Source organism: Mobula hypostoma, chromosome 22 (assembly GCF_963921235.1).
Source record: "Mobula hypostoma chromosome 22, sMobHyp1.1, whole genome shotgun sequence".
NCBI lineage: Eukaryota > Metazoa > Chordata > Chondrichthyes > Myliobatiformes > Myliobatidae > Mobula > Mobula hypostoma.
The window spans coordinates 41155315-41381686 of NC_086118.1; the positions used below are offsets into that span (position 1 = coordinate 41155315).

Below are 226372 nucleotides of genomic sequence, written 5' to 3' on the forward strand. Positions count from 1 at the left end.
CGTGTTTGCCGTGGCTGACCATCTGACAGTATGTGCAGGCTGTAAGATACCGGGGAGAGGCAGCAATGGTGTGTGTGAAGGATCAGTGTGAGGTCATCCAGTCAATCAGTCCCCCTCAGTCCATTTAGTCCACGCCATCCATCAGACACCATCTATTTCAATCCATTTTCCTAGCATTCAGCCGATAGCTTTCAACAGCTTGGAATTTCAGTTGCTGACCTAAATACATCTCAAATATTGTGAGGGTATCTGGGCCTACCACCCCACAGACAGAGAGTTCCAGAGTGCAGCCATCTTCAGAGCAAAAACGTTCTTCCTCATGTCCCCTTTAAGCCGCCTACCACTTTAGAACCACAGAACCATAGAAACTACAGCACAGAAACAGCCCTTTTGGCCCTTCTTGGCTGTGCCGAACCATTTTTTGCCTAGTCCCACTGACTGCACACAGACCATATCCCTCCATACACCTCCCATCCATGTATCTGTCCAATTTATTTTTAAATGTTAAAAAAGAACCCGCATTTACCACCTCGCCTGGCAGCTCATTCCATACTCCCACCACTCTCTGTGTGAAGGAGCCTCCCTTAATGTTCCCTTTAAACTTTTCCCCCCTCACCCTTAACCCATGTCCTCTGGTTTTTTTCTCCCCTTGCCTCAGTGGAAAAAGCCTGCTTGCATTCACTCTATCTATACTCATCATAATTTTATATACCTCTATCAAATCTCCCCTCATTCTTCTACGCTCCAGGGAATAAAGTCCTAACCTATTCAACCTTTCTCTGTAACTGAGTTTCTCAAGTCCCAGCAACATCCTTGTAAACCTTCTCTCACTCTTTCAACCTTATTTATATCCTTCCTGTAATTTGGTGACCAAAACTGAACACAATACTCCAGATTCGGCCTCACCAATGCCTTATACAACCTCATCATAACATTCCAGCTCTTATACTCAATACTTTGATTAATAAAGGCCAATGTACCAAAAGCTCTTTTTACGACCTTATCTACCTGTGACGCCACTTTTAGGGAATTTTGTATTGTATTCCCAGATCCCTCTGTTCCACTGCACTCCTCAGTGCCTTCCCATTAACCCTGTATGTTCTACCTTGGTTTGTCCATCCAACATGCAATACCTCACACTTGTCTGTATTAAATTCCATCTGCCATTTTTCAGCCCATTTTTCCAGCTGGTCCAAGTCCCTCTGCAGGCTCTGAAAACCTTCCTCACTGTCTACTACACCTCCAATCTTTGTATCATCAGCAAATTTGCTGATCCAATTTACCACATTATCATCCAGATCATTAATATAGATGACAAATAACAATGGACCAAGCACTGATCCCTGTGGCACACCACTAGTCACAGGCCTCCACTCGGAGAAGCAATTCTCTACTACTACTCTCTGGCTTCTTCCATCGAGCCAATGTCTAATCCAATTTACCACCTCTCCATGTATACCTAGCGACTGAATTTTCCTAACTAACCTGCCATGCGGGACCTTGTCAAAGGCCTTACTGAAGTCCATATAGACAATATCCACTGCCTTCCCTTCATCCACTTTCCTGGTAACCTCCTCGAAAAACTCCAATAGATTGGTCAAACATGACCTACCATGCACAAAGCCATGTTGACTCTCCCTAATAAGTCCCTGTCTATCCAAATGCTTGTAGATTCTGTCTCTTAGTACTCCCTCCAATAACTTACCTACTACCGACGTTAAACTTCCCGGCCTATAGTTTCCCAGATTACTTTTCGATCCTTTTTTAAACAACTGAACAACATGAGCCACTCTCCAATCCTCCGGCACCTCACCTGTAGACAGCGACATTTTAAATATTTCTGCCAGGGCCCCTGAAATTTCAACACTAGTCTCCTTCAAGGTCCGAGGGAACACCTTGTCGGGTCCCGGGGATTTATCCACTTTAACTTTCCTCAAGTCAGCAAGGACCTTCTCCTTTTCGATCTGTACAGTTTCCATGATCTCACTACTTGTTTCCTTTAATTCCATCGACTTCATGCCAGTTTCCTTAGTAAATACAGACGCAAAAAACCTATTTAAGATCTCCCCCATTTCCTTTGGTTCCGCACATAGCCAACCACTCTGATCTTCAAGAGGACCAATTTTATCCCTTACAATCCTTTTGCTCTTAATATACCTGTAAAAGCTCTTTGGATTATCCTTCACTTTGACTTCCAAGGCAACCTCATGTCTTCTTTTAGACCTCCTGATTTCTTTCTTAAGTATTTTCTTGCACTTCTTATACTCCTCAAGCACCTTATTTACTCCCTGCTTCCTATACATGTCATACACTTTGCTCTCTGTTTATTGACACCACTGCTAAGCAAGGAAGTTTCTTCCTATCTACTCAAAATATTGCATGTCTCAGTGAGGTTCTCTTAAAAGAACAATACACAAAATGCCGGGGGAACTCAGTGGGTCAGACGGGGAATCCAGGACATCCTTTTTCAGAATCTGTCATGAAGCTATCGACTCCCAATGCTACCTCAATTACACACCCCTCCACCCTGTCACTTGCAAGGATGCCACTCCCTTCTCTTAGTTCCTCCTCCTTCGCCACATCAGTTCTCGTGATGAGGCCTTTCACCCCAGGCCATCCGAGAAGTCCTCCTCCTTCAGAACTACCTGATCCGCTGAGCCCCTTCAGCACCTAGTGTGTTGCTCCAGGTTCTGGCATCTGCAGTCTCTTGTCTCCACAGAGAGAACAAACCCATCATATCTCTTCCTACAGTAGAAAGGCTCAAACACAGGCACCTCTGATGCACGCTGTCCAGTGTGGTCACATCTTTCCGCTAATATGGCAAAAGCATGGTAGATGGTAATCCACCTGTGGCCTAACCAGTATTTTAGAAAATTGTACCATAAGCTCCCAAATAATACCTTACTTTATTATCGCCAAACAATTGATACTAGAGCGTACAATCATCACAGCGATATTTGATTCTGTGTTCACGCTCCCAAGAGTACAAATTGATAGTAAATATTAAAAATTTATATTATAAATCATAAATAGAAAATAGAAAAGGGAAAGTAAGGTGGTGCAAAAAAAAACCGAGAGTCAGGTCCGGATATTTGGAGGGTACGACCCAGATCCAGGTCAGGATCCATTCAGCAGCCTTATAACAGTTGGAAAGAAGCTGTTCCCAAATCTGGCTGTATGAGTCTTCAAGCTCCTGAGCCTTCTCCCGGAGGGAAGAGGGACGAAAAGTGTGTTGGCGGGATGGGTCGTGTCCCTGATTATCCTGGCAGCACTGCTCCGACAGCGTGCGGTGTACGGAAGATTGGTTTGTGTGTATCTCTCATGCCTTTTTAACCACCTTATCCATCTATGCTGCTTCCTTCGTCATGTGCACCTGTTTGTCAGTACTTCCTGGGGTCCTATCATTCATCATGTGTATCTGCCCCTTATTTGCCCTCCCAAAACACCTGACCTCACAATTTTCAAGATTAAGTTCCATCTGTCATTCCTCTACCCATCTTAGATCATTAGGGAACATCAGAGCTAATAGAGAGGTGGAAAGAAAAATCATGCTATTGATGGTCCACATATGCTTCAGTTATGTCTTTGTTGTGATATAGTATAAGAAACACCATGTCATTGTAAGTGTTGCGTTAGCGTCCCATTGTGCAGAAGGCCTTCTCCTTTCAATCAGCGTTCCTCCTTTCAATCTCTTCCCAATGTGTTGGAAAACCTTTGGATTGCCTTCTTCCAGTCTGAGTGATTCCTCGGTATTGCCATGCCAGGTTTACCTGTACAACGACCCTCTACACCTTTTCTTGCTGCAGGGCAGTTCCCTTTAGGACGGTGTAGACTCCTGCATTCGCTGGAGTTTGGAAGAAATGAGGGGGCATCTCCTTGAAACCTATCGAATATTGAAAGGCCCAGTCAGAGTGGATGTTGAGAAGTTTCCTATAGCGGGGTGTCTAGGACCAGAGGGCATAGCTGCAGAATAGGATGTCACTTCAGAACAGAGATATGGAGGATATTTTGTTTAGCCAAGGGGTGGTGAATCTGTGGAATTCATTTCCACAAGTGGCTGTGGAGGCCACGTTTAAAGTGAATTTTGATAGGTTCTTGATTAGTAAGGGTGTCAAAGATTATGGGGAGAAGGCAGCAAGAATGGGATTCAGGGATAATAAATCAGCTATGATGGAATAGCAGCACAGTCTCAAAGGGCTGAATGGCATGATTCTGCTCCTCTGTTTTCCAGTACTATATTATAGTCTCGAATGCCAGAGTGGCCAACGTCAAATGTTAGCTGTTTCTGTCTCCATGGATGCTGTCTGACCTGCAAAGAATTTCCAAAATCAGCTGTTTTTATTTCAAAATTGCAGCATCACACACACACACACAGTGTTTCAGGACCAGATAGCTTGTTGAGCAACATTTATGTTTGAGTTCCCCATTTTAAAAATTCAAACCTTACCTAACCAGGGGTAATAATTTAAAGTGAGGACAAATTTCCCACTGGTTTAGATGATTTCAATGGAGTAGACTATGAAAATTTAATGAATCACTGACTCCAAATTTAGGATATCCCTTTTTAATCTACGTAAACATGACAATCCCAATGTTGCTATCAGTTGCATGTAAAAAAAAAAGACAGGGAAAAAACTGGTTTATTGGTTACTTATACGACAAAATCCTCAGTCTACTCAGGGCTGCGGGCAGTATTAATTACATGCTATAACGATGTGATTGAAAGATGATCACCACCCAATCTTGAGGAAATCTGCAGATGCTGGAATTTCAAGCAACACACATAAAAGTTGCTGGTGAACGCAGCAGGCCAGGCAGCATCTCTAGGAAGAGGTAGAGTCGACGCTTCGGGCCGAGACCCTTCGTCAGGACTAATTGAAAGAAGAGAAAGTAAGAGATTTGAAAGTGGGAGGGGGAGAGGAAGATCCGAAATGATAGGAGAAGACAGGAGGGGGAGGGATGGAGCCAAGAGCTGGTCAGTTGATTGGCAAAAGGAATATGAGAGGATAGTGGGACAGGAGGCCTAGGGAGAAAGAAAAGGGAGATGGGGGGGAAAAACCATCCCCTTCTCACAATTCCTCTGTCTCCACCGCATCTGCTCTCAGGATGAGGCTTTTCATTCCAGGACGAGGGAATTTTAAAGAAAGGGGCTTCCCTTCTTCCACCATCAACTCTGCTCTCAAACGCATCTCCTCCATTGCATGCACATCTGCTCTCACTCCATCCTCCCACCACCCCACTAGGAATAGGGTTCCCCTTGTCCTCACCTACCACCCCACCAGCCTCCGGGTCCAACGTATAATTCTCCATAACTTCCGCCACCTCCAATGGGATCCCACCACTAAGCAACATCTTTCCCTCCTCTCCCTCTCTGCTTCAGCAGGTATCGCTCCCTATGCGAATCCCTTATCCATTCGTCCCCCCCATCCCTCCCCACCGATCTCCCTCCTGGCACTTATCCTTGTAAGCGGAACAAGTGCTACACATGCCCTTACACTTCCTCCCTCACCACCATTCAGGGCCCCAGACAGTCCTTCCAGGTGAGGCAACACTTCACCTGTGAGTCGGCTGGGGTGATATACTGCGTCCGGTGCTCCCAATGTGGCCTTCGATATATTGGCGAGACCCGACGCAGACCGGGAAATCGTTTTGCTGAACACCTACGCTCTGTCTGCCAGAGAAAGCAGGATCTCCCAGTGGCCACACATTTTAATTCCACATTCCATTCCCATTCTGATATGTCTATCCACAGCCTCCTCTACTGTAAAGATGAAGCCACACTCAGGTTGGAGGAACAACACCTTATATTGCATCTGGGCAGCCTCCAACCTGAAGGCACGAACATTGACTTCTCAAACTTCCACTAATTCTTTCTCTCTCTCCTTTTTCTCCCTCCATCCCTCTGACTATACCCCTTGCCCATCCTCTAGGCTTTTTCCCCCCCTCCCCCTTTTCTTTCTCCCTGGGCCTCCTGTCCCATGATCCTCTCATATCCCCTTTGCCAATCACTTGTCCAGCTCTTGGCTCCATCCCTCCCCATCCTGTCTTCTCCTATCATTTTGGATCTCCCCCTCCCCCTCCCACTTTCAAATCTCTTACTATCTCTTCCTTCAGTTAGTCCTGACGAAGGGTCTCGGCCCGAAACGTCGACTGTACCTCTTCCTAGCAACTTTTTTGTGTGTCACCACTGTGGTAAACCATGTATATATGTTGTAACTCGGTTACCTGTCTGGACACACCCCTCTGCTGACTGCCCCTGTGGCTCCTCCCACAGTGTCCTGTATAAAGGTGTTCGTCTTGCCCCTCCCCCTCAGTCCGGGGGCAGACACTCACTGTGGAGGTCGTATTGTACAGCGAATAAAAGCCTTTCAGTATTTTACCAAACCTCAGTCTTTTGGAGTAATTGAAGGTGCTTCAACCACCCAATCTCAAGCCGTTAAAATGTAAGCGTCTCTCAATGGACAGAGTTGAAAGAATGAGGCCTATTGATTTAATAAATATTAAACGTTCTTCTTCTAAAATTGATCAAAAATCGTGCTTACCAACTTTCAGAAATTCCCAAGCAAGTAGTAGTGAGTTCGAACACACAGGGTGCCCGAACAATGATGCATGATGAACTGTAAAGTGTCCATTCAGTGACATTAACTTCCTTTCTATTGACCTAAATCTCTTCAATTGTCGACTTTTTTATTACAAGCCTGGTTCACCGCACAGTCGTTTACTAGCGGCTGAAGTTATGTTTCCTCACGCTGGGGAAACCGAAACTCACCAGAGCGCTTAGAAACCGCTTCTATATCACCAGATTAAGATAAATTGATGGCGACGAAATTAAATAGTAATAGGTTTAAAAAACTTCCATAAATATTCTGAAGTATTAGTTTACTGCATATCGTCCGGAAAAAAGAGCTGTCATTTAAATGTTCCCGTTGTTTTATCAGCGGCTCGGACTTGGGAGATGTTCGCTCAGAATGACAACACCTTTCCAAGTTATGATTGGCGCGTGTGCTACCAGGGCTATTTTGATTGGCTGATGCTGACATGAGTCAAGCAAAGCAAGCCAATCGGGTATCAGAGAGACGGAAAGTGCTTCGGGGCGGAAGCTTGTTTACAGAAGGCTGCATAATCCAGATAATAACTGTATTCTGGTAGGTAAGTGTTTACCATATTTAATCACAAAGTAATAATTCCAACGGTGTGATTTAAATAAAATATTTACCGAAACACGCCGGTACGTGGTACTCTCGACTTGGAGTCGGAAATAAGAGGGTTCGGCTCACTCCAGACTGCTGCTTCGGACCAGTACCTGAGCAGATGCGGTCGTGTTGGCAGTGCGACCTTTAAATAGAGGCTAACTCAAACTGCATCTAAATGCAAAGATTAAAGGACTTTCATCATGATCATTTATGTGTTGTGTCGTATGACGTGGGCGATCATGGTCTTCATGACCATCATTGAAGTTGGCAAGTATTTGTCCAGAAGATTGCCATTGCCTCCTTCCGGGCAGTGTCTTTATCAAACGGACGGCCCCTCGATTTGTCAATACTCTGAAGAGATTGTCTGCCTAGCGTCAGTGGTCGCCTAACACCATACGACCATCCAGTACCTGTTCCCCGATCGTTGGGGGGCGGGGGGGGGGTGCGCACAGCAGCTGATACACATTACCCAAGGGTGACCCGCTGCTAGCGCCTTGCTCCTCCTTTCGTAGAGATGTATTTCACCCCGACCACCCAGAAGAATATTAGGGAAGGATTGAAAAAAAAAACTTGTGCAGGAGTAGTTCATAAAGGAAAGTATTGACTTTGATTAGGTTTCATCATTGCAATGCTTGAAGTGGCATAAGTGAATAAGTACTCATTCCTAATTGCTCATGTGGAGTTGCTCTGTAATCTGCCAGCGAAGTATTCCTGCAAAATGTTAAGATAATTTTTTTTCTAAGTGATTTTCGCAACTCAGCTGCTAATACTTTGTTTCATGTGGGTCGGGGGAAGGACAGAGGGGGAAAAAGTAAAATGGTCGCTAGGTTTTTGTTCTGATTCAGGACGCAACTCTCAGTGGAACGGATATATTCATGGAATATTGTTGCTTGTCTTTCCGGGTGCTAACAGCGCAGTATAAAGTGCAAACTGCAGTGAACAGAGAGAAAATGTCGAGCGCAGTGCTTGGATTCAGATCTCAAGAGTGTCTTCATAAGACATGAACAAGTTTTGAGGCACATTTTATACTTGGTTACTGGACCAGTCTTGTATTCAAAGTTCAATTTTAAGTGTGTGCATTGGGGTTAACGTTAATATAGAAAGCCAACATCGAATTCATTGACTAAGGGAAGCAACTATTCTAGTTTCAGTTTCATTTTCTCATTTCTGATGATTTGAATGATGGAACAACAACGAATCAGAATCAGGTTTATTATCACCGGCATGTATGATGAAATTTGTTAACTTAGCAGCAGTTCAGTGCAATACATAATATAGAAGGAAAAGAAATAAAATAATAATAATAAATTAATTAATTAACGTATATATTGGATAGATTAAAAATCATGCAAAAATAGAAATAATATATATTAAAAAAGTGAGATAGTGTTCACAGGTTCAATATCCGTTTAGGAATCAGATGGCAAAGGGGAAGAAGCTGTTCCTGAATCGCTAAGGGTGTGCCTTTTGGCTTCTGTACCTCCTACCTGATGGTAACAGTGAGAAAGGGGTATGCCCTGGGTGCTTTCTGAGGCACTGCTCCTTGAAGATATCCTGAGTACTTTGTAGGCTAGTACCCAAGATGGAGCCAACTAAATTACAACCCTCTGCAGCTTTCAGTCCTGTGCGGTAGCCCCCCACCCCCTTACCAGACAATGATGCAGCCTGTCAGAATGCTCTTCATGGTACATCTATAGAGGTTTTGGAGTGTATTTGTTAACATGCTAAATCTCTTCAAACTCCTAAGGAACTATAGTTACTGTCTTGCCTTCTTTATAATTGCATCGATATATTGGGACCAGGTTAGGTCCTCAGAGATCCTAACAGCTGGGAGCTTGAGCTACTCACTCTCTCCATCTCTGATCCATCTATGAGGATTGGTATGTGTTCCTTCATCTCACCCTTCCTGAAGTCCACAATCAGCTCTTTCGTCTTACTGATGTTGAGTGCAAGGTTGTTGCTGCGACACCACTCCACTAGTTGGTGTATCTTGCTCCTGTACACCCTCTCACCTCCATCTGTGAATCTACCAACAATGGTTGTATCATCAGCAAATTTGTAGATGGTATTTCAGCTATGCCTAGCCACACAGTCATGGATATAGAGAGAGTAGAACAGTGGGCTAAGCAGGATCCAATTGCAGAAGGGGGTACAGAGGCCCTGGTTCTGTAACTTCTCAATCAAGTTTGTTGGAATGATGGTGTTAACTGAGCTATAGTTGATGAAGTGCATCCTGACATAGGTGTTTGTATTGTCCAGGTGGTCTAAGGCTGTGGGAAGAGCCATTGAGATTGCATCTGCCATTGACCTATCGTGGTGACAGGTAATTTGCAATGGGTCCAAGTCCTTGTTGAGGCAGGAGTCTAAGGATATTGGACTAGATCCTGCAGACAGCTTTAGGTTGTCTGCACCCTCCATTGCTTTCTTAGCATGTCCACACTTAACTTGACTATACCCATGAAGATCCTCATCAATGTAGTCGTACATTGCAGTAGAGCTTTCCAGCTGAGGGAGAAAGTCAGAAACAGGAGGTGCAGAACAAACCGTTCCAACCTGTATTCCAACAATATTGCTGAAAATGCCTCAGCTTAACCAGCTGTCAAAGCCTACAAAATATTTGAATCTTTCTCAATATTTCTGATGTTTAGAATGAGTTACGCTTTATTTGGCATCAATAAGAATGAGTTGCATACTATTTAAAATCGATTGCATTTCAAAGCATTTTATAAAATTGGTGAAAACACATGAAACAACTAGTATGAGTAAAATTAATAAAGATACACTCTTCCCCTTGAGACGTTTCCCTCCAGTAAACGCAATAGTTCAACTGATATAGTTCTAAACTAAAAACAGAAAATGCTAGAAGTACTCAGATCTTTGGTGGGAAGAGAAACAGTGTTAACATTTGGTTGAAGATCCTTCCTCAGACCTGGGAAGGAGCTAAAAGTAGTTTGTTGAGATACAGATAAGGTGGAGAAAGAGATATCTTAGATATGGTGGACCCAAGGTGACCATGGGGATAAGCTGTAAACATGATTATATTGTCAATGGGAGAAAGAAGAACATAGACAAAAGAGTGTAGGTGTTACAAAATACAGAGTTGGAAGATATACCCAGGAAGTCAGGCTGGGTTGTCCTCCATTTCAGAGATGAGAAAAGGAAAACAAACCCCAACAATTTGATGACTGATACAGACTGCGAAATCAAATTATCTGAAGTTGTAGAAATCAGCTTTGAGTGTAGAAGGTTGCAACATGCCCAGTTTGAAACTGATGCACTGTTCCATAATCCTGCATTGGGTCTCATTGTAACAGTACAGGTGGCTACATACTAATATGTCAGTGTGGGAGTGTGATGAAACATTAAAGTGACAGGCACCTGGAAGCTCGAGATCACCCTGTGGTCTGAATGCAGGGGCTCATTAAAATGTTCACCCAATCTGTTTGGTTCTCCAAAGTAGAGAAGATGACGGCGTGAACACTAAACATGGTACAATGATCACTGAACTTAGTACACTGGATTGGAAGAAGTGCAAATGAATTGCTGCTACATCTTGAAAGGGTCGCTGGATGATGGGAAGGTGAAAGGACAAGAGTTGTATCATCTGCAATTGCAGGGGGAAATGCCTTAAGATTGGTTGGTGTCATTGTGAGTGGAAAAATAGGCAAAAGAACAGTGAAGGGGATTGGTCCCTGTGAAATACTGGAAGGGAAAAATTGGTGTTAGAATCTTACTGAAGGTGCCACAATCACTCCCAACTTCCATTACTCCTATTTCACTGTGTACGAGTAAGCAAGGACCTGTAGATTGGCTTCCTTGGACTACGTATCCTACTTCCTTTGACTGAGGTTGGAGTGGACTTCATTCTGGAGTGTAGGCAATAAAGGTTGAACAATTTCCCATTTGTTCCATAGATCGGCTGCACTGCCTGTCTACAGCCTCTCCACTGCTATCATATGCTTATGCTGCAGGCCTTTTGTTAGGTGGCCTTATTAAAATTCCCTGCACTATTTTCCCAATTATCTCTGTCTGTTGTGCCTCCCCACTGGGGATGAAAGATTCACATATGCTAGTTGTGAATTATCTCTGAACCTGCCACTGCCCCCCCCACCCTCACAGGGCCTCTCTATTTTTTTCATGTTGCTCTGTATTCAATCCCAGTTATGTGCCAAAGTTTTGTTCGCCTTCTTTAACTTTACTGTCTCAAAGTCCATTACGCTGTATTCCCCTCCTCTTCCTACCCCTGACTTTATAAAACTCAGTGGGATGCTTTAATGTGAAGTGTCATACAAATTGATAATGTACACTCAAGTGGCCACTTCATGAGGTACACCTATATGCCTGCTCATTAATGAAAACATCTAATCGGCTAATCATGTGACAACAACTCAGTGCATAAAAGCATGCAGGCATGGTCAAGAGGTTCAGTTGTTGGAATATGGAAGAAATTTGATCTATGTTACTTTGGCCATGGAATGATGATTGGTGCCGGACAGGGTGGATTAAGTATCTCTAAAACTGCTGATCTCCTGGGATTTTCATGCACAACAGTCTCTAGTGTTTACAGAGAATGGTGTGAAAAGCAAAAAAAGAACCAGTGAGTGGCAGTTTTGTGGGCAAAATGAGAAAGGTCAAAGGAGAATGTTCATACTGATTCAAGCTGACAGGAGAGCAACAATAACTCAAATAACTGCGTGTTTCAGCAGTGGTGTGCAGAAGAGCATCTCTGAATGCTCAAACATGTTAAACCTTGAAGTGGATGAGATGCAGCAGCTGAAGGCCACACTCGGCTGAAAGATGTACCTGGTAAAGTGGTCACTGAGTGTATGCCAATGAAAATAAATCAGATTCTGACAAAAACATCAAGCGATACAATTTCAACCCCACTAAGTTGGTTGGGAGAATGAAATTCAGTTCCTGGAATAGGTTTGGGACAATGAAGTAGTGCAAGATTGCTAGTAGAACCTAATATGCTTTAGGAAAGGGAATCTGCCATACTTCCAGGTCTGTATTATGTATGATTTCTGATTCACAGGAATGGCTTTCCATTTAGAAAAACAAAGCTGAAATAAAAATACCATTAACATACAACATGTCGGACCTTGAAGTGGATGGGTTACAGCAGTAGATGACCACACTGGGTTCCAATCCTGTACCTAATAAAGTGTCCACTGAGTTTATGTGTATCATACTGTTTCATTCACATACTAATAACTTTTTAATTCAATGATAATTATGCAGATATTATATCAATAAAAAAGAACTTTGTAAAACCTTTTTAGATGTTGCATTAAGATGGAAGATAACATTACTGAAATGTCCCAAGAAGGCCAGAAAGCATCTTCACTGGACTCATCATCGTCACTTGCTGATCACTTTCCTTGTTCAGCATCAAACGTTTTGGAGCTCGCTTCAATTGCAGAGGAAATCGGAGACTCTGATGGTGTTGTCGCACCTGAAACTGTAAGTGAACAAATGATTATCTCGGTGTCTACTGCTGGTAGGATATTAGCTCCTAGAGAAACAGATTCTGTGGTTTTTGCTGAGGGTTTTACAGAGAAAACACTTGCCTTCCAGAAGCCACTAATATCCAGTCTAATTACTGTCACAGGTACATTCTTGAAACAAAATGCATGGGATAGAGTAAAGGGAAATGGTTGTTGGATGTGACACATTTATGAATGTTGGAAAAATTGTGATGATTTAAATTAACTAGCTGTACCACGCAGTTTGTCACATTCATAAATAATGACGAATGGTCTTGGCCCGAAACGTCAACTGCTTATTCCCCTCCGTAGGTGCTGCCTGACCTGCAGAGTCCCTCCAGCGTTTTAGCATTTTTTTGCGTGTTGCTCTGGATTTCCAGCATCTGCAGAATTATCTGGGTTTATGATTAGTTTTATTTGTCACATATATGCCAGAACATACAGTGAAATGTGTCGTTTGCGTCAACAGCCAACATACAATACTGTATCTCCATGAACCAGTGTGGCACTGTATTCCTTCGATAGCAAGTGTATCCTTGATTAGGTAAGGTATTTAAGCTAGCTAGAATGTGATAGGTGAAGCCGGCTTTCTGCCTCACCTGGTTTCACCTATCACCTGCCAGCTTGTATCTCTTCACAGCTCCCCACCTTCTTAATGCTGCTGTCCTCCCCCTTCCTGATTGGAGAGTTCCTCCAGAATTTTGCGTATGTTAAATAGGATGATGTGCTTTGTGAATTTACCATGGACCCTTTGCTAGCTCCCTAAGGTGCCTTGTTTTAATCTTCCACCTTTAAAGTACAGTTTCCAACAGCGTAGCTCTCCTTGGTGAATTGACACTCCTGAAACTTGCAAACTACCATCTGTTATGGAACAAAAGGAGGAAGATGGGTCTGTCAAAAGATGGAAACTGGACAGCATATATGTTTGGGATTGGATTATTAGACTTACTTCCCACTTTGTGTATATTCCACAGTGCAGCACAGCTAAATAGGTAAAAATGCATCATATACTTTTTGGGAAAACTCATTACTGAACAGCTCAGATGTTTTCATCTTAAGAAGGCTAATAGATTAATTCAGACTTTTTAAAAATCTTCATTATTCAAAAATCTAAGTGAATTTATTATCAAAGTACATATGTATCACTTATGAGATTCATTTTCTTTCAGGCATACTCAATAAATCCCTAATTGAATAATAACCATACTAGGATCAATGAAAAGACCTCACCAACGTGGGCGTTCAAACAGTACAATACAAGGAAACAAACAGTACAATACAAAAATAAATAATAAATAATAATAATAATTAATTAATAATTAAATAACAAATATTGAGAACATCAGATGAAGAGTCCTTGAAAGTCAGACCATAGGTTTTGGCAGTATATCAATGATTGGACAAGTGAAGTTGAGTGAATTTATTCCCTTTGGTTCAAGAGCCTGATGGTTGAAGGGTAATAGCTGTTCCTGAACCTGGTGATGTGAGTCCTGAGGGTCCTGTACCTTCCTCCTGATATCAGCATGTTTGGGTAGCAGAGGACCTTGATGATGGATGCTGCTTACTTGCAACAATGCTTTGTGTAGACGTACTCAATGGTGGGGAGGGCTTCAAGAACAGTTTTCCATTCAGGAGCATTGGTGTTTCCATACCAAGCTGTGCTGCAGCCACTTAATATACTCTTCACCACACGTCTATAGAAGTTTGTCGAAGTATTAGATGTCATGCTGAATCTTTGCAAGCTCCCAAGGAGGTAGAGGCATGGTTCTGCTCTCTTTGTAATTGCACTTAGTGCTTCAGATTTCCGGTGAGATGGTGGCATGTTTGCACTCAGCGGCTTTTATCTTTGATAAATGTTTTTTACAATCCACTTCTACTCCAAGAGCTTCGGGTACTACAGGGCTACCCATCAGTGAGCTGCTTGTTGATTGGAGTAGCTGGACTGGTCTCGGCAGCGGAGCGGGCTGAGGTGTCAAAGGGGCTGGCCAGGATGTTGGGGGAGGAGCCCATCAGGATGTCAGTGGAGCTGGTCGGGATGTCGGAGGAGCCGATCTGGAGGCAGAATGTTTTGCTGCCTGCTACTCAAAGACATCTTGGAGTCAGTGCATGAAGGCAGCATGCAGATCACTGTGGATGATTGCCTCGGACGTTTCACTTGTGATTGCAAGACTGTTGGACACTATTAATGTAAGTTGCCGTTGACCTGTTTCCTTTGTTTGGTGGTAACACAGGCACTATGGGACCTGTGGAGCCTCAGTTGTAGGGAGACTAGGCCTCAAGCCGCGGGTTTGCCTGCTGCTGCAGACCAGGTGAGGAGATGCCTGAGGCATTGCAGCATGGCGTCTGCGCTCAGCGAGGGACTGGCCTCTCCTGTCAGTGCTGCCCTCCCGTGTTCAATCAGTGGACTGACAGGCTGGATTGCGTGTGTCTGTGCTTTGCTAGGAGACTGTACCATCAATTGCAGGAAATGGCGCTCAAGGTCTTGGTTTATATATTTTTTTTGCATAAGTGTGTTTTCTTTGTTCACTATTTTGAATGTGCTATGTATGTTTGGCACCTTTTTCCCCAGAGGAAAACTGTTTCGTTTAGCTGTATCTATGTATAGTTGAATGATAATTAAACTTGATTTGATTTGATTTGCTTCATCCAGAGCTGGTCCTTTGAAATGATAACATGATAACACTGAGGAATATAAAGTTGCTGACCCACTGCACCTCTGATCTTCTGATGAGGACTGGCTCATGGACCTCTTGTTTCCTCCCCTTGAAGTCAATAAGCAGCTTTTTGGTCTTGCTGACATTGAGTAAGAGGTTGTTGATATGGCACCACTCAGCCAGACTTTCAATCTCCCTCCTATATGCTGATTCATCACCACCTTTGATTTGGCCAATGACAGTGCTGTCGTCAGCAAACTTGAATATGGTATTGGAGTTGTTCTTAGCCTCACAGTCATAAGTTTAAAATGACTAGAGCAAGGGGCTGATCACACAGCCTTGTGGTGTACCTGTGCTGATGAAGAGTGTGGACGAGATTATTAAAGGAGACAAATGGTTTCATTAAATATGGCATCTATATTAGAAAAAGCAGATGTTTCATATTCAACCTTCAAAAACAGAATCTGTTACAGAACTGAGGCTTCGGGGCTGATAACATTTCTTTTGTGATTTAGAAACGTACGAAGCAGGATGGAAACGCTGAGACCTCTATTGCGTTGGAGAAATCATCTTGTTTACCTGAGAAAACAATCGCTGTGGGTTCCACACAAGATGAGGCCGTGAAGTGCCAAAAGGAGACCAACATCTGTCAAAGAACCACAGAAGGTAGGTAATAAAATTATTTTAAGGGATTATAAGATGAGGAGCAACGTACAATGAATGAGCTTGGCTTTGTGTAATATCCAGATGAATTCTAATGTTGGAGCAGAGTTAACCCAAAATTTGCTTTATTAAAAATATAGGAAATTTTTGGAGGTACGTTATTCCAAATTTATGTAAGTAGTTTGGATTGGTCACGAGGAACATGGAGCCATTGTGATCCAGTGTATTCCCTAGAACACCCAGTGAAAGATGGAGAGTGTAATTGATAAATTGGACCTTTACCAAGGGCAGCAAGGACAAGTACATAAAGTTAAGGTCCTATGGAATGGAGCAATCATGATGATGTGAATAGGGATTCCACATTTTGGCTTTCTGTTAACAGATGCGATGAATGTTTTGGCTCACCCAGGTACAACTGACGGATCCATTGCTGGTCCTCCAAGCCAGTGCGGGGAGAAGGATATTGCCGGATCACTTTACAAAACAGAAGCTGCACTTGCCGATAAGAAGGACTCGTCTTCCCAAATGGAGACAGCCAACTTCATGGAAGGCAGCCAATCAGAGAGGGTATGTTCCGAACAACACTAAGTATGATTATCCAAGAATCAAAGACTGAAAAGGGCTGCATAGATGAACACATTGATCTAAGTATTCTCACATAGTTATTATAGTAAAAGTGTTATTTTGTACTGTTAATTTTGCCAAAAGATAATCGTAGGTGTTAGGTATTTATGTTGGTTTCCTACAGAATTTATTGTCCAAAATTTCTGCAAACAAAATAATCAATGTTTCCTTTTTCAATTTTAACTGGAGTCTTGGAGAAAAAGACTAAATGAAGGGAGTTGGAGAGAGGTTCAGTATTGTTGTGGAATAGACAGAACAGGTGGGATGAGTTGGGGAAAGTGAAACCCACAGGTGGACAAGAGTGATTTCATTTTGAAGAAAGCAGACAGATGAAGGGGGAGATTTGAAGTCATTGTGGACTGAGAACTTCCCACGGACCTGGACCAAACAAGGAGTACTGCTGAGAAGTGAAGGCTGAGGGCATTATGATTCTAAGAGTAATTACAGGTTGATCACTGAAAGGTGTTTTCCTGAGGCATATTTTCAGAATACAGTATATAGGTCTAGGGTGTGATTTAGAGATGTTAGTGTCGACATTTAATGTCACGTACCCCGTGACGGGAATAAAGAACCAGCAGAAATAGAAAACACTTTGGAGTCCAGTATTGCTATTAACTAGTAATATTTATTAGTACCTACGCAATACAGTAATATAAATGTAGATAAATCAAACAGGTTAGCAATGATTATATATAAGTAAGTAAATCAGTAAGTGTGGAAATATATGAAAGTCAAGCTTTTTTAAGTCTAGGGGTAAAAAGATACAGTCTTACAATGATGAGTAAAGTTCAGTTCAGTTCAATTCGTGGTATTGAGTTGAGTAGTGATAGAGAGGGAGAGATTTGAGTCTTCAGTTAAGCTGATGCCGTTGATCTTCTCGTTGTCCTCCGAAATCCTTTAAAAGTCACCGACTGTGACCACATTAGAAGGGGACCGGTTTTCTGTGGTGAAGCTATCACCCAGGCAAGGGTGGACACATGGACAACTCCCTACCAGTCAACCCCTTTCCTTTTCACTGCAAGAGCCACTGATCGATCCTCCAAAAACCCACTTTGTCTGCGGGCACTACAAAGCTCATTCAGTGTCCAAAACATGTGTCTGAGGTCCATCATCTGACCTTCTATTTTATCTTCCCGTGCTGAGCACCAACTGTCACTCAAATAACTCCTCCTTCCTCTCTCTCTGTAAGAAATGCAAGCAGGGGAATGTCCTTGAGAAGTATCAACACGCTGTCGGAAAATCATAACATCGAGTGTCCATCAAATAATGTCCTCAGTCCCCATAGCAACTTACGAGCTGCTCGGGGCTGTCTCCAACTCAGCAGAAATCCAAAAGTTAGCCAGTTCTTTCTCGTGCCTTAAAGTGACAGTCCAACAGTTAGTCTTTGTCTCTCTCTCTCTGTCCTTCAAAACAACATGTCGGTGTTAAATAACTCTCTCTCTCTTTTCAAAAGCACAGTCCATAGGGGTAATCGAGCACAGCTCATAGGGACAATTCAGGACCCGTCACGTTTAGGATGATGTGTGAGAAACTCCCCTGCACCAAGCCCAGTATCCTTTTATGTTTTTCAGTCTGGTCAAGTTGCTCTGTGGCATCAGGTCTTAAAACAGTGACTCAAAGCCCTTCTCAGTTTAAGCTGTGGCTCCAAACTCAAAGCTGTCAAATCACAAATATAAGGAGATCAGGACAGGAATAAGGCTTATTGGAAGTTACTTAGATTGAATATTCTCATCCCCTGAGGAATCTACAGAGGATTCTGATGGAAAATTTCTAGGGCTGGAGTACCGAGACCATGCTCAAAAATCAGGAAGAGGTATAACATTCTGAAGTGCTGCAGGTCTCAACTTGCACTGTCAGGCATCGTTTCTGTCAACTGTTGAGTATTCCATAAAGAGTGGGTAGCATTTTGAAGTCAGGGAGCAAAGCAGCACTGAAATATGCCTATCTGTCCAATTTGTCCATGCCAACCAAAATGCCTGTCTTTCATTTACAAGAGCTGCGTGAGAGCTGGTGGGCCAGAGTCTTTCGTTGTGTAGCACTGGGTGCAGTACACATGGGCACGTTGTGTGAAATTATGATAGTAGTGGCAAGCATAGCTCTGTCCCTTGTTACGCTGGTGTACAGAACTGTCAGGAACAGATGGCAGTGAGTGACATTCTTACGGTTCGTATCCTCCCCACAAAACTAAATCCAGTGCAGGATGACAAGGCTTCAGGGCTAATGAGCTATTTCTGTCTGATGTAGAAACGGAGGAGGAAATCTGGAAAGAAGGGAGGAAATGATGAACCTTCTGTTGTGTTAGCGAAATCACCTTGTTTGCCTGAGAAAACATCCTCTGCGGATTCAACCAAAGACGAGGCTGTAAATCACCAAAAGGGGGTCAATAATCCTGGACAAACCTCGGAAGGTAGATACCTGAAATTATTTTTTAGAAATGCAAGATACTGGGAAATTTGCAGTGAAGGGAGTTGGCTATGCTTAAAATCCAAATTGGGTCTGATGAGTAAACAACATTAAAAGTATTGGAAATTTAGGTGAATACACTGCTTCAAATGACCTGAATTAGTCATTTAAAGGAACAAGTGTTCTGGTGGGTATCTAGCATATTCTCTAGCATGTTCAATGCAACAATATTTCCCGATGTTTCTTTTCTATTGTCCAGGAACACCAAATACAAGCACATGGACTTCAGGTCCAATGAGCTGAGGTTCCTCAACTTGATTTTCTGTTTTCAGGTGTGATGAATGTTCAGGCTCATGCAGTGGAGCAGAACATGCCTGACATGCAGAAAACATGCAGAGTACCGGGTGCTGAACCCACAAGCCAAGGTGGGGAGAAGAGTGTTGGTGGATTGGATGACCAAACAAAAGCTGCATTTGCTGATAAGGAGTACTCATCTTCTAAAAAGGAGATGGCCAACAACACTAACATTGTGGAAAGCAAGCAATCAAAAAGGGTACGTATGGAATAACAGAATGAGACATCCCGGAATCAAAGACTGGAAAAATGGCAGTGGACAATAACCTTGATCTAAATATTTTCACATCGTTCTCATAGCAAAAGTGTTATTTTAAGCTGTTAAAGTACCCAAAAGGTTAGCAGAGGGAAATAAAATAATATTACTTAATAAATTATGTTAGTTCTGAGTGTCTAGAAGCGGATCAATCAATGTTCCACCTTTCAAGTCTGTCTGGGACTGTGGTGAAGGAGATAGTGGCTGAATGAGGTGAGTTTGGCGAGAGATGTTATGCTGGTTTGGAGTAGGTTGAACAGTTCGTAAGAGTAGGGGGAATTGAAATGCACAGGTGGAATAGAGTGCTTCTCTTTTGAAGTAAGAAGGTAGATATCAACAGGGTTAGTTGGAATGAGTCAAGGAGGACAACGGGGAATGCGGTCATTATGGGCTCAGCTCAGACCAGAGAAATATCCAGGAAAGAACACTTCAGGTGTGATGTGAAGATCAGAGACTAATATTCTGATGAAAATTGACAAATTGACTACTGAGAGGATTTTTCTGAAGAATAATGAGAGAAGATATAGTTACCTTTTAAGATTGAAATGAGGAGGAATTTCTTTTCATAAACATTACAACTTTTTGCAGGTTTCTACCTCAGTCAATTGTGGACGCAGTGTCACTGCATGCCTGGAAGTGAAGATTGAAAACATTTTAAACCAAAAGGGAGCTGGGGTATAGGGACGGAGCAGGAAGTGTCTTGGCATTTGGTCAGCCTTAATCTTACTGATTGGTGGAGTGGATGAAGTGGCTGATTGTCTGACCCCTCCTCTTACTCTGTTCCTTATATTCTGTTTCGTTTTACTCTGAATGAATAATGCAAGGTTGGTTCCAGTAATGGGCCAATGGTGATGGAAACCGAGGAACAAGAGGGATAAAGTTTTCTGAGCCAAGGTTTGAATGCTTCGATACAGGGGTGGAATTCTGGAGAAAACAGATATTTTGCATTTGTAATGCTGTAAAATTAAATTATTTTTGAGCTCAAATTATGAGAATACGTAAACATTTTGTGATGCAGTTAAAGATGTTAGTTTTGAATCTTGTGTGAAACTCCCCTGCACTAAGCCCGTGCCTGTATGTGATCTGTCAGTCTGGTCAAGGTGATCTGAGATATCGGGTGGTGAAGTGATACCTTGAAGTCTATATCAACTTCATCTGTGGTTTCAAGCTGAAGTTGTCAAGGAGGTCAGGACAGGCATAGGTTTGTTAAAAACTGCCCCAACTAAGAAGTCTGACCACCTTGTGGAATCTGCAGAGGATTCTTGCTGAAGGTCTCGAAGACCAGAGCGTTGATATCATGCTCAAAACATCAGAAGGAAGTATATCAATCCAAAATATGTGTCAACCCACCCAGTCCAACATCACATCTTGTAATTCTGTAGATTCCACATAGAATGGGTAGAGAGCTGGTTAACGCTGGTCTATCGTTGTGTAATACTGGAGTGTCGTACTCTCAGTCCATGTCTGACATTAGAATCTGCTGGTAAGTATAGTTCCGTCCCTAAAAACACTGGGGTATTGGAATGGTTTGTCATTGTGTGACACTTTGGTACAGTGCAGTTTCATATTGTGTAACAGAACGGTGAGACTTGTGCTGACGGGCTGTTTTATTTTGTGATGCAGAATCGCAAGAGGAAGAATAGGAAGAATAGAAAGAAAAATGGAAACGATGAACCTTCTGAGGTGTGGCCAAAATCACCCCGTTCACCTGAGAAAACATCGTCCGTAGATTCCTCCAAAGCTGAGGCTGCAAATAACCAAAACGAAGTCAGTAATTCTGAGCAAACCACAGAAGGTAGACACCTGAAATTATTTTTAAGGAATTCAAGTTATTGGGAAGTTTACAGTGAAGGGAGTTGGTCATGCTTAACATCCAAATTGGGTCTGATGAACAAGCAATGTTAAAAGTATTGGAAATATAGGTGAATACGCTGCTTCAAATGGCCTGAGTTAGTCATTTAGAAGAACAAGTTTTGTGGCGGATGTCTAGTATATTCTCTAGCATGTTCAGTGCAACAATATTTCCTGATGTTTCTATTCTGTTGTCCAAGAACACCAAATACAAGCACATGGACGTTAGGTCCAATGTTAACGTGCAGTGGATAAATATTGATGGACTGAGCAGAGATTCCTCAACTTGATTTTCTGTTTTCAGGTGTTTTGAATGTTCAAGCTCATCCAGTGGAGCAGAACATACCTGACATGCAGAAAACATGCAGAGTACCTGGTGCTGAACCCACAAGCCAAGGTGGGGAGAAGAGTGTTGGTGGACTGGATAACCAAACAAAAGCTGCACTTGCTGATAAGGAGTACTCGTCTTCCCAAACAGAGACGGCCAACAGCAGTAACATCGTGAAAGACAAGCGATCAAAGAGGGTATGTATGGAATAACAGTTAGAATGAGATATTCCGGAATCAAAGACTGGAAAAAAATGGTAGTGGATAATAACGTTGATCTAAATATATTCACATTGTTGTCATGGCAAAAGTGTTATTTTAAGCTGTTAAAGTACTCAAAAGGTTAGCATAGGGAAATAAAGTAATATTTATTAAGAAATTATGTTAGTTCTGCATAATTTGAAGCCTAGAACTTCTACAAGCAGTTTAAACAACAATCCACTTTTTAAATGTGTCTTTGACCACAGTGATGGAGATAGAGGTTGAATGAGGGGTGTTTGACAAATGGTGTAATGCTGTCTTGGAGTAAATAAAACAGTAAATAAAAGTGGCTGGGGAATGAGATTCATGAATGGAAGAACGTGCTTCTCTTTTGAAGTAAGAAGGTAGATATCAACAGGGTTAGTTGCGGAATGAGCCAAGGAGGGCAATGGGTAATGCGGTCATTATGGGCTCAGCTCAGACTCCGAGAAATGTCCAGGAAAGAACACTTCAAATGTGAAGATCAAAAACTAATATTCTGATGAGAATTGACAAGTTGACTTTTCTGAAAAAAAAGAGTCAAGGAGGACAACATGGTTGGTTGGGAGAATGAGACAAGGAGGACAATGGGGAAATGGGGTCGTTATGTGCTCCAAATGTCCCACAGACCTGGAGAAATGTCCAGGAAAGAACACTTCAGTAGCCCACGCACATACCTTAGAGGGAACATCGGTTAGGATCTGCTGGTGAGTGCAGCTCTGTCCCATATAACACCGGTCTATTGGAATGGTCTGTCATTGCATGGCACTCTGGTACAGTGCTGTTTCATATTTTGTAACAGAGCAGTGAGATGTAAGTGCTGATGGGTTTTTTTTTATTCTGTGATGCAGAAACACAACAGGAAGAAGGGAAAGAAAAATGGAAATGATAAACCTTCCGAGGTGTTGCCAAAATTGCCTCGTTTGCCGGAGAAAACATCCTCTGTGGATTCTGCCAAAAATGAGGCTGTAATTAACCAAAATGAAGCCGATAATCCTCGACAAACCACTGAAGGTAGAGGACACTGAGATTATTTTTAAGAAATGCAAGATATTGGGCAATTTGCTGTGTTAGAGAGGAGATTAACACAATAGAAAGGAAGGACATTAGCCGGGAGGATGTGGAATCAATAAGGGTAGAGCTGCATAACACTAAGGGCAGAAAACGCTGGTGGGAGTTGTGTACTGACCACCTAACAGTAGTAGTGAGGTTGGGGATGGTATTAAACAGGAAATTAGAAATGTGTGCAATAAAGGAACAGCAGTTATAATGGGTGACTTCAATCTACATGTAGATTGGGTGAATCAAATTGGTAAGGGTGCTGAGGAAGAGGATTTCTTGGAATGTATGCGGGATGGTTTTTTGAACCAACATGTCGAGGAACCAACTAGAGAGCAGGCTATTCTAGACTGCGTATTGAGCAATGAGGAAGGATTAATTAGCAATCTTGTCGTGAGAGGCCCCTTGGGTAAGAGTGACCATAATATGGTGGAATTCTTCATTAAGATGGAGAGTGACATAGTTAATTCAGAAACAAAGGTTCTGAACTTAAAGAGGGGTAACTTTGAAGGTATGAGACATGAATTAGCTAAGATAGACTGGCAAATGACACTTAAAGGGTTGACGGTGGATATGCAATGGCAAGCATTTAAAGATCGCATGGATGAACTACAACAATTGTTCATCCCAGTTTGGCAAAAGAATAAATCAAGGAAGGTAGTGCACCCATGGCTGACAAGGGAAATTAGGGATAGTATCAATTCCAAAGAAGAAGCATACAAATTAGCCAGAAAAAGTGGCTCACCTGAGAACTGGGAGAAATTCAGAGTTCAGCAGAGGAAGACAAAGGGCTTAATTAGGAAGGAGAAAAAAGATTATGAGAGAAAACTGGCAGGGAACATAAAAACTGACTGTAAAAGCTTTTATAGATATCTGAAAAGAAAAAGATTGGTTAAGACAAATGTAGGTCCCCTACAGACAGAAACAGGTGAATTGATTATGGGGAGCAAGGACATGGCAGCCCAATTGAATAATTACTTTGGTTCTGTCTTCACTAAGGAGGACATAAATAATCTTCCGGAAATAGTAGGGGTCAGAGGGTCCAGTGAGATGGAGGAACTGAGGGAAATACATGTTAGTAGGGAAGCGGTGTTAGGTAAATTGAAGGGATTAAAGGCGGATAAATCCCCAGGGCCAGATGGTCTGCATCCCAGAGTGCTTAAGGAAGTAGCCCAAGAAATAGTGGATGCATTAGTGATAATTTTTCTAAACTCTTTGGATTCTGGACTAGTTCCTGAGGATTGGAGGGTGGCTAATGTAACCCCACTTGTTGAAAAAGGAAGGAGAGAGAAACCAGGGAATTATAGACCGGTTAGCCTAACATCGGTGGTGGGGAAACTGCTAGAGTCAGTTATCAAAGATGTGATAACAGCACATTTGGAAAGCGGTGAAATCATTGGACAAAGTCAGCATGGATTTGTGAAAGGAAAATCATGTCTAACAAATCTCATAGAATTTTTTGAGGATGTAACTAGTAGAATGGATAGGGGAGAACCAGTGGATGTGGTATATTTGGATTTTCAAAAGGCTTTTGACAAGGTCCCACACAGGAGATTAGTATGCAAACTTAAAGCACACGGTATTGGGGGTAAGGTATTGATGTGGATAGAGAATTGGTTGGCAGACAGGAAGCAAGGAGTGGGAATAAATGGGACCTTTTCAGAATGGCAGGCAGTGACTAGTAGGGTACCGCAAGGCTCAGTGCTGGGACCCCAGTTGTTTACAATATATATTAATGACTTGGATGAGGGAATTAAATGCAGCATCTCCAAGTTTGCGGATGACACGAAGCTGGACGGCAGTGTTAGCTGTGAGGAGGATGCTAAGAGGATGCAGGGTGACTTGGACAGGTTGGGTGAGTGGGCAAATTCATGGCAGATGCAATTTAATGTGGATAAATGTGAAGTTATCCACTTTGGTGGCAAAAACAGGAAAACGGATTATTATCTGAATGGTGGCCGATTAGGAAAAGGGGAGGTGCAACGAGACCTGGGTGTCATTATACACCAGTCATTGAAAGTGGGCATGCAGGTACAGCAGGCGGTGAAAAAGGCGAATGGTATGCTGGCACTTACAGCAAGAGGATTCGAGTACAGGAGCAGGGAGGTACTACTGCAGTTGTACAAGGCCTTGGTGAGACCACACCTGGAGTATTGTGTGCAGTTTTGGTCCCCTAATCTGAGGAAAGACATCCTTGCCATAGAGGGAGTACAAAGAAGGTTCACCAGATTGATTCCTGGGATGGCAGGACTTTCATATGATGAAAGACTGGATGAACTAGACTTATACTCGTTGGAATTTAGAAGATTGAGGGGGGATCTGATTAAAACGTATAAAATCCTAAAGGGATTGGACAGGCTAGATGCAGGAAGATTGTTCCCGATGTTGGGGAAGTCCAGAACGAGGGGTCACAGTTTGAAGATAAAGGGGAAGCCTTTTAGGACCGAGATGAGGAAAAACTTCTTCACACAGAGAGTGGTGAATCTGTGGAATTCTCTGCCACAGGAAACAGTTGAGGCCAGTTCATTGGCTATATTTAAGAGGGAGTTGGATATGGCCCTTGTGGCTAAAGGGATCAGGGGGTATGGAGGGAAGGCTGGTCCAGGGTTCTGAGTTGGATGATCAGCCATGATCATACTGAATGGCGGTGCAGGCTCGAAGGGCCGAATGCACCTATTTTCTATGTTTCTATGAAGGGTCATTGGCTATGCTTAATATCCAGATTAGGTCTGATGATAAAACAGTGTTGTTTGTAAATGAACAATGCCAAAAATACTGGAAATAGAGGTGAACACACTGCTTCACATTTATATAAATGGCTTGCATTAGCCATTTGAAGGAACAAGTGCTGTGGTGGGCATTCAGTATATTCTCTAATGTGTTCAATGTAATAATAATTTTATCTTGTTGTCCAAGTGCAGCAAGTACAAACATGTAGACTTGAGGTTCTGTGTTAACTCGCAATGGAGTAATCTTGATGGAGCGAATACAGATTCCTCAACTTGATTTCCTCTTTTCCGTTGTGTTGAATGTTCAAACTCATCCAGTGGAGCAGAACATCCCTGACACCCAGAAAATATGCAAAGTATCCAGTGCTGAACCCACAAGCCAGGGTGGGGAGAAGGTTGTTGATGGATTGGAGGGCAAAGCACAACCTGCTCTTGCTGATGACGGCAAGTGTTCATCTTCCCAAAAGGAGACAGCCGCCAGCACTGATTCTGTCACAGGAAAAAGGAAAAGGGTATGTATGGAAGATCCAGTGCTAAGATAAGTTATTCAGGATCAACAATCTGATATGAGAGCATAGTTGCACTGCATTTTCTTTATCACAAAAGTGTTATTTTTAAATTGTTAATACTGCCACTGAGATAATCATAAACAAATGATTTAGATGGAGAATCATAGACACAGGAGATGTTGTAAACACAAAATGCTGGAGGAGCACAGCAAGTCAGGCAGTATCTATGGAGGGAATAAATATTAAATGATTCATGCTGAGACCCTGCATCAGAATTGAATTTCTCAATTTACTGTGCATTGAGAAATTATATCAGAGTCCTACAGGATGATTTGAAATCTAGCAGCACAGCCAACTTCTAACTTTTCAAACGCTTATATGTCTGGAGGATATGATTGCAAAATGTTCCTGACAGTACTTTGAAGGAAGATTGAAATTGAATGGAATTGATCGGCTCCATCTGACAACAGCATAACTTCCCTTTGGCCAAACATTTTCATTCTGATTCCCATGCCAGTCCATGGTCTCCTCCTGTGCCAAGATGAGGCTACCTTCAGGGTGAAGGGGGCAACACCTTGTATTCTGTCTGGGTAGCCTCCAACCTGATGGCATGAATAGCGACTTCTCCTTCTGGCCAAAAAGAAAATCTCCCTCCCCCTTCCCGATTCTATTCCCCACTTTGGCCTTTTACCTCATTTCACTGGCTATCATCTCCCCCTGGTGCCACTCCTCCTTCCCTTTCTCCTGTGGCCCACTCTGCTCTCCTATATTCCTTCCTCTTCAGCTCTTTACCTTTCCCACCCACCAATGGAAACCAAATTTCACATACAGTACATTAGACCTCACTGCTAGATTTAGAAAAATGGTGCCATTTGTACCCTTGTCAACTACACCTGAAGCATGTTGATCCGCGGGCCAAAAGGGGAAATGCTCTATGTTAGTTCATGACTGGAGATGGCACCCTCTTCCGTCAAAACTGTGTCACTGGATTCAGATTGAATTTGCATGGCAACACACACAAAATGCTGGAGGAACTCAGCAGGCTAGGCAGCATCTATGGAAAAGAGTAAACAGTCGACATTTCAGGCTGAGATCCTTCAGCAGGACTAATTGCAGCTTTAATGTGAAACAAAAGGTCTTAACAAAACAAAACCTCAAACATATTTTAATTATACATTTGCTGGTGTCTTTTTGCCCCAGGTCCTACATTGAAAATGATTTGTAGTTTTCTATAGTTTTCTGTAAAAGTTTTTCAGTTTGTTTATATTCTCATATTTTCTACTTTGGTACTTCTAAATTGGAATAGTGCCATCTAATATTTCTTATCTTTTAAAAAGTAAAATCCACTTATAGCATACATTATCAAACAGTTCATTCCCTGAGTTAGATTGTTCATTTATCCACATTGGGTTATTTGGCAGAATCAACGCGGACAGAGAAAGGAGAAAGATAACTCGGTTCATCAGTCTAAAGGTACTACCAAGAAGATGGAATTGCAGGCTGAGGATTCAATAGAGCCCCATGCCTCCATTCAACCTGACCATTCTGCTGCAGGTAATGCTCAGATATCTTAAAACCTGATTTACACGTTGCTTTTAAGTGAAAAGGGAAGTTTTCTTTGAACAGGATTTATGGTGAGAGGTCAGGACAAAATGAGTTTTTGATGTGACAGGTTAGAAGTTGAACTTTGGTTCAACTTTATGCCAAATTGACAATACAGCAGAATTGAGGTATTGTATTTTGCACCTACTGCTGGAGCAGAAACAGTTTGATGTGCAGCCACGACAACATGTTACTTTTAGCTTTAAATACAGTAAAGAGTAGGCCATTTGGCCCTTTGAGCCATGCTGCCCCAGCAAACCCCAACAAATCCAATTAACCCTAACCTAATCTCAGGACCATTTACTATGACCAATGAACCTATCTGGTATATCTTTGGATTGCGGGAGGAAACTGGAGGAGCGGGAGGAAACCCACGCATTCAATGGGGAGGACGACAGAGACTCCTTAAAGAATGGCACCGGGATCAAACACCCAACTGGGGAATGCTCCGATCTACATACATTAGCCTTGTGCTAAATGCTATGCTACCCAGATGTGCAGCTGCTGTGTTAGTCTGCACGAGGATACGTTACCGTGGTGCAAAGAAGTTTTTTGGTCATAGGATGAATTGTGAATGAACAGATGGCATTTTTGTGACGCCCAAGCTGACGGTGCCACAGTGGCATACAATGCTTTACAATGCCAGTGATCGCTAATCTGGGTTCAATTCTTGCTGTTGTCTGCAAGGAATTTGTGCTGTACGTTCTCCCCATGACCGCGCAGGTTTCCTCCGGGTGCTCCAGTGTCCTTCTACATTTCAAGAATAAAGACACGTGTTGTGGGTATGATATGTTGGTGCCAGAAGCACGGTGACACTTGTGGGCCTGCCCCAGCACATTCTGGGACTATGTTGGCCATTGATGCAAACAATGCATTTCACTGAATGTTTGTATGCTCATTTGACAAGTAAAGCTAATCCTTAGGGTGCAGTGGTGGTAAACTTACAGGATGAGTATGCAGAGAAATGGGCTGTTTACCGAGAGAGAGATTCAAATTCTGCCATGCCAGCTGGCAAACTTAAATTCAAGTAAGGAAGCGGATCCAAATTTTTTTAAAAAGTTGAGCAACATTAGCCATGAAATGACCATGATGATGTAACAGCAGCAGACATCTATTTCACAAGCATCTGTCAGGAAAGGAGATTTGCTGTTCTTACCAGAACTGGCATCGTAACTGCCTCCTGAAACAGCAGAGCAATACTGGAGGCAATTATAGGTGGCGGGATCTGTCTGTGACGTCTATACCTTGTGTATAAGTAAATATTAGTTCAGAAATCAGCCATGGCCCTGGCAAAAAGTACTTGCATTTAGAAAGCAGCATTGTTGAAACTTGCACTACCTCAGGAACACAGAAACCTGGCACAGGGTATCTTTGCAGCAATCAATGCATTGTGCTAATGCCTAATTAAGGATCACGATAAAAATCGTTCATTTAGAGCTTTGCTGCTTTCAGGGATTGTTGCTCCCCTTTTAACACCTGGCCTATGTGTTTCACAGGTTTAGGTTGCTGAAACACTTTAAAAAATATATCACTTTACAGTGATTTGCACCTGCCTTAGAGCTGAAGGGGAACATGGAGGAATGAGAGTGGAATACAGAGTAACATTGCCCAGTGCAAAGTTCTTCTTCAGCTTCCCCACTCTAACTGTGACTGTGCTGTATGGTGCCTTCATCATCATGTTGGGCTACCACCACCAAAGCCTGAAGTCAAGTCAACTTTATTGTCATTTACAGGGGCATGCAAAAGTTTGGGCACCCCTGGTCAAAATTTCTGTTACTGTGAATAGCTAAAACATACCTTTGCTCATTGCGGCCAAAAAGTTCTATTCAAAAGGTTCAAAGGAACATCTGAACAAGCCTGATGCATTTTGGAAACAAGTCGTGGACTGATGAAGTTACAATAGAACATTTTGACTGCAATGAGCAAAGGTATGTTTGGAGAAAAAAGGGTGCAGAATTTCATGAAAAGAACCCCTCTCCAACTGTTAAGCACGTGGGTGGATTGATTATGCTTTGGGCTTGTGTTGCAGCCAGTGGCACAGGGAATATTTCACTGGTAGAGGGAAGAATGAATTCAATTAAGTACCAGCAAATTCTGGAAGCAGACATCAGATCGTCTGCAAAAAAGCCGAAGATGAAAAGAGGATGGCTTCTACAACAGGATAATGATCCTAAACACACCTCAAAATCCACAATGGGCTACCTCAAGAGGCGCAAGCTGAAGGTTTTGCCATGGCCATCACAGTCCCCTGACTTAAACATCATCGAGAATCTATGGATAGACCTCAAAAGAGCAGTGCATGCAAGACGCCCCAAGAATCTCACAGAACTAGAAGCCTTTTGCAAGGAAGAATGGGCAAATATCCCCCAAGCAAGATTTGAAAGGCTCTTAGCTGGCTACAAAAAGCGTTTACAAGCGGTGATACTTGCCAAAGGGGGTGTTTCTAAGTACTGACCATGCAGGGTGCCCAAACTTCTGCTTTGGGCCCTTTTCCTTCTTTGTTATTTTGAAACGGTAAAAGATGGAAATAAAAAAGTTTTCTTACTTAAAATAGTAAAGAAATGTGTCATCTTTAACTTTATGCCTTTTGGAAATCAGGTCATCTTTTAGTCACTTTGCTATTCACAGTAACAGAAATTTTGACCAGGGGTTCCCAAACTTTTGCATGTAACTACTTACATGTATTTAATATACATAGAAACAAGACAACATTTCGTTGAACCGGGGTGTAAAGCACATAACAGACAATAACTTATGAAGGTAAGGATAAAATCTACAGATGAATCACATATAAGTAACAAACCAAAGTGCATTAATATTAAATATTGTGAGGTACGGACCAGATTAACCAGTGACACTTCGAATACGAGGTGGCTGGGAGTTCAAAAGCCTATTGGAATCCTGTTTCTCATCCTGATCATTCCTGTTTTCATGCATCAGAGTCTTCAGCCTGGTGGTAGAAAGTCAAAAGAGGATGCTGGATGGATGGGTGGGAACCTTAATAATACTAAGGACTCTGCATATGCAGCCACTCCTGATAATTATCCATGATGGATGGTAAGGAGTCCGTTATGATCCTTCCGGTCCAATGCTTCATTGTTCCCATACCAGATGGAGCCAGAACTTGTAAGGACACTCTTAACGGTGCTTCTGTAAAACACATTTAAGATGTGGGGTGGGAGCCTTGCTAGCCTCAGTCTTCTTAGGAAGTGGAGGCGCTGCTGTGTCCTCTTGTTCAGGTGATATTAAGGGATGAGGTGAGGTCATCCATGATGTGAACTCCCAGGAACTTGGTGCACTTAACTTTCTCTATAGAGAAGCCACGTATTCGCAGAGAGGGATGGTTTGTCTGTACCATCCTGAAATCTACAATGATTTCCTTTATCTTCTCCACATTCAGGCTTAGGTTGTTCATCTCACATCAATCCAGCAGCGGCTGCACTTCCCCTCTATACTCCATCTCATTATCGCTCTTGATAAGGTCAACCGTCACTGTGTCATTCACAAGATGCTGGAAAAGTTCTCCAGTCCTGGCCAGTTCAGATGTAATTTGCAATGTTTTTCTCCCCCTCTCCACAGTTGCTGCCTGATCTGCTGGGGTTGCTCTGCACTTTCCTTCCCTTTAGATCTCCAGCAATTGTGTTCTGTATCTTATAAATTATGCCTTATCCCCCCCCGCATCACCCCTGCACCATTTCTACCCAATGTACACCTCCTCCAAACAGATTGTAGGCATTAAAAAGCCTTCAGCATCTTCTCTTCGTTGAACCCAGATTTGTGTCATCAATTCTCTCTTGGTCTCCTCTCTTTGTTTTTTCCATGGTGTCCCCTTCTCAACAAGTTTAAACATGCTTTTTTTATGAGTTCACAAAGGTTATTTAGCTGAAACATTAGCTTCGTTTTGTATCCACATTTGCTGCCACTTTTCACCCAGTATTCTTGTATTTTCTTTTCTGTCCAGTTTTACCAGAATTTGTAGTGCTCTTATTCATCTTTTGTGAGTTTTTTTTATGAGGCAAGCATCTTTACATCCATTTTCTATTGTAATTAAAATAAGCCCCTTGTTAAAGTTGTATAACACATCGTTGAGACCATATTTGGATTATTGAGTTCAATTCTGGTCATCTGCCTGCAAGAAAGATATTAATAAGTTCGAAAGAGTTCCGAGAAGATTTTAAAGGATGTTGCCAGGAGGTCCTGACTTACAGAGAAAGATTGGCCCTATGCCCTGGAGCACAGGAGAATGAGGGGAGATTTGATAGGGGTTTACAAAATTGAGGGGTACACTGTAGATAGGGTAAGTGTAAGCAGGCCTTTTCCACTGAGGTTGGATGAGATTTGAGCTAGAGGTTGAAGGTGAACGATGAAATATTGAAGGGAAATCTGAGGGGGAGCTTCTTCACTCGGAGGGTGGTGTAAATGTGAATCAAGCTGCCAGTGGAAGTGTTGGGTTTGGGTTTGAGTTCAGCAATTAAGCCAAGTTTGGATATGTACATAGATGGGAGGGCTATAGCCTAAATGCGGGTTGATGGGCTTAGGCAGAAACACAGTTTCCAGATGGGCCTGCAGTGCTCTATGACTAATAAATTGGTGTTATCATGTTCCAAAATTATGACAGAAGAATGAAACCTATGTCAGGTTGAATGGCAATATAAAGTACTCAGTCTAAATTCTCAGTGTGATGAACTTGAACAGGGGATGAACACAAATTAAAACAGGACAAAATTCTTTCAAAGTTCAACTGTTACAGGAAAACAAGATGTGGGTTTTAGATCTGTGGTTCATGCAGCATAGAAATGGACCCCTTTGTCCATCTTATCTTAAAGGTGCCAGTCTACACTAATTCCATTTGACTGCACTTGGCCCATTTCCCCTAAACTTGTCCTAGTCATGTATCAGACCAAATTGTATCTGCCACTACCATTTCCTCTAGCAGCTTGTTCCCTATCCCCACCACTCTCTATGTTTGCGGGTAGAGTAAAACTTGCTCATGTTCCCTTCAAATCGTTTGGCACTAGTGTTTTATCTATAGGAGTCTTTAGTTTTAAATTAGTCTTCAAGTATTCTGTCCTATGCTTACAGTATGGCCAGCCGGTGGTGTAGTGGCATCCTCACCAGACTTTGAGGCGAGGAGTCCTGGGTTTGAATCCGGCCGGCTCAGCTCCCTGCACGCTTTCTATCTGTGCTGGGTTGAGCGTCGAGCTAGCAACTTGGCCTCATAAAGAAAAAACAGGCAAACGTAAAAGAAACGGCAAGGTTGCTGCCCGATGCGCCGCGAGGCGCAGGAAGGAATTACAACAATGCTTATAGTTTGATGTTTGCATGTTGCAGATAATAGCAAAACAGAAGAAGTTGCTGCTGAACCAGGCCACACCACAGAGGAAACACAGGCAGCACCCGGTCACAAGCAAAATGGAGCTGAGCTGCAAGATAACTCCAAGGAAGCGACTTCTTCTGCAGATAGTTGCACAGAAGGTGGCAAAGGCACCAAAAGTACATCAGAGGTGCGCCGAATTATCACACGTTTTTTAAAATCTTCCAAATCTCAAACTCTTCTTCCTCCTCATTCCAGTTCCCATCAGCTCTCGGCTCCAAGCCTACCTCGCCTGTAATGTATTACAAGAAATAATGTGCTTCTAGACAGTATCAAGTGTGACAGTGGGCTCAGTCAGTGGCCTTAGGCAGCACCACAATAATTTCACAACCTTGAATTAACATGCACGTACGTTTTAATGCCCAAATTACAACCTTATCATTTGGTATCATATTTGACTGAACGGCATCTTGAATGCAAGCCCGTAGTATAGAAAACAGTTTCCATACATCACACACACATTCACGCCCTATACACTTACTTGCTATAACCAGTATGCCAATAACACATACACATACAGAGGAAAGCAGTTAAGTTTATTAAAGTTAATACACAAATGTTTATTTGTGTTATGCTTGTTGTTTGTCAAGCGTGCCATTGGTCTGCTTGTCTGTTAATATTTTTTGTAGTTTGGCAGCTCCAGGAATGTCTCGGTAAAACTGCTTCAGGGCTGATATTACTTGTGCCAGATATTACTCGGGCAATGAACTTTGGTCCCAAGATCACTGCTCAGCAACACCTTGCACTTAACAATGTACTGTCTCCTTGCATTTTCCCGACCAAGGTACTATGTTAAACTCCATCTGCCATTTCCCTGCCCATATCTTCAACTGGTCTATGTCATGTTATCCTTGACAGTCTTCTATACTATCCACAACTCCACCAATCTTGGTATCATCCACAAATTTACTAACCCACCCATCTACATTTTTATCCAGGTCATTTGTATACATTCCCAACAGCAGAGGTCTCGGACTGATCCCTGCAGAACTCCACTAATTACAGACATCCAGCTCAAATAAGATCGCTTCAACCAGAGAGCTCTAGAAAATCAGGAAAATGTATCAGTAACTTCCTCACCTTTTGTTAACACATTTTTGTGAGTTATCCATCTTCAGTTTCACTCATTGCCTTCTTTAACTGCCATATTAAATCAACCAGATTAACAAATCTGGGTTCCTTTGCAGCATCAGTGTTTTTTTCTCTCTCCATCTCTCATTGTGAAATATGCTCAAACTTTCTAAAGTAGTCAGATTTATCACCTGACTGAAATTTACTATTGGAAAATTATTCAAAGCTGTCCCTTGATAAAACAAATGTATTCGACTTATCTCAAGATGAAATTTGTTATGATGAATTATGTAAAATAAGCCTAAAGTGAAATAACAAATTTTTTCCTCATGTATTGTACTGCATCTTTCCCTTTCCAGAAATGGGACTGTCTAGCAGGAATAGATGATAAATGTGTGTTGTATCCATAATTTTCCCAGATAAACTGTACTGTGTCAATTAATTCAATTTGAAATCAGAGGTTCTTAAAGAAAATGTATTTCATCTCTTAATATATTAAACTATTATAGCTACATAGCTGTGAAGTACAAATAATGTAATATTTCCATTCATTAGTTTATGTATTTCTGAATGAAAAAGTGAAACAGAAATGATTTGGGGAATTATTTTCATAGGGTGAAAGAAAATCAAATGAGAAAAATGCGAACGTTCCAGAATCAAGTTCAACAAGCCAAGACATGCCACAGTCGAACAAACGGGAGTGAGTCTGGTGTTTTCCTGAAGTGTCTTTTGTAAGCTAGAATAAATAGCATTACCATTCTGTTAATCTTCAGTGAGGGATGCTGTACTGCAGGATATAAAATGCATTTATCTGGAAAGAATGTCAGGTTGTGACTGTAGCAAAACCAGAAGTGCTTATTTTGTGTTTAAGGATCAGAACAGATAATTAATTTGTTGTCTCCCACTGGTCTCTCCTGCCCAAGAATATTAAGTGAATGGAACTCAAACATTTTCAGAAACTTCCTTTATTCCTCCATGTGTATTTGAATAATGGTCATTCATTTGGTCCAGCCCATGTACTTTATACTTTATAGTCGCCAAACAATTGATACTAGAACGTACAATCATCATAGTGATATTTGATTCTGCGCTTCCCACTCCCTGGATTACAAATTGATAGTAAATATTAAAAATTTAAATTATAAATCATAAATAGAAAATAGAAAAATGGAAAGTAAGGTAGTGCAAAAAAACCGAGAGGCAGGTCCGGATATTTGGAGGGTATGGCCCAGATCTGGGTCAGGATCTGTTCAGCAGTCTTATCACAGTTGGAAAGAAGCTGTTCCCAAATCTGGTCGTTTGAGTCTTCAAGCTCCTGGAGGGAAGAGGGACAAAAAGTGTGTTGGCTGGGTGGGTCATGTCCTTGATTATCTTGGCAGCACTGCTCCGACAGCGTGCGGTGTAAAGTGAGTCCAAGGACAGGAGATTGGTTTGTGTGATGTGCTTCGTCGTGTTCACGATCTTCTGCAGCTTCTTCTAGTCTTGGACAGGACAACTTCCATACCAGGTTGTGCTGCACCCTAGAAGAATGTGATCCCTTTCCTGAGCTCTCCCACCCTACTCTGCTCACTAGCTCCTGTTCTCCTGTTCATTCTGACTTGTTTTACCCTTGCCTCTCAATGTCAATCACAATATCTCATCTTCTCTCATCCCACTTCTTGGTTCTCTCTTGACCTATATCCCTCCTTGCACATGCGGTCATGATTCCGGCACTATTGCCCGCTGTTGCGTCAAGTTTGTTCATGTTGACCAATCTCATCTCTTGCCATTCATCTCAGACACTTGCTCAATTGCTCTTCACCTTTCTACTGGTCAGAGTCATACCGCATGGAAACGGGCCGTTTGGCCTGACTCGTCCACGCCGACAGTGAGCTGATCCCACCTGTCTGCATTTGATTTAAACCTTTCTTATCCATGTGCTTACCTTGTTGGCTTTTAAATGTTGCTGAACTGCCCACGTGAACCACTATTTCTGGCAGCTCATTCCAAGTATGCATCACCCTGTTCATGAAGAAGCTGCCTGTGACAGCCCTTTGAAATTTCTCACCTCTGATCTTGAACCCACGCCCTCTTGTATTTAGCACCCTCTCCATGGAGAAAGGATGACATGCTTTCACCCTGTCCATGCCCCTCGTGATCTTAAATACCCCTCCGAGGTCACCACCTCTGTCATTCCAGGGAACAAAGTCCTAGACTACACAACCTCTCTTGTAACTCTGGACCCAAAGTCCAGCAGCGTCTGGATAAACCTCTTCTGCAATTTTTGACTTGCAGTGGGCCCACTGCTCGCCACTGCTTTCCTTGCAAATAATACTCAAATTCTTCTTGAATAGAGTTGGAAATTTGAAGTAAGTTAGGCAACTACTCACTTCAAATTTGAGGAGTAACGCAATATGGATTAGCTCTGTAGAGAATTGAGTTTGTTTTGGAGCTTGTGCTTTTATCAAAAACGATGTTTCAGATGGGACATTTATCTGAAGTTCTGTCTGTGTAAAAGTGAGGAATCCCATCGTCGTATTCAGGAAGAGCATGGAAGTTATACCTTGGGACCAGGCAATACTTTCTTCCAACCAAAATTATAAAATTGGATTACATGGTCATACTGGATTGCCACTTGTGGGAGCTCAGTGTTTCATGATTAACTGCCATATTTCCTACATTTGGAACCATGGCTACGCTTCTAAATACATTTATTTCCTTTTGAAGCACTCTGAGATGCTCAAAACGGTATATGAAAGGAGTCAAAGAAATACGAATACTTTTATTCCCTTTTTCACAACTTAACATTTTATTTTACTCAACTTTTCTAACTTTGGAAATGAAGTAAGGAGACAAAACAAGTACTTCTTTGGTCTTTGTTTTGCACAAATAACAGAAAGAGGAGCTGCTGTCAATCAAACGTTTTGTTTTGGCGATCATTGACTTGAATGCAAAAACAAAGGATTCAAGAGGTGCTCTTATAAATAATTGGAACATTATTCCTGAAATTAGGAATTCGCTAAACAATATGTAATATTGAGTAAGTTAATTTAAAGATTAGTTTTTAAAATTTCACAGAATTCCTTTTCTGGTTGAGTTTGGTTTCAGTTAAGAGTGACAAACCTAAACGGGAGAGCTTCTTGCTCATTTATAACTGCCCTGTAATCTTCATATGGTGGTCAGCAGTTCATCAGAATTTTTGATAATGACGTTGTACCAATGCGTTTTTACATCATGCCAGGTTCAAGATTGTTTAATATCATTTCCAGCACGTTATGTGTAAAGGAGAGCACAATAGTTATTACTCTGGATTCAATGTGGCACAGAAAAGCACAATAAGATAAAGAGAAGAATAATAAAAAACAGAATAAATAAAACTTCATAAGATAGCTTATATACATTGAGTGTTTGTATGTCCATAAAGTTCGGCATGGACTAGAAGGGCCGAGATGGCCTGTTTCCGTGCTGTAATTGTTATATGGTTGTATGGTTATAAAGTGAGGCTAAGCAAAAGAGTGTGCATAAGGTAACTCTGACAGCAAATGATAAAGAGGGGGTTGTAGTGGGCTAGGTTAGTAGGTGGGGTTGTTGATCAGCCTTACTGCTTGGGGAAATTAACTGTTTTTGAGTCTGGTGGTCCTGACGTGGATGTTATGTAGCCTCCTCCCTAATGAGAGTGGGATAAACAGTCCATGCGCAGGATGGGTGGGATCCTCCATGATAGTGTTGGACTTTTAGCAGCACCTTTCTATAGATGTATGTCCTTAAAGGCTAGTAGGCTGGTGCCGGTGGTGCATTGGGCGGTTGTGACTACCTGTTGTAGAGCCTTCCTGTCTGCCACAGTGCAGTTTCTGTACCATACAGTGATGCACCATGTTAAGATGCTCTCTACTGCTCATCAGTAGAAGGATGGGTGTATTCATGTGCATAGTCCAGCCCTCTTCAGCCTCCTTAGAAATGAGAGCTGTCAGTGATCTTTCTTGATAATGTAATCAAATTATTAAAAGGGTGGTACTGTGGTTTTCTCCAAGATGACCACAACCTTGTTGTGGCTTGGAGGCTCAATGACCCGGAGAGGTATGTTGGCTGAAGTCAGAGCTTTATGCTTTAGCTCTTCGTAGGGTCACCCATGCCAAACAGGTCAAATGTTAGAGGCCAGACTATGAGTAGTCCATTGGTCCTCCAGGTTTGGAGGTTCAGCTCGGGGATAACAGCCCTGACTGGTAAAACAAAATTGTTACAGAAACAGCAATAAAGGATCCTTCTACACCTGAGTGCGACGGTATTCCTGAGTCTCCACCTGGGACTTGCATGGCTGACAATAGTAAGAATTTAGAGGAAGATGAGGAATCTTCCCTCGTTCCCACACAATGAGGGAAGTGTGAACACCGCCAGAGATGGAGGACCTTCATTGGTGCCCTAAACGCCAGTAGCATAATGGGCCATAAGTGCTTAGCATAATGCTATTACAGAATCAGCAACCCGGGTTCTGTAAGGAGTTTGTATGTTCCCCAGTGAATATGTGGCTTTCTTCCAGGTGCTCTGGTTTCCTCCTGCATTCCAAAGACGAATAAGCTGATAGGTTAATTGGTCACATGGGTGTTGGGCAGCACAGGCACATTGGGTTGGATGGGCCGGTTGCAGTGCTGTATCTCAAAGTAAAAATACAAGTAAATCTTGGTGAGGAAAGAGTTCTCAAATGTTTAAGATAAGAGTATAAAACAAACTGCTGACTTTATCTTAAGTTGTTAATGGACTGGTTTTGTTTTTTCTTTGTAGCCAATCAACAGCTCGGCCTACTCCAGTTGCACCATATACATTCACTATTTATAGCTATATTATAATTCCAAACAAAGTTCATTTTAACCCAGGAAATGACAAAGTTCTTATAGTGTTCAAAGATGGATTTGGAAGACTTGAAGTTTTATCTAGCCGGTAAGTTGAAACGTCAATGCCCCGAACACTACAGTCGGGTTTGTACTAGTTTCCAGGTACTTGGCATGACTTTATGTTTGATGAACTGGATTATCTGAGAAATAGAAAGGCATCCCTTGTTACCTTTAATATTTTTGTTTACTAATTTGGTTATGGCCGAAGGGCCTGTTTTGGTTCCGTAGTGTTCCTTGACTTGATTCACTGCCAGCAATGACAAATCATATTTATTAGTAAGTAAATTGTAGTAGACTTTGATCAAGAGGTAAGCACCTAGAAAAATTTTCAATGCTTAAATATTTATTGAAGAAGCATCATACATTAGACATGGAGAGTAGGGTAGGGATATGGACCAACGATTATGGGCATGGGGTTTGCATTTTAGTTGTGGGGTGGGGAAGACGGGAGAGGGTAGGAAGAGAAAATCTTTGGTAGGAATGTGATCAAGGAGGGCAGGGCTTACCAGGAGGGTTGTTACTTCAAGACCCCAAACCCACTACCGTCCTTGGGTGAAGCTTAGTAGTGATGATTTCAGCATGATGGGTTATTCTATAGTAAGGTAATTTCCTTTACTTCCAAGTTATGTTGCTAACCTTCTCAGTGATCACCTGCATCTTATTTCCCAGCAATGCATGCTGCCCCCTGACTGTGGTCTATTCCCTTCCCCTTCTGTTCTAATACCGTCCATGACCCATTAAGGCTCTTCTTTGTGGTCCGTTGAATCTTCTATTTGCTTTAGTCCCAATGTCTATCTTCTCACTGGTCCATCCACATGATGATCTTCTAACTGACTTTCGTTCTCCTCCCTTCCTGCTCTCAGACTCCTCAGCACATCCTCTGATGTCCTTCCTGTTCCCACTGTGTCCTCTTCCTGGTTGCTCGCTCTGTTCCTCTGCTGGTATTTTCTTGAGAGTTCTTATTTTCCTACAGCTTATTCTCTTTTCCCCATTGCATCCCTACCCCAGCTTTGGCCCCACCTTCCTGAAGTTCTCTCCTTAGTAATTGCCTCCCCACGATCTTCTTCCTACCTTTCTGATCTTCTCCCTTGTGACTTCCATATCCTAGTGGAAGTCACAAGGGAGCTTACCTCTCACCAATCTTCCCCTGATCCCACCTGCACCAATTCTTTGCCACCCTTATTCATTGAGACTCACAACTGCCTGTTTGCCCATCCCTACCTGCACCACTTCCACATTATCATCAGAGAAAGAATCTTGAGGATAAACATGCAAGACCCATTGCTGCAGACATTATCCAAAATATTTTATCATTGTACACCTTCCCCACCTTTCACCTCAGATGGAACATCTGATATTGCAAGTTCCCAGTATTCGTCATTTTGTTTTCAATTCATTTAATTTCCTCTTTATCTTTTAGGAACCTAAACAAAAATGGGTATTTTCTGCAGTGCTATTTATTTGTGGAACCTTATTGGAAGACAATACCTTTTGAATATTGGTATGTTATAACTAAAGGGAATAGAAACTTTGAAGAAATTGCTATGCGGATTTTAAGGATACCACCTGATCTATGTGAAGATGGTAAGAAACAACAAAATTTGTGATTCTATTACAGAGGGTTGAAATGTAATGTGAAAAGAAATGTGTGTGTTATCATTAGCAGGCAACTAGTCTTTCAGGAAGGTTCAGCTCACTAATAGAAATGGCAGGATTTTAGTATTTTCTCTGAAGATGGGGCATCATGGATTGTGGTGGCTTTGAGCTGCTGCATGAGCTCTTGGGATAATATAATTGAAATTCATGCATAGAGTGAAAGTTTCCAGTGCTCCTACAGCAGACATCCCACCCTGCAAAAACTCATTTCAGGGAGGTAGCACCACCATTTCAGGGAGGTAGCATTCCCCCCACCCCCGCCACCCCCATCGACCTCCAAGAGTGTATGTAATACTTTGTTTAGTGATTTTTGTCTAATCTGTAAACCAAGTTGGGTATATGCAGAAAATGAGACATTAAAATATGTGCTTATATTATATTATATTATCATGTTTATTCTATTACAACTTTAAGCAAGTCTACAGGGAGTTTGGCCTCATCAAGTAGGACATCAATAGCGTAGCTCCGTAACAGCCAGCTAGTTTAAATAACGTTAGCTATGCTAATAAACGAATGATACCTGTTAAACTCACCTCAACATGTCTTTTACATTTTAACCCACCATGGGCAATAGAAAAGTCACTGCTGCAAACAGTACAGTGAGCAACACTGTCATTATTTTTGAGGTCGACTGTAAAGCCCGCCCACAGAGAAAACTGATAGGTCTACTTAGCAGGGGTCGCAATCGTTTTTGCACCGCAGACCAGCTTAATATTGACAATATTCTTGTGGACCAGCCGACCGGGGGCGGGGGTGTTAATCACAACCGGAATATAGGTGATAAGTCAATCACATCATAACATTTTAAGTAACGTTTGGATATTAAACACACAGCGCATATTTTCCCCGTATGAACATATAAAATCATTGCAACGCACCAATATCGCTGAATCAGTGGAAGCCCTGGGCTTGTTTTCCTGCAACAAGACGGTCCCATCGAGGGGTGATGGGAGACAGCAATACTCGAAGGAGGTTCCTTATGTCCAGTCTATTCCGCAACTTAGTTTTCGTTGCATTCATTGCAGAAAACTCCGCTTCACAGTGATATGATGTTGCAAATGGAAGCAACGTTTTCAGTGCTCTTGTGGCTATCTCAGGATATTCAGCCTTGACTTTGATCCAGAATGCCAGCAGAGATGTTATGTCAAACATACTTTTCAGCCCACCGTCATTTGCAAGCTCGAGGAGTTGATCTTTTTCCCGCGCTGACATGGATGATTCGCCGGAGACATTCACAAATGGGTCATGGACCCATTCCTTTGCATGTCTTAGGTCACTGATGACCTTGCGTGCGTTAAAGTTCAACAGGGCGTGACAGGGAATGATGAAAGGTGCAGCTGACTCATATCGTTTCATATCGCCAAATCGTATTGTTTCCTCACGGCCCGGTGGTTGGGGACCACTCTTAGCACGAAGAGAGACCAATCAGGATGCTTGCTCTCCCTCTCAAAAAATCTATTTCTGGGTTATTGTATATAATTTCCGGGCATCAGGGAGCCACTATCGATATGCGGGAGACTCCCGGATCTTCCAGGATCTGTCCTACAGACCAGTTGCCACACTCTGTGACCTTTGTCACAGGAAGCAATTCAAAACGTTCCAAAAACCCCCTGGGAAAAATGCAATGTCCCCAGTAATTTCTGGAAATCCCCTCAAAGTGCGTAGAAGCATTCAGGATGGCACTGAGAAACTCAAACCCTGCATTGAGACCACACTTGAAGCCCAGTGAAATCAAAGGAGGCAAATTTCCACATTTCAAGCTACTGTAACAACAAATTCTCGAGCAACTCGCACAAAGTGCTGGAGGAGTAGGCATGTACAGTTCCCGATTATTTCATATCATGTGTGAATTAGCAGAAGACTGACTTCTGCAAAAGTGATGAATGCTTTCTTCATACTTGTGTCACCACTTTCAGGGAGCATACCCCCATGATTTCTCTGTTCTATAACACTCTCGCAGACCTGCCATTTACTGCGCAAGTCCTACGCTGAATTAGCTTGCCAAAATACTACATTTCACACGTGTTTGAACTAGCTTCTGTCTGTCATTTCTTGGCCCACTCTCCTAGTTAATCAATATCTTTTTGTAACCGCGTCTATCCTTCTTCACTATCTACTACACCACCAGTTTTGGTGCCATCTACATACTTATTAACCATGTCAACTACATTCTCATCCAAACTTTTAACATATTTAATATATTGACAAACCACAGTGGACCTGTAGCACAGCACAGGTCATAGCCACCAATCTGAAAACAACTGTCCACTACCACCCCTCTGATTCCTACCACCACACCAATTTCGTAATCAATTGGCTAACTCACTCTTGATCCCATGTGATCGAACATGTTGGACCAGCAGGACTTTATCAAAGGCCATCTACCTCCCTGATCTCTCTTGATTCTTGTCACCTCTTCAAAAAAACTCGTGATGCACTATTTCCCATGCACAAAGCCTTCACGACTATTCCTAATCAATCCTTGCATGTCATCTTCCTCTGGTGCCCCATTCTCACACGGTCTCCTCTCCTCTATCTCCCCTGTCCCACTGCTGCAGAATCCCCACCAGTAACCTCCCTCCCCCCTACTGGTGTTCAGCTCACCAACCTTAGTTTCCTGGCTTGTCCTTGTAGCCCTTCCTAAATAACGGCACTTATGAATTCATGTGCTGAGCTGTGTCATGTGAGAACGCAGTGCTCGTAAGCACACCTCCTGTTAGCTAATTTTGTTCTCCAGTATTTCTCACAACCTTATGTAGTATAGAACTTTGAGCTGATTGTTCTGCAAGATCTTTAATCGGGGAATATAACTGGACTGTTGCTCATGGGAAACTGTCAAGGGCAATTGATAACTAATCTTTCCATTCTGCAAGAGTTTCAACATTGTGTATTCTCTAACTTGAAGTCAGTAACATCTGGCTTTTATTTTGGCATTTACAGAGACACAGTGACACAGATACTTATGGATGATGTGCATAAATGATGGGCTAGTTTAATTTGGTACTGTGGGTCGAAGGGCCTGTTTGTCTACCATCCTTGAGGATCGAGGATTGTTTTGTGAAAATTAAAATACATGGACATCTTTTACAGATCTGTAATAGATAAAATGATTGATGTCATATAGCAGAAGCATGCTTTGAAGTTTTGCATTCTCAATCATTTTGTTTCTCAAGGTTATTCATTTACTTCTTTCTTTATTTTAAGAATGGCACCAGTACGATGGCATCCTGAACCTTGAACAGACATCGATCTTTCAAACATTTAGACAGGCCTTATCATTAGGACAATCTCCTGAAGAAAGAATTTTGTCGTCAATAAAGAATGGACAGCGAATAATGTTGCAAGAAATTTTTGAGCTTCTGAGCTCCCTGGATAGGGAAAAGCTCGAAAAATTTAAGTTACAAATCCACCATTTTAAATTGTGCTGCAGAGATCTTACATTTCTACCAGGTCTCTGGATACGTTTTAATGAATTACAGGTAAATGTTTATACCATGCACCAACAATGATCTAATAAACACAAGAGATTCTGATGATGCTGGAAATCCAAAGTAACATGCACAAAATGCTGGAGGAACTCAGCAGGTCAGGCAGCATCCATGGAAAGGAATAAAGAGACAACATTTCGGGCCAAGACCCTTTATCTGGATTGGAAAGGGTGGAAGAAGAAGCCAGAATGAGAAGGTGGGATAGCAGAAGGAGTACAAGCTAGAAGGAGAAAGGTGAAGCCAGGTGAGGAGGAAGGTAGGTAGGTGAAGCCAGGTGAGGAGGAAGGTAGGTGGGTGGGGAAGGGGGATGAAGTGAGAAGTGGGAGGTGATAGGTGGGAAAAGTGAAGAGCTGAAGAAGAAGGAATCTGCAAGGAGAGGAGAGTGGCCCATGGGAGAAAGGGAAGGAGGGAGGGCATCAGAGGGGTGCGACAGACAGATGGGAAGAGAAGGGGTTTGTCAAGCATCTTCACTGTGCAACAAGCAGCATTTCCCGGTGGCCAACCATTTTTAATTCCAATCCCCGTACCCATTCTGACATGTCGGTCCATGGTCTCCTCTACACCCATGATGAGACCATTCTCAAGTTGGAGGATCCACACCTTGTATTCCATCTTGAGTTTCCTGGATAGGGAAACGTGCGAGCAGATTAAGTTAGAAATGTGTCAATTTTTAATTGTGCTGCAGAAGACTTGAATTTGTTGTGGTTAAAATCTCCAACCTGAAGGCATGAATCTGAATTTCTCCAACTTCCAATAATTTCTCTCCCCCTCCCCCTTCGCTCATCCATTCCCTATTCTGGTTCTCTTCTTCGCCTCACCTGCCCATCACCCCCCTCTGGTGCCCCTTTCTCCCATGGTCCACTGTCCTCTATCTCACTGCTACAGTTGGAGGTTCCCACCTGTTTTGAAAGGGCATCAATGACACAGGTGCCCAAGAAAAGCTGGGTGAGCAGCTTCAGTGACTGTCGTCTCCTGTAGTCACAATCAGTCAGTCTTATCTTAACTCTAAAATGCAGCACACACAAAACGCTGGAGGAACTCAACAAGCCAGATAGCATCTAGGGAAACAGTACAGTCGAAGTTACAGGCCGGCACGTCGACTGTACTCTTTTCCTAGATGCAGCCTGGCCTCCCGAGTTCCTCCAGTATTTTGTGTGTGTTGCTCAGATTTCCAGCATCTGCAGATTTTCCCTTGTTTGTCTCTGAAATTTAACTTCTGTTGTTTAGATCAATAGTGTTTTTAGGAATTTGAAGTCAGTATCAGTTGGTAGGAATATCTGTCACTTGCCATAATTGTAAATAGCACATCCCATCATTTTGTTGATGGATTTGCTGATAACTTGGTAGGCCAGGACAGCAAATTCCTGGGGAAACTCTCCATGTTTTTGGGTGGTGTTACAGCTCAGCGCCTTCAATTGGATCAGAGAGTCAGCTAATTCCAGGACTCAGGTATCTGATACTTTCCCTGCGATATTATTGGAACCCTGGCATCTGTCCCGCAGACTTAATCATGTGAAGTGAACTTAATTGGCAGAAGACTTGGCTGCTCTGATGGCGGACTGCCCTGGAGGGAGCCTGCAAGGACAGCTGTTAGTTAAGGGTGATTATGAATGTTATCTCCTTATCCTATGCACACATGCAGGGGCCCTAGATTTCGATTGAGAATGATTGTGTGATATTATTTCCTGCCAGTTATTTAATTGCCCAACAACGTTTCTGTGTTCAGACTTAGCAGGCTGGTAAAACTCCAACAACTCCCTTGACGATGAAGTGCTTGGCCACCTCATCTTATTTTGGTGCCTCTCCTCCAGTCCCTTGTGGATAAGGCTGCATTCACCTCGATTCATACCTGTCTTTCCAGTCTTGGTTAGAGATAGAAACATAGAAGTATAGAAAACCTACAGCACAATACAGGCCCTTCAGCCCACAAAGTTGTGCCTGAGAAATTACCTAGGGTTACCCATAGCCCTCTAAGCTCCATATACCTGTCCAAAAGTCTCTTAAAAGACCCTATCGTATCCGCCTCCACGCACTCACCACTCTCTGCATAAAAAAACTTACCCGTGACATCTCCTCTGTACCTACTTCCAAGCACCCTAAGCTGTGCCCTCTCGTGCTAGCCATTTCAGCCCTGGGAAAAAGCCTCTGACTATCCACACAATCAATGCCTCTCATCACCTTATACACCTCTATCAGGTCACCTCTCATCCTCTGTCGTCCCAAGGAAAAAAGGCCGAGTTCCCTCAACCTATTCTCATAAAGCATTCTCCCAATCCAGGCAACATCCTTGTAAATCTCCTCTGTACCTTTTCTATGGTTTCCACATCCTCCCTACAGTGAGTTGGTCAGAACTAAGCACAGTGCTCCAAGTGTGGTGTGACTAGGGTCCTATATAGCTGCAACATTACCTCTCGGCTCCTAGACTCAATCCCACGACTGATGAAGGCCAATGCACCGTATGCTTTCTTAACCACAGAGCCAACCTGCGCAGCAGCTTTGAGTGTCCTATGGACTTGAACCCCAAGATCCCTCTGATCCTCCACATGTCTCTTCCCTTTCCCTAGATGCCCAACTGATGGAGACTGGGCTCCCCTCCTGTTACTCGTCTCCGATCTTCCCTTAATTACATCATCCAATCACACAAACTTTGCCTCCAGTTTTTGCTTCTTTATTTTTCTCTCTTAACTCCTCCATTTCTTTTGTTTTGCCAGGTCCTGTATGAGGTGAACATGAACTGAATCTTCATTTGCTCTTCAGACTTTTAGCAATCAAACTCGAATCCCCCCCCCCACCGTTTTGAGTCTGAACCTGACTATCTGCATGAGACAACGCCGTCTTTCCTCCACCCCATCTTCACAAACCTCCCAGCAGGGCTAGTACCCCTGCCAGCTTCCTCAGGTTGCTTCTGGCATGCCGCTGAGGCTGCCTCATTATCGGGGAGAGAGAACTTATACTCAACTGGCCACTTTCACAGATTTACTTCCTTATTTAATGCAAAACTTTGATGTCTTAACCAAGAACTAGTTTAGAAATAACGGAAGAGCTAGAATTAATGAGCCTTCCACGTAGGATTTCTTGACGGACGCTCTTGTTGTCTTTTTTTTTTGTTTTGATATTGTGATCTAGAGCCGAGTAAAGCTGAAAATAAAGTCGGAGACTGGCAGCACACACAAAATGCTGGAGAAACTCAGCAGGCCAGGCAGCATTCATGGAAAAAAAAAGCACAGTCGACGTTTCAAATCTACTCCTCAGCTTCTTTATCCTCCAGTCCTGCTGAAGGGATTCAGCCCGAAACATCGACTGTGCTTTTTTCCATAGATGCTGCCTGGCCTTCTGAGCACCTCCAGCATTTTGTGTGTGTTGCCCGGTTTTAGCATCTGCAGATTTCCCCTTCTTTCTGATCAGAGTCTGGCAGACTACTTTGAGGCCAAGTTCCTCGAAATGGATTCCATTGTGTTATTTACAAGCAACACCTTGTTTGGTGTGAGTTCATTCTGAATGTGTAATATTTGTTTATTTTAATATCAGCAATTGTTTCTTTCTCTTTCAATCTGCAGGTCAATGAATTGTTAGATGAGGCATTAAAGAAACTTCTGCACCCTTACACACAGAAAGATCCTAAAAAGAGAAAACAGTTGAATGGAATAGTGAAAAACCCATTTGTGGCTGGATTGTTGTCCTTTGTCATATGCAATCATTGCTCTATAACTTGCAGTGCAAATGACTTAATTACTATCTGCCAAATGTTACAGCTGCCTCAGAAAATTACTGATCCAGTTGACCAAGACATGAAGGAAACTGCAGCCATTTTCCCTCACCTTCAACAGTAGGTTCAGTACTTGTTCTAATTGTGTAGATTGCCTTGCATTTTTAATTTTTCCTCTCTTTTATTTTACCTGCCCATTTTCTATGGTTGTGTAGGGCCTTCCTCATCAGGATTTGAATCGGAATCAGGGTTAATATCGCTGTGAAATTTGTTGTTTTGTGGCAGCAGTGCAGTGCATCACATTTTTTAAAAATTATACAATATTAAAAATCTAAATTAAATAAGTAGTGTCAAAAGAGAGCAAAAATAGTGAGGTAATCTTGTGATTGGAGTGATTTGAGCCTTGTGTGTAAATCGGCTTCTTTCATCTATTAAGCTACAGAAGTGGCTACGTTCCAGAAAGCGGATAAGAAATGGAAGCAGGAGTGAGATGCTTGTTCTCTCCTGCCTGCTCTGTTGTTCAGTGAGATCATGTCTGATCTACTTCAGTGTCATTCCCCCCCACTTCCAGTAACTCCCTTCAGGCCTAGCATCCTAGCGATCTCCACAGGTGCTTTGTATAGATTTGAAAATACTCGCTACCATTTTCTTTATGAATCTATGAAATCATAAAACACAGATGCTGGAGATCTGAAATTAGAAGGGAAGCTGCTGGAAATACATAGCAGGTAAGGCAGAGTTATATGGAGAGACAAACAGCGTTAACATTTCGGATCACGGTAGGGTAGTGGTTAACACAGCACTTTACAGTACCATTGACCCGGATTCAATTCCCATTGCTGCCTGGATGGAGTTTGTATGTTCTCCACGTGACTGCGTGGGTTTGTTCCCACAGTCCAAAGACCTACCAACAACGCAGCCATTGTAAATTGTACGTGATTAGGCTAGGGTTGAATTGGGGGTCACTGGGCAGCGCGGCTCGGAAGGCTGGAAAGGCCTACTCCGCGCATATCTCTGTAAAATAAAGTCACTGGCCCTTCATCAGGGTCTTACATTGGAGATGCTTGTTAAGTTCTCATCTTCATACCAAAATGTATTCGCAAAAGTGGCAGATTTTGTAGCTAAAACACTGGGATAGAAATTGAAATTAAAAATTTTCAGATTATTCCTTGGTTAGTTTTGAAACAGTCTGAGTACCGGTCTACTTGTGATTCTTTCCAGTATGTGTGTGGGACTGATGAATATGTGTATCCAGCGCGATGTTGTGGAGTTTGTGCTGGCTCTACCTTTCCTTCACTGGTGTGTGGAGCAGAATTCAGTGAACAGTGAAGCAAGATCCAGCAGAGCAGAGCCGCTATATGGTGTTTCCTACAAAAGTTTTCGACTCCAGATTAAAAAGGTCCCTGACAAAAGAAGGTAAAATTGGTCAATTTTTAATGTTTGGGGTTAAATGTTGGTACTAAACTTTGAAAATCTCTTGTATGGTAGGATTGGGAAGCTGAGGCTTTGCTAGCCAACCAACCCCTACAGAGATATTGTTGGTGGGGGGCAAAATTCCTACCAGGGTTTCCACTGCCGTTGAGAAATAATGGCTCAGGAACTGGAAATTACACGTTATTTATGACAATGTCTGCAGCCTTATCCTGTACTCACGATGTCATATCAGCACTTCATGTCAGCTTGTACATCTACAGAATTTTTTTTATTATCCGTTAGTTATTTTATGTGCTGAGTGTGATATATGTACTGTGTTTTGCACTTTGGTCCTTGCTGTGCACACAACAGACGATCTAATCTGGATCCACACCACTTCCTCAATAGTCAAGAAGGCACAGCAACATTTTCGGATTTGGAGGAGATTGAAGCACGTAAGACTCCCTGTGCCCATTCTAAGCACCATTGAGAGCGTCCTGTCCGGCTGCATCATTGAGTGATACAGAGGCTGCCAAGCATCGGACCACAAGACCCCTGCAGAGGAGACTTAGAACTGCCTAGAGGACCACTGGGATCTTCCTCCCCCCTGTTTCTGACATTTACCGGGAGCAATGCAGACAAAGGGCTCAAAGCATTGTTGAGGAACCCACTACCCATCCGACCATCCCTTTGACCCATTACCATCAGGAAGGAGGTGTGGAGTCATCAGGGCTAGGACTGCCAGACTGGGTAACGGATTCTTTCCTCAGGCTGTGAGTCTAATGAATACCCTGCCACCACTGGGGTCCCATCACCAAGTCAACGTGCTGTTTACAGTTTACCTGTGCATTTTGAACTGTATTAATGTATGATTAAATATTGGTTTATGTGCTGTGTGTGTTACACTTTTTGTGGGTCTAGTGGAATGTTGTTTCGCTTGGTTGTGTATATGACAGTCAGATGAGAATGAACTTGAAGTGAGGAGCCTGTGCTCATCATTGACAAAGTAATGATTTCACACCAGCCTTTTAGCAAAGTAATGACTTGTGTGTGTGATCTTGTTTTTACTTAATTTAGAAAACTGCTGGAACTCATGTTTCAAAACAAGTATCTGGGAGAGACATACTCAAGGCTGATCCAGAGTTGGGTTTTACTAATTGCAAATGGAGATATTCCAGATTATGCAAAAGAAATGAAATTGACTCTGAACTGTGTAGCAGAAGAACTATTGAACAGATTAAAAGAATGTGAACTGGGAAATGCAGATCAAGATGACATTCAGGTTTGTTTTGAGTGTTTTGTATCATTGATCTAATTATTTTATTAGGGAAGAGGCATCCGTTAGTCTTGCGAGACCATGGATCTGCGCCTGGAAAGTCTTCACTCTCCAGGGCGCAGGCCTGGGCAAGGTTGTATGGAAGACTTTTATTAACTATAAGCTCATTCACAAGATACACAGAATCAGAATCAGAATCAGGTTTATATTATCACCGGCATGTGTCGTGAATTTGTTAACTTAGCAGCAGCAGTTCAATGCAATACATAATATAGAAGTAAAAAAAAAACCAAGTATAAATAAATAAATAACCCAATTATTGTATATGTATGTTAAATAGATTAAAAATCATGCAAAAACAGAAATAATATAAAAAAGTGAGGTAGTGTTCACGGGTTCAATGTCCATTTGGAATCAGATGGCAGAGGGAAAGAAGATGTTCCTGAATCGCTGAGTGGGTGCCTTCAGGCTTCTGTACCTCTTACCTGATGGTAGCAATGAGAAGAAGGCATGCCCTTGGGTGCTGGAGGTCCTTAATAATGGACGCTGCCTTTCTGAGACACTGCTCTTTGCAGAGTACCTGGGTACTTTGTAGGCTAGTACCCAAGATGGAGCCGACTAAATTTGCGACCCTTTGGAGCTTCTTTCAGTCCTGTGCAGCAGAATCGACTTACTAATTTTCTTTGTAAAGGCAAATCAGCGACTCCTTTCCTACACTATTCTCCTGCATCCATTAAATTTATCTTTTCCTCATAGTTTTGTAATAATTCATTGTAGTCATTAAGAATTTGAATCGCTGCTACCTTGAAACATTTTGTAGCAGTACTATCAGTGAACAAGTTCTTCCTGAGTAGTTTTTGCTGGATATCAAAGCGGACTCCCCAAGTGCAGAAAGAAGTAATTGAATGGATTGTTGAAATTGATTCTAATTAATCAATTAAAATGATTTTTTTAAATGCTTGAATCTGTTAAAACTTTTTAAAGCAAATGAAGAATAATGCTAATAAACCAGACGTTTATATTTTACTTTGAAATTGATGATATGAAGGACTATTTTTTTCAGGCATTTGGGAAAAGCATCAGCTATATCAAGGAAATGACAATCCAGGAAACACAAAGGTACACCTTTTATATTAGTTTTCTTTTGAAAGTGGACAGAGTTACAGTCTTAACAGCAGAGTCGGTAAAGGGGAATACCAAAATCTGATGTTTTGGTTATTCAGGTGAAGGTAGTTGTGGCTCATCTAAGCCTTGGTGTCCAACAGGCAATCCAACAGAATGGAGGATGCTGTAGTTAAGAGAAGAACCTGGATATCTGTGGACCCATGATATAGTCTGCCCCATGCCTGTGAGGAGAGCGAGTAGATACTGACTTGCCTTATTGTGTGGAAGAACTTAAAACATGTTTAGCTTTAAATTAGGTCTTCAAGTCAAGTCAAATAATGAGTGTAAATAGTTATGCATCTGAAGTGACTGTTTACCCTCAGATAGCCAATGAAGCATGATTATTTGTAGGCAATAACTGAAAATAATAATAACTTATATTAATTTGGATGATTTAACTAAGGTTGGAATTAAATCTAATGATGTGTTTTTGTAGAAGCGTCTCTAATTTGAAGGAAAATGACTTGAACTGGAGTAATAAGATGCATTCCATAATCTGCCGTCTGACGAAGGACATAGCTTTGTATGAAGTTCCAGCTGTTTCATTTCAACTTGTATTAAAAGTTGCTGAGAAAACAAAAATGCTGTTAGCAGAAGTAAGTCTTAAATTAATTCTGATGTGAAATGTAGCTGAGGTATACTTTGTTGCTGGCTGCGTAGTTAAAATTCAATTGATGTAGACTCCTGTGAAGGCTAGTCAGAAAATTACTTCTAGTCATATTTCTGAAAAGGCAGATTAGATCTCAGCTTAGTTCTCATTGGGATCTCAGTACATCCAGTAACTTAGCAGTACTACAGTACTGCACTGAAGTCCCCTTCAACTTGTGTGCTCTAGACTTGGATTGGGACTTAGATTATGAGGATACTCAGTCCTCGTTTATTGTCATTTAGTAATGCATTGCATTAAGAAATGATACAATGTTCCTCCAGTATGATACCACAGAAACACAAGACAGACCAAGACTAAAACTGACAAAAAACACATATTTATAACATATAGTTACAACAGTGCAAAGCAATACCGTAATTTGATAAAGAGCAGACCATGGGCACGGTTAAAAAAGGTCTCAAAGTCCCGATAACCCCATCATCTCACGCAGATGGTAGAAGGAAGAAAAACTCTCCCTACCATGAACCTCCAGCGCCGCAAACTTGCCGATGCAGCACCCTGGAAGCACCTGACCACAGCCGACTCTGAGTCCGTCCGAAAACTTTGAGCCTCCGACCAGCCCTCCAACACCGAGCACTGAGCACCATCCCTGCCGAGCGCTTTGACCCCGGCCCCGGCCGCCAAGCAACAGGCAAAGCCGAGGATTTGGGGCCTTCCCCTCCGGAGATTCTCGATCGCACAGTAGCAGCGGCAGCGAAACAGGCATTTCAGAAGTTTCACCAGATGTTCCTCCGTGCTTCTCACGTCCATCTCCATCAAATCAGGATTGTGCACGGCATCCTACTTGACAAGTAACAGATATTCATTACCAGAGTGGCTGCTGCGAGCCGCCATCTTCTCTTCAACTTAACCCTTTATGTAATTTTTGAGACAAAAATGACAAGCTGGTATTTGAATGAGCTGATCATAGAAGAAGAGCATAGAATGTGGAAGAACATTACACCACAGTATAGGCCATTTGGCCCACGATGCTGTGCTGACTTTTAAATCTGCTTTAAGATCAATCTAACACATCCCTCCTACATAGCCCTTCATTTTTCGTTTGACCACGTGCCTACCTAAAAGTCTTTTTCATGTCCCAAATGTATCTGCCTCTACCACCATCCCTGGCAACACATTCTAGGCACTCAGCACTCAAGATAGTGTTTGGGTTACCATTGAAAATAAGGGGTTGTGACGTTCAGCTTAGGAACGTCATGTCGTCCAATCCAGATGGTGGAATTGGGGAGAAGGTTCCAGAGAACTCTGGGTGGAGAGGTTTTTGTGACAGACACTGGGGTGGGTCGAGGTCTTTTCAGCAGGAGAGGGAGAGAGAAGAAGCTCGAGAGAACCGGCCATAGGATTTGATCTAACAGGAATGCGCAATTCAATGGAGTCCAAGAAGGGAAATTCTCCTGGTGAGCAGTGAATAGGAGTTGGTGCAATGAGTACATTGGACACATCAGCTTTTGGAAAATTTCAGCTCCAACCTTGTGTACATTTAACTGTGGGCCCTTTTCTCCCCCTTTCTTCTTTTAATAATGGTGTTGTTAAGTTTACATTCATAAACATACTTTCTTTATAATTGTATGCAGTGTACGATCTGTCACTTCTTACCGATGGCAAATTGCATGGGGCAATAGTCGCACAGTATTCACACATCCTGGTTCAGGTGGGCGAGACATTCCAACTTCCTGGTTTCGGTTGTGACCCACGTCATACCGACCCTAGGCGTAATGAGCTGCACCTCTAACGACGCCTTGTAAAAATGAGTTTCATGTGCAAAAGGGCAAGCTAAATTTTCTGAGTTTTTTCTTCTTTTCTTTTGTGGATTTGGCCATTTTCGGCTGGCTTGGATCACATCAGTGGATACCTCATGATTCTTTGTTCAGACCACTTTACCTCTATTTACTGGACATACCAATTATCATAGGCCATCAGGCCTCATTCTATAACTTTAGCTGTTGCAGCCTAGATCAACTTTTGACTCCAAAGCAGGGGTTTGCAACCCGTGTCTGGGGGTCCCTCAGTTAATGATAGGGGTCCATGGCATAAAACGGATTGATAACATCTGCCCTAAGTGTGTCATCAATGGAGAAGAGAAATTCCATCTCTTAATCGGAGAAAGCAAGATAATTGCAAATAAAAACTATAGCCGAGTTACTAACTGTTCTGGGGATGGTCTCCCACTTTTTTTGCTAAAGTTGTAGCAAGGAAAAAGTGAATCATCTACATAATTTTGGGGCTGCATTTTGAATTTAATAAAGGCAGGTCATAGCAAGAACACATGTGTTATGTGGCCAGGAGTTTGATTTCAATTTAAATGGACATGAAGACAGAGTCTATTCAGTTGGCCGGTCATTTAATCCCTTTGTTAAAAGTCTTTTCTACTGAAGTCAATGGAATGTCTTCAGTGCTAGTTATAGTGGATGACCAGTTTAATGTTATCCAGTCTTAAACATTAAAACTGTCACCATTAACCTTGGTTATTATTTACTATACCAATTGCTCCTAAGTGGTTCTGCTACCCGATAATTGTACAATCGTGCCGTTTTAAATCTTATGTATTTTGCATTCTTGGTGTCTACCAGGGCTTGTGCTGAACAAATTCTTCCTTTCCAGGAATCACAGAATGAGTCACCTCCTGAAGAAAGCAAAGTGCATATTGACTTAAAGTCAATAATTGAGAACGCTCAAACTTGCCTCCGTTCTTGGCGAACAGAAGCTGTGAATAAAATGCTGCTTTCCACAACAAAAAACATGGACAAGAAAGAAATGGAGGTAGATTTGTCTCTTTCCATTATAATGAAGCAAGATGCTGATCAAACCACCCTGCCTCGACCGGGATTTAGCATAATCCATTCAAAACCAAATCCTAAAACAAATTCTATAATCTTATGTATTCTATAGTCTTATCCTATCTTCAAATATAGAAATTTATCTAATGCTAAGATGCAATGCTTTCAGTCTCAAAAACATATTCTTCTTCAATAATATGGCCTATACACCTCCTTCCTTGCCCCCATTCAGGGTCCCAGGCAGTCCCTCCAGGTGAGACAACACTTCACCTGTGAATCTACTGTGGTCGTCCATTGTGTCCAGTGCTCCCAATGCATTGTCCTCCACGTGGACAAATGTTAAGTATCCATCAATGAGTAGATGGGGGAAAAAAATTCATCTCACCTGGAAATCAGGAGATGAGGATCTCGCCATGGGATATTCTGTTGCAGGCATGGTACTTAAGTAGTCACTGCACGTGCATTTAACATAAGAACAGAGGAAAGTAAAAGCTTGGCTCATTGGGTTCTCTAAGGGTCTCTCCTCTCAGACTGTAACCTTTTCTCTTCAAATCCTAACCAGCCTATTATAGTTTAATTGGCACGTGTTGACTCCTAACCAGCCCTTCGATGAAGGAAATGGGGACAAGTACCTCAGAGCAGGTTAGGCCTCTTAGCCTCCAACCTAATGACATGAACATCGATTCCTCTAACTCCAGTTACTTTTCACCCCCACTTCCCATTCTCACTTCGTTTCATTCCCCATTCTGACTCCACTTTTACTCTTTCTCTTCTCCTCACCTGCCCATCAGCTGAAATCTGTTGTCTCTCTGAATCCCTGAACCTGGTGACCATCTGCGAGGAAGCTAAAGATTATGAAGATAAGCGTGGAATTCTTTCCCAAAGAAAACGTGCTTAAAAAATATTGCTTCAATGTTTAGAAACAATTCATAAATATACCATTTGCCTTACAGATGTGGAAATGCCATTTCACTATGGAATATGGAGATGAAGACTGGGCAAAGACGTGGATGGAAATGACACGAATAGACCTGATGAAAAGGATACAGGAGGTAGTAAATTTTATTACAATTCCAACTACTCCAGGTATTTGGGGCTGAATCTTCTTGTAAATTTACATATTTTAAAAACTGCTGATATAACCTACTGACCTAGAAGTTAGTGGTTTTGATAAAAGTTCACCAATCTGAAACATTAAAGCTATTTCTCTACTATTCTGATGTCACCTAACATTTTCTGGTTTAATTTTACAAATATTAATTATATTTATATTAATATTAATTATACTTAAATAGGCTTTATACTATTGAATCAGAATCAGGTTTAATATCACTGGCATACTTTGTGAAATTTGTTAACTTTGCGCCAGCCGTACGATGCAATACCACACATGATAATACAGAGAGCAAAAGAAAACTGAATTACAGTAAATATGTAAAGTAGTGAATTTAAATAAGAAGTACAAAACAAAAGAAATAAAATAGAGAAAAAATAGTGAGGTAGTGAAATCAGATGGCAGAGGGGAAGAAGCTGTTCCTGAATCATTGAGTGTGCGCCTTCATGCTTCTGTACCTCCTTCGTGATGGTAACAATGAGAAGAGGGCGTGTCCTGGGTGGTCGGGGTCCTTCATGATGGATGCCACCTTTCTGAGGCACCGCTCTTTGAAGATGACCTGAATACTACAGAGGCTAGTCCTCATGATGGAAATAATCCACTATAACCCTGATGTTAAAATCAATTAATTAAAGGGCATTAAATACAAAATGTAGCTTAATGTTCCATATTACAATCTTTTTGCCTATTTTGCTATATTTGTATGGAACTGAACCACTCTTTGTGCATAGACCATGCATTGTTTTAAGTTGTTAATTAAACCAATCTATAGTCATGCAGTCTCGTCTTGGAGTGCAGAGTAACAACATGGTAGGTAAAATATATGCATGTAGTTACATAAGCACATTATATCATGAACTTTCTTAAAGATGTAAGCGCATATGTAATAAAGTCCTCTCCTGTGTAACCTAGTCACATCTCAAACAAACAATACAGCTGAAGAATTATGGGACCAATAGTTTGTAAATGTGTATATTTTATTTTCAAAATTCTGCTTCATTAATAGGAGAGCCCTTTTGACCAGGTATGGATTTACTGGAATTCGAAAGAAACTTTGACCACTTTGAACGCCATTATTTTGAACTGTTTTGAAACATGTGCGCTTAATGCGGTGGATGCAGTTTGCCAGGTAAGAGAAAAAGGCAGAACTAATTGTATTGCTCAGTTATTAAAATTATTTTCTCATCACTTTTTAACCATGGGTCTGCAAATTTCATATCTAGTGCTGTCATCAGCAAACAATCTCAGTAGCCAACATGCCTGCCAGGCATTGCTCAGTTGTTACCACTCCTGCCTTTAAGTTCAAACATTGTGGTTCAGGCAATGCTGCAGAAACTGGAGTACAAGTGTCTAGATTTATACCGTCAAAGTTCAAATTAAATTTATTATCAGTGTATGTACATATCACCATATACAATGCTGAGATTCATTTTCTTGCGAGCAAACGCAATAAATCGGTAATAGAATAATAACCATAATAGAATCAATGAAAGACTGCACCAGCTTGGGTGTTTAGACCATACGACAAGGAGCAGAAGTCGGCCATTCAGCCCATCGAGTCTGCTCTGCCATTTTATCATGAGCTGATCCATTCTCCCATTTAGTCCCACTTCCCCACCTTCTCACCATAACCTTTGATGCCCTGGCTACTCAGATACCTATCAATCTCTGCCTTAAATACACCCAATGACTTGGCCATGGTGCAAAAGACAATAAACTGTGCAAATACAAAAAGGTAGAAACAATATTAATAATAATAAGCAGTAAATATTGAGAACATGAAGAATGTGAAGAGTCCCTGAAACTTAGTCCATAGGTTGAGGGAACATTTCAAAGATGGGCCAAGTGAAGTCATTCCCTTTGATGGTTTGAGGGGTAATAGGTGTTCCTGAACTTAGTGGTGTGAGCCTGAGGCTTCTGTTCCTTTTTCCTGATGGCGGCAGTGAGAAGAGAGCGTGACCTGGGTGGTGGGGGTCCCTGATAATAGACGCTGCTTTCCTACAACAGCTCTTCATGTAGATGTGCTCAGCGCTGGGGGGGGGTCGTGCTTTATCTGTGATGGACTCGGCTGTATCCGCTACTTTTTGTAGAATTCTCCACTTCAGAGCATTGTTGTTTCAATACCAAGCTGTGATTCAGCCAGTCAATATACTCGCCACTACACATCTATGGAAGTTTGTCCAAGTTTTAGATGTCATGCTGAATGTTCGCAAACTCCCAAGGAAGTAGAGGCGCTGCCATCCTTTCGTTGTAAATACACTACATGCTGGGTGCAGGATAGGTCCTTCCTAGTGATAACACTGAGGAATTTAAAGTTGCTGACCCCCTCCGTCTCTGATCTTTTGATGAACACTAGCTCAGGTACCTCTCGTTTCCTCGTGAAATCAATAATCAGCTCCTTGCGTATGGTATCAATCAGCCAGATTTTCAATCTCCCTCCTATATGCTGATTCGTCATCACCTTTGATTCGGCCTATGACAAGTGTTGTCATCAGCAAACTTGATTATGGCATTGGAGCTGTGCTTAGACACACGGTGCAGTGCTAAAGAACTGCTACAGTGCTGCATTTCAGATAAAGGAATTAACCAAAGAACCATTTCACTTGATATAAATATTTCTATGCAACTATTTGGTGGAAGAACATGGGAGTTATCCTCTTCCTCCTGGTTAGTATTTATCTCTCAATAAACGTTGCTAAAACAGATTGGTCATTTTCAATTTGGGGTTTCTGGGAGATGGTTGTACTCTAATTTGGTGCCATTGCTCCTCACATGACAACACTGACTGTATTTAGAGAGTAACAACCCTAAAATACTTCTGCATGTCCCAAAGAGGCATCAAGCATTATGTAAGTCCATCTCCCTTATATCACATGGATAGAGAAGATAGAGTCAGGAATCTGAAACGGCGATGACTCTATGTGTGTGCAAGAGGTTACACACACAAAATGCTGGCGGAGCTCAGCAGGCCAGGCAGCAACTAAGGAAAAGAGTAAACAGTTTAGGACTCACCCTGATGAAAGGTCTCGGCCCGAAACATCGACTGGTTACTCTTTCCCAATGATGCTGCCTGGCCTGCTGTGTTCCTCCAGCATTTTATGTGCATTGCTTGGACCTTCAGCATCTGCAGATTTTCTCCTGCATGCAATAGGTTGGTCTGTTTGTTATTACCAATACCATATATATATTTTAGTGTGATCTTCCATTGGAACTGCTGTTATCAGATAGAAAGTGTCCCTTTTATCAAGTTGACCCGCTGATAATACCTCACAATGTAAGTTGCTTGTTAGAAAAGAAATCCTAATAACCATTGTAGCTGTATATCTACTGTAACTGAACTATTATATTATGGTATTATTAAGCACATTATGCTGTTATAATTTGTATAACCTCGAGATGCTTATAGGCAAGTCAAAGGGTTAATTTCAAAGGCTCAGAGGTTCATGTTATTGTCAAAGTATGCACGTGCAACACAACTCTGATATTTGTCTTCTCCAGATAGCCATAAAATACAGAAAAACCACAGGAATTGTTGAAAGAAAAGAGATCAACTGCCCCCCAAACCCCCAGCACAAAAAATAAAAAATATATAACTTGCAAACCCTAAAATTCCCCACCATCTCCCCGCGTCAAATCACTCACCCCTTCCCCACATAAAGAAAAGCAGCCATAGCAACCAACCCCTACCCACAGGAAAAAATAACGGCGATGATAACAATCCCTGACCCCTTCACTCACAGAAAAGCTGTCATGGAGTCTATAATGCAGAGATGATCATGGCTTTTTAGGGTGTTAATTCTCTGAAGATCTGTGCACTCAGTGACAAGCTATCGTTCGTGGAGCCAAAGCTACACCCTAAATCATTACTGTTACAATAATGTCATCACATCATCTTGACTGTCATGCACACTCCACCACATCGGAAAGTGTAGCATGTAGAATTTGCCTTCAAATACAAAGATTGCGCGGTTTTAGGTGAAATAGTGAAGGTGCAGCTAGATGAACTTATGCACTTAAATTTATTGGAAGGAGTCATTATTTTATGCATGTAATCTGAAAATAAGGACTGTTAAATTTGGTTGGAGTTTATGCATGTGAAATAATAGTGTTTACCAAAAGTTCACAAAATGGATGCTATTTTCTGAAAAATCTTAGGACAAAAAGGAATTTCAACTGCTCACAACGTTAAAGGCGTGGGAATACCAAAAATCTCCTGAGATTTTATCAAAAATCATTAAAGAGTCATGGAAGAGAAACCTAGACCACAAAACTGATGATATTAGCACTGTGCTAAATCCTGACGGTGCCATACACTATTGTCTTCTGCAAGGTAATTAATCAGTATAAATTTATTTCAGGTGGAACTGGTATGAAAACAAGGTTATATATGATAAGGTTTCATTATTTAGCTTACCGCACGTTACCTTCCGTTGATCTAAGAAAAGAAAAAATAGACGGTGAAATGAACCATAGAGTCCTCAAGACTGCTGCACTAACTATTCACTATCCATCTCTACTGAGTACCTTTTGAATCAGATAAATGCATGGCTGAGGGCATTCTACCTTATCCATAAGACATAGGAGCAGAATTAGGCCATTTGACCCATTGAGTCTGCTTTGCCATTCAATCTTGGCTGATCTTTTCTCCCCCCCAGCCCCACTTCCCAGCCTTTTCCCCTTAACCTTTGATGCAGTGTCCAATCAAGAACCTATCAACCTCCGCCTTAAAAATGCACCCAACGACCTGGCCACTACAGCTGCCTGTGGTAACAAATGCCACCAATTCACCATCCTCTGGCTAAAGAAATTTCTCCACATCTCTGTTTTAAATGGACACCCCTCTATCCTGAGGCTGTGCTCTCCTTTTCTAGACTCTCTCGCCATTGGAAACATCCTTTCCACATCTACTCTGTCTAGGCCATTCAACATTCAAAAGGTTTCAATGAGATCCCGTCAGCCTTCTAATTCCAATGAGTACAGACCCAGAGCTATCAAACGTTCCTCATATGATAACCCTTTCATTCCCAGAATCATCCTCATGAACCTCCTCTGAACCCTCTCCAATGCCAGCACATCTTTTTCTAAGATAAGGGGCCCAAATCTGTTCACAGTACCTGAGGTGAGGCTTCACCGGTGCCTTATAAAGCCTCATCATCACATCCCTGCTCTTGTATTCTAGACCTCTTGAAATGAATGCTAACGTTGCATTTCCCTTCCTCATCACTGACTCAACTTGCAAGTTAACCTTTAGGGCCTTTTGGCACAAGGACTGCCAAGTCCCTTTTTATCTCAGATATTTGGATTTTCTCCCCGCTTAGAAAATAGCCTGCACATTTATTTCTTCTACCAAAGTGCATGACCGTGTATTTTCCAATATCGTATTCCATGCGCCACTCTTTTGCCCATTTTCCTCATCTGTCTCAGCCTTATGCAGCATTCGTTTCCTCAACACTACCTGCCCCTCCACCAATCTTCGTATCATCTGCAAACTTGCCAACAAAGTAATCTATTCCATCATCCAAATCATTAACTTACAGCGTAAAAAGAAGCAGTCCCAACACTGACCCCTTCAGAGTACCACCAGTCACTGGCAGCCAACCAGAAAAAGATCCTTTTATTCCCACTGGCTGCCTCCTACCAATCAGCCAGTGCTCTCCCCGTGCTAGTAACTTTCCTGCAATACCGTGGGCTCTTAACTTTGTAAGCAGACTCATGTGTGGCACCTTGTCAAAGGCCTTCTGAAAATGGGATGACCTTGTCTGGTGTCTCAGCCAATATGTGTGTGTCAGCAGCCGTGCCAACCCCCACACCTGGCACTCCTTCCCTGCCACCTGTCCCCCCACCCCTCCTTGGGCACTCCACCCTCACTATTCCCAACAGGTGCTCCCACCAGATTTACGAGCTTGCTCTCTGCTCCATGTTGACAAATACAGTACTGTGTGAAGGTCTGAGGCACCTTAGCTATAGATATGTGCCTAAGACCTTGGCACAGTACTGCATCTGATGGGTGATAGAGTCATACAGCATGAAAACATGCTCTTCAGCCCAGCTCATGCATGCTGACCTAGACATCCATCTCAGCTAGTCCCATTTGTCGGCGCTCGACCCACATCCCTCTTAACCTTTCCTACCTACACATCTGACCATGTACCTGTTCAAACAAAGTATTGTTACAAAACTTGGCTTCAACCACTCGTTCTGATAACTCCCTAAACAAATGTATGGCAATAGACGCCATCTACGAACCCCTAAAAGCTGAGGAAATGCGCGGGGATAGAATTCAGAAAGGTCAACTGAAGGGGTAGCCAATCAGCACTGAGGCAAGCGAACGGGGTGGGGGAGGGGGAGGGGGATGTGCTAAGTAAACGCAAGCACTCCCAGAGAGAAACACCAACAACTGCCCACTGAGGACGTCACCTCGACTGGTAGTAAAACGTCTGAAGCTACTTGCAAAGCTCAGCGAACACCGCAACATCAAATCGTTCCCTCTACATGCCAGGCCCTGTGTGGAAAAAGTTGCCCCTCGGGCTTCTATCAGATTCTTCCCCTCTCATCTTTAACCTATGACCACATTCTTGATTCCCCAACCCAGGGTGAAAGAATGTGCGTTCACCTTCTCAAAGCCCTTGTGATTTTATAGACCTCTATGAGGTCATCCTTCGGTCTCCTACGCTTCAAGGAATAAAATCCTAATGTCCCCTTCTTCAAGCTATAACACAAGCCTTTGAGTTCTAGCAACATGCTCAGATCTTCTTCTCCCAGTTACTACAAAGTGTACATTTTGTATATTGGTTATTCCATGTTGAAGTATGTTGCCAAATCCAGCAGGCAGTGAGAATGAATCTCAGAATGTGGAAACACATGTGACCAAATGCCCAGGGTTAGGGTGGGAGATTGGAGGATTGGGGATTAGGTTAGTGAGTGGACAGAGTTCTACCATTTGTAGATCATTGATCTAGAAACACAAGTTCAAATGCCATCATGACAGCTTTGAATTTAAAAAGAATCTTGTCTTTCTGAGTAATGGTAACCAAGTAACTACCTGATAAGAATGAGAACCCGCACAAAATGCTGGAGGATCTCAGCACCTATGGAAGGAAATGAATAGTCAACGTTTCGGGCTGAAACCTTTCCTCGGGATGTGTTGCCTGTTCATTTCCTTCCATAGATTCTGCCTGACCTGCTGAGTTCCTCCAGCATTGTTTGTGGGTATGTGTGTGTTCCTCAAGATTTCCAGCATCTGTAGAATCTCTTGTGTCAAGAATAAGAACCCATCTTGTTCAATTGCTTCCTGTGTCTGATTCCAATAGAGGTGGATGGTGCACAGGAATCCATATTGCATGAAACCCTATGTTGAGGGATAGATTAATTATAATGCCTGCATTAATACAGTTTAAATCTGATAAATGTGGTGATCCCCAGGTGACTGCAGTAAACTCAATGTCTCAGAAGAAGTAAAGAGTTTCTTAAAAGATGCTGAGGAGAGATTTCGTACTTTGGCTGAATGTATGTATAATGGCTCTGTGAAGTTTGCTGATCTGCAGAAGCTTTTACATAAACGAAAAGAATTCATTAATCTATTTGAAGCACGTGAGTAAGAAAGATTTTTTTTCTTCTTCTTTCTTAATCTTATTTTTTCCTGTTTCCTCATCATTATGACGTGTCCTTTGGGCTTGAAAGTGACTGGTTTATGCCACTGTTTTGTGGGTCCTGAGCTGACTAATGAGCCCTGTGTCTGATCCACTAGCTGTGCCACAGGAGTGTCAGGCAGGGCTTGACAGCATGGATAGATGGCACGATTGGCCTTGGCGTTCACAAAGCTACGGCCAGAAAGAGTTGAAGTGATTGCTAGCTTCACCGCCCGTCTTGAGCAAAAGATTCTGTCAGTTGTTAAGAAGGCTTCATTTTTACAAGCAGGCATTGTGGGTATCCTTGAATTGCTTGATGCTCTGTGCTTCTGAAATTTGCTTGCTGTGATGAAGCTCGGGATAGAGTGGTTGCATTGTGGGTCTAGTGTCAGATGTGAAGATGATCTGGCCCATTGAAACTGGCTGAGCACGCTGAGAGAACATTGCTGATTTGAGATTCTCACTGTTGGTTGGCCTTGTCTTCCATACGCACATGAGGCCAGGTATCCCATGAACAGGGTGCTTGGTTTCAGACCTTATACTTCAGTCGTTCATTTCTGAAGGTGCATTGGAGGTAGTGTCTGCCCTCATTGAGAGGTGGTTCATGAGATAAGGAAAGAATCCACTCAGCTGGTCTCCTTATTGACCTGGATTGCAGGTCAGTGGTCTTCATTGTCATTACTGCATTTAGACTCAAAACCCAACTCCCTCCTCAAAAAAAAATTGCTGTCAATCCGGTGGCTCCCAACCACTGTCTCGTTTGCCATAAAGTTTGCCGTAATTGTTGCTTCTGAAGGGACTCCCACTTTCTTTGTCAGAAAACGTTATGAGTAGTGAGGTGAGAGTAGTAGGAGGTTAAGAGTCACAGAATACTACAGCACAGGAACAGGCCCTTTGGCCCATCTAGTCCATGCTAAACTATTATACTGCCTAGTCCCATCTACCTGCATCCAGATCATACCCCTCCTATGCATGTATTGATCCAACTTCCTCCTAAATGTTGAAATCAAGTGCATATCCACCAGCTCTGCTGGCAATTCGTTCCACACTCTCACCACTCACTGAATGAAGTTTTTTCTCATGCTCCTCTTAAACATTTTACCTGGTACCCTTAACCCATGACCTCCAGTTCTAGTTTCACTCAACCTCAGTGGAAGAAGCCTGCTTGCTTTTATCCTATCTATACTCATCATAGTTTTGTAAGCCTCCATCAAATCTCCCCAAACTTAATACCATGTTAAGGTGCACATCTGAGAAATTAGTCCTTACTACAAACAGTTGGTACGCTGTATGGCTTTCAAAACTGTGTATTTGCCTGGCTGTAATACAGAGAAGGTGATGGAAAGATCATATGCAGAAAATGTGGCAGACTAACTTTCTTCATCCAGGCTCTGCAGCGTATTGACCTGTCACTTAGTTGTTGATAGGTATCACTGATTGGAGTCCCTTTTACAGTAATCTCAGCTGAAGACTGCTAGAAATGCCTTGGGGTGCTATTGGAGCGGAAAAGACTCATGTTTATATAGCTGACTCAGGTAGACGTGACCTGAGTACTAATATTGTTAACGGTCCACATACAATAGAGTGGAGTTACTAAATGTTAACTCGTATTCTGCTCAGCAGTTGCTGGATAGCAGGAGCTGAGGTTCTTCTCATTGTGTGTCTTGAAAACTAAGATGTGGCTTCAACGTGTTTGTTCAAAGTTGCCACATAAAGGTGGGAAGTCAGAATCTTAATTCAGTGAATGGTGGCCTATGCTCTGTTCTAAGTTTGCTTCATCCCAAAATTTATTATAGTCTTCAGAACCTGTGTGTGTGTGTGCGTGTGTGTGTGTGTGTGTGTGTGCTTGTCGATGCAACAGTGTGGTTACTCAATATACGCTGTGGCCACTTTATTAGGTACACCTGTGCAGCTGCTGTACAATGCAAGTATTTAATCAGCCATTCATGTGGCAGCAAACATCTTCAAGAAGTTCGGTTGTTGTTCAGACCAAACATCAGAATGGGGAGGAGATGTGATCTAAGTGACTTTGACCGTGGAAAGATTGTTGCTGCCAGGTGGGAGGGGGGTGGGTTTGAGTATCTCAGAAAATGCTGATCTCCTTCGGTTTTCATACACAACAATCACTAGACTCTGGAAAAACATCACTGAGTGGCAGTTCTGTGGGCAGAAATGCCTTGTTAATGAGAGAGGTCAGAGGAGAATAGCCAGACCTGTTCAAGCTGACAGGAAGGCGACAGTACCTCATATAACAGTGGTGTGCAGAAGAACATCTCTGAAAGCGTGACATGAACGTACACTCAATGGCCACTTTTTTAGGTGCAGGAGGTGCCTAATAAAGTGGCCATTAAGTGTACATTTTCTTGCCCTGTTCCAATGGCTTTTGTGGAAGTAGTCTGAATTGTACAGTAAAGAAAAACTGATGACATGTGCTTGATTTACAGAACAGAAAAATCCGGTGCATCGGGGTAAGAATTTCTTTCAGGTTCCTGTTGAACCTCTGTTGTCAGCTAGAGAAGAAGAACTTAAAGCCTTTCAGAATGAGAAAAAGGCCATTGGAACTCTGATAAATATGATTAACAAAATTTGTGGAATCATTACTGGTAAGTACTTATTAAACTTCCCTTTCTGAAGATGCTGCATGTATTATATATGTATCAAATTTGCCAAAGGAGAGATAGACGGGGCGGTAGTCTTCTCGATGATAAGTCGGTTCTGTAGGATATGTCCACATTGGCTTCATAATATCTAGGAAGTATGCACCTATCCCTCCAAAAAAAATGGCTTCAACTTTTTGCACATGCCTGGAAGATCAGGACTTAAACTGCAGAGTTTTTTTTAACCTAATAGTGTCAGAACCATTGGGCACAATTGGAGAATTGAAGGAGGAAAGATGAAAGGGGGAGCGACGTGGTAATGTAGCATAACGCTATTGCAGCGCCATTGACCCGAGTTCAATTAGTGCTTCTGTCTGTCAGAAGTTTGTATGTATCTTCTCCCAATGAATGCGTATGTTTTCTCTGGGTGCTTTGGTTTCCTTCCACAGTCCAGTGACATATGGGTTAGTCGGTTAGTTCATCACATGGGTGTAATTGGGCTGGAGGGGTTTATCAATGTGCTGTATCTTTAAAAATAAATAAATAAAATTCCTTTTGAAATTTCTCAGGTATTGCAAACTCTGATAGAAATAGATACTGTTGTGAAGTAATAAAGGAAATACCAATGTACAGGCTAGATCTAATAATTTACCTCAAGAAATGATCAATATGAATGTCAAATATTTCCATTGTAATATAACCTTTCAGTTATTCCTTCCTAATCTTACAATACTCCTCATTTTCTCCACATGAGTCTTTTCATAGTTTGATTCGTTGTCATGTGCTCTTACAGTTGAAAGATTTTGATTCACTCTTTGGATTTGTTTCTCACGTTGCAACGACTAACAAAGGTAGCAATAGTTAAAGTTCGGCACTGCACAGTCCATTGCTCACCACAGGAATTACTTCTCCAGTTGTGGCTTATGTTCTGAATAGACCAATAATTATGAGTCAATAAGTTGAACATGAAACTGTTAAATGAATTTTGTTTGGAAGGGGTTAGATTAATTGGGCATTAGATTAATAATTTAAATATTTCAGCACAGCGTTGTGGCTGAAGGGCGTGTTCCTGTGCTGTCCTGTTCCCTGTTCTTTGTCCTATTACCAATATTGTCATATCATTTCAATGACTGCAGGGTACAGTAACTGATCCAACAACAGGATTGACATTTTCCTTCAAGTCGCAGTTCGATAGGCAAGAATTTGTTCAGAAACATTTTCTGCCTCAGCCCAGATTTGAACAAATCAAGTTATTCATGATTTTGTAATGATTTCAGAAGGAATCCTGTTGGGTATTGACCAACATTAACCCTACAGAAAAGTTGTAAGTTGAAATAACCAAAATAAATGAAATCAGCTTTTCTGTTGAAATGTCTTAAGTTAATGTGCCACCTTTTGTTATGGCTGTATGTAAATGCAGGGACTCAATCCAACATGGTGACCATTCCTTTACTTCCACAGATGCTGCTTTTTGCTTCATTTTTTAAAACTTCATTTGTACTCTCTTGTGTTTGTCTTTATGATATATCCATTTGATTGTAACTTCACAGTTCTCATGCCTGAATTGAAACTTAAACTAACTTGCATCTTAGTGGTATTGATTTTAATAGATCTAAATATTTTTAATGTGCTTTAAGACGTTGCATACTTGATATGGAGAAATATCTTTGCTTGATTGCCTTTTTTAGTCACTGACCTACCATCGCTGGAAGAAAGTCATGAGACCAATGTCCACTGCTGGCCACTGAATGAACTGGTCAGCATCAATAGTTGGACAAATGCACAATCCAAGGATCGGTCTCCTCCTGACGTTAGATACTTCAACCTGAGCAGAGGCATCAAAGCAATGGCATTTCAAATGCAGGAGACAGCAGACAGCATCGTTCTTTTAAACTGTTGGAATGAAGCTGCAAGGACATCCAACTATGATGAAGAAACCTTGGAAGACCTCTGCTGCAGTGTCTGGGACCTTTGCTGGACTAAGTACGAAGACCTGTGTGAGAACATTGAAGATGGTACCGTAACATTCCAAAACGTGGACTGGATGTTTTATGATTTGAGAGATCATCCTGAAGAGATAGTAAAAGAATTAACCATAATGTTCAAAGCAGTGAAAGGAAAAGACTTGCCTGAGGAGAGGCTTCGTCAGATCAAACAGTATTACAACCTTCATTTAGCTGCTGATTCTGCCCGTGTGATTCAGGAGTTGGTGAAGGAGTTAGAGCTGTCAGGTGACTTTAGAAAAATTCAGAATTTGGCAAAATTAGTAAGTATATAGGTTTCATGATTCTGTGAATTAGTACATGGAATGATAATATTGACTTTAGTTTTGGATGTGTGATGTTTCATTGTACAATAGTGGTCACCAAGTCATGCAGAAGGGAAATAGGCCTTTTGGCCCAACTTGTTCACGCCAACTGTGTTGCCCAGCGTATGGTCCATTTACCTACATTTGGCCCATGGCCCACCAGACCTTTCCTATTCATGGGTTTATCTGATGACTTTCAGCTGTTGCTAATGTGCTTGCCTCAAACATAATTTCTGATGGCTGATTCTAAATACCCACCATCCTTTCTTTTGCTTGAAGAAGTTGTCTCTGATGGCCCCTTTAAGTCTATTTCCTCTGATTTCAAACATGGCCTCTTTCGGCGCCCTCTCCCTGAGAAAAAGATTGTGCTTTCACCCTGTCAATTTTCACAACTTATGCCAGTGATATTAAACCTGATTCTGTCTATGCCTTCTAGGTACTATGTATTTCTGTCAGGTTAGCCTCAATCTCCTACGTTCCAGAGAATAAAATCCTAGTCTACTCAATTTCTCCTTGTAACTCAGGCCTCCAAGTCTAGGCAACATCTTGGTGATTTTTTTTCTGCATCCTTTCCAGTTTAATAACATATTTCCTTTAACAAGGTGACCAAATCTCTACACAATACTCCAAACGTGGCCTCATTTACATCTTGGATAACTGCATTATAACTTCCCAACTCCTATACTTAGTGCCCTGACTGGTGAAAGCCAACATGGCAAATTCCTTCTTCTTCATCCTATTTGACTGTAACACTGCTTTCAGTGAACTATGCACTTGCACTCCTCGGTCCTTTTGTTCATGATAGTCTGCAGGGCCTTGCCATTCACTGGACAAGTCTGATCTCCCAGAATGCAATACCTCATATTTACCTCTCTTGAAAGCCATTTGCTAATCTTCAGGCCCAATACCTAGATGATCAAGATCCCCCTGTGATTTTTATAACCTTCCACACCATTTATTTTAGTATCACTTGCAAACTTATTAACTACGCCTTATACATTCTCATTCAAATCATTTATATAAATAATGAACAACAATGGTCCCAGTTCTGACACCTACAGCACACTACTAGACATGGGGTTTCAGTCTGAGAAATGCCTCTCTGCTTCCTACCATTGAGCCAATTGTGAGTCAGATCTGCTATCAACCCTCCAGAGTAACCTGCCATCACCTTCCAGAGTAACCTGCCATGAGGTGTTCTGTCAAAGGCCTTGCTAAAGTCTATATAAACTACATCCACTACCCTTTCTCACCTGCCCTTCTAGCTACGCCTCATCTACCTCCTTGGTCAATCAGAATCAGGTTTGATATCGCCAGCGTATGTCATGAAATCTGTTGTCTTTGTGGCAGTAGTACAACGTAATACATAATAATAGAGAAAGACCATGAATTATGTTGTATTATAATGCTTACTGTATTTCATGTTCATTTTTCTATCATTATGTATTGCATTGTACTGCTGCTGCAAAAATAGAAGTAAAAAAGTAGTGAGGTAGTGTTCATGGGTTCATTGAAAAATTGTGCATTATAAAAATATAGTAATGGTTAATCAAATTATCATGGTCAGCATTTATGAGCTGGGTAAAAGTCATTTATGATGACAGACGCTTGTAGCAATAGCAATAAAATTTAGACTATAGTCTCAGTGAAAACTCTAGAATATTTTCAGAAACACTTCAATGTCAAGTTAGGAAGACTTGGATGAGGGAATAATGGTAGGATAAATGTGTAGTAAGAGTAAATAAACCAAGCCGTCAAATGATAGTGATGAAGCAGAAGTAAATACATGGTTACATTCTTCAGTTTTAATCATTTACTTACAAGATCGAATCATTACTAAGCACATCAAGGGTATTAATTTGTTAATGTCAGTTTGCCCTGAAACTTTTTATCCATTTACTTGTATCAAGAATTGTTTCTTTTTTGTTCAGAATGAAACATCCTTCAAGAAGAAACCATTAAGTTATGTTGACAGTGACCTAATTAAGACTAAAGAATGTCTAGTGAAAATTAATGCAAAATGCACAGAGTGCTTAGATGAATTTATTCTCAGGCAGCCTTTTATAAAGTGGGTAAAAGAAGCTTTGACAGGTAAGCAAAGATATCACTTTGATTTTTGGATTTCTTTAAAATTTTTGCTTCGTTTGGATGAAAATGTTTTGCCGTTTCTAATTTATTATTGTTTCCCATCTCCCTGTCTGCCCATCTCCCCATCTCCCCATCTCCCCAGATTTAAGGGAAGTTAAAGTGTTTGTGGACTTAGCGTCCATATCAGCTGGGGAAAATGACATGGAGGTTGATCGTGTTGCCTGCTTCCACGATGCCATCATGGGCTATTCACCTTTCATTTATGGATTGCAACAGAAAACAAGCTTTTCTGAGTTAATGACTTCAGTGGACAAAATCCAGAAAGCTCTAAAAAGTGATCCACGGCTTCCAGAGAAACTGGTAATAGCCTTAAAGTGTTTTAATTCTGGCCCTTTTGAAGTCAGAAAGTTTAATGTTTCAACTCTTGTTTTGCCCAAATCTAACAAAAAGATAATCAAAATGCCACAAATGCTTACGTAAGCCTAAAATAAAATTAGAAATTGCTGAACAGTTCAGGCAACAGCTGCAGATGAGAGAGCAAGCTTGATATTTCAGACCGGGTGTGAATGACGTTATGAGCTGCAATTTTTTTTTGTGCCCCTACAGAGAGATTCAGCTCGTTATTTGGAATGGCTGAAGACCCTGAAGGAATGTCATGGATCAGTTGAAACATCTTCCCTATCTCTTGCAGCTGCCATCAACAACAAAGGAGTTTACGCAGTGGGCAATATTGCCCCACAGCACAAGGGAAAGGTACTTGCGCTGTTACAGTCAACTAGTTAAACCAATAATGCTGATGAGATACTCTCAGCCTCCTCATCCTGAAAGATTAGGTGATCCTGGGTTGGCCCAGGTTGTTGTCATGATTTGCATTAGTTTGTCCTTGGTGAGATTGGGCTAAGTAATGCTTGATGAGGTTGTCCCAGATTAGGTTGGGTTATGTGGTTCTGTAATGAGAGCAAGAGTGGTTCTGGAAGAGGTTGTGCTTTGTGATCCTGGCGACAATGGGTTTGGTGAACTAGGACAATACTAGGAATAGAACTTCCATTTATTATACTGAGGACCCTCAGATTAATGACACTATAGGTCAAATGTGAGGTAAATGCTTCCTTTACTTTGCCTCAATCTGTGCTTTAAGTCTAATCTTGACCAACTTGATACCACCTCTCCCCACAACTGCCCAACCTTTGGATCTGTGTGAATATCCTTGTTGTCTTTTGGAGATGAATATCATGTGCTTAAATTTGTAAAACCTCACAACTCTTCAAGTAGAACTAGGAGGTTATTTACTGCTAATTTACTTACAGTGGACTGTATGCAGCTCTTAGCATTGAAATTGAAGGCATCATGTTTAATTTTTTTTATTGCCTTGTTCAGCTTTCACTTGGAGATGTGCTACGCCTTCATCTTTATGACGAGAGCACAAAAGAGCGGAAGATATATGCACTGGAAGAACTTGTAGAGTTGCAAAACAAATTAATGCTGATGTCAGGGAAAAGGCCACGTGGCAAAGAGGAAGTGGCCAGGTTCATGGAGGTAAAAAAAACTATTGGTTAAAATAATTAACACGAGAAAGTCTGCAGATGCTGGAAATCCAGAGCAACACACACAAAATGCTGGAGGAACTCAGCAAGCCAGGCAGCATCTATGGAAAGCAGTTGACGTTTTAGGCCAAGACCCTTTTTCAGGATGATACCTTGGGTAAAATACCTTGTAAATTGCTGCGCTTCAATCTTTACTTCAAATCTTGAGATACTTAATTGAGACAAATACTGTTTTGTTTAACAATTCAAATTATGCATATTATACCACATGAAGAAATCGAATCAAATCAAGTTTAATGGTCGTTCAAACCATACATGGATACAGCCGAATGAGACTTCGTTACTGTGGTGCTAAAATATACCGCGCTTTCAAAATAATGAGAAAGGTGAAAAAAGAACATAGCCACGTAAGAAAACACATTTTTAGTCCGAGTTCCTGAGTGACAAGCCCCGCAAATTGACGGTTCCTTGCAAACCAGCATGTAATTCCACCGATCCTACACTGGAGGGCAGCACAGTTGAGAGAAGCTGACCCCCAACCAAGCCCAGACACCACATGCGACAATGCAAGCCTGAGGATTGAGGCCTAGTCCCCACCACAACCAAGACGATGCTGCTGCCTCGCTGCCTGTCTCATCACCACACAAGGGAAGCAGGCCTGGGGCAATCAATATCCAACAGGTCCTTGCGACTGCAAAAAAAAAGGTCCAAGACGGTCAGGATTTCACTGCATCCCGCCTTTGTGTCAATTTGAAGGCACCAGTTCCAGTGCCTCTGAGTGGCAGGCAGCACCATGGTCTGCACCCAGGCTAGCTTTTCCAAACTCAGTCCAGTTTCTCCTTAAGCCCAATGCCCTGACACGAAACCCCAGGCCCAACGGCCCAACACGAACCCACAGGCCCGATGGCCCGACACAAACCCCTAGGCCTGACGGCCCGACTCGAATCCTCAGGCCCAACGGCCTGACTCGCTTTCTCTGAACTGCTGACTGGCTCTTACAGTACCCCAGCCAGCTACTCTGAACAATGAGCAGCTAACTGATGCGGTGAACGTGCTGTACAACTAGCTACTGGAGTCAAGGATAGCCTTACGATGTATAAAAACACACTTAGTAAGTGCACCTTTGGTTGGCCCCAAGAGGCCACTGCGTGCATACATGCCGCCATCTTACTGGAGCTCGATGCAATGTATTTCCACCATTTTAAGTTGCCCCTATTCTTTTCTTGGGAGCTGTTGATATATTGAAGGCAGAAAAAGCAGACTTAGTTATCCTAATAAGGGATTGAGTTCTGGTGAAGTATCTCAGACCGAAATGTCGATTCTGTATTCCTTTCTATTGACAATACCTAACCTGCTGACTTCCTCAAGCATTTGTGTGTGTTACCCCAATTAAGGGAATTAATTTGATTTTTCTGTTTACTTGTGTTGACTGCCTGTAGATTTTCATAAATACCAAGATGCAGGACCTAGAAAACCAGCTCCACAAAGTGTATCAGTGATCAATAGGTTTCAATACATACATTTATTGTCAGAGAAATGTATACAATATACATCCTGAAATTCTTTTTCTTCACAGCTCCCCCCTCCCACGCACAAGCAGCAGTAAGGCAATGACACCCCCCACCCCCACCAGTAAAAAAGCATCAGCACCCTCTACTGAGCACTCAAACATGCAGCAAAGCATCAATAAATACAAAGACTTGCAGTACCCCAGAGACTACCTGTTCACCCAGTAATTTGACATACTACAGGCTATCTCTGTCCCTAATAAGGGGAAAAGAGGTATCCCCGTTTCACAGCGAAAGGGGAGACATAACAAGCAACTCGCTGATTTACGATGTTAAAGGTCGGTTGCGTCACTTTTTCCGAGCTTTGCACCCAGACAGTAGGCCCCAGGAAGGCTCAGCTCTTTGGACGCACAACCCCCCGCAGCTAACCCGCTGCTCCCGATGTTCCATGTTCTCCCGCGACGCTTCAGTCAGGCGTACCGACCTAGAATCAACCCGTTTCCAGAGCCACGAAAATCCGGCACCCTGAAGGCTCACTAGTCTTCCAGGCCGTGTCTTTGGGATATCAAAAAGCTGTCGGTTGTGAGGCCCTTGGAGCAGGTCTGATTCCCGCAAACAGCCAAAGTCAGAGTGTAACTCCAGGTCAGGGTCTTCAGAAGAACCTTCAAAAGGGAAAAAAAGAGATATCAAAGATAGAAATAGAGCAAAGGAGCTACCGTTGGTGCCATCGTAACTTCGCTCCACCTCTCCTGAGGTTTTCAATGTAAAAATTGAAAAACTTTCAATTGAAAACAGGCAAGCTTTCAATGTAAAAATTCAGCTATTTTACACTCACTGGCATGATAACTGAATAGTTTTACCTTCACTATTATTCAGAATAGTAAGCTGAAAGAAGTAGTTTAAAAAGAGAGCAAAAAATACTGAGGTAGTGTTCATGGCTATTGATATTGACATTTCAGAAATCTGATGGCTGAGGGGAAGAAGCTGTTCCTAAATCTCAGAGTGTGTGTCTTCAGGCTCTTGTACCTCCTCCCTGATGGTAGTAATGAGAAGAGGGAATGTCCTGTGTGTTGGGGGTCCTGAGTGATGTTTGCCCCCCTTATGAGGCATCCATTATTAGGATATAATTATTGTAAGATATCAGGTTTGGCTGGTGGATCCAAGACCAAATTAATGACTTGTAATAGTTTACAAGCATTTGATATTTCTAAGGACATATAACAAGAGAATGAAATGGAGAATCCTTTCATTCATGTCTGGTTGGGAGATGGGAGAGTGTCATTCTCTGTAACTACATTGGTAATGCTTCAGAGGGTGGTATGCAGCATCACACTTCGGGCTACCTAAGGGCTGGGGTCTCAATCCTGATCTGAGGGACTGTCAGTGAGTTGTTTTCATATTATCCCTTGACAGTTCCTCAGATCAGGATTGAACCCCTGTTACTTAGGTAGCCCTAAGTCCCCCAAGCTCCAGCTTCCCTTCTGCATCCCGCAGATATGCTGGTAGGTTAACTCACGACTGGAAACTCTCCCTTTAGTGTTGATAAATAGGAAGAATCGAAGAAGAAGAAGAGAGAGGATAACTTTCAGGGCCACATAAAAATAGAGTCAATAGAACTGATGGAATTGTTCTCGTGGAAGTTGGCATACTCGCATTGGACCAGATGACCTCTTTATGTCATAAGTAGTAAGCAGTCCTCAACACACACAAAATGCTGGAGGAACTCAGCAGGCCAAGCAGCATCTATGGAAAAGAGTAGTCGACACTTTGGGCCGAGACCCTTCAGCAGTCCTCAATTCGGGCAGAGTGGGTCTTATGACATGACTATACCATCACCATATGCCCTAGTGGAACTCTTCACTTTAACGTGACTTCATATCATGTTGCTAGTGTGTCTTTCCTATTTTGCATCTGAAAATATCTGCAGTATTTAATTAGCCTATTACAAGTGTAATTTTACATGGTATTACAATCAATAACTTAAACATTGTTTGCTGTAATATTTAGCTAAGACTTTACTTTTTTAATTTTGATAGAATTTTAACAACGTACAAAGGCTTGGAAAAGCATTTATTGAATTGTACTCATCTGGAAACATGCTCTACAGAAAATGGACAGCAGAAGTGTACTGTAGTAAAGAGATCAATGTCTGTTTGACAATGAATTTCAATGCCAAAGATGTTGAATGCCTGAGAATAAGAGGAGATGTCTCTGAACAGCTCCAAGTATTGTGCAGAGAACTGGAGGCATGTCTTCAGGATTGGTGTGAGTATATGGAGAAGAAGCGTGCAACATTTTACCACCTGAATTACTATACAGCGGAACAGATAGTGTATCTGTGCTCGGAACTGGGGCGCTTTGCCGCTGGGGAGCCGTTATCTGAGCAGGTGATTGCTATGTTGTCCTTCATTAAACCTCACTGCACTGCCAGGGAGATCAGAAGCATGGTGCCTCAAGCAGATCTATCGAGTGAGAATTCCAAAGATGAGGAGGAAATTGACACCCGGCAGGAAGTTGATGAGTGTGAGGAGGTTGTTGTGAGCTTCGAAGACACCACTCTGGCTAATGCAAGCCCACAAGAGCAGAGTCCACCAGGAGCTTGTATTCAGGCATTCATTCAGAGAGATCGTGAGGGTCATGAGAACAGTTTTTATTGGCATGAGGAGCCTGCTGAATTCCAACACCCAGAGACTGGCCATTTGGATGATATTGAAGCTACTGAGCTGGTATCTGAGGAAGGGCATGATGCTGGTATATCGAAGACGACTTACCAGCCAGAGGATGCAAGCCTGCCTACAGCAATTGCTGTCCTTTGGAACAAGTTTATGGAAAACATGACTGCTTTCTTAATTGACCATTTAGATATAGTTAGTTTTGGAGAACTGCTTAGCCGACTCTCCACTCTGAATGTGAAGGCTGTACGAAGGCACCCTCCCCCTTCTATGCATCAGGGAAGGCCTAATCTGATAGTCTGCCCTCAGCCCGAGGTCCTTACAGCTGCGTTGTGCATCTACATGCCAAATGAAGAGCAGCCACTGCCAACCTATGACGAAGTACTTCTGTGCTCTGAGGAAACAACCTGCGAGGAAGTGGAACTGTTTCTGCGGAGGGCTTTGAGCAGGGGATCTCGGGAACGGAAAATCTACACCTTAATACATGCCGATTGTCTGAATTATGAAACAAGTGTCAGGTTTGGAGAGCTCTTTGAGGAATTGATGCATCACTGTAATCCCGAATATCAGCTTGCGGTAATCATCGATGCTAAACGCCAGCACTGTTACATCCCGTCCTATCTCCGCCAATACAAAGTTCCTACAGGGCTGAATATTAAAACAGAAGCCATTCAAAAATACTTGCTAAACCATTTCACTGTCTGTCCATGGGAGACCTCTGCAGCTCATGTATTCCATGATCATCTTTCTGTCAGAGTTATTTCGTCAAAAAGGCCTGGAGTGGGTAAGTCATTTACATTATGATTGGGAATTTGGGGGAGCCTGTAACATTTGTTGGGAGAATATAGGAACCAGAGAAGAGGGGAGGTTATAGACTAAAATCTGGGCAGTGGACATTGAAGATGTAACCATTAACAACAAAGGTGGAAGTGTATTTTCTGTTACATTCCACTCTGCTTATTTAATATAACATTCATCTTCTCTTAAACCAGATGCATGGCTTATCTTGACATAGGATGAAAAGTTTGAAGTAAAATGGGGCCAGCTGATGGTGTGGGGGCATCAGCACTGGACATCAGGGCAGATGGTCCTGAGTTGAAACCCAGCCGGGTCCCAACCTGGGCAGCAGCAGAAGAAAGGCCTGGCAATCTTTCCTGCAGTTGTTTACAGGAAAATGAAGAAAAACAATGTAGTTAATGATAAACTATATAGAATCAAAGACTGATAAACAAGCAATGTGCAACAGAAGACAAATTGAGCAAATAAAAATAATAATACTGGGAACATAATGGGCAATCTGCTGTCAAACAGATTTAAAGCTCTACCAAAACTAAATGTAAGCTTTAATAATTTTGATATTTCCTTCCCAAATAGGAAAATCTCTTTATGTTGACCGACTGCATGAAAAGCTGTCGCTGGATGATGCTCTGAAGAGAATCCGGTTAATTGAGCCTGTGATTAATGAGAACCAGATCGTTCAGAAGCTACAGGATTCAACGCGCGCATGTGATCTTCGGCAGCCATTAATATTCCACATTGATGTATCACCAGTAAGGAATCATCGAGTTTCATAGCCCTGTGTTACTGGGAGATTGGAAAGGTGCAAAGCAGTATGAAGACACAACTGTCCACCTGCCACACCCACAAAAAATGAACATAGAGGTTTGGAGTCACTTAAATATGTGGAATCCCACATGGTTCCCAAGGAGATTCTGCTCAGAAAATCACCTTAAAATCAGAATTTGGCAGGAAAGAAGCAGGTTCAGAGAGTGCAACTGTTTTAAGATTTTATTTTACTATTCATTCAGTGGGTGTTGGTTTTGCAAGCTGGGCCAGTATTTAATTGCCCATGTGTAGTTGCCCTTGAGACGGTGATGGTGGTCTCCCTTCCTGAACCTCTAGACTCCGTGAGGTGTGGGTTTACCCACAATGCTATTTGGGAGAAAGTTTCAGGATTTTAAGAACATTCTTTGAGGTTGTTAAGAAAGTGAATAGTCTGTTGGTCTTCATTAGTCGGGGTATTGAGTTCGAGAGCCTTGAGATAATGTCGCCGCTGTATAGAACTCTGGTTAGACCACACTTGGAATATTATGTTTAGTTCTGGTTTCCTCATTATAGGAAGGATGTGAAAGCTTTGGAGAGGATGTAGAGGAGTTTTACCAGGATGCTGCCTGGATTAGGGAGCATGTCTTATGAGGATAGGTTGAATGAGCTAGGGTTTTTCTCTCTGGAGCTAAGGAGGATGAGCAGTGACTTGACAGAGGTGTTCAAGATGATAAGAGTGGATAGCCAGAGACTTTTACCCATGGCAAAAGTGATTAATTTTAAGGGTGTTATTTTAAGGTGATTGGAGGAAAGTATAGGACTGGATGTCAGGCGTGATTTTGTTTTACACAGTGTGGTAGGTGCATGGGATATCCTGCTAGGGGTGGTGGTAGATGTAGGGGTTTTCAAGAAAACTTTAGATAGGCACATGAATAATAGAAAACTGGAGGGCTATGTAGGAGAGAAGGGTTAGATTGATGTTAGAGTAGGTGAAAAGGTCAGATCATTGTGGATCGAAGGGCCTATACTGTGCTATCGTGCTCTAGGTTCTGTTTTGACCCAATGGTGGTGGAGGATGGCGATGTATTTCTACATCAAGGTGGTGTTTGGCTAAAGGGCAAATCCAGATGGTGGTGTTCACCATACGTTTGCTACCTTGTCTTTCTGATTGGGAGATGTCATGAGTTTTGGGAAGTGCTGTCTGGGAGTCTTGGGGAGCTGCTGCAGTGCACCTTGCAGATGGTACAAGCTGCCATTAGAGTGTGCTGGCGGTGGACTGGGGGAATGGTTTTGGATGGGGTGCCTGCCCATCAGGTGGGCTGCTCCATCCAGTTCGGCGTTGAGCTGCTAAAGCGCTGTTGAAGCTGCATTCATCCAAGCAAGTGGAGAGTACTTCATCACACTCCTGACTTGAGCCTTATCCAGTAGATGGTGGATAGGGGAGTTAGGAGGTGAGTTGTGTGCCACTGGATTCCTAGCCTCTGAAATACTCCTGTAGCCATCTTATGTATATTACTACTCCATTTTGATTTCTGGTCAGTGGTAATTCTCCAGATGTTGATAATGGGGGATTCAGTGATGGAATGGCAGGGGGTGATAGATAGGTTTTCAATTACTAGATTCATCATTGGATGTTCCTCAGTTTGGTCTCTGCCAAGTCTCAGCAGTTAAAATCAGTGCCACCTTTCTGAAGGAAATCAGAGCCATTTTCAACAGCTAGTTTTCTTCCCTAAAAATGTAATGCAATTTCCAGAAGTTTTTCTTCCTCATTGTTACCCTCTATTTTCGAACTTCTTATTCGTATATAGACTTCTTTTCCTATTCAATCCGTATAGTTGAAAAATTTGCAAGAAACCTTCCTTAGCAGGTTATTATCAATGTATCGGTCTAATTCTGATACCGATCCTCCATCATTTAGTAATTTCTGAAATGGTTAGCTTTGTTTCAATCACACCATTTATACTTTCCCTTCTCTTCCCCTCATCCCTTCTACAATCCCTGCCCATTACTTCCAGCTTTCTGTTGCTTGTTGTCAAATTTTTGTTTGTTTGAGGATGCCTGTGCTAAGAACCTTGGAATATTTGAGATAGTCCATAAATGTTGACTGCCAGACAACCAGAATGACTCCCCACCTCCTTTTTTTTTACCAAACTGGTTTCCTTTATTTAGATTATTGCAGAGCCAAATATCCAAAGCCTAAATTTGGAGATCTACAATCATCTACCAATTTCTACTGCATTTACCTCAGTGAGAAAGCATCTAGATTATTGTGTTCAGATTTGGTCTCCTTATAGAGGATAAGCTTGTAATCGAGGGAGTGCAGCGAAGATCAACCAGACTTCTTGCTAGTATGGTCATTTTGCCATGTGAGAAATAGAGAAGACAAGACTTAAGTTCTTTTGGAGGAGAGGAGATTGAACCAAAATATTTTTAGAAGGCTCCAGGGGTTGGGTGTTTGAGGAAGGTTTCCATTTGCTGAGGAGTCTAGAACCAGGAGTCACAGCCTGAGAATAAGGGTCAGGCCCTCTGGAACTGAGATGAAGAGAAATCATTTCCCTCAGATGGTGGTAAATCTCCGCAATTCTCTGTTCTAGGGAGGCTATAGAAGCTCAGTCCTGGAATTGACTCAAAATAGATTGATGGACTTCTGGACAATAAAGGAATAGAGGTCATGCAGAAAAGTGACACTGATCAGCCATTGATGAATATTGGAGCAGGTTCAAATGGCAAATGACCTCCTGTTGCTCCTATTTTTTATTTAATATGTTCTTTGAGTGATTTTCCCCTCTATTAAAGTGGAGGGAAAAAGTTCCATGTACTTGATGTCTACCTGTTCCCATTTAAACCTTAGGACAGAATCAGTCCTGTCTTTGAAATAAACGTCAATCGTATCTGAAGTACGGGTTATTGGAGAGTTTTTGTTAATCTTTCTGAGTCTTCTGTTTTTGCAAGGTAAGGAAAGGACTGGAAGAATTCCTTTTCAAGATTCTGGTGTTGGGTCTGCTGAAGAACAGTCAGGGAAGGATATGGAAGCGCAGCACCAGTCATCTGTACATTGTGGAACATCTGAATGCCAATGGATTCCATAATAAAACGCAAACTCAACAGGTTGTTCATGTTATGTTACTTTCAAAGCAATGTTTTGTGATTATCTGTTAGATCTTGCGTGTGATAAAGTTTCTGAAGTAAAGGATATTTGATGAAGTTCAGGGAAGATATTTGAATGCTCAGATAGTATACTTTCCATGCAGGTTGTACAGTCAGGTTGCAGTCTTGAGTCTACGTCAGTGATAAGCTGCCTCTCAACGGGGTCCACACAGCACCAACACGGTACAACCCTCTCCACTCTGAGTAATGTGATAATTTATTGCTTCAAGAGTGCTAATGGTGGCGGTTGGATTTTGTGTCAAGTTCCAGCCCTGCAGCAATCATACTTGTCATTAGCATAAAGACAAACTGCAGTATTTGTTAAAAGAAATGGACAGTCGATGTCTCTGTTGGAGATGAAAGTCTCGACCTGAGAGCTCAACAAGTGGTCATTTGCCTTTATGCAGGGCTGGATTCTCTTGTCCATTCGTCCCTCCCCGCTAATCTCCCTCCTGGCACTTAACCCCGCAAGCAGCCAAAGTGCTACACCTGTCCATTCACCTCCCCCCTCACCTCCCTTCAAAGCCCCGAGCCGTCCTTCCAGGTGAGGCAACACTTCACCTGCCAATCTGCTAGGGTCGTCTATTGTGTGTGGCGCTCCCGATGTGGCTGCCTCTACATTAATGAGACTCATGATAAATTGGAGGACCACTTCGTCGAGCACCTCCGCACCCCCCACCACATGCGAGACTTCCCAGTGGCCAAACATTTTAATTACAATTCCTATTCCCATTCCAACATGTCAGCCCATGGCCTTCTCCTGTGCCCCGGAGTTCCCCCTCGGGGTGGAGGCGCACACCTTATATTCCATCAGGCTAGCCTCCAACATGATGGCATGAATATTGATTTCTCCTTCTGGTAGAAAAAAAAAATTCCCTTCCCACCCCCCCCCACCTCGTCTTCTGTTCCCCATAATGGTTCCTTACGTCTTCTCACCTGCCTGTCACCTCTACTGGGTCCTCTCCTCCTTCCCCTTCTCCTATGGTCTACTGTCCTCACCTATCACATTCCTTCCTCTCTAGCCCTTCCCTTTCCACGTCTTCACCTGTCACCTTCCATCCCTTCCCCCCCACCTTTTTATTCTGTCATCCTCCCCGTTCCTTTCCAGTCCTTTAGAACAGTCTCAGCCTGAAACCTCAACTGTTTATTCATTTCCATATATGCTGCTGGACCTGCTGAGTTCCTTCAACATTTTGTGTGTTTTACTTTGCCATCTATCCATTTCCTTCCGCAAATGCTGCCTGAACTGCCTAAGTTCCTCCAGCATCTTGATTCTCGCTCCAGATTCTATCATCTGCCTTCTCATGCGTCTCTCGTACCTGTCAAGTTAGGGCTGGAGAATGAAGAGCATGAGGTAAACCTGTGACCTTGGCATGTGGATAGAAAGGCTTTGACAGTTTTCAGGCCAAAAGAACACATACAAAATGCTGGAGGAGCTCAGCAGGTCAGGCAGCATCTATGGAAAGGAATAAACACCATTTCTGATTGAGACTCTTCGTCAAGACTGGATAGGAAGAGGGAAGAAGCCGGAATAAAGAAGTACAAGCTTGTTGCTGATAGGTGAAGGTAGGTGGAAGATGGAGGGGGGAATAAAGTGAGAGGTGAAAGGTAAATTGCTGGAGAAGGAATCTGATAGGAGATTGAGTGTGTACCATGGGAGAAAAGGAAGGAGGAGGGGCACGAGGAAGGTGGTAGGCAGATGAGCAAAAGAGAAGAGGTAAGAGGGGAACCAGAATGGGGAATGGAAAAATTGGGAAGAGAGCCGAAGGCATGACTTAACTGACCATCAGAGCGTTCTGTAGCTGGGGTTTGTCAATTTGATTTGGGAAAACTCTGCACTCTGCTAACTCTTGCCAAGCAGATGGAAGCAGGCTTCCCAGTAGAAAACTGATCACAGGGTCCCACACAAGATAAGACTGGGCATCAGGAGCAACTAACCTGTAAGCTTGGGCAGTTTGCTGGTCTAGAGGAGATCCTTGTTGCCCTCCGTCTTTCTGAAGCTCTTAGGAAGATACCTTGTCAGTACAATGGGACCCATCCCTCCATTCTTCTGCTGCTTGATCTATTGATTTTGCTGCACAGATGAATGCTAATGCTTTTCTCTTAGTGACGTATAGTATCAGCAACCTTGATTGGTAGAAACTCACACCTTACTATGTTTCTTTTTCTTTCCATTATTGTTTTTCTGAAGGTAAACATGGGACTTCTAAGCGTACTCCCAACCATTCACTGCAGATCACCAAATGAAGTACGTCAGCTTGAACTGAAAAAGCGCAGAGGGGAATTACTAAATATTTTGGACCCACTAATGGATGAACAGGAGTTTACCAGTGAAGCTATTCAGAGACCCTTTCAATATCTCCACCGGTTCAGTACGAATAGAAACATTGATGGCTTCACCTATAGAATAGGGAGAATCGAAGGACAGCCGGCTGAATGTCTAACCTTATTTCTCCAATACTGCGGGATACGAGATCCCTCTTGGGCAGAGTTGAGAAACTTCTCTTGGTTTCTGAATATTCAGTTAAAAAACTGTGAACAGTCCATGTTTTGTAATCCTACCTTTGTTGGAGACACTCTGGTAGGATTTAAGAAATTCATTATTGAGTTCATGATTCTTATGGCACGGGATTTTGCAACACCTTCTTTGAACATTTCAGATGAGAGCCTTGCATTTTCAACCTCTCAAACTGAAGAAGATCTACTACCATATATAATCCGGAGAAGATGGGAAAGCCACCCTCATCCGTACATATTTTTCAATGCCGACCACTTCTCCATGACTTTCCTTGGCTTTCACCTGAAAAAAAACGATCGTTCTGGCTATGATGCTGTGGATCATCGCACTGGTCAGGTTCTGAGAGGAAACGTTATGTCTTCACAGCTTGAAGAAGGGCTCAAATTGCAGAGGATTAAATTTAACGTAGATTTTGACAGTCTTCCCAGAAACGAGAAAATCCGCAAACTCTGCCTGGTACTTGGTGTCTCAGAGCCAAGAGATCCAGATGAGACCTATGAACTAACAGAAGACAACATGATGAAGATGCTTGCCATCCACATGCGTTTTAGGTGTGAAATCCCTGTCATTATCATGGGGGAGACGGGCTGTGGGAAAACGAGACTGATTAAGTTTCTTTGTGACCTACAGAAAGGCCGTTGCAAAACTGATAACATGAAGCTAGTCAAGGTACACGGAGGCACAACGGCAGAGACAATCTACGTGAAAATTGCAGAAGCAGAGGAACTTGCCATTTGGAATAAGCAGGAATATAATTTGGAGACGGTGTTGTTCTTCGATGAAGCCAATACCACAGAGGCTATTCATGCCATCAAAGAAGTCCTCTGCGATAAAACCATTCAGGGCAAACCAATGGAGCACAATTCAGGTCTAAAAATAATTGCAGCCTGCAATCCCTACAGAAAGCATACTGCTGACATGATCAAGCGCCTGGAAATGGCTGGGTTGGGATATCGAGTCAAAGCAGAGGAGACAGAAGACAGACTGGGAAAAGTACCTTTGAGACAGCTGGTATACAGAGTTCAGCCTCTACCACCAAGCATGATCCCATTGGTTTGGGACTTTGGCCAGCTGAGCGAAAAAACTGAGTTGGCTTACATAAAGCAGATAGTGGAAAGATATATACCAATCCATAAACTTCCATTTCTTCATAAGGAAGGCATAATAAAGGTCCTTGCCCACTCACAACGTTACATGCGACTAAAGAAAGACGAATGCAGCTTTGTCAGTTTGCGTGACGTGGAGCGATGCATGAAGGTTTTGGTGTGGTTTTATGAGCACCGAGTATTGCTATTTTCCTATCCAAATCCAAATACCAACATCTTACAGGCCCTGATAATGGCAGTGAGTGTCTGTTACTATCCCTCCTTAGTGGACAAGAAAGCATATTTAAAGGTCCTAGAAAATAATTTCCCTGAACCTTATAATACATCAGAGGCAATAGAAACTGTAATTGTCAATTGTCAAAACTCTTTTCTGCAAGACATAAAAACAAGAGAAAGAATTGCTAAAAATGAGGCCTTAAAAGAGAACGTTTTCTTAATGGTTATTTGCATTGAACTGAGAATCCCACTTTTCCTTGTTGGGAAACCTGGTAGTTCAAAGTCCCTGGCAAAGACTGTTGTACTGGATGCAATGCAAGGTCAGTCTGCTCACTGTGACCTGTTTAAAAAGCTGAAGCAAGTCCACATGGTGTCATTTCAGTGCAGCCCTCACTCAACCCCTGAGGGCATCATCAACACTTTCAAACAATGTGCACGCTTTCAGCAGGGCCGAAACCTGAATGAATATGCTTCTGTAGTGGTCCTAGATGAAATTGGCTTGGCCGAAGACTCTCCACAGATGCCATTAAAGACTCTTCACCCACTGTTGGAAGATGGTTGTGTCGACGACGACAATCCACTCCCTCACAAAAAAGTAGGCTTCATTGGAATCTCCAACTGGGCCTTGGATCCTGCCAAGATGAACCGTGGAATTTTTGTGTCCCGATTGGATCCATGTAAGGAAGAGCTGATTGAAACAGCCAAGGGAATATGTTCAACTGACCATGTTTTGCTACAGAAAGTGAAACATCTCTTCCCTAGATTTGCCAAAGCGTATTTAGAAATATGTCAGTGTCAACGTGGGCAGTATTTTGGACTTCGTGACTATTATAGCCTGATAAAAATGGTGTTCATCGCAGCTCAGAAAACAAAGCGTGAACCAACAGAGGAACAACTGGTCAATGCTATTTTACGAAATTTCAGTGGTAAAGACAAGTTCAATCCACTCAAGTATTTTCTCCCTGATTTAGACCATAATCCTCAGATAAACACACTGAAAATGGTGAAACAAAACATCACAGCGGATTCCATTGACGGAGAGTGTCGTTACCTGTTGCTCCTTACAAAGAACTACATTGCCCTTCAGATTGTACTGCAGCATGTTTTTCAAGACTTGAATGACAAGCCTGAGATTATATTTGGGTCCAGCTTCCCAAAAGATCAAGAATATACCCAGATTTGTCAAAATGTTAATCGTGTGAAGATCTGCATGGAGATGGGAAGAACTATAATACTGCTAAATTTGAAGAATTTGTATGAAAGCCTCTATGATGCTTTAAACCAATACTATGTGAACCTCGGAGAATACCAGTATGTTGACCTGGGTTTAGGAACACATCGCGTCAAGTGCAGAGTGCATAGAAAGTTCCGACTAATTGTAATCGAAGACAAAGATGTTGTCTACAAGCAGTTCCCTATTCCTTTGATCAATAGACTTGAAAAACACAGCCTAGACATGAGTACTGTACTTAACCTTCAGCAAAAGAGTATTGCCAAACAGCTGGAAGCGTGGATTGAGGAGTTTGTGTCAATAAAACAGAATTGTGTCGGAACATGTGGCAAATTAAATCTTTCAGAGGTGATCATTGGGTTCCATGCTGATGCGTGTGCAAGTGTCCTGCTGCAAGTTCTCAACACTGCACACCTGTCAAATGAAGGTACTTATGAGGATCAGCAAATCATATTAAAATCAGCAAAATGTCTCCTTCTCAACTGTGTGACCCCAGATGCCGTGGTTCGTCTGAAACATTCAAAGCTTGGGGATCATGAAGTCAAAGAGCAGTGGAAAGAATATTTTGTTGAGCAACACCATAGATCTTTAAGTGATTACATTCACCAACATCTTACTGACAAGAAGGCACAACGGCATGGTTTTGTTGAGGTAATAATGCCAAAGTCTATATATTTTTAAATATTTTGGTATTGTCTTGAGTTTGTGAGTTTACTTGCCATAACAAAGTGAAATACAATTATGAGGCCTTAAATAACTTCTGGTGATAATTTTGTAAAGATTCCATTTTGTTTGTACTTCCAAGCAAAAATGTGACTGTGTCCGAAAGATGGGCTGATCACATCAAATAAGAATACAAGGGCATAATATTATAGGAGCGCTCAGCTCCTCAATCCTGCTCTGGAATTCATTTATTATCACAGCTGACCTGCTTCAGGCCTCAGTTCCTCTCCTGGGCCGGTCTGCCCTGACCTCGGTTCCTGTTCTTGTAAAAATTTCACCTACTTCGCTTTAAAAGCCTACGATAGTCTAGCCCTTTGAACCTTGCACTTGTACAGCCTTATTGGGTTTTTATCAAGCTCATAATCTTAATAAACTTTAAAAATCTCAGCAAGAAATATAAGATGTTGGTGCTCGGAAAATTGAAGCCTTGGGGGCTTGATTTCCACTCTGTTAGTAATAACTATCTCTAACTTCCCATCACCATTAAAAAATGCTTTTAACCAGTGAAGCCATTTACACAAAGTTGTTAATGCCTTCATTGAAACCTGAGCAGAGAAGGAAGAAAAAATCTTATTTATACAATATCTTATTTCTCTATGCGGAACGTAAACTGCTGTACGTTTCTAGTGAATGTTATTTTACACTATAAGTTGTGTAATGCCAGGTAGGATGTAGAGAACCTTGAAGTCTCACACTACCACAGACATCCCACCTCTCCCGGTAGTTCCGGGAGTCTCCTGCATATTAATAGTGGCTCCCTGATGCCCGCAAGTTATATACAATATCACGGAAGTCAATTTTTTTGAGAGCAAGCGAGAGAAAGCAAGAGAGAGCGCGAGAGTGACCACAAGAGAGCGCACGTGAGATAGAGAGCGAGAGCAAGCGAGCGAGAGAGAAAGCAAGCGAAAGCGCTTGAGCGACCACGAGAGAGAGAGCGAGCACGAGCAAGAGCGCGCCATGGAAGAGTGTTCCAAAAAAAATATAAAACGTACGTCACCCCAGACTACACTAAAGTGTATCCCTGACTAATAGGGGTCAAAAATAATAACAGTGTTGCTTGCTGCACTGTTTGCAACAGTGACTTTTCTATTGCCCATGGTGGGTTAAGACTGTAAAAGACATGTTGAGGTGAGTTTAACAGGTGTCATTCGTTTATTAGCATAGCTAACGTTATTTAAACTAGCTGGCTAGCTGCTAAGGAGCTACTCTATTGCAGACATCCCACCTCTCCCGGAAGTTCCAGGAGTCTCCTGCAAATTGATGGTGCTACCTCCCTGAAAGGAGTTTTTGCAGGGTGGGATGTCTGCTACCAGGTTCCGACAACCATCAGGTTTCCCCACCTTCTTATTCTAGTTTCCTTTCCTGTGCTGAAGATGGGTCTCAACCTGACATAAAGACTGTTTACTGCCCTGCTGTCACCACCCTACAACCGCCCCACCCCCATAGGTGCTGTCTGACCCGCTGAAATCCTCCGACATTTTGTGTATGTTGCTCAAGATTTCCAGCGTCTGCAGAACCTCTTGTGTTAGGTTCTTGAACTGTCCTGCATAGCCTATCTTGGACAAATATTCAATTATGCCTTTGCATAGTTCTAAGTTCTAGCTTTTGCACAGTCTTTTTTTCCATTGTATGGCCGTAATTTTGTATTAAGTTATAGAAAATGTTTATTAAAATGTGTTGTCTGTACCTAAGTGATTGTGAGTACACAGCAAGAAATTTCTTTTCATTGCCCTGTAACCTCACCGTTTTTGTGCACGTGACGATATACTTGACTCCACGTTGTGTGTCTGTCCTACACCTTATAAGGTGTCCTACATTGTGTTACCGTGGACACCTTATAAGAACCTATAGGTCTAAAGTGGGAACAAATTCTCCTTGAATCTGAGGGACTGCCAGGACAAAATTGTGAGCATTGTCCCAGAGGGTTCCTTCATCTAATGGTATGAAGCGTTCTATGAGCCTAGCCCTGTATAACGGCCTTGTGTCTGTCAGTGCCATTTTCCTCTTTCATCCGGATGTCCAGCCCTCTGGCTCAAGTTCAGGAATTATGCTGGCATAACCACAAGCGATTCAGCAGGTGCTGGAAATCCTGAGTAACCCACAAAAGTGCTGGAAGGGCTAAGTGGGTCAGGCAGCATCTATGGAGAGGAATAACCAGTTGGCGTTTTGGGCCAAGACTGTCTGCGCTGGAAAGGAAGGCGGTAGAAGCTAGAGGAAGAAGGTGTTGGGGGGGAGGAAGGTGTACAAGCTTTCAGGTAAAGCCAGGTGAAGGGGAAGGTAAAGGGGTGAGGGAGGGAGATGAATTGAGAACCTGGGTGTTTTGTAGGTGAGAAAAGGTAAAGGGTTGAAGACGAAGGAATCTGATAGGAGAGGGGAGTGGACTCTGGGCAAAAGAGAAGGCGGGGCACCAGATAGAGGTGATAGGCAGGTGAGGAGAAGAGAAGAGAGCCAGAGTGGAGAAAGAGGAAAAGGAGTGGGGTGGAATTACTGGAAGTTGTAGAAATCGGTGTCCGTACTGCCAGGTGGGAGGCTACCCAGACAAGATGTGAGGTGTTGCTCCTCCAACCTGTCATGTTTTGTTAATCAGTTCGTTTCCTGGCGCCATTTTACTTTCTTAGTGGTTTTGACCAAATTCAGTTCTCAGATGAATCAGTCACAATGATGAAGCAACTCAATCTAAGAGCCTGGTTATCGTCAGGGTGAGATTTCACTAGCTGCTTCTCAGCAAATGTTTTCACTGATATTCTGCTGTTTCAGGTAACAACATTTTCAAGGCTGCTGACCAGATCAGACATTAACCTACTGGACAAAGAGCTTGGCGACATTGTGGGCAAATTTGTTCTTCTGTTCCTGCACCAGTTCGACACAGAATATTCCTTCTGCAAAAAAATAAGGTCCATTCTCCTAAATTGTTCCATATCATTGATTATAACAGTAGTAAAGATGTAATCAGAAACTGGTTTCATCAGTATGGTATTTGTTAGATAAGTGGGCTATGACCAAAGGGAAAATGGCTTGATTCACACAGCACTTTAGTGCTGGAATGTTTACTGGGTGCATCAAAAATCAAACTTACAGAAATAAGCAAAAATAGAAAAAGGAAAACTCCCAATATTTACAAAAATATAACTATGGGAAAGCACAATAATAGCTCCATACTTTGCTCAGTGTGAACTCCTGGAGGCCCCAAAATCTAACTATCAACCTATCTACCCCCCCCCGCTTCCCCCACCCTCCTCCCTCCCCCTCTTCCCCTTCCCTCTCTTCCCCTCTCTTCCCCTCTCTTCCCCTTTCTTCCCCCTCTTCCCCCCCTCTTCCCCCCTTCCCCCTCTCCCCTCCCTCCCCCTCTTTCCCTCCTCTCTCCTTTCCACCCTCTCTTCCAACCCCACCCTTCCACCCCCCCACTCTTCCCCTCCCCTCTCTCCACCCCCCTTTCTTCCCCCCTCCTCCTCTCCCACCTCTCAAGAGCTCCATTTTTTAGGCACCAGGACACACCATCTTTAATCACCCGCAGAGCTAACTAAGACGACACATGAATTAGAATATGATGCACCTCACCATATAATTACAATCATATTACAAAATAAACAGAAGTATTTGCCTTAAATAGAGTATACAAACAACAAGTACACACTTACACATCCCCATTACTGAAGAAATGGAGTATTCCTCTGTGTATGGCGGGAGAGGCACCAGAGTGCATCGGCTCGGTTTAGGATCAGTTATCAGAATACACCTGGGGGGGCGTGGGGTGGAAGATATTAGAGTGCGTATGTTCAGTGCAATGAAAGCAGAATGACAAGGAAATGTTTGTGTGTGTGTGGGGGGCAAGGAGTGTCTCCACTGAGCGCTCTCCATCACATCACTCAGCAAGACGGGTGAACATTAAACCTGTGTATATTTCAGAATATGAAAAACATCTTTATTTTTATCTGTTTAGTTAGAATCTATAATCTGTACTTTCGTTTCAGCTTTTTTTTAAAGCAGGTGATTTGTTTGTTAATATTTGCAGAGAGGCACTTCAAGGATTGAACACACAAGCTTGTGTGGTGCTGATACAGATGGACACTGAAGAGTCCTCTCAGAGTGCTGAGCTGATAGCTTCTGCAAAGTAGGTTCACTGTTTTCCGCATGGAGTAGGGTGTACCAGGGTATTTACAGTGATCACAGGGACTGCGGGTTTAAGTTGAATCCTTTGAAAGCCAACAGAGCTGGTATCAATGATTCCATGTTTAAATTCGGAGAATGTATACAATATACAACCTGGAATCCTTACCCTACGCAGACATCCACAAATTAGAGAGAGAAGAAAAAAAACACAGAATGAATGACAGAAAAATGTTAGAACCCCCAAAGCTCCCCTCCCCCTCCCGCGCACAAGCAGCAGTAAAGCATCAACCCTACCCCCACTTGTTCCAGCAAAAAGCATCACCCACACCACCCACACCACCCACCATGCAAGCAGAAGCAAGCCTCCAAAGACCATGATCTAGAGTCTGTCAAAAACTACTGTCCATCCCAGCACTTCAACATCGTAACATGCCCTCTCTCTCTCACTATTTCTCCCGCCACAGCATGAAGGGGAGCCAGCAGCTCGCTGTTCTGACATAACTGTCTGCAATGTGGCTTATTTGAGTTTCCCCTGACTTGAGAATCAACAGGCTCTCGCTCATTACCGAGAGACAGGGAGATCGCTGGAGTGCAGAGGTCTCCAACAGCCACGAGCACTGTCTCGATGTTTCAATCTCCCGCGATGCTTCAGTCGACAACACCGATCAGGAGCATTTAATGTGAGACCGTTCTCAATAAGTCTCATCAGGAATTCAGGAGAAACCTCTTTCCCAAGGCTGTGATTGGGATGTGGAATTCACCTTCTCAGGTGTAAGGGAACGAAAAGCGGGTTGCGAGGATTCAGATCAATAAGGGATAAGGACCATTTCAAGGTTGCTACAGGGTATTTTATTTAGAGTATGATAAGTATAGAAAATCTATATAAAGATATACAAAACACAAAGTCAAAAACAAAGTGTAAAATAATTGATAAGAGAACAAATCCCACTTCCTTTTACTATCAAAACAAGTCTAAAGTAGTGTACAAAATAATTGATACAGTGGTAAATCTGACATCCTTCTGTTTGTTGAGGACTCCCGATTTATGATTACTGGTCTGAAGTGTCTAAGAGATACTTGGCACCAATCGAGATTCTAGTCTGAGGACAAAAGTTCAGTAAGCTTGGTCACTGTTCACCCTTATATAATCAAGAAAGCCAACACCTCTCTTTCTATTCTACGCATACCACTCAGCAACTGTTCTGAAATTAATAATTTCTTAATGATAGTTGTTTACGGAGGATTTTGCACTGAACTAGTCTTGTATGTTTCCAAAAATCCTATCAGTCAAGACTTTGGCAACTGAAATGGTTTCAAAGTCAGAATCAGGTTTAATATCACTGGCATATGAAATGAAGTTCGTTGTTCTGCAGCAGCTGTACAGTGCAGTATGTAATAATAAAGAATTATAAATTGCAGTAAGAAGTATATATAAAAATTAAAATAAGTAAGTAGTGTAAAAGGAGAAGAAAATGTAGTGAGGTAGTGTTCCTTGAACACTCATCCCTGAAAAAGAAAACAAGTTATCACTTTCTTTTTTTCTCCAGTCCCGCTGAAGGGTCTCAGCCCGAAATGTTATAATTTGATGCCATTTTATTTTTCACTTTGAATTGTCTGTTGATTTAAATCAAGCAAGCTAACTGACCCAATAGATTGGAACCTTAGGTATAAAAAAAAATGCAGAACTCACCTCCTAAGAGCATGCCATAATCTTTGATCATTTTTTCCAATGAGTAAAATTTAATAAGCAGAAAATCACTGGCTCATTTTGACATCTGATTTTGTTGGCATGAACTGGGATTAGATGCTATTTAAATAGCAACCAAAAATTCAAATAGCAGCTGTCGTAAATTAAATGCACTAAGTGAAGCAACAGTATACTTCTCAGTTGGTTTCTGCTGCCTATGCAATTTTGTTTCTGAAGTTCAGAGTTATGATCTTGCATTCTTCTTTCCAGGTACTGCACAATGAATGAGATGAATTTGATGAATATCACATTGTCCACCTGCTATGTTTACTTTATCATAAAGCTCTCGAGGCTTGCTGATAGATCAAGTTACGTTGGATTTCAAGGAGGTACGTTGAACTCAACATGCCTGTGGACAAAATTGACATATGGTGTAATAAAAGCAGGAAATGCTTGAAATACTCATCAGCTTAGGCAGCAACTATTGAAAGAGTAACCGAGATAATAGTTCAAATATTGAAATATTTTCAACTTTTCTTTTAGATTTCTAGCACCTTAATATTATGTTAAATTGTCATTTACTGATGAGTGATGTGAACTGGAAAAGCTCTAATGTGGTATTTTCTGCATTGAACCTAGAATCATGCAACACAGAAGGATGGTTTTAGTTCATCCTTTGTGTGTGTGAGCACACAAGCCCTTGAAAACAGTGATCTGTCCCCTCCTCATTCTTCAGTGTCTGGCAACTTCTTTCCTTTCAAGTAATTAACCAATTTATTTTTGTAAATTATTATTGAATCTACTTTTGACACTCTTCCAGACATTGTCATTTTCTCATGATAAGAGTGATACTAAATACTTGCACAATAGTCAAGAAAGAACGTATTTGGGTCAAAGCATTATGAGTGGAGGAACAGACAGATATAATTGTAAGTTGTGTAGTGGAACAAATGAAAAGCAACCACAAGGAGAGGGTAATGTTGCAGTAAACCTTCTTCTCTTTTACAAAACCAGAAACAGCTAGAAATGCACATGAGGAAAGTGAGCATCTGCAAAGAGAAAATGTTTGCTTCTGTTCCAGTGCATGTAGTACTAACTCTATGCTGATTGCTGTGCAGGTCAGTGGCTGTCTGTCCACATAGATGATGTGACTGAATCGGAAGAGATGGGTTCAGATATCTCAGCTTTCTACGACGTTACTGTCAGTGAACTGTTTGCCAAGTCTTTGGGTAAACAAGGTAATTTATCTGTCCTGACATGTTACTTCACTGTGAATAAAGTGACCGCACTACTTCAGGGCTTGATAAAGTACTGTGGAGTGCGATGCAAAGAGCTGCCATTTTGAATCTTACTACTGAAAGAAAAGCTTTATTCGTCACTTAAGCATTGAAATATCAAAACACACGGTGAAATGCATTGTTTGCGTCAAATCATATCAGCAGGAATTGTGCTGGGGGCAGCCAACAAGTGTCACCACACTTCTAGCACCAATGTAGCATGCCCAGCACTGACCGTACGTCTTTGGGATTGTTGGACGAAATCAGAATACCTGGAGGAAACCCATGTGGTCATGGGAAGAGCTCCCTACAAGCTCGAATCGAAACCCAAACAGAGATCGCCTGTGCTGTAAAGTGGTAATAAAGCTGTAATGTAACCTCTACGTTACCATGCCGTCCCTACGCTACGGGGCTGCTTCCGATCTTCCGTAATGCACCAAGAGCTACGGATGATAGTTGAATTATGGGTCTTTAGGAATTGATGGTGTTATGAATAGTTTTCCTAGGTTACAACAGGATTTAGACAGAGTGTAGAGCTGGGCTGGGAAGTGACTGACTGAGTTCAATCCGGAAAGGTGTGGTGAGCAACTTTAGAAGGTCGAGCTTGAAGGCAGAATCCTTGGCTAATAGCAAGATTCTTAGTAATGTGGACAAACAGAGGGATCTTGGGTCACATCCTCAAAGTTACCACGCAAATTGATAGGTTATTAAGATGATGTGTCATATGTTGGCCATTATTAGTTTCAGGGTGGGGCATGAGATGACTTAAAACACTAATTTAGAGAATTTAGAAAATCTCAGGCCTCCAAACATTCATTGTTTTTGCCTTGCATGAAATTAACTCATCAGTTTGAAACATCATAAATACGGAATCTATTGCAATTAAGTTGCAGTTGTTTACTCCAACATGTTCTAGTAGAATGGACAGTAATGTAATATTGGCCTCTGATGGAAGGAACCAGTGGGAGAAATAAATCGGGTTAATCCACCTGCAACCCACACCCACATTATGCTGGAGTTTTGTATCTTTTAGATGTTAAAACTGTTACAGGAACCTTCTCTTCAACTAGCAGGTAATAATTGATCACACCATGTTTTGTACCAGTCAGAGATTATTGCTGTGGAATGTTGTACGTTTGACTTTTCCATCCTCCTGTACGCTGACAAACAATTGTTTTCATTTTAGAAAATGACACTGTTCCAGAAGATGCAGAAGATGAACAAGAAGTCAAAATGCATATGGTATAAACGTTTTTTTTAAAACCTTGTATGTTTAATCCATAAATGATTATTTTCTTCTTCTCTGATTTCAGTCAGTTATTCAGTGCATTTATTTGATGGAAGTATTTAGGATTATTGAGTGCCAATTCATATTCATATCAAGATCAGATAGGTGAAAATGATGAAATAAGCTACTGACGTTTTTTTTCTGAAATTACTCCATTTCTGAAGATTCAGAAAGATCCTCTGAGTCTGTTCTTAGAAGAGCTGAATGAAGTTTCCTAACAGACAATACTTATTAAAACGGCTTAATATCAATCTCTCTCTCTGTCTCTCTCTCTTTCTATATGTATATATCTATATATATATACATATATCTATTCCTCTATATATCTCTATCTCTCTCTTTTCAATCTCTCTCTCTCTCTCTTTCTCTCTCTCTATCTCACTCTATATCTCTCTATCTGTATCAAATTAACTGCCTTGGGAAAGCATCTCTAAAAATGGTATATAGTTTTTGTTTTAATAGCCCTATAGCAATATATAGAATATTCTATACAGTATATTATTGTAGGGTTATTGAAACAAAAACTATATGCCACCTTTAAAGATTCTTCCCCCAGGCAGTTAATCTGATCAACCATTCTGCTCCATCTCTATCTATTACCCCTGTCACTGCACTGCTCTGTAAGCACTTTAAACCGTGTTTTATAATGCTGTTTACATTGTAAATACATGCTGGTATTTATGCACATTTTGTTCCTTATCCACCCTCTAACTTTATTTTTACATAATTCTTTATGATTGTTGGTTTTTGTAGCATGTTGCACCAACACACCACAGCTAATTCCTAATATATGTAAATGCAAATGGCAAATGAAGTTGATCCTTGATCCTGCTTGATTACCTGATGGTAATCATCTAACATTTTGTGAGATCCTGCATTGTTGAAATTGGCTGATGTTTTCCACGTTGCAAATATGACTACTCTTCAAAAGAAAAATACTGCCACTTCCTTCAGATAACATTACATTGCGATGCAAAATGTGTTATCCTGAATTGATGAGAGATATCACAGAGAGGAGTATTCTTTTTTTGAGATTTAATTTTTTAATTGCAAGCAGGGAAGATCAAACATCCTCAATACAACATTGCTGCTGCAAAGCTGTATTCAGAGTGCAGTAAGCACCTTACGTGATGGTAAAAAGGAATGCAGTCGAAACACAGAGCGCGTCCAGATCCTTCTGGATCTCCTGAGAGAAGAAAGTGAATGTGTGGGTAAGCATCACTGCCTGGCAGCTGTTACAAATTGCTCTAATGGATTAATATAAGTGGGTTCTGCCTGCAATTTTAGTCACCTATAGTGTTAATGGAGCAGAGCGATCCTTTGATTCAAGTTTCTGTAGTTTAGTTGCGTGGTATTAACCTCATATTAAGATTGTAGCCTTAGTTTGAAGTGTTGTGTGACAGATGTTGCATAATATCTTTAGAAGGCAAGAATCGTAAGTCAAATTCTTGGTTTAAGGTGGTGACCATGTCTGGAGATCAGTGAGACTGTAAGACAGAGGAGCAGAAATAGACCATTCAGCCCATTGAGTCTATTCTATCATGGCTGATTTTATTTTTATTTAGAGATACAGTGCAGAACAAGCCCTCACAGGCTACTGAGCCACACCGTCCCCCACCTACTTAACCCTAGCCTAATCACAGGAAAATTGACAATAACCAATTAACTTGCTAACTATTTTGTCTTTAGACTGTGGGAGGAACCCTGAGGAAACCCATGCAGTCCTGGGACAATGTAGAAACTCCTTACAGGTGGCACCAGAAACAAACTCCGAAAATGTCCTCCTCAACCCCCATCCTCCTGCCTTCTCACCATAACCTTTAACACACATATTAATCAAGAACCCATCATCCGCCGCTTAAAATATACCCAATGGCTTGGCCTCTACAGCCGTCGGTGGTGATGAATTTCACAGATTCACCAAACTCTGGCTAAAGAAATTCCTCCTCATCTCTGTTCTTGCATGAAAACGCATACTTGTATTCTGAGGCTGTGCCCTCTGGTCCAAGACTCCCCCACAGTAGGAAACATCCTCTCCACATCCACTCTATTTGGGCCTTTCAATGAGTAAGTGAGAAAGGCTTTATTAATAAAATTAGAAGTTTGGTGGTTATATTTAATTGGCCTATTGCTGTGTAAAATATTACAGTGGGAATCTCTTGGAATCTGGGAGATTTTGTTTTAAACACAGCATAGACCAGTGAAAACAGTATGTTGTATTCCCAGTCTGATGCCTGAATGAAGCTGGAAAACCATTGTAACGCAATGCTAAATCCTGAGAGTTCCGACAGAATTTATTAAACTGAAATCTTTTGCCAACACACCATTTATACCCCATAGATGTACTGATCTGAGTGTTTACTGCTCCTTTTGACTCAGAGTCAGGGTGTTACATCAATGCATTACATAACTGAAGAGTCGTTGATTGATATAAAGTTCAAAGTAAATTTATTATCAAACAACCAATATGCAAAGGAAGACGAGCTGTGCAAATGCAAATAACAATAAATAAATAATATCGAGAACATGAATTACTGAGTCTGTGAGGAGAGTCCCTGCTAGTTGACGGAGAGTCCATGGTGGTGGATTCAGTTCAGTGTTGAGGTGAGTGAAGTTATCCACACTTGCCCAGGGGCCTGATGGTTAAAGGGTAGCAGTAGTGTTACATGACATTGATGCACTGTAGTAATAGTTGTCACTGTTTTTGCAGTGGGCTTTTTAAGAACGGCCACAGAACGACTCATGTTGCAGCTGCAAGAACGGGAAGAGATGTCACCGTATCCAAAGGAATGGATGTGTCATGAGGCCTTGAAGATCAGGGCTTTGCAGGAAGGGGGTACCTTCAGGTAACGGAAATTTGCTGGATTGATTTGCGCAGGGGTCTATTACTTGGATTTATTAGGTGTATTGTGCGCTGACATCCTCCTCAACAGATCAATGATCTGTATGTGCATTCAGTGAGATTTATGTTGACCCCTTATACTTTGTGTCACTTTATGTCATCTCTTCTGTTTGCTGTAGGGTGAGGAGCTGGAGTTGTTTTGAAAGTGTGGAGGGAATGAAACGGTTAATGTATGATGGCTCTGGGCCTTACTCATGGGAGTTTTGAGGAATGGTGGAAGGGGGGACAGATTGTTATGTTCTTTAACTCCAAAGCATTAAACTAATTCAAAGGAAAACAAGAGAAATGCAAGTCTTAAATTTGTTCTTTACCTTAAGCGAGGCGTGTACATAACACGTGGTAACGTCATGACGTATATCAGGGGACCCCAACCTTTTTTGCACCGCGGACCGGTTTAATATTGTCAATATTCTTGCGGACCAGCCGACCAGGGTGGGGGGAGGGGGTTGTTCCAGTAGGGTTATACTCACCTTAAGATATCTTTTACAGTTAGAGTTGCCAACCTTCTCACTCCCAAATAAGGGACAAAAGTAGCAGTCAAATCTCGGGACGCTTTACCTCAGGAAAGGCTACCATGACCATGAAGCCTTGCGTGGACACCTGTGTGCGCATGCGTGATGTGCGCATGTGTGTACGTGCTGATTTTTTCCCCACAAATCGGTTTTGCCTTCATCTTCCTGACTACACTGTACATACATTATTTCTACTTTACATAGGCTGTGTATTTATCATATCATTCCTGCTTTTACTATATGTTAGTGTTATTTATTTTTGGTTTTATGTGGTATGATTTGTTAGGTTATTTTTTGGGTCTGGGAACGCTCAAAAAATTTTCCCATGTAAATTAATGGTAATTGCTTCTTCGCGTCACACCATTTCGGCACAAAAGGTTTCATAGGAACGCTCTATCTTAGCGGGGGAAATATGGGACAAGGGCGGTCCCGTATGGGTCAAACCAATTTAGCCCAATATACGGGATGTCCCAGCAAATACGGGTCAGTTGGCAACCCTATGTTCAAGTTCAACAGTGCGTGACAGGGAATGAGGAAAGGTGCAGCTGACTCATATCGTTTCCTCACAGCCCGGTAGCACATGCTTTGCGGCCCGGTGGTTGGGGACCGCTGACATATATAATTCATGTATTTTTACATACAACCTGCAGTGAACTATTTAAATGAACAAGAATGCTTAACCAAACAATATATTTACAATATTACTGAAATATTAAATACACAACAGGGATCTCATTGAAACCTATTGAATGGAAGTGGAGAGGTTGTTTTCTCTAGTGGGAGAGTCTGGGACCCGAAGGCTCAGCCTCAGACCAGAAGGACGTCCCCTTATAAAAATTGTGAGGAGGAATTTCTTCAGCCAGAGGGTGGTGAATCTGTAGAATTCATTGCTACTGAAGGCTGTGAAGGCCAAGTCAATGGGTATATTTAAAGTGGAAGTCTATAGGTTCTTGATTAGTAAGGGCATGAAAGGTTACGGAGAGAAAACAGGGGAGAGAGGTTGAGAGGGATAATAAATCAGCCGTGGTGGAATTTTGAAGTACTCTCGATGGGCTTACTGTTTTATGTTTTAATGTATGGCAGCTGCATGTATCCCATCCAACTTCAGAGATTTCCTCATCATCCTGCACGGCAAGCCTCTGCAAAGAAGGAGGGTTTGCCTTCAAGTTACAGTGCATCCTTTACTTTCAAAATACTTGAAATAGCAGTTGGTGTGATTGATGAAGTTTCTTTCTCCTGTAGGCACTTCTGAAACTCAGTATTACAGCTCTACGTGATACAAATGACCCGTCTTGCAGAAATAAAGCTTTTGCAATTTCTTCCATATATTTTAGAGCATTTTTCATGCTAGCATTAGCAATAATAATTTTCATGGTATTCATTGCTGACTGAATGCATTATCTATTGGTTTAATAATGGGTGGTGTTAGGGTGATTTTTTTTCAATGCAAAGAAAGAATTATAGCAAATGTGCATTCTGCAAAGTAATATGATATTGGTTATCGTAGAAAATAGACATGGACTGAGAAATTGCTTGTGGACTGTTCCTAGGCACAGAACCCTTATGTAACTGAGGGGCTGATTGTAATAAGTTTTCCATGGTGAACTGGTATTATTTTGGGATACTTTATTTTTATTTTAGCATTGACTTTTTGTAACCATGAGCTTACAGATTCTACACGAGAAGCACCTAATCTCTGGAGTTAGCTTGTGTGGTAATGCAGCATGTTCTATCAGAAGTCCTGATGGAAGAAAGACTGATGTAGGGAGAAATGCGACTTTCCAGACCCAAAAGATTGGGAAGGTTATTACTCCTTGCCCAGGGCTGTGTGGCTCTATCTGAGAAGCTCGCTGTCATACCGTTGGGTACCCAGCCCAGTTGGGCTGCTCAGGTTTTGGTAAAAGAAGGCCAGACCTTCCACAAAGTGAGAGCCATCCATCACCATGAATTAACACACTGTAAAATCTGGAACTGGTTGATTAGAAATACAGTTTTCATGTTAAATTTCATGTTTCATGTTTATTGTCTTTGTGCTACTAATGTAGACACACAATATGGAAGTGCATTCAGAACATGGTTTCTCCAAATCTGGCGCAGTTGGTCTCCATCCTGGACAGGGACTATAACCTGAATCTTTTGGTGGATCCTAATGTAGACAAAGAGATTAAATGTCTCTGGATGAAAATCTTCAACGATGTGCAGATACTAAGAGTTTCTCACCAGCCAGGAAGTTTCGGGTAAGTTTGCCTTTGTTGGGACATGAGCAATTTTTGATATCACGGGGAAATTTTCCAGTGTGACTAAAATGATGATTAATAAAACTTTATGAATGTTTTTGCATGAAACTGTAAAATATTGCCTTAGGATTTTTTTCATTTTTCTTTATTAATTTAAATTATACATTATTGTATATAACAAGCATGAATATAATCTGAAAATGTATATTTATAATCAATATCCATACTGTTTATACATTTAGCAATTTATCAGCTAAAATCTTTGTAGCTTGATTTGTTCTTTGCTGATTGTAATATATTGCTTCAGTTTTGAGTGTGTGCCTTGTATGCTATCATTCTAACTCATTTGCACCACCTTCTGGTATGGGTGGCAGATCAAAATAGTCTGCCGAAAGTTGGCTCAGTCAGCTCCATCATGGGCACCAGCCTCCTCAGTATCCAGGACATCTTCAAGGAGCAATCCCTCAAAAAGGTGGCATCCATCAGTAAGGACCAACATCACCCAGGACATCCCCTCTTCTCATTGCTACCATCAGGGGGGAAGTACAGGAGCCTGAAGACATACACGTAATGATTCAAGAATAGCTTCTTCTCCTCTGCCATCAGATTTCTGAATGGACAATGAAACCATGTATGACCACTACCCCACTATTTTTTTCTCTTTTTGCACTACTTACTTAAATTAACTTTTTAAATATGTATATGTGTGTGTCTGTATATCTGCATGTGTATGTATATGTGTGTGTGTATATAAATATGTATAAATATTTAATTTACAGTTTTTGTTATGTATTGTGTTGGGCACGTGGCCAAGTGGTTAAGGCGTTCGTCTAGTGATCTGAAGGTCACTAGTTCGAGCCTCAGCTGTGGCAGCTTGTTTGTGCCCTTGAGCAAGGCACTTAACCACACATTGCTCTAGTGTCTGTGCTAGGAGTGGCGCCCCACACAGACTTCCAGTCTGCGCCTTGTAAGGCATAAAAATGCCCGACGCAGGCCTCTGGTGGTCTGAGTTGACGTTCCCCTGTTATGTATTGCATTGTACCGCTGCCATCTAACAACAAATTTCACAACATGTTCCAGTGATATTAAACCTGATTTTGGTTTTGATTGTTATTTTTCCTTATTTGGAGATACAGTACAGTAACAGGCCCTTCTGCCCCAAGGTGCCTTTGCTGAACAATTACACCCATGTGACTAATTAACCAGTATGCCTTTGAAATATGGGAGGAAACCAGAGCACCCGGAGGAAACCCATGCAGTCCCAGGGAGAACAGCAGTGGAATTGAACCCAAGTTGTTGGCGCTGTGAAGCAGTACACCCTACCATGCAGCCCTAATATCTTGAGGCGGAATAGCTGAGTTTGAAAGTCAACATCAGGGGGGAAAAAACATCACTGGCTAAACTCTTTGAGCTATGAGAGCTCAACAGTGCATGAAGTAATAATGAAGGAAACAGCAGGAGAATGCCTTCCATCTTCTCCCATCATTCCTTCCATTATTACAATGTAGTGACACGTATTTGAATCTTTGTTTCTGTCAGATCAAATGCAAGCGAGATAACAGTTGATCACAAAGTGAGCAAAGGAAGACTGGATGTTCCCTGTGCCACTCCTTTCAGTTGGCTGATCAAGGAGTATATTGACCAGCTCTGGACTGAATTCCATTACTTGGAAGGTATGATGTTGTATTTCTCTGTAATAATCTGAAGACTCTGCAGACTAATTTCCACTCTTAAGCTTGATATTAAACCACAGTGTCTTTTAGAAATGCTAAGATATCAAAACTAATTTTTTTTAATTGAAATATTTGACTAATTGAAAGAAATTATCTCTGTGACGGCTTGCTGAGAGTTGAGGGAATGTAAATATGGCTAATGTTGCTTCATAAAGCTTTATGTGTTCCTTAGGGATTATTTGCATATCAATTTAATCTTTTTCTATACATTACATTGATAGAAATCTTGTTGCATTTGGTTTTCATAATTTGGTGGGGTATTTAACTACAAAGTACATATAGACATACACGGAGCAATTTGTTCCCAACAGCCTGGACTGCCATTAAATACAATCGCAGCTAATCTGAATAATTTACAAAATCTGCATTACCATCAACCTACATTAACCTTTTACTCCCTTCACACACTAATTTTGCCTTAAAGCAAAGACCCTGCTTCCACTATACTTTGAGGAAGGGAGTTCCAAAGAACTGGATTCTCCCACAAGAGGGAGCATTCTTGCCACATGACACCTCAGGACTACACATACTTCAGTGACGTGGGTTTCATACTTCTGAGCTCTGCTGAACGCTGCCAGATACCAGTCTAACCTGTCCAAATTTACTTCACAAGACAACTTACCCCTTCACTCCCGCACCGAGTTTACTCAGTTGATTCTACATTGGTTCAACCAAATAATTACTGTGCAATTTACAAGATGTTTTGATTGATTACTGAAATTGTCCCATATGGGTCTTTTAAGAGACTCTTAGGTACATGGAGCTTAGAAAAATAAAGGGCTATGCAGTAGGGAAATTCAAGGCAGTTTCCAGAGTAGGTTACATGGTTGGCACTACATTGCAGGCTGAAGGGCCTGTAATGTGCTGTAGATTTCTGTTCTATGTTCTTTGTTCAACCCTTGCTTGTCTCTTCATCAGCACTAGATTCCTAACTAGCATTATTTTCAGCTCTCCATCAACTGAGCTCCTCTAGAACTCTTCAAGACTATGTCCCAAAACATACTGTCTCTCCTCATTCACCTACACTGACAGCCAATACGTAAGTTTTTGACTTTAGTTTTACAATGCCTTGAAAAATTTATTCGGTAAGTTTGTAAATTGGTTTATTATTGTCACATGTACTGAGATACTGTGAAAGACTTATCTTGCATAATGTCCGTACAGAGCAATTCAGTACAATGGTACTTTGAGGTAGTACAATAACAGTATGTAGAATAAAGTCTTCCAATACAGACAAAATGCAGGTAGACAGTCATTCACAAGGTCACATGAGGTAGGTTGTGAGATCAAGAGATTTCATCATCTCCATTGCTGTAATCCCCTTTAGTCCCATAGTCCTTGAATATCTGCTTCCTTTCTTGCATTACCACTGTTGAAAATGCTCAGTCACTGATGGTTGTACTTTAAGCTGTATGGGTTCCAAGCTCTAACATTCCCATCCTTAATCAGCATATTCTCTCCTTTGTGTTTTTAAGCTGCTCAGCTTTGACAGAGTGTTTGGTCACTGTCCTAATAGTTCCTCTGTTGCTCATTGACAGATTTTATACAAAGATAGTACCATATATGGGATGTTTGTATTATTATGCCAGTATATTTAAACCTGCATTCATGATTAAAGGCTTGGCTTGACTGATTATCTGATGATCCAAATAAAATATGATGAAATATTCGTTTTATTCAGGTGCAGCCAACCAAGACAAGACAAAAATGCTGAAATTTGTTGAGAGTTTTAACAACAGCAAGCTTGGGGAGTATTTGGCAATTCAAAGTGAGGAAGGAAAACATGACCTTAGTCAGCGGTATCTGACTGATTTTATTCTGATGACTATTGATCTCTGCTCACCTGCTGAAGTTGAGGTAAATCTAAGGTGTTTGAAAAATAATTCTACAACTTTTTCTATTAATATTTTACTGATGAATAAGTTAACTGAGCAGGTAACTTTTACATTGGATTTCCAGTAGACCCACTTCATTATGCCCCTAATATCCCTTGCAACTGAAATATAAAAAGTGCTTGAAAATTCTTAACTAATCATACCCCAAAATGAACCTATCAAAATTTTTTGTTTTTTTTCTCTTTTCTCTGATAAAACAGACTGCTGGCATTGAGCAATAACTATTGGAACTTACATCACCATTCACATTGCTTCAAGAATGCCACAAATGTATAGGTAGACTGAAGAGCAGATATGTATGCTTGAAAGAGCTCTTGATCAGTAGTGTGACTATGGTGATCCAGAGAAGCAAACGTATCAGCAATAAAAGCAACAGTGGGCCTTAAAGTTCCTCGAGCTTGCAACACCATTCAATGCTATTATCAGTTATCATATTTTGGATTCAACTTCACTTTCCTGTCCCATTCCCCATAAAATTTGATAATAATCTGGCTCTGTCACCCTCTGAGGTAAAGAATTCCAAAAGTTCATGACCTCAGAGAAAAGGTCCTCCACATTTTTGTCTTAAGTAGGCAACCCTATATTCTGAAACTATGACCTTTGCTCTAGATTTCTCACGAGGGGAAAATAAACAGAAACTGGTACATAGCAAGAAATATTAATATGTTTATGTACTTTATCGGAAACTTTTGTTCGGTCTTCCCCATTCCCTTGAAACATAAACACAAGAAATTCCATAGATGCTGAAAATCCAGAGTAACACACACAAAATGCTAGAGGAAGTTAGCAGGTCAGGCAGCATCTGTGCAGAGGAGCAAAGAGTCAATGCTTTCTGCTGATAAAGTGTCTCGGCCCGAAACTTCACCCATTTTCTGACTGCCACGAGTTCTGATGAAAAGTCATTGTCTGAAACTGCCTGACCTGTTGAGTCCTGGCAGCATTTTTTTGTGCTTATTTTTTAAATATTCATATTCTTCTTTCTTGATGTTACCACACAGCTCAATCCCATTGTTTAGAAATTTGATGCAAGTCTCCATGGAAGCTTTATCACAAATAAGATTACTTGATTTTGCTCAACCACTTTTAAAAAAAATCAAAAAAAATTGCTCCAATCGGAACTGAAGAGAAAACGAGAAAAGGTTTTTTCAGACCTTACATAGAATAAAATAACTTCTGGGTTCCTCCAAGTTCTAATACTGGCTGATAGTGAACGGAAAATATTGCAGTTGAACTGTATGTCCAAAAGGTATCAGATTAAGGTAGATAGCTCACAGTCAGTGAAGAAGTGATTCATGCTGCAACAATTCCAGTCATTTCAGAGGTTGGAATGAGGGATTGTACTATCTGTAACATAGTATGGTTTCAGAAGTTAATGAGCCTGAAGACAGAGAGTTTCAAAATATGTCCTACAAATTGAAAACAGTGAATGGAATTGCTGAATGATAGATTTCGCTGACGTTGATGTGTCTTCGGAATGAAGCAGTGCAAACGTTGGAAGTGAGGGAGATGTAAGAATCACGAAGATTGCCAGCCTCATTCTATGCAAGCTTAGGTGTAACCAGAAATAGAAAAGGAAGCAAAATGCTGAGGGACTTCAGTGGGTCAGACAGCACATGTGGAGCGCAATGGACAGTTGATGTTTCATATGAAGACCTTTCACCTGGACTGCAAAATAAAGGGGGAGAAGAATGAGCTTGTTTTAATCAAGGAGGCAGAATATGACCTTTCACACTGTGATCAGAATAAATAACCTGCTGAAGTTACTTTAGGTGGCAACTGTGGAGAGACAAACAGCTCAATGATTTATCATCATAACTAGATAAAGTCAGGAAATGGACATGTTCTAAATTACAGAGAAGGGAAAGGAACAAAGAAAATGTGTATGACAGGGAACCACAGAGAAAATAGATGAATACAGAATGGTGATGTTTGATGAATGAATGAAATTGGATGAAAGCAGAGTGAATGGATAAAAGTGAATGAATGCAGAATGGTGAAGTTTGAGAGATAGTGAGAGAGGTTTGTTAATGGCGATTAATTTGTCTAAAGAGTGTGTGAATAGAGTGAGAGATAAGTGAGCACTGAGGAGAAATAAATCATTGCTTCAACGATGTGACCCAGAACACAAGTGATTACTTATTAGAAAGCCTAGAAGAACTGAGTTAATGTTAAAGGCCAATGACCTCCCATCAGAACTGACAAAAGTTACTGTGTTTTTGATACAGCGTTATTAACTATGCTGAAACAGCAGTCAGTACTGACGTTGTACTAATGTAATCTAGTGTGTTCCCAAAGCAAGATTGATCATATGTACCATTAAAACAACCGGGCCTCTTGTGAGCTGTGTTCACACGCACATCATGTGTAGGAAATTCCAAACATTGCCCTTCAGAAGGTCTGAATTTTCAATGACTTTAATTCTAGTTTTGTCATAATGTGGTAGGCTTTCATTACCCCTGTGGTAGAGTTTTGACTACTCAAAAATGCATGGAAATTCAGAGACTAACTTTAGTGCTTTACATTATTTCAGAGTTCTGCACCTTAAGTGAATATTGATTTGTTTTATTTTAAATTAAAGATCTTCAAGATGACATTTAAATCCTGCCTCAATGAACTTCACAATGATTGTGGACAGAACCTTCTAGAACATTCACCTGTCTGGATACATATTGCCTATAATGTTTTCAAGAATAGACTACAAAATTTATCCAAAACCTTTGCACTCTGCCCAGAAGTCTTGAAATATTTTTGTCAAAGCAGACCTGGAACATTAGATTCTAACCCACTGGAAATGGTGAGTCTTGTAAAAAGTATTGTGAAATGAGAATTGCATGAGAAAGTTGGGCCGAAAATCCTGTTTCTTGGCTGTATTATTCTATGACTCTAAATCAGGTGTTCCCAGCCCTTTTTTATGACCTGGATCAATACCTGTAAGAAAGAGGTCCTCAGACACCAGGATGGGAACCTGTGCTGTAAATAACTAAATCTTCAGGAAAAAAATGGCAATTAACATAAGGTTCTTAAAAGTGTGATTTGAGAGCAGTATTAAATGTATTTATTCCATTTTTTTTGTGAATGAGATTGATCTTAAGAGTAGGTTAAAAGGACCTGAACTGTGCTTTAATGTTCTATGTTCTCAGAATAATATTTTTTAAACTTATAGGCTATATGGTATTTATATCCCTTTTGAAAGTATGTATTTCTGTAATTTGATTTAATACTATGTGTAATGTGCACACTTTAGATTTACTCCTTATGCTACCTGGCTCTGTAGAGCGATGCAGTAGTATGGTGGTAAGTGTGGTAAATAGTATGAAATGCTTGGCCTTTTGATCTGAAGATGTGAATTTGTTTCATACCACTTGGGGAATTTAAACTGAGGTAATTTAATAAATCTGGCATAAAAATTAGGGCTGAAAATGGTTGGGTTAGATTAGATTAATGTGGTGGCCACATTAAATAAGCTTTCAGAGAAGGAAACATGTTTTCCTTATCTGGAAATTATCTGTGACATCACACTTCATAGAGTGCTTTTGTTAAGGGCGAGAGGGAGGAGGTTTAAAGGGGGATCTGAGGCGTAAGTAGTTTGCATTAAGTGGTGAGCTGCCGGAGGACATGGTGCAGGCAGGAACAGTAACAAAGAGGCATCTGGATAGAGACTTAAATGAGCAAAGCATAGGAGAGTATGGAAATCATGCACGCAAATGGGATCAGTATAGCTGGAAGTGATGGTTAGTATTGACATGATGGGTTGCACACCACCACGTCAAAGGACTATTTCTATGTTGGACAAATATTTTGATTATTTTTTATCTCCAAATACCAAAAGACATCGGAGCAGAATTAGGCCATTCAGCCCATTGAGTCTGCTCCATGCTTCCTTTGTGGCTGATTTATTAACCCTCTGAAGCCCATTCCCTACCTTCTCTCTGTAACCTTTGACACAATTACTAATTAAGGACCTATCAACCTCTGCCTTAAAGTTGTGAATGCTGGCAGCTTTCTTGTATGTCAGGATGATAATCTGGAAACAATGGCAGTTTCCTCAGAATGATCAACCATAGGAGAAATGTGAGTTGTTCTTCAGCCATAAGGAAATGAGGATGTCAGAAGTTTCTAGTCCAACATTAGGTGAACGCTCAGGGCAAGGCTAGAAAAGTGAGACAAATCACTCCTCTTCCCCCCCACCCCCCCAATTCGTAAAAAGAACTTGGGCCCTGAGATTTGAGATCAGGTGATGGCCCGGGTGAGCATGTCTTTTAAGGTCATGGAATTACACAGCATGAAAACAGACTCTTTGGCTCACCTCATCCATGCGCATAAATATGCCTGCCTGAGCTGGTCCCAATTTTTTGCATTTGGCCTTTATCCCTCTGAACCCTTCCTATCCATGTACCTGTCTTACTGTCTTTGAAACTTTGTAATTGTACTTGTCTCTACTATTTTCTTTGGCAGACCGTTCCATAACCCATCACACTCTGTGTGGAAAACTGGTTTTGATATTCACCAGGCACATTGTAGTTCCAATTGAACTAGGGTCACGTTCAAAAGCAATATCAGTGTGCACCTGTCTTACAAAGCCTGAAAAGTCATCAAAGACGCTTTCTATTCCAGCATTTCGCAGGCTCGTCACAGCGGCCGTCGTCTGAGTGGACGTGGTCAAGAGTGGTGATCTTGAGGCTTTAACTCTTCGAGGCTTTAGCGAAGGGAGGCTTCACTCAGAGAAAGCAAAAAGAAAGAAAAGCTTAAGTTTTTTCCTTCTCTTCTTTATATCTGCTCAACTGGGCAGTGCAGTGCTCCTCTTGTAGTATGTGGGGAGCCAGGGAGTTCTCCGGTATCCCTGACCACTACAACTGTGAGGTGCATCCAGCTCCAGCTTCTAACAAACCACGTTAAGGAGTTGGAGCTGGAACCGCATGAACTCTGGATCATGCGGGAGGCTGAAGGGGTAATAAATAGGATATATAGAGATGTAGTTACACCCAAGGTGCAAGACACAGGAAACTGGGTGACAGGAAGGGGAAAGGGGTTAAGGAGCCAGTGCAGAGTACCCCTGTGATCATCCCCCTCAAAAACAAATGTATCACTTTGGATACTGTCGGGGGCAATGACCTAGCAGAGGAAAGTCACAGTGGTTGGGTCTCTAGCACTGAGACTGCCTCTGTGACTCAGAAAGGAAGGAGAAAGAAGAGGCACACTGTGGTGATAGGGGATTTGTTAGTTAAGGGAACAGACAGGAGGTTCTGTGAGCGAGAACGAGATTCCCTGATGGTATGTTGCCTCCTGGGTGCCAGGGTCCGGGATATATCAGGCCTCAGCGTTCTTAAGTGGGAGAGTGAATAGCCAGAAGTCGTGGTCCACGTACCAATGACATGGGTAAGATAAGTGACGAGTTAGGTGCTAAGTTCAAAGGCAGGACCTCCAGGGATGTGATCTCAGGATTGCTACCCATGCCACATGCTAGTGAGTCTAGAACTAGGAAGATTATACATTCTAATATGTGGCTAAGGAGTTGGTGTAGGAGGGAGTGCATAAGATTTTAGGATCATTGGGCTCTCTTCCAGGAAAGGTGGGACCTGTACAGAAGGGAATGGTTTGCACCTGAACCGGAGGGGGCTACTAATATCCTAGTGGTATGGTTTGTTAATGCTGCACAGTGGGATTTAAACTAGAGTTACAGGGGGGTAAAAATCAGAGTGCCAAAACAGTTAGTGGAGAGATTGTGGAGGTAGATGTTGGTAAGAACTCAGGCAACGTTAAGAATCAAGAGGTTGAGCACAGTGCGACAAAATCGAAAAGGATGAATACAGGGCTGAAAATGTTGTATCTGAATGTGCACAGTGTGCGGAATAAGGTAGACAAACTTAAGGCACAGTTGCAGATTGGCAGGTATGATGTTGTAGGGATCACAGAATCATAGCTGAAAGATTATAGCTGGGGGATTAATGTCCAAGGATACATATTGAATCGAAAGGATAAGCAGGAAGACAGTGGGGGCAACGTAGTACTGTTACTAATATATGAAATCAAATAATTAGAGGTGACATAGGGTCGGAAGGAATTGAATCATTGTAGATAGAGCTAAGGAACAGCAAGGGTAAAAAGACCCCCAAACAGTAGGAAGGATGTGGTCTACAAATTACAACAGGAGGTAGAAAATGCATGCCAAAAGAGCAATGTTACAATAGTCATGGGAAAAATTCAATATGCAGGTAGATTGGGAAAATCAGGTTGGTGCTGGATTGCAGGAGGGTGAGTTTCTAGAGTACCTACGAGATGGCGTTTTAAAGCAGCTTGTAGTTGAGCCCACTAGAGATCAGCTATTCTGGATTGGGTGTTGTGCAATGAACCAGAATTGATTGGAGAGCTTAAGGTAAAAGAACCCGGGGGGGCGGGGAGTGATCACGATATAGTCAAATTCATTCTGAAATTTGAGAAGGAGAAGCTAAAGTCAGGTCTAGTGGAGTAAAGGAAATTACAGAGGCATGAGGGAGGAGTTGGCCAGAATTGATTGGTAAAGAACACTGGCAGGGATGATGGCAGAGCAGCAATGGTTCAGTTTCTGGCAGCAATTCAGGAAGAAGTACTCTAAAGGAAAGATGACACAACCATGGTTAACAAGAGAAGTCAAAGCCAACATGAAAGCCAAAGAGTGGCGTGTAATTGAGCAAAGATTAGTGAAGTTGGAGGATTGGGAAGTTTTAAAAAACCAACTGAAGACAAATAAAAAAGTAAATAAGGTAAAGCTGGAACATAAAAGTAAGCTAGTTAATAATATTAAAGTGGATACCAAATGTTTCTTCAGATATATGAAGTGTAAAAGAGAAGCAAGTGTGGATATCAGGCAGGAAAACAGTGCTGGAGAGGTAGTGTTGGGGGACAACGAAATAGCGGATGAACTGAATAAGTATTTTGCATCAGTCTTCACTGTGGAAGACACTGGCAACATGGTGGAAGTTCCATGTGTCGGGGGCATGGAGTTTGTGAAGTTACTAAAACTAGAGAGAAGGTTCTTGGGAAACTGATAGTAGATAAGTCACTTGGAATAGATGGGTGTACACCCCTGAGTTCTGAAAGAGGTGGCATTCGTAATGATCTTTCAAGAATCGCTAGATTCTAGGATGGTTCCAGAAGACTGGAAAATTACAAATGTTATTCCACTCTTCAAGAGGGGAGAGAGGCAGAAAAAAAGAAACTATAGGCCAGTCAGTCTGACCTCAGTGCTTGGGAAGATGTTGGAGTTGATTATTAAGGATGAGGTCTCAGGGTACTTGGGAGCGATTGTTAAAATAGACCATAATCAGCATGGTTTTCTCAAGGGAAAATCTTGCCTGACAAATCTGTTGGAATTCTTTGAAGAAATAACAAGCAGGATAGACAAAGGAGAATTGCTTGATGTTGTGTACTTGGATTTTCAGTAGGTCTTTGACAAAGTGCCACACGAGGTTGCTTTACAAGCTATGAGCCCATGGTATTACAGGAAAGACACTAGCATGGATAAAGCAGTGGCTGATTGGCAGGAGGCAAAGAGTGGGAATAAAGGGAGCTTTCTCTGGTTGGCTTCTGGTGACTGTTGGTGTTCCACTGGGGTCTGTGTTGGCACTGATTATTTTTTCATTATATGTCAATGATTTGGATCATGGAATTGATGGCTTTGTTGCAAAGTTTGTAGATGATATGAAGCTAGGTGGAGGGTAGTTTTGAGGAAGTAGTGAGGCTGCAGAAGGACTTAGACTAGGAGAATGGGCAAAGAAATGATGGATGAAATACGGTGTTGGGAAATCTATGGCCGTGCACTTGGTAGAAGAAATGAGTTGACGACTTTCTGAATGGAGAGAAAACACAAAAAACTGAGATACAAGGGGATTTGGGAGTCCTTTTGCAGGATTCCCTAAAGGGTCATTAGTAGGTTAAGTCTACAGTGAGGAAGGCAAATGCAATATTAGCATTCGTTTCAAGAGGGTGAGAATATAAAGGCAAGGATGTAATGTTGAGTCTTTGGAAAGCACTGGTGGGGCCTCACTTGGAGTATTGTGAGCCGTTTTGGGCCACTTATCTTAGAAGGGATGTTCTGAAACTGGAGAGAGTTCAAAGGAAGTTCATGAAAATGATTTCAGGATTGAATGCCTTGTTAGATGAAGAGCATTTGATGGCTCAGGGCCTGTATTCACTAGAATTCAGAAAAATGAAGGTGACCTCATTGAAGCCAATCAAATGGTGAAAGCCCTCAATAGAGTGGATATGGAGAGGATGTTTCCTAGGTGGGAGAGTCTTAAGGCCAGAGGACACAGCCTCAGGATAGAGGGGCTTCCTTTTAGAATGGAATTTAGCCAGAGTGGTGAATCTGTGGAATTCAGGGAGCTGTGGAGGCCAAGTCTTTTTATGTAAGTTAAAGGCAGAGGCTGATAGATTCTTGATTGATAAGGGCATGAAGGGATATGGGGAAAAAGCAGGAGATTGGGGCTGTGAGGAAAGTAGGATCAGCCATGATAAAATGGCAAACCCAACTCAATGGGCCAAATGGCCTAATTCTGCTCCTATATCTTAAGATCTTTTAATCTTATTTATCAAAGTTAATGTTCAAAGTCAGAATCAAGGTTATTATCATGATTTAGTTTAATTTAACTCTTTAATAATCATATTGTGATGCTCAGGTGGGGGGCATGTATGACAAGTCCTCCCCTTTGTTTCTAATGATCAACGCTTTTTATTGTTCTTGTGTTAAAATGCTTTTGTAGGATTATGATGGGAAGTTCAAGTTCATTTATTGTTACATGTTAGCATGGATTTATTCCCCTGTGTATTTGTGGGTCACCCTGACTGTAACCGGGGTGTGTGATGGTCACCTCCCCTGCCTGTATTAGACTGAGCTGTTCACTCTCCAGGTCATGGTACCTGGTCTGTTTTGTGTTTATCACAATAAAACGGGTGCATTCAACGAGCTTCCAGGCCTGTCATTGTGGATCAGATACTCACCACAATATATATACTTGAAGTATTACAACTTCTTTTCTTTAATCAAAGGAACGATCTTCTCAGAAAGTGTGTTTTTGCCTTTATTTTTTTTCAGACGTTTGACCTGCTCGCTGCATTGGTCTGTGCTGAAATGGCCCAAGCTTTAGATATCAAGACAATCGAAGACTGCATGAAACTAATAGAAGTAATGGACAGTGTACAGCCAGCAGTTGAACTGGTTTTTGACAAGAACTACCTCAAACCATGCAGATCAACTTGGAAGCAAATAGTTGCTCAGATAAGGTAAGACACACATTTCCAAAAGCAAAATGTTTTATGTGCTCAAAATGTGAAATGTAAAATGCTGGAAACCTTAAGCAGGTCTACTTTTCCAGATATTGCCTGAATTTTTCAGCTAACGTTCATACATTTTGCTGGATGTTTCTGTTCGGCTGCAAACAGATATGCCCTCTTCCAGGTCTGTGGATGTATTTTCTTCATTCACTGATATAAATGGAGAAATCAGTGCAAATGTAAAGTGTATTCTAGATTTTATAGTCACATCAATGTTTTCACTCCCTTTAGTGACTGTGAATTTGGACAAAACTAGTCTGGCTGGTCTCCGTAACTATCAGTTAATTCTTCTCATGGTGCAGTAGAAACTTAAACCATCATTAGTAGCTTGGGCAATGGAATTCAATCATGCTACCTACCCCATGAGGTCGATGAGGTTGTTTTGGGGCACGGACAGACCATGAGCAACAAGTATAATTTGTCCAGTCAGAATCAGGTTTAATATTGCTGACATATGTTATGAAATTCGTTGTTTTGCAGCAGCAATATGTAAAAAGTGCTGTAAATTACTGTCAGAAATATATCTAAAATTTAAATTACATAAGTAGTGCAAAAAGAGAGCAAAAATAGTGAAGTGGTGTGCATGGGTTCGTTTTCCATTCAGAAATCTGATGGTGGAGGGGAAGAAGCTAATCCTAAAACGTTATGTGTCTTCAGGCTTCTGTAGCTCTCCTCTGGTGGTAGGGACGAGAAGAAAGCATGTCCCGGGTGGTGTGGCTCCTCCATGGTGGTTGCTTTTCGAGGAATCACCTTTTTGAAGATGTCTTTGATTCTGGGGAGGGCAGTGCTCACGATGGAGCTGGCTGAGTTTATAACCTTCTGCAGCTTTTTCCAGTCCTGTGCAGTGGCCCCTCCACACCGGACGGTGATGCAACCAGATGGAATGCTGTCCATGGTACATCTGTAGAAAGTTGCTGGACTCTCTGGTGAAATACCAGGTCTTCCCAAAGTCCCTATGAAGTATAGCCTCTGATGTGCCTTCTACATAACTGCATCAAGATTGTGGGGCCAGGATAGATCTTCAGAGATGTTGACACCCAGGAACTTGAAACCATTTACCTTTTCAACTGCAATTTGACATCTTTAACCAGAATACTGTCTACAGTTTTCTTATATTTTTGTTACAGTAATTTCCATTGTTTGCTTAACAGTTAATAATTCTATATATACCCACTTGTGTAGAAACGTAATGCTGTTACAGTGCCAATGACCTGGGTTCAATTCCACCGCTGCCTGTAGGGAGTTTGTATATTCTCCCCATGACCGCATGGGTTTCTCTGGGTGCTGCAGTTTCCTCCCACATTCCAAAGGCAGACGGGCTAATTGTTAATTGGTCACGTGGATGTAATTGGGCAGCACAAACTCACTGGACTTTCAGGGTCTGTTACCATGCGGAATCTCTAAATAAGTAAATATATGGATTTACTGACATGAATATTATCATTCGCATGATTATACGTCACACGATAACAAGTAAGCAACAGTACAGCCTTGTGGAGAGGAAAGAGGGCAGAGCAATATTCCTGAAGAAGGGTCTCAGCCCGGAACGTCAACTGCTTAAGCTTTTCCATAGATGTTGCCTGACCTGCCGAGTTCCTCCAGCATTTTGTGTGTGTTGCAGTAGTTTTGCCTTAGTCTGGTCAGGACACACAGGATGGGTTGCAGTTTGGTTATTCTTGCAGGAAAGCACAGCAGTGGTGTCTGTCAAGTGATATACAGCACACTGAGGGAAATGAACTGATTTCATAATTTATCCAACATTATCCTTGTACTAAAACAACAGTGGATACTTTAGTTCTGCGAAAAAACTTGATGTACCTTTTGTGAATAATTTCTATTCTAGAATCATTATATTTATGTTTTATCTCTCAGAACAAACTGGGACCGCGCACTTGTGTTGTGCGTGTTTATCGAACATGTTGTGTTGACCGCAAGTGACATTGACCCCAGGTTACAGGAGATTGCTGTAAATCATTGTTCACAACTTCAGAAGGTAGCTGTCACCAAATTGTCTGTGTTTTTGCTAACAATGCATTGCAATCATTAAGTTTTTTGCTAATTCTAGGCTTTTAAAAATAATTGGGTGCATGTTAAGAATGGTTAGTACATGCAATTTCTAAGTACTCTGGCCTTTACATTAATAATATTATTTTAAATAATGTTTTTTCAAAGCATAAAACTCTATCAAATCCACTGTTAACATGAGAGGGTAAAAGCTTTAAACTTTCCTATGACATCTGTTTGCTCTTTCATCTCTATGCTGTTCTAACAGTCGGCAGGAACAAAGTGAAGGAACATCTATTAAAATAACAGACATAAATAAAGTTGTTTAAGTTAATTATCCTACTTTTAGAACTGCCAACAACAATTTCTGGGCTTGATTTTTTCTTAGTATTAAATTAGAACATTTGTATAGTGTCATTGAGAAGTTTCCAATGATTTTAGTTCTGGCATTATTTCATTTTCATGGAGTAACTTTGCCATTCTGAACAATAAAAAGATATCTCCAATGGCTTTACACAGATCCTCAGGACATCCTCTGATTTGAAGAAGTATAAGACAGTTGAAGGAATGATTGAAGTCCTGCAGTCATGTAATGAGGTGTCCAGTAAACTGGACTACAGGTAACTTTGGAATGAATTTACCCTTTACTGACAAAATGCCATAGGTTCATAGAACTGTACAGCATAAAAAGAAACTATTCTGACTTTAAGCCACTAAGTATTAAGAACCATTAACTCTTAACCCTTCATTAATTTCATTTCAATCTGGCACTATTCCATTATCGGGGAGTTACCTTGTTTACGTTGAACACTTAAAGCTATCTCTGATGACTTTGCATAGATCCCCAGGATGTCTTCAAAAAAAAAGTGTAAGACAGTTTAAGGAATGATAAGTAATGCAGTCATGTAATGAAGCGTCTCTGTTTGATTCTGATAACTGAGTGGGGGAGCTCAGATGGTCATCAGGATTGAAAGTAGTTCACTGGATGTATTGTCGTTGGACATCATTAATGAACTGCAATCCAATTTGCCTTTGACAATTATTACAAAGTCCTGTGCATTGCCAGTGCCGCAGCAATGCCGTGATACCTGCCAGATACTGTGATCTTAAATAGTTAACTTTTTTTTGCATCTGAAACAAAGATCCTGAAAATAATACAGCAGCTTCACACACCAAATGCTGGAGGAACTTAGCAGGTCAGACAGTGTCTATGGAAAAGTGTACAGACAATGTGTCATGCTAAGACCCTTTTTCAGGTCCTGATGAAGGGTCTTGGCCTGAAAAGCGACTGTCTGCTCTTTTCCATAGATGCTACCTGACCTACAGAGTCCCTCTAGCACTGTGCGTGTTGCTTTGGATTTCCAGCATCTGTTGATTTTCTTGTGTTTGTTATATCAGCGTGACAGAATATGCAGTAATATGCTTCCAAATCAGCCAGTTGATGTTGCTCACAGGTTAAGACTGCAGGATTCAGTTGTGCAGGCCACTTCTTTACCTGACACCAAAGATAGAAAGAGATTTTATACAAGAAAAAAGCCAAATAATTCTTTTTTCATGAATCACAGCAAACTCAAAACAACTTTTTTTTAAAAAAAGATGTTGAATGGGAGTGATCTCTACTGTTGGAGTAGAGCATAGAACAGCTAAATGAGAAAGCTGTTACAATGTTACAATGTCTAAGTAATTTTTGGCTGTGTTGTTCTTTTTCAGATTTGGCATCAAAGAATGTCCGGTCTGTCTTGGTGTGCTGAAAGATCCAGCCTGCCTACCCTGTGGCCATAGCTTTTGTATTGAATGTCTGGAGTGCTCACTTACAGTTCAAGCATTTTGCCCGAAGTGTCGGGAAGATGTGCCTGGTTCCCATAAAGTCCAAGTCTCCATTCAGCTGAAGTGAGTTTCACTCTCTGCAATCCAGTTGCAGAAATTTTCCCTCAGTTGAATTACTTTTAAAGTATTGACTAGGGTAGAAATACACTCAGTGACCACTTTATTAGGTATAGCAGTTACCTAATAAAGTGGCCACGGTGTATATCTGCACGTTCGTGGTCTTCTGCTGCTGCAGCTCATCCACTTAAAGGTTCAATGGGAAATGCTCTTCTGTACACCACTGTTGAAATGTGTGGTTATTTGACTTACTGTCATCTTCCTATCTTCTTCTGATTGCTACCATCAAGGAGAAGGCACAGGAGCACAATGCATGATCAACGTTTCAGGAACAGCTTCTTCCCCTCCACTATCTGATTTCTGAGTGGACATTGAACCCTTGAACATTCCTCACGTTTTTTTCCCTCTGCAGTACTATATATATATTGCAATTTATGGCTTTCTTATAATTATATATTACAATGTACTACTGCCACAAAACAACAAATTTCATGACCTATTATATTAGACCTGATTCTGATTTTTTTCTCTATCAACTTGAACCTATGCTCTTGACTTGGCGATTCACATCTGACCTCTCTCATTAACAAGGCATTTTCACCCACAGAACCGCTGCTCGCTGGATTTTATTTTTTTGTTTTTTGCACCATTCGTTGTAAAGTGCAGGGACTAGGAATATTGGTAGCTCAGGTTGAGGCATCTGATGTTGCAGAGTCCGCTGAGCGTAGCAATTAATTGCTAAGCTCAGTGAACACCACAACATCAATCTCCAGAGACTGTTGTGGGTGAAAATCCCAGGAGATCAGCAGTTTCTGAGGTACTCATACCAATGATTATTCCATGGTCAAAGTCACTTAAATCACATTTGCTCCCCATTCTGATGTTTGGTCTGAACAGCAACTGAACCCCTTGACCATGTCTGCATGAGTTGCTGCCACGTGATTGGCTGGTTAGATATTTGCATTAACAAGCAGGTGTACAGGTGTACCTAATAAAGTGGCCACTGATTGTACATTGCCAGGTTAGCAGAGTAAAGTCTAGGATGGACTGCAGCTTCAGAATATAGACCGCACTGAGAACATTGTCAATATAGATAGGTGCTGATTTCCCTTTGAACTAGGAGTGCATACGTTTATGTAGCGAAAGGGGGAATGGCAAAGTTTATGGGCTTTATGATACTATGTATTTAGTTATCTCTAAAATATATTGTTTTGCTCTTAATTTTAAAGGATGGCTTTAAAAAAGCACAATGACTTCCGTCAGCGGTGCAATATGTTTTTCATGGAGGTCGTTTCCAGATTTTGCTTCAGTGAAGACTCTCCTCCATGTGATGAAGTGATTGAGTTGTTGCTGTCATTACTAATTGCAGTCAGGGAGGCACCTGGAGGTTTGTATCGGTGACTTCAACAAACTCCTTTGGCCCTGGGCTTACAAAGTACTTCTTAAATCCAAGAAATCCAAAGCAACATACACACAAAACGCTAAAGGAACTCAGCAGGTCAGGCAGCATCTATGGATGAGAATAAACAGTCAATATTTTGGACCAAGACCCTTCATGAGGGCAGGAAAGGAAAGGGAAGAAACCAGAATAAGGTGGGGGGAGAGGGAAGAGAGTACAAGCTGACAGATGATGGGTGAAACCAGGTGAGGGGAAATGAAGTGAGAAGCTGGGAGGTGATAGATGGAAGAGGTGAAGGCTGGGCCTTTTACCTTTCCCACCTATCACCTCCCAGCCGCTCACTTCCACCCCCCTGCCTACTCCGTCACCTGGTTTCATTTACTATCTGCCAGTTTGTACAGCTTCCCTTCACCCCACCTTCTTGTTGTGGCTTCTTCCCCTTTCCTTTCCGGTCTTGAAGAGTTGCGGCCCGAAATGTTGACTGTTTATTCTCCTCCATAGATGCCGCCCGGCCTGCTGAGTTCTCCTCCAGCATTTTGTGTGTGTTCCTACAAAGCGCTTAAAGGGTTCGATTGTGGACATCAGTAGTTTTCACAGAAACTCCTGAGATCACGCACTATAATGTGATTGAATTAGTTAATAGAGCATAAACAAAACTAGTCAGACCTCAAACATCTACGAAATGTGTTTCTTCCTCTGTTTCTTGATATGTGTATATAAATAAACAAATTGAGCCCATGACCCTTACCTGCTCCTTCTGCCCAGTCCACTTGTTGCCTCTTGTCCAGTTCATTAGAACGTAAAAAATAGGAGCAGGAGTCGGCTACCTGGCCTGCCGAGCCTGCACCGCCATTCAATAAGATCATGGCTGATCTGACCATGGACTCATCTCCACCTACCTGCCTTTTTCCCATAACCCTTCATTCCCTTACTGTGCAAAACTCTATCCAATCTTATATTAAATATATTTACTGAGGTAGCCTCCATTGCTTCATTGGGCAGAGAATTCTCTGGGAAAAACATTTTCTCCTCATCTCCGTCCTAAATCTACTCCCCGAGTCATGTGGCTATGCCCCCTAGTTCAGTCTCACCTACCAGTGGAAACAACTTTCCTGTCTCTATCTTATCTATCCCTTTCATAATTTTATATGTTTCTATAAGATCTCCTCTCATTCTTCTGAACTCCAGTGAGTACAGTCCCAGGCGACTCAATCTCCCCTCATCTCTGGAGTCAACCTGGCGAATCTCCTCTGCACCGTCTCCAAAGCCAGTATATCCTTCCTCAAGTATGGAGACCAGAACTGCATGCAGTACTCCAGGTGCGGCCTCACCAGTACCCTGTACAATTGCAGCGTAACCTCCCTGCTCTTAAATGCAATCCCTTTAGCAATGAAGGCCAACATTGCATTTGCCTTCTTGATAGCCTGCTGCATCTGCAAACCAACCTTTTGTGATTCATGCACAAGCACTCCCCAGTCCCTCTGCACAGCAGCATGCTGCAAATTTTTACTTTTTAAATAATAATCTGCTCTTTCATTTTTCTTTCCAAAGTGGATGACCTGGCATTTACCAACATTGTACTCCATCTGCCAGACCCTTGCCCATTCACTTAACCTATCGATAGTTCCCCTTGCTGTCAAGCACATATAAAAGCATAATCCACACCAGTTATTCAGCATTCTATCAATTCTGACTGGTGAGACCTGCTCTGTCTTAAGTGATGTGCTTGGAATTAGAGATACCTGAACATGTAGGCTGGCCATATTTTGTAATAAATTCAATTTTTTTGGCATCAGCTCACAGCAGTGGTGCAGACCATGTTCCTAATCCCTGCATTACGTTTGCAGAACCATTGCAGCATTTGAAAAACTGACAATAGACAGGTTGAAATGCCAATCAATAGTTGCTAAAGTGAAAACAACGAATTCATGATTTTGGTTTATTTTGTGTCTGGCTACCTCTGCCTCTTTCTCCACAAATTAGCTGAGATGCTGAAGGAAACTTGGCTGAGTGTCAAGGAGTGTTATGGACATGGACAGTATTTTGATCACAGTCAGGGTTTAGCGAGCTAGGTTTTGATCTATTTTCTATAACTCTAATCACAAAGTTACACATTAATACTGTGTATCATACACAGCACATAAAACAAAATATTATTACAAATAAGTTAATAAAATTCAAAATGTAAATATACCTTGCTAAGATCTTACACTTTATCGTCTACCTGCATGGTACTTTTTTGGTAGCTTTTACACTTTATTCTGCATTGTTATTGCTTTCGTTCTACCTTGGTACATGCTGTGCAGCACAGGTAAACAGCTCACTGTCCTAGTGATGCTGGTTGCAGGGTGTTCATTAGTCTGACAGCCTGGGGGGAAGAAGCTGTTACCCATTCTGGCAGTCCTGGTCCTGGTGCACCTGTACCTCCTTCCTAGTGGTAGTGGGTCAAAGAAAATGCAAAACGGGTGGTAGGGGTACTCTACAATACTGTAGGCCTTTCAGCTATAATGCCCCCAGTAATGTCACAAATAGACAGAGGGAGGCCCCGGCGATCTTCTCACAGTTTTTACTATCCTCTGTAGGCTCTTGTGCTTCTGAAAGCAAACCTCCTTCACAAATCTGTCCAATGCCAGGCAGCAGATCCTTTTGTTCTTATTACGCATCCCATTATGAAAAATTTACATAAAATATAGACTGGCACATGACATACAGTACTGTGCAAAAGTCTTCTGTGCAGATGTATAGCTGGGGTGCTATATAGCTAGCCTGAGCTAGACTTTTGCTCAGTACTGTATATTGTAGTATATTATATCTTTCTAGTTACTAAATAATACTTGATACTACTAAGCTAAGACCCCTTACTTCTGTTTCCCAACCATCTTCCTATTTTAACCAATATATAGTACTATGCAAAAGACTTAGGCACTATATATATACCTAAGACTTTTGCACAATACTGTAATTCTGTGCTCCAATTTTAGTTTCCTTTGTTAATTGTTAAGCTACCATATTTGAATTGCGCTGATTAGGTTTGCTATTGTAGGTTTTATATTGGTCAGCCATAAGATTAAAATGTAAATCTGTACCTTATACTAAAGATTATTTTCTAAAATTAGGCCACCTCTACATGACTCGAACTTTAACCCCGTTCTCTGAGTGCGTGGACATCAATCCTGTGATACGTTCTGTTTTACTGAAGCTTTTAATGCATTACAGGTAAGGAAAATTAAATGACTAAACAAAAGTAAAAGCAAACAAGTTATTGAAGGTGCTGGGACTGAAGTGAATACGACAAATGCTGGAAATGTTCGTCAGATTAAGCAGCATTGGTTGAGTAAGAAAGAGAATATAAGATGTTTCTCCTCTTGCCTGAGTGTGACCTCATTGCGACAGACCCAGAACCAGGAGGAACAACACCTTGTATTCCGCTGGGGAGCATCCAACCTGATGGCATGAACATCGATTTCTCGAACCACGGCCTCCTCCACTGCTGCGATAAGGCCTCTCTCTGGTGCTCCTCCCCCTTTTCTTTCTTCCATGGCCTTCTGTCCTCTCCTATTAGATTCTCCCTTCTCCAGCCCTGTACCTCTTTCACCATTCAACTTCCCAGATCTTTACTTCAACCTTCTCCCTTCCAGGTTTCACCTCTCACCTTGTAGTTCTCCCTCCCATCCCCCAACCTTTTAACTCAACTCCTCATCTTTTTTTCTCTAGCCCTGATGAAGGGTCTCGGCCTGAAACACCAACTGTATTCCTTTCCGTAGATTGCTGCCCAGGCTGCTGAGTTTCTCCGGCATTTTGTGTGTGTTGCTTTGAGTTAAGGTTTCATTTTGATACTTTGCATAGAAACAAGGAAAAAGGTAGAACTTGCATGTGTGTTAAATTTCAGAGAACGAGAACTGGAGCAAACAGGGTGAATGTTTGGGAGTGGGGACCAAAACAGATTGCATGACGCAAGGTTAGACGATGCAGTCTAATAGGGTGAAAATTTATTAGTCACAACTGATCTGTCTGAGAGAGATGCAGACAGGAGATGAGCAAGAACAGAAGTGAGAAAATAGCTAAAACTATGACTTGACTTGACATTAAATCAAATGAGTAGGTCTGTGAGTCTAACAGAGGGTGAGTGATGCTGTTAAGCTTATGGCGCGGGAACAGACTGGGAAATGTTCATTGTGAAATACTAAACTCCAAGCAAGTCTTCACTTCCACTGAAGCAGAGTGGGGCACAGTCTAACATTGTATATAATATAGGGGTTAGACAAAATCTACTTTTTAAAAAAAAACAGAAATTATCTTCTTGAAATGTCATAGGACTTCACATGGTCTTTTTTGGAAGAGATAATTTTCCTGATGCATTTCATTGTCCCCAAAAGTGTAACATTCTCAAGTTAACACCTCACAAATACATGTTCTTGGCTACCTGCTGGAAACAAGTGTTGATGTTTACAAGGACTTTAATTTACAACCACCAATTCTTCCCCCCTGTAACACCCACTCCCCCACCTGGGATTAACCAGAGCTTTGGTCCATTTTTCCTGATCGATCCTGGCATTAAAGGTGGCACAGGAATCTGCTAATGCAAATGCAAGTTGACCCCTGTTCACCTAGGCTAATATGGAGTCAGTAAAGGAAGATTTTTCTTCCTCTCCCCTCGCTTCATTTGCCCCTACTGCATTCCCACCTCCTTGGCAATTTTAACATTGAAAGGTGACCCAGGGGCTCCCAGAAATGCCAAAAAGGCAACTTGGTGTGGGGAAAGCTTTGCCTTTACTAACATCGAGGTTAAAAGGAAAGAAGACCAAGTACATTATTTTAAAGGAAGAGTTTGTTCTTCTGGGCCAGTATTTGCCCGTGTTTTAGCATCACTAAAACATGTTATGTAATTGTCATCTTGTTGCACTTTGCTGGAGCTTCTGATGGGCAAACTACCTGCCAATTTTTCTCAAATTGCTTTTTCAAAAACTTTTTTTGGGTTTAAGAGAATCAGCAAGGAATCCAGAAAGAAACGTTGAATGAGAAAACACGTGTCTAAGTGACACTGTCGAAGTAACTGTCATCGCCAATTATAGAATAACTAAAGTAACTGGGCCCAGAATGCGTGCACACTTGCTACTCGACCATTCTTCTTGTCTTACTTGTGCTGAAGAAGAACAGCATGGGCCCCTGCCACATGGACTGTTCCAAAGCCTGAAAAGAAAACTGCGATACCAATACGGAATTGGCTTATCAGCTACGGATATTGTCAATTGGATATGTTTAAATTCCTGACTCCCAAGATCAAACGGTATTCACAATAATGATGTTAAAGTCAATCGAAACTTTAAGCGGACACCAATGATATTTTGAAGTTAGTAAAGGCAATAAAGCCCTAGTTGTTGAGTATCTTTCACATCCTTCTGTGATTTCACCTACCCGCTATTATGTTAAAGGAAGCTATTTTTTAGGAAGATGTTTCTGGAGAAGTCTCACAATAGAGGCCTCAACCACACAACTACACACGATCTCATCTGTAGCAAGCAATGGTGTCTCTGGCCGTCTCACTTCAAAGGTCTCGCTTGACTTCAGATAGATAGCTAGACATAATTTATTGATCCCAAGGGAAATTGGGTTTTGTTACAGTTGAATACAAGAATAGAGTATAAATATAGCAATATAAAACCATAAATAATTAAATAATAATATGTAAATTATGCCAGATGGAAATAAGGCCAGGACCAGCCCATTGGCTCAGGGTGTCTGACCCTCCAAGGGAGGAGTTGTAAAGTTTGATGGCCACAGGCAGGGATGACTTCCTATGATGCTCAGTTTTGCATCTCGGTGGAATGAGTCTTTGGCTAAATGTACTCCTGTGCCCAACCAGTACTTATGTAGTGGATAGGAGACATTGTCCAAGATGGCATGCAACTGGGACAGCATCATCTTTTCAGACACCACCGTGAGAGAGTCCAGTTCCATCCCCACAACACCACTGGCCTTACGACCCAGGCAATCCTTGCCTTACCATGACTTCCACACAACATGTGGTACAAATAAAAATTCTTTCTAAGATGTATAAGGAATAGAATTTTATCCCCTGATCAGCAAATATTTTGTATGCCAACAAACCATGTGCTGGAGGATCTCAGTGGGTTGGGCAGCATCAATGGAGGAAAATAGACAGCCAACACTTAGGCTTGAGGCCTCTCGAATGGGCTGAAAGGCAAAGAGGACACGGCCAATATAAAGAGATGAGGGGATGTGTGGAGCAAGAGCTGCCCAGTGATAGCGGGGTCCAGGTGCGTAAGGTTGATAGGCAGGTGGAGGAAGGAAGATTGAGAGTAGTGACAGGCTGGGAGACGCAGGCAGTAGAATCCAATGGGAAAGGGAGTGAAGCATGGAAGCAAATAAAGGGAGGTGGGGTGGGCAGATGAGAACTGTGGGTGGAGAGAATCTCGTGGAAGGAACACACACAAAATGCTGGAGGGTCTCAGCGGATCGGGTAGCATCTGTGGTGGGAATTGAGCAGTCGGCTTTCAGGCGGGAGTGTGTAGGAGAGGAAATGCAGATAAAGTGGATGGAGGAGGGGAAAGAATTGGTGGTTAGATGCTGAGTGGATCAGGGGCAGAGACAGAGCAGTTTAACTGACATTGTAGAATTCATTGTGCGTGAAGTCGGCTTTTGTCTTCAAGCCCACTGTGTTGTCCATGATATCACATCTGCCATCTGAGAGCAATATGAGGGTAATGTGAGATTCATTGTTAGCACTCCGAATATTTAAAAGCGATTTGCGACACTTTGCAAGCTCATTAATTGTTCTGAGAAAATTCACCTTATTTCTGCAGCGAAATTAGCTTTTTGAAAACTCTTCAGTGAGAGTATACTGAATCACTTTGCATTAGGGTCATGGCCGTACTGCTGTTGACTGAACATAGCTTTGATTAATGTAGGTGATGAGATAAATTGAATAAAGTAAAGGTGAATCAATTAAACATTAGATGAGATTCTACAGATGCTGGATTCCCAGAGTAACACATACAAAATGTCGGAGGAACCCGGCAGGTCAGCAGTCAGCTGTGGAGGGGAAAAGTGCTGATGTTTCTGGCTGAGTTCCCGATGAAGGGTCTCAGCCCCAAGCATCAACTCTTTGTTCCTTACCGCAGACGGTGGATGGGAAATCTTGTGTATAAATGCAACTATAGCAGAAATATGTGTAAATACATTTAATAAGGTTGCAATAAAGACTCAGGATGTCATAAATTCTACATTTCTCAACAGTTTTGATAAGGTGAAAGACTTCCTGCAGACATACCTCTCAAACCTGGAGGAGAAGATATTCTCAAAAGATCACCTGAAGGAAGTCTACCTTCTGTTCATCAGATGCTTTGAGGTAAACAGGAGCCATTTGAGCTCTTTCACTCCAAAATCTTGCTGGAGGTATCATTGAAATTGGCCAGGTGTCTGAGACTGTATTTTGCCTTTAAGGACTCAGTGTATGCCCACTTTGAGCATCATGGAGGACTTGACAGTGGCAAACTCCTCAAACAGAATTGTGGCTTTGCCAGTCGGTTTGCTCGGCAGCAAGTTGCCACTTGTGAAGAAAATGCCATTGAATACTTGCAGAACGTTGCCAGGCTACGCTTCTGCTTCAGCCTTACAGCTCAGCTGATGTATGAATCGTGCAACAGGAAAGGTAAAGTACTCAAGGCCAACTTTTAGTCATTGCATGCTCTCCGCCGATATAAGATGCTCTGTGGCCAAAAGGATCTCAATGCTCTGCTGCCCCTAGCCTCTCTCAAAGGTGCTCTGTAGCTCTAAACAGGGTGAAATCGGCCAATGCTCAAAGCCAGGCATGTGTCGTACATCCTGTGGGAATCTGTATAAAAGCTGTGCCTGGATACAGCATTCCGTTAGCACTTCTATGCATTATTCTGATGTCTGCACTAAAAACCTCTGGAGTGGGGCTGGATCCCATGTATACTAATACAGAGCTGAGTGTCACAGTTACAGCTCACTGGCTATGATGATTAATGAGTTAGTGTGCATCTTACGATTCCACGATTGTAAGGCTTGTCATATGAAGAGTGGTCGATGGCTCTGGGCCTGTACTCTCTGGAATTCAGAAGAATGAGGGGTGACCTCATTGAAACCTATCGAATGGTGAAAGGCCTCAATAGAGTGGATGTAGAGAGGATGTTTCCTATGGTGGGGGAGTCTAAGACCAGAGGACACAGCCTCAGAATAGAGGGGCATCCTCTTAAAATGGAGATGGGGAGGAATTTATTTAGCCAGAGTGGTGAATCTGTGGAATATGTAGCCACAGCGGGCTGTGGAAGGCAAGTCATTGAGTATATTTAAAGGCAGAGGTTGTTGGATTCTTGATTAGTCAGGGCATGAAGGGATACAGAGAGAAGGCAGGAGATTAGGTCTGAGAGGGAAAACTGGATCAGTCATGATGAAATGGCAGAGCAGACTTGACGGTCCGAATGGCCTAATTATGCTCTTATATCTTATTGTCTTATTCCTCTGCTTTTTGTTAACTATTCCACAGTGTTAACCTACTAACTGTTAACAAATGGGAAACGGCTTGCTTAGACACACACTTGAAGCACAGTTGTTCTCCAGCAATATGTGAATTTACTTAGTAATTTTTATAAATTTGTATTTGCAGACATAATGCACAAGGCCACAAAGGAAGATTTCTTCCAACATATGAAAATGATTTGTTTGCATTCCAACAATGACTGGTACCGAGTTTATTTGATGAGGGAAGTGTATGATCAGTATGGAATGGATTTTGTTCAATCTTTATCACAGCTTCAAGAGTATCACTGGTCATTTCCAGACCAGATTATTGAAAAACAGGTAGAACATTTTATGGATTTGAAGGGACTTCCTAACATCTACAAATTAGGCAATATCTCACAATTGATTTGATTAATCAAAGAAACATCTGTAGTTCTTCATATGCACCTTTTCAAATTAATCTTTAATGTGGAAGAGTTATTTTGTTGTATCTTTCATAACCCTTAAATTCATTGAATCATTGCAGAAGCCCATTTGGCCTATTGATCTCATACTTGCCTTTTGTAAGATCAACCCTGTTAATCACTTTTCCAGCTCGTCCTATCACTCTTTCAATCAGAGAATTTATAGTTGCTCTCTACATGCTGTTTTTATGCAATTTCTTTTACAAAAATTCCCTCAACAGAAAGTGAAGCAGAAAGACGCTTTCAATGGCATATTAAATTTTACATATTTCTTGAAGCAATGAGCTCTCAGATCATTCCCCCAAAAAAAAACACAGAGCTAGACGTGGGACTATCTCCCAGTGGGGGTGCTGGAAACGTATTGAAGCTTCATTAAAGAAATTGATAAAAATGTGTGGAAGTAAACTTTGAAAGGTTATGAGCTAGGGGAAGAGTTGGCAGAGATGCAATGGCCTGGCTGGGCGCTGTCCATCTGTAAAATGCCCGCAAGGTGGCCGTTCGGCTTATTGTGGCAAGTACCAGATTTGTATTAGAGTATCTGTCTAGCAGGCTCATGGGTCAATTGACCTACTCCTGTTCCTGTTTCTGATGGCATGTGCCACTCATCTGCCAAGTTCTTGTTGCCTAGTGCCCAATGGAAAACTAGGTTCTTCCTTTACAAACGAAAAATGCTGAAAACCTGAAATTTAAACGGCAAGTGCTGGAAATCATCATCAGCCAGCACCTATGCAGGGAGAAAGAAAATTAATGTTCCAGTAGTTTCAATCAGCATTTTCTCTTTTTCTATCTGTTATGTATTGCTTTGTGCACTGACATACAAGTTGGCCATTTCTTCCAGCATTCTCGTGGGGTACAACTGGATCGCTATATACTGTGCGGGCAGTCATACAAAGCCATCCGTGATGCAACCACTGAGGCAGTTGCAAGATGCCAAATGAATATTGTCACAGACAAGATAAAGGTTGTTGCAGGGAGCTCCCATTTCTTAAGGCACTCTTTCCTTATAGAACATTTTTGTACCTTTAATATTTTATAAACCCACATTTTTACTATTTTTTTAAAACCATTTTGCTCCTCAAAGGGTCTGAAATGCTCTTCAAGTCATCATCGGGTTTACCTGGCCTTGGCATTATTTCGTGAAGTAACGTGTTCGTTTGCAGTGGAAGATCTCAGCCTGCACTGTAAACCAACGGTAAGAATCATTACCAACGAGCCACATGGGATTCCCAACCTTCAATAATATGTTTCTGCCACATATGTTTCCTAGCTGGCTGAAATCTCTTATTTAATAAAACAACAGCAAACTGCAATAATAGGCAATTTTGTTAAACAAAGTAGAAACAGTCACTTATTTCAGTTTTCAACAGGTGCACATGCAAAAGCTAATTTTAACAGAAGTGCTCGTTGTCTGCTTACTCTTATACTTCCTGAGAGGCAGTACAAGAAGTATTAGATAAAACCAAAATGCTCTTTTTCACTTTTATTTATGGAATGGGAATCAGACACCATAGAATGCAAACTTAATGCTCAGTTATGCACCCTGGTAGCAGAGGCCCTGCTTCATATTATGGATGTCCATCTAAAATACTGTGCCATTAAAGTTTTATGAAGGCGAAAGGCCACTGTACCATTTTAGCAAAGGTAATGGTCAAAATCTTGTTGAATGCAGACCACCACTAAGATACCCAATTTCTCCTTGTTTACCTTGCCTGTACCCATGGAGATGAACTTGTTGGCTGACATCCTGCTTGACAGTATCTTGCCTCGCTGACAGCCAGAACAAGCTGCCCATATATGATTGAAATAAGCTTTAAAATACAGCAAGGCTAAGTCCCAGGCTCTGCTGTTTGTTAAAGCTATCAAGATTTTTCAAAGCTTCCAATAGTCTGATACATTCAAAAAACATTAAAATTAAAATGTTAAAATTACGGCAAACTTAAAAATATGTTGTGTACATACATCTACTGATGCTTCTGGACACATCTTCAGTGATGTTCCTGGAATCATCGGGTGTTTCGGGTCTTTCAACATCATACAACCTCCTCCAGGTGACCCAGCCGGGGCTGATCAGACCCCAGTTTGTGTCCAGATGGCTAGCTACTTATGACTCCATGGCTCCCCTCTTTTGAGCCACAGCCATCTTGAGGCCCTCTCTGCCACATCGGTGGTACTGCGGATGGCTCTGCTCTTCCTCTCTCCCTCGATGCCCAAGATGCTGAAGGCTCTAACTAAGGAACGGGCTGCGAATCCCCTACAACCAACCTCCACTGGGAGACACCTCGCTCTCCATCCAGCCTGCTGACAGTTGCTGACCAGTCCTGCGTACTTGGAGAGTTTCCTTTCAAAGGCCTCTTCCAAGCTATCTTCCCATGGGACTGTCAGCTCCAGCAGCACCACTTGCTTAGTGGACTCAGACACTAGGACACTAGGATTTAGTTTTAGTTATAAAACTAAATAAAACAATCTTAGACAATAAAAAAAACTGTGAACTATCTTATTTTTACCTTTCTTCTTCACAGCTGTATAATCTTCATTCGGGTTCATAGGCTAATACAGCTGTTCCATTCATGCTTTTCCAAAACTCAAATGTACATTGGCCTGTTTGAATTCGGGTACGTCCAGGTTTTCTTGCCTGAGGCTCCCCACAAAGCTGTCAGCATTTCACTGCAAAGTTAGCCCATCTCTGCACCATGGCACCATCAAAGCTAGAACGCTTATATTTCTCTGCATTCCACATTTCTGAGCTAAATATTCAAAATAACACCAATATTAAAAAAGACATCTTATTTCAGGATGCTGTTTGAATTTCTGATTCCAAATGAAAATATGACTTGGGATAATCCTAAAACGCCCTAGTCAGGCTGATGCTGATTCTGTGTAGACAGGATGGAGGTGTGCATCTTTAATTTGCAGATAAAATTGGAATTTTCATCACTCACCTTTGATTTAAAAATCAGTGGTCTACTTGATAAACAGGAAATGCACTATGGTCCACTTTAGAATGAATTTATTAACTGTTTGTGTTTTCTTTCAGACAATCAGCATGCTACAGAAATTTATTGCGGATGGTACGATTCTAGAGGCTCCAGAACTGAAGGATTTCTGCATTGCTTTGGTGAAGAATGAACTTGGAAGCCCAGAATCTTCGTTGAGGATCACACCAGATCAGTCGAACCACCGACGCATCCTGATTGAGATAATAGTTCACACAGCCTTGGTTTTGCTCTGTGGGAGTAGTGTTCTGTCACTTCCGCTCCGCAGTCTCGCCTTCGATCCTTCAAAGATGCAGGTGAGGAATCCATGGACATTCAATCCCCACACAAGGGTTGCTGTACCAGTGCCTTGCAGTTTGCTCTTCATTGCCCTTCGTAGTGTCACTTAAGACTGCCATCAAGCTTACACATGCCTTTTGGTTTCTTATTTTATTCTATTTTGAGATATGGCATGGTAACAGGCACTTGCAGCCCAACAAGCCCGTGCTGTACAATTACACCCTTGTGACTACCCCGTACGTCTTTTTAAGGTGGGAGGAAACCGGAGCACCTGGAGGAAGCCCAGGTGGTCACGGGGAGGATGTACAGGCAGCGGTGGGAATTGAACCCACGTCACTGGTGCTATAATAGCGTCACACTGACAGCTGCGCTACCATGCCACCCCCATTTGATGAGGACAAGTCAGTGGGAAGGGAGCAAAGGGTGGTACTTGATAACCATTGCAAAGAGGGCTGAATGCCCTACTTCGGGGCTGTGAGCATGTACAATAAGATTACCATAAATTTGGTAGCTTTTCCTCGGTCTATGTTCTGAAATAGTCCTCAGATTTTTTTTCATTATTCTCTCTTGATTTCACTGTACCTTTTTTTCTCACTGTACCTTAATTTTTTGGTATTAACATTACAAAAGAGACACTGTCCTTCCCTAGACTAAATGTGTTAAGTACAGCATCATCTTCCTTGCTGCCATTGTGAAGTGTAGACTTTGCTGCAACTTTATGCTCGTTGAAATGCTTCCTGCCTTTGCATGAATCTCATGGCTGCCAAGAAAGTTATTTGGTCATTGGAAGTAACTGATCCCGAATGACTTTATTTTCCTTGCATGGAGCAGCCCCTACCCTTCCCACAGCCCCAGTCCAAGATTGGTGTTGGTCTAAAAGTCAACAAAGACATCCTTATTTCTTTAGGGACAATCTGTCATCCAGTACTTGAGGGTTGGGTGTGTTGTGGGGTAAGATTCACCTTCTGGCCTTTTCAGTGACCAGGACTTGAGGTAACACATTCCATACACAAAATAAAGATGAATTAAATAATGATAAAAATTTGTTTTCTCTGAGTTACCAGCAATGGTTAGTTCTTTTCAAAGACCAGTATAATGAAACTCATTAAATTTTCCCAATGTTGGATGAACACTCTGCCAACTTTAAAGAGATCAGGCAAATTTTCAACCATTTCTCAATTGGCCTACACCTGGAACTAGACCGGGAGTGCTTGAGATTGGGATTCAATAGAATAGACCTGCTATGCTCATCCTTAGATTTTATATCAATCTCTGCAGGAGAGAAGGGTATTTGTGACGAATGGTTAAGTCACTGTGATGGTTTATTTGTATAATTTATAGAACGCTTACTTACCCACCATGCCTGAAGATCTTAAGAAAGAAGCTAGAAGGTGGTTTCGTGAACAGCTGACGTGGTACAGTAAGTGTCCTACATCTGAAATTTCCATACAGATGAAGTGCAGAAGTCTTTTCTTACATTTATGCTTATGAAGTGCCTATTTTCACCTCCCACTATAAAAGATTAGGCGTACAAATGTGAACGGAAATGTCATTGCCTAAGGAATATCCGCTTTAATTGTTTTGACTAAAGGATGACTAGTGTGTTCAAGTTGTATGCCAGCTCATGCAATGGTCAGGAGGAACTTGTCTCCCTCGTTAGCATTAATTTCAGGACACTAGTGGGTCTGCTGAAAATTAATTTACCTTGCAAAGTTTCAGGGGAGCTTATTCCCCTTTACAGCTGGTAGTCTTTTCCCATGAAAAAACTCAAAATCGCTTGTCCGCTTTGGAGTCTAGTGTGGCGGATGAAACGTTTGCCCCAAGGGAAGTGACCCTGTGCAGCTAGAACCCCAGTGCTGGAAATGTTTTGGCCAGGAGCGAACAATAATGTAGATTGTCATGACTGTGAACAAAGTCACGGAGAGTCACTGCAGCTGGTGGATAAAGAAGCCTTTATTCAGCACACAAGCTCAAGAAATTCTTGGAAGAAGAGGCCTCCTAAACTCGAAGTACATCACAATTTCATACCCTTAAGATCAATGGTAGCTCAATACATTTTCACTGGTTACAATGACATGGTTTATTTCAATGGGTTGACAGTGCTTCATTCAAGTTACATATAATTTTCAGATTCATAAATCTTCAGGCACCCCCCAGGTAAAATGTTAATCAGCATTGTCTCTCTAGCTGCATTCACGCATATGCAGATACTTCAAGTGAATGGGTGCTTCCTGGTTTGCAATCAACCCCAATCTGCAGTTCCAGGAAGACGACTGATAAGAGCTGCATTTTACATTCAATCTACAGGCCACATTCAGATCTGAAGACTGGTTGCTCTTGAAATTAATACTTGCTATGCGCCATAACTCCAGAATACACCCTAACTTAGCTCCCTTATCCTTCCGAGGAGTGTGGAAGCAACAAAGCTGATGTACTTCCAGTTCTATGAGGTGCCTCTTGTAGGATGTCCAAATCTCAGAAGTGTAAGGAACAGCAAAATCCACTGCTGTCCCAATGACCATGATTTTGTGCTGGTTCTGACAACTTAATCTTCAGCAGCCTTTTTTTTAATGAGTAAACGAGAGACTTTCTTGAAGATGTGATTACTGCCTCTCCTTGGTGTATCCTCCTTTTCTAAAATGTGACGGTGAGAGAATGTATTTGTGCCTTAAAGTCTTTACTGCCGCATTTTTTAATCTTAGCAGGGGCACCAGTTGCTGCTGTTTGTTTTGTAGTTGTCATTTGGCCCATTGGCTTGTTAAGCGGGAGTGCTTGGGCACGTGAAGAGGACCAAGGACTGTCATTTGGCTGCAGGTTGACTTAGAGCAGGAAGGTGCCCAACTTCTGTACCTGTCATAACCTCTTATGAAATGATAGTATCAAAAGCATGAGAGCACAATAAAAGGAAGCTCATCCTTTGAAGCCTTTTCACCGCTTAGTAAGAACTGAACTCAGGCCAGCTTCCATTGCTCTGATCCTCCCCTTGTATCCAAAGGTCTATGGCTCTGTCTTACCTATATTGTACAGCACACTGAGGAAAAGAATTCCAAAGACCTGCAAACCACTACAAAAAACAAACTTATTATATTCTCATAGTTTTTAAAAGAAGTATTTTTTTTATTTTGACACAGTGCCACCTAATTCTGTGCTGTCCTCCAAGAGGTAACATTTTGTCAGCACCTAATTTATTAATTCAACACAGAATCTTGCATGTCTCTTTAAGGTTACCTTTGAGTTTTTTTTTGAACTCAAGTCAAAGTTAAGTGTCCTTAGCCTCTTCATCTCAACCTTATTAATCAACGTGGCACTGACATGAAAGCTAGTGTATCCTTCCTTGGGTACAGACATTAAAACTATATAGAGTATTCCAATGCAAAGCCCTGTACAATTTCAAGATGGTGACGGAGATGGTGGGGGGTGGGGGGGGGCCATTACCAGAAATTTGAGAAATCGATGTCCATGCCATTAGGTTGGAGGCTACCCGACGGAATATAAGGTGTTGCTCCTTCAACCTGATGGCATGAACATAGTGGGACAGGGAGGGGAAAGGGAGGCATTTATATCAAATACAAAAGAGTGTTGCAGGTACTAGGGTAGGTAGTGGAAACAGAAGAAGGAGACTGTGTGGACTAGGTTAAGGCTGGGGCATTGTGCAGTAAACAAAACATTGAAAATGATAGGGAAACACCAGACAGGATTGTGTGAGGAATGTCAGGAAGAGGAGTCAGTAGAACACGTAGTTTTGTGTTGTAGGAAGTATGGGAGACAGAGAGAGATGATGAGAATTAAACTAAGGGAGTTGAGGTGCAGGAATTCACATTAAAAGGCTTGCTGGGCATGGGTGACAGAGCACAGGTCCGGGTATTTTTAGCATTCTTAAGGGGTACAGGGGTTTTTTATAGGATATGACGGATAAACAGGAATAGGGTACTAGGATGGTCAAAGATGGGAGGGTAAAGTGTAGGGGGGTGTGTGTGTGTGTGCGCGCGTGCGCGCGCAATTGGGTGAAGGGATTTAGAATATATGCCTAGTGCACATTCCAGAGCAGAAGGTGGCGGTAATGCACTATTAAGCTGGATGCCAACCGCCGTAAAACAAGATACAGACAGACAGGCATGAACATAGATTTCTCGAACTTCAGGTAATGCCCCCTCTCCTTCACCATACCCCATTCCCATTTCCCTCTCTCACCTTATCTCCTTACCTGCCCATCACCTCCCTCTGGTGCCCTCCCCCTTTTCTTTCTTCCATGGCCTTCTGTCCTCTCCTATCAGATCTCCCCTTCTCTAGTCCTGTATCTCTTTCGCTAATCAACTTCACCCCTCCCCCTCTCCTGGTGTCACCTAGCATCTTGTGTTTCTTCCTCTCCTCCTCCCACCTTCTTACTCTTGACTCCCCATCTTTTTTTTCTCCAGTCCTGATGAAGGTTCTCAGCCTGAAATGTCAACTCTACCCTTTTCCATAGATGCTGCCTGGCCTGCTGAGTTCCTCCAGCATTTTGTGTGTGTTGCTTGGATGTCCAGCATCTGCAGGTCTTCTCTTGATTGTGATTGAACCGCACCAGTGTCTATCAAGAATCCTCTCCACCCAGTTTTCTCTAGAACCTTCTCCCATTCCATTATCCTGATTGGCTGACACAGCATTCCTAAGTTGAACATCACAACCCCTTACCTTTCACTGAAACCCTAACACTGTCAGCGGGACACACTCCTTCTACAGAAAGCTACAAAATGAAATACCTTATAAGCATTAGCAATAAAGATCTTAACCAGGGCATTACATAACATTCTAGACTAGCCTGCCACATGGAATTTTGCCAAGGCCTTGCTATAATCCATTACAGACAATGTCCACTGCCCTACCTTCATCTCCTCATCTATTCTTTGGTATTTCTCTGATATTCGTTACCATTCAGCAGTTACCTTGCTAAATGAACATTCCACATACCACATGAAGTGGCACTAATTGCAGGGAGGCACAGGAAAAGGTATGTCGCATCCGGAGTTTCTCCGGTTAGCGGACAATCTCCCTCCTCTCTGACGTAGTGGGGAACCACGTACGAGGCAAGTTACAGCAGTGATTTGCCTTTGCCTTCTGCCAGGTGAGTTTCCAAAGAGATCACCAGCTCATAACCCAGCACGGATGGAAAGAGTGCATGGGAGCCGGCTGGATTCGAACTCAGGACCTTTTGTCCCGAAATCTGGCACTGATGCCACTACGCCACCAGCCGGGTCTTAGGCAGGCACAGTGCAGGATTTTTATGCTTTTGTAAGGAAGTCACAAGCTACTTTTTTGCCTAGTTTACATTCAAGGTATTTTCAGATGCAGAGTATTTCAGTTTTAAAATTATTTTTAAAATGCTTCATACAGAGAAGGTTTAACAAAAAGAAATTTTGTTGTTCTTGCTTAATTTCCAAAGTAACTTCCACTTTGTGTGTTTCTGTCCAGATTGTAAATGTGGTGAAGCAATTCCAGTGGGTGAGGTAAGGATCTGCACAATTGCTAATCTATTGCATTAGATTAGCATGTTGTACAAAATTTAGTAATGTTTAACTTGCACAAATAATATCTTGCATTTCCTGTAGCCACTTCATTGCATCAGTATTAAAATATTAACTGATTATTTGCAACTTGTAGCTTTAATTTAATAGTGACACCATGTGTGCTGTACTTCGGCACAGGTTAGGTATTAGCTTGACATTGACTGGTTATGGAACATGGTTTCTCTTTGTACTCTTCCTTGAAGGCACACTTGAGCAGGATGGAATTTTTCAGAGTTTGGGAGATTAATGGTAAAATTTCATCAAGGGCAAGAATTCAAGCATTTCTCCTTTACATTTCATGTATATTGGTCTTTTTACTTTGCTCACAAGGTGCTGACTAGGCCGACATTTATCGTCTATCCTCAAATGACCTTGAACTAGATGATTTGCATTTATGTACCTGGAGTTATGTGTAGGTCAGATTAGCTAACAACGGTAGACTTCCCCTCTCTTGATGGGAAATCTTTAACCACAACCTATTATCTTGTGGTTACGATTCCTGATCCCACCTTTTCACTCCTAACTTAAGTATTTAATGATTTGAATTTCTCAGTTGCTGTTTTGCAATTTGACCACACTCTCCAAATTAGTTGTCCAGGTTGTCAGTTTTAGGCATCTGGTGTCATGATTGTAAATCGACTTGGCCTGATTTACATAGAGCTCACTCTAAGCGCTAAGGAATTTAGCCTGGAACAAGTCCCCCAAGATTATGCTAGTTTTGTGTTAATAGTTTCTCTCTATGGCCACAAGCTGCAAGTTACAAGCAGCATAAGTCTGAGAAGCATAAGAGAGCAAGGATCACTGTTGCCCAGTAGACCGTGCCAGTTTTGAGGTCTTGATCTTCAATCCCCTGAGAACATGCTTGAGCAGCAAGGAATGATCCTTTTCCTCTGGAGGCCTAACATTGAGCTGGTGCAATGGAGTCAATGGTAAATTTTAGTATCAGTTTCTGTCTTTGTTGAAAGATGATTCTGAGGTATGAGAAATAGTTCATTTTTATCAGGACCTTGCTGTGAAACCTTACTATTAGAAAGTGCCTTTCAATGGAGGCAGTTTGGTAAGAATTTGTGAATTGCAAATGTTGCGACTGTTGTTTATTTAATATTTCAGTAATATTATTTTGAGTAATATTGTAAATATATTGTTTGATGAAGCGTTCTGTTGTTTACATAATTCATTTTGAGTTGTATATAAAAGTATGTGAATGGCATTTGTTATTACGCCACCACATCATAAGTGCATGCTGCAGTAAAGTAAAACGAGGAGTAGACGCGTCATCCCTGGCTCCATGTTTTTTTTTGATTAATTTTATGTTTCGGAGTTCGTTTTATGTAAATCCAAAACATAACAGTGACGACTGACATGAGCCACATCGAAGCTCTTGCTGGGAAAATCTATGTCTCTTCTCTTCACACGTCGTTTTATATTTTTTTCAAAGCAGGCAATAAACGATCAACTACAGGCTTAATAGCTATAATTACACGCTTATCTTTACAATTTAAATATAGACTGGTAATTTTTATTACTCTATCCTGGCCATCTCACTCTCGGCCGTGACATGGGGTTTCGACCAGAAACATCAACAATTTATTTTCTCCCACCAGTGCTGCATGGCTCATTGAGTTCCTCCGACTGTGCGGAACATGCATCGAATTACATATTTATAATGGGAGCACATCATAAATGTCACTCTTCTGACTATTGACAAGGAATGAATAGTCTATAATGATGGGAGCGGGTTGGCACTGGCCTTCTTGGAAGAAAAGAGCAGACTGAAGAACACCCTTCACGTACAAGAGACACTAATGGCTACGAGAGGGAACCCTAACTCAAATGATTAGGGTAACCCTAACCCAGCCCAACTAGCAGAACCCATTTAAATATTCAAATACCAATTTGTTACAGTGTATATAGCACAGAACATTACAGCACAGTACATGGGGAAAAAGCAGGTAGGTGGAGATGAGTCCATGGTCAGATCAGCCGTGATCTTAATGAATGACGGAGCAGCCTCGATGGGCTAGGTGGCCTACTCCTGCTCCTATTTTTTATGTACAGGCCCTTCAGCCCGCACTGTTGTGCCAACCTTTTAACCTACTCCTAGAACAATCTAATGCTTCTCTCCCACAGGCCCCTCCATTTTTTTCAGCCATGTGTGGTGTAGAGAGATGGCTTCCTGAATATCCATCTTGCCAATTACAGTCAGAATATCTCATGCCTAATGATAGGTTTGGGCCTTGCCGTACTGAGAGGCCCACACATGTCACGGCTGTCAGTGAGTTGCTGGACCTCCTGTACTCTTTATGTGCACCATCCGTTTCTTCAGTCACAAGTTTTCAGTTGGACCTCTGTTTCAGGTGCCTATAAATGCTTTTTTTATGTCTTGAAGCATGATTTCAATACTGGATTCCTGACGTTTGCAGTTAATTAGTTGCTGGATCCCCCGTCATTCCCATCAAATCCACCCTAGTTTTTCTTCTAATCTAGTAACTAAATCACCATCCCACCATATCCAGAGTGCTGGCTCTAGTTCAGCACCCATAGATCTAGCCTATGAATTAAATTTTTCCTTCCCCCCCCCAATGCCTCCTCATGGTCCAGCACCTACACTGGCATCCCCACCCACTATACTACATCACTTTTCAATAAGTTTAGTAGTGGCATGGTAGCGTAGTGGTTAGCGCAGCGCTTCACAGTACCGGCGACCCAGGTTCAATTCCCGCCACTGCCTGTAAAGAGTTTGTACGTTCTCCTCATGACTACGTGGGTTTCCTCCAGGTGCTCTGGTTTCCTCCCACAGTCCAAAGACAGACTGTTTGGCAGATTAATTGGTCATTGTAAATTTCCTGTGATAAGGCTAGGATTAAATCCAGAAATTGCTGGGTGGCGTGGCTCGAAGGGCCTGAAGGGCCTATTCCACTCTGTATCTCAATAAACAATAGAACGGTTGTAGTACTAGTTGTAAAAGTTGTAAACTAGTTAACAACTTTACTAGTAAAGTTGCTGCCGTAAGGCACCATTGGCCTGGGTTCAGTGTTAGTGAACTGTCTACATGTTCTCCCTGTGAGCACATAGATTTCCTCCTGGAGAAAAGACATGAAGGTTTTTAGGTTAATTGGCCACTGTATTATGTGAGGTTATCCAATTTGAACAATTTGTGTATGCATGGTTCTGTGTGTGTGTGTGTGTGTGTGTGCGTGTGTGTGTGTGTGTGTGTGTGTGTGTTGTGTGTGTGTGTGTGTGTGTGTGTGTGAGAGAGAGAGAGAGAGAGAAAGAGAGAGAGAGAGGGAGTTTTGTGTGAGGTTTTGATATGCTTGTGTGTGTGAGAGAATTTTCCCCCTTTTGTCACAATTGGTATTAAATGTCCAACTCTTTGACCATATACCCACCCAGACCTGCTACATAGCCAAGAATCCTTCCTGGCAACTTGTCTTCAACTATCACCTTCCAGCTAACCTCCTTCCCCCTACTTTTTTATTCTGGCATTCTCCTTTACAGTCCTGAAGAAGAGTCTCGGCCCAAAACGTTGACAGTTTATTCATTTTCATAGATGCTGTTTGACCTGTTGAGTTCCTCCAGCATTTTGTGTGTGTTGCTTTGGATTTCCAACATCCGCAGAATTTCTTGTGTTTGTCATAATGAATTGTTGTCAAACAGCCTTAACCAAGATTTTCACCCTATTGCTGACAGTGTCCAACCTCTCTCTTTCTTTGAATGTGCCACAGTAATGTTTTCTCCTGGCTGCTTATGAGTGATCGTCACGTTAATAAATGTAGCCTCATTGTTCTGGTGAACAGAGTCAAGCTGATCAATAATAATGCAATTGTTTGATTGACAGTGTGGGAGACCCATGGTGCTTGCTCGATGTCCCAACTGCCAAGCACCGGTTGGTGGAATGTATCACACACCTACTGCTGGATTTACAAGATCAATGAGGTATGTAACATTTACAATCAGGTTAACTTTGCAGCTGGTTTGCAAACTGCCCAGTGCAAATGGTGGTTCTGCTGACTCAGGACTGCTTTTTAAAGGCATAGAATGACATGTAAGTACTTAACATGATATGAACCCTAACTGTAACTGGTGGGGGAAGATCACAGACAAGTATGTGACCTGGGCAGCACATTAGCGTAACGCTTGACTGAGCCGCCGACCCGGGTTCATTTCCTGCCGCTCCCTGTGAGGATTTTGTACGTTATCCCCATAATTACGTGGGTTTTCTCCGGATGCCCTGATTTCCTCCCACATTCCAAAGACATACAGGCTAGTATGTTAATTCAGACATCCCACCCTGCAAAAACTCATTTCAGGGAGGTCGCACCATCAATTTGCGGGAGACTCCCGGAACTTCCGGGAGAGGTGGAATGTCTGCAATAGAGTAGCTCCTTAGCAGCTAGCCAGCTAGTTTAAATAACGTTAGCTATGCTAATGAACGAATGACACCTGTTAAACTCACCTCAACATGTCTTTTACAGTCTTAACCCACCATGGGCAATAGAAAAGTCACTGTTGCAAACAGTGCAGCGAGCAACACTGTCATTATTTTTGACCCCTATTAGACAGGGGTACACTTTAGTGTAGTCTGGGGTGACGTACGATTCATATTTTCTTTTTTTGGAACACTCTCGCTTTTGTTCTTGCTCTTGCTCTCTCTCGCGCGCGCGCTCTCTCGCTCGTGGTCGCTCTCACTCGCATTCGCCCTCTTGCGCTTGCTTTCTTGCTCGCGCGCGCTTGCTTTCTCGCTCTCGCACTCTCGTCACTTACTCGCGCTCGCTCTCTCACGCTTGCTTTCTTGCTCTCGCTCTCTTGTGGTCGCTCTCACTCGCTCTCTCTCGCTGTCATTCACGCTCGCTGTCTCGCGCTTGCTTTCTTGCTCTTGTGCTCGCTCTCTCACTCTTTCTCGCGCGTTCTCACGCTCACTCTCAAAAATTAAAAAGCAAACATCAATTGGGCTCCCAGCCACCACATGCCTAACTAGTTTCAGTTGGCTCTCCATTGGGACAATGTAGTCAGAAATGGTGGAGAAAATCCTGCTGAAAAGAAAGTGTTCCCGTGTTCAATAGAAGGCAAAGGAGGTGGCACCAAAACCTTCATCAGCTAGGCCTGTAAGGAGCTGAACTCTAATCTTTACCAGGTCGCTCTCTCTGCAGTCTGTTGTTGTAAAAGATGGTCCTCATTGGCATCTGTGACCTCTAAAAACTTCAAGGAAGTTCACACAAGTGATTGTATTGGTTTTGAGGTTATTGTAGTCCTCACTGTCAGAGACCTTGCCTCAGGGTCCTTTCTGGGCCTGCTGATGCTTTTTTTCCCCAAATATATTCTTATATGTACGGTACAACCAAGATTTGTCATTTTCTTTGTTCATTGTACCAAGCAATTTAACTCATTCACTGACAACACGTCAACATCACTGACAGTTCACCCTTCAGCACTGCACCAGGGAAGCATTTGAAAAGCTGGTCTCTAGATTGTTGTCTATCCCCATGAGCCTTTGCAGTAGTTGTACAGAGCCTTAGTGGTCTGTCAGTACATTCTCCTGTGCCAGTTGACAGTACCGGATACGATAGGGTCTTTCAAGAGTCCTGGATAGGTACATGGAGCTTAGAAAAATAGGGGGCACAGTGAGTGGTGCAAGTGAAATGCCATCATCATTATATGACATGGGCAATCACGGTCTTATCCATAACTATCATTGTTCTTGGCAAATTTTTCTACAAAGTTGGTTGGCCCATTGCCTTCTTCTGGGCAGTGTCTTTACCAGGAGGGTGACCCCAGCCATTATCAATACTCGTCAGAGGTTGTCTGCCTGGCATCAGTGGTCGCATAACCAGGACTTGTGATGTGCACCATCTGCTCAGGTGACCATCCACCTACACCCATGGCTTTTCATGATCCTGATCAGGGGGCTAAGCAGATAGTGCAGCTTGCCTGCAGGCTAGCAGAGGGAAAGTGTTCCTTACACCTCCTTTGGTAGAGACATATCTCCTCCCTGCCACCCAGCAGGTGAAATGTATCTGACACAAAAGCCCGAAACAGTTAATACTGCATCAACGTATCCTCATCTGTGACAACTCTTCTGTTTTATGACAAATCTCTAGGCTAGGAATTGTTTGGCCTCTGTCTTTGCACCACTTTGAAAGGCAAATTTAACCAGAGATAGGCCTTCTCTCAGAAAACATGAACCAAACACACTCTGCCTGCTGTATGTGGAGCAGGTGTATTTGAGTTGAAAATTTGGATGTCATTTCCTTTGTAGCTAAAAAAAACGGAGAGAACTGTTTACAGTAGGGTCCAACAGGATTCCTACTGCAGATATAATAGGGTCTTGCATGGATACAATAGGGTCTTGCAAGAGACTCTTACATAGATACATGGAGCTTAGAAAAATAGAGGGCTATGTGGTAGGGAAATTCTAGGTACTTTCTAGGGTAGGTTATGTGGTCGAGCAACATTGTGGGCTGAAGGGCCTGTAATGTGCTATAGATTTTTATGTTCTCTAACCGAGCGTGAAGCTGGATGCAGTCAAGTTCAAGTGATGGATCATTTGAATGTTATGGACAAGTACAAAAAATAATAAATAGTTAAATGGAGCATTGGCCGTTAACTTGAGAGGACAAGATTAACAGTTGTGTTACTATGCAGAGCTGGGTTGGAACATAGTGAACCATTCCAGAGGCCACACCTTAGGAAGGATCCATTGGCCTAGGTGGAGGAAGGGTGATGTAGGATAGACGATTTAACTTATGAAGAGATAGCACAAAAACTAGTGTTGTATTTGTTGTAGCGTGGATAAAATCACGGAGAGACAGAGTCACTGCTAGATACAAAGCAGCTTCTTTATTCGACACAACAAGGTACAGTAGGCATCATACGGACGGAGACGCTTTCCGCAGAAAGGTCTGCTAGCTAAAATGTGGGCTCGATATTTATATGCTAAACACAAAGGCAATCGCTACTTAAAAAGTTACAGACAATGCTTCCTTTTGAAGTTACATACAAACATCACACCTTCGGATTTCATCCTTTCCTTCTGACGCCAACATGTCTGTGTTGGTATCCACAGCCTTTAGTTCAATCCACAATACATTTATTTGGCATTTTACGTGCTAACATAGAAGACAATTAATATTTATAATGTATAGATAAGACTGTTTTACAGCGTTAGTCACCAGAAGCATCTGGTATTTACACCTTTTAGGAAGCCCATTGTGGTGGACTCAATCCACAGTCCTTTGTCAAACAAAGTTAAAATAGAAGTCTGGTGGCCAAAGTAAACAAATCATCTACCCAAAAAGAAATCCACTCTAACAGTATTCGCTGGAACATAAAAGATTCAAGATTCAAAGATTGGTAATCTGAATGAAGTTATTAAAATATTCAGGGAGGATTAATAGATAGGGACAAGTTACTTCTTGCTAGATGGGAAAGTTAGGATGAGGGAGCACGGATTTTAATTTTAAAGCTAAACCTTTCAGGAATGGGGCTGGAAAACATTGTCACGTGCAGGGGGTAGTAGAAATGTGTAACTTTGTTCTGTAAATGGCAATCAGTGCTTAGTCTGGGATCCATTTTAAATTTGAGGTTGGTGTATTTCAGATCTCACAGAGTGGTAGAACACACTTGAGGGCCTGAATGGCCTTTCCTGTTCTGATATTACATAAGACCATAAGACAAAGGAGCAGAAGTGGGCCATTCGGCCCATCAAGTCTGCTCTGCCATTTTATCATGAGCTGATCCATTCTCCCATTTAGTCCCACTCCCCTGCCTTCTCACCATAACCTTTGATGCCCTGGCTACTCAGATACCTATCAATCTCTGCCTTAAATACACCCAATGACTTGACCTCCACTGCTGCCCGTGGCAACAAATTCCACAGATTCACCACCCTCTGGCTAAAAAACTTCTTCGCATCTCTGTTCTGAATGGGTGCCCTTCAATCCCTAAATCATGCCCTCTCGTACTAGACTCCCCCATCATGAGAAACAACTTTGCCACATCCACTCTGTCCATGCCTTTCAACATTCGAAATGTTTCTATGACATTCTTTGACATTACAATGGCCAACAGCATTTGCTTTCCATAGGCAGCAAGGTCAGGGTTGCTACTACAGAAATGGTACAAGGTGGACTAGTAAAATTTTCATTTTAAACTTTAAAAATTTAAATCGGAGCAGCCTAAACAGAATCAACTTTACTATCACTGACCTACATATATCATGATTTTTATTTTGTTTTGTGGCAGCAGTACATTGCAAGACATAAAAATTACAAATAAATAAAGAAATACATACATACATACATACATAGTGCAAAAAGAGGAATAATGAGGTTGTGTTCGTGGGTTCATGGACCATTCAGAAATCTGATGGAAGAGAAGAAGCTACTCCTAAATCATTAAGTGTAGATCTTCAGGTTCCTATACCTCTTCGCTGATGGTAGCAATAACAAGAGGGCCTGTCCCAGATACTGAGGGTTGGATTCTGCTTAGTGATAATGTGTCTCCTTCTTGAAGCACTGACCATTTGAACATGTCCTTGATGGTGGGGAGGGTTGCCCCTGTGATGGAGCTGGTTGAGTCCACAACACTCTGAAGCCTCTTTTGGTCCTGACTGTTGAAGCTTCTGTACCAGATAGTGATGCAACAAGTCAGAGTCTCTCCACTATACATCTGTGGAAATTTGCTAGCCTTTGGTGACAAGCCAAATCTTCCCAAACTCTTAATGAAGTCTAGTAACCAAACCTACAGAAGATATGTTCATGTGACAACCCTTGCCCATTGAAGCAGTAAGCTATGCAAACGTTGCCCCTGTTATCCGATGAGGTCTGACCCAGGGACTGTGGGATCAGATAAAGGAAGGTAAGTGCGTAAAAAGCCCACATCCTATAATGGAGCTGAAATTGATGGATCTCTTGACTCAACCAGCTTATGTTTCCTTTCTAGTCCCCAAGGTCAAATTGAGACTGGTCATATCTTGGGACGTGCCTCATGGAGAGGTCAAGTTGTTGCCCCTGATCGACAGATGTCTCCTATTGCTTTCCTGTTAATGCGAATTCTGACACATGTATCAATGATGCTTGGAACAGTTCAACATCGTCAGGTAACTTGGCCCTTCTCTTCAATGCTAACCCCTTGGCGCCTGAAACTGAGACAGATTTAGGAGCATTCTTGATCCTTGGCAGGTTTGGCAGCTGGCAAAGCGAACTACCGGATTTTGTCTTGCTGTTTTGTGGGCGGGGCTTATCCTGACCCCCATGACCTATTATCTCATTCAAGGTCCTTCGGCTGCACAGACCCCAGCCTTGAGGATCAGGTCAGTACCTACCGGAAAACAGACAAACGATCTTCAAACGAGTATTCTGTCCAGCAATTTTGGGTATAAACAGAACTGGTTTATTAGAATGTCACTCTTTTGGATTCTGTTCATGGTCCTTTATAAAGAAAATAGTTCCTGCCCCCACTAAAAGTATACTATCATGAATTTCTCATAAAATCATCAAGTCCTACCCTACAGAAACAAGCCCTTCGATCCACTTTGGCCACCAAGCACCCATTTTATTCTCCCAGATAACCACCCACTTGGGCCAAGTTATCTGCTAACCAGCACATTTTTGACGTTGTGGGAGGTGACCATGTCGCCAGGAGGAAATGTCACGAGGAGGAAAAGGAAGGTCTGTTTAGTCAGCATCAGGTGTCAGAATCAAACCCGGGCTGTTATCTGTGCCACTCTGTATGAATGGGCTGTGCTCAGATATTGATGTTCTTATTCCCAGGACTTTAAGGTTAAACTATCTTGTACAATATCTTTAAATTCAATTATGTGAGGTCACAGTGGAACTGCATGAGAGCAACTTGGATGATGTGTAGCTCGGGTGGTTGATGCTTGGGTTGAGTTATTCTCCAATTTTGGCAATTTACTTGCAAACATTCAGTAACCATGCAAGGAGACTTCATCAGTGTGCTGTTGATTGGGTGTGTCCTCCAAATGCTTGGACTTTATATCTAAATACTTTTATATACTTATACATGTCCAATCAGCTGATTGATAAGTATATAAAGGCCAAGCATTTGGAGGACGCACCACAGTCGACAGCGCACTGATGAGGTCCCCTTGCATGGTTACTGAACGTTTGCAAGTAAACTGCCAAGATCAGAGAACAGCTGAACTTAACCATGTGTGAGAGTGGTAGGGGTCTTCAACAGTCCACCTTAATATTGTGGATTGTGTTGATTTAAAGCTGATATGCAGAATCAGCATCAGACGCGCTCTGCTAACTGTATATGGCAATCAATGCTTAGTCTGGGATCCATTTTAAATTTGAGGTTGATGTATTTCTAATCTCACAGAATGGTAGAACCCAACCAGAACTGTTGTCATTTGGCATTAAATGGAAGTGAATTTAGGGTCGGGCAAGTTCATTTTCAAAAGCACAGATCCCAGATTTCACGCTCAAATGGGAATCTCTCAGTTTGGTCTGCTGCTAAGGTTCAGCAAGTTTCACCTTGCTGAGGATCTCCGACAGTTCTCAAGAGCCTCAGCTGGAGGTTCGGCCTAGAACAGAACCTACATCCTCTCTGGATTTCATTGGCAATTGTTGGGGTGTAAATATAAAATGGGATAGAGGAGGCCTCTTGTTCAGCTTGCTTTAATAAAGTGTTGTATTGTAGTATTTTTGTTTATTTCTTAAATGAATAAAATTTTTACTTATTTCTTTCTATTTTAATTTTAGAATATCTGAATATCAAAGATGTGTAAATTAACTGTTAACACTTACAACGTTTTTAGCCAGTAAAAGTAGGAAGAGAGCTTTTTTGGATGCCAAATCACTTGGTACGGCTTTTGGAGCAGAACTTAATTGCCAAAATCCTGCTGTTGCTTAGCCCAATCAGTCAGGGTTTAGGACACTTCAAGCCACTAAGTAGTCTCCCTGCAAGGGAATTCTGTAAGCAGCAATCCAGGCAAGGGCACCAGACCAATTCCATTTTGTATAAAATAGAAGTGGCCTTCTTCTAACTACCTTTGCAGATGATCGCACAAATGGTTACACCATTGGTGTCAAATGTGTCGGAGTTCTTGTGGGACCACCTGGAAAAAGACATGGACCAACTCGGAAAGTCACTGGGAAAGAACATTGACGATGTAGCCACCTGCATTCATCTGGTCATCGATCAACTGCTGAATGAGCCTCAAGGTAACAGTGAGAGGACTTGTGCTGAAGTCCCCATAGGATTGTACTGAGTTTCATGTCAAGACAATGGAACAAGTGTCCACTTCTTACTTTAGGATTTCTGGAAAGGGACTTGTTCTACGTTGAGCTCTTTACTCGAGTGTCATTGTGTTTATTTTGTTGTTTAATTTACACAAATGAAGGTTATATGCAATATATCTTAATTTCAGTTTATGTTAACTTATGTTTGTCTTCAGTTTGTACCCTCCTGCAGCTGGAGAAAGTTAATTTAAGCCTTGTGTATGTGTTCCTGTGACAACAATAGCTAAACTTGAACTTTAAGTTATCAGTTGAATATATTGGGTACCAGAGGCATGTCAATAGCCTTGAAACCAACTAAGTAAACCTTTTGAAATATCTCCATTTGTGTCATTTAGTTGCTTTTTGGGCTTTTGATGGTATTTTATGCAATATTGGTAATATCCAGTTTAATCATTTTCTCACAAGTTAAAAAAATATTGAAAAAGTAAAAGATTTGAGTAAAAGTAAGACATTAGCATCCCTTGGAAGGATAAGATGAGATGCGGCAACACCCAGTCCCAACAATATTTGCGAAGGCATTGGGCGAATCCAAGATGCGTGGACCTTTGATGCTGGGATGGGAGGAAGGGAAGGTGAATCAGATTCAGGTTCATTATCACTGACTTATGTCATGCAGTTTGTTGTTTTGTTGCAGCAGTACAGGCCAAAATATAAAAACACTATAAATTACAATAAGCAATATACCTATGAAATAAATAAATTGTGCAAAAAGAGGGTAAAAATAGTGAGGTGCTGTTCATGGATTCATGGACCATTCAGAAATCTGAAGGAGGAAGGGAAGAAGCTGTTCCTAAAATATTAAGTGTGTGTCTTCAGGCTTCTGTACCTCCATCCTGATGATAGCCATGAGAAGTGGGTGATGGGGGTCCTTAATGATAGATGCCACCTTTTGACGGTGTCCTGGGGAGACTAATGCCCATATGGAGCTGGCTGAATTTACAACTTTCTGTAACTTTTGCCAATCCAATGCATGCACCAGATGGGGATGCAAGTAGTCAGAATGCTCTCCATCATAGATCTATAGAAATTTGCTAGTCTTTGAGGAGTCTTTAATCTCCTCAGACCCCTCATGAAGTATAGCTGCTGATGTGCCTTCTTTGTAATTAATTCAATATGTCTGGCCAAGGATAGATTTTCAGAGTTGTTGACACCCAAGAACTTGAAAGTGCACACCGTTTCATAAAGCGCTGACCCCTTGAGGAGAACTGATGTGCGTTCCATCAACTTGACCTTCCTGAAATACACAATTAATTCCTCGGTCTTGCACTAAGTGCAATTTATTGTTGCAGCACCAGTCACCAATCTATCTCACACTTGTGAGGTGCAGGTCGGTCTGAGATATAGCTTACAGAGGAAGATTCCCTGATGGGACTTATTATCAAAAAGGTTAAATCCCATTGCAGTTCTCCTCCCTCAACAGCTCACCTGCAGGAAAAGGTTTATGAATCTCAGCCATTGCCGCATTTCCCTGACACAGGTCCTCAAGTAAGAGGTGGGCAGGTGTTCCAACTTGAAGCTGGCCACGATTGTTTGGCAAGTTCAGACCTGAGTTGCTTGTGGAGCTGTCACTGTAGTCGTGAAGTAGTTTAACCTGGCAAAACACGTCTTGTTTGTGTCAGCTGAGAAAATGTATTTTGATTCATTCAGGCATGACTCGATGGGCTGAATGGACTAATTACTGTCCCATTCTGGTTCTTTGATTCATACAATGCATTTACTGCAATATTCTTCTGAATCTTAAATCAGCCTTTCAAAAGTACATAATTTATATCCTGTGTTTCAGCAAGGCTGCAGTTTAATGTGCCCATTGTAGTTATATATATTTGTTCTCAAAAAAACTTCAGATGTAACTATCCCTTTTTAAATAGGAAAAAATGGGTTTAATGTGATTCATTTTCAGTCAATAGAGATGCAGGTATCAGTCTATAGTAACTGCTGGCGAAAGTGGCGGATGTGGGTTCGATTACAACATTGAAGAGAAGTTTGGATAAGTGGATGGGAGGGTTATGGAGGGCTATGGTCCAGGTGCAAGTCAATGGAACTAGGCAGTGTAACAGTTTGGTATGAACTAGAATAGTGGTCGCCAACCTTTTTAAGCCCAAGATCCCCTACCTCGGCATTAGTGAAAGGCAAGGTCGACCTACTAAATCGTTTAGTCACACGCATGCGCACCAGGCAGAAAAGACCAGCAGGAAAACCCCGCAGCCCGGAAGCAACCTCTCTTTACAAACAGGTTTCCGTAGCGGGAGTATTGCTATATTACCATTATCTTAATTAGTATTACTTATTTTTATAATGCTTACATTACAACACCTCTAATTCTATGTTTCATTATTTAATTTTATTTCAACTCAAAAAATAAATGAATAAAAATTGACTGTTGCACTCAGTGTAATGACTGGGGCTGAATACTTTCTGCTAGTTCCCTGAAATTTGGCTCATAACTACAGCCAGCCAGTCTGAGAGAGTGTGTGAGGTGTCTGTCAGTAAGACAGCTCCTGTACTTAGATTTCATAATTTTCATCGGTTGCAGCACAGCGCCCTCGCAAACCACCTGACAGACTGAATATTTGAATGGACAGTTTCCTTTGTTAGACTGAATGTTGAATCTGCCACGATTTTCAGGTATTTTGTATTGGTAAACTGTTACTGAGACACTAGTATAAGTTTCAGTGGTACGCAAGATAATGACACCACTGTTTTTTGTTTCCCAGTTATTTACATTTGGGGAATGCTGGAATTTAAAGGGGGAGAAGTGTTGTCATGTGAGCATTATAAAGATAAGTTAATACAAATTAGGATAATGGTAATATAGCACTACTCCCGCTATGGAAAGCTGTTTGTAAAGAGAAATTACTTCCGGGTTGCAGGGTTTTACTTCCGGTCTTTTCTACCGCGGTGCATAGTGGGGGAGCTATACACACACGCTCTCTGGGCAGAAAAAAACAGAACTAAAACCCTGCAACCCGGAAACAATCTCTCTTTACAAACAGCTTTCAGTGGCGAGAGTGTTGTTATATTACCATTATCCTAATTAATATTACTTACTTTTATAATGCTCACATTACAACGGTATTTGTGTATTTATTTTTCATTCTTTTTCGGGAACTACTGGTAAAGTCTCAAAGATCAACCGGTCGATCATGATCGACCAGTTGGTGACCACTGGACTAGAATATCCAATGGCCAGTTTCTGTGTTGGAATGCCCTATGACGCTATAGCATACAGAACAAACTTGAAACTAAATTATAAACTCGGTGACTTTTTTCCCAGGACAAACAGCAAAGTGGACTGAATCCCTATCATCAAAGGAAGCTAGAAATGCCTGGGAGAGCCAGTTCATCAAGACTATTATTTCTCCACTGTTAGAGGTTAGTTAAGTTAAACAATGAAAAAATTCTTTCTAATGCCTAGATCGTGTACATGTGTCCATTAATACAACTCAGTTTTCATCATTCAGAATTACACTCATTGCCCACTTTATTAGGCACCTCCAATATGTAATAAAGTGGCCAGTGAATATATTCTGTACGTTTGTGGTCTTTTGCTGCTGTAGCCCATCCACTTCAAGGTTCGTTGTGCTGTGCATTCAGAGATGCTCTTCTGCACACCACTGTTGTAACGCATGGTTATTTGAGTTACTGTCTCCTTCCTGTCAGCTTGAACCAGTCTGGCCATTCTCCTCTGACCTCTCTCAATAACAAGGCATTTTCACTCACAGAAGGGCCACTCACTGGATGATTTCTTTTTTGCACTATTCTCTGTAAATTCTAGAGACTGTTGTGTGTGGATGAAGTACAGGTAGCAACATCAACCAATTTATTGGATTCATCATACACAGGAAACTGTTAAAGAGTATTTCAAAGCAAACGTGAGAAGGAGTGGGGAAAAATGGTGAGAACAGACCACGATCATAGAAAGATGCTCTTTGAGTGCAGAGTTAACTATTTCAAACCACTCATCAGTTACCTATATACTTAAACTAACTATTCTATCATTGCTTAATTAACTTTAGCATATTATTAACTGGCACAGTAGCATAGTGGAGAGCACAACAGCGAATAGGTTTCAATACCTGCTGCCGTCTGTAAAGAGTTTGCATGTTCTGTCTGCATGGATTTCCACCGGGTGCTCCTGTTTCATCCCACAGTCTAAAGACATACTTGTTGGTAGGTTACTTGGTCTTTGTAAATTGCCCCGTGGTGAAAACGGGGGCTGATGGATGGAGCAGCTTGAAGGACTGGGAGGGCTTATTCGGCCCTGTGTCTCACTGAATAGACCTTGTCCGTAACCCAGGCTGTCGATTCGATCTCAGCTTCGTCATCTGATCTAGGCTGCTGTGTTAGTGCAGTACCGTGTGAGGTGGTGCTGTTTTGGTCAGTGTGAATCTGAATCAGGTTTATTATCACTGTCTTACATGCAGTGACATTTGTTGTGCGGCAGCAGTACAGTGCTCTACATAAAATTACCATTCATTACAAAATGAATAAATACTACAATAAAAAGGAATAATGAGGTAGTTTTCAGAGGTTCATGGACTATTCAGAAATCGGATAACAGGGGAAGAGCATTAATTAACAGTGTTAAGCTGAGCACAAACAAGAGAAAATCTGCAGATACTGGAAATCCAAGCAACACGCACAAAATGCTGGAGCAATTCAGCAGGCCAGGCAGCATCTATGGAAAAGAGTACAGTAGACGTTTCGGGCCAAGACCCTTCAACACCTTGCCCTGAAGCGTCGACTGTACTCTTTTCCATAAATGCTGCCTGTCCTGCTGAGATCCTTCAGCATTTTGTGAGTGGTAAACTGAGGCTCTGTCCAGTCTGTAAAAAGGACATAAAAAATACAGTTGCAAAATTAGAAAAGCTTCCAAACCATAATCCATCAACCAGCATCTCTTAAACAAAATATTTAGACATTTCTCTCATCAAAGTTTGCAAGACCTTGCTGTTTAAAAATTAGCAGTCTCGTTGATCTTTGATTTAACGTTGGCTAAGTTTTGTTTTTAATTTGTTGTGAAGAACTCAGATGTTCTGAAAACAATAATGGCACTAAATTAACTCAAGCTCTTTATTTTTGCCTCTCCGAGACTTACTGGCCAGAACATGCTACTTATGAGATCCTCCACAAATTGGTTTTGAGTTATCCAGCGTTCATGATTAAAATTATTTAGATCATCATTTTTTTGGGCAATTTTCTCTTTAAAATATCAGTCTAGATTTTCTGGTTGGTATGTTGCCCATGCTCACCCATGGAAAAGGTCCCGTGTTTAAATTTGTGAATGCCCCGAGGTCAATCTGCTGTCCCAGACTAGGCTGAGTCCCTGAGCACATGTTGTGATGTAGGTGACCGATGTGGGAGCCAGTAACAGCTTCCCATAAAACATTTATAAAAGCTTAGCCAGGTAACTAGAACCTCGCTTGTTTCGCAGTATGCTTGGTCAAATAGTGTGCAGCTTAGCATGCTGTGTGGAAGATTATGATGTGGAAGACAGCCTAATAATTTCTATTGCCTTTACACAATAATTAAATGTAACTTTTCATTCTGAATGAGTCAGACAAAGCACGTCTGAGCTAAGATTACTAGTGAGTTTTGAAAATTCAATGTGACTTCTAAAAATTCTACTCCATTAGCAGTAATGGATAACAGTGTATCCTACCTTCTCTCCCTAAGAATATTTGCTGATGAACATTTAAGTTACTGAATATATAAAGTGGGAAGTGTTCCTCTGTTCTTCTCATCTCCAGAATCTTGACAAAAAGTTGCCAGAAGTAGCCAAGCAGATGAGTTCTGATGACAGAATCGGTGGGAGTCCAATTGTTAAAATGCTGTACGGGGACCCATCGGATTTGCTGACCTTTCCTCGTAACATTCTGGATTGTTCCTCTGCCTGGAAGTGTCAGCGCCGAACATGTATCGAGACCTTCACTCACGTTGTCGAGCAAAAAGGTGGGAAGAAACTGACACCAATTCTGTGGCAATTTCTTCAAAAGGTAACTGAAGTGCTTTTTCGCTCATTTAATCACTAAGGGAGAACAAAACAATAACAAAGCGTTTAATAAATTGACTTTTAAGTGCCAAAGTGGTAGAATATGTCAGAAACTTTTCTCGCCCTTGAAGGACTGCAACACATCAGCCTCACTGCACAGTCTTCAAGTCAGATACTACTGTCACTATAAACGTACCGCTACTCAATCATCTTCGGTTAGTTCCCCAACCACCAGCATTGTGTGGGATTACTGACACTTTCACCACTAAGAGTGGGTGATAATATTGCCCTTGCTAGCTCAGCATATATCCTGTAAAGTAGATTAAGTAAATATTATTTGTCCAAATCCAGTGTTTAAAAGTCCTACTGGTTCTACACTTTGTAATCATTGTCTGTTTGTTGGTGCTCCCTAGCACTCCAGCTGAGATAATTGACACATTAGCATAATTGAATCTCTCATCATCTTAAAAACCTCAAAGGTTCAAAGGTACAATCTAATGTCAGAGAAATGTATACAATATACATCCTGTAATGTCTTTTCTTCATGAAAACGGGAGTGCCCATCATTTTGGAAATACTTAAAATGGAAAAGATGACCTACTCTCGTGAGAATTCAAAAGGAAAAATTTTATCAAATTTGGAATAAATGAATTGAATTTATAACCCCAGAGTGAGCAGATTTTAGATGACTCTCCTAATGGTTTATACTGTTTGTCTCACCAACATAGTAATAGTGTTAATGTCAGCACCCTTGGCTCGAATGCTTACTGTTCTTTTTTTTTGGAAAATGTGGAATTACCGCAAGTAAAGAAAAGATCTAGGGAAATTTTGGACCAGAAAGAAATGGACCGGAAGAGATACATGGACATTAGTATTCAACCACTATCATTAGAATTTTTTATAACTATTATCATTATTTAGTTTAATAGAGTGGAATTACAATTGCACATAAACATCTATTTGAGTGCCTAATTATTTTCTATATTATCTCAATGTGCACTTGGGAATGTACAAATTTACTCACATAAAAAATGGAAAAGGTTATATATGTAAAAAGAAGTTTGTGTATTACTTGTGAATACTTTATCCAAATAACAATAAAATTTTAAAAAAAGAAAACAGGAGTGCCCCAAAGAATGAATGACAGTTAAATGTTAGAACCCCGAAGTCCCCCCCCGCGCGTAAGTAGCAGCGATCAACAATCCTCCCTCCCCCCCACCAGCATAAAAAAGCATCAGCACGGCCACCGAGCACTCAAGCGTGAGCAAAGCAATAGTAAAGACACAGACTTGCAGTTACCCCAAAGAATGGGACCCGCTCTTGAGGTTCCGTAACTGGCCGTTGTTCGTCATGCTAAAGGTTCGGCCTAAGAGTTCAGCTTAAATTCGGAAGCCTAGGATCCCGGGGCTCTGGAGACGGGCGGATCAAGGGTCGGTGTCACAACATTATATACATGTATATAGCTCAATGACAATAGAAGTGACTTGACTTTTAATGTCTTGAGCATACTTAGGAGTAATGTGGTATCTCTGATGTCATGGGTACTAGCACTTCCGGTCTATTTAATCACACTGTCATGTTGGCTGTTCTGTGGTTGGTTCAGGGACTCTCGTATTAAAATACACAATCCCGCACAGAGATTTGAGGAGCAAATTTTATTCTCTGGTGGGAATGTTGCTGAGCATAATGTCTGGGATTGGTTTCAGGACGACTCTCAGCTGCCTTTTAGCCTTTTTTAGCATGCTTTGTGACCGAACCGAAACTTCTGGAAACAGTTGTCAGCCATTACTATTAGGCTGCTTGGAGGCTCGGGGCCAGGGAATGATTCTGTGGAATCATTGTGTCATTCAGTATAGAAATGGACCCTTCACAGGCCACGTTTACTTTGGCCATCAAGTACCCATTGACACTAATTATAATTTTACTCTGCCCTTCCCCATCAACTGCCCCAGTTTCTTCCACTCATCTGCACTTGAAGGACCAATTAAACTACAAACCCACTCGTCTCTGGGGTGTTGCTTGCAAGCCAGAATACCTGGGTAAAATCTGGTGTGGCCACAGGGAAGATGTGCTAACTCCACATGGACAGGACCTTCGATCAGGATGGCACCGGGCCACTGGAGCTGTGACACTCTGCCAACTATCAAAAGGAAACGGTGGCAGAGAGCTGGATAAGGAGGGTCAAGATCCGGGTTTGCTGTAGCAAGGGCTCCTCTTGGGTCCTCTCCTGTCCCACCTCCCACTCTTCCAAGGGCACAGAGTGGTTGGAACAAAAGGAAGGCATTTACTCTTGCTGGCATTGCAGTGTGTTCAGAGGAGGGTCATGAGTATGATTCCAGGAATGAAAATGTTAATATATGAGGAGCATCTGATGGCTCCGTACCTGAACTCACTGGTGTCTAGAAGAATGGTGAGGGGTGGATCTTATTGAAACCTATCGAATCTTGAAAGGGCTAGATAGAGTGTTTGTGGAGAAGATGTTTCTTATAGTGGAGGAGTCCAGGACCAGAGAACACAACCTGAATAGAAAGGACGTCCCTTTAGAGCAGAGATGAGGAGGAATTTCTTTAGCCAGAGGGTGGTGAATCTGTGGAATTCATTGCTACAGATGGCTGTGAAGTCCAAGTCATTCGGTATATTTTAAGTGAAGTTTGTAGATTCGTGAGGGTTGACCTTTTAGAACAGAAGTAAGGAGGAGTTTTTTTTAGCCGGAGAGTAGTGAATCTGTGGAATGCTGTGCCACAGACTGGTGGAGGCCAAGTCCACGGGTATATTTAAGGCAGAAGTTGATGGTTTCCAGATCGGTCAGGGCATCAAAGGATATGGTGAGAAGACAGGTGTATGGGGTTGAGTGGGATCGGGGATCAGCCATGATGGAATGGCGGAGCAGACTTGATGGGCTGAATGGCCTAATTTTGCTCCTTTGTTTTATGGTTATGGGTGATTAGTAAGTGCGTCAAAAGTTACGAGGAGAAGGCAGGAGAATGGGGCTGAGAGGGATAATAAATCAGCCATGATTTATTTATGATGGAACAGCAGAATAGGCTCAATGGGCCAGCTAGCCGTATTCTGCTCATATGTCCTATGGCCTTATCGTTTTCTGTTGCATGATTGCACCTCCCTCCAAATCCAGGTAAAAAAATAATTTTAATGGAGTCTTCTACGCTGATTTAGGGAAGATTCCCTTTGGGTGGGTCCAGAGCTGATTGTACTGCATTGAAGGTAGCCTGTGCCAGCATCTGCCTGGCTCAGGTCAGGTGCTCTGTCTTATAGCCTAGTAACTTGTTCCGAGCTTCATGCCCTCTTCTGGTTTGCTTTTCCTGCGTAGTATGTTTTCAGCCGGTTGCAGTTGATTGTGAAAAGCCAGCCACCATCCAGGACATGTTCTCTTCTTGCTGCTACCATTGGGAAGGAGGTATAGGAGCTAAGTCCTACGTCAGCAGATTCAGGAAGCGTTATTGCTCCTGAACCAGTGTGGATAATTTCACTCACCCCAACACTGAACTGATTCCACAGTCTATGGAGTCACGTTCAAGGACTCTACAACTCATATCCTGAGTATTATTACTTATTTATTTTATCATTTCATTTATCTTTTTATATTTTCACAATTTGTCATCTTTTGCACATTGATTGTTTGTCCATCTTTGTAGTCTTTGATTGATTCTATTGTGTTTCTTTATATCTATTGTGAATACCTGCAAGAAAATGAATCACAGAATAGTAAACACGAGGAAATCTGCAGATGCTGGAATTTCAAGCAACACACAAAAGAGTTGCTGGTGAACGCTGCAGGTCAGGCAGCATCTCTAGGAAGAGGTACAATCGACGTCTCTGCCCGAAACGTCGACTCTACCTCTTCCTAGAGATGCTGCCTGGCCTGCTGTGTTCACCAGCAACTTTTTTGTGTCTTCACAGAATAGTACATGTGTCATACTTAGATAGTAAATTTACTTCAAACTTCAAACATTTTACTTGAGAGAATTCTCAGATTGGACTTTCAGTTGTTGCAAAGTTTAAACAAATGAGTGAATTTTGTGAGATTAATAACGTGCTGTTGTTAAGTACCAGGTCTGACAAAATTGATGCACAGATTATACCATGCTTTGGTCTATTTTGTGACGCTCATTAAATCTTCCCAAAGTCAAATTCACAGTGTTCCACAAAGTCAGCTGAAATGAACGAATTCAATATCCATCAGGTAGTTAGATGATCTGCTTGACCATTTGTTCTGTATTTATTCTGAGTAGCATGGTACTTCCACCAATTGGTAGAGAGCAGCAAGATGGGGAAAATACACTCATAGCTTAAGGTAACTTGTTAGCACAGCTAATATTTCGTAAGAATCCTCAAACCCCGCCCCCCTTTGAAACCTGTCATCACATGAATTTTCACAGAAGCCCGGGAGTTTTAGGGCCAGCATCTCCATCACGGGCCGGCACAGTAGCATTAGCAGTTAGCGTACTGCTTTTGCAGTGGGGTTCACTCCCCGCTGCTGTCTGTAAGGAGATTGTCCATTCTCCCCGTGACCTGCACGGCTTTCCCCAGGTGCTCCAGTTTGCTCCCACATTCCAAAGGCATACACTTAGGGTTAGCGAGTTGTGGGCATGCTATCTTGGCATTGGCAGCACGGCAATATTTGCGGACTGCCTGGCACGTGGTCATTGATTTGATTTGACACAAATGGTGCATTTTACTCTATGTCTTGACATTTTGATGTACATGTGACAAATAAAGTTAATCTTAATCTAATCACTGAGCCATTTTTATTACAAAACATATTTAATTACCTGAAATAATATTACAAAAGACATTTGAGAATGTATCGGGTTCTTTGGTCAGTGCCACAGAATGTCTAAACTGATAACAATAACAGTACGACTCTGAATTTGATATATGTCTTGGCTGTTGTTTTATAGGAGCGTTATATCAAGATGCTTAAGTATTTGCCTGACCTTGTTGAGCTTCAGTATGAGTTAATCAGGAAACTCCAATGCAGCTCAAATGTGAAATCGAAGACAATTTCCCAATTTCTTCAACAATTTCCTTCAGGTAAGAGATTCTTGATTTTATTTTTAATGCTCGCAATATTGATCTGCAATCTAGTATTACTGACATGTCACACAGGGTACGCTGTGCAATAGATTGTTGGAGTAACCTTTTGCTTGACTAATCTGCAAGATGGCAGTCTGTGAAATACAGTCACTGGAAAGCATGGAGTAGATGTCTGGGGTGATTCATTGTGAACGCAGTAGTGCTATTAAAAACCTGTCTAAAGACACAAAGATTATTTTTATGTTTCTAGGTCAACAAGGTCATAAGCACAACTTTGAGAAACGGATCGAGATTTTCTTACAGCTGTGGAATGAGCTGCGACTGTTGCTGGAAAAAAATAGTGAGTGTGTTGTAGCTATTGGCTCCACTTTATTCTGGGTTTCTTTCTTTTGGATTCATGCTGGGTGGTGACACTCTTCCTGACTTGCTGAGGCATCTGACCAAATTCAACAGTGGCCTTCAGTTAGCCAGGGCACCAGGGATTCCAGAATTCTCTGTGCACCTACGTTAATCCAACAAGTGTTGGCTCATGCTCTAAGCATTTGACTAGATACTATAACTAGATACATTTCTGACATTAAGTCCTCTTCTATCACACAACTTGGCTCAAGCTTTGCTTAGTCCTGTTGAAGACAAACTAATCTACACTCAACCAACGCACATAAAAGTTGCGCGTTCACCAGCAACTTTTATGTGTGTTGCTTGAAATTCCAGCATCTGCAGATTTCCTCGTGTTTGCGTTTTTAATCTACACTCACTTTATTAGGTCCACCTGTACACCCGCTCAATGAAAATATTTAAACAGCCAATCATGTGGTGGCAACTCAGGGCATAAGAGCTTGCAGACAGGTCAGGAGGTTCAGTCGTTGTCCAGACCAAACATCAGAATGCTGAAGAGGATCCATGAATGCACAATATGTCGAATCTGAAGTGGATCTGCTACAACAGCAAAAGACCAAATGGGTCCACTCCTGGACCTAATAAAGTGGTTCTGAGTGTACTGTATGCCCACACTGTCACACCGTGTGTATTTATCACTGATCAAGTTGTACTTTTAAATGTTTTTCAGACCCAGCGATTCCAAAACAAGTGTGTCAGGATTTGACTTTTGAGAGTCCCATCGAAGTTCTGTTGCCCCAACAACAGGGTCTGGGGCTTTGTGCCACTGAGCTAACCAAGTTCCTCATTGAGGTTCAAAATAATATCATTGAGGCTATTAGTGAGCGTAAAAAGTAAGTACTTTCCTGCTTTGGTTTCATGTGAATGCTTTAAGGACAATGCGAAGTCAAGCCCCACACCTTCCGCCCATCACCCCCATGAGTGAATCTATATGATATTAGTCTGCTTCAATGCCTACTGAGTGTTTCCCAGAGAGTGCATCAGTCAACATACTTTACTAGACCAAATTCTAATGACTGCTGTCCAGTGAATTAAATGGGATCCCTGAGCTGAACGTTAGCTCTGTTCATCACATGTACATTACATTAAAAAAAGTCAAGTTTATTTTCATTTCACTATATACATGTATACCATCAAACGAGACAGCATTTCTCCGGACAAGGGTGTAAAGCTCAATCGTACACATAACACAAAATAACTTGGGAAAGTAAGGATAAAATCTACAGATGAATTACACACAAAAAAAAACAAAGTAAAGTGCATAAAAACCAGAGACACCACACACCCCGGCCACTCCCTGTTTGACCCGCTGCTGTCCAGCAAAAGGTTCAGGACACTAAACGTCAGAACAAATAGACTGAGGAACAGCTTCTATCCCAGAGCTGTGGCCTCCATCACACCACTCCCACAGAACAATGACTGAAACTGTGAGCACACACATCCACACACAAGGATTCAAATACTTGCACTAACGGCACTTTGTGCATTACTGTGAAATTCTGCTCTTGCTGCAACTTATTTTCTGTTACTTATCTATTTAATACTGTTTTTCTATTACTGTCTTGTTTTTATCCACCGCTTTATTTAATTGGCTGAGAGGAAGCCAAACAGAGTTTCATTGTACCTATGTATAATGACAGTAAAGATCATTCAATTCAATTAAATGTTGTAAGGTACAGAACAGATTAACCGGTGACACTTCGAATGCGATACAGCAGGGAGTTCAGAAGTCTAATGGCCTGAGGGAAGAAACTGTTTCCCATCCTGACCGGTCTTGTTTTTATGCCTCGGAGTCTGCTTCCTGATGGTGGAAAGTCAAAGAGGATGCTGGATGGATGGGTGGGATCCTTAATAGTACTAAAGACCCTGCGAACATAGTGGTAGTGATAAATGTCTCCGATGGTATGGAGACCCCTATGATCCTCTCAGCTGTTCTCGCGGTCCGTTGTGGGGACTTCCAGTCCAATGCTCGGCTGCTCCCATACCAGTTGGAGATTCAGCTTGGTGAGGACACTCCAATGGTGCTCCTGTAAAACGCAGTTACGACGGTTGCAGGGGAGCCTCGCTTGCCTCAGTCTCCTTAGGAAATGGAGGTGCTGCTGTGCTGCCCTGTTCAGGGAGGTGATATTGAGGGACCAGGTGAGGTCATCCGTGATGTGAACGATGCACTTAACTCTCTCTACGGAGGAGCCATACATTTGCAGAGGGGGGTGGTTACAGTGAAATGCTTCTATATGCACCAAATCAAATCAGTGAGGATTGTACCGGAAATGTTGCCATATTTCCAGCGTCAACATAGCGTACCCAGAACTCACTGACTGTAATCCATATGTCATTGGAATGTGCGAGGAAGCCAGAACGCCTGTAGGAAAGCCACATGATCAGGAGGGAAAAATGAATAAAGTCCCTGCAAACAGTGGTGGGAATGAAACCACACTTGGTGCTGTGAAACATAGCACTTGGTGCTAACCGCAAGAGGCATCCGGTGTCCAGTTCTTCCAGGACTCCTACACATGTGTGTTAGGCATGGAAGTCAGAGTTGAGCAGGAGGCCGGGTGCCAGGGCAACCGACTGACTGCGGCCTGATGGTGGAGCACGATGTGCTGAAGAGAGAGACAGGATATACCAATATACAGGCGGGAGCCACAGAGAGCAAGTCCAGCCACTGGGATCTGCCCAGGATAATATGACCTGTTGCTTTTCATCAACATTATCATTTGTATTTAGGAGTGAAAAATAAATGGATAATTTACAGTTTCTTATATTTCCTGGTAGACTGACCATCAACCCAGAGGCACTATTAGATGCACATTTAATTCTCTGCGACCCTGACAAAGACTTCATCCCACTCGTCCTGTCAAACTGCCAGTACACCCTGGAGAAAGGGCAGGAGACATTACCAGAGTACGATATCAGAAACATTGAGAAGCAGCTGATACGACAGTACCTGAAAGGGAAACCTACAATCGTTCATTCGGTAAGCTTGTTTTTGAATGAGGTTTCTGTTCAACTTGGAGGCTCTGATCTAATTTATGTTCACATTTTCCCATTACAGAAGATTCCCAAATTTGTGGCCAGGCGAGAAAGAAATTATTCAACCATCTTTCAGGAGCTGAAGACAAAAATACCTCAGGTATTTATTTTGCTCTAGCAAAACCAGTTTTGCAATCTGGATGCAAGATGGTAGAATTGCAAGAATTAAATGACTTAATCCATTAAGGCCTTGGTGAGACCACACCTGGAGTATTGTGTGCAGTTTTGATCCTCTAATCTGAGGAAAGACATCCTTGCCATAGAGGGAGTACAAAGAAGGTTCACCAGATTGATTCCTGGGATGGCAGGACTTTCATATGAAGAAAGGCTGGATCGACTAGGCTTATACTCGCTGGAATTTAGAAGATTGAGGGGGGATCTTATTGAAACATATAAAATTCTAAAGTGATTGGACAGGCTAGATGCTGGAAGATTGTTCCCAATGTTGGGGAAGTCCAGAATGAGGGGTCACAGTTTAAGGATAAAGGGGAAGCCTTTTAGGATCGAGATGAGGAAAAACTTCTTCACACAGAGAGTGATGAATCTGTAGAATTCTCTGCCACAGGAAACAGTTGAGGCCAGTTCATTGGCTATATTTAAGAGGGAGTTAGATATGGCCCTTGTCACTAAAGGGATCAGGGGGTATGGAGAGAAAGCAGGTACAGGGTTCTGAGTTGGATGATCAGCTATGATCATACTGAATGGCGGTGCAGGCTCAAAGGGCCGAATGGCCTACTCCTGCACCTATTTTCTATGTTTCTATTATTTGCAAGTCAAGGTAGATAGTCTGTAGATTTCTTTATGGTGCAACTGCTTTACTGCACTGTCTAATGGTTTGTTCTCACTGCCACTGATTGGCAAGAGCTCAGCATGTGAGTATATTACCAGCCAATTAGGTGTGCAGTATGTTTGGTTACATGCAGGGTGATGCAATTGGCACAGCTGCTATCTCTTGAGCAAATACTCTACCCCATAGAACTTTGCAGGTGGACAGATACTTCATCTACAAAGACCTCCTGGAACAGAGGGAGGGAAATGGGTTACGTTCTTGGAGTCAAATTGGGTCACCTATGATCTCATTGGATGGTGCAGCAGTATAGAGGGGCCAACTGACCTACACAGGCAAAACCTTCCCCATCACATTCACAAGGAGCGTTGCCACAAGAACACGGCATCCGTATTCAAGGACTCCCTTCATCCAGGTCATGCTCTCTTCTTGCTACAGCCATCGGGCAGGAGGTCCAGGAGCCTTAAATCCCACACCACCAGGTTCAGGAACAGTTATTAACCTACAACCATCAGGCTCCTGAACCAGTGTAGCTCGCCTCACTCACCTCAACTCTGAAATGATTCCACAACCTACAGACTCACTTTCAAGGACTCGACATCTCAATATTATTTATTTACTTTTTTTAATTTGCACAGTTTGCCTTCTTTTGCACGTTGGTTGCTTGTCAGTCTGTGTTACTCATAGGTTTTCATATATTCTGTTGTATTTCTTTATTTTTCTGTGAATGACTGCAAGAAAACATGGTTGGTATATGGAGCCATATACATACTTTGATAGTAAATTTGCTTTGAACTTTGAACTTTACTCCTGCTCTTGTATTGTAATGTCTTTCAGTTTATTCACGTTTGTGTCATGACAGAACATTCTCAATTCTTCTTCTTGTACCATGGAGTAAAATGCAGCTCTCTTTTAGGGAACTTGTGAGCCCTCATGTCAGTCATGGTTAATGAATTCATCCTCACCCTGCTCCGACTTACAGAGGGACAGTGCAGATGACAGCCCCACTTCCCGTCTAGCCCTAGTTCTGGCAACTGGATCCTTCCCATATTTCCTGCATGTGCAAACAGATCCCAGCCCTTGCTCTCCCTCTGATTATTGGTGGTGGTGTTTAGCCAGTGAGTTTATCCATGACAATAAGTTGCTTGCTGTGCAGCATGAAAGTGGGCTTTCAGCACCATATCAACACCTTAACTATTCTATCTTTGTAGTTCAATGATTCCAATATGGATACATTTTATAACCATAGAGTGATTTACTTATTGAGATACAGTGCGGAATCGGCCCTTCCGGCCATTCGAGCCATGCTGCCCAGCAAACCCCTGATTTAATTGGAGCCGATAATTTACAATCACCAATTAACCTAACAACCGGCACATGTTTGGACTGTGGGAGGAAACCAGATCACCCGGAGGAAATCCATGCAATCGTGGGCAGAGCGTTCAAACTCCTTACAGGCAGTGGCAGGAATTGAACCCGGGTCGCCAGTACTGTAAAGCGTTGAGCGAAGGACTACGCCACCGTGCCGCCCTTACAGAGCAGTACAGCAGAGAAACAAGTCCTTTTGTCCGTCTAGTCCATGCCAAACTGTTACTCTGCCTAGTCCCGTCAACCTGCACCTGGACTACAGCACCCCTCCCCATACCCCTCCCATCCATGTACTTGCTCAAACACCTCTTAAATTTTGCAGTCGAACCCACATCCACCACTTCCGCTGGCAGCTCATTCCACACTCCCACCACCCTCCGAGTGAAGAAACTTCGCCTCAAATATTTCACCTTTCACCCTTAACTTCTGACCTCTAGTTCTAGTCTTACCTAACCTCAGTGGGAAAAGCTTGCTTGTATTTTCCCAGTCTATAATTTTGAATATCTCTGTCGACTCTCCCCTTGTTCTCCCGCGGTCCAGGGAATAAAGTCCTAACCTATTCTATTACTCAGGTCTTCAAGTCCTGGCAAAATCCTTGTAAATTTTCTCAGTACTCTTTCAGTCTTAGTGTTAATTCCATTGTTTAAATCTTTACCTATCTAAGGTAAACTGACATACATTAACGGTGCACATATTCTGAAATACAAGCGATTCTGCAGTTGCTGGAAATCCAGAGTAACACACACAAAATGCTGGAGGAACTCAGCAGATAGGATGCCATCTATGGAAAGAAATAAGCGGTCTACATTTTGGACCAAGACCGTTCATCAGGACTGGAAAGGAAGGGGGAGGAAGCCAGAATAAGATGGTGGGAAAGGGGAAGGAGTACAAGCTGGCAGGTGATAGGTGAAGCCAGGGGAGATGGGTGGGGATAAAGTGAGAAGCTGGGAGGTGATAGGTAGAGAAGGTAAAGGGCTAAGGAAGAAGGAATCTGATAGGAGAGTGGAAATGTTGTGGAGTCACAAAACCAATCAGAATGATCGCACTATACTGATCAAGCTAACATGGCACACATCTGTTTCTTTTGCTTTTCTTGTTATTCTGCTTTTAATTGCTCTGCTCTTCTTGGGTATAGTATTCCCAATTGCTGTATTGTCAGCATTCTTACCATATGGACTGGATGTAAGTACTGCATTGCATATCCTGCAGACCTCTTCCATTCTTATCCTCCAGATCAAGAACAAACATCTACTCACTGTACACTTAAGAGTTCCTTTAATTTCATTAAAAATAAATTAAATAGAGAATATTAATCCTTATTTTCCTTTGTGTTCAGGAAATACTGTCACCTTCCCTCAGCACTGCAGTGACGGCATCATTTAAGTCCTATAGTGACATCTGTGATGCTCTGGATATCATTGAGATTGTCGTTGGATTCCTCGCGACCGCAGGAGGAGCCCATGATTACCAGCTTCTTACCTATCTCAAAGAAACCCTACGGATGGATCGTCGAGTCTTAGCCTGTGTCAGCAAGGTCAGTGCTCAAGGTTACTGTTGCAGTTGCTATGCGGAAAACACTGAAGCTCCAAGACAGACACAATGTTTGCCTTTTTGTCTTTAAATTGTCAGAATCAGAATCAGGTTTAATATCACTGGCATTTGTTGTGAAATGTGTGAGCTTAGCGGCAGCGGTACAGTGCAATACATAATATGGAAAAAATAATCAATTATATTTATTATATATATGTATATTAAATAATTACATTAAAATAGTGTAAAAACAGATATAATAAAAGTGAATTTAAACGGACGCAGTATATCACCCCAGTCGACTGGGAGACCGCTTTGCTGAACACCTACGCTCTGTCCGCCAGAGAAAGCAGGATCTCCCAGTGGCCACACATTTTAATTCCACATCCCATTCCCATTCTGACATGTCTATCCACGGCCTCCTCTACTGTAAAGATGAAGCCACACTCAGGTTGGAGGAACAACACCTTATATTCTGTCTGGGTAGCCTCCAACCTGATGGCATGAACATTGACTTTTCTAACTTCCGCTAGGCCCCACCTCCCTCTCGTACCCCAGCTGTTACTCATTTTTATGCACACATTCTTTCTCTCACTCTCCTTTTTCTCCCTCTGTCCCTCTGAATATACCTCTTGCCCATCCTCTGGATCACCCCCCCCCCTGTCTTTCTCCCTAGGCCTCCTGTCCCATGATCCTCTCGTATCCCCTTTTGCCTATCACCTGTCCAGCTCTCGGCTCTATCCCTCCCCCTCCTGTCTTCTCCTATCATTTTGCATCTCCCCCTCCCCCTCCAACTTTCAAATCCCTTACTCACTCTTCCTTCAGTTAGTCCTGACGAAGGGTCTCGGCCTGAAACGTCGACTGCGCCTCTTCCTATAGATGCTGCTTGGCCTGCTGCGTTCACCAGCAACTTTGATGTATGTTGCTATAATAAAAGTGAGGTACTGTTCATGGGTTCTATGTCCATTTAGGAATCGGATGGCAGAGGAGAAGAAACTGTTCCTGAATCGTGTGCAGGAACAATTTCTTCCCCTTTGCCAGCTGATTACGACAGCATTGCCCTTCATGTGCAGAGGACAAAAGCTGGCAGGGTTTGGCAGGCTGTGCACAGGCAAGATGTCCCCTCTGGTGGTGAGGCCTAGAAATTCGGTCTCAGCCTCAGGGCGCTGGGTAAGAAGCTGGTGAATCTGTGGAAGTATCTACCATCGAAGCCTGAGGAGGCCAAGCTGCTAGTTATGTTCAAGATGTCTGGACATTAAAAGCTTCAGTGGGGTAGGGTTTTGATGTTGAGTTTGAGGATCAACAGTGATCTTTTTGAATAGCAGAGCAAGCCTGCCCTTCCCCTATTTTCCTATTCTATGTTCCCAACGTTCCATTGCTGTTTCATTGACTGAATTTCTTAACAGCTGATGCCTCTAACAAAGAGCAGATTGGATAACAACCAGAATTGTCCAGGGGAAGTACTTCGAGACCTCTTCCTCATTTCTCTGAGGGTTTTTCTTGGCACATAAGACCACATTAGTGTCCAGAACCATATCTATCAGACAATAATCCAGTATTGACTAATAAATATGACTTTGGACGATAATGTGGTTTTAGCAACAGGAGTATTCGTGGGCAATGTTCCGTACATATTACAGATAAACAAATTTCTCATCTATATATTACATAATAAACATTTATGCCTTTTAATTAATGAAATAAGCAGCCCCATAATAAACATTCATACTGTTTTCATGTACAGTACCTGCAAAAAGTATTCACCTCCCTTGGAAGTTTTCATGTTTTATTGTTTTACAACATTGAATCACAGTGGATTTAACTTGGCTTTTTTTGACACCGATTAACAGAAAAAGATTCTTTCGTGTCAAAGTGAAAACAGATCTCTACAAGGTCATCTAGATTAATTACAGATATAAAACACAAAATAATTGATTGCATAAGTATTCACCCCTTCCCATCTCCACTTTATAATATGACACACTAGTGCAGCCAAGTCACATAACTAGCTAAATGGAGATCTGTTTTTGGAGATGTATGTTGTGTTAAGGTGTTTCAATTGACTGTAGTAAAAATACACCTGTATCTGGAAGGTCCAACTGCTGTTAAGTCAGTATCCTGGCAAAAACTGCACCATGAAGACAAAAGAACATTCCAAGCCACTCCATGAAACGGTTATTGAAAAGCACAGGTCAGAAGATGGAAACAAGAAAATTTCCAAGACACTGAATATCCCTTGGAGTACAGTTAAGTCAATGAAGAAATAGAAAGAATATTGCACAGCTGGAAATCTGCCTAGAGCAGGCCATCCTCAAAAACTGAGTGACCGTGCAAGAAGGGAACTAGTGAGAGAGGCCACCAAGAGACCTATGACAACTGAAGGAATTACAAGCTTTAGTGGCTGAGGTGGGTAGACGGTGCATACAATAACTGTTGCCCGGGTGCTTCACCAGTTGCTGCTTTACACGAGAGTGGTGAAGAGAAAGCCACTGCTGGAAAAAAACTCACATGAAATCTCGGCTAGAGTTTACCAGAAGGTATGTGGGAGACTCTGAAGTCAGCTGGAAGAAGGTTCTATGGTCTGATCAAACCAAAATTGAGCTTTTTGTCCATCAGACTAAACACTATGTTCAGCATAAGCAGAGCACTACATATCATCATAAACACACCATCCCTACTGTGAAGCGTGGTAGTGGCTGCATCATGCTGTGGGGATGCTTCACTACAGCAGGGCCTGGAAGGCTTGTGAAGGTAGCGGGTAAAATGAATGCAGCAAAATACAGGGAAAACCTGGAGAAAACCCTCATTCAGTCTGCAAGAGAACTGTGATTTGGAAGAAGATTAGTTTTCCAACAAGACAGTGACTCCAAGCAGAAAGCGAAAGCTACACAGGAATGGCTTAAAAACAACAAAGTTAATGTCCTGGAGTGGCTAAGTCAGAGTCCAGACCTCAATCCAATTGAGAATTTGTGGCTGGACTTGAAAAGGGCTGTTCACTCATGATCCCCATGCAATCTGACAGAGTTTGAGCAGTTTTGTAAAGACGAATGGGGAAAAATTAGTGTCCAGATGTGCAAAACTGATGGAGACAGACTCAAGTCTGTAATTGCTGCCAAAGGTGCATCTACTAAATACTGACTTGAATGGGGTGAATACTTAAGCAATCAATTATATTGTGTTTTATATTTGTGATTAATTTAAGTCACTTTGTAGAGATCTATTTTCACTTCGACACTAAAGAGTCTTTCTGTTGATCAGTGTTAAACAAAAGCCAAATTAAATCCACAGTGATTCAATGTTGTAAAGCAATAAAACATGAAAACTTCCAAGGGGGGGTGTATCCATTTTATACGCGCTGTAACCAATTTATCAGCGAGCACACACAAAATGTTTAACAGCAGGGTTGCAATCTCAGGATTGCTACCCATGCCATGTGCTAGTAAGGATAGAAATTGGAAGATAATGCAGCTAAATACTTGGCTAAGGAGATGGTGCAGGAGGGAGGTCTTCATGTTTCTGGACAATTGGACCTTGTTCCAGGGAAGGTGGGACCTGTTCCGACGGGACGGGTTGTACCTGAACCGGAGGGGGACTAACATCCTTGTGGGAAGGTTTGCTAGTGCTGCTCCGGGGGGTTCAAACTAGATTTGCAGGGGGAGGGGAACCAGAGTGTTAGAGCAGATAGTGAGGTGGAGGAGGATAAAGGTCATGCGAGAACTGCAAGTACAGTGCATGGAGTAAAGCCAGATCTGACATATAAAGAGGCTTTGAGGAAAGAGAAGCAGAATAAAGGGTGTAAAGGTAGTAAGGTAGAAGGGCTAAAGTGCATGTACTTCAATGCATCAGGAACAAAGGTGATGAACTAAGAGCTTGGATACATACATGGAATTATGATGTGGTGGCCATTGCAGAGACTTGGCTGGCACCAGGGCAGGAATGGATTCTCAATATTCCTGGATTTCAGTGCTTTAAAAGGGATAGAGAGGGCAGAAAAGGGGGAGGAGGGGTGGCATTACTGGTCAGGGATACTATCACAGCTACGGTGAGTAATGTTGTAGGATCCTCTTTTGAGTCAATATGGGTGGAAGTCAGGAACAGGAAGGGAGCAGTTACTCTATTGGGAGTATTCTGTAGGCCCCCTGGTAGCAGCAGAGATACCAAGGAGCAGATAGGGAGGCAGATTTTGGAAAGGTGTAAAAATAACAGGGTTGTTGTCATGGGTGACTTTAACTTCCCTAATATTGATTGGAACCTGATTAGTTCCAATGGTTTAGATGGGGCAGAGTTTGTTAAGTGTGTCCAGGACGGATTCCTGTCACAGTATGTTGATAGGCCGACTAGGGGGAATGACATACTAGATCTAGTACTAGGTAATGAACCAGGTCAGGTCACAGATGTCTCAGTGGGTGAGCATCTGGGGGACAGTGACCACTGCTCCCTGGCATTTAGCATTATCATGGAAAAGGATAGAATCAGAGAGGACAGGAAAATTTTTAGTAGGGGAAGGGCAAATTATGAGGCTATAAGGCTAGAACTTGCGGGTGTGAATTGGGATGATGTTTTTGCAGGGAAATGTACTATGGACATGTGGTCGATGTTTAGAGATCTCTTGCGGGATGTAAGGGATAAATTTATCCCGGTGAGGAAGATAAAGAATGGTAGGGTGAAGGAACCATGGGTGACAAGTGAGGTGGAAAATCTAGTCAGGTGGAAGAAGACAGCATACATGAGGTTTAGGAAGCAAGGATCAGATGGGTCTATTGAGGAATATAGGGTAGCAAGAAAGGAGCTTAAGAAGGGGGCATGAGAAGGCCTTGGCGAGTAGGGTAAAGGAAAACCCCAAGGCATTCTTCAATTATGTGAAGAACAAAAGGATGACAGGAGTGAAGGTAGGACTGATTAGAGATAAAGGTGGGAAGATGTGCCTGGAGACTGTGGAAGTGAGCGAGGTCCTCAATGAATACTTCTCTTCAGTATTCACCAATGAGAGGGAACTTGATGATGGTGAGGACAAAATGAGTGAGGTTGATGTTCTGGAGCATGTTGATATTAAGGGAGAGGAGGTGTTGGAGTTGTTAAAATACATTAAGAAGGATAAGTCCCCGGGGCCTGACGGAATATTCCCCAGGCTGCTCCACAAGGCGAGGGAAGAGATTGCTGAACCTCTGGCTAGGATCTTTATGTCCTCATTGTCCACGGGAATGGTACCGGAGGATTGGAGGGAGGCGAATGTTGTCCCCTTGTTCAAAAAAGGTAGTAGGGATAGTCTGGGTAATTATAGACCAGTGAGCTTTACGTCTGTGGTGGGAAAGCTGCTGGAAAAGATTCTTAGAGATAGGATCTATAGGCATTTAGAGAATCATGGTCTGATCAGGGACAGTCAGCATGGCTTTGTGAAGGGCAGATCGTGTCTAACAAGCCTGATAGAGTTCTTTGAGGAGGTGACCGGGCATATAGATGAGGGCAGTGCAGTGGATGTGATCTAAATGGATTTTAGTAAGGCATTTGCAAGGTTCCACACGGTAGGCTTATTCGGAAAGTTAGAAGGCATGGGATCCAGGGAAGTTTGGCCAGGTGGATTCAGAATTGGCTTGCCTGCAGAAGGCAGAGGGTGGTGGTGGAGGGAGTACATTCAGATTGGAGGATTGTGACTAGTGGTGTCCCACAAGGATCTGTTCTGGGACCTCTACTTGTCGTGATTTTTATTAATGACCTGGATGTGGGGGTAGAAGGGTGGGTTGGCAAGTTTGCAGACAACACAAAGGTTGGTGGTGTTGTGGATAGTGTAGAGGATTGTTGAAGATTGCAGAGAGACATTGCTAAGATGCAGAAGTGGGCTGAGAAGTGGCAAATGGAGTTCAACCCAGAGAAGTGTGAGGTGGTACACTTTGGAAGGACAAACTCCAAGGCGGAGTACAAAGTAAGTGGCAGGATACTTGGTAGTGTGGAGGAGCAGAGGGATCTGGGCAACATGTCCACAGATCCCTGAAAGTTGCCTCAGAGGTAGATACGGTAGTTAAGAAAGCTAATGGGGTGTTAGCTTTCATAAGTCGAGGGATAGAGTTTAAGAGTCGCGAAGTAATGATGCAGCTCCATAAAACTCTGGTTAGGCCACACTTGGAGTACTCTGTCCAGTTCTGGTCGCCTCACTATAGGAAGGATGTGGAAGCATTGGAAAGGGTACAGAGGAGATTTACCAGGATGCTGCCTGGTTTAGAGAGTATGGATTATGATCAGAGATTAAGGGAGCTAGGGCTTTACTCTTTGGAGAGAAGGAGGATGAGAGGAGACATGATAGAGGTATACAAGGTATTAAGAGGAATAGATAGAGTGGATAGCCAACGCCTCTTCCCCAGGGCACCACTGCTCAATACAAGAGGACATGGCTTTAAGGTAAGGGGTGGGAAGTTCAAGGGGGATATTAGAGGAGGTTTTTTACTCAGAGAGTGGTTGGTGCATGGAATGCACTGCCTGAGTCAGTGGTGGAGGCAGATACACTAGTGAATTTTAAGAGACTACTCAACAGGTACTGTATATGGAGGAATTTAAGGTGGGGGGTTATATGGGAGGCAGGGTTTAAGGGTCGGCACAACATTGTGGGCTGAAGGGCCTGTACTGTGCTGTACTATTCTATGTTCTATATTCCAGCACGTGGATAGACTACAAGCAAGAGTACAAAGTATGTATGAGCAACATACATCAAAGTTGCTGGTGAACGCAGCAGGCCAAGCAGCATCTATAGGAAGAGGCGCAGTCGACGTTTCAGGCCAAGACCCTTCGTCAGGACTAACTGAACTCTTCCTTCAGTTAGTCCTGACGAAGGGTCTCGGCCTGAAACGTCGACTGTGCCTCTTCCTATAGATGCTGCTTGGCCTGCTGCGTTCACCAGCAACTTTGATGTATGTTGCTTGAATTTCCAGCATCTGCAGAATTCTTGTTGTTTAAAGTATATATGATTCTGCAGCACGCTATGTGCAGTTAATCTATTATACTGCTAAACACAAACTTGGCTTCCATCAGAACAGTAGCTTTATTTACCATTTCATGTAAATTCCTGGAGCTTTTGTATAATTTGAGATGTTTTGTACCTTTCTGCCAGGCATTTGAAGCATGCAAACTGAAACATGCTGTTTCCCTTTGGCAACTTCTCTCATCTTGGAAGTCTGAGGTCATGCTGGGCACCAAAAAGGTAAGAATACCAACTCTGACAAATTTCTATAGATGTGTGGTAGAGAGTATACGTTACAACCTGGTATGGAAACACCAATGCCCTTGAACAGAAAATCCTATAAAATGTAGTGGTTACGGCCCAGTCCATCACGGGTAAAGCTCTCCCCAGCACTGGGCACATCTGTGTGGAGCAGGAAAGCAGCATTTATCATCAGGGACCCCCCACCTCGCATGCCATGCTGTCTTCTCGCTGCTGCCATCAGGAAGAAGTTATAGTAGCCTCAGGACCCACACCACCAGGTTCAGAAACAGTTATTACCCCTCAACCTTAGGGCTCTGGAACCAGTGGGGATAACTTCACTCAATTTCATTTGCCCTATCACTGAACTGTTCCCACAACCTATGGACTCACTTTCAAGGACACTTCATCTCATGTTCTCAATATTTATTGTTTATTAATTAATTACTATTATTTCCTTTTTCTTTAGTATTTGCAGAGTTTGTTGTCTTTTGCACATTGGTCGTCTGCTCTGTTGAATGCGGTCTTTCATTGATTACATTATGGTTCTTGGATTTATTGAGTATGCCCGCAAGTAAACATAACTCAGGGTTGAATATGGTATCATGTTTGTACTTTGATAATAAATTTACCCTGAATTTTGAACCTGAATTCATGTTATCAGCACTTTTATTAAATTCAAGCCAAGTAAATTACACAGATTAGAAAAAAGCAATGGCATGTGTATGGGGAAGGAACCTGCATATGATGGATTGTTGTAAGTTACATTAGAGGTGTTCTAAATTTACTTGATCCATCTTTGAACATCTCTCTCCCCTTTGTCAATTACTCTGTCTCAATCTCTGGACATAGACTATTTGCTGACATCTTTTGCAAACCTCTTCCCACCCTGTCACTTGTATAAGTGCTATTCCCTTCTCTCAATCCCTCTGACTCCACCATATCTGTTCTCAGGATGAGGCTTTCCAGTCTAGAACATCTGAGGTGTCCTCCTTTTTCAAGAGAATATTTTCCTTCCACAGCCATCAATGCTACCCTCCATCACACACGCATTTGCCCTCCCACCATCATAACAGGGATAGGGTTCTCCTTGTCCTTTCCTACCACCCCACAGATCCCTGTATCCAGAACTTCATTCTCCGTAACTTCCACCACCTAAGCGAGATCCTACCACAAAGCACACAGAAGTTGGTCAGGGTCTTCCCGAAACAGAAACCCTGGATCCATGCAAGCAGCACTTACAGCGCAACACCGAGCCTACGTCACTGGAGATCAACTAGAGCTCAAGAAGAGCAGCTATGATCTGCACAAAACTACGAAACAACAATATAGGGAGAATATTGAGTCAAGATCCACAACAAATAGCACACATGACTTGTGGTGAGGGCTGCATACCATCGCAGATTTCAAACCCAAAACATTATCGTGCCGCCAACATCATGTCCTCTCTCCCAGAGGAACTCAATTGCTTTTATGCTCAGTTCGATGTCACTAACTCTGAGCCTCCGAGGAAATCCACCGCTACAACCTGCAACCTGGTCATCTCTGAGGCTGAGGTATGCAGATGTTTCCAACGAGTGGACAGTCGCAAGGCTGCGGGACCGGGTGGCATCCCAGGGCGAGTACTCAGGATGTGCACAGCACAACTGACAGGTGTGTTTACAGACATTTTAAATCTCTCCCTCTCCCAGTGTAGAGTGCCCTCCTGCTTCAAATTATCCACCATTGTCCCTGTACCAAAAAAGACCAGGGTAACATGTCTGAACGGCTGGCGTCCTGTTGCACTCACCTCAATAATAAGCAAATACTTCGAGAGGCTGGTCAAGGATTACATCTGCTGCTTGCTACCGTCCAAACTGGACCCCGTACAATTCACCTAGTGACACAACTGATCAACAGATGATGCAATGGCCACTGCTGTACATACCGTCCTTGCACATCTGAAGAAGAAGGATGGGCCCCCAAATCCTAAGAGCTTTCTACAGGAGCACAATTGAGAGCATCCTGACTGGCTGCGTCACTGCCTGGTATGGGAACTGTACCTCCCTTAATCGCAGGACTCTGCAGAGAGTGGTGTGGACAGCCCAGCACATCTGGAGTTGTGAACTTCCCATGATTCAGGACATTTACTAAGACAGGTGTGTAAAAAGGGCCTGTGGGATCATTGGGGACCCAAGCCATCCCAACCACAATCTATTCCAGCTGCTACCATCCAGGAAACGGTACCGCAGCATAAAAGCCAGGACTAACAGGCTCCGGGACAGCTTCCTCCACCAGGCCATCAGACTGATGAACTCACATTGACTTGAGTGTACTCTGTGTTACATTGACTGTTCTATTTATTATAAATTACTATGATTGCACATGGCACATTCAGATGGGGATGTAACGTAAATATTTTTACTCATGTATGTGAAGGATATAAGAAATAAGAAATAAAGTCAATTCAATACAATTCAATTCTCTCTCCCCTCCACCCTGCCTTCCATAGGGATCACCTCTATGTAACTCCCTTGTCCACTCTTCCCTCACCACTGATCTTCCTCCTGGTTCTTATCCCTGCAAGCATGACAAGTGCAACTCCTTCTACACTTCCTCCCTCGCCACCATTCAGTGCCCAAATAGTCCTTCCCACCGATGCGACACTTCACATGTGTGTCTTTCGGGGCCATCTATAGTATCTACTGCTCCTGGTGTGCCTTCCTCGATAGGTGAGGCCCTATACAAATCAGGACCACTTCATCGAGTACCTTCACCGTGTCCACTGCAAAAGGCAGGATCTCCTGGTGGCTACCCATTTCAATTGACTTTCCATTCCCATAGAAACCATAGAAACTACAGCACAGAAACAGGCCTTTTGGCCCTTCTTGGCTGTGCCGAACCATTTTTTGCCTAGTCCCACTGACCTGCACACGGACCATATCCCTCCATACACCTCCCATCCATGTATCTGTCCAATTTATTCTTAAATGTTAAAAAAGAACCCACATTTACCACCTCGTCTGGCAGCTCATTCCATACTCCCACCACTCTCTGTGTGAAGAAGCCCCCCCAATGTTCGCTTTAAACTTTTCCCCCCTCACCCTAAACCCATGTCCTCTGGTTTTTTTCTCCCCTTGCCTCAGTGGAAAAAGCCTGCTTGCATCCACTCTATCTATACCCATCATAATTTTATATGCCTCTATCAAATCTCCCCTCATTCTTCTACGCTCCAGGGAATAAAGTCCCAACCTATTCAACCTTTCTCTGTAACTGAGTTTCTCAAGTCCCGGCAACATCCTTGTAAACCTTCCCTGCACTCTTTCAACCTTATTTATATCCTTCCTGTAATTTGGTGACCAAAATTACAGGTATTGGTGTGGGTGGAGAATTGGTTAGCAGACAGGAAGCAAAGAGTGGGAATAAACGGGACCTTTTCAGAATGGCAGGCGGTGACTAATGGGGTACCGCAAGGCTCAGTGCTGGGACCCCAGTTGTTTACAATATATATTAATGACTTGGATGAGGGAATTAAATGCAGCATCTCCAAGTTTGCGGATGACACGAAGCTGGGTGGCAGTGTTAGCAGTGAGGAGGACGCTAAGAGGATGCAGGGTGACTTGGATAGGTTGGGTGAGTGGGCAAACTCATGGCAAATGCAATTTAATGTGGATAAATGTGAAGTTATCCACTTTGGTGGCAAAAATAGGAAAACAGATTATTATCTGAATGGTGGCCGATTAGGAAAAGGGGAGGTGCAACGTGACCTGGGTGTCATTATACACCAGTCATTGAAAGTGGGCATGCAGGTACAGCAGGCGGTGAAAAAGGCGAATGGTATGCTGGCATTTATAGCGAGAGGATTCGAGTACAGGAGCAGGGAGGTACTACTGCAGTTGTACAAGGCCTTGGTGAGACCACACCTGGAGTATTGTGTGCAGTTTTGGTCCCCTAATCTGAGGAAAGACATCTTTGCCATAGAGGGAGTACAAAGAAGGTTCACCAGATTGATTCCTGGGATGGCAGGACTTTCGTATGAAGAAAGACTGGATGAACTGGGCTTGTACTCGTTGGAATTTAGAAGATTGAGGGGGGATCTGATTGAAACGTATAAGATCCTAAAGGGATTGGACAGGCTAGATGCAGGAAGATTGTTCCCGATGTTGGGGAAGTCCAGAACGAGGGGTCACAGTTTGAGGACAGAGGGGAAGCCTTTTAGGACTGAGATTAGGAAAAACTTCTTCACACAGAGAGTGGTGAATCTGTGGAATTCTCTGCCACAGGAAACTGTTGAGGCCGGTTCATTGGCTATGTTTAAGAGGGAGTTAGATATGGCCCTTGTGGCTACAGGGGTGAGGGGGTATGGAGGGAAGGCTGGGGCGGGGTTCTGAGTTGGATGATCAGCCATGATCATAATAAATGGCGGTGCAGGCTCGAAGGGCCGAATGGCCTACTCCTGCACCTATTTTCTATGTTTCTATGTTTCAAAAACTGAACACAATACTCCAGATTCGGCCTCACCAATGCCTTATACAACCTCATCATAACATTCCAGCTCTTATACTCAATACTTTGATTAATAAAGGCCAATGTACCAACACCTCTGTTTACGACCTTATCTACCTGTGACGCCACTTTTAGGGAATTTTGTATCTGTATTCCCAGATCCCTCTGTTCCACTGCACTCCTCAGTGCCTTACCATTAACCCTGTATGTTCTACGTTGGTTTGTCCTTCCAACGTGCAATACCTCACACTTGTCAGTATTAAACTCCATCTGCCATTTTTTAGCCCATTTTTCCAGCTGGTTCAAGTCCCTCTGCAGGCTCTGAAAACCTTCCTCACTGTCTACTACACCTCCAATCTTTGTATCATCAGCAAACTTGCTGATCCAATTTACCACATTATCATCCAGATCATTGATATAGATGACAAATAACAATGGACCCAGCACTGATCCCTGTGGCACACCACTAGTCACAGGCCTCCACTCAGAGAAGCAATTCTCTACCACCACTCTCTGGCTTCTTCCATCGAGCCAATGTCTAATCCAATTTACCACCTCTCCATGTATACCTAGCGACTGAATTTTCCTAACTAACCTCCCATGCGGGACCTTGTCAAAGGCCTTACTGAAGTCCATGTAGACAATATCCACTGCCTTCCCTTCATCCACTTTCCTGGTAACCTCCTCGAAAAACTCCAATAGATTGGTCAAACATGACCTACGACGCACAAAGCCATGTTGACTCTCCCTAATAAGTCCCAGTCTATCCAAATGCTTGTAGGTTCTGTCTCTTAGTACTCCCTCCAATAACTTACCTACTACCGATGTTAAACTTACTGGCCTATAATTTCCCGGATTACTTTTCGATCCTTTTTTAAACAACGGAACAACATGAGCCACTCTCCAATCCTGCGGCACCTCACCTGTAGACAGCGATATTTTAAATATTTCTTCCAGGGCCCCTGAAATTTCAACACCAGTCTCCTTCAAGGTCCGAGGGAACACCCTGTCAGGTCCCGGGGATTTATCCACTTTAATTTTCCTCAAGACAGCAAGGACCTCCTCCTTTTCGATCTGTACAGTTTCCATGATCTCACTACTTGTTTCCCTTAATTCCATAGACTTCATGCCAGTTTCCTTAGTAAACACAGACGCAAAAAAAATTGACTTTTGACTTTTTGACTTTCCATTCCCATTTCGTTCATGGTCTCCTTTAGGATGAGACCAAACTCCAGTTGGAAGAGCAACACCTCACATTCTGCCTGGGTAACCTCCACTCTGATGATATGAACATCAATTTCTCTTAACTTCTGGTAATTCCTCCCCCACTCCCCTCACTCTCTTCCCTATTCTGATTACCCTCTCACCTATTCTCCTCACCAGCCCAACACCTCCCTCAGATTACCCTCCTCCTCCTCTTTCTCCCGTGGTCCACTATCCTCTCTATTAGATTCCTCCTTCTTCAACCCTTTACCTCTTCCATCTATCACCTCCCAGCATCTCACATCATCAAGTCCCTCCTAAACCCACACACCTTCCCCCTCTCCTGGTCTCACCTATCACCTGTCAGCTAGTACTCCTCCTCCCTCCATCTTCCATCTTCTTCTTCTGGCTTCTGCCCTCTTCCTCTCCAGTCCTGATGAAGGGTCTCAGCCTGAAATGTCAGCTGTTTATTTCCTCCATTGATGCTGCCTGACTTGCTGAGCTGTTCTAGTAATTTGTGTGTGTTGATCAAGATTTCCAGCATCTGCAGATTCTCTTGTATGTATACTGTAAATCTCACTTGTATCGCATCATCACGACTCTACAAGGTATAATTATTGTTATGATTAATTCTAAAATTGTTTTTGAGAGTGAGATTTGCTGTTTGTTAAGATTTTGTTTGTCCATTGAACCAACTACAGTTGGGAACAAGAATGCCTGGGAATCCCTCCATTCTCCGTCTCTCTCTCCTTCCCTCTCTTTCTAACCTCTTTCCCTTTCCCCCCCCTCCCCCTCTCCCTTTCCCTCCCCCTCTCCCTTTCCCTCCCCCTCTCCCTTTCCCTTTCCCTTTCCCTCCCCTCCCCCTTTCCCTCCCCTCCCCCTTTCCCTCCCCTCTCCCTTTCTCTCTCCCTTTCTCTCCCCTCTCTCTCCCCTCTCTCTCCCCCTTTCTCCCTCTCTCTCCCCCTTTCTCCCTCTATCTCCCCTTTTCTCCCTCTCTCTCCCCTTTTCTCCCTCTCTCTCCCCTTTTCTCCCTCTCTCTTCCCCTTTTCCCTTTCCCTCTCCCCCTTTCTCCCTTTCCCCTCCTCTCTCCCTCTCCCCTCCTTTCTCCCTCTCTCTCCCTCTCCCAACAGCCCCAATTTAACCCTAACCTAATCACAGGACAATTTACAATGACTAATTAGCCTACCTGGTACGTCTTTGCATGCTGTGGGAGGGAACTGGAGGACCTGGAGAAAACCCATGTGTTGCACAGGGAGGACGTGCAGAGACTACTTAAGAGAGGAGTTGAACTCTGAACTCTGCATCCCGAGCTGTAATAGCATTGCGCTAACCGCTACACTACCGTGGCTGTCTGGTGTTCTAATGTGTATATATGTTATATATTACATTCGAACACTATTCCATAATGAACAGGCTAACATGCTCCAATGGAGTATTAACACCAGAGAAAGGAAGCATTTGATTAAATGATTCCATGTGGTGTTTTCACTCCACGCTCGAATCCTCTTGACCTTTCTTCTAACTGCATAGGTTAATATTCTTTCCTTTCATCCTAATGTGCTTACTTAATTTTTCCTTGAAGTTACCTGTACCGTATGCTCAGAATATTCCCCTTGGCAGCATGTTCTTTTGGACGTATCAGTGACTATTTTATATTTATAGTCTAAAATAGTGGTCACTTCAGCATGGAATCCAAATTAGTCAACTAAGATTCTAGTCGCATCCAGTGTTCCTGAAAATTCAGAGAGTTGGAGTTAACATTGTTTCTTTTCACCCTGACAGGACCCATTTGAGAGAATCCCTGAGACTTACAAGGAGCGCTTGCTGCCTACTGAAGAGGCAGAGCTGAAGACATTTTTTGCAACTACTGACGTGAATGCATTTCTGTGGGAGCTCCATGAGATCCTGATGCTGAAGACTACGCAGAGCAATGACGAGGATAACTTCCAACCTATTTGGGGGTAATGTATACCTGTAGTTACAGTGTTCCTAAAGGAAACGATGCAACTGGTCGGCTCCTCGGCATCTGAAAGAGACATTAAGTTAGGCAGATATATTCACTTCCCAATGCTGCCTGATTTACTTTCTATTTTCCCTAATGAATTATAAAATTGAATCAAATGTAAAAATGGCAACCCTTCAGTGTCTTTCAGTTTCCTGCTGGTTGGCTTGAGGTAATTGTGTGTAATGTCTGAATGTTTTCAAGAATGATCCTTGGAAAATATTTCATACACCAAAGATTTTTTGAGAATTGCCTGTCATCCCCTGATAAGTTACAGGAGATTCAGAATGTCTGCATGATTGCCAAATTAGTAGAGCTGTATGTTTGTGTGTTGTTGACTCTCCATGCACTGGAAATTCTGGGCTATTGTGTAAAGACATCAGGCTCAAAGTATCTATTAATTTGTGAGAACATTGTCCTTCTGATCTATCAACTGATATATCCAATCAACTGCATGTTATACTCAGTTTGAGTAGCCTCCAACCTGACAGCATGAACACTGATTTCTATAATTTGCAATAACTTCTCCCCCTCCCCTTTTTGTCTTTTCCATTCTGTATTCTGATTCCCCTCATACCACATCCCTTCTCACCAGCCCCTCACCTCCTTCTGGTGCCCCTCTGCCTTTCTCCCATGGTCCATTCTCCTCTCCTATCAGATTCCTTCTTCTTCAGCCCTTGGACTTTTCCACCTATCACCTCCCAGTTTCTTACTTCATCGCACCCCACCACTGCAACCCACCCACCTCCCAACTTGTATTTCTTCCCTTTGCCCCACCTTCTTATTCTGGCTTCTTCCCTCTCCTTTTCCAGGACTGATAAAGGGTCTCACCTCAAAACATTGACTGTTTATTCCCTTCCATAGACACTACCTGGCCTGCTGAGTTTTTGTAGCATTTTGTGTGTTGCTCAATATATTAACTCACCTGATCATGGTATCCTATGAGTTTGTTCATACTATCTCGCTTGATCAATTTTTCTAAATGCCAGCTAAACTTTGAACCAATGGCTAGGCCTGGGAAAAAAAGCTAAACTCTTGAGCCCTCAAACCTGAATTTCTTTATTTTAGTTGGAATTTAAAATTATTTAACATTTTGCAAAAACTCAATGTCTTGTATTTAACATCTTGCAGAAACTCAAGTAAGCCCATTAATATTTTTGGTGTAGCCCCTCCCTGCTGCAATCTTTCTTTCTCTTTTCCTTCCTTATGAACTCATCCTCTTTGAATCTTGATTAGATTTATTGTCTGGCTTGCTTTGCATCAGGGTGCCAGACACAGAAAAAACCTTTAGAAACTGGAGGCTGATTTTCCTGGTGGGTTATGCAGTGAATAGATGACATTTTTTGAGGTGTTTTTCAGTGTTTGATGTGGTCCAAAATTTCCAACAGGACGTGATTTGGCTATTCACAGAACACGCTTTATATTAGGACAAAGACAATGAAATTACATAATGCAAGCTATTCCCTTTTATTTAATCCAAAATGTTATGCTACCGGCAAAAGGGCTGGCTGACATTTACATACCAACTGTGGCTTGGACGTGGATCGTTTTGATTGAAGTAGAAATCTTAAAATATTTTCTACATCAAATGAGAATGTGCAGCATCAGTCCCCTCAGCAAACCTTGCCCTTCAAAGGATAGCTGCCCTGCAGTGGTGCTGATCCAAGCCTTGCAGACCCACACGGAGTCATAGATTCACACTTTCGGCCTACCATGTCCAAGCCACATGTTGTACAAATCTACACCAAGCCCATTCTAGGTCCGTAGCTTTCAGTTCAAGTATCTGTCCAGATGCTTCTTAAATGTCCTGGTAAGACCTGCCTCCACTGCTTCTTCAGGGAACATTTTCCAGACTCCAATCACTTTGTGTGAAAAAAATCCAAAGAACAGGGAGGATTTCCTTAATGTCCTGGGTGATACTTAATTTCTCATCAACATCTCTAAAACAGATTTTCTGGTCGTCATCACATTGCCGTTTATGAGAATTTGTTGCCATAAATTGGCTGACAAATTTCTCAGATTACTTCAGAATTATTGGGTAGAATAAGTCTGGGTGGTTCTTGATTGAATTGACAGACTGGGACTTGAGGACCTGAGTTATAAGGAAATGTTGAATAGGTTTGGACCTTATTCCCTGGAGCATAGGAGTATGAGTGGAAATTTGACAGAGGAAAACAAAATTACAAGGGGTATAGATAGGGTAAATGCAAGCATGCCTTTTCCACTGAGGTTCAGTGAGACTATAGCCAGAGGTCATGGGTTAAGGGTGAAAGATGAAAGGGAACATGGGGGGGAGCTTCTTCACTCAGAGGGTGGTGGGAGTGGTGAATGTTCGTTTGACTTTAACATTTAAGCGAAGTTTGGCTAAGTACATGAATGGGAGCGATATGGATGGCTATTGTCCAGGTGTGGGTCAATGGAAGTAGGCAGAGCAATAGGTCAGCATGGACTAGATGGGCTGAAGGGCCTGTAACTGTGCTGCAGTGTGCTACAATATGATGAACTGAGTGGCTGCCTTTGTATAACTGGTTGTAAAGTAGATTGTGATTTGTTGAGACCGAGAGAGAGATTACATAAATACAACCTTTCTTTAATGTTTAATGTTCGTAACACTGATTTTGTTTTTCTTTCAGTCTCAATCAAACTCTTTCAAATTACCTGGACACCAAAGGTGTTGACACCCTCCCAGGATTGGAAGAAAATCTTTCTGATGGAATAACTCTAGCCAAAGCAATCCACACATGGATACTTGCAGTAGATTTCAAGAAAGCCATTTGACAGGGTCACTCTTGCAAATATGCAGCATCGTTTCTGCACTGCTGTTTTAGTGATGATAAAATTGGGTAAATTTCTTTTACTGTGAGATTGTTATAATAGTGCTCTTATTCAATATTGCACTAATTTCACAGGTGACTACTCGTAAGTGAATTATTTAACAATAAGTATGCTGTAGAAGGAGAAAATTCAATTTCTTGAATGGGTTATACAATGGGAAATATTCGATTACAAAATGGTACATTTAAAATTGTACAAAGTGGTAGGCCAGTTAAATAGAATAACAGACTTGACAGCTTCACAAATTACTGCAGTGAACACATGCCACCATTTGGTTCTCAGGTAACATAGTTCTATGCTGAAGTCTCAGAAGATGTGACTGCATTCATTTCTGGGTCAATTTGAGAATAAATTACTTCCCTGAAAGTAAACTACAGCTGCTGGAAATCTGAAATAGAAGAGCTGGCCCCGTTGGTGGAAGTCCTGCCTCACCTTAATCCCGCCCAGACCTGTTGATGCTGTCTATTGCAGTTTGCACCTGTTCCTGAAGCTGATCTACTTTCCCCCCTCCCACATAAGAAAACTGCACAGCTCGGTTAGTTGGCCACAGTAATTTGCCCCTAGTGTTGAGGTGAGTCGTTGGATCTGGAGGGAGGAGATGGGAATGTGGGGCAGAATAAAATGGAATTTCTGTAAATGGGAGTTTGATGGTCTGTGTGAATTCTGTGGGCCAAGGGGCTTTACTTTCTGCACTGTTTGTGAAAATGCTGGAAAGATGCTGATGAAAATAAACAACTCTTCAGAAAGCTGCTTACATTTTTTATTTAAGTGTACTTGTCTGGTAAGGTGCTGTTGAGGAATGGATTTGAATTGATTTTAATCTGTCGGTTCATGTAGTAGATGCCATGGATATTCTATTGCCAATGAAAAGTCTGAAAGAGATCAATGATTGACTCTCATGTACAATTACCAATAGATAGCTATCTAGTTTTAATTTAATAAGAGCTTGGAATCGGGTGCTACAGAGCAGGGATTGTGGCCCCAGAGAAAAAGGCACCCAGGGCGTGATTAATGGAACGTGTTCAGGCTCTGGGGAGAAGGGAGGAGAACATTGTCAACAAGATATTAGGGATTTGATTATACAAATTCTGTTGACCTGTAAGCTCCAACATTATAGTTGTTCACTGGGCTTCTTTCTTCCACCTCTTAGAAGCTTGGTGATTGTGATCACAATAAAATTCCAACACTTAACAAAACTGGGACTATGGTCCTAATGAGTAGTCTTTTCTAACAGGACGACAGCCATCTAAATTGAGGTCCACTGGGGTTCAGTGTGGACGTTCCATTTTTGGTGTCACTGCCACTTGCATTGGAAGACAAAGCGAACCAAAGTCTTGATATCTTTGTTTCATTAGAAAGAAAGTGCAAATCGATTTTATTTGGTTTCTTTGCATTTAGGCTTGTTAAGTCTCAAGACTTTTTCCAACAGGATCATGCACAGATGAAATATTTGTTGATTTTTCACTGATTTCCCCCATGTGCTGTGGTTTCCTTCTTTATCTGTGTTTTGGTAAACAAATTGGCTCCAGTGTGTAGATAAGTGGCAGAATCTGATAGGAGTATAGGGAGAACAGTGTACAGGGAAGATAAATCAGGGGTTGGGATTACTCTGTGAACTGACATGGACTCAATGAGCCAAACATTTTTTACTTCGTCATAAGAAAATATGGAGAACCCAGTGTGGTGTTGGACCAAGACTTTGCCCATTTACCATTCAACATGTTCATGGCTAATCCGTATTCTAATTAAAAACAGAACACTCAAAGCTCCTGCAAATCAAGCGGTATCTGCTGAAAGAGGAGCAGAAGGCCATTGTCTTATCAACGTTTTACACACTTGACATCAAAAATGTTACTCAAGGTATTCTGATAAATGTAATGACTGACATTAATGGTTTTCATGTGGGGGAGTTGCCCAGGCTTCCATTAGAGTTTCTTTGAAGGAATCCATCCTGACATCGTTCCTAAATGATCTGGTTCCAAAATTTCAAGATGAGGCCTTATTTTGTTCTGGGCCACTTCAGCAAAAGAAACAGTCCCCTCCATTTTATGGGGAGAAGGCAGGAGATTGGGGATAAGAGGGGAAGGGATCAGCCATGATGAAATGGCGGAGCAGACTCGATGGGCCAACTGGCCTAATTCTGCTCCTATATCTTATGGTCTATTTTATCATTTAATGAACCCTTACTATTTCGTTATAATGATTTAGAAATCATTCTGTTGGCCTGCAAGCTCCAAATATGACTGACTAGTCTTTGATTTTATAAACCTCAAGGTCACCTGTCAGCTTCCTATTGTCCCAAATGAATAAACCGAGCTGCTCTGAGCTCTCCTTGTAACTACAGACACCCATTCCAGGGAACATCCTGGTGAATCTCTTCCGCATTCTTTGCAGCGCTACCACATTGTTCCTGTAGTGCAATACCTGAACTGTACCCAGTACTGTAGTAGTAATTGTCCTGTAGGTGCAGCTAACCAAGGTCTTGTAAAGCTGAAACATGATACCCCATCTCTAATACTCATTGCCTTGGCCTCTGAAGACAAGCATGACAAATAACTTCTTCAATACCCTTTTCACCTCTGTCACCATCTTTAGGGAAAGATGAACTTGCACACCAAGCTCCCTCTGTACAAGAACATTCTTGACGCCCCTGTCATATACTATATATGGCCTTTTAGTACTTGGTCTCCCAGAGTGCATTGCCTCACACTTGTCTGAATTAAATTCCATCTACCACCACTCCACCCAGCTTTTCAACATCTCTCTGCTTCCTTTCACTGCTCTCTCTACGAGCTTAAACGCCATCAATTTTCGTGACATCGTCAAGCTTACTAATCGGTGCACCTGCTTTCTTGTCCAAGCTAATACACACTCAGTGGCCACTTTATTAGGTACATCTGTACACCTGCTCATTGATGCAAATATCTAATCAGCCAATCATGTGCCAGCAACTCAATGTATAAAAGCATGCAGGCATGGTCAAGAGGGTCAGATGTTGTTCAGACCAAAGATCATAATGGGGAAGAAGGGTGATCTAAGTGACATTGACCGTTGGTGCCAGATGGAGTGGTTTGAGTATCTCAGAAAATGCTGATCGCTTGGGATTTTCATGCAGAACAGACTCTAGAGTTCACAGAGAATGGTGTGAAAAACAAAAAAAATCCAGAGAGTGCTGAAAACAAATATCTTGTTAATGATAGAACTCAGGAGGGATTGGCCAGACTGGTTCAGGCTGACAGGAAGGCAACTGTAACTGAAATAACCACACATTACAACAGTGGTGTACAGAAAAGCATCTCTGAACACACATCATGTCGAACCTTGAAGTGAATGGGCTACAGCACCAGAAGACCACACTAGGTTCTACTCTTGCACCTAATGAAGTGGCCATTAAGTGTAGTTTTAACAAACAACAAAGGTCCCAGCTCCGATCTCTGTGGTACCACACAGGTTGCAGAATTCCAGTCAGAAAAGCACTCATCCACAACCTTCTGTTTCCCATTGCCAAGACAATTCTGTATACAGTTTGCAATAACACCTTGGATCCCATGTGCCCTAACCTTCTGGACCCTCCGACTGTGTGGTAAATGCATCAGAAGTCCAAGTAAACCATATTTATCCATAAGACCATAAGACAAAGGAGCAGAAGTCGGCCATTTGGCCCATCGAGTCTGGTCCGCCATTTTATCATGAGCTGATCCATTCTCCCACTTAGTCCCACTTTCCCCTGCCTTCTCACCATAACCTTTGACGCCCTGGCTGCTCAGATACCTATCAATCTCTGCCTTAAATACACCCCCCACTGCCGCCCATAGTAACAAATTCCACAGATTCACCACCCTCAGGCTAAAAAAATTTCTTTGCATCTTTGTTCTGAACGGGCATGAGACAGGATTTCTGCTGCACCAAACCATGCTGACTCCAAATCAGCCTGTACCCTTCTAAATAAATGTAACTCAGAAACCTTTTCCAATAATTTTATTTCTGTTGATGTTAAGGTTCAGTATCCTGTGGTTTTCAGGATTGAGCACTACTGACCTTTTTGTAAAAGGGAACAACATTTCATTATCCCTCTACTGGTAACTTACCTGGGACTTGCAAAAATGCAGAAATCGCTGTTAAGGCTCCACAGACCTCTTTGGTGAAAAGATCAGAGACTTGCCCATACAATTTTGGTTTTCCCTAATACTTGAAATCATACACGTTCAATATTTTTCCCACGATATAATGCTCAATTAATTTCAGGGGTTGATGTTCCCGATCCGTATTTGTTCGTGTTTTTGTGTGGGAGGAGGGATTTGATGTACCTGATCTGTTTTGTTTGTTTTTTTTTGGGTGGGTGGAGGGATTTGGGAGTTGATGTGCCTGCTCTATTTTGTTCGTTTTTTATTAGCAGGAGGGAAGATTTGGATGTCGACGTGCCCGTTCCGTTTTGTTCAGTCTTTGTGCAGGAGGAGAGATTTGAGGGTTGATGTACCTGTTTCATTTTTGTTCTTATTTTTGTGGAGGGGGGCAGGATTAGAGTATTGATAACTGTGCTGCCTTTCTTTTTCTTTCTTGCCGTCATGCCTACCCAGAGAATTGAAGAATTTCAGAGTTGTATGCCTTGATAATAAATGAACCTTTGAACCTTTGAATTAATTAGAAAGCTCACAGATCTCTGTTTGTCCAATTTCAGTAGTAAAAGAGTTAAACATGCCACACAATGGTATTAAATCATCACATATGAAATATGACAGACAAATAAACACGTTAGGATGCATGACTCCAACAAGATCTTCCTTCAATTCCATGATGCAGAAGACTACTGCAGTAAGTTATCCCTAACACTTTAAACTAGGCAAAGTTGATTTATGTGCACAACTTATGTAGAAATTATGTGATTTATGTGAAAATGGATCTAACATCTGACAACTTAATCCAAAGGGAATTTGTCAATGTAACACACTTCCTTTCTATTAGTTTCATACATTTTCACTGTGAGTGTTTCATTAAGAAATGAAATTCATTTCATATTTAATTTCCTTTTATTTTGTCAGAGTATTTTAAAATAATCTGTCTACTTAGACTTGGAATTTATTGACCTGAATGGCTTTAATGACTGTTTTAAGTTTGCAAAGGATAATTTTAAGAAATATTACAACTGATAAAAGTGTTATTTATTTGATTTGAGTGGCTGTTTCAATTATTAATAGTAATTCTCTGAACAAATACAGATTGTGGACCCCCTCCGCAGGAATGAATTTCTGTTGTATCATAAACAGCCTTGGTGATGTACCATGGTAAAAATGGATAAAAAGGTTACTCAAAGCTTTTGAGTAGATTACACATATTGGATTGTAGCATCTTGTCAATTTTTGGTCTTGGGTGTCATGAAGTCCTGATGACCCCATAATCACCAAACCTACTTCAGCAATGACATATTGAGTTCAGTTGTGAGACAAGAATGCATTCACTGAGGGAAAGCTGTGGCTCACAAATTCAGTAATTTCTTTGTGTTTCTGATTTGTCCCAATTGAGGATCAGTCGGCAGCATTCTTACCCCTCAGTCAGATTATCTTCTTGGTTCAAGTCATGCTCTAAGAGGTTTCGCCTAAGCTGTAGGCTGCTGCTCCAGAAGAGCACAATAGGAAATGCATCCAGTTATTTCAAACCCCTCACGTGGATCTAAAAGATACAATGACACAATTTTGAAGTAGAGTCGGGGTAGTATCTTTGGTGGTATTTATCCCTTATCTTTGTTTTTAACAAAAGTTATCAGACTTTTCTGGGAAACACCAGCAGTTCAGAGGTTAAACTGCCAGTATTTTCATGTCAGGGTTCCTGCATCAATTTGCAAGTCCAGATCTTGCCAGTAGCACTCCAACATTAATTCTTAAGTGCATAATACTAGAGGACATAGATTTAAAAGAAAGGGAAAAGTGATTTAGGGAAGATATGTGTGAGACTTTCTTCACCCAGATGGTAGTGAGTATACACCATTGAGCACATTTACATGGAGTGCTGCCACAAGAAGGCAGCATCCATTATCAAGGACCCCATCATCCAGGCCTTGCTCTATTCTTATGACAATCATTGGCCATGAGGTACAGAAGAAGCCTTAGGTGATATATCACCAGGTTCAGGAATAGTTCTTACCCTACGAACATCAGGCTCCTGAACCACCATGGATAACTTCACTCAGCACAACTCTGAACTAATCCTACAACCTACAGACTTGCTTTCAAGGAATCTACAACTCATGTTCTCAGTATTATTTATTTTTATTTGTACAGTAAAGGCATCCGTTAGTCTTGCGAGACCATGGATCTGTGCTGGAAAGTCTTCACTCTCCAGGGTGCAGGCCTGGGCAACGTTGTATGGAAGACCAGCAGTTGACCATGCTGCAAGTCTCTCCTCTCCACAACACCAATGTTGTCCAAGGGAAGGGCATTAGGACCCATACAGCTTGGCACCAGTGTCGTTGCAGAGCAATGTGTGATTAAATGCCTTGCTCAAGGACACAACACGTTGCCTCGGCTGGGACTTGAACTCACGACCTTCAGGTCGCTAGTCCAATGCCTTCACCACTTGGCCACGTGCCCACATATTTGTACAATTTGTCTTCTTTTGCACGTTGGTTGTTTGTCATTCTTTGTTTATGTATAGTTCTTGGTAGGTTCTATTGTATTTCTTTATTTTCCTGCCAAATGCCTGCAAGAAAAATGAACGTCAATGTATGTTAGATGGTTACATATACATACTTCGATAATAGATTTTACTTTGACTTCAATATACAGAAAACATTACCTGAGATTGAAGCTGGGTCTCTGACGGCATTCGAAAAGTTTCCAGATATGCAGCTGAATCACTTAGGTATAAAGGGCTATGAACCAGGTGGGATTAATATGGCTAATGCAGACAGTTCAGGTTGAATGGCCTCTTTCTATGACACAGTGACTATTCATGACATTCAGCTGCTGACGGTGGGAGTTATATAGGGAAATCTGCTGCTGAACCTACACAAGGTAAGAATCCTCTCTGGTGAAGAAAATCTGTGAGGGACTCGCTTTAGTTTGAGGTCATTTACATCTTTACTGATTTTCCTTCAGTTTCACCATTGTCTAAAACTGCTTTTGTTTTTTAATTATACAATTTTTAAAAGTAATTTCATAACATTGTAGACGCATTTTTATTTTTAAACAGTTTTTGAAAGTCTCTGAATGTCCTTCTATTGATGGGGCTTGTTTTAGTGTCTCCAAACCACCCACCCCACACTATATTACCATCCTAGGTCTTGCTGCTGTCAAACAGGTTGGCTTCAAGCAGTAGGCTCTTGTTGGTTTTGCTCATTTTCTGTGAACAATGCATTACTGGTACAGACTGCATTCATTCCCGGGCCTTAATTCTCTTGTAGGTGAAGGTGAGTTGTCCTCTTGACCAGTTGCATTCCTTCTGGTGAATTTGTTCCCTCAGTGGTTAAGTGGACAGAATTCCAAAACTTGGGGTCAGAAACAATAAAGGACTGAGAATGCACTACCAAGAGGATATGAAATGTGGAGGAGAACCTGTGGGAATGTGCCTCTGTCCCCATTTCCCCTGTCCTTCATTGCGGGAGTGGTCATAAGTTAGGACGAGGCTGTCAGCTGATCCCGGTTAAGTGACTAAGGTGTGCTTTTTTAATGTAGCACCCGCTACAGCCATTGGTAGAGGGAATGAGTGTTTGGTATGAAGGAAGGAGTACCAATTCAACCGTTATCCTGATGGCAAAGAGCTTTGAGGGAGCAGCATTCGCCAGGCAATTGAAGAGTATTCCAAAATGCTCCTGATTTGTACCGTGTGGTTGGTAGAATACCAGGGTAGATTATGGCCAGTCACCCTGTCCTTTTCTCAGCACAAGGACATCAAAATCAGAATCAGATTTATTGCCACTGACATGCATCATGAAATTTATTGTTTTGCAGCAGCAGCACAGTGAAATACATAAGAATGACTTTAAACTACAAAAAGGATATATAAAAAATTAGGTAGTACAAAAAGAGGGGAAAATGGTGAGTTGGTGTTCATGGGTTCATGAATCTGATGGCACAGGGGAAGAAGCTGTTCCTAACACATTGAGTATGTGTCTTCAGACTCCTGTACCTTTTCCTCCCCCAAGGTATTAATGAGAAGAGGGCATGTCCTAGTTGGTGTGGGCCCTTAATGATGGATGCCACCTTCTTGAGTCATCGCCTTTTGAAGATGGCCCTGATGGTGGGGAGGCTGCCGCTCATGATGTGCGTTGGCTAAGTGCACAACCCTCTGCAGCTCTCTCTGATCTTGTGCATTGGTGCCTCCATACCAGATGGTGATGCGACCAGTCAGAGAGTTCTCTGTGGTACATATGTAGAAAGCTGCTGGAGTTTTAGGTGGGATGCTAAACCTCCTAATCAGCTGCTCAGAATACAAAATCTCCAAAAACTCCTAATGTAACAAAGCCACTCAGAATACAACAACGTTTAGAAGACAACGGGAAAAATAAAAGTCCTGTCAAGTGTATCATTTTGAAAAAGTGTCGCGCAAAGCTTCAGTCTTGTGCCTGTACCCATGTTATGCAATGAGCAGGCGGAATATTCTATAGACAGCAATGATAGAGACATCCTAATCTGATTATCTCCAGTATTAATGTTTTTTCTCACCAGGTGGCACTGTGTATCATGTTACTAAAATGTTATTCTGACTTCATGAGGACAGCATGCAGATACACTGGCACAGCACAGCTGGAAAATAGTTTTCACTTCATTGTTGCAAAGATTATTCGACAGAATCATGAATGTCCCAGATGGAAGCAATTGGGTTAAAATACCTTGCAGACCAATAAAGAGCAATACAGATTGCTCCCACATCCTAGATCTCAATCCATAGTGTTTAGTCAGAGCTTAAAGAACTCACCCAGGTCCTCTATTTTAAATGAATTGAAGTTGTTCATCTTCATCACCCTTGAGGGTCCACTGGATGAAAAAATTGGTACTGTATTCTAATCCTTCTCCCTGTTACATTCAATGATTGCCTCCTGGTTATTGACTGCTCAGCTAGGTTGATTGCTTGGTAAGGTTTGGCGCGAATGCACCAACCGCTATGCTACCGTGCCCAACCTGACCGAGGTACGGTTAGGGTTCTAGAGCTGTGGGTCTGCTATTTTGACGCTGGAAGCGCAGCAACACTTGCAGGCTGCCTCCAACACAATCCTCAGACTGTGTTAGTTGTTGATGAAATACAACACGTTTCACTGTATGTCTCCGTGTTTTAATGTAGATGTGACCAACAAATCTAATCTTTCATCTTTATGCACGACTTGCATCCAAATCGGGACGATGTAGGAGTTGAAGGGAAACTTGCGGGTGGTGGTATTTCCTAGCCTTTGCATCTCTTTTCCTTCTAGGTTTTAGAAACTGCAAATATGGGAATTCTGTCAAACATCGTTGCGAGTTCAGTCACGCTAGATCACATTTCCAACCAGGAGGCGGCAGCTTTGAGTCCCAAGTCTCACCATTCTTGTCAAAACCTAAGTCAAAGCTCCTTGGGAGTTGCGGCCACCTTCGATGCACCAACGTGCTCGCCGCATTTTCGAGTTCTGTCATCCATAGTTTTTGAAATAAAATGTGGTGCAAAAGGTGTAACAGCACGATGATTCCCAGTAATCCAGAGATCTAGAATAATGCGGTAAGTGTGAGGAAGGTGCTCATCTGGAAACACCGGATCCAATGTAATTTCATTCTCTAAGAGGACTCACTCCTGGTTGGTATTCAGATGGGAGACTTCCAAAGAATCCTAGCCGAGTCAGCTTAACTGCAGAGGAGATGGACTCTGTGCCCCCACAGTCAATTCTGATACAAAGTATTTCAGTGCATCTAAGGTGGCCCGAATTCACGAGGAGCTTTGACTTAGATTTTGACAAAATGGTCAGCCTTGAGGCTTTAATCTGCCTCCTCCTGGTTGGAAATGTTATCTAGGAAGATAGTTCTTAGCAGAACTGACATGTATTTCCAGTTTTAATTATTCCACAATGTCACTTCTTGCAGCATTTTTGTGAAGTATATCAAGAGTACACAGGTCCATGTGGACTGTGAATAACCTCCATTCCCTAACTTATAAAGGAATATAAAGAATCTTATCCCAGAGGGCCTGTCAGATTCCACAGCCAATATTCTTCATCTTGACATTCACTGGGGTCACTTGCATTCAGAATTACTGCCAAGGAGGCCCAATCCACAAATATCAAAGGTGAATATGTTCTATGCGAGCTAACCAGAAGCCTCCATCCTCCATTGAAACCAGAAGTGACAGGAAAGAACCTAGAACATTCTTATTGCCCACCAGGTCAGCTGGCGGCTGGTATTATAATTCAAGTATTAGTCAACTTGAAGGTACGTTGCAGTTGCAGTTCAGTTTGTGGTTGGAAGCTGACTGAATGATGACACAAAGGACTGCAGCTGCTGGAATCGGGAGCAACACTCAAATGCTGGAGCAGCTCAGTGGGTCAGGAGCATCTATGAGTGCGACTGGGCAAGTGACATTTTGGGTTGAGACCCTTTGTCGAGACTGGACTTCCAGATCAGTCCAGATGAAGGGTCTCAACCTGAAATGTGGACAGTCCGTTTCCCTCCATGGATGCTGCCTGACCTGTTGAGTCCCTCAAGTGTCTTCTGTGCTGGTGATTGAATGAATTGAATTGAATTGACTTTATTACTTACATCCTTCATATACGCCTTTACGTTACATCTCCATTCAAAGGTGCAATGTGCAATTATAGTAATTTATAATAAATATTATGTACAACAGGATAGTCAATACAACATAGAAATACAGTTGTATCAGCATGAATTAAGCAGTCTGATGGCCTGGTGGAAGAAACTGTCCCGGAGCCTGTTGGTCCTGGCTTTTATGCTGTGGTACCATTTCCTGGATGGTAGCAGCTGGAACAGTTTGAGGTTGGGGTGACTCGGGTCCCCAATGATCCTTTGAGCACTTTTTACACACCTGCCTTTGTAAATGTCCTAAGTAGTGGGAAGTTCACATCTACAGATGTGCTGGGCTGTCCGCACCACTCTCTGCAGAGTCTGTGATTGAGAGAGGTACAGTTCCCATACCAGGCAGTGATGCAGCTAGTCAGGATCTCTCAGTCATGCCCCTATAGAAAGTTCTTAGGTGTAGGTGTAATTTGCTTTGCATTTGCAAAGTGAATAAAGATTTCTGGCTTGATTCAGACTGGAGGCCTGTGACTAGAGTTGTTCCCCAGGAGTTGGTGCTAGGACCATTGCTATTTGTTATCTATTTCAGTAATTTGGATGGGAATGTACAAGGTATGGTCAGTGATTGTGAGTGACACTGAAATGGGTGGTGTCATTGACAATGAAGATGGTTATCAGGATTTTCTGAAGGATATTAAGCAGCTGGGTAACTGGGCTGCAGAATGGCAAATGGAGTTTGATTCAAATAGGCCTGAGATGTGGCATTTTGGGAAGACAAGTGAAGCTGGGACTTTCACAGGGAACTGTAGGGCTCTGGGGAGAACTGGAACTAGGAGTGCAAGTGCATGGCTCCCTGAAAATGGTGTCATGCATAGACAGGGCTTTCGGTACATTGGCCTTCATCAGTCAGAGTATTGAGTACAGATGTTGGGATGTTTTGTTGCAATAGTACAAGACGTTCGTGAGGCTGCAGTTGGAATGTGATTTTGGTCATCCTGCTATAGGGAAGGTGCCATTCAACTGGAAAGAGTGCAGAGGAGATTTACAAAGGTGTTGCAGGGGCTTGAGGGACTGAGTCAAGAAGGTTGAGCAGGCTAGGATCTTTTTCATTGGAATGTAGAAGAATGAGGAATGATCTTATAGAAGTCTTTAAAATCATTGTATTTATTTATTGATTATACAGAGTGGACTGTTCCTTCCGGCTCTTCAAGCCATACTACCCAGCAACCCCTGACCCGATTTAACCCTAGCCTAATCACGGGACAATTTACAATGACCAATTAACCTACTAAGTGATAAGTCTTTGGTCTGTGGGAGGAAACCAGGACATTCAGAAGAAACCCACACATTCCACAGGGAGGACGTACAAACCCTTTACAGAGGACACCAGGACTGAACTTCGAACTCCAACCCCCAAGCTGTAATAGTGTTGTGCTAATCATTACATTACCAGGCCACGCACTTAGTCTTTTTTCCAAGGTTGGGAAATCAAGAACAAGAGGGCATAGGTTTAAGGTGAGAGCCCATGGAATTACGGGAAAGTTACATACGTGGATAGAGCGTTGGCTGATTGGCAGGAAATAGAGAGTGGGAATAAAGGGATCCTATTCTGGTTGGCTGCCGGTTACCAGTGGTGTTCCACAGGGGTCTGTGTTGGGGCCGCTTCTTTTTACATTGTACATCAACGATTTGGATTATGGAATAGATGGCTTTGTGGCTAAGTTTGCTGATGATACAAAGATAGGTGGAGGGGCCGGTAGTGCTGAGGAAACAGAGAGTCTGCAGAGAGACTTAGATAGATTGGGAGAATGGACAAAGAAGTGGCAAATGAAATACAATGTTGGAAAGTGTATGGTTATGCACTTTGGTAGAAGAAATAAACGGGCAGACTATTATTTAAATTGGAAGAGAATTCAAAGTTCTGAGATGCAATGGGACTTGGGAGTCCTCGTACAGGATACCCTTAAGGTTAACCTCCAGGTTGAGTCGGTGGTGAAGAAGGCGAATGCAATGTTGGCATTCATTTCTAGAGAAATAGAGTATAGGAGCAGGGATGTGATGTTGAGGCTCTATAAGGCACTGGTAAGACCTCACTTGGAGTACTGTGGGCAGTTTTGGGCTCCTTATTTAAGAAAGGATGTGCTGACATTGGAGAGGGTTCAAAGAAGATACACTAGAATGATTCTGGGAATGAGAGGGTTAACATATGAGGAACATTTGTCCGTTCTTGGACTGTACCCCCTGGAGTTTAGAAGAATGAGGGGGGACCTCATAGAAACATTTCGAATGTGGAAAGGCGTGGACAGAGTGGATGTGGCAAAGTTGTTTCCCATGGTGGGGGAGTCTAGTACAAGAGGGCATGACTTAAGGATTGAAGGGCGCCCATTCGGAACAGAGATGCGAAGAAATTTTTTTAGCCAGAGGGTGGTGAATCTATGGAATTTGTTGCCACAGGCAGCAGTGGAGGCCAAGTCATTGGTGTATTTAAGGCAGAAATCGATAGGTATCTGAGTAGCCAGGGCATCAAAGGTTATGGTGAGAAGGCAGGGGAGTGGGACTAAATGGGTGAATGGATCAGCTCATGATAAAATGGCGGAGCAGACTTGATGGGCCGAATGGCCGACTTCTGTTCCTTTGTCTTACGGTCTTATGGAAAGATTTCATAGGAACCTGAAGGGCAACTTTTTGACCGACAAAGTGGTCAAAATATGGAAGGTATTGCTGGCAGAAGTGTTTGACGGAGGTAATTAATAATATTTAAAAGGCACTTGGACAGGTACATGGATAGATATGAGCCAAATGTGGACAAATGGGTCCAGCTTAGATGCAAATCTTTTTTGGCATGGACCATTGGGAAGAAAGACTTGTTTTTGTGAAGAATGGCTCTCTGCATAACCCCATGACTTCATCCAAGAGCAGCTCGGAGAATGGGTGAGGTAGGAGTGAGATTTAAGGATTCCTTAAAAGAACATCAGTGAGGATTGGATTTGAGTTGAAAAGAGAAAGATCTATTGGAAGCCAAAGGAACAAACTCAGCAGGTCTAGCAGCATCGATGGAGACAAATGAATGGTCCATCAATGTTGCCTGACCTGCTGAGTTCCTCCGGGATTTTGTATTTGTTCCTACGGATTTCCAGCAACCACAGAATCTCTTGTGCTGTAAGTCAACTGTGTTATGATCAGTGAGAAACTTCAAAGTAGAACAGATTGGCTATTTCTAAAATGCAACACTGAAAGGATACTGCACCATTCTATCAAGATATATGAGTTTTGAGGGAGTTGTGTTTTTTACGAAAAGGAAGTGGTTCAAAGGTAAGAATTATTACAACGTTTGTGGGAAATAAACTGAAGACAATTCTCTTCCAGAAAGTTTCAGGCTTCATAACATTAACACTAACCAGACCAAAATCTTCACAAATCCCAAACTTATCATAGAAGGATGTGGCACTGGAAAATCCTTTGCACAGTTCCAAAGAAAATAATAGCGTAATACAGTAGAATTAAAACTTGACTTAACTCAGACTAGAGCACTTACAAAGTTCAAGGTAAATTTGTTATCAAAGTGAATATATGTCACCATGTACTACCTTGAGATTTAATCTAACCAAGATTTTCAAAATTCGTGGGGGCAGTTTTTAAATTATTTTCATAATCTTTGACTTCTTGTTAAAGTACAGAAATTGGTTAATAGTATATTTTATTATCTGATAAGGTTTTTTTTTCTTTTTTTTCCCAGACAGCTTTGACTTTGGTAGTGGGTGTAGATCTTTTTCTAATAAAATTGCTTATACTCTAATACATGAAATAATCTAATCTATATGAATATAGAGTAAGGAGTTCACTAATGTGATGCAACATACTGTATCTGGTATTATTATATTTTTTCTTTTGTTTTATAATATGTATTCTCTTGGACTTTGTATTCTTCTATATAGAAATCAATAAAAATATCGGAAAAAAGAAAATAAAGATTCTTTTTCTTGCAGGTATTTAGAGGAAAATAAAGAAATTAAACAGAGGGCAAAATGGCGATGTTTGCAAACAGCTCATAAAACTACTAGATACTTTAGTAGATATACTTCTTTGGAACTGAGATCACTGCAATCTACAGCCTGTCATTTTCCTTTTAAGTATTTTCTTTTGAACTGACTAAACGATCCAGTGCTTTTCTGATATCCTGGAGGTTTTGGCAAACTAGATTCTCGAGAGTGCAGGTAAAACCAGGGCAGCCATTGCTTGGGGATGGATGCTGAGTTGAGGCCTAATGGCGAACGACAAGCACATGTTCAGCTCCAGTACTTCATGCTGATTAAAACATCGAGCAAGATTAAAATGATTGTGGACAAGAGCTGAAGATGAACAAGAGTTCGATGCCGTCTGCCTACATTTGACCAGTCTCCCTCCTCCCGCTGCTCCCAGCAGGCAGGAGGTACAGGAGTCGTGGGTCCCACACCACCAGGTTCGGGAACAGTTGTTGCCCTGGAGCCATCGGGCTCCCGAACTGGCTTCACTTACTCAGCGCTGAACAGGCTCTGCAGCTGTGGCCTCACTTTCGGGGCCTTAGCAGTTCATGTTCCGTGTATTTTTGTTTACTCTTTTTTTAAAAAAACTATTTGAGTGATTTGATCAAGGATTCAAGGCCGAGGGTGAAGGACAAACTGGCTCACTATGTGAGATTTACTCGCTGCAGCGTTGACCTAACTGCAGTTGAGGCCTGCAACCATTGTCATTCTCCTCAGCCCTGAACTGGCTCCATGGGCTAGGGACAGCAGCCATTGGGCTCCTGGACTAGTTTCACCCACCTCAGAACTAAATACGCTCCTTGACTGTGGACTCACTTTTGGGGACTCTGTGGTTAATAATCTGCGCATTATTTATTATTGTCTGCACAATACAATTTGTTCTCTTTTTGCACATTGGGTGTTTGAGTGTCTTTGTTGTGTGGGGTCTTTTAATGGGTTCAGTTGTGTTTTTTTTTGTGGCCGCCTGCACAAAGATGAATCTCAAGGTTATATGCAGTATAAACACGTTGATAATAAATGTACTTTGAACCCTGAAATTTGAATTGTGAAAAACTATACATAGACAAAGACTGACAAACAACTAATATGCAAAAGAAGACAAATTGTGCAAATAATGAAAAAAAATATTAGTGCGAGCATAAGTGGTAGAGTCCACAGGTTGTGATGGTTTCAGGTATTGCAAACACTGAGTTCCAACAATCAGATCCAGGTTATTGCTGTGGCTTGTCGGGGCAGACATAGGGCATGGCTTGCGTGGGCAGAGCTGCAAGTCCAACTGCGTAATAGAAAATACTGGGGACAGCACAAGTTGAGCCGACCGCACGGGCGTGGCAGCTCCGGGTGTATTTTGAGATGATGTTAATCATGTGCACAGGGGAAAGGAAAACATTGCACAGGAGACCTTACTCTCACTCCCTTCTTGTCCAATTCTCTTTAAGTGCTCTTGGCTCAGAGTCAGAATTTTAACTACACTTCAATTGCTTTTCAGTTAAAAATCTGCTACTACCTCCTTGAATTAAATAACTTGTTGAAACCTTTGCAATTCTTAAAGTGTGTGCTAATGGGCCACTCCAAGCTCTTCAGAAACAAAACATATAAAATCTAACTGTTCTTAGGTGAGAATTATGTCAACATAATTTTCACCTCCATAAATCTTTCAAAGTTGTAGCCCATGTTGAAAGGATGCATGGTGTGTTGGCCTTCATTTGTTGGAGGATTGAGTTCAAGGGCTGAGAGGTAATGTTTCAGCTCTACAAAACTCCAGTTACACCACACTTGGAGTATTGTGTGTTCAATTCCGGCCCCCTTATTATAGGAAGGGTGTGGAAGCTTTAGAGAGGGTGCAGGGGAGATTTAGCAGGATGAATACTGGAGTAGAGAACATGCCCTATGAGGATAGGTTAAGCAAGCGAGGGTTTTTTGCTTTGGAGCAAAGGAGGGTGAGTGGTGACTTGATAGAGGTGGATGATATAATAAGAGGCATAAATTGAGTGGACAGCCAGAGACTTTCCCTTGGGTGGAAATGATTAATACAAGGGGGCATAACTTTAAGGTGTCAGGGGGAAAGTATATGGGGTATGTCAGAGTTTATATATAGGTTTTTTACACAGTGAGTGGTAGGTGTGTGGAAGGTGCTGCCAGGGGTTGTGGTAGAGGCAGGGACATTAGAAACATTCAAACTACTCTTAGATAGGCACAAGGATGAAAGAAAAATGGAGGGCTATGTGGGTGAGAAGGGTTAGATACTTTATACTTTAGACTTTATTATCGCCAAACAATTGATACTAGAACGTACAATCACCACAGCGATATTTGACTCTGTGCTTCCCGCTCTCTGGATTACAAATCAATAGTAAATATTAAAAATTTAAATTATAAATCATAAATAGAAAATAAAATAATGGAAAGAAAGGTAGTGCAAAAAAACTGAGAGGTAGGTCCAGATATTTGGAGGGCACTGCCCAGATCCGGGTCAGGATCCGTTCAGCAGTCTTATCACAGTTGGAAAGAAGCTGTTCCCAAATCTGGCCGTACGAGTCTTCAAGCTCCTGAGCCTTCTCCCGGAGGAAAGAGGGACAAAAAGTGTGTTGGCTGGGTGGGTCGTGTCCTTGATTATCCTGGCAGCACTGCTCCGACAGCGTGCGGTGTAAAGTGAGTCCAAGGACGGAAGATTGGTTTGGAGCAGATTAAAGGGGTGGCACAATATTGATGGCTGAAGGGCCTATATTGTATTGTACTGTTCCATGTTTTCTGTTAACAGAACTGAACCTACACATAATTAGTCAGTACTATACTGGCTGCATTTTGATGGCAACACTTCCAAAGAGTATCTTTAATTTACCTGAGTAAATGGGATAGGAATTCCAGTTAAATCATAAGAATTTATTTTACAATGTGTTTCAAATAGGGGAAAAGAACTATTGATCTCACTCTCTTCATACAGCTGTGAAAGATACCGTAGTAGCAGCACGGATCAGCAACGCCTGCGGGATGTTCAGAATTAGAATACTCAGGCCTGGCCCTGTGAACTCTGAGAACTTGTAAGCATTACCTGGAGAGCACTGCACAAAACTAACACAGAGTGGTACTGTACAGGGAAACCTGGAAGTGTACTTCTGCAAACCTCAGAACTAAAGATCTTGATACTTGAGGGACTTTTGCAAAGCAGTGGCAAGGTGACCCATTTAGTCAATGCCATCAAAAGGAAGTAGAACGAGTTTCTTGGCTGCGCTGTATTTAAAGTGAGACTTATATTTACAGAGTGCTTTTCAAGTTCACTTCATGATATTCTAAGGCCGTTGAATAGTTTTGGAGTAAGGAACTGCTGGAGGAAGTGCAGCAAGAATTTGCAGACAGCAAACTGATAAAGAACAGACCATAAACACAAGATGTTCTGTAGATGCTGAAAATCCAGAGCAACACACACACACGACATGCTAGAGGGACTCAGCAAGTCAGGCAGCATCTATGGAGGGGGATGAGCAGTCGACATTTTGGGCTGAAACCCTTCATCAGGACTGGAAAGGAAGAGGGCAGAAGCCAGAAAATGAAGGTGGAGGGAGGGGGAGGAGTAAAATCTGGCAGGTGATAGGTGAAGCAAGGTGAGGGGGAAAGGTGGGTGGGTGGGGAGGGTTGATGAAGAAGTTGGGAGATGACGTTTCGGACTAAGACCCACATGCTGACGATTTATTCTCCTCCATAGATGCTGCCTGGTCTGCTGAGTTCCTCCAGCATTTTGTGTCTGTTGCAAAGGACAGATTAACTGCTTTAGACATTTTAATTAAATATTGGCCAGGGCAATGGAAATAACTCAGCTGCTTTTCCATTAAACTACATCTGTGGGATCGTTCAGATGCACTTCATAGGCAGACCTCCAAACTGGGTAACAAAATGGAATAAGACATCTTCAGTCAGGTTAGATAGTAGAACAGGAAAATTACTTATCTGGAAGATTCTGATCATAATTTCATTATTAGGACAGGCAGAGGGAATGATGTCAATATGAAATGCAAAATTTCAAAATTCCCACTGTTGTCTATAAGGAGTTTTTATGTTCTCCCTACGGATGCTTGGGTTTTCTCCGGGTGCTCTGGTTTCCTCCCACATTCCAAAGACATATGGGTTAGTATGTTAATTGGTCACATGGGTGCAATTAGGTGCTCATTGAGCCAGTAGGGCCTGTTACCTCACAAGCAACAGAAAATCTGCAGTCGCTGGAAATCCAAGCAACACACACAAAATGCTGGAAGAACTCAGCAGGCCAGCAGCATCTATGGAAAGGAGTACGTTTCAGGCCAAAACCCTTCTGAAGGATCTTTTGTGCATGGAGCATGTTACCTGGCTCCATTTCTAAATAAATAAATAACAACTTGTACAGAATTCCTTTATCAAGCAGTATTAGTGGACTTGCATGACTGGTGGTTGCTGTATCTGATATAGAACATTCATAAAATAATTAAAAGGGAATTGGAATCCTTGAGAGGAAAATATTGTCAATTTGCAGCAATGGTGGAATATGTACCTGGGGCATTGTTTTCATATATTTAGTATTTGTAAGTTGGGCTACATGATACCTGACAATGAGGTCCAGTCCTCTAGCATTTAATTGGATGTGGTCAATAGTCAATCATCCAGCATTGTTTGTTGATCACACAAAAGCTGTGTGCAGCCTAGAAGCTGAAGAGTAAAGGGTCCTCTGATTGATTGGCATTTCACCTAAGGCCCACGACCACTTGGGTGTGTGACATGGAACTGACTGGCGACTGAAGCTCGTCTTCTTGCCACAGGGTTACCTGCTTTGTATGCTGCTGAGGCCCCAGTGAGTGATGTTGCCTGATGTGTAGCTGGTGGACTGAAACAATAGCTGACCAGGGACAGGCTTGAGATAGTTTGCACCAGCTTGTGCAGTTGCAATCTCCTCATATGGAGAAAAAACAATGTGGATTCAGAACTGGGAGATGGTTGAATAGTTTCTGCAATAATGCACATCGTTGAATAAAACTATTAGATGGGGAATGTTTAAATTTGTATTAAAGACTAGCTTTGTCACATGTACATTGTAACGTACAATGAAATGCATTGTTGCATTGAGGATGAGCTGGTGGCAGCCCAAAAGTGTTGCCAGGTTTCTAGCGCTAACATTGCACGCCCACATCTTACAAGCCCTGACATGTGCACCTTTGGATTGTGGGAGGAAACCAAAGCACCTGAAGGAAACCCATGCGGCCACAGGGAGAACGTATGAACTTCTTAAAGGCAGCAGTAGGAAATGAACCCCACCCTGACGTTGATCAACACATAGATACATGGTATTCTGTTGAGGGTGACATCCAAAAGTTTGCAGCATTCAATCCTTCAAGGTACCTATCTATTTACTGATACCATTTTACAGATCTCCAATAGAGAAGAGGATATCTGAGAGGAAGGGAGTCCTAAAAATAGTCAAAAATAAAGTTAAGAACAAACGGATGGAAATGGATGTGAAAAGGTAGAATTCCTTCCCAGGATTGGTAGTTAAGATAGAAACTTTCATGAAGAGATTGGATATGCAGATGAGAAAGAGAGGGAGCAAGATGTGTGAATATGATCAAATTGAGTGTAAATGCCGTCATAGGCTTCTTATGCCCGTGCCTTGTTTTGGTATTCCCATGAACCGCAGGTTCTGAACAGCAATCCAGGATCTCCCTGCACTTCTGTTAGGTTGCACGGAGAGGTAATAAAATGCAATTCTGACCCCATGGGCCATCTAGTTCCCTGTATAGAGGTTTCTATTGAATTCAGAGAAGACTTTGTAACGTGCAAATTTAAAGGAGCTTTGCATCTCCAAAACTGCAAAAACATGTCACATTGTGGTACAGGGAACAAAATGTGAAATAGGTAATGGGATTGTTTACAATAAAATCAAAGTGTGTTACCAAACAGTTCTGAACAGTAAGAAACTATTTTTAGATCACAAAGCAAGTTGTATACATTTATATGTCAAGAAGACGAGAAAGAATTGAAAATTTGTTTCTATCTAGAATTATCTGCCGAGTGGCAAGCTTGATGAGAATCCCGAAGATATTTTTTAATAGACAATTGTGATTAACTAGAAACCCAGGACAGTATCAACGTTCATTTTCAAAACAATCTTAATTCAAGGACATTTCCAATTTCCTCCCTCCCCACAAATAACTTTGTGAATCTTTTCTGATATTACAGTATTTAGAGGTATGGATGAAAAGTTACAGTAATATTTGTGATTGAAAGATCAATCCAAGAAAATTTCATTCTCAAAAACATAGTTCAAAACTTAATCCACACTGCAAAGGCTAATTAAAGGAAAGGTTAGTAAATAATGTGTACTTCATCCTCTGGAGGGATTAATAATACTGGGATAATATATGATAAATGTTAGATTTTAAATTCTTTAGAATCAGAATCAGGTTTCTTATCACTGTCTTATATGATGTGAAATTTGCAACAGCAAGTACTTAAATGTGGAAATCTGAAGCGATACTTTAAGCCAAAGGAACTCAGTATTATATAATTGTAATTTGCAAATCAATGAATGATATGTGTACATTAGAATTCATTTACAAACTTGTGTAAAGTTTGTGCCTAAAATTCTTTTAGTTTAGAACTGATCTTCAAATTCTGTTTTTGTATCTTTGTGATTAAAACTCCATGCTACTGGAGGTGATTGTAAATGATTCTTAAAAGCCGTGAAGGTGACATTTTATTGGCCTCACCCTTCTCCCTCAAATTCTGTACTTGAGTTCAGTGTATGTATAAAGAAAGATTATTTTCCATATCAGCACTTATCAGATCCCCTAGAAATTGCTCAAATTTCTTTCAAGGTAAAATCAAGCACCATTTAGAAAGAGGTTAATTAATAACGCAGAAATTTAAATTTAAAAATAAACTTTAAAAATTCCATTGTTTTTATTCATCACAATTGTACAATGAAGAGCAGCGTACTACACAATCCTGTAAACAACTCGATTATAAATCTGATTTACATTTATGCATAATAATGAAATAATATAGAAGCACCAGGTTCAGCTATCTCAATGACACAATATTTAGGAAGAACCTTTTAATTTACAAGCACTTAATAAATAGAATGGAATTTTTACATGACCCAGCTAAGGGGTTTTACAAAAATAAATAAAAGTGATGTAAGCAAGGCTCTATAAACAGGTACCAGTGTTATATATTACAATTCTTTACCATAATAATAGCTAATTTTAATGAAAGTGCATCATCCAACTTGGAGCATGGATGGTAAACAGAAAACATTGAAAGTGATACCTTGCAACTGACCTATTAGGCCAGTTCATTTCATGTATCTTTAAATAGTAAAGCTCTCTGTCCCATTTATACAAACATGCTAAAACATTTACTCAGTCTTTAATTAACTGGAACACACTGTGCAGAGGTTTGAAGTTGAACAGATTATGAACAGCCACATGAGCATTTGAAACTAGAAGACCCAACTAAGGGATGAGCTATTCCCATAACTGAAAAATGGAGGCAGTTTAATAAGACTAAGAGGAGGCTTTTCAAACACCTCTTTTCATCCAATGGAAACTCTCCGAGATTATTCTGGAGCTGATAATTATGAATATGCATTAAGCAAAATGAGAATGAGTCTTCAGGAACTAAATTTATCTTCAACTGATATTTTAAGGCTACTGAAACCATTCATTGGAGGTGGAAGAAGGCAAAAAAATTGCTGGAGGAACTCAGCAGGTCAGACAGCATTTATGGAGGGAAGTGAACAGTTGATGCTTTGGATTGAGACCCTTCATCAGGGTGTGAGATATTCAGATTCTACATTGAGAAACTATTCAGGGAAAGATGATAGAGATTCACGTTAATTGGGGGTCATTGAAATTTTCAGAACGAGATCGGGGAAGGCATTGTTTTGTTTTTTGTTGAGATACAGCCCTTCTGGCCCTTCGAGCCACACCACTCAGGAACTTCCCAAGCCTCATCATGAGACAATTTAGAATGACCAATTAACTCTACCAACCGGAATGTCTTTGGACTGTGAGAGGAAACCAGAGGACCCAGGGAAAACATACAAACTCCTTACAGGCAGTGCTGCTCTCTCCTGTATTAGCACATTGTTAAACATATATCCCTGCCAATTAATGCACAGTTTGAGACAGGGTCACTTAATAATCTGGCTAGTTGTATATTCAGGGAGCCATTCCTCTACACTGTAGCAAAAAGGGTAAATTTTGGGTATCTGGAATATGTGCTTGAACCAGTTACTGGTGTTGGAATATTCAAAGGGTTCTGCTAATTGGGATGTGATCCCATTGTTAATATTTAATTCTGCAGTTACCTGTCTAAATTTCTAATGTTAAAGTAGATGACTGTTGCCATTGAAACTGTAGTTAACTGTAATCTTTGTGTTTGAAAGGTGTTTGAGGTGTTCACACATTGTGTGAGGAGAGGAGAATTAGGTTCTCTCCAGAGGATCTGTTGAGTTGAATAAAGGCCTTTATATCACCAACTTCAGTAACCCAGTCAGTCACATCAGGACCACAGCTCAACCACATCACCTCGCCTTGGCTCAATATATCCAAAATACTCGAGAAGAGCAAAAGCCTATTGATCACTTTGTTAAAACTACCAACTCTTTTCTCTGCCACAGAGCTTTACACCTCCACCATGAAAAAGTTTTCCCAAAACTAGCAACGTTATTTCTAACTATACTAAAGTTTGTCCTTACTTTATGGATGACAAAGAAATTGGTGGAGGGATAGATAATGAAAAAAGGATATCTAAGAATACTGTGGGACAGGGGTCAGCTGGAAAGTTGGGCAGACCAGTGGCAGATGGAATTTAATCCGGGCATGAGTAAGGTCATGAAGCTTGGGAAGTAAAATTCTGGTCAGAAATATAGAAAGGTGACAAGACCACAGGAGTATTGATGGACAGAGAGACCTTGGGGTGCAAGTCCACCCCTCCTTAAAAGTGATAACATATGTGGATAGGGTAATGGCAAAGGTATTTAGAATGCTTGTTTTCATAGGCAGAGCCATGGAGTATCAGAGTTGGAACATCACACCGGGCAGATCACACTTAGGATGTGGCAGCAACAGAGATGGCAGAAGAAATTCACCAGGATGGTATATGGAATGGAACACTCTCATTACAAAAAGAGATGCATTCGCTGAAATTATTCTCGCTGGAACGTAGATCCAGTGGGGTGGGGGGGATGACCTTATAAAGATTTATAAAAATACAAGGTTGGAAAAGATAGATAGTCAGGTTCATTGTCTCCAGGCAGTGGAATCTAGAGATAGAGAGCACAGGTTAAAGGTGGGAGGTGTGAAATTTAAAGGAAATTTGGGGAGGGGGGAGGTAAGTTTTTTTTTTATACAGAGTGTAGTGAACATCTAATTTAGCTGCCCAAGGGTATGGTGGAGGCAGGTACAATTACAGCACTTAAAGATGTTTGGACGGGTACTTGGATAGGAAAGGAAAAGAGGGATATGGGCTTAATGCCAGCAAACAGGAAAAATGTAGATAGACATAACAATCGGCATGTACAAGGTGAGTTATATGGGTCTATTTCTATGCTGTACTTTTCTATAACTATGGTTCTTTACTACTGAAGCATTTGGGTGTGATTGGCTTGTTTTCTTGTCTTCGTTTCACCTATCAATAAAAAATAACTTCCTGTCTAAATCAGTTCCTCTCCTAGGTCTCATGCGTAAATCAACCTTTAACATTCCACATCCCTTTGATTATAAGTCTCATCTATCTTCATAATCCAACCTGGAAACTTTCTGATGAATCAGTGCTGCACTCCGAGTGCCGATCAGAGTACCCAATAACCAGCGCACTAAATATCCAAAGCAACATTTCCTTTATATTGCAATCTTCTCGAGTAAAAGCGAGTATTCCATTAGTAGCTTTGATGATTTTTATCCATAATTACCAAACACAAGTTCCCAAATCTCATTTGTCTTCAATTGCTGTAAAACATAGAAAATACTGTAGAACATCACAGCATTAGGAGGCCATGAAGTTGTGCCTAATTTTAACCCTAAGATTAATCAAATCCTTCCTTCCTACATAGCCCCCCATTGTTCTATCATCCATGTGTCTATCCTGATAGTTTCTTAAATGTCCCTAATATATCTGCCTCTACTACCACCACCACAACTTGTAATAGATCGATCGTTCTTTTGATCCAAAGCATTTACTTGTGTTTAGTTGCATTTACCCGTGTTTTGGCAACATGCTTAATCCATCAATTTACTTTGTTAGAATTGTTTGAGGTGTCAAAGGCTGATCTTAGAGTATGATTTGATTCTCCCTCTATCCTCTGCTGCCTATAAATATTTTTATAATGTATGTCATAACTTTAATTCCTTGATGGTTATTTTTGGTTGCAGTTTTTAATGCAGAACCTTACTAGAAGTTGATGAAAAGTTACATTAATTTAATTACTCCAAATTTCTCAAAGTTCTTGGTCCCTCTGTTCTTAATTATAGATTCTAAAAGATTCTTACAGAGTTAGACTAATTTCTGCAATTCTCTCTTTTAGTTTTCTTAAATTATGAAGTTACACATACAGATTTTCCATTCTTGGTGCATTATTCCTGAATTGGGAGAACTTTGGAAGATTATGACAAAAGCATTTACAACTTCATCGCTCGCTTTCTTCAGAAACCTGAATATTTCTTAACCTTTCATGTAATTATCATTTACAGTATAGTTTTCTTCCTTGCTTAACTTGATTAAACAGTACTGAGATGTTGATGCAACTTTGCCATGGATGGTCCCAAGCCTGGCTGTGAAGAGGAGGGCTGAACATGGAGTTAGCAACTTCATTCCTAAAAACCCAGGGCTACAGAAAGCCAACAGAAGCTCCAAAGTCCTCATCGCTGACAGAGGAAGGATATTCAAAAATGGGCACCTGGGAACACGTGGGGACAACGTAAAAGACTGGCCAAGGACAGCTGACTCTGGTGAGCTGCTGTTGGCGGCCTGTGCCCCAGTATGGTTGATGGACTTAAGAAGAAGAGTCATTGATTCATTATTATGTATCTACATTATTCTCTTTTCAGCTGTGGAGATTGACATATTAATTATTGAACAAATCTGCCACTATGTTTTTCCTTTTCCAGATTTGTTTTTAAAGGGCTTTGTTTGGTTCACCTTGCTTTTGTGTAAGTAATTTACTTTCCTACTATTCAACACCACCCCAATGCCAAACACATACATAATAACATTATCAATATTAAATTTATTTTCTGATTTTTGCTGTAAAGCAATATTTCTATCAGTACAGTCAATCATGTTGCGAAAATTAAATACACGTGATATACACTCTCTTCAATTGATTCAGAGAACATTCCATGACTCTTTTATGCTGTAGATATGTTATCTAAAATCCACATAATCACTTATGTGAATTTTCCTGTTATTGTTGCAACATTGAGACATAGTATGTGTGGAACATGACTCAGTTATCATTTATCATTGTTAGTTAAGCTTTATTGCCTTTGCTCAGGACAATGATATTACAGTGCTACTCCTTTCTCTAAGTATAGAATATACATTATTTCAAGAGTGTTTATGACAGCAAATGATTAGAATAGTGAACATTTTATATCAGAGAGAATCTATAGCTGGGTGATGTAAAAGATTCCTAACAGATAAAGCCACAGTTTTTGAAGTTGACATGCAAAGAACATTAGATGGCAGTACAAGAAAGGCCTGAAACATAAAAAGGCTGAGCATATCACGATGGTCTCAGTACCAAGCTATTTCTATGTCAAACTATTATTGTCTTTTAAATCTTTTTATCTTCCCATTTACACGGCTTATGTTGCCACTTTTCTTTGCCTCATTGAAAACGTTGACTATTTGGTTATTACCAGGCCAAGGTCAATCATTGCACTGGATCAATTCCATTGATAGCTTATTTGAAACTTTCAATAATGTGATCTAAATTTGATATATGCAGTGTCTTGCAGCAGAAGGCAATTATTCCCTGGAAGAAAAATATAATAATGACACCACTGTTGTCAAGTTTGCTTTTACGAAAAATCTTGGATGAGACACCATCTTTGGTCACATGCTAACTGTATGTGAGAATATCCGCTGTCTGTCATGCTCAGTTTCCCAGATTTAACTCTGTTATTTTATTGGAACTGTGAAGACAGGAGAATGGGTTTGAGGGGGATAGTAAATCAGCCGTGATAGAATGGCAGAGCAGACCTGATGGGCCAAATGGCCTAATTTTGCTTTACATCTTACGGTCTTAAGTGAATACAACCTGTAACTGATACTCTTAAAAATATTTAACACTGGTGACCATAAGTGAACTTCTGACCCTTATATTTAACAAATTCCTCTACAATAGATCTTAACAGATATTGAAAATATCTCACACAATACAGTTTTTTCATACTGCAACAAATATTCACTGAGACATACAAAGAGGAAACCTTGAATGAAAAATCATGTCTTTTTCAAAAATACTTGTCTTATCGGCATATGTAGTACATTTTGCTTTAAGTTTATGTAGAGTCATAGAAAAGTACTGCAAAGAAACAGGCCCTTTGGCCCATCTAGTCCATGCCAAGCCATTTAAACTAAGCCATATAATGTGGCATTTGGGAATTTCTGCAGAGGTCAAAAGATTTTTGTTGGAAAATTACAGACTTTCAATTTATTTAAAATGAAACTATTATTCACAATATATTCCTTGCAGAGATTCCATGTAAAACTTGACCATGGAGAAAAGCAGTCATTCTCTTACCTTGTAAAAAGTGATCAGTGGAAGAGAGGTTTCTACTGCAGCTGCAATAAATACATACACTCATTTTCCCAATAAAAAACTTTTTTCAATTTATCTTCGGCAACTTAGTAGCAATGTTCCCCTTTGTTGTGTTTTGTTAGTACTTGAAATGCTATTGTTATAGCTCTGATAAACTTGCAAAAACTTAGGATAAGTTTTCATACGTTACACTCATCACAACAAGCAGAAGGTGTCTTGTATTAACACAGACATTTTTTCTTAATGCAAAGGTAGGTTCTTTGCTCAGTGTTTGTAATACCTGTTACATTTTATAGTGACATTTGCTCTTTGTCAATTTAAAATTACACTCAGTGGCCACTTTATTAGGTACACCTGTACACTTGCTCGTTAATACAAATATCTAATCAGCCAATCACATGGCAGCAACTCATTGCATAAAAGCATGCAGACATGGTCAAGAGGTTCAGTTGTTCAGACCAAACATCAAAATGTGGAAGAAACGTGACCTAAGTGACTTTGACCTTTGAATGATTGGTGGTGCCAGACATAGTGGTTTGATATCTGAGAAACTACTGATTGCATGGGATTTTCACAAAAACAGTCTCTAGGTTTTACAGAGAACGGTGCAAAAAAACCATGTTGTGAGTGGCAATTCTGTAAATGAAAATATCTTGCTATGAGAGTGGCCAGAGGAGAATGGCCAAACTTGTTCAGGCTGGCAGGAAGGTGATGTAACTCAAATAACCAAACGTTACAACAGTGATGTGCAGAAGAGCATCTCTGAACACATAACGTGTCGAACCTTGAAGTGGATTGCCTACGGCAGCCGAGGACCACAGAAGGTTCCTCTCCTGCACCTAATAAAGTGGCCACAGAGTGTCGGTACTAATTTCTGATTTGAAATTGGAAGTTCTGAGTTGTCTCTGGTGGATTCAAAATTCAGGCATTCCCATGGTCATTGCCAAGTCTAAACGTTATAAATATCATTGCAAAGCTGTTTAAAACTGAAATTATCACAAGCCCACTTTCCTAGCACAGCTGAAACTTGTGTATTCACTTGTCTGGCCCAGTGCAAGACTGTCATCTAAATCAATCTGGAAAATTTAACATATTCCACTTTGAAGTCCTGGGTAATCTATATTTGAGTATAGGTGACAAAATCTATCTATTCAGGGGTTCCCAACCTTTTTTATGCTGTCAACCAATTCCATTAAGCAAGATGTCCATGGTCCCCAGGTTGGGAATTCTTGGTCTATAATAATGCCCACTGCTTTGAAAAATTTTTTAATATATTAAAAAACTCATAATTAAATGATCATGAGCCTTTGAATGTGGATGAATAAATCAGCATTTTTTTTTACCTTTTTGATGAAGTCACAATTATCAATCAAGAATGTTATTCTATTAAGAAATTTGGCTCTGTGAGTGGCAGGTTTATTATTTCCTTTAATAAGGATAATTTGTTCCATTCCTAACAAATCCGATTTGTTCTGCGCTGTGGGTTCCATGATCTTATAAAACTGACAGATAAAAATGTACAGATTTGTAAAGGTGCTGCTAACTTCTGATTGCCTTGCTGGCTGCTTGACTTGGATTCCATTTTTGATGTAGGTGGATAAGGTCACATGCTTCTGTCAGACCACTCTTGGGTCTCTCCATCAGACAGCATATGGCCAGGTAAGTTCAACTCTTTTTCTCTATCTGACCTGAAGCATATTGGAAGTAGTTGCTACTACCATCCCTGAGGCTGTATCTTAGGAGGAAAAATTTTAATTTCAATTCCCATTCCCATTCTGACATGTTGGTCCATGGCCTCCTCTTGTGCCAAGAGGAGGCCACCCTCAGGTGCAGGAGTGGCACCTTATATTCCATCTGGGTAGACTCAAACCTGAAGGCATAAATATCGATTTCTCCTTCTGGTTAAAAAAAAATTCCCTCCACCTCCCCTCGTCTTCTATTCCGATAATGAGCTCTTACCTATCCTCACCTGCCTATCACCTCGCCCGGGTCCCCTCCTCCTTCCCTTTCTCCTATGGACCACTCACCTCTCCTAACAGATTCTTTCCACTCCAGCCCTTTATCTTTTCTACCCACCTGGCTTCAGGTATCAACTTCTAGCTATCCTCCTACCCCCCCTCGCTCCCCCTCCCTTTCTATTCTGGCATCTTCCCCATTCGTTTCCAGTCCTGAAGAAGGGTCTTGGCCCAAAACATTGACTGTTTATTAATTTCCATAGCTGCTCTCTGACTCGCTGAGTTCCTCCAGTATTTTGTGTGTGTTGAAGAGGGTAAAGAATATTTCTTAAAAAGCAGCCATCTATCAGACTACACAGTTAGTAAATGTTGTATGTCTTGTTTAACCTATAGACTACATATGTACTTAAAATGTACAGTTAAAAATATACTTCACAACACGGCACCAACAGAAAATCCAAGTCAAATGAGTACAGCAGCCTCTTCACTGTTTCAATAACCTTGCTTTTCAATATAATGTACTGGAACTAAGAAAAAGCTTCACTGCATCAGTGAGTTCAGTTAGAATAGAAAGGTCCCCTACTGCAGTAAATATTGTTGTCAGAATTAACTATAGATATTGCTCCAGACATAACCATTAGCAGCTATTGATGAAAGGGGACTTTTCTCAGGGCTCAACTGCACCGCAGTTTCTGGCAACTCAAAACCAGGTTTAAAGCTACAGATTGTATAAACCAGTATGTTTTCTTTTTAATACCCTAACTGAGTGCAGAGTATGCCAATCCAACAGATAAGAGAGTTGTGTTTACCATATATGGCTGTAGTATTTACAATAGATAAAAATTAACTCTAAGGAAGTAATAAATATGGAATAAAATGAATTTGAATAATGGAGCACCAGACATGGGAGAGCATGCTCTTAAAGGTTAGAAGGATATTTAATAAATTATACAAGTAATGTCAGCATAATTTTAACTGATGATTCATATGGATTAGTGACATTGCTTGGAAAGTATTTTGAAATCTAGAGTTCAAAACCCAATAAAGTGCCTTAAAACAGCGGAATTAAAAAGCATATCCATTAGATATGTTCGAATAATTTTGATTTTGTTTATGTTCACATTAGATGAGGAAGTAACTTAGAAAATTGAGACAAGGAAAATTGAGACATTGTGGGTACCATTTCTGAATTATTTTCAAAATCTTTGATTTGTTATTATGTGCAGATGTTGGCTAATAATATATTTTACTACATGCTAAGGATTTTTTCCTTTTTTCTTTCTTTACCGAACAGCTTTTCTTGGTAGTGGGTTTAGATTTTTTTGTATAATAAAATTATTATTTTCAATATTATGATTCAATTTAATTTACATGAATATGGGGTAATGGGACTACAAGTGTGATTTAAATATATTGTAATTGATATATAATATATATCCTCCTGAACTCTGTAACCTTTTATGTAAGCAATCAATAGAAATATTGGAAGGAAAATTGTGGCAGTAGATAGAAACTCCTCCTACTTAGGGCTCTAACATCAAAGTAAACCGATTTCCAATTATCTTCTTCCTTGGGGAATTCCTATTTGCAATATGAAAACTGTGATAAAGTGAGGCTTTTTTAATTTTGCAGTGATGTTATCCATTAAACAGCTCAGTCTGTGTGTTCTTGTTTGAAAGCTCACAAACACAATGTGCAGCACGAATCTCTAGCTTTGGGTTTGTATGGCGGACACCATTTAAACAGGGTGAAATTAGAGAATAAAAGCCGCTCAAATAAGCGCATAATTTTTTGGCACTCAACACAATTTTGGTGGGCCAAAACGACCCTTAGATCTTTGGGTATTCTTATCATTAACTAAAACAGTCAGAAGCTGAACATTTGTTTTTTTTATCTCACTACATCCGCTTATTAAAGGTGGTCTTGATTCATCCACAAGCTCTATACATCACAGGCATTCAGTAATTCAGGCCTTTTCTAAACAATCACACCCACTAAAACCACATATTAGAGCACAACGGTAAATATACAAAAGCAAAAAAAAAAATTGATTATGTGTTGATGTAAAGTTAATGGAATTTTATCAGATATTAATCAGATATTATCAGTTCTAATTTTTCCATGGACGTGGACTCCTTTGACAAGTTTAGCATAGAAGCCTTTCCCAATCAATCTCAATATAGTATGTGATGACATACACCTATTCTGATAATACTTTGAATTTTCCCTCGACTCTAATTAGCATATCAAGCATAACCAGCCGCACCTTACTCTCACCCAGTCCCACCGACCTGCACTCAGCCCAAAACCCTCCATTTCTTTCCTGTCCATATATTTACCCAATTTAACTTTAAACGACAACATCCCCCTTGGATTTTTGACCTGAAACATTCACTGTTTCCCATCCCACATAGTTTGCCTGACCTGCTTTTGTTTTATTTCAGACTTCCAGCATCTGTTGTTTTGGGGGAATCTTTCAATGCCATGTAGCACCTCTTAAACTAAAATCTTTCCCAGAACTTACATGTTTAAAAATCCGCAGTGAGAATATGAAAAGATGGGCTCATTTCTTGTTCACGTTTTGCCATTATCTAGTTAGGAAGCGATTGAAATGGTCCACATGGGTGAGGTCACTCATTGTGAGGGCGTTAGAACTAAAACAACATGTTAACGCCGACAACGGCGGGTTTTGGAAATAGAACCCACGCCTGGATTAAAGCAGCTAACGCCGAGCATGATAGTACAGACTAGCAAATTACTGGGCCGTAGAAAATATATTTACAGAAGTGTTCATTTGATCAATCTGCAAACTTTCCCAATAAGTGAAGAGCCGGGGCTGTTATTCCCATTGACACGCTGTGTGTGGAGCTTCCTCATAGAAAGCGAATTCGGTCGGTCCCTCGCGGTTAAGTTTTCAGCCTGCCTGCTCCCCCAGAGAAGCAGGTTACCGTAATATAGATATTTCATATTATAATTAAGACGAATTAGCTGAAGCAGCCTTCATAAGAAAACGATGCTGAAACGCTTCCGAACAGCTGAATACATACTGGACTTTCAATTGGCATTCATGATGCTTGAGCTCTAAAACACAAGGCTGCTTGCGGGACTGCGGGGCGTTTGCATCATTTGGCCTCGCAAACCGGAGTTGCAGAAAACCCGCTACGTCCTGATCCTCTCCAGTAAGCAGAATTGGGAAACCATGGGAGAATTACTTCAATTCGCCCTCAGCCGCTATACAATCCGCACACTTACATAACGTTGACACATGGATTGAACGAATCGCGTGTGTGGCATAAGATTAAATCATATGAATTCGTAACACCGGCGGAGCCGTAAATGCGGTCTAGGAAACGGGACCCTGCGAGCCACGGGCCGGGCTTGAGGCTGGGTGGACCTCGTTGGAAACAGGACTCACCAGGAATCTCAAACCGGAGCCCTGGAGGCGTTCCCGTGAGACGGGGCTGGGACCCTCGTACGCGGCGATCCCAGCTTGGGTTTAAATGCTGGTCTGGAGGTCGTCGCCGTTCAGGAGAGTCCGCTGCGTTTCGGTGACGTCCTGCAGCCTTGACTTGTCCTGGCGGCTGTCGCTGCGGTCTACCTCGTCCAGGCCACTGACCTTCTGCAGGCACAGCACGTTCTGAAAACTCTTCTTGAAGTTGTCGGACAGAAAGGCGTAAAGGATCGGGTTGGCACAGCTGTTGGCGTACGAGAGGAGGACTATGAACTCGAAAACGCCTTTGGAGGCTTGTGTAGGCAGGACGTTCACCCCCAGCGGGACCAAGTTGAAAATGTAGAAGGGCAGCCAGCAGCAGGCAAAAGCGGCCACCACGATGGAGACCATCTTGGTGACCTTCTTCTCGGACTTCTTGCGCTTGGACGATCCGACACGGATGCCCGAAGCCTTCACCTTGAATATGATCATGAGGTAACAGAGGCAGATGATGGCGAAGGGCAGGACGAAGCCCAGCACGAACGTGTAGATGGTGAAGGCGGTGTACCACATCTGGTCCTCGCTGGGGAAGATGATAGTGCAGCTGCTGTTTCGGGGGGCGTTCTGCACCACCCCCGAGTAGATCATGATGGGCAGGATGACCAGCAGCGAGATGAACCACACCGCCACGTTCACCAACTTGGCCACCCTCGGCTTGCGCCACCGCGAAGACTTGATGGGGTGAACCACGGCCAGGTAGCGGTCGACGCTCATCGCCGTCAGGCAGAAGACGCTGGTGAACTGGTTGATGCCGTCCACGGTCATCAGGATCCTGCAGCAAGCCTGACCGAAGGGCCAGTATCCCATGGCCACTTGGATGGCGATGAAGGGGAGCCCGGCCATGAAGAGCTCGTCTGCGATCGCCAGGTTGAGGATGTAGATGTTGGTGACTGTCTTCATTTTGGCGTATCGCAGGATGACATAGATGACCAGGGTGTTGCCGCTCAGTCCCACCACGCACACCACGAAATAGATGAATGGTAGGAGCACGCTGCCTCTCATGTCTAGGAAGAATGGCTTGGTGTTGTTTTGGGTGAGATTGGACTGGATCTCGGTGGAGGCATTGCTCCCCTCGTAGGCTGCTAGTATCCACTCGGGTGTCGGAGAAAGCTGCGGCGATGTGTCCTGAGCCATGGCGAGTTACCCGGCTGAGCTATTCACTGACCATTTCTACCTGAAGCAAAGACAGGTTTAGTCAGCACCGGCCACTGCAGATGCTCATCCCGCGCCGCCGCAGGGAGAGACGGGTACTGAACTTCAAAGAAAAAAACAGAAAAAGAAATCAGTCAGAAAAATAAAATTATCACGGGTTCCTGACACTAATTGTAACCGCTGCCGAACATTGAGTGTTCAGCAGGTTTACACACGGCTCGATGTAGGAAATCGATTGATACCGCTTCAACTGTTATTCCTAAATTCTTATTCATGAAAGGACATCTTGCACTCCTGACTGGGTGTCGGTGTAATTAACTCCCTGTCCGTTCTCCCTAAACAAATGATGTATATGTAAAACACCTTTACGCGACCAGAACCTTAAACTGATTCTGCCGCTTGGGAAACCTTTTTCCATTTATTTGACGAAAACCGGATTCAATTGAGTTTAAAATAAATAAATCCCCCCCCCTTTTTTTAAAAATATAGAAACTGCAACATGACAACAAATTATAAACAGCCACTTGCCAGGAATTTCCGGGAGCCACCTTCCTGAATCTCTTCTCTGATCAGCAGAATGGGGAGTTGGTTTCTAACCAACGCTTCACGGGCGGACGTGTCTAAGGACGTTATAGAACCCCAGGACATTTGCAATCGGAGCAACTAGAATGGTAAAGATCTCATGAACTGCGTCTTGAGATTGAGGAGGGCTCGCTGAGAAAGATGAGAGTTGGTATAGCGAAGGTAAACCACCTGTGGTTGGTGTTCACGATGGCCAGAGGGAGAAACAGGAAAATATCCTGCTTGTTAGCGATGTTTAAGACGTGACGCCACATTTAGAAGGCATACACTGGACACTGAAATACTCTCGCTCCTGATCACACTAAACCATAGACACGACCGGTACAACGAAACCAAAACACCTGTAAAAGACACTTACCGTCCCGGCGGCGGAATAAAATCAAGCGAGTCGAAATTATCTTTTTAGAAAAAACCCTAAACCGCTTAATTTCACACAGAGCCAAGGACGATACTTATATAGTCCTGTCGCATTTTATAAACACCTCTTTTGGTGTTGCCGAAGTGGATGTGGTTTATTGGGGATCTCGCTCATTCCCAGCGAGAGTGACTGCCGGCGCCGCTCTTTGCTTCCGCTGTTGCAAGCACACGGGGCGAGAGAGAAGAGAGAGCTGTGCATGCTGCTTACAACTCATGTTAAGTATCTCTGGCGTTTCCAGCGTATTCTTCTACGTCAGGTTCGGGAGAGATAGCGGCAGGCGGGGAGCCGTAAGGAAACACAGACAGACAGACAGACAGACACACACACACACACATACAAGTGGAGAAGGAGCTAAAGGGATATCATTGTCCTAAAGTGACTGGTAAATGACATTGGAAGTTTAACCCCATTAAGTATCCTGATACGTATCTGGCTCTGATTCGCGATACTTCGAGCCCTGGAGTAAACGGCAACATTGTATTCCAGATTAAGGGCGGAGCACTTTTTCCCCAGGAGGTGTGGGGATCTTCAGTCTAGAATTTGGGGATCGCACTGAACCGACACTTGAGAGCATCTGTTTAGCGGTTTAGGGACTGGGCTGCGGAGAGTTCCAAAGACTAGGGAGAGATGCAGAACGTTAGCAACTTTGATAATTGGGCGAGAAATGACAACATAGAAATGCCGGCTGGAAGTTTTAGTTTGTTGAGTTGGATGCATTGCGCGGGTGGGTGTAACAGTAAATAGGCTAAATCCGGTCTAACAATCTTGTTAATGCGTGTGCGAGATTCAAGAAGCGCTGAGGTCACAGTCTCGGGATTGAAGCGAGGAAGGAATCTCGGAAACGGGAGCTGAGAACGGTCGCCGGGCCTGGCGCGGACAAGCCAATGGGAAAACCCGTCAGAACAGCGGGAGTGAATGGGCTTTTTTTTTGGCATTTTCTCAAACTCAAATTATTTAAAAATAAATCTCTAGTAGTACCGAACACGAGGAATTCTGCAGATGCTGGAAATTCAAGCAACACACATCAAAGTTGCTGGTGAACGCAGCAGGCCAGGCAGCATCTCTAGGAAGAGGTACAGTCGACGTTTCGCGCCGAGACCCTTCGTCAGTAGTACCGACATATTTTTCTTTCTCGGTACGATGTAACTGGACTTTATTTGATGCTGTTGCGGATTCAACACTGCCAATTACATACCTCTGTTTGAGGAGATCGGTAGAGACCTCTTCTATTGACATAGGAATAGGTCGCGTGTCCTTTATCCCAGGATCTCCCCAAGGCTTTCACTGGCTCCATGTGCGCATCTCGAAATGCTTCAGTTGAAGCGAAAGATAAATAACCACTGCACTTACCCGAGAAGATGCTGCCCGCATGCTGGAGACTTTGTGTTGTGAAATTAATTCAACTGTTGCTTAAGGCCTTAATAATTACTGCTTGCCTTAGTTCCTGGATTTAGAAACTGATTGGATGAGTTTCTGTCGTATTCAGGAAACGACTGGTTATCTTTGAGTCTAGCAAAGAGAAGAGGTTAACTTTGCATAGTGGTCAGTGTGACAATTTATAGCGCCAGCGACCCAGGTTCAATTCTGTACCGGGTCTGTAAGGAGGTTGTACGTTCTCCCCATGACTGCGTGGTGCTCCGGTTTCCCCCCACGTCATATGGGTGTCATTGGGCATTACCAGCTCGGTGGTCCAGGCACGCCTGTTAGTTACTGTGCTGTTTTTCTAAAAATAACAAAAAATATTCAGTACATGTCTGGCAATCCAGAGTAACACACATAAAATGAATGCTAGGGGAACTCAGCGGGCCAGGCAGCCTCTATGAAGAGGAATGGCAGAGGCACTTTGTCAAGTGAAGATTTGCTGCAAGGTTCCCTCAGTAAGACACCATCGTGGCATTTGTGGCAGAAATGACTTTTAACCTCTGTGCCTGGATCTTCCCTCTTCTTTAACTCCGGATCCTATTCCCAATCGATGTCTCTCTACTTTTCCCATATCCCTTTACATCCGTTCTTCACCCATACAGTACTGACCCAGAATTCACTATAACACCATTCTCCATTTCAATTGATAAAGCTTTCCTTTCAAAACATTTGGGATGAAAAAAAAAAGAACATGGGTGAAAGATAATCAAATCTTTTTGAAGCATTCTACTTGACATAGGCTTCATCCTAGTTCTTGTCATCTTTCTATAAATGTTTCTTGCATTTTGTTTCATTTGAATAAAGGAAATGAAATGCTCTTAAATAAGTTCCACAAAGTTTGGCGAAATTGGCACTGGGAACAGTGTTTGCTACGTCGGTTGCTGAAGCAACTGGATATTCGGAGTACCTGCCTTTAGAAGATGCTTCAAGCGACATTGCCGAAGCAAAATAAAAGATTAACAATCCATGTCGCCACTGTTCGTTCTTGTAAGGGGAATATCCCACCTAGTCGCAGAAACCTGAAGAGTTGCTCTATATTCCCTCTGCAAGCAAACGGTCATTATGAGGCGTGTCTGTGTTCTGCAGAGGTTAGGCACACTGATCTGCTGATGACATGTGGCTACATCTAATGTGTTGGGGCACCATGTGCTGTTGTGCTGCAGTTCAAAGTTCAGCGGGCAAGCTGCCCTGTTGCAGTTTATAATGAAGTCTTCAACCTAAAACTTTAGTTATAGAGTCATGGCGTCATAGAACAATACAGCACAGAAACAGGCCCTTCAGCCCATCTAGACCATGCTGAACCATTTAATCTGCTTACTCCCATTGACCTGCACCACAGGACCAGTGCCCGCCATATCCCGTTTTGTTTACCTTTCCACAATGCCACCTGACCTGCTGAGTGATGCCAACATTTTCGTTTTTTTTTTATTTCAGATTTCCACTGCCAGTAGGAAGTTTTAAATTTTCCTTCTCTGACTGCCTTGTGCAGTCTTTCCCCCTCACATTGGCATACTACCTACCATTCAGGGCCACAAACAGTCCTTCCAGGTGAGGTGACACTTCGCCTGTGAGTCTTTTGGGGTCATATACTGTGTCTGGTGCTCCTGGTCTGGCTTCCTGTATGTCGGTGAGATCCAACGTAGACTGGGAGATCGCTTCGCCGAGCACCTATGCTCTGTCCACCAGAAAAAGCGGGATCTCCCAGTGATCACCCATTTTAATTCCACTTCCCATTCCCATTCTGATGTGTCTATCCATGGCTTCCTCCACTGTCGTGATGAGGCCACACTTAGGATGGAGGAACAACACCTTAAATTTTGACTGGGTAACCTCCAACCTGATGGTATGAACATCGATTTCTCAAACTTCCAGTAGTGCCTGCCCCCTGCCTCCACCTTCACCATTCCCCATCCCTTTTTCCCTTTCCCACCGTGCCTCCTTGCCCATCCATCACCTCCCTCTGGTGCTGCTCCTCCCTTTTCTTTCTTCCATGGCCTTCCATCCTCTTCTATCAGACTCCCCCTTTCTCCAGCCCTGTCTCTCCTTCACCCATCAACTTTCCAGCTCTTTACATCATCCCCTCCCCCTTCAGGTTTCACCCCATCACCTCGTGTTTCTCTGTCTTCTCCCCCCACCTTTTAAATCTGCTCCTCAGCTTTTTTTCCTCCAGTCCTTTTCGAAAGGTCTTGGCCCGAAATGTCGACTGTACTCTTTTCCATAGATGCTGCCTGACCTGCTGAGTTCCTCCAGCATTTTGTGTGCATTACTTGGATTCCCAGCATCTGCAGATTTTCTCTTGTTTGTACCTTCCCCCGTTGCCTCACAGAAGTTTGTTTCTTTGAAGGTTTTATTTTACTGTTACAGCTGATGCTAAGGTCCAGTATCAAATTTCCTTGATTAATATCATACACAGTGAGATCAAAGTTCAAAGTAAATTTATTAACAAAGTATGTTAAGAATTTTAAAGTATGTGTGTTAACAACCTTGAGATGAATCTCAAGGTTGTGTATAGTATACATACCTTGATAATAAGTATACTTTGAACTTGTATACTATATGTTACTGTATACTACCTCGAGGTTCATTTTCCTTCAGGCATTCACAGGAAAACCAAGAAATACAATAAAATCAATGAAAAACTACACACAAAGACTGGCACACAGTGCACAGAGGAGCTACGTCTTGGGTACTAGCGTCTGTAGTATCCAAGACATCTTCAAGGAGCGGTGACTCAGAAAAGCGACATCCATTATTAAGGACCCCCATCACCCAGGCCATGCCCTCTTCTCATTGTTACCATCGGGAAGGAGGTACAGAAGCCTGAAGGCACACACTCAATGATTCAGGAATAGCTTCTTCCCCTCTGCCAAATGATTCCTAAACGGACATTGAACCCATGAATATTGCCTCACTTTTTTTCAATATATATTCCTTCTGTTCATGTACTATTTTTAATCAATTTAATCTACATAGATATATTAACTATAAATTATTTACTTATTTTTTTCTTTCTATATTGCATTGTACTACTGCTGCTAAGTTAACAAATTTCACGACACATGCTGGTGATAATAAACCAGGTTCTGATTCTGAAAACAAACACTGCAGGTAAATAAGCATATAAATAATACTGAGAAAATAAGTTGTAAAATCCTTGAAAATGAGTCCATAGGTAGTGGAGTCAGTTCAGTGTTAAGGTGAGTGAAGTTACCCACACTAGCACTATAGTGATAGTGATGCCCATCACTGTCTACATCTGATGGATGTAGAGCAACAGCCAGAAAATGACACTTTCAGGCATTTCCATTGATGTGTGTCAGCCTGTTTTCCCATTGACAGTAACTGACTGCAGCGTCTTCACATCTACCTTTTATGATTAGTCTTGAAATATCAAAAACACCGGGTACATTAAATAACTACATTAAATGCTGCTGAATTATTCACATTTGCCATTATTGGAGAATACTGGGAAGTATCAAGATTTCTTTTTAAACTGTACTACTTGTGATATAAAACTAAGAGCAGTTTTCCTTCAATTTGAGTGTGCTCCCTTGATGTATTTTCCCTTTGTCTTCCTGCATGAATGATAGTTTATTGGAACTAGAATAATTTACAACAACAGTTCTCTCTTTTCTCAAGCTACTACTGGATTACTTACAGACTCCTGTCCATCTCATGTCACCCCAGATGTTTTTACCTTCTCAGGCTTATTCAAATATAATTATATATTGAAGAAATTTGTATGGCTGAGATGATTGTAGTTACCAATCTTTGGTAGCTGTGTCTTTATTTCCAAGGCATTGTTACCTAGGTCTTTAGTTCTAGTCTTCTTTAAACTCCAACCAACCAAGAAGATGCTCCTTAAAATCTATATCTGTCTACAAGGCTTTGGTCATCTGTCTTTGAAGCTAATTCTCTGGCCCAGCATAGTATTTAATTACTAATAAGGCACTTGTTAAATGGTGTGAAATATTTCGGCATATCACAGACATTAAATAATTGGAAGCTGAACGAAAACACAAGAGATTCTGTAGATGCTGGAAATCTTGAGGAACAAGCACAAAGTGCTGGAGCAGTTCAGGCAACATCTATGAAGAGGAATAAACAGTCAACATTTCAGGGTCTGACACATGGAAAGCGGAGAGGGATTTCATCAAAGCATACTTAAGTCTCTTTCAGTCCTTCTTCATAGGATCAAAAGTAAAGAACTTTACAGAAAAAGGTAAGTAATCTTCTCCCTCTGTGAACAGCAATTATTTTTATATTGATTGCCTCAATTCAAAACAACAAAGCTTAAAACTGAATCTTTTTCAAAGACGCAGCGTAGTGGTAATTTAGTTGCTGCTTTTATTTTTGGCAGCTGACAATCTTCTTACTATAAAAGTGAAAGGGAAGATAATTTGAAAGACCCTACCTTCTGGCTCAGAATTTTTCTCCTTATTATTAATGCCTGTCTACTGGGCATTTTCCACTGCCTTGCAATGCATAGCAAATCAAAAAAGCATGATCACCTCTAAGTATCCCCCTTGTACCTACTTAATTTGTCCTACATAACCTTCTCTGCAATCTAAAATGACCATTTTTATCTCTCTTTCCCTGTTCTGACAGACGTTCTGTGACATGGTTCATTAACGCTGTTCATTTCTCCACAGATGCTGCCTGATCCTCTGAATATTCCCAGGATTTTGGTTTTATTTCAGATTTCCAGCACTGCAGTTTTTGTGATTTTTCAAAGATGACTTTGCTGACCTAAATATTTCAAGGTACTACAATCTTGAAACATGTAACTTATAACTGGAGAAATCAAAAACTAAATTCATTGTTTGTTGCAATGATGTTTTCAAATTTAACATTAAATGATAATTAAAAATGTTGGCATCTATCTGCAACTCAAAGTAACGTGCGTACTGTCAACCATATTTATCAAAAATATAAGTTCAGTCATGTAGCTATCATTAAATTTCTCCTGTAGGATCAGTAAACTGAATCATCATATCTTCCATCAATCATTCCCTCACCCTTTCTGTTAATTCTAACTTGCCATTTTGATGTATCATCTCATCTACTTTGATCATTTCAGCTTGGTATTACCTAGATTTAAAATGGACTCTCAGCATAAGGACAAACACAGTAATATTTTGCACTTTGATTTGCTATGGTAGCATTAGTTGGACTTTGAGATTATTTGTGTCTTACAGCAAAAGTTACCTGAGACATAATGACTGCACTTACTCATTTGCTGATATTTAAATTCAATGTTCAAAATAAATTTCTCATCAAAGTGCATATATGTCACCATGTACTA

At 41.9% G+C, this 226372-nt stretch overlaps 2 protein-coding genes across 5 annotated transcripts; one reads left to right on the forward strand and one right to left on the reverse strand.

Moving 5' to 3' along the window:
* Window positions 1-7078: 7078 nt before the first annotated feature.
* Window positions 7079-185251, forward strand: LOC134360308 (E3 ubiquitin-protein ligase rnf213-alpha-like). Of its 3 annotated transcripts, none has more exons than XM_063074524.1 (75): window positions 7079-7145; window positions 12476-12656; window positions 15849-15999; window positions 16406-16563; window positions 18865-19027; window positions 19356-19576; window positions 21257-21428; window positions 21789-22009; window positions 22903-23065; window positions 26158-26351; window positions 27770-27902; window positions 33282-33454; window positions 35010-35095; window positions 39154-39309; window positions 40684-40847; window positions 44124-44398; window positions 47965-48233; window positions 49335-49529; window positions 50604-50808; window positions 51866-51921; window positions 52403-52562; window positions 55238-55396; window positions 56367-56465; window positions 57534-57656; window positions 60683-60857; window positions 63950-64117; window positions 66600-66758; window positions 68441-69018; window positions 70992-71151; window positions 71291-71508; window positions 71755-71901; window positions 72526-72684; window positions 76237-77656; window positions 78247-78422; window positions 81370-81525; window positions 83756-87286; window positions 90116-90252; window positions 91371-91469; window positions 93426-93544; window positions 94274-94393; window positions 95619-95674; window positions 96775-96931; window positions 98431-98566; window positions 101180-101371; window positions 102911-103044; window positions 104786-104961; window positions 107578-107793; window positions 114070-114257; window positions 116181-116301; window positions 116832-116932; window positions 118023-118202; window positions 119426-119583; window positions 122712-122811; window positions 126853-126964; window positions 127060-127267; window positions 128246-128439; window positions 129403-129525; window positions 129646-129756; window positions 131599-131853; window positions 133178-133256; window positions 137285-137319; window positions 141218-141315; window positions 146320-146476; window positions 148403-148568; window positions 151921-152018; window positions 154397-154642; window positions 159558-159690; window positions 159944-160033; window positions 160763-160925; window positions 162868-163069; window positions 163148-163225; window positions 166617-166814; window positions 173910-173999; window positions 181470-181648; window positions 184323-185251. In XM_063074524.1, exons 2-75 carry the CDS (start codon window positions 12489-12491, stop codon window positions 184465-184467), a joined length of 16461 nt encoding a protein of 5486 aa, XP_062930594.1. In that variant the 5' UTR covers window positions 7079-7145; window positions 12476-12488; the 3' UTR covers window positions 184468-185251. The 3 variants fall into 3 exon arrangements, with proteins under 3 accessions (XP_062930594.1, XP_062930593.1, XP_062930595.1); XM_063074523.1 differs by having other exon boundaries at window positions 7080-7149; XM_063074525.1 differs by having other exon boundaries at window positions 7080-7149; window positions 96778-96931.
* A 20930-nt stretch (window positions 185252-206181) lies between these two features.
* LOC134360309 (somatostatin receptor type 2-like) lies at window positions 206182-219703 on the reverse strand. Of its 2 annotated transcripts, none has more exons than XM_063074526.1 (2): window positions 219586-219703; window positions 206182-218748 (listed from the first exon to the last, which is right to left on the reverse strand). In XM_063074526.1, exon 2 carries the CDS (start codon window positions 218625-218627, stop codon window positions 217500-217502), a length of 1128 nt encoding a protein of 375 aa, XP_062930596.1. In that variant the 5' UTR covers window positions 218628-218748; window positions 219586-219703; the 3' UTR covers window positions 206182-217499. The 2 variants fall into 2 exon arrangements, with proteins under 2 accessions (XP_062930596.1, XP_062930597.1); XM_063074527.1 differs by having other exon boundaries at window positions 206182-218667; window positions 219586-219651.
* Window positions 219704-226372: the final 6669 nt, after the last annotated feature.

Bases quoted from the DNA above. Each gene is read 5' to 3' on its own strand.
- LOC134360308 (XM_063074524.1), top strand. From the start codon at position 12,489: ATGGAAGATAACATTACTGAAATGTCCCAAGAAGGCCAGAAAGCATCT. The intron at 19,577-21,256 runs GTACGTATGGAA...TTTGTGATGCAG, and splicing joins AAAGCAAGCAATCAAAAAGG to AATCGCAAGAGGAAGAATAG. The intron at 116,302-116,831 runs GTAGCTGTCACC...GGCTTTACACAG, and splicing joins ATTGTTCACAACTTCAGAAG to ATCCTCAGGACATCCTCTGA.
- LOC134360309 (XM_063074526.1), bottom strand. From the start codon at position 218,627: ATGGCTCAGGACACATCGCCGCAGCTTTCTCCGACACCCGAGTGGATA.